The 277100-nt window shown below is 51.9% G+C and overlaps 9 protein-coding genes and 3 long non-coding RNA genes across 43 annotated transcripts in view; 8 read left to right on the forward strand and 4 right to left on the reverse strand.

Moving 5' to 3' along the window:
* Positions 1-19272: 19272 nt before the first annotated feature.
* Positions 19273-31689, forward strand: LOC309873249 (solute carrier family 22 member 20-like; the record flags this gene model as incomplete). Its single annotated transcript, XM_082748503.1, has 10 exons — positions 19273-19656; positions 20957-21060; positions 23991-24145; positions 24685-24853; positions 25971-26094; positions 27404-27519; positions 27826-28040; positions 29460-29568; positions 30178-30381; positions 31122-31689. The coding sequence occupies 10 exons, from the start codon at positions 19273-19275 to the stop codon at positions 31225-31227; spliced, it is 1686 nt and encodes a 561-aa protein (XP_082604629.1). The 3' UTR covers positions 31228-31689.
* Positions 31690-59151: 27462 nt separating this feature from the next.
* On the forward strand, positions 59152-87044 carry POLA2 (DNA polymerase alpha 2, accessory subunit). 2 transcript variants are annotated; one of them, XM_082748499.1, is made up of 18 exons: positions 59152-59673; positions 63007-63131; positions 63628-63707; positions 63878-63935; positions 68095-68201; positions 70742-70935; positions 71519-71607; positions 73983-74138; positions 74760-74822; positions 75535-75577; positions 79609-79733; positions 80426-80464; positions 81117-81190; positions 84143-84251; positions 84475-84581; positions 85402-85461; positions 85694-85820; positions 86545-87044. In XM_082748499.1, the coding sequence occupies exons 1-18, from the start codon at positions 59595-59597 to the stop codon at positions 86695-86697; spliced, it is 1788 nt and encodes a 595-aa protein (XP_082604625.1). In that variant the 5' UTR covers positions 59152-59594; the 3' UTR covers positions 86698-87044. The 2 variants fall into 2 exon arrangements, with proteins under 2 accessions (XP_082604625.1, XP_082604626.1); XM_082748500.1 differs by lacking the exons at positions 68095-68201; positions 70742-70935; positions 71519-71607; positions 73983-74138 and having other exon boundaries at positions 59217-59673.
* LOC309873294 lies at positions 86357-92401 on the reverse strand. Its single transcript, XR_014316271.1, has 3 exons — positions 92226-92401; positions 89298-89652; positions 86357-87079 (listed from the first exon to the last, which is right to left on the reverse strand). It is a non-coding gene; the product is annotated as an uncharacterized lncRNA (long non-coding RNA).
* Positions 92402-97597: 5196 nt separating this feature from the next.
* On the forward strand, positions 97598-103775 carry CDC42EP2 (CDC42 effector protein 2). Its single transcript, XM_082748569.1, has 2 exons — positions 97598-97768; positions 102287-103775. Exon 2 carries the CDS (start codon positions 102595-102597, stop codon positions 103237-103239), a length of 645 nt encoding a protein of 214 aa, XP_082604695.1. The 5' UTR covers positions 97598-97768; positions 102287-102594; the 3' UTR covers positions 103240-103775.
* Positions 103776-112849: 9074 nt separating this feature from the next.
* Positions 112850-126871, forward strand: DPF2 (double PHD fingers 2). Of its 2 annotated transcripts, XM_082748541.1 has the most exons (12): positions 112961-113089; positions 117479-117639; positions 118066-118173; positions 118500-118663; positions 119875-119967; positions 120340-120418; positions 120932-120973; positions 122028-122165; positions 122290-122418; positions 122503-122615; positions 123435-123516; positions 125556-126871. In XM_082748541.1, the coding sequence occupies exons 1-12, from the start codon at positions 113058-113060 to the stop codon at positions 125630-125632; spliced, it is 1218 nt and encodes a 405-aa protein (XP_082604667.1). In that variant the 5' UTR covers positions 112961-113057; the 3' UTR covers positions 125633-126871. The 2 variants fall into 2 exon arrangements, with proteins under 2 accessions (XP_082604668.1, XP_082604667.1); XM_082748542.1 differs by lacking the exon at positions 120932-120973 and having other exon boundaries at positions 112850-113089.
* Positions 126872-129667: 2796 nt separating this feature from the next.
* Positions 129668-139564, forward strand: TIGD3 (tigger transposable element derived 3). Of its 4 annotated transcripts, none has more exons than XR_014316253.1 (4): positions 129668-129981; positions 130932-132488; positions 133055-135406; positions 139467-139564. XR_014316253.1 is itself a non-coding variant. In XM_082748519.1 (2 exons), the coding sequence occupies exon 2, from the start codon at positions 130948-130950 to the stop codon at positions 132370-132372; it is 1425 nt and encodes a 474-aa protein (XP_082604645.1). In that variant the 5' UTR covers positions 129668-129981; positions 130932-130947; the 3' UTR covers positions 132373-132728. The 4 variants fall into 4 exon arrangements, 1 of the variants encoding a protein (XP_082604645.1); XR_014316255.1 differs by lacking the exon at positions 139467-139564 and having other exon boundaries at positions 133055-133238; positions 135289-138244; XR_014316254.1 differs by lacking the exon at positions 139467-139564 and having other exon boundaries at positions 133055-138244.
* Positions 139565-139660: 96 nt separating this feature from the next.
* Positions 139661-148478, reverse strand: SLC25A45 (solute carrier family 25 member 45). Of its 5 annotated transcripts, none has more exons than XM_082748550.1 (6): positions 148316-148478; positions 144293-144336; positions 144012-144083; positions 143534-143719; positions 141099-141357; positions 139661-140948 (listed from the first exon to the last, which is right to left on the reverse strand). In XM_082748550.1, exons 4-6 carry the CDS (start codon positions 143696-143698, stop codon positions 140680-140682), a joined length of 693 nt encoding a protein of 230 aa, XP_082604676.1. In that variant the 5' UTR covers positions 143699-143719; positions 144012-144083; positions 144293-144336; positions 148316-148478; the 3' UTR covers positions 139661-140679. The 5 variants fall into 5 exon arrangements, with proteins under 5 accessions (XP_082604676.1, XP_082604674.1, XP_082604677.1 ...); XM_082748548.1 differs by lacking the exon at positions 148316-148478 and adding an exon at positions 145291-146228; XM_082748551.1 differs by lacking the exon at positions 148316-148478 and adding an exon at positions 144709-144853.
* Positions 148479-150539: 2061 nt separating this feature from the next.
* Positions 150540-173726, forward strand: FRMD8 (FERM domain containing 8). Of its 5 annotated transcripts, XR_014316256.1 has the most exons (12): positions 150540-150745; positions 151056-151140; positions 152628-152807; positions 156717-156818; positions 157174-157232; positions 157350-157516; positions 159331-159555; positions 161664-161787; positions 162707-162850; positions 166304-166377; positions 169009-169213; positions 172085-173726. XR_014316256.1 is itself a non-coding variant. In XM_082748525.1 (11 exons), exons 2-11 carry the CDS (start codon positions 151056-151058, stop codon positions 172201-172203), a joined length of 1410 nt encoding a protein of 469 aa, XP_082604651.1. In that variant the 5' UTR covers positions 150558-150745; the 3' UTR covers positions 172204-173726. The 5 variants fall into 5 exon arrangements, 3 of the variants coding, with proteins under 3 accessions (XP_082604651.1, XP_082604652.1, XP_082604653.1); XM_082748525.1 differs by lacking the exon at positions 166304-166377 and having other exon boundaries at positions 150558-150745; XM_082748526.1 differs by lacking the exon at positions 166304-166377 and having other exon boundaries at positions 150559-150745; positions 152640-152807.
* A 52338-nt stretch (positions 173727-226064) lies between these two features.
* LOC309840584 lies at positions 226065-226966 on the forward strand. The gene is made up of 2 exons (XR_014298673.1): positions 226065-226243; positions 226817-226966. It is a non-coding gene; the product is annotated as an uncharacterized lncRNA (long non-coding RNA).
* Positions 226967-261639: 34673 nt separating this feature from the next.
* Positions 261640-269956, reverse strand: LOC309873290. Of its 9 annotated transcripts, XR_014316259.1 has the most exons (6): positions 269884-269956; positions 268844-268916; positions 265239-265347; positions 264178-264296; positions 263737-263868; positions 261640-262582 (listed from the first exon to the last, which is right to left on the reverse strand). It is a non-coding gene; the product is annotated as an uncharacterized lncRNA (long non-coding RNA). The 9 variants fall into 9 exon arrangements; XR_014316260.1 differs by lacking the exon at positions 269884-269956 and having other exon boundaries at positions 268844-269303; XR_014316261.1 differs by lacking the exons at positions 268844-268916; positions 269884-269956 and adding an exon at positions 265444-265704 and having other exon boundaries at positions 263737-263864.
* Positions 265789-276967, forward strand: SCYL1 (SCY1 like pseudokinase 1). Of its 6 annotated transcripts, none has more exons than XR_014316246.1 (18): positions 265789-265976; positions 266324-266464; positions 266653-266775; positions 266855-267081; positions 267494-267584; positions 267661-267816; positions 269909-270067; positions 270951-271058; positions 271747-271860; positions 273570-273725; positions 274247-274435; positions 274555-274630; positions 274913-275077; positions 275308-275450; positions 275899-276145; positions 276232-276444; positions 276533-276587; positions 276705-276967. XR_014316246.1 is itself a non-coding variant. In XM_082748476.1 (18 exons), the coding sequence occupies exons 1-18, from the start codon at positions 265866-265868 to the stop codon at positions 276827-276829; spliced, it is 2424 nt and encodes an 807-aa protein (XP_082604602.1). In that variant the 5' UTR covers positions 265790-265865; the 3' UTR covers positions 276830-276967. The 6 variants fall into 6 exon arrangements, 5 of the variants coding, with proteins under 5 accessions (XP_082604602.1, XP_082604603.1, XP_082604604.1 ...); XM_082748476.1 differs by having other exon boundaries at positions 265790-265976; positions 276074-276145; XM_082748477.1 differs by having other exon boundaries at positions 265790-265976; positions 276077-276145.
* LTBP3 (latent transforming growth factor beta binding protein 3) overlaps positions 276838-277100 on the reverse strand; it is a 17225-nt gene continuing 16962 nt past the window's right edge. For all 6 annotated transcript variants that reach the window (XM_082748453.1, XM_082748452.1, XM_082748450.1 and 3 more), the window contains one exon: positions 276838-277100. This exon is cut by the window's right edge and continues 371 nt beyond it. The gene's annotated coding sequence lies outside the window, so the exon portion shown is untranslated.

Consider the following 277100-nt stretch of genomic DNA (forward strand, 5'->3'; position numbering starts at 1 on the left):
ATGGTCCACTCAGAGCAAGAACTCAGTTCATGTTGACAAGTAGACGAAATGGTATGAGGATTTTTTTTAAAAAAGTGACATGTAGGGCACCTGGGTGGCTCAGTGGGTTAAGCCACTGCCCTCAGCTCAGGTCATGATCTCAGGGTCCTGGGATTGAGTCCCACATCGGGCTCTCTGCTCAGCGGGGAGGCTGCTTCCTCCTCTCTCCCTCTGCCTGCTTCTCTGCCTACTTGTGATCTCTCCCTGTCAAGTAAATAAATAAAATCTTTAAAAAAATGATATGTCACTGCTGAACTCTGAGGGAGGAGGCAGAAAAGCAAAATGGAAGACCTGAATAGAGAAACAAGATTTTGTACATATTTTATTGAAAAGCAGAATTAGGGGGCACCCGGGTGGCTCAGTCAGTTAAGCATCTGCCTTCGGCTCAGGTCATGATCTCCAGGTCCCGGGATCGAGACCCGAATCAGGCTCCCTGCTCAGTAGGGAGCCTGCTGCTCCCTCTCCCTCTCCTGCTCCCTTTGCTTGTGCTCACTCACTCTATCTCTCTCAAATTAATAAAATCTTTTTAAAACGCCCAGAATTTGAGTAAATTTGAAGGTCTAATTGACTTTACTCAACATTTCATGAATCAGGCAACAGCTCATCCAGAACACAGAAAGGAGCTCTGAGGATCTACACAGAATGGAAAGCTTTTGTGGGCAGAAAAGGAAAGGGATATGGCAGTCATAAACAGAAGAAAGGATTATTTCAAGAAGGTCACCTTCCTTTAGGAAAGGACAGGGTGTCGGTGGGGAGGGGCTTTATCAAGCAGATGACCTCACTGGGGCTGATCAGGAAATTCCAGACTGATTGGTTCCAGCCTCTCCCAGAAGAAGCTAAAACTGCCATTTGGTTAGGTATTAAGTCTTGGTTCATTGGTGTGGGGTTTGGCACAAGTGACTCTATTTTGGCCTGTTGTTCCTTTTTTAAATGATTCTGCCCTTTTGATTAGACTCCCAACCCGAGAGGATGTAATCAAAATTTAAGGCATGGGTGCCACTCTCAGCGACTGCTCTGTACTTGTCCCAGCCTGTACTGATCCTCTGGGTGACACAGAGGCCACAAGTCAGGATGGTTTTTGCAAGGTTTTTTACTGAATCTCTGGTATTCACAAATCATGACTTCAAGTTTACAATTTTTTAGTCTTTATTCCTTTCTGATGTTCCAGTCTTCGAGAGACGATTTGCTTGGTGATTAGTAGCTGCCAACATGAATTTAAACTTTTGAGAGAGGGATGCCTAGGCCGCTCAGTTGGTTAAGCGTCTGTCTTCGGCTTGAGTCATGATCCCGGGATCCTGGGATCGAGTTCCACATCAGGTTCCTCACTCGGCAGGGAGCCTGCTTCTCCCTCTGCCTGCCGCTCCCCCGCTTGTGCTCTCTCTCTCTCTCTCTGACAAATAAATAAATAAAATCCTTTAAAAACAAACTTTTGAGATAATACAACATGCCAGGGAGATTACTCTGGTTATTATAGACAGGATAATTCCCAGTGACTGGAGCACTCTTCAGAGCCATGATGCCCGGGACCCAAACCAATCCAAATCAGAGGAGTCAACGACCCCTTTGAAGGAGTCACCTTTCTAAGCCAAGCAGCTGGCTCAGTGTAATTACGTCATGGTATGTAATTAGGTACAACTGGGCTCATGTAATTGAGTTTCAACTTCCCCAGAAGTTTCTTTTTTTTTTTTAAGATTTTATTTATTCATCAGAGAGAGAGAGAGAGGGAGAGAGAGTGAGCACAGGCAGACAGAATGGCAGGCAGAGGCAGAGGGAGAAGCAGGCTCCCTGCCGAGCAAGGAGGCCGATGTGGGACTCGATCCCAGGACGCTGGGATCATGACCTGAGCCGAAGGCAGCTGCTTAACCAACTGAACCACCCAGGCATCCCTCCCCAGAAGTTTCGATCCGGGTGTAGCCGGTAGTGTTGGCCTCAGCCCAGACACCTCGCTCGGCTGAAATATAATCAAGGGTCATCCTCTTATCAAGAACAACTTGGGCCAGAGAACCCAAGCCTTTTTCTTGGGTAGCTATCGCTTTAGCAGCAAATCTGCAATAATTTCAAGAGTTAAGGAGACGCTCCTGATTATAGCCTCATTTACATTTATTCCTAACCGGGGAAGTAAGGCTCTGCATGGAGGCATGAAGGACTCATAAAGGCCTTCTGGGAATTTCCTGCTGGATTCTGGACCAGAAAGGTGACATCCATGAGGCATGGAAATATTTAAAGGGCTGCAGGCCACACAGGGAATTTTGTTCTGGTTACCTTTGCCCTGTGTCCCTTTCTTCGCATACAGCCTCGACACGCAGTCCCTCAAGTTTGACACTGTTAGCCAGCAACAGCGAAATGGACCAGGAGGCCTCTGGCATCATAGATAGGTTAGAGTTTTTTGTTTTTGTTTTGTTTTTAAGACTTTATTTATTTATTTGAAAGACAGAGATTGCAAGTAGGCAGAGAGGCAGGCAGAGAGAGAGGAAGGGAAGCAGGCTTACTGCTTCGCAGAGAGCTCCATGTGGGGCTCTATCCCAGGACCCTGGGATCATGACTGAGCCGAAGGCAGAGGCTTTTAACCCACTGAGCTACCCAGGCACCCCAAGGTCAGAGTTATTGATGACCAATCCAGCAGTCTGAAAGATTAGCACCCCCCCCCCCCACTGTAATGGCCTGGGAGATCCCGACGATGGTGTTGTCTCTTCAGGCCAAGGCCAGCGTAAATGAAATAAAAGAAGGAAGGATTTCATGTGTAGCTGAACTTCGAAGTTTTGACTCAGCATCTTGGGTAGACACACTCAACTTCAAGATCAGCTGCTTCTCCTCCTGGTCAGTTCGCTTTGGAGGTCTTCCGGGTCTGCACAGGACCACACAGACCTCGGAGAGTCCCTTTGAGAGAGATTCAAGGGGAATTCCGGATCAGAAGGGTGGGAGAAAATTAGAACATTTGGGGAGTCATAGCCAGATATTTGAGGAAACTAGAAGAATACAGGATTGCGTCCATTTTACAGGTGTGTCCCAAAACCTCAAAGGCAATGAGCAGGATGAGAATCTAATATCTAGGCAAAGGTGCAAACATAATTTTTCTCTTGGCGATCATTCCCCCCCGTCTGCTTGTTTTAAGCCAAAGATAATCACAGTAAAACTAATTTATTTGTATTAAACTTGGCCTGATTATCTACATAAGCAAAGCAAAAATAGTGATTGACCATATAAGCTCTTTTTAAGACCGCTTTCCTGAAAACTTTTTTTTTTTTTTTGAGATTTTATTTATTTATTTGACAGAGAAAGAGCGAGCAAGCACAAGCTAGGGGAGCGGCAGACAGAGGGAGATGGAGGCTCCTTGCTGAACAGGGAGTCTGATAAGGAACTTGATCCTATGACCCCGGGATCATGACCTGAGCCGGAGACAGCTGCTTAGCCAGCTTGGCCACCCAGGCGCCCCTTTGCTGGAACTTTCTATAACGAAACTCAGATTGAATTCTTAAAAGCCAGAGGCCAGGAAGCCAAGCCAAGGTTAAAACAGCTCCTTAAAGCTATCTGATCATATCTGAGGCTTGCATATCTCTCTCAAATATGACGTTCCAATCAAAGGTTTGGTAATACACCCAGTGTCTCCGGTTGTGTCCTGTTAGGAGGAGAATAGATTCTTACTGAGCTTACACACATAACTAAATATATTACCATGGAAAGAACAAGAGTTTCTGGCAGGATCAGGGAGGGAGAGGAAATTAATGTTTCGTCTTTGTTTATAAAGGTATACCTTAGCAAATCACCATGAGCCATAATAAGAGAAAAGAGAACAAAATTTTCTTAAATCTGGAAAAAAAAAAAAAACCAAATGTTCAAGAACCAGCAACGTTTCAAATAAAAAGTCATAAAAATTATAATCATCCTCATCAGTTTCTTTGGTCCCACTTTATTCATTCTTGTTCTGCTTGAACCCAGTTTTTCCATTAGTTCTGTAAATTCTTACCAGTTCACTTTTATGAACTTAAAGTGATTTTTTTTTAACTTAAAATGATTTTGAAAAGAACAACAGCCCTGTATTCTAAAGTACTTCCCAGGAGTTTCCTTGAAGATGAAGCAATTTGTTGGAACACTTTTATAAAAGCATCAGAGTAAAATAAAAACTCTGTAAATGACAAAGATTTTTAGATATCCATTATTAAAGATCTGATGGAAGTTCATTATAATGGAACTGACAAGAAAGTCTGGTTGTTTCTGTGACACAATATTTTATTTTTTATTTTATTTTTAAGATAGATTTAGTAGAAGAGGGGGAAGAATGCTACTGGGGGGAGGAGCAGAGGGAGAGAGAGAACCTCAAGCAGACTCCCCGCAAATCATGGAGCCCGACACGGGGCTTGATCTCATGACCCTGAGATATGACCTGAGCCAAAATCAACAGTTGGATGCTTAATCAACTGAGCCACCCAGGCACCCATTAGTGTAACTTCTTATTTGACAATGCTTCCTATGTAATTTAACATATCAAATCAGCCTAATTAGTTTCACATCTCCCTTCTTATAAAGAGAGAGAACAAACCTTTTGAGATGTTCCAAGGACCTCCAAAAAATCCCCAAGTTAGTTTGAGATCAAACAGACTTCACTGGGGTTCTTGGGTAGCTCAGTCAGTCAAGCATCCAACTCCTGATCTCAGCTCAGGTTTTGATCTCAGGGTTGTGAGTTCAAGCCCCATGTTGGGCTCCATGCCCAGGATGGAGCCTACTTGGAGAAGGAGAAGGAGAGTTCATTTAAGAACTTGATTTTGAGGAAGTTTGTCAAAAATATCAAAAGTTTTGGGGGAGCCTAAATGACTCAGCTGGTTACGTGTCTGACTCTTGATTTTGGCTCAAGTCGTGATCTCCGCCTTGTGAGATCGAGCCCTGCGTCAGATCTGTGCTGAGCTTGGAGCATGCTGGAGTTTCTCTCCCTCCCTCTCCTTCTGCCCCGCCACCCCCCACTCACACAGGTGCTCTCTCTCTCTCTCTCATTCTCTCTCTCTCTCTCTCATACACACACACACACACACTCTATCTCTCTTTCTCTCTCAAAAAAAAAAAAACATCGAAAGTTTTTAAAACCTTTCGTTAAATGGGATCATGGGTCACTGTAAAACATGACTAAGTTATCTATTTAACCAAAGTGACAAAGACTTCACAGGCAAATATAGACAGTTGCGTAATTCTGAGAAAAACTTAGTACTGTTAATATTGAAAGTATTAGCTAAGTAGTCAAAGATCAGATAAAGACAGCAAACACAGGAAATAGTTTTGATTAAAAAGATCAAAGATAGAGTGCCTATGTGGCTCAAAGGCATCCAACTCTTGATTTAGCTTCAGGTCAGGATCTTGGGATCCTGGTATCAAGCCCTACATTGGGCTCAGTGCTCAGTGGGGTGTCTTTTTCTCTTTTGCCTCTCCCCCTGCTCCCGCTCTCACTCTTAAATAAATAAGTAAAACCTTTTAAAAAAAATCAAAGGTCCACAATAGCCAAATGATGAAAGGAGCCCAGATGTCCATCAACAGATGAATGGATAAAGAAGATGTGGTGTATATATATGGTGGAATATTATGCAGCTATCAAAAATGAAATCTTTCCATTTGCAACAATGTGGATGGAACAGAGGGTATTATGCTAAGCAAAATAAGTCAACCAGAGAAAGACAATTACCATATGATCTCCCTGATATGCAGAATTTGAGAAATAAGACGGAGGATCACAGGGGAAGGGAGGGAAAAATGAAACAAGATGAAACCAGAGAGGAAGAAAAACCATAAGAGACTCGCTTAATCTCTGGAAACAAACTGAGGGTTGCTGGAGGTGGGGGGGGGGGGTAGTGCGGCTGGGTGATGGACACTGACGACTGTATGTGCTATGGTGAGCGCTGCAAATTGTGTAAGACTGATGATTCACAGACCTGTACCCCTGAAACAAATAATACATTATATGTTAATAATTAAAAAAAAATCAAAAGTTGGTGCACCTGGGTGCTCAGTTAGTTAAGTGTCTGCCTTCAGCTTAGGTCATGATCCCAGAGTTCTGAGATCCAGCCCTGAACTGGGCTCTCTGCTCAGCGGGGAGCCTGCTTCCCCCCCTCTCTCTGCCTGCCTCTGCCTACTTGTGATCTCTCTGTCTCTGTCAAATAAATAAATAAAATCTTTTAAAACACCCTTTTTTATTTTTATTCTTTTTATTTAATTTTTTAATTTTTATTTATTCATAAACATAGAATGTATTTTTATCCCCGGGGGTACAGGTCTGTGAATCTCCAGGTTTACACACTTCACAGCACTCACCATAGCACATACCCTCCCCAATGTCCATAACCACACCCCCCTATCCTGACCCCCCTCCCCCCAGCAACCCTCATTTGTTTTGTGAAATTAAGAGTCAGTTATGGTTTGTCTCCCTCCCAATCCCAGCTTGTTTCATTTATTCTTTTCCTACTCCCAAACCCCCCATGTTGCATCTCTACTTCCTCATATCAGGAGGATCATATGACAGCTGTCTTTCTCTGATTGACTTATTTCACTAAGCATGATACCCTCTAGTTCCATCCACGTCGTCGCAAATGGCAAGATTTCATTTCTTTTGATGGCTGCATAGTATTCCATTGTGTATATATACCACCTCTTCTTTATCCATTCATCTGTTGATGGACATCTAGGTTCTTTCCATAGTTTGGCTATTGTAGACATTGCTACTATAAACATTCAGGTGCACGTGCCCCTTCGGATCACTACATTTGTATCTTTAGGGTAAATACCCAGTAGTGAAATTGCTGGGTCATAAGGTAGGTCTATTTTCAACTTTTTGAGGAACCTCTATGCTATTTTCCAGAGTGGTTGCACCAGCTCGCATTCCCACCAACAGTGTAGGAGGGTTCCGCTTTCTCCGCATCCTCGCCAGCATCTGTCATTTCCTCACTTGTTAATTTTAGCCATTCTGACTGGTGTGAGGTGATATCTCATTGTGGTTTTGATTTGTATTTCCCTGATGCCGAGTGATGTGGAGCACTTTTTCATGTGTCTGTTGGCCATCTGGATGTCTTCTTTGCAAAAATGTCTGTTCACGTCCTCTGCCCATTTCTTGATTGGATTATTTGTTCTTTGGGTGTTGAGTTTGCTAAGTTCTTTATAGGTTTTGGACGCTAACCCTTTATCTGATATGTCATTTGCCAATATCTTCTCCCATTCTGTCAGTTGTCTTTTGGTTTTGTTGACTGTTTCCTTTGCTGTGCAAAAGCTTTTGATCTTGATGAAATCCCAATAGTTCATTTTTGCCCTCGCTTCCCTTGCCTTTGGCAATGTTCCTAGGAAGAAGTTGCTGCAGCTGAGGTCAAAGAGGTTGCTGCCTGTGTTCTCCTCAAGGATTTTGATGAAGTCCTTTCTCACATTGAGGTCTTTCATCCATTTTGAGTCTATTTTCGTGTGTGATGTAAGCAAATGGTCCAATTTCATTTTTCTGCATGTGGCTGTCCAATTTTCCCCAAAACCATTTATTGAAGAGGCTGTCATTTTTCCATTGGACATTCTTTCCTCTTTTGTCGAAGATTAGTTGACCATAGAGTTGAGGGTCTATTTCTGGGCTCTCTATTCTGTTCCATTGATCTATGTGTCTGTTTTTGTGCCAGTACCATAGTGTCTTGATGATGATGATGGCTTTGTAATAGAGCTTGAAGTTCAGAATTGTGATGCCACCAACTTTGGCTTTCTTTTTCAATATTCCTTTGGCTATTTGAGGTCTTTTCTGGTTCCATTTAAATTTTAGGATTGCTTGTTCCATTTCTTTGAAAAAAAAATGGGTGGGATTTTGATAGGGATTGCATTAAGTGTGTAGATTGCTTTAGGTAGCATAGACATTTTCACAATATTTGGTCTCCCAATCCAGGATCATGGAACATTTTTCCATTTCTTTGTGTCTTCCTCAATTTCTTTCATGAGTACTTTATAGTTTCCTGAGTATAGATTCTTTGCCTCTTTGGTTAGGTTTATTCCTAGGTATCTAATAGTTTTGGGTGCAATTGTAAATGGAATTGACTCCTTAATTTCTCTTTCTTCTGTCTTGTTGTTGGTGTAGAGAAATGCAACTGATTTCTGTGCATTGATTTTATATCCTGACACTTTACTAAATTCCTGTACAAGTTCTAGCAGTTTTGGAGTGAAGTCTTTTGGGTTTTCCACAAATAGTATCATATCATCTGTGAAGAGTGATAGTTTGACTTCTACTGTGCCGATCTGGATGTCTTTTTTTTTTTAAGATTTTTAATTTTATTTATTTGACAGAGAGACATCACAAGTAGGCAGAGAAGCAGGCAGAGAGAGAGAGAGGAGGAAGCAGGCTCCCTGCTGAGCAGAGAGCCCGATGCAGAACTTGATCCTAGGACCCTGAGATCATGACCTGAGCCGAAGGCAGCGGCTTAACCCACTGAGCCACCCAGGCGCCCGATCTGGATGTCTTTAATTTCTTTTTGTTGTCTGATTGCTGAGGCTAGGACTTCTAGTACTATGTTGAATAGAAGTGGTGATAACGGACGTCCCTGCCGTATTCCTGACCTTAGCGGAAAAGCTTTCAGTTTTTCTCCATTGAGAATGATATTTGAGGTGGGTTTTTCATAGATGGCTTTGATAATATTGAAGTATGTGCCCTCTATCCCTACACTTTGACGAGTTTTGATCAAGAAGGGATGCTGTACTTTGTCAAATGCTTTTTCAGCATCTATTGAGAGTATCATATAGTTCTTGTTCTTTCTTTTATTAATGTATTGTATCACATTGATTGATTTGCAGATGTTGAACCAAACTTGCAACTCTGGAATAAATCCCCCTTGGTCATGGTGAATAATCCTTTTAATGTACTGTTGAATCCTATTGGCTAGTATTTTGGTGAGAATTTTCGCATCTGTGTTCATCAAGGATATTGGTCTATAATTCTCTCTCTTTTTTTAAAGATTTTATTTATTTATTTGGCAGAGAGAGATCACAAGTAGGCAGAGAGGCAGGCAGAGAGAGAGAGGAGGAAGCAGGCTCCCTGCTGAGCAGAGAGCCCGACACGGGGCTCGATCCCAGGACCCTGGAATCATGACCCGAGCCGAAGGCAGTGGCTTAACCCACTGAGCCACCCAGGCGCCCCAATAATTCTCTTTTTTGATGGGATCCTTGTCTGGTTTTGGGATCAAGGTGATGCTGGCCTCATAAAATGAGTTTGGAAGTTTTCCTTCCATTTCTATTTTTTGGAACCGTTTCAGGAGAATAGGAATTAATTCTTTTTAAAATGTTTGGTTGAATTCCCCTGGGAAGCTGTCTGGCCCTAGGCTTTTGTTTGTTTGGAGATTTTTGATGGCTGTTTCAATCTCCTTACTGGTTATGGGTCTGTTCAGGTTTTCTATTTCTTCCTGGTTCAGTTGTGGTAGTTTATATGTCTTTAGAAATGCATCCATTTTGGGGCTCCTGGGTGGCTCAGTTGGTTAAAGCCTCTGCCTTCGGCTCAGGTCATGATCCCAAGGTTCCAGGATCGAGCCCCACATCAGGCTCTCTGCTCAGCAAGGAGCCTGCTTCCTCCTCTCTCTCTCTCTCTCTGCCTGCTTCTCTGCCTACTTGTGATCTCTGTCTGCCAAATAAATAAATAAAATCTTTAAAAAAAAATGCATCTGGGATGCCTGGGTGGCTCAGTTGGTTAAGCAGCTGCCTTCGGCTCAGGTCATGATCCTGGCATCCTGGGATCGAGTCCCACATCGGGCTCCTTGCTCGGCAGGGAGCCTGCTTCTCCCTCTGCCTCTGCCTGCCATTCTGTCTGCCTGTGCTTGCTCTCTCCCCTTCTCTCTCTCTGATAAATAAATAAAATCTTTTAAAAAAATGCATCAATTTCTTCCAGATTGTCAAATTTGTTGGCGTAGAGTTGCTCATAGTATGTTTTTATAATTGTATTTCTTTGGTGTTGGTTGTGATCTCTCTTCTTTCATTCATTATTTTATTTATTTGGGTCCTTTCTCTTTTCATTTTGATAAGTCTGGCCAGGGGTTTATCAATCTTATTAATTCTTTCAAAGAACCAGCTCCAAGTTTCGTTGATTTGTTCTATTGGTTTTTTTTGTTTCTATTTCATTGATTTCTGCTCTGATCTTTACGATTTCTCTTCTCCTGCTGGGTTTAGGCTTTCTTTCTTGTTCTTTCTCCAGCTCCTTCAGGTATAGGGTTAGGTTGTGTATTTGAGACCTTTCTTGTTTCTTGAGAAAGTCCTGTACCACTATATATTTTCCTCTCAGGACTGCCTTTGCTGTGTCCCACAGATTTTGAACTGTTATGTTTTCATTATCATTTTAAAACACCCTTTTTTAGAAAAATAAAGAAAACATGTCCTTTCAGCAGATAAAAGAAAAACCTAAAGTTTAGTTTTGCATAAGTATACTATTGATGTTAAAGCTTCTTTTAACCTTTAAATTCATTTAGCCTGACCACACTAAAATTCCTTTTCCCAGACTCCTTTTCACAAAACCTGCTTACTTTCAGATTTGTCCTATGTTTTTCCTCTTTGGACAACCAGCCTCAGATTGGAACAAAATTACTTCTCCCTCAACACAAAAACATGCCTCCATTCCCCATACCTTCTCACACTCTTAACTTTCCTCGCATGTGGATAATTTACCTTATTATTTCTAGTAGCTGGTATATTGGAATTCTTAACCCTTAAAAGAAGAAAAGTAAAACAAAGAAAAAGGAGCAAACAGTTGTGAAATGTTACTCTAGCATTCTACAGATTGGCCTCTCAATGAATACACTTAGATTCTACACAAAGTTGGGTGGCCCAGTCCACCAAGTGTCTGACTCTTGGTTTTGGCCCCGGTCATGATCTCCGGGTGATGCGATCTGGCCAGGCTCCATGCTCACTGTGGAGTCTGCTGGAGATTCCCTCTCTCGCTCTGCCCTTCGTCCCCAACTCACATGCTTGCACAACCTCTCTCCCTCTGAAAATAAATAAATAAAATATATGTTTTTTAAAAGACAGTCAGCCATTGTCTCGAGGTATTTTTCCTGCTGACGAATTCTGTAAGCAATAATATGAACTTACCAGGCCTTTAGTAAGTCTAGGGGGACTAAAAAGATTATATTCAATGCTGCTAACTCTAAAGATATTCCTGCCTTAATTAAATCCACAAACTGGGCGCCTGGATGGCTCAGTGGGTTAAGCCTTTGCCTTCGGCTCAGGTCAGATCTCAGGGTCCTGGGATCGAGCCCTGCATCCAGCTCTCTGCTCGGCGGGGAGCCCGCTTCCCTCCCTGCCCTCTGCCTGCCTCTGCCTACTTGTGATCTCTCTCTGTGTGTCAAGTAAATAAATAAAAAATAAAATAAAAATAAAAATAAATTCACAAACTGAAACTAGCTTTAATATCAAATATTTCCCCACATCACATGTCCTGGAAATTGATCTGGATTAAATTTCTTTTTTTTTTAATATTAATCTATTTCCCGTAGTGTGTGTGTGTGTGTGTGTGTGTGTGTGCGTGTGCTTATATGCACACACGTGGTAGGGAAGGGCAGAGGGCGAGTGTATCAAGCTGACTCCTTGCTAAGCTCAGAGCCTGACACGGGGCTTGATCCCACCAGTTGGAGATCACAACCAGAACCAAAACCAAAAGTTAGACACCCAACCGACTGTACCACCCAGGCACCCTCATCTGGATTAAGTTTCTATTATATTTTTGAGAATTTAATTTATGTAAACACTAAGCACTTGATTTTGTATGTAAGCACTTGATTTTCTTTAAGCCAGTTAAGGGGAGATCTTTAACAAATTAATTTTGGCAATACCATCTGCAGTTAGAAAATGCTACGAATTTACACACACACAGACTCACACAGACACACGTGGACATAGGACAGACACAGAAAGGCTGTGTTCCACTCTCAGATTCCTACCACGTGATAGGCATTTGTGGAGGAGACATTTAAAGTTGTTATTGTTTCTTATTTGTTTAAATTTCTTTTTTTTTTTTTTTAAAGATTTTATTTATTTGTCAGAGAGAGAGAGGGAGAGAGAGCGAGCACAGGCGGACAGAATGGCAGGCAGAGGCAGAGGGAGAAGCAGGCTCCCTGCCGAGCAAGGAGCCCGATGTGGGACTCGATCCCAGGACGCTGGGATCATGACCTGAGCCGAAGACAGTCGCTTAACCAACTGAGCCACCCAGGTGTCCCTTGTTTAAATTTCAAATAAGCTTTCCTACTTTTGTTTTTCTTCTGGTAAGAATGACTTCCCTGAAGTTGATATTTTATTTTATTTTAAAATTTTTAATTTTATTAATTTTTAAGTAAGCCTTATATCCAACTTGGGGCTTGAACTCATGACCCCAAGATCAAGGGTCACACACCCCACCCACTGAGCCAGCCAGGTGCCCCTGACATTGGCATGTTAAAGACATGACCTAGATAAAAGTTCCTGGAGAAGACCAGGTAGCACACGTACATCTCAGAGGCACAAGGAGGGGCCTTTGGCGATCAGTAGGAGAGGTTGAGGGATTGGTAAAAGAGACATTGAATATTCTAGAGCCTTACCTGGATTCTGTAAAGACTCAAGTTGCAAAACGAGGAGAGCTGTTTTTAATTCCTCAGGGAATTGGATTGCCGCCTAAAAGATATCAAAAGACTAACATAACCATCCAACTATATTGGAAAGTTTTTCTGTCCTTTTGGATGCATTTAGCACAGCAGTGAAGGCCAAAAAAAAAAAAAAAAGTTCTTATCCAAGATGATATCTTGGAATATCATCCAACCACCTGTCCAACTTCCAACCATAGAGCTACTTAAACATTCTTTTAAATATTTTGTCACTTTCAGCTGGGACGAACAGCAACTCTTTCTGGTGTTATTAACCCTGTGGGTCTGGGAGCTATCCACAGGGAGGGTGTACAAGACGCTATTGTCACAAGATCTGGAGTCACTCCTGAAGGTCAATGATCGTTGGCTTGGATTTGGAAAGGATGATGCGGTGCTGGGTCTCAGAAGGGCCTTTGATCGAGGAGGGTAGGAGACTGGAAGAGGACCATCGGCAGCCTTGAGTGGTCTTATTTCAAAAGGTACCTGCTTAGTCTCTCCCTAGGGGACAGGCAATGTACACGGCATTGTAGATGCTCCAGGGAGGACTGAGGGGAGCAGAAGGCTTGCTTTTCTCAGCCTTACAGTCTTTTGTTCTAGGTACAATTTTATCTTTAATTTTTCATTAGCTTTTTACCATAAATCTTAGCCTTTTTGAAAAAAAAAATCTTAGCCTTTTGGAGGTTTCTGCATGCCAGCCAAAATAAGTATCCTGTTCTGCTTGTTTAATTTGAAAACCCTTACTTTCACATGCACTTAAAAAAAAAAAAAAGATTTATTTATTTATTTGACAGACAGAGATTACAAGTAGGTAGAGAGGCAGGCAGAGAGAGAGAGGAGGAAGCAGGCTCCCTGCTAAGCAGAGAGCCCGATGCAGGGCTCGATCCCAGGACCCTGGGATCATGACCTGAGCCAAAGGCAGAGGCTTTAACCCACTGAGCCACCCAGGCGCCCCTCATGTTCACTTTTTAAATGAACAAACTTACCTATAGGAACATTCCCTGTAATGACCATTGTAATGTCTGGTTGTTTTTATTTAGTTACTTATTTTTAAATTTAAAAAAAAATTTTTTTTAAAGATTTTTATTTATTTACTTGAGAGAGAGACAGTGAGAGAGAGCATGAGCGAGGAGAAGGTCAGAGGGAGAAGCAGACTCCCCATGGAGCTGGGAGCCCGATGCGGGACTCGATCCCGGGACTCCAGGATCATGACCTGAGCCGAAGGCAGTCGTCCAACCAACTGAGCCACCCAGGCGTCCCTAAACTTTTAAAATTTTTAAAGGTTTTTATTTATTTGTTTGACACAGATAAAGAGAGAGACAGACAGAGAGAGAGGAGATACAAGCAAGAAGAGTAGAAGAGGGAGAAGCAGGCTCCCCACTGAGCACTTTCAGCTGTGACTTTGGGTATCTTGGAGCCAAACTATTACCCAAAAAGATGTGCCATTGTGGGTTGGGAACTGTGTGATGTTATACAGTGTACCTTGGTGCACGGAAATTTTCTTGAGGTTCGTAGGTGACCTCGTGTTAATCTCACCTCTTCCGTGACCAGCTTATCCTAACATGGAGTCTCTGGGTGCGGTGGCAGTGTCATAGCAACTTTTAAATGCTTGAAATGAAATGACATGACATGACATGAAACAAAACAAAAATAAATATAAATAAATGCTTTAAATGCCCACCAATTTTGGTGGACTTTTTTGACTCCTGGAGTTCTCATGGGCAACTAGCCTTTACCTGTACAAGACAAGATGAAGAAACATATGCACCTTAATAGATCAGCAATAACCGAGACATGTCACTCTGTCCTGGCCCAGCAAATGGTCCATGCACAGCACCAACAATTCCCTTGGAAGCTTGGACTAGGGAGAGAATTGAAGCAGCAGTCCCCAACAGCTGGGGACTGGGGACTGCCACTAACAGTTCCCACATGGATCTTCAAAAGCAATTAAGGGCTAGGTGCTTTCCAGTCAAGAATCTGGCAGTCTAATAGCCTAGAGGCTTGCCTCTGGGCAGACCCACTCGTGAGCACAGTTGGGCCCTGGACGGAATCGTCTGCTAGCTCAGCCTGACCCGTCCTGCATCCAAAGGCCAGTTAGACCAGGAGCTCAGAACCGAGAGGAACTTACAGGTAAAGAAAAAGAACTCAAAAAAGAGGTTTTAGGGTACCACACCTATGCTTCTTGCTGTCCCCAAATGCCATCAGAAACTTGGCTTTGGGACATCAGGCTGCCTCAGTTGGTAGTGTCCTATGTTCAAGCCCCATGTTGTGCGTGGAGCCTACTTTAAAAAAAAAAAAGAAAGAAAGAAAAAGGAGTTTGGCTTTGGATTCTGTTACTCCTGCCAAATTAAATTTGAAGATCTAATTGGCTTTATTCAATGATTCATGACTTGGGCAGCATCCCTCCTAGCAAACAGAAAAGAGCTCCAAGGAGCTGTACAAAATGGAAAACTTCTTAAGGCAAAAGGAAAACAGCTTTTTTAAGGCAGCAACATCGAAGTCACAAATGAAAGAAAGGATTAATACAGTCCCCTTCCTTTGGGCAGAAGGACAGAGGTCTCTCTAGCAGACGACCTCACTAGTGCGGATCAGGAAATGCTACACTAATTGGTTTAAAATTCCACTCCTAGGAGACGCTAAAACTGCAATTAGACAATTAGGTAATAAGTCTTGCTTGGCTGGAGTGGGATTTAGCACAAGTGACTCTATCTGGGGAAAGCTGTTTTTTTCCCTTTTTTTATAGTTTTAAAAACAAATCTGTTGTAAACATCTGTAATTTTTATTTTTAAAGAAAATGTAAAATCTTGATTCTCAATCCTGGAATCACTTTCATGCTTTAAAAAACAAAACAAAACAACAACAACAAAAAAAAAAACAGTGGAGGGGCACTTGGGTGGCTCAGTGGGTTAAGCATCTGCCTTCAGCTCAGATCATGATCTCAGGGTCCTGGGATCAAGCCCTGTGTCCAGCTCTCTGCTCAGCGGGGAGCCTGCTTCCCACCCCCCTTTCTGCCTGCCTCTCTGCCTACTTTCGATCTCTCTCTCTGTAAAGTAAATAAATAAAATCTTTAAAAAAATAAAAATAAAATAAAAATACCAGTGCAAAAAAAGAATTACCAGTACTAGGTTAAGCCCACTCCTAGGGCTGCTGATGTCATTATTTGGCAGGTAAGACATGGAGAAGACTGGAGAGGGCGAATTGATTGTTGACGGAGTAGCCATGGGGCCCGCAGGGCTATGGGGAAAAGGGATCACCTTACACCTGGGAGATCAGGGCACAGGCAGGGACACTAATCTCTTTCTCACCTATTCATGGGACATCCGGGCAGTTTAACCCAGCCATTCGCTGCCACCCTCAACTTGACCACTGACTAATAAAGAGTCTTTTGGGGATGGGGGAGGGGCAGAGAGAGAGAGAGCAAGGGAGAATCTCAAGCAGGTCCCAGTATGGAGCCCAACGCAGGGCTTGATCTCACCACCCTGAGATCATGACCAGAGCCGACATCAAGCTTAGACGCTCAACCAACCGAGCCACCCAGGTGCCCGTAATAAGGTCTTAATTAGACACCTGCCAAAAGCTACTGAACCCAAGAGGGAGCAACCTCCACTCTAGAAGACAGAACAAGATGAACATTCTGGACACTGGCTCAGTCCCTTTGCTTTCCTCTTGTTATTGTTGGATGGGTTTTTATGTTTCTCACAGACTGGTCGTCACTCTAAACTCTCCAGCACAGGTGGCCACCGGCAATCTTATCACCCTGAACTTCCTGCAAGCTTGGCAAGGTGAAGTGCGTGGCCGGCGGCCACTCTTGCTGTGTTATTTGTTCAATGACCTATTTGCTGGCTGGCTGCAGAGGGGGGCTGGGCGGTACAGCCCTGGGCAGCCCACAGAGGGGCAGCTGTGCTCAGTAGTCTGATGGTTTCTAAGGCACGGAAAGTGGAGTGGGTCCACGGTAACCCACAGAATGGGAGAAAATATTTGCAGTTTATATATCTGAGGAGGGGTGGATATCCAGAAATACACAGAGGACACCCAAAGCTCTCCGACCAAGATGATTCAAAAAGAGGCAAAGGGCTTGAATAAACATTTTCCAAAGACAGACAAATGGCCAGTAAGTAAGCACGTGAAAAGATGCTCCGTGCCACTGATGAGTAGGGGAATGCAGATCGAAATTACAAGGAGAGACCCTCCCACACACGCATTAGATGGCTACTAATGACAGGTGCTGGCGAGGATGTGGAGAAATTGCCACGTTTGGGCACTGTTGATGGGAACCCAAATGGCGCTGCCCCCTTGGAAAGCGGTATGATGGTTCTTAATGTTCTCCAAGCATTAAACATGGGATTACATTAATGATCCAACAACCCCACTTTGGAGTATATACCCCCAAGAACTGAAAGCAGGACTTCCAAGAGATATCTGTATGTCCACAGTGATTGGCGGTATTATTCACAAGAGCTAAAATGTGGAAGCAAACCACGGGTCCACTGATGGATGATTGGATAAACAAAATGTGGTGTAGACAGACAATGGGATATTATTATTCTGCCTTAAAAGGAAGGCAATTCTGAACACACTACAGAACGGATGGACCACAAGGACATTATGCTAAGTGAAATACGCCGGTCACAAAAAAACCTAATCTGTGTTACTCCATTTATATGAGGTGCTTAGTTTGGTGAAAATCGTAGAGACGGAGTAGAAGGCTGGGGACTAGGGGCTTGGAGAGTGGGGGATGGGGAGTTAGTGTTTCATGGGGACAGAGTTTCAGCTCAACAAGATGAGTTATAGAGGTAGACGGTGGTGATGTTTGCATAACATTGTGAGTGTACTTAATACCACTGAACTGTGCCTTTCAACATGGTTAAGCTGACAACTTTTATGGGGCACCTGGGTGGCTCAGTCGTGAAGCATCTGTGTTTGGCTCAGGTCATGATCTCGGGGTCCTGGGATCGAACCCCGCATCGGACACCCTGCTCAGCAGGGAGCGTGCTTCTCCCTCTCCCGCTCCCCCTGCTTGTGTTCCCTCTCTCGCTGTGCCGCTTTCTGTCAAATAAATAAATAAAATATTTTTTAAAAGATGGCAAATTTTATGTGTATTTTACCACAATTTTTTAAATCACAATTTTAAAAATTGGAAAAAAATACTTGGTTCAAGCCCCTAAGAGTACAATTAACACCAGTGTCTGGGGGAGTGGCCTCAGCTGCCAGTAAAGGGTTGGGGGTAGAGTTTTAGGGGAACGTGTGGGCCATGGCGCCCTGGAGACCCCACCCAGGCCACGCAGGCAGAGGCTGGAACCACGGCTTGTCTACTTCTGGGTGAGAAGCTGCTGTCTTCTGGGACACCAGAGAGTGGGACCAATGTGGGAGCCACCACAACGCCTCTGCCCCTTGCCCACCTGTGTACCCCAGAGCATCGTGAGACTTTCTTGTCACCCCTGTGTTCTGATGGGGTCAGAGGCCTCTGAGCGCCCGCTCTGGGAGAGAGCTGCAGGCTCTTGGCTGCGGTCTGGAGCCGGCTTCTCAGCTGCGGGCATCCCACAACTCATCTTGCCATCCCCTAACCCCTTTGGTTTCAAGGTCGTCCTTTTTTGGATGTATTGGACCAGAGCCTCAGGGAGCTGACGCCTTTGACTTACTTGTCTTCTCACTGTCTGTGTAAGTAATAAACCTTAAAACAGAAAACGGCTTCTTGTGTCTTTACCAGCCAAATCAATCAGGCCTTGACCTTGGCCGGGCGCTGTCTCGTGTGCGGGTTTGATTGGAGCCTACAGTTCTGCCTCTCAGCTTAACCAAGGCTGACTCAGAGAATTTATCACTTTTTCTTAAAAAGGTGTTTTAAATTAATTAATTTATTTATTTGACACAGCGAGAGAGAGAGAGAGAGAGAGAGAGAGTGAGAGAGCACACAAGCAAAGGGAGTGGCAAGCAGGAGGAGAGAGAGATAGCAGGCCCCAGCCGAGCAGGGATTTCCCAAAGCAGGGCTCGATCCCAGAACTCTGGGGATCACGACCTGATCTGAAGGCAGATGCTTAATGGAGTGAGCCTCCCAGGCTCCCAAGAATTTATCACTTTTTGTTGCCACACGCACAGCTGTAATGATGCCCGTGAGCCTGGGGACGATAACCAGTCTGCAGGTCTTCAGTAAATATTGACAATGGACTTGTGCAATTAAGACACAGGGAACTTACCTGGAAGGATTCTGTTGAAATGGTCACGTGAAAAGTTAGTCTTTGAAGAAATATTCTTTCTTTCTTTCTTTTTTTTTTAAAGATCTATTTGACAGAGAGACAACGAGAAAGGGAACACAAGCAGGCGGTGTGGGATAAGGAGAGGGAGAAGCAGGCTTCCTGCCGAGCAGAGAGCCTGATGCGAGGCTCGAACCCAGGACCCCAAGATCATGCATGACCTGAGCAGAAAGCAGACACTTAACGACTGAGCCACCCAGGCACCCCTTGAACAAATATTCTTAAGTGGAAACACCTTATTTCCTGATGCAGAGCAAATAAGATGTGATGATATCATGATTCTGGACAGATACCCAGAAGCTCTTTCCCAAGAACCCACTAGAAGGAGGTGAGAGAGCCTATAAATTAGACTGCGGTGCATGTGGGCAAACACCTCCGTCAACAGCCACAGCAGAGAGCGCACCATGGGCTTCTCGGAGCTGCTCCACACCATCGGCGGCATGGGAAAGTTCCAGATCCTCCAGACTGCTCTCATGATGTTCCCCGCCCTCCTGATCAGCTGTCACAACTTTCTGCAGAACTTCACCGCCATAACCCCGGAGCATCACTGCCGGCCGGCCAACTGGACCAATGGGTCTCATGCCCTGGGCGGTGTGGGGGATGGGGACTTACTGAGGGTCTTCATCCCCCTGGACAAGGACCAAAAACCTGAGCGGTGCCTGCGGTTCTCTGAGCCCCATTGGCAGATCCTAAGCCTCAACGACACTTCCTCTTTAAGCTTGGACACCGAGGTCTGCCTGGATGGGTGGGTGTATGACCAGAGTGTTGCCTCCTCCATCGTTTCTGAGGTGAGACAAGGCTACAGCTGAACGCTGGGTCTTTAGATGCTTTTTTGTTTGTATTATTTTAATGGAGATGTAAATTGTTCCATGAAATGCTCAAAATTTAAGTGTGTGGCAGGATGACATTTACATAGGTAAACACCAGCTCAAGATACAGAATGCTTCTAAGGACCCCAGAAGGCTCCCTTGCACCTTTCTACGTCACTACGTCACTATGTCACTACATCACTACGCACCCACCCCCTACACCCATGGGATCATAGTGTGTGTTCTTCAGTGTGCTGGGATTTTTTTCACTCAGTATGGATTTTTAAGAGTCAATCATCTTGATGTATTATTTGGGAGCTGGTTCTTTCTCAGGGTCACGGAGCATCCCATGGCACGAATATACCACCCAATCTATGTCCTTTCTACCGAGAAATGCACCTGCACTATTTCCAGTTTGGGGCTATTATGAATATCACGGTCATGTGTGTTCTTGCACACGTATTGGGGTGGACACAGGTTTTCATTTCTGCTGGGTGTATGCCCAGGAGTGGGATTGTAGGATCATAGAGTGGCCCCAGATTCTGCTGAAGTTTTCGCTGTGCATAAGACATTCAGACACGTCGGAGGGCTCCGTCCTACTGCGTCTCCCACCCCGACACTTGGTCTGATGATTTTATTTTGCCTTCACTTAGCTATTTGCAAAGCAGTCAGAAAATCGACATGACATCCATTTTCCTGTGTGTGCGAGTGTGTGTTTTAAGATTTTATTTATTTATTTGGCAGAGAGCAAGGGAGCACAAGCAGGGGAAACAGCAGAGAGAGAGGGAGAAGCAGTTTCCCTGCTCAGCATGTGGGGGTCAATCCAGGACCCTGGGATCATGACCTGAGCTGAAGGCAGAGGCTTAACCCACTGAGCCACCCAGGTGCCTTTGTTTTCCTGTTTTCTCCCAAATTTCTCGGACCGCTGAATGAAATGGGAACAAAAAGAAGGAAAAAAGGAAGCCTTTCCAGTAAACTGGGTCTAGATTTGTGCTGGTCATCTTTCTTTTAGGGTAGAGGTTTCCTAAGACTCGGGACCAAGTGTTTCATAAAACATCTGGGATAACGTGCTTAATTCATCATGGTGACGCTGATATCGAGGTTTCCGCCATTTAATCTAAAAGGGCCAGTGCTCATGAAAGCAGGGTTATGGGCTGAAGGACAAGCTGTGGGACCATATTAGCGTGTAAGAGGTGACAAGGCAGCTCTTACTATTCTACGGAAGCCACACGGTGAGGGTACATGGGCCACTTGCTGACACTTGTCTCTTTCCGTCCAGTGGGACTTGGTGTGCAAGCACAAGTCACTGAAGTCCATTGCCCAGTCCATATACATGATGGGACAGCTGGTCGGAGCTACTGTCTTTGGCATCTTCTCTGACAGGTGAGGGGAGGAGGCCTGAGGAAGTCTCCAGAAGCTTCCAACTAGGCTAGAGTTCATGCTATCCCCCCACTGTCCTCAACGGCTCAGGACCCCACAGGAGAAGACCCCCGTACCTCCTTACCCTGCCAGACGGCCAGGGCTACACCCGACACCTCAAACGGAGGGGTCAGGCTAGAGCGCTCGCCCCTCCCTGCCCAGGTCCCGGACACCCCAACTTTTCTAGAAGACAGTCCCTGGGCCTGCATCTGATGAGGGCTGGGGGTGGTGACACCTCCTTATTTTGTTCTGCAATGAATTGCAATCATGACTCTCGAATTACTTTCTGCTTGGGGATGAATTTGGAGTCACGCGGCAGAAGGACTTCATCATGGGAATGGTGATGAAGCTGCGTCCGTGGTCTTGTTTCTGCCAGCCATGATTTCCCCGCTGGGTTACCTCCACGGGTCGCTTCCCCAGGAAGCAGGAGCCCCTGGCACAGTCACTGTTGGTGTGAGTGGCTGATTCTAAGGAGCGCTCTCCCAGGTCCTCCCAATAGCCCTGGGTGGCTGCTCCCATTTCAGAGATGACGCGGGGCTCAGCACCACTGATCCCACGGAAAACTGATTCCAGCGTGGACATTTTGTCCATGTTCTTGGAAGTGAGGACAATGTTCTCATCAGGAAGCAGCTTTGCGGGACGCCTGGGTGGCTCAGTTGGTTAAGCAGCTCCTTCGGCTCAGGTCATAATCCCAGTGTCCTGGGATCGAGCCCCATATCGGGCTCCTTGCTCGGCAGGGAGTCTGCTTCTCCCTCTGCCTCTGCCTGCCATTCTGTCTGCCTGTGTTCACTCTCTCTTCCTCTCTCTCTCTCTCTGACAAATAAATAAGAAAATCTTTAAAAAAAAAAAAAAAGGAAGCAGCTTTGCGCTCGATGCGGTATCTGGAGTGATGATCCTTGTTCAAGCCAAACAGGCCAAGGCACATTTCTGAGAACTCCATTCCCGGGTACAGCGTCTTCTAATCTTTTGCCTCTCTTGATTTTTGCAAGCCTGTTGGATGCTTCCCCCCCACCCCCACCCCGGTGCCGCAGAAAGAACATGGCAGGTGGACATTAGCGGAGCTGGGCTCTGCCCCTCTAGGAAACCTTGAAAAGTTCACTTAGCTCTTGGGATCATTTCTGTACAACTGAGGGGCCCTCCCAGTCACCCAGTGACCCCAGTCGCCTGTGTCTCCCCTGGCTGGGCTCCTGGAACACTCAACCACAGTCCCCTGTGCTGGTACACCCAGCCTTAAGCTCTGGGCAGGAGGGGCGCCTTGCTCATCGGAAAGGAGGCCACCTGGAGGGCCCCAGACTCTGTCCCCCACCCCACCACCTACTCAGAGGTGAAAGGAGGGAATTAAAGTCATCTCCATGGGGCTGGCAAGGATCTCTTGCCTTAAACGCCAGTCCCCAGTAACAAGGGGCCTGCAGCCTGGCCAGCTCGTACTGTGCGTATAGATGGCTGAGAGCCGCAGCACATCCGAGTGGAGCTCCAAGTCAAGAGCTCTCGCCTCTGGGAAGAGACCAGTAGGAGCTGGATGGACCTCCTGAGTCTGTGAACCCATCTCTTCTCCACTGTTTGCCTGATCCCTTTTGAGACCTCCCCTTGGCTCCCCCCCTCCTCCCCCCTACCTCGCCCACCATTTCCCTCCTCTCCCGTATCCCAGCAAACCCTGTCTGCTCTGTACAGCTCTGCCTCGGCACAGACCTGGACCTACCTCCTCCGCTCGCCGCCTCCGAGGCCACCACTCCGGGAGCAGCCTCCTTCCCCTAGCCCCGGGCTGGCTGCAACAGCCTTTGAAGGAGCCTCCCTGCTTCTTCCTATCCCTGACCCCTTCTGTTGCTCTCAGACCTATGGGAAGAGCGATCCTATCAGGTGCAGAACAGACCCTGCCTTTCCTCTGCTCGACCTTCCGCTAGCCCGCTGGTTCCTAGCCTGTGAAGCCTGGTGGGCGCGTGGGCTGCTGGCCCTGCCCGGGCTGGCCCCAGAGCCAGGGCTCTGAACCCAGCACCGGCCCCGCCCCTCCTACTCCTTCCTCTTGACTTTGCACTGGCTATTCCCCCACCAGGGGCACTAGTCCCAGGACCCCTCTTCAGGCCACGTCTCACAGCCTCAGAGTACAATGATGGGGATTTCTCACTGGCTGTGGGTGTGGTACAAGTCATTTCAACTTGAGCCTCTGTTTTCTCATCTGTAAAATGGGGAAAATGACGCTCTTGACCTTAGATGACACACCTCAGTGCTATGTCCGTGGCACTCTGTGGTGTCACCTGCCCAGAGGAGCCTTCTCTGGCCACCCTATTTACAAGGACAGCCCCTCTGACGTTCCCTGTTCTTCTCTGCTCCGCGCTGTTCTGTGGCCTCTGACGGTCTGTGTGTTTTACCTACGTTTCTTCCTTATTGTCTGATTCTCGCGCAGTGGCCAGGGCAGAGGGTGCGGGTAGGGGGTCCCATGGGAAGGGGCAAGGGAGCTCCCGGTCGAGGCCTCAGCACTTGGCACCTGCCTGGCCCCCGGGGGTCTGAGAGGGGATAGAAGAGAATGAGTGTGGGGTCGAGGGTCCCTTGGAACACTGGAGGCGCTGCTCACACTCCCTCCCCCATGGGGCAGGGACCAGAAGCCACACGAAGATGCTCATCACAGCCCCATCTGGAAACAGCTGTACTTCAACAAGGAACAGAGCCAAGAGGCAAAGAATTAACCCTCCTCCCCTAGGGGAATCTAGGCCTTGGCAACGTGTGGGGAGGGGCGGGGACAAGGCGGGAGTCCCTTCCCAAGGCCTTTCCTAAGGATGTGGGGGAGTGAGGGGCAGACTGGTGGAGGCCAGCAGGCTGGGGCGAAAGCGGGGGCAGAGAGGCCACTTGGCAGCTGGACCCGGGGGCTCAGCCGGCGGCTCCGTCGGTCCCGGTGGCAGGTGTGGACGCAAGACGGCGCTGCGGAGCGGGATACTGCTGATGATGGCCGCGGGCACCAGCGCCGCTTTCTCGCCCAACTTCCTGGCCTACTGCGTGCTCAGGTTCCTCAGCGGGATGGCCATGACCGGCATCATTATCACCAGCCTCTGCCTCAGTGAGTACCCCTGCGGAGCCCTGGCTGCTCCGCTCACCGCTGTGCCACCCGCGGGGCGGGGGAGGGGGTGGGGGGCACTTCAGTTACCCTGTCTGGGCCTCCGTTTTCCCATCTGTGATACGGGGTGATAATGATTGAACCTCGCTCATCTCATACCTATTTATAGAATGATACCCGGCCCCCTCGAAGACCTTCAGGAAATGTCCGCTCTTTGAAGGTGGTGGCCTAAGCTAGCCCCAGGCTCGAATTCCCAGTCCCCGGGACATACTCCTTGCCTGTGTTGGGGGTGATGGATCCCAGATGGCCCTGTAGAGGGGTGTCACAAAGACCAAATGAGATGGCAAAGTTGCTTGGGATGCTCAGGACAGTGTGCCCTGCATGGCACCGAGCGGGGTCAGAGCCCGCCCATCAACAGGGTTCATCGGGGGCAAGTTCCACTGGGGCCTTGTCTGGGGTCCCTGCCCCTGACTCACCCAGGCTGACCCCTCTCCCTGGCCCTGGGAGCTCACTACCAGCACTGCCACACTTGTCATCCCCAGCCATGGAGTGGACCCCGACGCAGAGGCGGACGCTGGTGAATACCTACACCATGTACATGATCACGTTGGGCCAGGTGGTCCTCACAGGCCTGGCCTACCTCATCCGCCCCTGGCGCTGGCTCCAGGGCACCCTATCTGTCGCCTACGTGATCATTCTTCTGTATTCCTGGTACGTCAGCTCCCAGACGCCCCCTGGACTACGTAGAGTTGCCTTGTCTGGTCTGACTTCATGTCAGTGAGGTGTTTGCTGGCCTCAGAGCCGACCTTGGCTTGGCTCTGCTGAGATCTGATCTCCTTTTTTTTTTTAATATTCTTTTTTTTTAATGTTATGTTAATCACCATACAGTACTTCATTACTGTTTTTTAAAAGATTTTATTTATTTATCAGATAGATATCACAAATAGGCAGAGAGGCAGGCAGAGAGAGAGAGAAGCAGACTCCCTGCTGAGCAGAGAGCCCAATGTGGGGCTCAATCCCAGGACCCTGGGATCATGACCTGAGCCAAAGGCAGAGGCTTCAACCCACTGAGCCACTCAGGGACCCCTTCATTAGTGTTTTGATGTAGTGTTCATGATTCCTTGTTTGAGTATAACACCCAGTGCTCCATGCAATCCGTGCCTGCCTTAACACCCATCACCGGGCCAACCTCCTTAAGGACAGAAGAGAGGACCCTTGATATACGAGGTGTTTTCATTTGGTTTCTTTTTCTCCGTATCAACCTTGGCGAATCGTCTGGTGAATCACGCCATCTGGGGTTCTAAGTGGCTGCACACTTGACCCCGCCGGCCACTGAGAAGAGGTTTAAATCCAGAGCTATGGGAAAGTAGGCAAAATTCTCAAAATGACAGTGGAGACCCAAACTAGCGCCATGAGAGGTATTGAGAGCGCAGCATGAAATGAGAAATGCAGGAGACAGAAAATGTGTGCAACGTGGTGACAGTTCTGCAAAAACAAACACGTGCCCGAATTCGTATCTTGCGGTAGGACCAAAAGAAAAATGGCGGAAACAACCAAGGCCCCTTTCACTGACGCTCCTCCCATTTTGTTCTTTCCGATTTTTCTCTTGTATCTCCCTGTTTCCAAGTGGGCTAGCCCTTGACCTATGGTGATTGGGAGTGTGAGCCCCGTACCTGGGCAAGCACTGTGGATGGAGATCCCTTGGCCCTTCCAGCTGGTCAGGGATAGGGTTGGGCTCAAGGCTCTGCCTGTCTGATCGGTCCCTCCCTCCAGACCGGTCCCTCCCTTACCCCGGTCCCTCCCTTACCCCATGCCCTCTCACTGTTAGGGGTCTGCCAGAATCGGCTTGCTGGCTCATCACCCACAACAAACTTGACAAGGCTGTGAAAAATCTGCAGGCTGTGGCAACATTAAATGGCAGAAAGGAGCAGGGGAGGAAACTCACTGCAGAGGTAGGCACAAAGGGAACCCACACACTACCCGAACCCTTCCTCCTGAGTTGGCAGTAATTCTCAGTGGGGGCTTAAGTTGGCCTCCCGAGGGTGAACAAAGAGGTAAGTGTCTACATCCAGAAGCAGTTGCTGTCACCATCAGATAGGCAGAGGACCTTTGGGGAAAGTGTCTTGTTACACCCTTTCTCAGAAGCTACCACAGGGGACATTCCACCAAAACAAGGATGTAAGCCAGGGAATCCAGGAAATAGAAGATCCCAAATAGGAGAAAGGTAATAAAGAAGGGAAAGAGTTGGACAGAAAACCTAAAGAATGATCAGTCTGTACTGAAACACATGAATAGACATATACCAGAGGCCTTTCATGAAGGAAAAAAAATGATCTTGATAGATTGCTCATTGAACTTTATCCTCTTAATAAGAGTTTTATCATTCTATCAAAGAATTTGGGGATAAATAAGTGCCAAGTACTTAAGAAACCAAGAATATTAGCAAGCAAATACACAAAAGAGGCAATTATTAACTTTAGGAAAATAAAAAGCTCACATCACAGAAAGAAATATAATCAGAGTACACGACATGGTTCAACTCTGAATGAGACTTACATTGGGAGAATTACAGAAGGGAAGGGTTAGGTCAGAGGTAGTAGAGTAAGAGGGTTAAGTCTTCATTCTTTCTTAGCATAAATCAATCTAAAGTTGGAAAATCAAGCCATAGCAGTGTAGCATTTTACCCAGAAATAGGAAATAAGTATGAGAAGAAACACCTAGAAGAGTAGAAGACAGTTCTGGAGAGGGGGAATTGAGAGTAGAGCTGGAAAAAGGGGAGGCAGGGACCTTTCTAACTATGAACATGAAGAAACAAAATAACAATGGCTAAGATCCCAGACTTGGGGCCATTCACCAGGGTTTGACTCCCAGCTCCCTACTTAGAGCTCTGTGACCTTGGGCAAATTATTTAACCTTCGGAGCTTCTGTTTCCTCTTCTGTAAAAAGGATTGCAGAATCTCCCTTACATTAAATAAGTTCGTTCACATCCAGTACTTAGACCCCCATCTGGCCCATAACAAGTACTCAATAAATGGTGGTCATTGTTGACCATCAAGAAACTCTAGTTAAAAGAAAAGGAGAAGTTGCTATATAAGAGAATACACGCCCATAATTTGAAGTCCTGTATTTCTCCTTGAGGGTGTGTGTGAAGGAATTGGCCAACGTGGGAGGAATCAAGTAATTGTAGGGCATCAGGAAGTGGAAGGACTAAGGGCCGGAGCCCTTTCTTCCGCCATCCCCACTCTGGTCTTTTCCTGCTAGGTAGTAAGGCTCCACATGCAGGAGGACACAGCTGCTATCAAGGAGACCCCATTCCTCCTCGATCTCTTCCGCACTCCGGGACTCCGCAGGACAACTTGCTGTATCGCCCTGGGATGGTGAGTGGTGCCCCAAAGAGTGACAACCCCCCACCCGAATCATTCACCTGACGGCTGCTCCTGAGTTGTCATTCCTTGGTACCCCACTGGCTTGAGACAGAGATGGAGGCAACAGATCATGGGCGAAGCAATCTGAGAAGATGGGAAAACCTGGCAAAGTCTGGAACCAGAGAGGATTGGGTTCTAGAATAGGATCGCATCCTATCCGTGGCCAGAATGTTGGAGACTCCTTCCATTTGAAAGAAAGGCAAACCATGGGTCACCTCTAGAGTAGGAAGTAAATTGCTGGCACTTTCTCTCCTCCAGGTTTTCCGCAGGCTTCTCCTTTTTTGGGCTGGGTTTGGATGTGCAGAAATTTGGGTTCAACATCTACTGGACACAACTGCTGTTTACAGTCGTGGATTTCCCCATGAAGCTGCTGACGGGCCTGAGCATGGGCTACTTTGGCCGCCGAATCACTGCCATCTCTTTGCAGCTGGCGGCCGGTTGTGTGATCCTTGTCACCTCATTTCTTCCTCGAGGTGAGGTTTTCTTCTGGGTCTCGTGAAAATTCTCTTCTGATATGATGGATGACACGGTCTGGTTTGATGATTCAGAGCAGACTAGAGAACCAGATGAACCTTTTTTCAACTGGTTTCCTGTGATCATGGACAAGTCGACCCACTTACCCTCCATTGACACTCACAGTTGTTTAGGAAGAATAATTAAGAAGCCCTTATTTGGGGTTGACTGCCTGCCAAGCACTGTGCTAGTCCTTCACATGTATCAACTCATCTGATCATCATAAGCTGCTTTTATAACTGAAGCATAAATAAATAAAGCACAGAGAGGTGAAGTGACTTGTCCAAGGTCACACAGCTAATAGGTGCTAACATCGGGGAAAACAACATGATGGTGACATGGGCATTTTGTCATAGCAATCTCTATAGTTTTCCATGTTTGCAATAATTTTTAAAAAATCATTAAAGATCCTGTGTAAAAAGTTCATATCCCAGTGCCCGGCTCATGGGAAACATTGAATAAATTTTAGCTATCATCATTAGGTAAGTTTATAAAGATATAAATTCAGCCCTCTGAGATCTAGTAGCAAGGGATACTAATCTGAAATGGTTGTAGGAATCACAAAAATCTAGAATCCTGCAAGTGGGGGATGTGTTGAAGACTGTTGCATCTATCATTTTACTGATGAAAACCCTGTGTCTGTGGGACAGTCACCTCCCCAACTCCCCGGGACAGGGCTAAATCTCAGCATTCCTCACTCCCCAACTGCCCCTGCCTCATCTGAAAATAGCAACTTGGGTTGGTTGGTAGTTCTTCACGGCTCTTTCTCCAGCACCTGCCGGCCCCGGGGCTCAGACCAGACCCAGGTTCAGGGAACACAGAAGCCTTTACGGAGACAGACTATAATTAATTGCAGTTGAGATCAGTGCCTCAGAGATGTCGTCCAAGGAGTAAGGGAATATATGGTGGGCTCCGCTCAGTGAAACAGATCAGGGAAGTCCTCCTTGCCAAAGTAGCATTTGAGTTGAGAAGGATGAGAAGAAGATGAGAAATAAGAAGGTGAGGGGCGCCTGGATGGCTCAGTGGGTTAAAGCCTCTGCCTTCGGCTCAGGTCATGATCCCAGGGTCCTGGGATCGAGCCCTGCATCGGGCTCTCTGCTCAGCACGGAGCCTGCTTCCTCCTCTCTCTCTGCCTTCCTCTCTGCCTACTTATAATCTCTGTTTGTCAAATAAATAAATAAAATCTTTAAAAAAAAAAAAAGAAAGAAGAAGGTGAATCGTGGGGAGAAGAGCTCGCTGAGGAGGGAGTACGGCCAGTGCAAAGGCCATGGGGCCGGGAGATGCTTGACACAATGAGATGTCAGAACAGGTGATTAGTGATTACATTGACATTTCATTAACTCCCTTTTGTCTACACCCCACCCACTGCCTTCTCTCAGACTTGAATACCTTTAAGATGATCCTCTGTTTGTTTGGGAAAGGGAGCCTGGCCGGCTGTTTCAGTTGTCTCTACCTATACACCATGGAGCTCTTCCCAACCGAAGTCAGGTAAGAAGATGGGTCAGAGTCTCTGGGACCGAGACTGCAGCCCCTGTCGCTCAGAGCTGGGCCGCTAAGGAAACCAGCCTCCATTTGGAAATGGTTTTGTGGTTTCATGTCTCAAAAGAGCAGGTTCAAGTCCCTATTTTAACGTGATTTTGGGTATCGTAGGACATTGCTCTTGGAATAGTGACCGGAACTTGGCAGACACTCCATAAATGGTATCATGTCTATAGCTTCGGAAAAATGTCAGTATCCCAGATAGTGGTAGGAAATGAGGAGCTGAGGAGTTGAGTGTTGGAGCAGCGCCCAGCACAGAGCACGTGCTCAGTAAGTATCAGCTGTCAGGCTTTCCATCATTATCATGGCTCACAGTAAGCATCCCTCTGGCCGCATCTGAGATCAAGGTTCCCTTCCCCATGATGTGCCCCCACATGACCCATCCCAGGATCAGGCCCTTTGCCACGCAGCCTTCTTATCTCTTGTGCACCAGCCCTGACACTCAGGGCCTGGTTCATTCATTCATTCACCAAATCCTCTCAGGCTTGGTGCAGGTGCTTGAATTCCGGCAGTGCACCTGCACGGTCCCAACCCCTTCCGTGTTCTCTGTCTCCTCAGGCAGACCGGGATGAGTGCTGGGATCTTCAGCACACGCCTGGGCTCCCTCTTGTCCCCCCTGGTCTACATCCTGGGCAACCATAGCCCAGTGCTACAGCCGGTGATGTTTGGCCTGGTCCCTATCCTGGCAGCCACAGCGGGCTCCTTCCTGATAGAGACCAACAACCAGCCGTTGCCGAACACCATCCAGGAGACAGAGAAGAGGTAAGAGACTTCCTGCTCCCATCTCTCCAGTGTCTCAGAAAGTCCTTGTAGCCTGTGGGGACCAGCAGTGGGAAAGGGTCCTCTGGGGTTCTTGCTGCCTTGGCAGGAGTGGGGCACCCCCGTGGGCCCATGTTAGGACCTCTGGGGCCACTCGCACTGCCCCTCCCCCTCCTTCTGTAAATGTCATAATGGCTTCAGGTGTCTTAAAATTGGTGGTGATCGCCCGGGAGCCTGAGGATGCATTTGGAGGTGAATCCCACAGGAGGCCATATACAGTGCTGCCTAATTCTCCTTCTATTAAATACATCATCACTTTGTATGTGGAGGGGAGCTGTCGCATGGCTAAATCCCTCTTGTCACCTAACCTGTGGCTGCAAAACACGGGGTAGGGAACAAGTGAGTCAGTCTGTCCCTTCAGATGAAGTTCAGCCATGCTTTCTAGGTTAGAAGGAAGACCGTCATCTAATCTACCCACAAAGCACTTCTTTGCAAGTGGGTTCCTTATCTGTGGCTTGGAGGATCGGGGCTGGGCTTGGGTGTGTCTGCAGGTCAGATGGGCTGGGCTGGGCTGTCCTGGCCGGGGGGCACCTCTCAGGGGGCAGCTCTGCATCTCCATTTCACCCTTCTTCTGGGACAGCAAGCACCCTCCTTCTCAGGGCGGTGGCAGAGACCCAAGAGCCCTTTCTGAAGCTCTCGCTTTTCCGCTCAGAGCATGTTGTTCTGTGTCTCTCCTTACCCAGAGTGAAGATGGCTCGTGACAAGCAAAGAAACATCAGTGAAAATACCACAAAGAAAGGATTGGCCTCACTTCTCCCAGAAAAGACAAAAGTCGAATGTACGGTGTGATTTCTCCGGACCCACACCTATATTCTGAATGGCCCTTCCTCTCTCTTCACTTTCTCGTGTTTTGGAAATGTGACACGTCTTGCCAAGGAAATGCGGTGGCACCCCGCTTGACCACCATGGAAAGCAACGATAGGGCTGTGCTCTGGAAATATTATAAGGCAGATGAGTCATTCGACTTAGAGACCAACGAGAAATGACACGTATTGGACAATCTGTGACACTTGAATATGAAGAAAGAGCTTTAAGTAGATATGAAGGGATCCGTCGATTTTGTGAAGTGGCATCAGGTAACAGAAGCCAACGTCCCTTTTTAAAAAAGAAAAAAGATGTGAAGCTGAAGTATTTAGGAATGAAATGAAACATCGGGAATTTGCTTTAAAATTCTAGAAAAGTGGACACAGTGAGTGCCAGGGTTGAAGCAGGGAGTTCCTTGATCTTCCTACTTTGGGATGTGTTTGGAAATTTTTTTAAGATTTTATTTATTTATTTGGCAGACAGATCACAAGTAGGCAGAGAGACAGGTGCATGGGGGTCAGGGGGCAGGCTCCCTGCTGAGAGAGAGCCTGATGTGGGGCTTGATCCCAGGACTCTGAGATCATGACCTGAGCAGAAGGCAGGGGCTTAACCCACTGAGCCACCCAGGCGCCCTGTTTGGAAATTTTTATGATTGAAATATTTTTCAAGTCCAACAGCTTTTTTCAGACCCTGAAACCCTTAGTAGCTGCAGCTCAAGGTCATATCCTACATTGCCTGTGGATGACCCAACCAGCTCTGTGGCGAGCAGCCCAGGGAGGCAGCCCAGATCACAGGGTGGATGCCTGAGACTCCAAAAGGCCAAAAACCTAGCAGAGATTCCAAAGAGAGGAGGTGAGGGGCGTGTCCAAGATGTTGATCAGAGCGCTGTTGACATAGTACCGCTCGCTAGTTACTGATATCGCTAAGTTTGGTAATGGTCATTTGATATACAAGGACATATGCTTGAGACCCACAGGGCTTCGGTATGGAGAAGAGCCTCCTGAATTTCTGAAAATCAGGGTGTCCGCTGGTTATCACTGAGCTTCTCTATCCAGCACGGGCATGTAAATGTATGTATTTTTTTTCCCTACACCTACGTTTTCTCTAACATAGAAGACATAGGATTATTGCAGTGTTCATGTTTTTGTTACTAGCCTCTGATCTAATGATGTTAAATAGAATACAAAAAAATTCTGCTAAGTTTCTCAAATGCTAATTCATATTTTGTTATTTCTGTTTGTTGTTTACTTATCTGCTTTAAGTATGAACGATTAACCGATATTCAATTCTCGTTTGAATTATGATTATGAATTATATCATGGTTTGTTTTTAGAAATAAAAATCCCTTTTTTGAAAACAGATAATGATTGAACATAACTGAATTAAAGTAGTACATCAAAGCAGACTATAAAACTTGACTGCTTCAGAAAACCTAAGTTTAGGGGCTCCTGGGTGACAGTGGGTTAAGCCTCTGCCTTTGGCTCAGATCATGATCTCAGGCTCCTGGGATTGAGCCCCACATCCAGTTCCCTGCTCAGCAGAGTGCCTGCTTCTCCCCCTCTCTCTGCCTGCCTCTTTGCCTACTTGTGTTCTCTCTTTATCTCTCTAATAAATAAATAAAATCTTAAAAAAAAAAAAAGAAAGAAAGAAAACCTAAGTTTACAAAGATTTAGATCGGGGCACCCGGCTGGCTCAGTCAGTGAAGCAAATGCTCCTTCTTCTTCTTCTTTTTTTTTCTTTTTAAGATTTTATTTATTTGTTTGACAGACAGAGATCACAAGTTGGGGGAGAGGCAGACAGAGAGAGAGAAAGAGAGAGAGAGAGAGGAGGAAGCAGGCTCCCTGCTGAGCAGAGAGCCTGATGCAGGGCTCGTTCCCAGGACCCTGGGATCGCGACCTGAGCCGAAGGCAGAGGCCCTAACCCACTGAGCCACCCAGGCGCCCTCTTTTTTTTTTTTTTTTTTTTAAGATTTATTTACTTGAGAGAAAGCGCGTGACTCCACACACACCGACACATACAGCAGGGAGGGCCAGAGGGGGAGCGAGAGAGAATCTCAAGCAGACTCCCTGTTGAGCATGAGCCCAATACTGGGCTTGATCTCACAACCCTGAGATCATGACCTGAGCTGAAGTCAAGAGTCAGACACCCAACCAGCTGAGCCATCGGGGCGCCCCACGAGGGACTCTTGATCCCAGGGCTGTAAGTTTGAGTCCCACATTGGTTGTAGAGATGACTTAAAAATAAAAACCTTAGGGGCGCCTGCGTGGCTCAGTGGGTTAAGCCTCTGACTTCGGCTCAGGTCATGATCTCAGGGTCCTGGGATGGAGCCCCGAATGGGCTCTAGGCTCAGCAAGGAGCCTGCCCCCCCCCCACCTGCCTCCCTGTCTGCCTGTGATCTCTCCCTCTGTCAAATAAATAAATAAAATCTTTAAAAAAAATAAATTTAAAAGTAAAATCTTTAAAAATAAATAAATAAATAAAATATTTTGATCATACCTGAGTTCAAGAATGATAAATCATATACGAATATGATTTCACATATCATATGAATTTTTCAGAATTTTAATGACTAACTTTTTAGTATTTCCTATTTTGCTTGACCAATGCCTTAAAAATCTGTATGATATTTGTTTTATTTTTATTTGTTTATTTATTTTTGGTGGGCAGCAAAACAAGGTTTATTGAGCGATAGTGAAGGGATAGTACAAAGCTCTCGAGGAGAGAGGGACCCCAAGGGGTTGCCACCGGGAGTTTCTAAGTCTAGGGTTTTTTATGGGCTTGTTGGCCAGCTGTTTTCATCTGATTAACCCTCCCTGCACCTGTCATCCAATCAAGTTTCTGTCACCTATCTATCCTGTGGGAAAGGATGGAGGGCTCCTTCCAGGGCAGCATAAAATCCTTTAAAGGGTGGTTTCCTCTTAAGGTGTGGGGGGGTCCCTGCCTGCCTTCCAATTATCCTTCATCATTCCCTCCTCTAAAGAGGTAACCCCAACTACTGTCAGGGAAAAAGGGTGACGACCGATCGTAGCTACTTCCTGCTGGTCAGGGGCATGGATGGGGGGGCGGCAGTCAGGGCTCCTCTCATCAAGATCTGTCACGCGGTCCCCTGCAGGTGTCTGGTTTGACCTCCGTGCGAGGCTCCTTCTGAACCACCATCATTTGGAGTTTGATGATCTTTATTCTGGAAGATCTAAAGTGGGTCAGAGCACTTAGGAGGCAAGGCCCAATGCATAATGCAAGACCAAGTACAGCCGGGGGTCCGGCGAGAAATAGAGCATGTATTTGTGAGGCGATGGCCGGCAAAAGGAAAAAGACTTATCTGTTTCTTGTGCCTCCAAGACAAGTTGGAGGTCCTCTCTAGGTTCCCAGAAGGGTTTCGGGGACCCAGGCTTGAACTTCAGGCACATTGCTGTTGGGAGTTGTCCCTGGGTGCGGGTCTTCCCAGACTGGCTCTAACAAGACTTGGCCCCCAGGGTGAAGTAGGAGAAGTTGGTTATTTGGGGGCTGGGAGTTGGGAAGCTTCTTGCAAGAGGGATGAGATGATTTATTAAATCAAAGACTTCCTTGTCTGTCAGCAGGTCATTGACAAGGAAGGGTCTCCCATATAAGGCGATAGGGAGTAGAGACACCTAATTTTTACTTGTCTCTTGTGCCATTTCATTCTTCCAAGGATTGAAGTCTTCAGACATGGTGTGATAGAGCCCCAAACCTTGGCTACTCCCTCTGCAGGGTCTGGGGGAGTCCAAGCCAAGGGATCTTCTGTGGCTTTTTTGGTTCTAGAGGGAAAGAGCTTAACCCAGTAGGTGAGGGTGTCTACCCAAACCAGAGGATACCTGTCCCTTTGCCCGTCTTCCACAGGGTAACTTTCTACTCACTGTTTGCCTCTGGGGACTTGTGAATGGGGGAACTGGTCATTCTTCACGTTTTTCCTGTCCCAGAATCAGTGTCATAGATTTGGGAATCAAGGGAGCCGGCAGCTATAGCTGCCCCTAAGGCATGCTGGCCAGGCGGGGATTAGGACGCCCGAGGTCATTCCCTTTCTGTCACATCCTTCACAGTGGAAAGACTTAGAGCTGGGCACTGAGCAAGGCCCTCTTGAGATTCTTAAAAGCTTTCTCTGACTCTGGATCCCACATTAATAGGTGGGTACTGGCTTGTCTGGGTGTCCTTGATCAACCAATAGAGGGGACCTGCCCTTTCTCCGTGACTGTGTCCTATCTTGTCCCAATAACCTTTCCATCAAGGGAAAGCGGTGGGGTCCTTTAGGTATATGGGGACAGGCACTGCTTATGTTAAGTCCCAACCCACCTTGGCCTGAGATGCCCAGACCTGGGAATTAATATCAGCCTCCATTACAGGGAGGCCATTGCCAGCCTGCCTAGGGGCCATCACTACGAGAGTTTCTCTTTACCTAAAAGAAGTGTGGAACTTCTGGACTTAAGAAAGAGTGAGAGAGGCAGCTCTTCCTGCCCACAGGTCCTGTCCCTGTGCTTTAAAAAAACCCTTTTGGCACCAAAACTTCTCAAGAATTCTTTCTTGGCTGTTGGCTTCGAACCCGAACATCTTTCCTACATGCCTGTGATAAAAGAGCATTCGGGGATTTCACCAGCTGGACCCCAGGGCCTGACGCTCACTGCCCACCTGCTTGTACTCCCTGTCCTTTGTCTTACATTTCTCCTTCAGCTCTTCTTTCCAGCTGACCTCAGCTGCAGCAAATGAAACCCGAAAACACCCCTCAGGTGTTTTGTGATGGGTGATGGGTGATGTGGGAAACAAAGGCAGAAGAAAAATTATTAAACTTCCTCACTACCCCACTGACAGTCCTGGAAACAGGCAGGGGACCTTCTTCCTCTAAGGACTCTATTGCCTCAATGATGCTACTTTCCTAAGGGCAAAGGTCTTGTAAGTCCACTTTAACATATAAAAATTCTTTAGAAGATTCCTTTATCTCTAAACCCCACCAAGATCCATGTTAGTGATCACCCCCCCCAAGCTTATGGCCCACCGATATACATCTGAAGGGTCTCATGACTAAGGTTTTATTAGACGGTAATAAATCACATTTTGGCCACAATCGCTAGCCTCCTCAAGGTCCTGGAAACCTTGCTTCCAAAATTCTTTAGAGACTTATACTCTCCCTAACCCCCATGTCGCTCTCGGCCCGCAAGAACGACCCGCAGACGAGGTGAGTGGCAAGCTTCTTTATTGATAATCACGCCGGGACCCCCGCACTAGTCTAAGACCCCCAGTATATACCCACCGAGTACAAACTATATCCAATAAGAGTACACCACGGCTAACATAACTACCAATCAGAAGGGCTACCTATGACATTATCTGTGTGCATGCGGCGCGCTCATGAGCACCTACGTGACTCCATAGGTTTCCATGGCTCCCCAGACCATGTGCCTCTCCCAGGACTCCTGGTATCCATCAAACGTCACCCGTGAAAGCACTCACATTCCTTAAGTTAATCTATAGTCTTTACTCCTAGGCTCCGCTTGGTACCTGACTCCTTGCATTCCTAGGGTCAATCGGTTACATCCCTCACTCCTCAGGCCTCGCTTAGTACGTGACTCCTTGTTTCTGCTGCATGGCTCCCCACACCCCCACCCGATTTGAATGTATGTAATGGGCCACTTCTTCTGACCCCACTACAGCTCTTTCTGTCAATGGTCCTGTCCCCGTGCTTTAATAAAATCACTTTTTTGCACCAGAAAAAAAAAAAAAGAGAGAGAGAGAGAAGAAAAGAAACGAGTGAAAGAAAGAAAGGAAGGGAGGAAGGAAGGAAGAAAGAAAATCAGATCTCCCCAGGTGCATCCCAGAAGATGAGAAAAAAAACCTGGCTAATGGGTCGCCCAGTGATACCCTTAACGACAACATCGCAGTTCAATAGTTGGCCCAGGGCAGAGAGAACAGAAAGGGTGTCTCCTGTATCAAGAAGGAAATGGGCTGGTTTTCCTGGTGTTTCCAAAACGGCCTGGGGCTCTGGGTTCCCTAGGGTGAGCTGTTGGGGAGGAGCCCCATGGAGAGCCCCAGGACCCAGCAGCCCCAATCAGGGCTCTGGCCACCTGAGCCCTTGAGGATTAAGGTCCCCGAGGGCCTTCAGATTTCCAGTGTCCTCCTTAGTTTTTGTCACTGGGGGCATTCTCACTTCCAGTGTCCCAGGCAGCCATAGATAGGGCATTTGGTGCCAGAGCCTTCGGAACCTGGAAGCTGATTGGGTCTTTAAGAATGACCTCAGCATGGGGAGCACCAGGACAGCCGACTGTGTATTCAATGAGAACCTCTCTCAATCTAAGAAAATTGTTGGGTTTTCTTCCCGAGTTTGGGTTGACACTTAACTTACCTACAGACCCAGATACCCTTACCAGAGACTTTGAAAGCCACCTCCTTAAAAATTTCCCTAGAAAACTTCGAGACAAGATTAACCACCAATTTTTTACCAACAGACCCAGATATCCTTTAAAAGCACAAACCTAAGTCCGGTAATCAATGCTTTATTAGCACTTTATCCTATTTGGAAAAGACCTAGATGTAATCTCATTTAACATCCAAGCAGAACTTCCTTAAAAATTACCCAGGAAGACTCTGAGACAAGATTAGCAGCCATTTTAACGTGAGCTTATTTGACCTTCAGCAAACCTAGATGGAATCCCTCCTGGTTCTAAACCTTACCAGCTTGGACAGATGAGTAGATGGCATGTTTTTTTCCACCAAAGTGGAAATATGCCGTCCATGTCAGGCCAGAGAAGACAGTGAATTTCCCAAAACAAACAGAGTTTCTACAGGGACTTGGGAATAGTCCTTAAAAGTCTCCATCCTGAGGCAGACGAATCACAGTTGGCTCCAATTATAGCCATTAACGCGGGAAATGAATGAGGGAGAGAAACCGCTAGGTTTCAATCCCTCTATGATGCAGGCTTGGAAGGGCCGGTGATACCAATTTCCAAAGGGATCATTCATATCCTCACTGAGGTCTTGAGAGGGTCCCCAGTTGGGGTCTTGAGGAGGAATAACAAGCGCTCCAGTTGGAAAGCAAGACCATCCATGGGCTCACCCATCTCTTGATCCCCGTATTCTTAAGCAGTGGCCAGGACGCCCCATTTTTCTGCTTCAGAGAGGGTCTGATTTAATAGAAGCCTTACATCCGAGTATGGAAAACTTTGAGGTCCCCCCTCATCTCAGGTCTTGTTGCAGCCCCTCCCTTTGGTCCCCCTTGGAGCACTACCTGTTCTCGAAGAGGGTCAAGCCCTCGAGTACCAGCAGGGGTTCCAAGATAGGGAGGGACAGGTTAGGGGACCTGATCTTACCCCAGGAAGGGTGAAGCCAGGCAGGATTCCCCTGCAGACTCCGTGTGCCAATCAACTTCTGATGTGGATGTGATGTTCCTTGATTCCTCCCTACCCCACTGGGGGTTGGGGGTCCAAATGAAAGCAGCAGGAGGCTGGATCAATCCTACATGGTGAGAATCAGAACAAAAGAAAATGAGCCACCTTTTTCCCAGTTAGCACCCAGAAGGCAAAGTCACTCAAGTGGCCAAGTCTCATCCTCCAACTTGTATTGTGGCCGTGCCCCAGACAAAAGCAAATGAGTTGCCTTCGTCAGTTAAAACCAGGAAGGCATTCGAGTGAATGATATTGAGTGATTTGCAGGTCTGATACCCTTCCTGTAACCTATAATGCCAGGGAGAGATTCTGAAGGAAGAAGGGTGTTGGTCGGGGAGTTAATTACTCATCCACAAGGAGAGAGGGAAAGGCATCCCTTACTTCAATTTCTTAAAGTTGATTAGGGAGATTTGGGAAGAGGGACAAGGCATTCCCCACCTCAGTTCTCCTCATCTTTTCCTGATGTGTGGCCCTACTCTCGCCTCTGACAGCCAGAGCCCTGCCAATCCCCCCATCCCGACCCCCCACCCCATCCTCTCTGAAAGGTGCTGGGAGAAGTCGCACTTACCCAAGCTTGGCCCTACCTCCAGAGAGCAACCCTGGCTTCCCCACCCTTAAGACTCCTTTAGAACTCAGTGGATACTCCAGACTTCTTTAAGTAGAGTTGTTCTTTCTGGCATAGCCACCGGGAGGGGCAAGATGGGGCACCCAGGGAGGGGAAATCCACCTGGGATAAGCCCTGATGGAACCGAAAAGTTGGGAGATCCCTTAGATCTTAGTTTTTTTGCCCTGCTTGGCCATTCCTTCACATAAGTGGTGTAACCAGTTCAAAGGACATCCCAGTAATGCTCAGAAGAGGAGGAGTCAGAAACAGGAGACTGTTTCTTACCAGAACAGGGAACTGCGAGTGAGGTCCCTTGAAGGCCACCCAAGCTACTCACAAGAGAATGTCCAGAGGCCCATCCTGGACTTTCCCCTCATACTCCTATGGGAGGAATCAGCTAAGAAAAAAGTAGTAGAGGGGTTCTTTCTGGATGCGCAGATGGGCAAGTAAGGAACCAGGTCCCCTGAAGAGCTTTCAGGGGTCCAAAAGGTAGCCTTGGCCAGGCCCCTTAGTGGCTGCTTGCTTTTCTCTAGCTCCCTCTCATCCAGTGATCTGTCCCGAAAGGAGTTCTGAGTCCTCGCCAAACTGACACTCCCAACTTCTTTGGTGGGGATCAGTCGGAAAGGAACCCAGAGAGCCTGTCACCCAAGACAAGAATGGCGTCCAGGCTAATCGCTCTTACATGGCTGATGGGTGCCTATTTTATGTTATGTCTATTTCACCACAATGTTTAGAATAAATAATTAAAAACAAAACAAAGCTAAAGGACAAAGTAGGTCTTTCGTACTCAGTAGCTTCGTGTGGTTGTTTTAATAACAGTTTTATTGAGCTATAATGCACATACCATAACAATTAACCTTCTAAAGTTCATAATTCTGTGGTTCATAGTATATTCACGAATTTGTGCAACTGTCACCACTGGGTAATTTTAGAGCATATTCGACACCCTGTACAGAACCTCCGTATCTATCAGCAGTCACTGTTCATACCTCTTTTCCCCCAATACCTGGCGTGCGCAGATCTACTTCCTGACTCTACAGACTTGCCTATTTTGGATATTTCATATGAATGAGAACGTATAATATGTGGTGGTTTGTGTCTGCTTTCCTCAACACAGCGTAATGCTATCAAGGGTCAACCACACCATAGCACGTGTCAGTGATTCGTTCCTTTTTATGCCCAATAACATTCCATGTCAGGGATCTACCGACCTGTTCATCCATTCGTCAACTCTTGGTCATACGAGTTGTTTCCACTTTGGGGCAACTGTGATTTGTGTTGCTATGAACGTTGGTGTACAAGTAGTTGTTTGAACGCCTGTTTTTAGTTCTTTGGGTCGTATATCTACACAACGAATCATTAGGCCATATGGTAACTTTTGGAAGGATGGCCAGACTGTTTTGCACTGAGATGGCACCGCTTTACGTTCCCCCCTGCAAGGCAATATCTGAGGGCTCCAATTTCTCCACATCCTTGCCAAAACCTGTTATTTTCCTTTTTTTTTTTTTTTTTTCATTAGAGTCAGTGGGTGTAGTGTCATCTCATTGTGGTTTTGATGGGCATTTTGCTTATGACTAATCTGTGGAGCATCTGTTACAAGCCTCTTAATTAATTTTGATTCGTTTTCAGAGTTCTGAATAAAGTTGATTTTTATATCTTTTTTAAGTGTTCACATTGTTTGGGTGGGGCAGAGATATTTGAAGGTCCTTACTCCACCATTTCAGAAGTTCCATAGTCCCAGGGACGCATCGGTGGCTCATTGGGTGTCGGCTGGGTGTCGGCCTTCGGCTGGGGTCATGATCTTGGGGCTGGATGGGGTCCTGGGATCGAGCCCCACGTGGGGCTCCCTGCTCAGCAGGAAGCCTGCTTCTCCCTCTCCCACTCTCCCACTCGCACTCCCCCTGCTTGTATTCCCTCTCTTGCTGTCTCTCAGACTGTGTCAAGTAAATAAATACAATCTTTAAAAAAAGAAAAGTGCCACGGTCCTGGGTAACTTCCCAGTGGAAAACTCTCATCACATCACCATCAGCATCCCATCCTAGGGGCATTTCTACAACAGACAGAGTCTAACAACATCACCAGAAAAGGACAAAGTAAGCTTGAGTTCTCATCAGCTTGTAGATTCTCTAATTCTTAGTTATTGTTCCCCATCTTGTCTCCTACAAGAGTCCAGCAGCAGGAAGGGTGGGAGGCTCGGCGGCCCTCCCTATGGTTCCCCGCACTGTGCTTTTGCCTGCCCTAGAAGATTAAAAGTTGTTTGAAGATACGGTGTCTCCATCTGGGCTGGGGCTTTAGTCTGTGCTATCCAGTGTGGTTGCTATCGGCCACAGGTGGTTACCGAGATTGAAACCAAAACTGATTAAAATTAAATGAAATTTAAAATTCATTTCCTCGGTTTCACTAGCCACAATTCAAGCGCTCAGCAACCATATGCGGCTGCTGTAGAGGACGGCACAGATCCAGAACATTTCCAACGTGGCACTGCTCCTGATACTTCCTCTCCAGCTGTCTTTGAGCACGTGACCAGTGCTGGAGTCCAATGGCTGAAGAGGACCTGAGCATGAAGTCTCCTTCATATGCAAACAGGAACCATCCCTGATGGGTGCTGATTTCTTTTTTTAAAAGATTTATTTATTTGGTGGGGAGGAGGGGCAGAAAGACAGTCTTCAAGCAGACTCCCTCCTGAGCACAGAGCCCAATGTGGGGCTCGATCTCATGACCCATAAGATCTAGACCTGAGCTGAAATTAAGAGTCAGATGTTCAACCAACTGAGCCACCCAGGCACCCTGGCTGCAGATTACTTTGAACAGACAAGGGAATGTATGAAAAATGTGACTTTTCTGGGTCATTTCTTACTATTTGCTTTGTTCCAGCACAGTTCTGTGCCAGAGAGAAAGAATGTCTAAAGAAAATACCCTCAGTGCTACTATTGTGATTGGCTCCCAGGCCCCAGGGCCATTTCTCTCTTTAGCAAGCACTCACTCGAGGGCAACCTAAAATCATTTGTCTTATAATCCTCTCCAGATCTCCTGGTTCCTCAGCCAAGGCTGTTACTAGCATTCCCTCTTCCTCTCCTAGACCAGCAGCTGGTCTCAGGAAGATTTAGTAAGGATTATAATATAGACCCTTTGCGCAGAAAGAGAGCAAATGGAAGCCCAAGTCGAGAGAAGGGCAGCCAACCACTCAGTTGTGGCCCAGTGCTGGCTGCAAGCAAAGGGACCCTCTGGCATTAGCTGAGAATTACTGAACACCAACTTCAAGCCAACATCAAGCCAACATCAACACCAACTGTCCCCACACTCGGGAGTGTCCCACATTTGGTTTAATGCTCTGCGGCCACCATCTTGATATTCATAATCATTTCTGAGCATTTTCATTTCTGCCTAAGCCCTTTAAATTATGTTGCTGGTCCCATCTGCATAAAGCCAGGCCTTTTCCATGGAAGGTGTTCATCTGTGAGCAAGAGACAGAACAGGCGAGAGAAGGGACATGGGGAGAAGCTGAGTGGGCACTGAGTGAAGGAAGCCATGCATGATAGGCGGGAGCCACAGAGTCTCCTGGGGAAGGCCGGGGGTGGGGGGCCACTGGAATTCAGGCATTAAAGGGGTAAATGCTTGCTTGCTGCAAGAATGTGGCTCTTCAGGGAAACTCTGGGGACATATGACAAGGGTCTCTGTGTTATAACTTTGTTTTACCATAATATGGACAGTTTGTTCTCTTCCCCAACTTTTGCCTAACTTCATGTAAGCAGGTAAAAACGAAGAATTGACAAGTCTCCTTAATGTCCATTTGAAGCAAAATTTTCAATGTTTGAAAGTAAATTCAATCAGCAAACTTGAAACGATCACTTTTCATTCGATATACCTAACAAGATACTGTCACTTATCAGCAAGCCATCCAATATATTTCTGATGTGGCTCACTTAAGCAACTGCCTTTGGCTCAGATCATGATTGCAGGGTCGTGGGATGGCCTGCTTGGCTCCCTGCTCAGCGGGGAGTCTGCTTCTCCCTCTGCCCCTCCCCCTGCTCTTGGCGTGCTCTCCTTCTCTCTCAAATAAATAAAATCTTTAAAATATATACAGAGAGATAGATAGATGCTTAAAAGAGCGACCAAGTGACATTAGAACATAAAGGAACACTTAAGTCTTACACACAGAAGTGGAAATAGCTAAACATCACCTTTAATTTAAAAAGGGCTCAAGGGGCACCTGGGTGGCTCAGTGGGTTAAGCCTCTGCCTTCAGCTCAGGTCATGATCTCAGGATCCTGGGATCGAGCCCCACATCAGGTTCTTTGCTCGGCAGGGAGCCTGCTTCTCTCTCTCTCTGCCTGCCTCTCTCTCTGATCTCTGTCTCTGTCAAATAAATAAATAAATAAAATCTTTTTTAAAAAAAAGGGGGGGCTCAAAATTCTAGACTTTTTAGGGTTTGGTTAGGAAAGGAGGTATAACTGTTGAAATACTTTCATGAGAAGAAAACAAGATAAAGAATTGTGGGAGAACAGAGTGCCAGAGTCAGCCTGATAATTATGAACAATAAGACGTTGTAGTAAGCTCATTTTAACTGCGGGAACAAATTGAATATTTGGTGTTTAGCAAGATAAGGTGATGCACAAAAATTGTTGCTTTAATTCCATGTAAATGGAGCTGAAAATGCACTTGGCTTTCTGGCCACTTGCTAGCTATCTGCGTAAGTTCAAGGTATTTGCTTTTTTCAGTACTAAAAAAAAATCAGCTAATTTTACAAAACAAAATAAAACCAAAAAATGGGCATCCTTGATAGCTCCTTCTTTAGGGCCCACCTGACACACCACCTCGTCTCCCAGGACAAGCCAGAAGAATATTTAGAATATTTGAATTTATCAAACTGGCCAGTCCGTTCAGCCTGAGGAAGCTAGAGTGTCTGAGCCAACAGCACTCCTCTGACGGGGTTTTAAGGGGGAGCACCTCAGATGGGGAAAGGCCCTCACCAGGCTTGAGGGAGATGACCCCGGAGAAGTCGTTCTTCTTTGAAGGTGGGGAGGGGAGAACATGGTGAAAATACTCACCTCGGATGTCTGGGTGGTGCAGTCAGTTAAGCATCTGCCTTTGGCTCCGGTCATGATCCGAGAGTCCTGAGATCGAGTCCCATATGGGGCTCCCTGCTCAGCACGGAGCTTGCTTTCTCCCTCTGCCTGTTGCGCCCCCTGCTTGTGCTCTCTCTCTGACAAATAAAAAAAAATAATAATAAAGCCTTGGAGCACCTGGTTGGCTCAGTGGGTTAAAGCCTCTGCCTTCAGCTTGGGTCATGATCTCGGGGTTCTAGGATCGAGCCCCGCGTCAGGCTCTCGGCTGGGCGAGGAGCCTGCTTCCCTCCCCGCCCCTCTGTCTGCCTCTCTGCCTACTTGTGATCTCTCTGTCAAATAAATAAATAAATAAATAAAATCTTGAAAAATAAAATAAAATAAAACCTTAAAAAAACAAAACAAGGGGCACCTGGGTGGCTCAGTGGGTTAAGCCTCTGCCTTCGGCTCAGGTCATGATCTCAGGGTCCTGGGATGGAACCCCACATCAGGCTCTCTGCTCAGCAGGGAACCTGCTTCCCCCCTCTCTCTCTGCCTGCCTCTCTGCCTACTTGTGATCTCTCCCTCTCTGTCAAATAAATAAATAAAATATTTAAAACAAAACAAAACAAAACAAAACCAGTGTCCTGGAGCTGCCCTTCAAGTGAGTGTTTGCTACAGAGAAGCGAAGTTCATCTTGCCCGGTCACATGATCATTGGAGACCCAGGCCAGCTCCCACAACGTCACCTGCAAGGACAAGAGAGAAAAACTGGGGCCCAGTTCAGTCTAGCCCTGGTTCTAGGACAGTTAACATTGTGCCCTATGGAAGAATGTCCAGCAGATGAGCCACCAGACCTGAAAGTGGGGCTGGGACAGAGAATGGCTAATGTCATTCCCACCTTTTCCTGTTCATACACGATAGTCCCCAAATACACAAGGCCCCTTTTCTTCCAAAATTGCTACAGCAGAGAAAGCTCGATTCAATTAAAATGTGCAAATGGGCTGACCATAAACCCCAGGCCACCTAGCCCATATACTACCCTTGAGTGAACTTGAGAAAGGCACTCCCCTCCGGGCAGAGGCGGCTTCCTGAGCCCCTAGCTTGGGGAGTGAGGGGTGCCTTTGCACATGCTGGAAAGAGTCCCAACCCCCACCACACCCTGGGGAGATACAGCTTCACAGCGCAGCTTGGCCAGCAAAATGTGGGCTCAATTTCACCATCACTTTCCCACCCATTTGGTTGGGCACCCTTGCTCAGTGAACAGCCTGCACAGCTGCACTCAGCGGTTCTGCTTAATCACCAAACATTAAGCTGTTCTACAGCAGGAGGAAAGCAATTCACCTGGCCTGATTCTTATCATGCGTCATTTACTACAATTCTTAAAACATCATGGCAATAACAACTGTTTTTTAAGAGGAGGGCTATTGACTCAAGAGCTTCTCAGGAAATTTTCAGGTTATATAAAAGGAAGTGAAAAAAAACTTAGATAAAACTCAGAAAGACATCTGGGCCTTGGCCCAGCAGCAGAGAAACAGATGATGTGGTCTGTACACTTAGCTGGAGGTGAGTTCAGCTTCTGCCTGCATGGCCTTGGGCAGGTCATTTAACCTCAGTTTCCCCATCTGGAAAATGGAGATAAACATGTGTACCTCAGGGTACACCCAGGGTACCGGGGTGGCTTAGTCAGTTAAGCATCCGACTCTTGATTTCGACTCAGGTCATGATCTCAGGTTCAGGAGATCAAGCCCTACATGAGGTTCCACACACAGCAGGGTGTGTGTGTGTGGGGGGGGGGGTCTGCTCAAGAGTCTCTGTCCCTCTCCCCCTCCTCTCTAAATAAGTAAATAAATAGATAAATAATTTTTATTAAAAATAGTGACCTCACAGGGCTATTCTGAAGATAACAGAAAGTAACATTCATTCAGCTAATACTTACTGAACATTTCTCACATCCAGGCACTGAAACAAAACCGTGAGTTTATAGCCAGGTTCCCTACCATTTGGTATGGGGTCAAAAATAATATAACATTTCCATTAGGATAAGTTATGAGAGGGTATGATGGGGGGTGTGGACTGACCTGGTCAGGTGGGTTGGGGATAGTTCCTACTTAGTCTGTGATGTGAAAAAAGAATGGAGAGTATGAAGCAATGAGAGGGGTAAAGACAGACCCAATCAGAGGAGAAGGGCATGCGCAAGAGTCCTGTGGCAGGAAGAAGTTTGGCTCCATCATGGAAGCAAGGCCCCCGGGACTGGAACGCAGTAATATCAAAGGAGGCCGGAGGGAGGTGGCTGAAGCCAAACTGGGCAGAGTCTTGAGGCCACGGTAAGGATATGACTCATCATCCTATGAGCAACAGGAAGTGAAGGTTGACTCTTAATGCAAGATGGGGCAAGAGGCGAGAGGAGGCAAGTGTGATAGGATTACATTGCTTTTTGAAAAAAACCACGCTGGTTGTGGAGTAGAAAACAGATGAGAAGGGAGCCAGAGTGGTGTGAAGACCAATTGGTAGGTCACTGCAGATGTGCAGGGGATATGGGGTGTCGCCTGGACTTGAATGGTGGTGATGGGGTGAGGAAAAGGGGTTTCACTGGGGAAGAAGAGGGAAGCAATGTGGTGGGAGGGGCCGAGAGCTTCATCCAGGCGACTCCCAGACTTGAGACGCATGGTTCTAGATGGACGTTGGTGTCATTCGCTAGGACAGGCAATGCCAGAAGAGGACCATGTTGAAGGGGAAGGTCCTAATTTAGTTTAGGGAATCCTGAACTTAAGATGTTTTCCCTCCAAAAGAAAGCAGTTGGGCCTGCACCTCTGACCTCAAAGGAAAAATCCACTACGATCCACTACAGGTAAAAATCCATGAGCCATCTGGGTAGGGGGGGCCCTGAAGCCAGAGCTGTGGAGGGAGCCACCTCAACGCTGCTTGGATCATTTGCAAACTTAATTAAATTGCTTATTCTTGTATTGTGTATTCTCGTTCTGCATTCAAGTCAACAAATAAATATTTTATTTTATTTTATTTTATTTTATTTTATTTTATTTAAAGTCATCTCTACACCCAATGTGGGTCTTGAACTCACGATCCCGAAATCAAGAGCCACACACTCTTCTGACTGAGCCAGCCAGGCACCCCCTCAACAAATATTTTAAAATTTTTATGCTGTTCCTGAAGATTTTATATCTCTGAAAATATGGCAAGAAGTCATCTGGGCACGGAGGGCAAGTGTCCAAGAGAAGCTTCCACCCAGAGAGATCTCTGGAAACCTGAATGTATTAGCTATACATGGCTGTGTGACAAATTAGTCAGAAAGTTAGCAGCTCAGAATAACAAATGTCTTACCCCACAGTCTCTGCAGGTGAGGAATTCGGGAGCCACTGAGTCCGGTGCTTCTGGGTTTGCGTTCCTCGTGAGGTGACAGTCAGGAGGCTGGCTGGGGCTATGTCGCCTGAAGGAGCTGTTGCCAAAAGATGCTCATTGACAGGTGGTGGCGGGAGGCCTCGTTCTCTGCCACGTCGACCTGTCCACAGAGCTGCTGGAGTGTCCCCACAGCATGGCACCTGGCTTCCTCAGAGCGAGGGATCCGAGAGAGACTGGAGCCACAATGGCTTTTCTGTCCCAATTTCAGATGTCACACACAGGCTTTTCCCACCACATTCTAGCCACAAAAAAAAATGAGGCCCTGAGTCCAAGCCGTGCATGACAGGAGGGGAATTAGGCTTCACTATAGGAGGGAAGAATATCAAAGACCTTGTGGAGATTTTTTTTAAACCTCTTGCTGAAATTACCTAGTTAAGGTCTTTGACCCCAAACAGCTCCCTCCCTCTGGGCTTCTCCATGGCCTTTCACATTCAGAGGGAGTGGGCACTGGACCCACGTCAGCTGATTTCCCCGGCTTTTACACCCACCTGTTGTTAAGCCCAGAGCTCTCACTGCATCCTTCTGAGAAGACAAAAAGTGAATTTCAAGTTGAGAGGTGAGGCTGATGAGGAGCTGGTTGTCCACACCGGGTCTCCATGGCTTCCTTCACCTTCCTCCTCCTCAGAGAGGCCCAGGTGATGTCGTCCCCACTGAACTCATTTTTGAAAGTCTAGCTTATAAACACCTAGACTAGTTTTTAAACCAGGATACTGATGTGCTTGTGGCTGCACCAGGAATCCTCAGGCCTGAGGAATGCAGGTCCATTCAGAGCTCTACACTCTGGGCAACTCCAAGGGGTGAGTTGCACACAAATACCCAAGGGCTCCTTCTTTGGGAAACAGGACCAAGGAGTAGAGGTGAAGACCTTTGGAGAAGCAAGGATGTCCACTCCTGGCTTCCTCCAGCTACACGGAGGGCCTCAACACACAAGGTCAGTCCTACCTGGTCCTGGACCAATCTGGACCAAGGCAAGTAGAATATTTATACCCTTCAGGGTCTGGAACTCAGCTACTCATGGGAATCTTGGTATCCCAGGTGCTAGCTTGGACAGTCTCTCCACACCAGAGCTGTACGCATTAGAGTGCACAGACAAAAGAATAGTGGTTTTTATATTGGTTCTATGCCCAGCGTGGAGCCCAGTGTGGGGCTTGAACTCACAACCTTGAGATCAAGACCTGAGCTGAGATCAAGAGTCAGACGCTTAACCGCCTGAGTCATCCAGGTGCCCCAATGGTGGTTTTTAAAAAATCCATTTCACTCTCCTGTTCTAGGTCAGACATAAGGCATCCAGGCTGGAAGGAATGTGTCTCCACAGCATCAGAGACCTAAGAACATTGGTCTTTGGGCTTTCCTTTTGTCCTCACAATCCAAGATCGCTGCCGTCATGCCCCATTCCAACCATTGGGAGATGGGGGCCTGTTGCTTCTTTCCCTGAAGGACACAGCCCAGAGGGTACCCACTTCTCTGTGACTCACATCCTATTCGCCAGAACCTGGTAGATGGCCACACGAGGCTACAAGGGAGGCTAGGAGATGTAGGTTTGATTCTGGGTAGCCACTGGGCCAGCTAAGAAGCTGGTGTGTCTTGGTAGAAGAAATGAAACACGGGTATAGGATGGCCAGCAGTTTCCACCATCGGAATGTAGTCTACTCCTTGCCACGATCACAATTAGGATAATTAAAGTTTATCAAGGACATTCCAGACACCAGGCACTGTGCAAGGGGCTGACCAGCATTATACCCCAGTATAAAAAGGCACCACACGTCTGTGACTTTTCCTGCTTACACAGGAGGAAACTGAGATTCAGAGATATCAGCTACTCTTTCCAGTTCACCCAACAGGGCAGGTCAAAGCCTGCTTTTAGACCACCCAGCTAATTCCACATTGAAACCGCGACCTAGAGCAGCGGTTGTCTGCTAGAAACAGAACCCAAGTCACATACGTAATTTTAAATTTCCTAGTGGCCACATTTTTTAGAAGTTTCAAAAAACTAATTTATAGTATACATTATGATAAAAGATATTTTATTTAACCCCAAGGTATTTCAGATATTATCATTTCAACATGTAATCAATATAGAACATTATTAATGAGGAACGCCTGGGTGGCTCAGTCAGTTGAGTGTCTGCCTTTGGCTTGGGTCCTGGGATTGAACCCTGCATCAAGCTCCCTGCTCAGTGGGGAGCCTGCTTCTCTCTCTCTGCCCCTCCCCCCAGCTCATGCTCTCTTTTTCTCTCTCTCTCTCAAATAAATAAAGATCTTTACATAGGAATAATAATAAAATAATAAATAAATAAAATAATAATAAAGGCATTATTAATGAGATCATTTATGTTCTCCTGTGGGTCTCTGCCCCATACCCTAGTACCTAAATGCTTTGGATGTATCAACTCATTTCACTGTCACAGCTGACCTGGGGTCCAACAGTCCTTCTGCATGGTTTTCTTCCTTTTTTTTTTTTTTTAAGAGTATTTATTTGAGAGAGAGAGGGAGAGAGAGAGAGAGAGAGTGCAAGCAAGCTGAGGCAGAAGCGGAGGGAGAGAATCTCAAGCAGACCCCCCCCCCCCCAAACGCTGAGTTCAATGCAACCGGGGCTCAGGACCCTGAGATCACAACCTGAGCTGAAATTGAGGGTCAGACACTCAACAGACTGAGCCAAGCCATCCAGGGACCCCGGCAGGGTTTTATGCTCATTTGACAAATTAGGAAACTGAAGTGCAGAAATAGATAACCTCCCCAAGGTCACAAAGGGCTCAAAGTCAACCTGAGAGGACAGAGTGCAAATCTGCAGCCCCTCTAGGTTGGGATCTCTACTGGCTGTGGGACCCTAAGCAAATACCTTGTTTCCTTTGTTCCTTCAGTATGCAGTGGGCTGAGAGCCTACCATGTGTCAGGCACCAGGGTCTAAAAACACACATGCCGCCTGCCCAGTGGAGCTTAGGGTAAAATGGGCCGGAGAGATATTGACTAACTCAAGATATTAACTAACACAAGAAATAAACATGAAATTAAAGTTGTAATTAGGGGGCGCCTGGGTGGCTCAGTGGGTTGAAGCCTCTGCCTTCAGCTCAGGTCATGATCCCAGGGTCCTGAGATCGAGCCCCGCATGGGGGCTCTCTCCTCAGCAGGGAGCCTGCTTCGCTCTCTCTCTCTCTCTCTCTGCCTGCCTCTCTGCCTACTTGTGATCTCTGTCAAATAAATAAATAAAATCTTTTTTTAAAAAGTTAAAAAAATAAAGTTGTAATTAGGATCCCAAAAGAGAGGTCCTGGAGGTCAGAGAAGACAGCCCCAAGATGAAAACAGGAAAGAATTGGAGTTAGCTCTGGGAAGAGGGGACTGGTCCGGGTGGGGGCCCCAGTGGCGATGAAAAGCCTAGTGACAAAGGACCAGTGTGGCCGCAGAAAGGAGGCGGGGAGCAATAATGCCACACCAGGTTGCTTTAAGGAGTGAGGATAAGACAGAAGAAGCCCCAGCATGGTGCCCAACCCCTTTGGCGTGGATCCAGCTGCTCTCATTATGCTCTTATTATTAGACGCTCCCAAGGTTTGCTGTCCTTGTAACCCAGATCCCTTTCCGCCACAGAGAGAATCCAGTGCCTCAGACATGATGGTTACTCAGTAAACAGAAGTTCATTGGCTCAAGGTTCATGGCTTTGTTTTAATTCTGTCCCCTACCCCCACCCCACCATCCAAAGAGCCCTGGTTTCGCTAGCAACCGACCAGGGATCCGGAAAGGCCCGCTGGAGTAACAGTTCTGGACTGCGACACTCTGCCGCCACCTGGTGGCAACATGCCTACAGGGTAGAGCAATGGCTCCCAGCAGCAAGAGTGCCAAAGATAAATGAGGAGATAACACTAGCAGTACACTGAAAGATGGCTAAGGTGGTAAATTTTATGTTGTGTCTTTACCACGATAAGCAAATAATTAAGGTGTAAAATGAATTTAAAGAGTAAAATTAGGGGCGCCTGGGTGGCTCAGTGAGTTAAGCCTCTGCCTTTGGCTCAGGTCATGATCTCAGGGTCCTGGGATGGAGTCCCACACCAGGATCTCTGCTCAGTGGGGAGCCTGCTTCTCCCTCTGTCTCTGCCTGCCTCTCTGCCTACTTGTGATCTCTCTCTGTGTGTCAAATAAATAAATAAAATCTTTTTTTTTAAAGAGTAAAATTAGTCCTTTCTCACTTAGGATATCGCATTGCTTGTCTTGGGATTCTGTTGTAACGCTCTCAAATTTTCTTTCTCACTTCATACAAATGACATTATCATATGACAGTTCAAAGTATTTCCATCCTATCTCTGCACTTTCCTCAAGTCCTTTAAAATTTCTCTTTGGTGTCCTTGGGCCGGGGATGGATGTGATGGTTTACTCTTATGGTATATGTTATTAATTACATTATGGATTATAAATATTATATAATAAATTTATATACTGCTGCTGCAGTTTGACTCAATTCTCTCAAAGCCACCCTTTAGTCAGTTTGCAGTTTCCAAACACAACTCTCTCAACCCCACGCTCCATCTGATTTGAGTCCACCCCTGCGAGGGAACGAAAGGAGACGTGTGACCTACCCGCCCGGTGTGTTGCTAGCGGCAGTGTACGACGGGCCCGGACCTTCACCCTTTCCAACATTTCTAATAAATGTGAGGTCCTCGAGGTCCCCCGTTTGCAATCCGAGTCCTGGAAAGCAATGACGGGAGCTGGTTTGAAGTCTCCCCTCACTGTTTGCTGAGGGCTCCCACAGTGGTTTCTCTACACCCCCTCAAGGCTACAGTAAAAAAGACCTAGTCCTCAGTCTGCTCCACTCTTAGCAGCTGTGTGACCTCCAGCCACTTACCTAACCTCGCTGCATCTATGGGATCCCTATCAGGAAGCTGGGATTAACAAGGTCTTCCTCACAAGAATATGCTAAAAACCAAAAGACAAAGGATAGAAAAAGCATTGTCGCTTGTACGACACTTTGCAAATATTGCATGGCCACATCGAGACGATGGTTGTGTGTCTGTTTCAGCGGCAATTAAAGCATGGACATGGGGTGGAGACCTGGGCTAGGCTGGGATCCATCATTGCCTTTAAGCTGAGAACCTTCTCTGGACACCTCACCTCCCGTTCAGAGCTTCTGTATTCACATTTGGGAAGTAGAAGTAACTATTTCATGAACTCGGGGATCATAGCATCATCACACGACATAGCAAAGGTCAAAGAAACGGCTGTCCCAGAGCAAGGGTGCAGTGAGTGGGACCCAAGAGGTCGCTCAGAACACAGGCTGTTCTGGAACCTCCCTGGGAGCAGCCCTTTCCTGACTGACCCTGGCCACATGCACCAGGATGTGCCCTTCCTCACCACAAGCAGCCCGGGTTTTCACCCACAGATTTTAGGATGTTGCTGCTTGGGACTCTGCATTTTATTCCCTGACTATACAGTTCCTTAGAGATGACAAGTCACTCAAAAAATTAGTGACAGGCACTCCCACCCCCCCGCCCCCCGCCAAGCCCTTCAGGATAATAAGGTTTATTTCACAGCTTAACAGGAATTATATTAATTATATAGTATCTCAAAGTAAAGAAAATTTTAGACATTTACAGTAGACTATATTGCTTAGAACACACATAACCTTGTTTAAAATAAAAGTTTTATTGGGATAACTCACCCTATAAAATGGTACAATTCAGCGGTTTTTATTATATTCACAATGTCATATATTTACACATTGGGCAACCATCACCACTATCGAATTTTAGAACATTCTCATTACTCCAAAAAGAAACCCTATACCCATTAGCAGTCACTCCCCATTTCTTCCCTCCCCCAGCTCCTGGCAACCACTAATCCATTCTCCATCTCTATGGATTTGTCTCTTTCAGACATAGTATATAAATGGAATTATATAGTATGTGGCCTTCTATTCCTATGTTCGTTCGTTCTTTCTTTCATTCAATATTTTATTTATTTGTCAGAAAGACGGAGAGAGCACAAGCAGGGGAAACAGCAGGCTCCCTGCTAAGCAAGGAGCCTGATGCAGGACTCGATCCCAGAACCCTGGGAAACTTAACTGACTGAGCCACCCAGGCAGCCCTATTTCTTTCCTTTTTTGAGAGAGAAGGAGGGCACAAGCAGGAGCGTGCGAGTGGTGGGGGCTGGGAGGGAAGGGGCCGAGAAAGAATCCCAAGCAGAGAATCCCAAGAGCTCTACGCAGGGCTTGGGCTCAATCTCGTAACTCTGAGATCATGACCGGAGCCAAAACCAAGAGTCAAGACAGTCAACCGCCTGAGCCACCCAGGCGCCCCGCTGAGCTCTTTTATTATATAGCCTTCTTGGTGGGTGTGAAGTGACAAGATTTGCTTTATTACACTTGTGAGTAAGAGAAAATCGTTGTCTTGTGGTTGTGTACAATTCAGCAGCCATTCCTAATAAACTCTGAATAAAAGAGAATTGGAAGAAAACAACCAAACCCTGATTATGTATTCTTAACAAAACCAGTAGCAATCACCAAACCACACAAGGCCATGCCAAAGCCACTACTCTTAGAAACAGCCAAAGGGCAAGATGCCCGTTCTGATTCAACTGTGAGCTTTTTTTCTAAGATTTATTTTATTATCTGAGAGAGAGTGAAAGCAAGAGAGATCACAGAAGAAGAGGGAGACACAGACTCGCCGCTGAGCAGGGAACCTGATGCAGGACTTGATCCCAGGACCCTGAGATTACAACCTGTGCCGAAGGCAGACGCTTCACCAACTGAGCCACCCAGGCACCCTCGACTGTGATTTCAAGGTTTGGATCAATGCGCTGATGCAGGAAAATAGAAGGACTAGCATCAATATTGGAAAAGAAGGGGAAACAGATATCTTTATTTATAGCAATATAATCTAGAAAATCTGAGGCTCTTCTAAAACATTAAAATGAAGGGATTTGGCAAACATGACTGGCTTCAAGAAATATGTAGCAAAAACCAATAGCTGGGGCGCCTGGGTGTTTCAGTCAGTTGAGAGTCTGACTCTTGGTTTCAACTCAGGTCATGATCTCAAGGTCGTGAGATCGAGTCCCACGTTGGGCTCCGTGCTCAGCAGGGAGTCTGCTTCAGATTCTCTCTCTCTCTCTCTCTCTCTCTGCTCCTCCCCACCCTCAAATAAATTTAAAACAAAAACCAAAAAACACCCAATAGCTTTTCTTTGAATTGTCAATAACCAAGTAGAAATCAGTGTGGAAAAAATATTCCATTCACAAGACCAAGAAAAAATATTGCATCAATAATTTGAACAAAATCAGGATCTATATGGAAAAAGCTGCAAAGTTGTATTTAAGGACATAAACACAAAGCCTAGAAAAATGAAGAGATATCAAGATCCTGCTTGATATCATTTAAGTATCAATTCTTGGGGCACCTGGCTGGCTGGGTCAGTGGAGCATGCGGCTCTTGATCTCAGGGTTGTGAGTTTAAGCTCCATGCTGAGTGTGATTCCTTAAAAATAAAATCTTAAAAAAAAAATCTTTTTATAAAAAACGTATCAATTCTTCCCAAGTAAATAAAAACTTTAAATACCTCCAATCAGAATGGCCTGGGATGGGCTGGAAAACATAAAAGGATTTTAAAGTTTAAAATCATCTCTTAGGGGCGCCTGGGTGGCTCAGTGGGTTAAAGCCTCTGCCTTCAGCTCAGGTTATGATCCCAGAGTCCTGGGATCGAGCCCCACATCGGGCTCTCTGCTCAGCAGGGAGCCTGCTTCCCTTCCTCTCTATCTCTGCCCACCTCTCTGCCTACTTGTGATCTCTCTCTGTCAAATAAATAAATAAAATCTTAAAAAAAAAAAACACACACACACAACTTATAAACTTGCATATCCTGGCCTCCTTTAAAGATATGGCTTGGTGACTAAAATCTAAAAGTTGTCAGAAGGGTTTACAGAATGACTCCTTCAGAGAGGAACAGATGAAGGTTTGGAAGGTTTGGAAAAGTCTCCCCCGCACCCCTCTTGGAAAGTGATGTGATGGCTGGCATTCCAGAAGCCATCTTGGACTCTGAGCTGACCTTAAGTATGGATGCTAACACAAGCATAGTTGAACAGAAAGGTGGAAGGAATCCAGCCCGTGACGAACATGAAGCCACCACATCAGTCCCAGGCTGCCCATTTCTGGAATTCTTTTATCTGACAGAGAAATAAACTTCTGTTTTTGCCCAAGTCACTGTTATTTTAGGACTTGACGATATGTTCCTGATCCAAAACCTATTTGACCCACTACTGGAATCAAAAAAATTATTATCATGACACAGAAAAGGCAATAAACAAATCAACAGGATGGGGGGGAAAACATCCAAGAAGTAGATTCAAGTATTTATGGGGACTTGATACATGAAAAGATCACAGTTCGGTTCACTTGGAGAACAATGTTTCATTTACTAAGTTTACCTGACATACTGGCTGTTTGCCTGGAAGAAAACAAAGATAAATCATTCCTCACAATATAAATAAAACAAGTAGAGAGATAGAGTAGATAGAGGTCAAAAGATGAAATGTAAAACAATTAAATTAATCAAAGAGAAGTTAGAAGGAAATTTGCATAAACAAGCTTTGTTTAGGGAGACTTTATTAAGCAGAACAGGAAACCAAAAAGCCACAAAGGAAACAGCGGACATAAAAATGGGAGGGGCACCTGGCTGGCTCAGTTGGTGGAGTCATTCACTCCTGATCTCAGGGTTGTGAGTTCAAACCCCACATTGCCTGTAGAGATTACTTAAAAATAAAATCTTTAAACAAAATTCTAAAACTTTGGTAGAAGAAACGACAAAGTTAAAATACAGATTGGAAAAAGTCTGGGTGCAACACACTTGCTAGACAGTGGTTATCGTCTTTGACAGGTCTGCAGACATTTTCTGTAAATGACAGAGGGTAGATATTTGAGGTTTGAGGGCCCCATGGTCTCTGTCACACCTATTCAAGTCTGTCTCTGTAGCACAGACTCAGCCATAGACTGTAAACAAATGAACACCGCTTCATTCCAATAAAATTTTATGCATATTGAAATTTGGATTTCATATCATTTCCATACATCTTAAAATACTCTTTTTTTCATTTTTTCCAACCACTTAAAAATGTAAAAAATACTCTTAACTAGAAGGCCTTACAGAAACAGGCAGCTGGCCAGTTTTGGTCTAAGAGCCATAATTTGCGACCTTTGGTCGATGATATACAAAGAGCTCCTGCTACTTGGTCATAAAAGGCAAATGACAAAGGATGTAGACATGCCAGCTGCAGAAAAGGAAATCCAAATGACCACTAAGCATTTGTAACAGGATGTGGAATGAGATTTTTCCTGTTATCTGAGTATAACATACGACAAATAATCACACATTCTAGAGAAAGAGTATTGACAAGCTCTTGAAAGCTTTCTATAAAACACGAGCATCAGTCTTTTGACAACTGGCCCCCATCACCTACCTCCAAACAGTAACAGACAACTAATTCAGGAAAGGATTGACAGGGAGGACAGCTGGGGTCAGACCTAGTCTGTTTGACACTGAGAGCAGATGATTTAAATCTTCCTCTTCTCTACTACATTATTTTTAGCATTTATTTTTATCATGAAAGGAAACTATACCCAACATGGAAGGCCTTACCTATTTCAGAATAGTTCCAGACATTTGATGACTTCCTCTTTCGCCTTTAATTTTTCTTTTTCACGCTCTACTGAGTCTGTCTTTTTATGGAAGAACAGTGCCCTCTTCACACTAAGCGAACACTATGTAAAGGTATTTCGTGGATGTAATTTATAGTCCCAAATCATTTGGCCTTAATAAAGGGCAATGATCTGGGTGGACTTGACCTAATAACAAGAGCCTTTTAAAAACAGAGTTCCGGGACGCCTGGGTGGCTCACTTGGTTAAGCAGCTGCCTTCGGTTCAGGTCCTGGGAGTCCCACATCGGGCTCCTTGCTCGGCAGGGAGCCTGCTTCTCCCTCTGCCTCTGCCTGCCATTCTGTCTGCCTGTGCTTGCTCTCTCCCCCTCTCTCTCTCTGATAAATAAATAAAAAATCTTTAAAAAAAATAAAAATAAATGAAAATAAAAACAGAGTTCCTCTGGCAGGTTGAAGAAACCCCTAGAAAGGAATCCAGCTTGGCAACACCTTGGTTTCAGCCTCACTGAGCAGAGAATGGAGACAAGAAGACATGCTTTGCCCAGACAGCTGACCTACAGAACGTTGCTTGGGGTACTGCGTGGATGTTGTTTTAAGCCACTAAGTTCGTGATAAATCATTACATAACAATACAAAATGATTACACCCTTTATTGCTTGCACCCAGGAGAACCACTCCTACCCTCTGCCTTCTGTACCTACCAGTAGAGGCCTTAGGGGAGAGTGAAAATTTTCCCTCTCCACCCACCCTTGAATGGGGAAGCAGACTAAGGTCGGCTCCACCTTGTCTGGCTGAAGCTAAGACAGGGTGCTCTGGCTCTGCCTGGCCCCTGTCCTTCATCTCATTCCCTGAGGTGTCCCCTAGAAGTCTTTGATCTCTGGTGCAGTCTTGGGAATCACCGCTTTGGTAAAACCCCATACTTTCCTTAGTTAGCCCCTATCTTTGTTTGTTGGAACAGTGTGCATTTTTAATGTTGTCAAATCCAGGCAAACATCTTTGTACCCAAAACTTTGCCTGGATTTTGGCGGGTTTTCTTAGGATAAGAAATGCTGAGTCGAGAGCAAATGAACATCTTCCAGGCTCCTCATATACACTCGCAAACTTTTCTAGAAAGATCCTACCAGTATACCAGGGGAACACGATGCCTAAGATTACTTTTCCAAGCTGAGCCAACAGCTCAAAGACTTAAGAGAAACTTCAAGGGGAAGGCCACCTTTTCATTTTACTTCCACTCTCTCCCTCTTAGTGAACCATTTTCACTCCCAAGTTTTCAGTCGCCCACCGGGAACTGGGATTTCCACCGGGAAATCCCAAAGGCATCCAAACCTAACGTATGCACGCCGAACAAAGGCATAACCTCACCTTTCCACCAAAGTGCCCCAGGTTTAGAAAACAGACCTATCCCTGTGGCCGGGCCCAAGCTGATAACCATTGAAGATAATCAACCGGATTCCCTAACAAAACCACTTTTTTAAGATACGTGCGGGCAGGCCGAGTGCAGACCAGGACAGAGACGGAAACACACGCGCTGGGCACAGCGGCTCTGGGAGGTTGTGGGTAAGTGCACAGCAGCGCCTGCGCACCAAACCACAGGACAAAAAGGTGACGAGCCTGGGTCACGGAGCTTGGCCCAGCAGGCGGTGCCAAAATATAGGCAACCACGGCTGGCAGCCAGACGCGATTTAAGGGATGCGGGCCAAGGACAACGCGCGCCAGAGCCCAACTTTGGCGCCCTATGAGACACAACTGCGCAGCCGCCATGATGTAGGCGGACCGCCCGGCGCACGAGCGGGCGTGTCGGCGTTTGTGCGCACGCGCCCTTGGACGCGCGGGGGCGCGCGACGTTTGGGAACAAGAAGGAAGCAGAAGGGAAGGGGCGGGGTTTAACCCGTCTCGCGCATGCGCGCGCCGTGCAAACCATTTGGCGGGTTTTCGCTGGTTGAGCTGTTCTGTCCCAGTCCTGGAGGTGCTCCGCGGTAGCTTTTAGGGAGCAGGACGTTCTCCCCTGGAGTGCGAGTTAACGAGCTTTCTGCTTCCTCCCTTCGGGCGCTTGGGGGCTCCTCCCACATTAAAAAGAAGTGTTTCTCCGTGGCTGAGGCCGGGGCCTTCCGACCGCCGGAGGGCTTGGGCCATTTGGTCCTCTTGCGTCTCGCTCTCTGTGAGGGTGCCCAGGATCCGAGGAACCTCGTCCTGCCCATCAGTCTCCACGCCGTGGGTTCCCGGAACTCAGGTCGGAGCTCGGTGGGCCGGGCCCCCGGCTTCCCTGCGGGGTCACCATGAGCGTGTGCGCCCAGCGCCTGGTGGAAGAGTTGCAGATCTTCGACGTAGAATGCGAGGCGGCTCTGACCGAGAAATGTGAGTCCCTCGGCCCCGCGCCGCCCCCAGCCGGGATCCGCGCTCCCGCTGGGTGTTCCCAGTCGCCTAGAACCCCAAAGGGAACGCAGCCAAGTTTCTCCCCTCCCCTAGATCAGACCTCTTGGTGTTTGGGAGACGAAAAATTAAACCAAGTCTTGCGATATGGGATGTAGAGACTTGGCAGCGTTTGCAGTGTCCTGCTTGGATCCCAACTCAAGAGTAAGAATATGAAGCACGACTTTAAACCCGCGCAGTTTCGGAAAGGTGGAATTGGGCGGTGCCAGGATCAGACTAGGCCCGGTGGCGCGAGTTGTGAAATTCTTTAAGCCTCCAAAACAGAACAAGAGCCGTGGGGGTTTTGAAATGTAACTTTTTATTCGTGGCTCCTCCCTTTCCAGCCTGGCTGTAAACTTCTGATCCATCACTTCTCATCAAAGCTGTTGGTGGTCTGTGCAAATATGATCCCTTGAGGTGGGTTCCCCAAATTGAATTTTAGCTCTGATAAAAACGCTGGGGAGCTTGTCAGCTGTTTACAGAGGCTGAAACAGACCAGGAGACGGCTTGTCTGAACCCCAGTCTCCTCTCATCGAGTGTGGGTGCTCCCTCTTACTGGTCAGGCTCTGGGGCAGGAGATGTCAGAAGCAGTGTCTTGGGAGGTGTAGAGTTCTCAGTTTCAGAATCGTGATGAACGTGCCCCTGCCCTAACCATTCGTCAACATTTAGAACTTCTTTTTTAATGTGTAAAACCGAAATGCAAACATGTTAACTTTCCGTGAGATACCAGAATTCTCCAAGGTCTTATGCCCAGTGCATTCTTTTCCAAAATGCTGTTGCTTTTATCTCAGAACTACTTTGGCAGTGGTGTTAGAATTCTAGTCTTTGAATTCATAATTACTAACCTCAGTGGGACTTTTAAGTTTGCCACCTTCTCCTTTAAGGTCCTTCTGTCCCACTCAAAGCTGATGAACTTCTTGTCTCACCAAAAAAGTAGAAACAGAAAACTTCCACCATTACTTCTTCACACCTACCTCTTCTGCTGCCTTATTCCAATGAATAAATTCTCCCTATTCCTAGTAAAATCCAGACCCCCCCCCAACTAGAGTCCTAAATCCCATTCCTTCTCGAACCTTCTTACGAACATTGCTCCAGTAATTCTAACCTCTTACATGTTTTCTATTTTTCTCACTATGAGAGTTTTCTCCTGATAGCACAGTAGTGTGGTTCTTGCTCCACTTTTAAAATACTCTGTTGAGGGACACCTGGGTGGCTCAGTGGGTTAAAGCCTCTGCCTTCAGCTTAGGTCATGATCTCAGGGTTCTGGGATCCAGCCCTGCACTGGGCTCTCTGCTCGGCAGGGAGCCTGCTAACCCCCCCCACCCCCCGCTGCCTGTCTCTCTGCCTACTTGTGATCTCTCTCTCTCTGTCAAATAAATAAATAAAATCTTTAAAAAATAAAAATAAAATACTCTGTTGAACCCATTCCCTCTTCCAGTTCTTTCCTCCCCAATTACAGCAAACCTCTTCAAAAGGGTTGTCTGTTGTCTGTATTTGCTGTCTTCAGATTTGTCCTCCTTAAGCCCGTTTCAGTAATCTTTTTCATCCCCACGGCTTCTCTGAAATTGCTTCTCTCAAGGTCACCAGTAACCTTAACCTAGCTAAACTCGGGGTGACTTTTCAGTTCCCATCCGGAATTAGCATTTGACACCGTTTGTCGTGTCTTCTTTGAAACACATCTCTTAGCTTCTCAGACACTACACCTACTTGTTCTCTTATCTTGCTTGTCACCGCTTCTCAGGCTCATCCTGAGTCCCAGATGCACACACTTCCTTAGGGAATCTCATGTGGTCTCTCGGCCTTTCATCCCATGTGTTGCTGATGATTTCCAGGTGCCTATCTTAGCCTGGACCACTTGCTAAATGGCCAGCTCACTTGTCCAGCTGCTAGCTGGGTGTGTAATGGGCACCTCGAACTCCATGTATCTAAAAACCTGTTTGTCTTCCCTTTCCTCGTAGGACTTCCTGCTGCTCTCTTCCCCACCCTCCGAGGTGCTCAGCCTGAAACCTGCATCATCTTTGATTCTGTTTTTTCTTCACCATCAGCAAATCCCATTGGCTTTACCCTCACGATGCTTCCTGTGTGAGGTCCAACCACTTCTCGCCACACCTCACTGCCCCCACCTTGGTCCAAGCCGCCGGCATTGCTCGCTTGCACTTTGCCACGGTTCTCTTCATTGGTTCCCCTGATGCTACCCTTGCCCCCTTCGCTCGCTCTCTGCTTAACACGGCATCCAGAGTGACCCTGTTCACCGGAAGCTGGGCCATGTTACCGCCCTGTCCGAACCCTCTGGTGATTTTCTAAGTTGCTCGGGGTATAACCAGGGTACTAACCCTCTGGTGATTTTCTAAGTTGCTCGGGGTACTAACCACTAACTAGTGGCCAAAAATCGGCTCCCCCTTGAACTCCTCGTCTGTCTCCTTCCTCACTGTGTTCTAGCCGCAGTGGTGATCTCGCTTCTGCCTCCGGATCTTTGCATGAAATCTCTTTCCCTAAATACTGCATGGCTCGCTCTCCACCTTCTCAGCGAAGCCTTCCCTAATCCCTGTATTGAAAATGACCAATCCCTGCTCCCAAACCTCTGATCCCTTCCCCAGCTTTCTTTTTCTTTTTAATCTTATCTATTTTTTTAAGATTTTATTTATTTGAAAGGGGAAGAGGGAGAGAGAGCAAGAGCAAGGGAGGGAGGGGCGCCTGGGTGGCTCAGTGGGTTAAGCGTCTGCCTTAGGCTTGGGTCATGATCCCAGGGTCCTGGGGTCAAGCCCACATCGGGCTCCCTGCTCAGCGGGGACTCTGCTTCTCCCTCTGACCCTTCCCCCTTTCGTGCTCTCTCTCTCTCACAGTCTCTCTCAAATAAATAAACAAAATCTTAGAAAAGAGAGAGCGCACAGGAGGAGGGAGAATTAGACTCCCCGCTGAGCAAGGAGCCCGACCTGGGGTTCCGTCCCAGGACACTGGGATCATGACCTGAGCTAAAGGCAGCTGCTTACCGGACCGAGCCACCTGGGTGCACCCAGCTTTCTTCTATGCAGCACATTGAACCATCTAACATAGCACAGATTTTACTTCCTTGTTTTCTGTCTCCAAGACTAAGCTTTGTGGAGATAAGGATTCTTCTCTGTTGTTCACTGCTCTGTTCTCATGCCTGGAACCGGGCCTGGCACCAGTGGGTGCTGAGGAAACACTGACTGAAGAAATCAAAGACTGTTTTCACTTTTCCCGGGCGGAAGCTGCGAGAGACGATCTGTGGTCTCACCTGCACTCTTTCCCTTCCCGCAGTGGTGGAGCTGTGCCTCCTGTACGGACAGAACGAGGAGGGCATGGTAGCCGAGCTGATAGCCTTCTGCACCAGAACGGGGAAAGTTGGCCTCACCCCAGACATCCTGAACTCTTTTGAGCATGAGGTAAGAACAAAATGTAAGGAAACTAATAATGAAATTTTCCATTCCTCCTCTTCAGGGGGAGGTGGTGTGAGACGAGTGTGGACTTCAGAAACACAGCTGAACTCTGGCCCAGTGTGCACAGGGGCAGCCAACATAACGTCTGTCCCTCAGCGTCCGTTTCCTCTTCGGTTACTGGTTCTAATAACCCGTATTTTTTTTATGGTTATTGTAAGAATTAGACGAGAGTGGGTCAGAATCACCTGAAACAGTATGTTGGGTGGTATGTAGGCCTTCAGCAAATCATTGGTGGTGGTGTTAGCTTTGAGCGGTTGCAAACAGTCCCAGGAGAACTCTTCTTTGCTAGCCTGCCGTGCATTGTCTTGACTTAACTCTTTCTTGGAGGAATTTTATATATTAGATTGTATTTTGAATGCCTGTTATTACCTCACAGCTCTGGAGCACACCTCCTCTGTTACTTGACTATGGAATAATACATTCATTATCTTTTATTCCTCAGTGTCTGAGCAAAAAATCGTCCAGAGCGCCCAGGGATGGCGGGCACGCTGGAGCCAGAGACATTGTTTCCATCCAAGAGCTGTATCCTTTCCTGCTGCTGGTCTTTATAGAAAGCGGGGTGCTATATCTTGTAATGTGCGTAATTTAAAAGCAAGTAATAATAAGAGTACCTACTAATCGGCTTTCTTGTTTAATCGACCCTTGCCTTCAATTTCGGATGGAAGTCTGTTTTTCCTGAGCACTGTTTGTAGAATCGAAGTGGAGAAAGAAGAAGAGAGCCTCTTGGACTCCTACACCACGCCCTCTAAGGTCAGTCTAGGTTGGAGATCGCTTCCCACGAGTAGCCTTTTTTCTTTATTCTAAAAACAGTGTCACGACATTCAAAGTTCTGAGGGAGAAAAGGAGCCACCCATACAGTTCCTGCCGTGCTGCCACTGACACGGCCTCCTTTCCCGTCACAGGCATAGCCGTGTTTACGTAATGTCAGTCCTTGGAACCATAGAGCTATCCTGCCTTTTTTCAACTAGCATAAGCATCATAAAATGTTCATAAATACAGTTTCTCCATTATTACTCTTCGTAAAAGTTGCAGAGCGTTGTATCCGGTGGAGGTGCTGTAACTGAATGATTCAGTTCCAATGTTGGATCCTAGCATGAGGGGTAGGCTAGGGTAGTGGGATAGTGTTGACGTCAGAGCCTGTGTCAGAAGACCTAGAGGAAGAGGACCTTGGGTGAGTTATTTTATCCCTCTGAGCTGCAGCTTCCTTATCTCTAAGATCCCGATGCTTCCATTCATTTACTGAGCAGCTGCTGTGTGCCAGGCTCAGTACCAGATGCTGGGAGAGCAGTGGTGGAGAGAACAGGCACGGCTGGGCTCTGCCCTTAAGAAGCTCAAAATAGGGGCGCCTGGGAGGCTCAGTGGGTTAAAGCCTCTGCTTTTGGCTCAGGGCATGATCTCAGGATCCTGGGATAGAGCCCCGAGTCACGCTTTCTGCTCAGCAGGGAGCCTGCTTCCCCCTCTCTCTCTGCCTGCCTCTCTGCCTACTTGTGATCCCTGGCAAATAAATAAATAAAATCTTTAAAAAAAAAAAAAAAGAAGAAGAAGAAGCTCAAAATAAATTTGTAGAGATCCATAAACACGGAGGAAGCCTTAATTTTTCAAAGTCCAGTTGCATCATGAGGAAGAAGGCAAGTAGTTTAGGTGTGCCTGCAGAGAGCAAGAAAGCTGAAAACGTGCCCTGTGAAGTTGCTGACACAAAACAACTCATTCACCAGCCCTCTCCCCTTGTGCACCGGGACCTGTTGCCACCAGGTCCTTGGTACTGTCCTCTCCTGGATGAGCAGGACAGTTCCCTGTCCTGGCTGCTTTCTGCTGTGTCCGCCTCTGAGCCGTTCACACAGTAGCCACCGTGTGCCATCTCCTTTCAAACACAAGGCCAGGATTCGCTGCTCCCCGCCCTCCACCGTCTCCCCCATCTTCCCCGATCCCATTCAGGAAGTGTGTGAGGGTCTGAGTTGGCCCCACTCCCTGTCCACTTCCCTCGCCTCCTCACTCTGGCGGTCTCTCTGCTCTTCAGACACCCCAGACATGAGTCCGCCTCCTCTGTCCCCTGTCTGAGGGGACAGACCCACGGCCGAGAGCAAGCCCCTCCTCTTTCGCGCCTTGGTTTCCTTCTCTTGCTTTCCTTTTCTCCGTGGCACTTACTAACATGAGGCAGGTTGTGTATTTACTGCTCTGTGTCAGTCTGCCTCCCTGTGTTAGAACAGAAGCTCCCTGAGGGCAGAAACATGGCTGTGTTTGCTGCTGTTTTCCCAGAGCTTGGCGTGTTAATAGTTGAAGGACAGACCTTCTGAGTAAGGACGGTTGCTTGGCTCCCTCAGGAGCACCACCAGCTGGGATTGCGGGCCCTGGTGAGGCTGCTTCATGTGGCGGCCTCACAGGTCCAGCAGGTGCGATCTGTCTGTATGTCCAGAGCTGAGCGTGTTCTTGGGGACTGACTCCTGGTCACCCAGCGCTCTGTGGACTGACGCGTAGGTCAAATACAAATTTACTTGGTTTCCCAGGGGAGTGTATGCCCCTCCAGGGACAGAAATGCCATTCTAAGGATGCCCGTTCCTGCCATGGACGCTCAGTTAGGAGTCACAGCTGGTGACCCCGGAATCAGAGTTAAGTGGGTTGGACTGAAATGAACAAACAAGATGAAAGCCCAGTGGAAAGCCCAGAGGAGATGCCACGTGGGTCTGGCCCAGAGGAACATGAAATACCTAGAATCATACCTATCCCAGGAAACTGCTCAGTCATCGTTAGGCCGTACATCAGTGGCCTCCTGACTGCGTAGTCATGGGGCCACACGTTGGCCTTTCCTCGCACAAACAGTGCACAGCGAGCTTGCCAGACCCTTGCTGGGTCTCCGAGGCAGGTGTGCCCATGGTATAGAGCCCAGTGTCCTGGTGGCCTTCTCCGATCATCATTAAATGTTTGACTTGTGCAGTTAATAACTATTCTGCCTCTGCGCTCGCCATAAATCCCCTGGTGATCATTCTGCTTTCCACATGTCCTGCCTGATCGGAGAGAATGGGTTAGCCTGCAGATCTGAAGTTCCCGTGCCACCAGCATCGGCTTCCTAGTAAATGAATAAATTGGCAACCTGGGCTATAATTTGGGTTTCTGGGTGGTGTGAGAATGTGCTTGCCCCAGGATATGAGAATATGGTCTCCTCGGTCCTGGCTTTTCTCACTGTAAATGCCTAGACGTGCAGCGTTAATAGCAAATCTCTTGAGTGTGTTCAGAGTGAGCACATCCCTGAGAAGTCTGACTGGAGTTGGTCTGTTGACACCATCGGGTTTGGCTGCTAGCGCTGAGGACAAAGGCCATGAAACTGCCCTGTCTCCCATCCTCTCGCCAAGTCCTGGGAGATGGACTGTCCTTCTCTTGAAATACCTGCTCCTAACCTTGGACCTAGAGTTCCACAGCCTCTGTGGATTACAGGAGTCATTTAGGATATTAGTTTGAGGGGCGCCTGGGTGGTTCAGTGGGTTAAAGCCTCTGCCTTCAGCTCAGGTCATGATCCCAGAGTTCTGGGATCGAGTCCCACATCGGGATCTCTGCTCAGCAGGGAGCCTGCTTCTCTGTCTCTCTCTGCCTGCCTCTCTGCCTACTTGTGATCTCCGTCTGTCAAATAAATAAATAAAATCTTTTTAAAAAAAAAAGATATTAGTTTGAGGAAATACACCAAAACCATAAAATCTTACCCATCCTTTGGCCCGGTAATCGTCCCTAGTCAGAATCTCTCCTAAGGAAGTAATCTGAATTATGGGGGAAGCCATCTGTGTGAAGATGAGCATCAGCACTATTTAGGATCAGCCAAAGGTACAAGCACCCATTCACCCAGCAGTAGAGAAGTATTCACGTCAACTCAGTGTATCAGTTTAATCACAGTTACTAAAAAAGGACAGAGTTGGTGGGAAAATGTTCATAGTTAATATAGTGTGGAAAAAATCAGTGTAGGTAATACTCAAATAAAGGTTTATATTTAAACTAAGATTGTAAATATTAGAATTCATATATTTTTTAAATTGGAAAAATATGAAAATAGCAGAGAGGAATATTAAAAATTTGGTTATTGTACAAGAGCGGTAGCATCAGGGTCTTTTTAAAACCTAATTTCTGTCCCAGCTACTTGATAATGGCCTTGCGTCTGTTCTCCAGTGTTTGACCCCAGTCGTCACCAGCAGGAGGCTGTGGTGACATGACTTTGGTGCGCAGCCAGGAGGAGCCCAAGGGCAGGGAATCCTCTGCAGAGCCGCGGGCCTCCTGGTTGTGGTCCCGGCAAAGAGTTTACCCCTGCTCTGCCCCAGTCAGCCGTCCCAGACTCTGGAAAGCAGCAGACCTCGGAGCCGCGGGTCTCATCCTCTGTCCTGGGTTTACTTTGGATTCCTGTGGATGAGCAAAAGCCCGAGAACAGGAGTGCGGCATTCGCTGCACACTCAGACTACGAGCTCAACCATGCTCTCTTCCCAGAGTCATTTCCCTTCTCTAATTGTGAAAACGTGCAGGGGATTTTGCCAAAATGAGTAGTAATGTGGTCCCACCCCTTGTCAGGATAATGTGTCTGTGCAGATTAAAATTTCTAGCTGTTCCAGAGCAAAGGGGCGGGGAAAGAAAGTGACCACGTGAACAGTCTGACAGGACAGATTGCCGGCCTGGCAGTCCTTTCTGGGAAATGTTGATCCTTTTTCATAATTGCCTTCAAAATGGGGACAGGATTCTGATGGATTTGGTGACGGCTGCTGAAGATTTCTATATGGGATTTCGCTTGGAGATGGGGCCTTAAGAAGGGAAGCAGCCCAGTCCTACCTTATGCCCTTCACTTGGGCACCGATCGTGCTTTTCTTCCTGAGTGGCCGTACCCTCAGGTAGCTACCTGGGTCTTCGGTGACTGGGATCTCGTTTTCTGTTTTGTTCCTAGGGTTCTCAGAAGCGAGCTATCACCACCCCAGAAACCCCCCTAACAAAAAGGACTGTGTCTACTCGGAGCCCCCATCAACTCCTTTCGCCGTCGAGTTTCTCTCCAAGGTACGGATCAGAACGGATCCAGCTGCCGGACAGCGGGCCGGCTCTCCCCTTTCTGTGGTTGTTGGGGGACTGACCCTCCGGAGTGAGGGAGTCCGTGCAGGTGAGCGTGTGGCTCTGGTGTCTGGCTCGAGGGCTTACTGCTGTCTGCTCTCGCTGCCTAACCTTCCTGTGTGGAAAATTACTGCGTCTTCCAGTCGTTAAGGAAACTCACTTTCCACCCACTTTTCTGGGGCTCATTTCCCAGATCAGGAACAGATACCTTCTCCGGAAAACAACCTGTCTATTCAGAAGCCCGTGAGTCTTGGGAGTCTTGCCAAGGGAGACAGATAGGTTTCCATCTGCCTCTATTAGTTCTGTTGTTGTTGGGTTTCTTCGCCTTGTTCTTCTTCTTTTCATCTCTAGTATCAACTTTTTCTTTAAGATTTTATTTGTCAGAGAGCACAAGCAGGGGGAGTGGCAGGCAGAGGGAGAGGGAGAAGCAGGCACCCCGCTGAGCAGAGAACCCGATGTGGGGCTCCATCCCAGGAGCCTAGAATCACGACCTGCCTGAGCTGAAGGCGGACGCTTAGCTTACTGAGCCATCCAGGCGCCCCCACAGCGTCTATTTTTTTAAAAGAAAAGCACATATCTGTGTTCATCTTGTTGGAAAACCTGCTTATTGTTCCTCTCTCAGGTTACAACTAGTTCCTGAGAGTTTGCATGTCACTGTGTGTCTGCGCGGACTTAGTTGGCATTTTTATCCCTGCTGCCACCTCTGCACGTAAATCCACAAAGATCACATGTGATTTTTTTGAAATCCGTAAATGACATGTCTCCTGTTAGCACATTCCATAGGCGATGGCCCTGCTGGGTGGAAGAGAGGCTTGGTGCTGCTGCGTCAGGCCAAGGACCCGTCACGTTAACCGTTTAGGGAAATTCGAACTGCTTGTGCCGTGGTCCCCTTGTCGACAGAGCAGAACTGAAGATTGTCCAGTTCTGCCGCTTGAGAAAGGAGGTGACAATGGTCACTCCAGAAGAGCGGCCATGGGACTTGGAAGGACAGTTTCCCTAGCATGATCCCCTGCTGCTTTCGGGAGTTCTCAAACGGGTTCGGGAAGTGAGCTTTCTAGACATATGAGGCCATCTTTGAAACTTGCTGGGTAGAGACGGTTCTCATCAGCCGAGCCAGCACGGTGACAGCAGCAGTCCCTTGAAGTGTCCTGGCACTAAGGGGCCAGCAGTGATGGCTGTCCCACGGGGCCGCTTGGGGAGGAGCTCAGAGAAGGCGGCCCTGTGCTGCCTTGGCATTTTTTAATGCACGCTAATAAAGCTGACATCAGAAACTGGTTTTGTAATTTATGGAAGTAACCTGTAAATTATTCACGTAGAAGCAGCGCAGGGCCCGAGCTCATTAACTGAGCTCCTCTCCCATAGCCTCTATGGGAAGCAGGAACCATGGCTCCAGTTTCGGTATCGCCTGTGAAACTGTCGCCTGCAGAGCTCGGGTCCTAGGGGCAGACCGTCTGAAAGCGAGCTCGCTGCCAGCTGCGTTCCCAGCCAGGGGGTGGGAGGCCCGCATGGCCTTCCGGGGAGCTCAGTGACCTCCGTGTTCTTGTTTACCAGGCGGGCTGTGGAAATACGAGCGCTTGTCAGCTGGGCCTCGGAGAGTGGGAACGGTTTTCCACCATCTGGCTGAACTGAGTACAGCCCCATCTGCACACACGGGGGGCTGATGAAGTCCTTTGACCTTCATTTCAGTGTGGTGTCTACCTTGAGCTGTGTTGTGCCGTATTAGAGATGCACAGCAACTTTGGTCTTATCCACAGCCAGGCTCTAGGGTATTCTAGTACGTGCAGGGAAAAAAATCATAAGAGAGGCCTTTGAGTGGCTCAGTTGGTTGAGCGTCTACCTTCAGCTCACGTCATGATCTCAGGAACCTGGGATTGAGCCCTGCATCAGGCTCCCTGCTCAGCGGGGAGTCTGCCTCTGTCTCTGACCCTCCCCTGCCTGTTCCCTCTCTTTCTCTCTAATAAAAAAATCTTTTAAAAAATTGTAAGAGAGGGGGTGCCTGGGTGGCTCAGTGGGTTAAGCCACTGCCTTCGGCTCAGGTCATGATCTCAGGGTCCTGGGATCGAGTCCCACATCGGGCTCTCTGCTCAGCAGGGAGCCTGCTTCCTCCTCTCTCTCTCTCTGCCTACTTGTAATCTCTCTCTGTCAAATAAATAAATAAAATCTTTAAAAAAAAAATTGTAAGAGAGAAAAGAAAGTGGTACTTCAGACTCGCTTTTTAATCAATCCAGAGTTCAGTTTGGTTTTCCTTTGTTTAGCTGTAATCCAGGAGAAAGCCTTTTGAAATATGTCTCTGTCTCTAAGCTTACCCTCATTCCTGAAATTCCTTAAAGGTCTGGGTATATCCAGCCCCATTAAGCTGATAAGATTTATAAAATGTGAGGCCAGCTTGACGTTTCTCCAGTCCCCCTTTCCAAAAGGTTACCTCATTTTATTCACCTCACACTTTAAATACAAACTCGGTAATGTGTATCTCTTTTGCTTCCAATCAGTGCTACTCCCTCTCAGAAATACAGCTCGAGAAATAACCGAGGAGAAGTGGTTACCTCCTTTGGTTCAGCACAGGGAGTATCTTGGTCTGGAAGAGGAGGGGCCGGTAACCTCAGCCTGAAGGTCTTGGGGGGTCCAGAGTCACTCACCAGGAGCTACAAATCAATGTTCCAGAAGCTTCCAGATATTCGAGACGGTAATTGTTTATCTTTTTGCGATTGTGGAGAATATAAAACCACCTGGAAAAGCGTAGAGTAAGTAACACAGCTTTAGCTAGGCCGGTAGAACAAGTTCCAAGGTCTCCTTTGAATACAGAAGTTCGTAGATGTCCTCAGGATGCCCCTAGCAGTGGATGGACAGCAATTCTCCTAAGTCACTCCGCTTCCCTAAAGAGAAAGCACATAACCATTTCCCGGTGACAACCATTTGAACTGCGTAGAAGCCAATGAAAATCAAAGACATTTATGGTGTCTTCCTTGTAAAGAATGGAAGATTCTCCAGGTTGGACTTGACTTGCCCTAAACCTCACTGATGACCAGAAGGAAAGGAAGGCTGGGTTGTGGGCATCTGTGCTGACTCTCGGGGAGTGTGCCACGTGATCTGTGGCCAAATTTCAGCCACTAGATACTGGGAGATTGGCTAGGGCTTTAGCAGGAAGTCCTGGGCACCTCCTACTTCTGTAAATTGACTGACTTCAGTATTTTACAATGCGCTGTATCTTCTCCCTTTACAAGTGGAATGTCCTAAACACAATACTTTTCCCCCCTCTGGGCTTTCAGTTCTGACCTGTAAGATAGAGGAACTTGGCAGTGAACTCAAGGAACATTACAAGATTGAGGCTTTTGCTCCTGTTCTGGTCCCAGCTCAAGTAAGAATCGTTCTAATAGTCCTTCCTAAATAATACTGTAATTTTTAAAGAAGATTTTATTTATTTGATAGAAAGAGATCACAAGCAGGCAGTGGGGGGCATTGGGGGGGAGGTGAGCAGTCTCCCTGTTGAGCAGAGAGCCCAATGCGGGGCTCGATCCCAGGACCCTGAGATCATGACCTGCTCCCCGCCCCCCCCGCCTCTCTGCCTACTTGTGATCTCTGTCTGATAAATAAATAAAATCTTAAAAAAAAAATTTTCAGAGAGAAAGCACTGGAGCATATGCCAGATTAAACCACAATTAAAGATATTGCTGGCAACGGTTGATCCGCAAGGACAGACACCAAACTAGATGAGCGACTATGGGTCACTGCTCCTGGACCCTATCCTTGCTGTTGTTCTCATAACCTGATCACTGAACACTTCTATCCGTGGGAAATCTCCAGGGGGCTACCTGCCTCACACTAGAAAGGAGAAGGCCTCAGTCTTTGCTTATGTAGAAGAACCCTAATCCAAGTGCAAAGAAAATGTTATCAAATTCGACCAAGACAGATGTTCTAACTAGAACATAGACAAGAAGTAAAAAAGGGAGCAAGGATGCCTTTTTTATCATTAGTTTAAAAATACAATATTAGGGAGCTGGGTGGCTCAGTGGGTTAAGCGTCTGTCTTCAGCTCAGGTCATGATCTCAGGGTCCTGGGATCGAGCCCTGTGTCCAGCTCTCTGACCTGTAAGATAGAGGAACTTGGCAGTGAACTCAAGGAACATTACAAGATTGAGGCTTTTGCTCCTGTTCTGGTCCCAGCTCAAGTAAGAATCGTTCTAATAGTCCTTCCTAAATAATACTGTAATTTTTAAAGAAGATTTTATTTATTTGATAGAAAGAGATCACAAGCAGGCAGTGGGGGGCATTGGGGGGGAGGTGAGCAGTCTCCCTGTTGAGCAGAGAGCCCAATGCGGGGCTCGATCCCAGGACCCTGAGATCATGACCTGAGCTGAAGACAGACGCTTAACCCACTGAGCCACCCAGCTCCCTAATATTGTATTTTTAAACTAATGATAAAAAAGGCATCCTTGCTCCCTTTTTTACTTCTTGTCTATGTTCTAGTTAGAACATCTGTCTTGGTCGAATTTGATAACATTTTCTTTGCACTTGGATTAGGGTTCTTCTACATAAGCAAAGACTGAGGCCTTCTCCTTTCTAGTGTGAGGCAGGTAGCCCCCTGGAGATTTCCCACGGATAGAAGTGTTCAGTGATCAGGTTATGAGAACAACAGCAAGGATAGGGTCCAGGAGCAGTGACCCATAGTCGCTCATCTAGTTTGGTGTCTGTCCTTGCGGATCAACCGTTGCCAGCAATATCTTTAATTGTGGTTTAATCTGGCATATGCTCCAGTGCTTTCTCTCTGAAAATTTTTTTTTTAAGATTTTATTTATTTATCAGACAGAGATCACAAGTAGGCAGAGAGGCGGGGGGGGCGGGGAGCAGGCTCCCCGCTGAGCAGAGAGCCTGATTCGGGGCTCGATCCCAGGACCCTGGGATCATGACCTGAGCCGAAGGCAGAGGCTTTAACCCACTGAGCCACCCAGGCGCCCCCCTGAAACATTTTTTAACCTAAGGGGAAATGTGTTCTAGAAGATTCCTTAAGGCACTTCTGTCATTGTTTGCATTCAGAGAAGATTGACCACTTGGGGATGATACACAAAACATGTCATATAAGGAAGTTTGGGAGGAAGCAGTGGAGGGGAGGCAGCAATGCACAGTCTTGTGGGGAAGGATTGGACTTCCTCAGTCTGCCCCCAGGAATGGGAACAGGACAAAGGAAGCCAGAGAGAGACATTTCAGCTCAATTTGAAGAAGAATTTCCTGTTAAGAGACAATACGGTGTGTGGTTAAGGATATGGCTCTGGAGCCACACTTCAAACCCAGAAGTGACCCACACTTTGACCTTAACTAAATTACGTAACCTGTGGCTGATTTCTCTCTTTTGTAAAGTGGGTCCAGAAATAGTGTCCTCTTCATCATCACTGCGAGGATTAAACAAGTTAATACACGTAAGCCTTTAGAACGTGCCTGGTATTCAGTAAGCTCAACAGACATGAGCTGTTAATGTTTGAAACTATCCAGAAATGCACTGGGCTGCCTTGGGGTGCAGGAACCAAGTTTATCTTCACTAGAGATGCCCAAGCTTAGGTGACCGCTTAGAGGGCCTCAAGCAGTGGGTGGGTGGGCGGACCAGATGCCCTGAGAATCACTGGTGATGCTTGTCAGTAGGGTGGCCCGGCCAAAAAATTCCTCCGCTGTCCATTCTGGTGACCCCAGATTTCGAGCTCCTGCCCCCAAGACTGTCACACGTATGTTACATCTTCGGTAGGAGCCCATTACTCTGCTGGGCCAGATCGGCTGTGACACCAATGGGAAGCTGAACAGCAAGTCCGTGATTCTCGAGGGGGACCGGGAGCATTCCTCGGGGGCTCAGATTCCAGTGGATTTATCTGAGCTCAAAGAATATTCTCTGTTTCCTGGACAGGTGAGACGGGACGCATGCGTACTGTGTACTCTGCAGCGTGTATGGGGGCGGTGGTAGGATGAACATTGCGTCCCAGGCTGCCTCATACTCTTCTGAGGTGTGGCGGGAGCACTGGCCCGAGGGCAGACTCCAGTGTACAGATTCCAGATTTCCCCGAATGCTCTGACCTCAGCCCTGGGACCTGCTGCCGGGTTCAGCCTCCATCTCCGCCCAGCACGGCCTGTCACTGTAGCCAAGCTCCTTATCATCTCGAAGCAGAGTGTCTTCGTCTCTAAAGTGGAAATAATACTTCTTACCTCATAGAATTGTTACAAAAAATTAGATCATCCATATGGAACATAATTATTAGTACTGGCACAACCCTCTTAATTTGTTTCCTAGAAAAATACCCCCAAGTTTCTAATTATAAAATGAGATAGGTGCGCTTAGTACTTAATAGATGTTTTTTTAAGTGAAATACCCCCAACGTGGGGCTCAAACTCATGACCCCAAGACCAAGAGTCGCATGTCCTCCCCACTGACCTGGTCAGGCGCCCCAGTACCTTCATACTTTTTAACTTTATCAAAATAGTTTTATTGCCGATCTCTTGTTTATCTCCCATTCCACTTCTTGTTCTTCAGGTTGTAATTATGGAAGGAATCAACACGACTGGTAGAAAATTTATTGCCACCAAACTCTATGAGGTACGAGGGTGACTGCCCCCCACCCCGCGCCCTCCTCTGCTGTAGACACAGTATGGGCCGTTCTGTCTGTCCTGGAAACACGGAGAACCTATTTATTTGCTTCTCAGTCCTCTTGCTATAGATTAGGAAGCTACCTCCAGGCCTCCTGCAGACCATTTCTGCAAAGGGCCGTACAGTAAATATCTGAAGCTTTACAGGCCTTACAGTCTCTGTCACAATGACGGCTTTGGTGGCTTAGAAGTGCCATAGAAGCCAGCGAGTGTGGCTAACTTCGTGAAAGCAGGCGGTAGCTGGATGGGCCCCAAAGCCCCTAGTTTGCCATCCCCTGCTCTAGGCAGCAGTCCTCCACGGATTTGCAAATAACTAGAGCAAAAGTGGCAGATTCCCTGCTCTTGGGTTTTGCCTAGAATCCTGGGACTCTGGGCACCTGTGCTCTCGCACCTTCTGCTGGGTGTTAACGAGGTTAGCCGTGACCTCCCATTACCTGGGTTTCGTTGCCGCTCTGTGCCATGCAGGAAAACAGTAGGAACAGTCCGTTCTGTGAGCTTTGAGCTCCAGGGGGCAAGACGGAGGCCGCTTTCTTCCTTCCACACCTCAGCCCGCCCTCCCCACCTGCCGATGCCGCAGTTCCCCACCCACATTCAGGGCCCACCCCCTCCCTTTTTTTGTTGTTCAACCAGGAACTCAGTTCAGCTTTTCTCCTGTTTTTAAGGGTCTGCCACTTCCATTTTATCAGCCCACCGAAGAGGATGGAGGTAAGTGTGAGTTCAAACATTGTTCTGCTCACCGCGAGGGTGGAGGAGGAGGATCTGGGTTCCTCAGGCCCCGAGAAAGCTGCAGACCGTGCCTGGCAGCACCCCGGGGGAGGCTAGGAAGGACAGCGGGTGGGCGGCTTCCCGGGCCCTTTGGAAGGCCAGGGTCTGAGCCCAGTGAGCCTGGGTTCTGGCTACACGAGGCATTGCCATCTGTGTCTGGAAGTTACTTTGTAAAAGACCAAATAGGAATGGTTTTAAAAGGAATTTCATTCAGTTTGCTGTGGGATCCTGGAAGAGAAAAGGGACATTATGGAAAACCTAGTGACCCTCAAATAGTCAGGAATTAACAATAATAAGCCAGAGCGAATTCCTTCATTTTGTTTTGTTTTTTTTTAGAGATTTATTTATTTGAGAGAGAGAGTGAAAGCGTGCACGCAGTCTGTGGGGATTGGGCGGGAGGGGGCGGAAGGCACGCCCCACACAGCGTGATCTCACCATCATGACCTGAGCTGAAATCAAGAGTCAGATGCTTTTTTTTTTTTTAAGATTTTTATTTATATATTTGACAGAGATCACAAGTAGGCAGAGAGTCAGTAGGGGACGGGGGGACAGGCTCCCCGCTGAGCAGAGATCCCGATGTGGGGCTCGATCCCAGGACCCTGAGATTATGACCCGAGCCGAAGGCAGAGGCTTAACCCACTGAGCCACCCAGGCGCCCCAAGAGTCAGATGCTTAACTGACCGAGACACCCAAGTGTTCCTGGGTTCATTTTGACAGATGCACCCGGTCAGGCAGGGTGCTGGCGTTCGGGGACGCAGGGGGAAGGGTATATATACAAGAACTTGGTATTATCTTTGCAACTTTCCTATGCTTCTGAAGTTATTCCAAAATTGAAAGTTTATTAAAGGGACGCCTGGGTGGCTCAGTTGGTTAAGCAGCTGCCTTCGGCTTGGGTCATGATCCCGGGGTCCTGGGATCAAGTCCCACGTCGGGCTTCTTGCTCGGCAGGGAGCCTGCTTCTCCCTCTGCTTCTGCCTGCCTCTTTGTCTGCCTGTGCTCACTCGCTCGCTCTCTCTCTCTCTGTCTCTGACAAATAAATAAATAAAATCTTTAAAAAAAAAAAAGAAAGTTTATTAAAAAGTTAGACAAATTTCTGGGGCACCTGGGTGGCTCAGTCAGTTAAGTGTCTGCCTTCAGCTCAGGTCATGCTCTTAGGTAGGCTTCCCGCTCAGCAGGAGTCTGCTTCTCCCACTCCCGCTGGCACTGCCACTTTCCCGCTGTGCTCATGCTCTCTTTCTCTCAAAGAAATAAAATCTTTTTTTAAAAAAAAGACAAATTTCTTTTTTTTTTTTTTTTAAGGATTTTTTTTACTCATTTGGCAGTCAGAGATCATAGGTAGGCAAAAAGGCAGGCAGAAAGAGAGAGGAGGAAGCAGGCTCCCCACCAAGCATAGAGCCCAATGCGGGGCTCCATCCCCGGACCCTGGGATCATGACCTGAGCCAAAGGCAGGGGCTTTAACCCACTGAGCCACCCAGGCGCGCCCCCCCCAAAAAAAGACAAATTTCTAAGGAGGCCTGGAGTTATTTGGTAACTGATCTGGATGGGAAAAGACAAAAAGAAATTCTAACAGTCTGCTTCAGAATCATTCAGAGCATTTTTGGAAGGAAAGCAGAAGACTGTTGAGGACTCTTAGTGAGACGGCCGACTCAAGGGTATTGTCAGCACCCCGTGCCCAGTAACGGGGTGTGATGAGGGCGTTCTTGGCGATGACCTAGAATCAGGAATGAAATTTCATGGTTTATGACGTTGCACGTTGCATCAGAAGACCCATGTTTTTGGCAACGAACCAATGAACGTGGTGGTATTAGATCCACTGTGCATGGCGAGATGAAACTGACGTGGCTGAGATGCCCGGAGCCTGAGCCGTGTGCCAGGGAAGCCTCTGGAAGCAGTGGAATTAGTTATGAACAAACAGTTTTAACCACGGTGTTGAGCTATGCACTTGGAGACGCAGAGTGAGACATGGGCCCTGGTCTGCTGGCACTTGCTCTCCTCCAGGGTTTCCATCTGCTATAGGCTCCTCAGAACCACATTTAACTTTGTCCCCTGCCCTAGCACAGGGTGAAACAGACTCTTCTCCCTGAACCCTCAATCCCGCTTCACGGCGTTCCTGCTCTGGTAGACGCGTAATGGCCTACTTCCTCGGACGGGGACTGTGTTTCTCTCTACAGCAGAAGGGACTTCACAGGTGTCCTTTACTTAAGAATCCTGAGATTATCCTGGATTGTCTGGGTGGGCCCAGTGACATCACAAGGGTCTTTGTAGGGAGGAGGCAGAACGATCCACATCAAAAGTAGGAAAAGTGGGCTGGCTGGGAAGATGGAAGAGGGGTCCTGAGCCAAGAAATGCAGGTGGCTTCTAGAAGCTGGAAAAGGCAAGGAAACCTCTTGCCTGGAGCCTCCAGAAGGAATGCAGCCCTGCCAGAACCTTGATTTGGGACTTCTGACCCCCAGAACCGTAATCATAAATGTGTGTTTGATTTCGGCCACTAAGGTTGTGATAATTTGTCACAGCAGCCATAGGAAACTAACACAACTCCATGTTAAGTCAGAGATCTTTGGGTTTTGTTGGTGTAAGCTGTAGAAACCAAGAAACCTAAGAAAGAAAAAGAGAATTTGTTAGGGGAAATCCAGCTAGCTGTAGCGAGGACGGGGAGCTAGAAATGCAGACTTTGGAGCAGCTCTAGGTGTCCAGCCAGCAGGAATTCCCCAGCTCTCATCCAGTTACCTCTGGCCGTAATAGGTCAGCTCCGCCCTTTCTTCTCTTGAATGATTCACCTCGAGATTCCAGAAGCAGAGAGGAGAGTATGGATGGCTCAGACTGATCACACACCTGGCTCTTGGCTAGGGGACAGCATTACACCTAATTCAGCATTACACCCCCGGACTGCCTGGTGCAGGAGAGAGAGGGCTGGCTCTCCCAAGGGAAGGCCAGTGCTGTGGGGAAAGGGTCGTGCGAGACAAGTAGCCAAATGTCACACCTCTGTACCCCATACGGGAATCCCAGGCCAAACCTCACACCCAGCCCGTCTTTCTCGACTCCTCACCAGACCACGTTCCCCAGCCACCCTGGACCACAGATGTTCCCTCAAACCGCACACTCTCCAGGACGCTGCCCTGCCCTTGCTCCCAGAAAATTCTACTTACAAGCATAAGCAAAGTGAAATAAGCCAGTCACAAAAAGATAAATAGTGTATGGTTCCACTTACATGAGATACTTAGAGTAGCCAGAATCCTAGAGACAGACAAGAGAATGGTGGCCAGGGTCTGGGAGAGCAGGGGTTCGTGTTTAATGGAGACAAGAGTTTCGGTTGCACGAGATGAAAGAGTTCTGGGAATGGATGGCAGTGATGATTGCACAGCATTCTGCATTTATTTAATGCCACTGAAATGTATACTTAAAAGTGGTGATGATAGGGGCGCCTGGGTGGCTCAGTGGGTTAAGCCGCTGCCTTCGGCTCAGGTCATGAACTCGGAGTCTTGGGATCGAGCCCCGCATCGGGCTCTCTGCTCAGCAGGGAGCCTGCTTCCTCCTCTCTCTCTGCCTGCTTGTGATCTCTCTCAATAAATCTCTCTCAAATAGGTAAATAAAATCTTTAAAAAAAAAAAAATGTTAAAAAAATGGTGATGATAGCAAATTGTATGTTATTTGTGTTCTATCATAATAAAAAAATAGGGGAAAGGCATGAGCATACCTCACCTTGATCATATCTTTCCTGATTGCTGCTTCCTCCCATTGCCCACGTGTGCTGCTGGCAAACTGCCTGTCACTCCCTAGTTACTTGCTTATTTCCCTTTCTCTAGCAGCTGGCAGAGCATTCTTTGTGGATGGGGATGAGATCTTGGATTCCCAGAGTTGTACACATAGGGAGATTCGATTAATTGAGTCCTGTGGCACTTTTCCCTAATTGTCCTTTCTTCCACCATCCCTTTATCTTCTAATCAATACCTTATGATCCTTTCTGTCTTAGATTTTGAGCAAAACATGGTCCTGGTGGCCTGTGGCCCATACACCACATCCGACAGCATCACGTACGACCCCCTGCTCGATCTGATCGCCGTCATCAACCGCGATCTGCCGGATGTCTGCATCCTGGTAGGACAGCCTCCTGGGACAGCTCCGCTAGGGGAGGCACCAAGGAGAAACTGGGGAGGAGACCTTAGAAAAAGGCCCAGGGGCATCTGAGTGGCTCAGTCAGTCAAGTGTCTGATGCTTGGTTTCAGCTCAGGTCATGATCTCATGGTTGTGAGATCAAGTCCCCATTTGGGCTCTGCACTGAGCATGGAGCCTGCTTCCGATTCTCTCCCCCTCCCTCTCAGCTCCTCCCCTCTCTCTCTCTCTCTCTCTCAAATAAAGTCTTTTTTTTTTTTTTTTTTAAGAAAGGCCCCCTAGGGGCGCCTGGGTGGCTCAGTGCATTAAGTCTCTGCCTTCGGCTCAGGTCATGATCTCAGGGTCCTGGGATTCCGCCCCACACAGCAGGGAGCCTGCTTCTCCCTCTCTCTCTGCCTGCCTTTCTGTCTACTTGTGATCTCTCTCAAATAAATAAATATTTAAAAAAAAAAAAAGAAGAAAGGCCCCCCTGTAGGAGGCAGCACCCCTGGTTAGGGGGCCCTGGCGGCCTCCCTGCATCCAGGGTCGTGGCTTTGCCTGTGATGTTCACTGGGCACCCCAACCCCGTCTGCTGTCCAGAGGGACAGTCGGACCCTGGGCAGAGAACCACTAGGAGAGGGTATGTGAAGGCGCTCCCGGACACGTGCGGTTCTGATACTTCGCTTCTCTATCTGCAGCTTGGACCTTTCCTGGACGCAAAGCACGAACAGGTTGAGGTAAGTCGAGGCTGGTAGGGGACGTGCCGGATTCTTCCCTCCCGTTGAGCTCTCACTCTTGTTTCCATATTCTGGAGTTTATGCAGCATTTGTCACAAACCTGCGGCTAATCAGAAAAGCACTGTAGCAAGGCGTTTTTATAAAGAGACTGCATTGGAAGGCTTCGTGTCACTAGAATGCAGGCCCGTTTGGAAGCTGGGGAAGGAAATACATGTCTGTGAGTCTGGGGTCCCCATGTGATGCTCGGTCCCAAGGCCTGAGCACGCTCGCACACGTGCAGGGGTCTGTGGCTCACTAAGCTGCTAACCTGGCTCCAGGACCCCCGTCTTGCCGTCCTTCGATGCAGAAAACACAAAAGGCCCTTCCCGGGACATCTCTGCGGCCGAGAGTCGGTGCCTCCTGCCCTTTGTCTCAGGATGTCGCACCTTCCACAGGAAGGATTTCGGAGCACTGTTGCTTCTAGTGTTTCAGCTTATGTTCTAGAGGATGAACTCCTCCCCCTACCTGCTTTCCTGCCCCCAGACAGACTGCTCTTGAGGACAGAGACCATGAGCGTGTGTCTTTCATCGTTGTCTGTCCTTCAGCTCCTCGCCAGGCGGGTCAGTGAAGGCCGGCGTCTGCCCTCTGAATCGTCTCCTTCCTTCTCTTGCAGAGCTGCCTGCTCACAAGTCCGTTTGAAGATATTTTCAAGCAGTGTCTGCGGACAATTATCGAAGGGACGCGCAGGTCAGAATTGAGACTGTTGGACAGAGCCTCACCTGCCCGGGTTCCCCGCGGCAAGAAGTAACGGTAGCTCCTGTCCCTTCATCCTTTTGAACTCCAGAGATCAGATCCCTCTCTTGACTCCCAAGTGCACGGACGCCGGGCTTAGAGGCGTCTCTAAAACACAAAGATAAACACACTGGCCAGGAAGAGGCTGCGCAGACTTTCGTCCCTCGCTTGCCCCTTGCTTCCTTCCCTTTGTCACTCCCTTTTGTGCAAACTCCTACTTCCTGGGAACCTTCCCAGCTGATTCTGAGAAGTGTTTGATGAGTTCCCCAACGAAATCCCCGGGGGCCCCAAGCATCTCGCTGCATGAGTGAGTGTTTTGGGGTGAGTCCAAGTCCTTCCCCAGAGTCTGAGCTGCCCCACGCTTCACGGGGCACTGCTGACGGCCGAGCAGGCCATGGGGGGCGTGGGGGATCTTAGATCCTCGCTGTAGACCAAGGGGCAGGAACTGAGGAGAGACATGCGATTCTAATTTGAGAGAAAAGGCACTATTCCAAGAAAAGTCCCAAACTACAAGTAGGAAGTTACTCGGGAAGCAGATGTCCTCACTTCCTGCCCTCTTCCTCCAGGGCCTGGGTTTGAGGGGACCTGGTACAGGTGATGGATCTTCTCCTCTAGGGATCTGCCTGCCTGTGGCTGAGCTCCGAGAAAATAAACATTCCTGAGGCTAAGCTTTTAAAAACAAGTCTGTAACAAAGGTGGTTTTTAAAACAAGATGTATAATCTTCCTCCCATTCGCTGTGAGAACTGATCCCAGAGTTGATTAGTCGTAATACTACCTTCTTGTAGCGGCAGCAAAGTCGGTCTGGCAGGCCTCAGGGACTGAGGAGAAGCCCGCCTAGCTTACCTGGGGCCCAGGGGACTGAGCCTGCCTCTGGGTCTGCCCCTTCCTCACTCCCTCCCTCAAATGAAGTTAATACAAGTGCCTCCCCTCTTGCTGTTTGTCCTGACGCAGACCAGACCTGGGGAGCACCTGGTGCTCCTCAGAGATGCCCCTCCCCGCCCCAGCTACCAGGAGCAGGGCTGGTGTCCTTGTTCAGTGGGGTCCCCTGGGGATGATCAGGGACCGTGTAGCCATGCCCCAGCAGGCCGGGTGCTCTCAGTGCGACATCGGGTTCTGTTTTTGGTTCCTCGCCCCGTGTGGTGGTGACAGCAGTGGAACAAACAAAGAACAGACTGGGCATTGTGACTATGGGGCTAGCGCCCAGCGCTGCCAGGCACTTTCATCTGCAGCCAGCGTGCACCCCGGGGCATGGGGAGCTGCCCCGCCCTCCCCAAAACAGTATATAAGCACTCCATGCTGGGGGACTTTATTTTTATCCCTGAGAGATCAGACGTACAGAGCTGATTATCAGTAAAAGCCAGAGCTCGCGGAAGTGCCCCCTGCACTGAGAGCCGAGCTGCCGCCAAGCAGCAACCCTGCAGAGGGAGCGGCTGTGGGGACCCTCCCACCGCCGTGCACGGGGTTGTGCAATGCTCAGCATAGTTGGAATTTTCTTTCTGATCCCTCCCCTACAGCCACTTCACAACCATGAGCAGGAGGGCTGTTTCCTCCTTAACCATTGCTCTTCCAGAACGTCCCTGAAGCAGCAACCTTTAAGCAGGGCCAGTGGCATCTCCGCCCTTTGTGTCCCTCCTGGACTGAGTGTGGTTCTTCCCCCCCCACCCCCACCCCCACCCCGCCGCCGCCCTGGGCCTGGAGCTCAGCTGGTCCTGGGATGGTCAGCCCTGGCTTCGGGTGACTTGATCGTGTACTTCTCCATGTCACGAGGACGGTAACTGTTGACCAAAGTGGTCTCAAGGTCCTGGTTTCTGTTGCACATGTCTCAGTTCACACTCTGAGCAGGTATGACGGTTGACAGGTGTGCCAACAGTCACCAATACCTTTCTCCCATAGGACAGGCAGCTACGGAGCTATACCTGCGTCTGGGAAGGCTGTAGAGTTTAAGCAAGAGAGGGAGCTGGCAGTGGGCACTGTTGGAGGGGTTTAAACATACCCTCAAAGTGACACTGGGCGCCTGTGTGGTTTGTAGTAGGCCCCCTGCCAAGCACAGCTGAGGGAACCAAGGAAACGGGATTTTTTTTTCCTCTTTTGTGTGACTGAGGATAAATCGTTGGGTCCTAGAGTTGAAGGTTTTTCTTCGCTCACATGTTGAACCCTAGAGATCCCCCTTCTGCTTCCATCGAAGGAAATCTGTTTGCCGTCGCTATTAAATAGTCCCGTCAGTCTGGCTAGCCAGTCTGCTGAGAGAAACTTGGAGCATCGCTTCCCTGTGGGAGAGGGAAGGGCCTTGGGGAAAGGCCACGTGTGTTCTTCCCCATCCCTCGGGAGGTGTGTCTGTCCGTTGTTGTAATTAGGACCCAGTGTTCTGGTAGGAGGCTGTGGTTTGACCCTCCATGTGTGAAGCAGTGTGGGGGTCCGGCCGGCATGGCTGGTCCCTCCCTGGGCAAGAGTGCCCCCACCTCACCGGGTCAGGGAGACCCCGCCTGTACGCCCCGTGGGTGTGCACAGTGTGGAGTCAGAGGTTTGGTTTCCTGTCTGGCTGCAAGGCCCTGATTCTTTGGTCAAAACCTTGTCTTTCTAGATCTTCTCTATCCCAATGTCGGCTCCCCCTTTCTTTCCCACCAAACGTGCCCTTGCCCCAGCGGCACACCACACAGAGCCGGGAGAAAGCGTGTCCCGGGTGACCCGAGCCTCACTGAGGTAGATGCGCGGGAGTGGGAACAAGGTGCCTTGTGCTCACGGTGTCCCGTGGGAAACGGCCTCTCTCCTGCTAGAGTTCAGCTGGGAAATTCCTCCCTGGACGGGGGCCCTTGTCCCGAGCGCGACGTTTGCCGTCGGTCAGCCAGCTGTTCTAACTCGTCTGCACTCGCTTTTCTCCCTCTCCTGACGGTTTTCTGACAAAGCAGCTCTGGCTCCCGCCTCGTCTTTGTCCCGTCTGTGAGGGACGTGCACCGCGAGCCTGTGTACCCACAGCCGCCCTTCAGCTACTCGGATCTGCTTCGAGACGACAGAAAGGTAGCGGCGCCCCCACTCTGGCCCCCGAGGGGAGGGTGGATGGGCCTGACTCTTGAGCATCTTTCTTTAACAGACAGATGTATTTGTGATTTACTGTCCGTCGGTTTGGCCCCCCTTTTGGTGGTCTCCCCACCCCTGGGAGACCCCCCCACTGTCCCCCCGACATGGGCAGGACATTTCTAAGTTGGGTGCACAAATGCTCACCTCGCCCCTCTCGTTTCAGCGAGTGCAGTTCGTGTCTGAGCCCTGCAGCCTCGCCGTCAACGGCGTGATTCTTGGCCTGACGTCCACGGATCTGCTGTTCCACATGGGAGCCGAGGAGATCAGTAGGTGGGGAGCACTTCTGGTCCGGCAGGCAGGACGCTGGCTCTCTGGACCCCGGGCCTTTCTTCCACCAAGAAAACCACGGGGCTGGTTGGCAGAGCCTTGACTGGGAAGTCCTCAGAGCAGCGCTTTGTGCCAAACCCTTAGGCCATTCACGTTTGTCTGTTCCCAGAGGGAGCGACGGGGTCGGTCTCTGCTCCCACTTGTCTGTGGTGCTGGAGACCCTGTAGAGCCATGGCCATGCGTCTTTGCGCTCCGTTTATCATCACAGAAGTTTATCTCCTTTTCTTCACCTCCCACTCTCATGACCTAAGCAGGAGGGGGTGTCCCTGCTCGTGCAAGTGAGCTGCAAAGCTGCTCAGCTGGCCATCGGTCTGCAGAAACTCAGACCTAGCCTGCTTGCTGACAGCCGTCCAGTGGTTCCTCCATCACGTGTAAAGCCGTGCGTGTATTAGGCGAGATGGGTGTGTGCTTGCTGGCTGGGGTCCGAGGTGCAGGGGCCCCCTGACTTCACGCTCACCACACGCTGGTGCGCTTCTTGCACATTCTCGCACACTGCAGTTTGAGCCAGCGGCTTCCATGGTCTTGATCACCTGGGATGCCTGCTCTCTGCCTTTTCAGCCCGGTGGCCTGCTCCCCTTCTCGGGGGGAACAGACCCAGCTCTTTGTTGGAGGGGGTCTTTCGACTTCCCCAGAGGTACCCTCTCATCACTGCCTCTGGGCCCTGGAGCTTCTCCCCGGCTTATTGAGTCCTCGGGTCCTCCCCAAAGAGACACAGACTCCGAGAAGCAAGGCTCTGCATTCCATTTCTTGCTTGCTTCCCCAGTACTTCCGGACCTTCGGACAGACTCAGCCGAATCCTCAAGCACATCCTGACCCAGAGGAGGTGAGCTCGCTTGTGGGGCTCTCTGACCAGCACAAGTGTGCTTTGGGGTCCAGTGCTTTGACGGATTTGATTGCGAGCACCTTCCTCAGGCCACTCCCCGGGAACTCTCCCCCCGCCTCTGTGATGACAAGCCGGCCTTCTGTCCCCCAAACACAGGGAGGAGTGGGGAGACGGTGCGGGAAGAGGGGCCCCCAGCCCCGCCACTGCTGACTGCTTCTCTCCGTCTCTGTAGCTACTACCCGCTCTACCCTCCCCAGGAAGACATGGCCATTGACTATGAGAATTTCTACACCTACGCACAGCTGCCCGTCACCCCGGATGTCTTCATTATCCCATCAGAGCTGAAATACTTTGTGAAGGTAGGTTTGAACTCTGCTTTTTCCCCAGAAACACCAGGACCCGTCTGACTTTCCCTTCTAGACCGCTGGTCCCCGCTCCTCATGCTGGGGACGGTGCTCCTTTCTTGGGGAGAGGTGATAAAAGGACTAGAAAATGAATCTTTTAGTAAAATGTTTGAGTAACAGCCGTCTCCCTGCTCCCATGTACCCCCCGGGTGTTCAGCGAGCCAGCCTGGGAGCCCCACGGGCAGGTAGGAAGGTCCTCGCACAGTGGTTGTCACGTGGGGCCATATCCGGGAGACCTGGGGACATTTCACACGTGCACTTGCCTGCCCCACTCCCCAGAACTCGGATGTCCCCTCCGGAAAGGGCTCCGCCACGAGAACTTTGACGAAGCCCTTGGGTCATTCTCATCTGTGCCACCTGAAGCCCCGGCTCCGCCCCCGCGGTGGGTCCCTTGGGATCCACCCAAGCCGGAGCTCTCTTGGCCTAATCAGCTAGTGGGACCTCAAGAGGTCAAAATGTGTTCCGCTCTTGGAAACAATAACCAGGTCAGGTTTGTCTCCTAAGCTGGGGAGCTGATTGTTACGCTTTTTTATTCTGGTTCAGAGGCTCAAAAGGAACTCGGGGCTTTCCAATAGTGAGGTAACAGGTTGGACTGGAGATGCGTTCGCTGCCTTCCGCTCCTCTCCGGGGTCTGTTGGGTGGTTTCAGCTTTCTCACGCTGCCCCTTTCCTTTCCCCAGGACGTCCTCGGCTGCATCTGTGTGAATCCTGGGCGCCTCACCAAGGGGCAGGTGGGGGGCACCTTCGGCCGCCTCTTCCTCAGGAGGCAGCGGGCGGCGGGCGGGGAGGGGAGGCAGAGTCCGTGCGTGGCCGCCCAGGTGGTCAGGATCTGAGGCTTGGGCGCTTCCTCGTCCCCCGTCGTGTGGTGCTCGCCGACGTCTGCGAGCCCAGGAGCGGCCCCCCGCCGGGAGCCAGGCCGCTGGAAGGTGCAGGACAGCGGACAGTCACCTAGCGCAGGGAGGCTGCAGGGCACAGGCCCAGCACAGCTGCACCCTGACCCTGACCTGGAGTCGAGCTGCTCTGGAAGAAAGCTCTTGCTTCTTCGTGGACACACAGAGCCCAGGGCGAACTGGCTGTGGACGCAGCGTGCTCGGAAAAGGCCAGAAGGCTTGGTCATCTCTCGGCGGGAGTCAGACAAGGAAACAACTTTTGGAGAAATAAAAGTAAATTGCGAGGGGGACTCCTGAGTGGAGTTCTTTTTCCTTTTTCTTTTTCCTGGCAGGGAACAAAGAACGCTGCTTCCTTAACCTGTGCCCAGTGAAGCCAGCATGTCTGTCATACTGGGTGTCGGTCCGGCAGCAGCCCTGACCCTCCCCAGGCCTTCGTGGCCTCCATGGTGGGGGAGGGGGCCGAGGAGTGGGGGGATTGCAGAGCGAGGAGCCGGCGGCGCGCCTGGCCCTCCCCGCGCAGCCCTGTTCTGTGGGCAGTGGTCCCAGCCTGACCACTCCATCTGGAGGGGGCGGCCTCCCGGAGCCCTGCCAAAGCTGGATTCCCCGGCGCCGGCCCTGCCAAGGTTGTACAACACGTGGGGCTTGCCCAGAGCCTGGGGCTCTTGGCCGGGTGGGGCCCTCTAGGGTCCCCAAACACCCCGTGTGCCTGGCATTTGGGGAGAAGCCGTCACTAGCTAAACGTGGACTGAGTTTCTGCCCAAAGCCAGTGGGCTCTCCCGCCTCGTCTGCCAAAGCCAAGCGGGAGGAGCTCGACTGCTGGCTGAGGGAAGTGTGCAAGGGTGCGGCGGGCGTGATGCCAGCGGCCTGAGTCAGAGACAAACAGGTGACAGAGCAGGGTCCCACCTTTGCCACCTGCCCTGGACGGCGAGGGGGAGTCCACGGCAGGTCCCACCGGCTTTGGGAGAAACTGGCCTCCCTTTGAAAACTAGCAGCTGTGGTTTCATCTCGTTCATTTTATAGGCTCGTCTGAACACGAGAACAGAGACAAGCCCCAGCATGGGGAGCTGAGTTTCCCTCAAGATCCCCGAGCACCCAGCCACTTCGTCTCTGGATGTGGCATTTAGGAGCCCGGGGGCCCTCTTCCGCGACCTCACACAGTTCCAGAACAGCTGTCAGCCAAAACCTTGCACCCCGCCCCCGCCCCTTGGGAAACCCTGGCCGGGGGAAGATTAAGCAGCAGGCCCTGGGCCACGATAAACCAGGCCCTGGGCGCTTATCGCATGAGTCCCTGCGGGGCTCAGAGGGAGCCCGGCTCTAGCCAATTATGCTCAAGCCACTGAAGCAGTTTTGTGGGGAATCATGTCGTCATCCCCCATTGGAGGGTACAAAGCCTCCTCTCCCCTTAGGACAGGCTCCGCAAGATCCAGAGTGTCCGTGTGATGGGGCAGTTGGCGGAAGGGGAGGAAGATTCTGCGTGGTGGGGGCGATGGGGGCGTGTGCCGGGCGGAGGCAGAAAGCTGGAGCTCAGCATGAATGGGAGCTCGAGCCCGTTGCCTGGAAACGAGTCGCGTGACTGTTGAAAGTGATCCTGGAGGCCCGTGGAGGCATTTAACACACAGAAAACCCCAGATTGCACACCACTCGGCAGGCGAGCGCCTCTTTGCCACCAGACAGTTCCCTTTTGCTGGTGTCAGGGAGCCGGTGCCCAGCGACTGCCAAGTGGCCGTTTCCAGACCTCTTTTCAGCTGGGACATTAATGTCCTGCCTGACGGTCCCTCTTGCTCCTGGGCCGGGCACCGCCCTCTGGAGTAAGGCTGGGGGATGGGTGTCGGGGAGGGAGGGTGGAGGAAGCCGGGGGAGCCAGGGCTGGGCCGGGACTCCTGGGACCCTCCTGCTTCAGAATCCCCGTTTTGCTGGGTGGCCTCTCCCCTGGTCCTCCTGCCCGTGCCCTTGAGACACAAGCCTAAGGGTGGGACAGATGGTTCTGAGTAGACAAAGTCCCTGTGCTTTTCGCAAGTTCCACATCTTGTGCCACAGCCGCCCCCCCAAGCCCAGGGTGACTCTGCGTCTGGGGGCCTCCATCCTGCTTTGCCTCTGCAGCTACTTCAGTCTTGGCGTTTCCTTTCCCTTGACCTGGGGTCACCCAGCCTGGCTCAGCCCATCTTGCAGCTTCCCCTCCTGGTGCTGGGAGTAGCCTTCTGGGCTGATGTTTCACTTCTGTTTGGTACATGTGTCCTTTCTCCTGACCTTGGGGCTCCTGGCTGAGCACCCCCGCCCCGCCCCCCGGAAAGCCAGTCCTGTTTGGCCACACAGAGGGGTCTTCCTTCACACTTGACCTTCCTAACTAGCCTTGAAGGGCCTTGACTGACTGGGGCAGGGGTGGGGGTAGTTTTTATTTTCTGGGTTTTTTTAACATTTTAAAAATTAGTGAGATACACGACCAGCATCAACTTTACCATCTGATCGTGTACCATTTGGTGGTTTTTAGTACATTCACAATGTCATATGAACAGCATAACTATTGAATTCCACATTTTCCTCACCTCTAAAAGAAATCGCATCCCCATTAGCCGTCACTCCCCTGGAAAACACAGACCTACTTTCCACCTCGACACACTTGCCTGTTCTGGGCATATCACACAAACGGGATCACAGCACACGTGGTCCTCTGCGTCCGGCTTCTTTCTCAAGGGCCGTCCACACTCTAGCAGGAGTTAAGGCTTTCATTTCCTTTCTCCCCTTGTTTGAGTCGTGATCCCTTGTGCAGATGGACAGTGTTGTCCTTCCCTCATCAGGTGATGGACGGGGCTGTTCCCATATTGTGGCTGTCACAAGTGATGCTCCAGTGTTGGGACATCTGTCTTCAGTGCGCTTGTTACCCAACGAGGAAGAGAATGCCTGGAAAGAGGAGGAAGAAGAGGGGCAGAGAGGGACAAAACGAAGGGACGGGCCAGGAACAAAGCTCTGGAGCCAGACTGAAGTCAGGAATGTCTTGCAAAGGAGTTTGTATCTGATTCACCCCAGGGAACTTTCGGAAGCTTATGTGTGGAGCAGGAGGGCAGTATGGAACCTGCTTTTTTTTTTTTTTTTTTTGAAGATTTTATTTATTTATTTGACAGAGATCACAAGCAGGCAGGGAGGCAGGCAGAGAGAGAGGAGGAAGCAGGATCCCTGTCGAGCAGAGAGCCCAAAGCAGGGCTCGATCCTAGGACCCCAAGACCATGACCCGAGCCAAAGCAGAGGCTCTAACCCACTGAGCCACCCAGGCGACCCTGAAACCTGCATCTTAGGAAGGCCTGGCAGTGCCACAAAGGGCAGAGTGAAGCCAGGGGAGTCTGGAGGCCAGAGACACTCTAAGAGCTATGGGAAGACAGAGCCTCCTGGTACCCATTTCTGTTCCCATAGAAACAGCACCCTGGTTTCCCTGTGGGGAACCACCCCTCCTCCACACTCCTCCCTTGCCTAAACCAAGAAGCACATTGCTCCTTCCTGCCCTTGGTGAATGATCTGGGAGAGAAGCATGACCGAAGACAGTCCAAACACCATGACTCCAGGACTTCTGCAGGAGTGGTAGAAAAGACTCGGCAGCAATGGCAGAGCTGCTGCAGCCATCTTGCCACAATGAGGGGAAACCCATCCTGAGCAGGCACTAAACCAGAGGACATATTGCCAGAAGTTAGAGAGGGAGAGGTCAGCACCAGGCCACATCATCTGAGTTCTGATGACAGTAGCCCCACCCCCTCAAAACCTAAGCCACAAATACACCCGCTTCTTTTTTTCTTAAACTAGTTGGAATTGAATTTTTTGTCATCTGCCACCAAAGAGATGGGGGGCTGCTCCAGGACAGCAGGATGGGGATGACTGCCGGGGGATGGATGGAGAAAACAGCTCAGGTAGGAGGGCAAAGGAGCTAACATCTCTGAGGATGCACTGTGTGAACGCTGACGTAGAGATCACACCTAACTCCAGCAAGCCCCGCTGGCAGGTGCTCAGAGGCTGGATGTCACCGGCCTAAGGAAGTGACAGAACTGGGATTTAAACTCCAAACCCTCTGTCTCTCCACCCTGCCACACTGACCAACTTGGTCCACGACAAGGACAGGCTTAGAAGGACTTGCAGGTAATAGCCCAGGTGCCTGGGATTGGGGAGGGGGGCGCGGTTTGAGGCAGGTGTTCGGGGAGGTCCCTGGGACTGTTGGGGGGCAGGTTGGGACCAAGGGGGGACACCCAAATGGTTATTGGGCTGGGCCAGTGGGTGATAGGAGCCCCACTCTGGTGAGGGGTGGGGACTGGACTGGTGGATCTGGGAGGGGCCTACATAAAGCTGGAGAACAGGGAGGTCCTGGGGGTCTGGCGGAGGAGGGGGGAGCTGGAGTGGAGCTGACCCTCCTGGCCTCCCAGTCTGGAGGTCACTGAGGTGGGATTCTGTCACCCCTCCATTCCTGAGCAGCCAGACCTATCTGCTCCCTCCAGGTCTGCCCAGAAATGCTCAGGCCCCCGGGGCCCAGCCTGCCCTCAGACCCACCTGGGCCCACGGCCAGGTCCCGATTCCCCACGTCCCAGGCTCCCTGCCCTCCCCGGAGGCCACATGACAGCTGAGAGGCCAGGCCGGCAGCTGCCTGGGCCACAGGGGCCCTCAGAGGTCTCTGGGACAGCTGCTGCCCCATGACCCTGCTGACCCCAATCCCTGCATCCTGCTGCCTGAAGGTCCCGCTGAGCCCCATCTCCTCTGCCCGCTCTATCACCCCCAGATCTTCCCAGGGTCTGAAGCATCTGGTCCAGGGTCAAGTCAGCAGCCCCGCCCCCGCCAAGAGTGGGAAGGGGGAACTGCCCGGCTGGCAGAGGCAGCCCCTCTGGGCGGTGGCTCTCCCTGGAAGCCAGCAGCAGTGCCCTCCTGGCTTCTTTGCTCCAGGAGCAGGAGGCGAAGTGCGGGCCAGGGTCTAGAAGGCATGGCCATTCCTGATTCCTACAGGTCCTTCCCAAGGCTCACAGTCCCCTTGAAGCCTCTGTCCCCTTCAAATGCCTTGCCCCTTTGAACACATCTAGGAACAATGGTTTGCTTCTGGGGCAGGTGTGGAAGGGCTAGAGGCCAGGGGCAGGAGGACTCAGAGAATTAATTGTCATGTCCATGCTCATAGTGCATTTGAAATCTTTCACTATGGGCATGTTTGTTTTAAAAGAAACACGCGCACAGCGACCTGGCTCCTCCGCTCTGTTCTCCATGTCCCGTGGGTAACCTCCTCTCCGTGAATCCAGCAAGATGCCTGCCTCCCGAGAGCAGGAGCTGGTCCCATCCCTGCCGAGCATCGCAGGCAGTAGGCCCACGGGAGGTACCTGCAGGAGTGGCTTCCCTTCCACCTTCCCAGACAAGCGCCTGGAAAGGAGGAGGCAGGAGTGCCTCTGCCTCTGGTGTGCGGCCCTGGAGACGGAGCCCTTCACTTCCCACATTCTCTCCCGTTGCCAAACACTCACTGTGGGCCCATGCTGTGTTGCTGTGTCGGGGTGCGATCTGGATGCAGGCGGGAGCTGAACAGACGATGCCTGCTTCCCCCAGAGCTCCACTCCAGGGCAGAAACCGAGAACAAGCAAACACCAGGCACAGGGGCAGGCATATGCTGTGGCGAAAACCAAAACTGGGTGGGCATGCAGAGAAGTCCTTGGCTCCAGGCTCTTATTTCCTAAACCCCTGTCCTGGACATGCCCTCTTCCTATGTCCCCAGCACTGACACGCCCCCTTCCTGCTGTCCCCAGCATCGTGGTGTTCATTCGCTGACCCATTCCTTTGCTTGTTGGTCAGGTGCCTGCTATGCTGCACGCACTCTGGGGAGATGCTGGTGGCTACCGTCCAGAGGGGGATGGATGTGAATCTGTTGACAGTGGCACAGAGGGGACAGCGACCTAGAGTTTCTCCAAGGGTATCACAAGGGGACATGACATCGCCTGGGGGTGCAGAAGCCTTCCCTGGCAGGGGGAGACGCCGCGGCGGAGAGCAGCAGGATGTCCTGGGGAGATGGCTGAGTGAGCCGAGGGCGGCCCCAGCGGCAGAGGGCGGGGGGCAGCCGGCAATCCCTGCCCAGGGATGGTGGACCTGGAAGCATGTAAGCTGGGGTGTGGGGGGGTTGAGAATAGGCAGGCGGCACATCAGCTTCGACCCAAGAATCCTACACTCCCTCGGTGACACCACCGTCCCCCCCCCATCCATTCTGCCCTGGATTGGGCTCAACCACCCCCTTCTCCTCCCTCCAAGGGCCCCGTGGCCGGTCTGTCACCAAATTCTAATCTTCCTACTTTATTATCTCCAACTCTGGCTTTTACACCACAGCTCAGAGCCAAGCTCTGTCTTTCTTGAACCAACGGTCCCCAGAGTGGCCCCTGCCTGTGGTCAGGCCTCGCTCTAGGTCCCCATCTCTGAAGCGACCTTCCGAAATGAACCTGTGCAGCCAGAGAAGGAAGGAACGAGGAATGGCCCCAAAGCCAAGGACAAGGCAGCCAAACTCACTTCGCGTAAGGGAAACACACACTGAAGCCACACGGAGGCTCCTTCGGCCAGTCTGGTTCTCCCTTGCAGACGAGCAGAGAACAAAGAGCTGGAGAAGCAGGCACTCGGGGAGGCTGAGGAGAGAGGGGCCCGCGGTCTGTGCAGGGGCCGGGTCCAGGCACACCCCTTTGAAGGACCAGCAGACAGAGCTGACCGAATGACAGCTGCGCAGGTCCCCACCCCCCACCCCGCGCACAGCCATGACTCCGCAGCTGTGCTCACGTGTGTGTGAATGGGCAGCTGTACGAAGTGACTCACAGCAGCCCTGCCTGTCATAGGAAAGGGCTGGGAACGACCGAAAGGGCCACCGGCTGAGCGACTTAGGTACACCAGGACAGCCTGGAACGCAGCAGCAAAAGGGGGACACCAAGGACAATTTAATGTTAACCGGAAAAAGCAAGGGGCAGAGGAATGGGAAGGGCAGAGGCTCAGTGAGATGCCCTGTGGGGTCCCTTCCCCTGCCTCTGACAGTAGAGCCTGTTCTGCCCCCACCACGGCCACCAGGACCTGTGGGACCTGGGGGGGGGGCACTCGCCTAGATACTGCCCTTCGTGTAGAAAGGATGGGAGGGGCTTTGCTTGCACAGGCCAAGAGTATCTCCAGAAGTGTTTACAAGAAGCTGATAATGTCGGTTGTCTGCAGGGAGAATGGATGCCTGAGGGGCAGGGGTAAAGGGGAGGCTTTTGCCTTGGGGGTGGGGTTAGTCACGCAGGAGACTCTGGAAAACTGAGCGGAGGTCCCCAGAGTAAGAGAGATGGATGCTGGGCAAGGAAGACTGTGTTCACCCACTGCCCTCTTACCCTTTCCCCCTGTCCTGTGCCACAATCTTCTGGATAGCTCTTATTCCCCCGATCACATCTACTTGTACTCCTCCTGACCTTTGCCTTGGCCTTTGCCTGCTCCCCCTGTGACACCGTTCCCTTTCCCTGCCTGGCGAACTCCTATTCACCCGTTAATACCCTGCTCGAGTATCACCTCCTCCTTGAAGTTTCCTTAAAGCTCCCATCTGCTTCCTCACCTCTAGCAAAACAAACCCTTCTCTTTTCTGATCTTTCTAGTTCTTCTTTCAATCCGCAGTCACTAACTGAGCCTCATCCAGGCTGGCCTGGCATAGATGGAGTGGAATCAGAGCCAGCCTCTACCCTGGAGGACCTCCTTTATGGCACAGAATGTGCTGTTTTAGGATTGGTTATTTGTTTCATTTGGGGATATCTGTTCCCTGCAAGCCAGGGACTAGTCTTGGCCATCTGTGTCTTCCCTGGTCCAGCACAGCCATAGACAAGAAGCAGAATCAAATATGACTTTTCAAAATGAACAGCGACGGGGTGTCTTGAGGAGGTAGGAAGAGTTGAAGACTGCCCCTGCTGACTCTGTGTTCCCCAGGCCAAAGGGCAGCCATGGGCTTGGATGCTCATAGAGGCGTCTGGGGGAAATGCCTGGGCTGGTCCCTCCTAGGACAGAGCTGTCACCACTCTGGAAACCCCCATGGCTCTGGGCCTGGAGCCAAAATCCAGAGTCAGAGGAAAGACCTCCCCACAAGGCCATGATACCCAGCTCCCCAGGAGGGGTTCAAGACAGAGGCAGAAGCAGGGGGCAGCTCCAAAGGGACTCCCATCTCAAGTCTCAGGCTCTGGCCAAACAGACTTCTCTAAAGGAGGGCGAAGAGCGAGGAGGGCAGGGCCGGAGCTGGCAGGAGCCCAGGGGAGGAAGGAAACAAGAAACAATCAAGGAAAAATCCAACCCAGGCCTGGGGTTGGCTGAGGCCATGGGGCCCTGCAGGCTGAGCTCGGGCTGCGGTGGAGGAGGCTTCCAGGGGCGGATGGAGCTTCTGCCCAGCTCCCTGCTGCTCCACGGCCCTGGGCGGTAGCGGTGCTGATGCCACTTCCAGATACTTTGTCTCTTTTCACTGGCTCTCTAGATTGCCTCCAAGATCATTGCTATGCTTCCCTTGTGACTCTCTGCTCTCAGGCCTGCCCCCCGACTCCTGGGCCCCATCCTCCCACCCGCCTCCCAGGGTAGGTGGGGCTGTGGTGAGCCGGCTCCAGCCTGGGGGGGTCCTTCCCTGCCAGCCCCCCCATCCTCCCCACTTAACCTTGGAGAAGGGGCTTCCGACTCTGTCCACAGGGGTTGGGGCTGCTGACGTATGTGATTTCCAGGAAGAAGGGGCTGGGAGGGGAAGGAAAGCCTGAGTCAGTCACTGTGCGCTGATTACAGGGCCCTATGGGGGAGGGGGGAGCAGCCATGGGGTGGGAGAAACCAGCTGGACCCATCTCAGGGCCAGAGAGAGCTCCCAGCGGAGGAGAAGGAAGTTCAATAGCCCATTCCAGGCATTTCTCCATCCATAGCTTTCCTCGTGCCTGACCCTACCCAAAAGCCCTTCAGGTCCTGCCCCTCAGCCTCCAGGGTGCCCAGGAGCCCTTCCAGGGAGAACAGTCCAGGCCTTGGCTGAGGTATTAGACCCTGGACACGGGGTGCAGGCAGGGAAGGGGGGCAGGACACTTGACCTGAATGTCTGTTGAGTCAGAAAAGCAGGACACCCTGGCGCTATCCCCTGGCCCGGGATCCCAGCCTCCCCGCCCACACTCAGGCCCTTACACACAGCCTGAGAAGTTGCATTTAAAAAGCGCCAATTTTAGCAAAAGGAGTCCTGGTTCATAAGCGCGTGCTAATTGCTGGGCTTCCACAGCAGCCCGTGCGTGTGTGCAAAGATCCTGTCCATTCAGCAAAAGCTCGAGGAGAGAAGCAGTCGGGGCATCTCGGGGGGATTCCTCCGGCCCCAGCGGAGTGATCCAGCCTCATCTGTGCAGAGAGGATGGAGCGCTCTCCCGAGTGCTTGCAAAGCCCAGAACCCCCACCAGGCCGCAATCATGCCTCTGGTGTAGGCTTTGTGCAGGCGGCTGCTCTGAGCTGGAGCTCTAACTGATGACGGGTACACTGAGCCACATGGGGAGCCGCCACTGAACTGGAAGCTTGTCACATCCAGGGGACTTAAGACAGTCCCCCAGAGCACAGATGGTGGTTCCAATGCTCTGGGCTCCGGTTAGGAGTCCTGGCCTGACAGCCAGGCTGCAGAGAAAGCTCACCAGTCGCTAAGTGGGGGGGGAGCAGGGGCTAGAGCCTGGCTGATGTGGCCAAATGCGCTGCTCTCTACCCATCCCCTAATGGTCCCCAACAGCCTCCCCACCCCCAAACCTCTGCAAAGAGCTCTGGAACTGGTTCCCAGGATCATGTGGCTTCGGAAGAGTGTCTTTGCCTATCTGAACTTCCATCCCTGCAACTTTCTATTTTGTCACCAGCTCTGAAGGGAGCTCTCGAACCTTCCCATCCTCCTTCCCCCAAAGGAGGACTCTCAGCAGATGAGCAGAGTGTAGGGGGCTGTGCCTCAGCCACATTCCTGCAGGCTCAGGAGGTCTCATCAGTGGAGTCATTCTAGGTCAGGGGACGAGGCCAGCTTGCTGTCCCCCAAAGCAACTGTTCCAATGTTTGTATAAAAGTGACCGTTGTGGGGCCTGTGTTCCCATCCAGAAAGCACACACAAGTTTCTTACTTTGTTGGGGACTCATGTAACTCTCCTTTTACAGGCAAAGAGGCTCAGAAAGGGACCGTCCTTTGCCTGTGGCCACAGAGCAAGTGGGCAGCAGAGTCAGCACACCACCCAGGTCCACGGCTCAGAGACAGCGCTCAAGGCTTGACACAGCTGCTGTTCCCTCCCAGGGTGTGCTGTGGGAGGGAGGACAGGGCAGGAGGGACAGTGGCTGGATGACAAGCTACGGAATGAATGAATGAATGAAAAGAAGCTAGAATGAGTCTACGAATGGGTTCCACCCCCGCCCCGGAAGGAAGCCGCCTAGACTGAGGGCAAACGGGCGTGCCCAGGCCACCTTGCCCACACACCCTCAGTGCTCTCTTTTCTAGGGGGCCGTAAACTTAAAGCTCTCTCAAGTTTAATATTTTAACTCGGCTGCCTCCAAGGCCTCAGTCATTCCCTTAGTGGCCACCAAATACACTTGATGGGCGGCTCCCCAGACCCAGCCCTCCACGGAGCAACGGGTCCAAGGACGCTCGGTGAATTACGAAGAACTATAATTCGGTCTTCCGGCGGCCGCCCCCTCGGTCCTTCGAATACCGAGAGTTCTGGTTCCGATGGGGGCAGCCGGAGTCCGCAGAGTCCAGCCCGAGCACCCGACACCGCCCCGCCCGCAGCTACCCGAGCCTGCCCTGGACCCCGCGCCCGCGCGGCTGCGGGACCTGGGCGCGGCGCCACCGAAGGGGGAGCACAGGCTGGGCCCCTAGTGGGGCGGGGATGTGGGCGGGGCCTGTCTGGGGGCGGCCCGGGCATTGGCTCCGCGGGCCAGGGGCGGGGCTTCAGGGGCCACCGATCTTGCTGTGAGTTCACCGCCGGGATCGCCTCCCAGAACCGCGCCGTCCAGCTCCCGAGCTTTCGCCGACTGCGGGTCCGCCGCCTGCGCGCGTCAAGGTGAGTTCGGGCCGGGACTCTGCAGCCCGTCCGCGACTCCCAGGGGTCCCCCTGAGAGGCCCACCCCGTGGCGCCCCGTCCTGGCTCGCGCCCCGGCCCCTGTGTCACCCCCGCGCATGTCCTTTCCCGGGAGCCTCGGGCTCCACGGTGTTTCCCGCCCGCGTGTCCGTCCCAGCGGCCACGCCCGCGCCCCCTCCGCCTGCAAGGGGCAACGCATCCCGAACCCTAACTCGTGGTCCCGCCCTTCACCCTGAGCCCTCGCCTCCGCCCCACACCCGGGACGTAGGAGTGCCCTCCCGCCGCCCAGCGATCCCGCCCGGGCTGGGGGTCGTATTTTTAGTTGATGGTGATGTGTCCTCCTATCTTTAGCCGCGGCCGCGAGTGTCCTGAAACGGATCCGGGCTGGGTGCTCCGGCAGAGGGCGGGGAGGGAACCCGAGCTGGGGCTGAGGAACCCGACCCGCGGGAGCCAGGGGTGGGGGCCTGCTCGCCCGAGCTCTGGCCCTGCGCCGAGCGGACACTCGGACATCGCCCAGGCCGGAAAGCACGCGGGAGGCTCCTCCCAGAGCTTGGAGACCCTGGCAAGATCCCCGATCGTCCCTTTCCCCCCCTACCGTCTGGTTGTGAGACCAGAGCACCCCAAGAGAAGAACATCCCCCAGACGATCCGCATCTGATAAGCGAACGTGCCACTCCTTGGGGGGCCCCTGCCTGGAGCCCGAAGCGAGCTCGAGACCCTGGCTCGCGCAGGGACGCCTCTGAGATGCTGGGCGACAGAGCGAGCGAGCGCCACCTAGCGGCCGTGAAGCCGAGCGCCGCCCCGCACAGGGACCCCGAGGATCCGGGGAGACTCCCGCCCGCGAGCGAGCGGGACTCGCAGGCTGCCTCCAGGGCAGGCGGGAGAAGACGATCGCTTGGAGGGTGGAAGTATTCGGTTTTGATCTTGTTCGGAGCACTGTCCCCGGATAACCAAATTGCTTGAGGAAGGCCGGCCCTACAGCTGTTTGTCGAATGAATGACAGGGACCCCCAACCCCATCTGTCCTACATCTCTCATTTGTAACTGTGGCAGTATGGTCTTCCAGTAGCCTTCTGGTGATGGCTTTGTCAGTCCATTTTATTGATGGGGAAAGTGAGGGCCAGAAAGGAGACGTGTCTTGCCCAAGGTCACAGAGAGTCCCAGATGGAGATGGATTCAATTTCTGGCTCCTGATTTCGAGGTCAGGGGTTGGCTCTTTGAACACCGGTGATGGGGAGTGGACTAGTACTCCTAGCCAAGGTAAGGGGCTGTGCCTCCTGCAAGTCATTCTCTCCGAAGGAGGCCCAAGGCTCCTTTCCAGGGCAAGCTCCCATCTGCTCCTCCCACTTCTGGGGAAAGCCACCCCTTCCCAGCCCCCCATAGCCTTGTCCTGATGGAGAGCTCATTCTCATATCTCTGGATCCTTGCAAATTAGCGGAGAGGAGTAGCCAAATGGACTTAAATGGAGGCATTCTGGGGACCAAGTGGCCCCAGCCACTCCCAGCTGGGAGCCTGTTTTTTTTCCTGCTCCCCAGCTTTCAGAGGTTGGGTGGCCCACTGCATCAGAGCTACAGAGACCTGGCTGGGTACTGGGGCCCACTTTTCCTCTTCCCAGCTGAGCAGCCTCAGCAACGTTAAGGTCTCTGAGGTTCAGCTTCTGCCTCTGTAGAAGTCAGTGGTGACACCCACCGTGCTGTGCCTGGGAACTTTCAAATGGGAACCGTGTGAGGGCAGCTGGAGACTGGGGTCTCACGCTTGCCAAATCCGAATCCTTAGGGCTTGATGATTGCAATTCCCAGCTCTCCCCTGGGTGGCTGACGCTGGCCCAACCCTTCCCCCCCAGCCCCAGTTCTCCCCACATCTGGAAATGGGCGGGTACATCTGGCTCAGAGCGAGACAGCTGTCAGGGACGCCCAATTTGTTGTGGAAACACACAGGCTCTCTTGGCGCACTCTGTGATGGGGTGGGGGGGATGACAGATCCCACCAGTCCGCCCCACTCTTCGTGAGTGCAAAGGAGGGAAAAGCTGCCCCAGGACTGCTTGCCTGCCAAGGACACAGGTCGGGTGGCTGTTGGCGTGCCCCCAGGTCTAGCATGGTGATCACAGGTAAATGTCCGCTCCATGAGTGAGGGGTGCGATCCCAGGACCTCGAGGCACCCACCGCCTCCCCCGCCCTCCACCCTCCGCTCAGCTCCTTCCGAGCTTAGCTGGAATTCTGCCACTGGAGAGTCACTCCTTTGTTTCCTGTTAAACCGCAGGTGCTCAGGGAGGGGCAAGATGTCCGGTCCCTGTGGCTCAGTGTGACTGACCTGGAGTGTCCGGTCCTGGGGTGGGGTTTCCTGAGTGAGGGCCTGGGCTGGGAGCTGGGACTCTGCCTCTCCTGCATCCTCCTTCCGCCTTCCTGCTCTCTTGCCAGCCCCTCATTCTTTCTTCAGCCGGCCCAGGACAGAGGAGAATGGGGCCTAGGAGCAGGCCAGGCCTCCGAGCTGCTTCTCCACCCCTCCCTGGCCCTTTTCCTACCTTCTCAGCCCCTTGGCAGCCTTCGGAGGGGTCAGTGGGGGAAGGGGGCTCATCTGGTTACCCTCTGGACGACCTTGGACACATTTCTTTGCCTTTTGTGTTCCAGTTCCACATCTGGGCTCTCATATCCACGTTCAAGGCCAATCCCCAACCGTGGGAACGCCAAGGAGGGCCTGCCATGCTTCCTTCTTCTGTTAAGCCAGCATGACACCCCACCACAGTGCACTTATTTTTTCCACATTAAAAATAGCTTTATTTTTTTCTGACTACACAAATTATATGTGCACCTAAGTAACACATGCTTATTATTCAGATCTGGAGCTTATAAAAGTATGAAGAAGAAAGGCAAAACCATCTGAAATCTGCCACCTGGAGAGAACCGTCATCAGCATTTTGCCAACCATCCTTTTTTCAGTTACATATATCACTTTCTAGTAACAATACCAAATATTACAGGTAGTTTTTATCTAGGACGCTCCTCTCCTGCCATATCACTGACTCCAAACCCCTTCCCTGCCTTCCCCCTCCCCCTACTGCGGTCTACATATAACAACCCCCTGCTGGCCTTCCAGGTTCTCTCTCTCTCTCTCTTTTTTTTTTTTTTTTAAAGATTTGATTTATTTATTTGACAGACAGAGATCACACGTAGGCAGACAGGCAGGCAGACAGAGAGGAGGAAGCAGGCTTCCCGTGGAGCAGAGAGCCCGATGTGGGACTCAATCCCAGGACCCTGAGATCACGACCTGAGCCGAAGGCAGAGGCTTAACCCACTGAACCACCCAGGCGCCCATGTTCTCTCTTTTTATGTAGGGTATAATCCTACTCGGGTCATATCTGTAGGTACACATACCTGCGTGCTTACACGGGGAAGGGGCAGAGCAGAGGGGAGTTGGTCACTGCTGTCAGAAATAGAATCTTTTTTTTTTTTTAAGACTTTATTTATTTGAGAGAGAGCGAGAGAGAGCACACGTTTGAGTGAGGCAGAGGGAGAGAGAGAGTCTCAAGCAGACTCACTGCTGAGGGCGGAACTTGACACAGGGCTCCATCTCATGACCCTGAGATCGTGACCTGAGCCAAACCAAGAGTCGGGCGCTTAACCGACTGAGCCCCCCAGGTGCCCCAGAAATGGAATCTTCCATACTACCCTTTTGCATTCTGCTTCTCTCCCTCGTCAATGCCTTGTGCAAATCCCTGCAACATGTGTTCTGGGTTGGGTGTTCAAACGGGGATGCGAGGAGGTTGATAGCAACGACTAAATGAGATGCGTTTGCAAGGAACTCCGCAAAATGCCAGGCACAGCGCAGAGCCCCCCAAAATATTTGTACCCTCCACTGCATCTTCCCGTCAGGCGCTGAGCAGGGTGGAGGGACAGTAACTATGGCAGACTCCTTCCCGGAGCTGGGAACTGCCAACCCGGAGGAAAGAAGGGGCACTCCGGCATGACCTCACTTCTGGGTGGGATGAGATTGGGCCCAACGAAGGCGTCTGTCATTCGGCTCTGTTGGCCAAACACCTGCCACGTATCCAGGCCTGGCACGGGCAGGTGGCCGAGACAGAGTTCACAAAATCTCTCTCATTGGTCCAGTAGGGGACCAAGACTGGTCTGAGAGACCTCCCCACATAAACTTGACAGTTGCTATGTCCTGGGACACAGCTGATGCAGAACCCAGGCAACAGCGATGGGCAGAGCCAGAAACCCAGGGCGAGAGACCAAAGCCAGGACTTTGGATATGACTCTGGGCCTGTCACCCAGGTTCCCAGGCCTCAGCTTCCCTCCTGGACAGGAGAGGGGCTCAGTGCTGGTGATCCAGGCTCCCAGGGGCAGTGAGTCTGCAAGCGAACACGTGCTTCCTCCAACATGGCTTCCCGCAGAGGAGTGGCCGCACCTGGGCTCCTGGGGCCGACGCGGGGGCCTCAGAAATGACACCAATGCCTCTGCCTTGTGTCCTTCTGTCCCTGACTTGCACCTTTGGTGTTTCAGCTCTTCAGCCCCCCAGGGAGACCCTCGTGAGAACAAGACGGGAGAGCGCGGCTGTCTCCAAGAGTTCCACTTTGCTGCTGCTAATTTTCCAGAGCACTTTCAACTCTTTGGGGGAGAAACCGATTTTTGTTGTCTCAGCCTTCTGACTTCTTTCTTTTTCTCATCCCTTGGGACATCTTCGGTCACATCCCACACATCAGTTTTCGCCCTTCACCAAGGTTTTGGTGTCTGTGGCCAAGGCCGTGAGAGGAGGCCGCGGTCCCCACTGTCCCCAGCGCCAGGAGCCGGGCCTGGGCGCTGAGGTCACGATGTCCACCAAGGTGCCCATCTACCTGAAGCGTGGCAGCCGCAAGGGCAAGAAGGAGAAGCTGCGGGACCTGCTGTCGTCGGACATGATCAGCCCGCCGCTGGGGGACTTCCGCCACACCATCCATATTGGCAGCGGCGGGGGCAGCGACATGTTCGGCGACATCTCCTTCCTACAGGGCAAGTTCCACCTCCTGCCAGGGACCACCGTCGAGGGACCTGAGGAGGGTGGCGCCTTCGACCTCCCCTTCCAGTTCACCCGCACCGCCACGCTGTGTGGGCGGGAGCTCCCCGAAGGGCCATCCCCTCTGCTCAAGAACGCCATCTCTCTCCCTGTCATCGGTGGGCCCCAGGCCCTCACCCTGCCCACAAGCCAGGCCCCACCCAAACCCCCTCGCCTGCACCTGGAGACCCCGCAGCCTTCCCCACAGCCTTCCCCGAAGGAGGCAGGCAATGTGGACATCTGGAGAATTCCAGAGGCTGACTCTGCCCACAATGGGCTGACCCCCGAGTCAGGGGCCGAGGAGCCCTTCCTGTCCCATGCCAGCTCCCTGCTCTCCCTGCACGTGGACCTGGGGCCTTCCATCCTGGACGACGTCCTCCAGATCATGGACCAGGACCTGGGCCACATGCAGATCCCCACGTAGGACCAAGGCTGGCCAGGCCGGGTGCTCAGGTTGGAGTGAATGCTGGGAGGCAGGGGGCGATGCAGCCCGGGCCTAGAAGTCAGGATTCCCGAGGTCCCACTGCGTGGTCGCTGGCCAGTGATTTCTTTCTCTGAGCCTTTTTTTCCCTCCCTCCCAGGCTCTTCCTAGGGGCAGAGTGTGCCTCATTGCTTTCCCCTAAAACACACTAAGGACACCTGCAGAAGCCAGCCCAAAGGGCCCTGAGCATCTTGGGCCAGCTGGACCCCCACCGCCAACTGCTCCTCCTTCCCTCACCTCCCTTGGATGAGGGCTCTGCCAAGACGGACTCCCCTTTCCACCTGCCTTCTGTCTCAGCCCCCGGGGGATGCCCTGATTGGGGGCAGGGCACGGTTGGGGGAGGCACGGCATAGCCAGCCAGACCTTCGGTTCCATGTCCTGGACTACGAACATGGCATCGATGACCAAATGTCCCTCGGCCCCATCCCCCTCCCATGACCAGGAGATTCTGGTCACAATAAAACTTGCTGCTGCTGGTAGCTGTGCTCTCTACACCCTTGACCTAGCTTTCCTCCAGAAGGCAGACTGGTCTCTGCGACATGGGCTGACCTGGGAAGGCACGGGGAGGACCCCACTCCCAGAAAGCTTGGTCCCCTTTGAAAAATTCTACCTGGGAGCAGGAACCAACCAAATGTCACCTGGGGATATTGCAGTGTTGCTTCTGGTGTTTACAAGAGGTGGCTGAGCCCTGGGGTAAGACAGGCGCCATGCCCAGGCTGCTGGGGTCGATGGGGGCGACCCAAGAATGAAACAATAAGCCCTGGTGCAAGGGACCAGCAGGTGCACCAGCATCAGAGGACTGAGGGCGCGTGCAGGAGGGAGGGCCAGACCTGGGGCCAGGAGGGATCAAACGGAGCTCATCAGCACTATTTAGTGAGCAGTTAGGGGGCACTCAAGCGTGTTCCCGGTGCCGGGGATGTCAGACGGATGCAATCCCTGCTCTCCTGTAGCTCATATTCTAGTGGAAAAAGAATATTGAATTTGTAAGCAGGTAAGAGGATTTCCCACCGTGTTGAACAACGGTAAAGAAAACAAGATCGGGCATGCCTGGGGCAGAGGGCCCATTAGGATGGTCAGACATGATTCAGGCCCAAACCTGAAGGCTAAGATATACTCGTGCATAAGCAAAGGCACTGAGGCACCAGAGTGAATGACAGAGGAGCCGCCAAGTGGTGAAAAGCGTGTGGATCTCTGGGTCTGACCTAGTCTGTGTGAGATTCAGTTTCTCCATCTCTAGAATGGGTCAGTGGTCCTGACCTCGCAGGGTTGTGGGAAAAGTTAGGGACAAGGTTTATGAACTGCCACATGGAAGGTACTCCAAAGTGGCTATGGACATAAAGGAACGTGGGGCTCTGGAAAGGCAGGACTGGGGAAACAGCTTGGAGTCCGCTGGGAACGGCTTTGCTTGCAATGGGGAGCTGTAGAAGGATTTTAAGCAGGAGAGACACATGGTCAGATCCAGGTTTTAGCAGGTCACTGCCCGAGCCAATGGAAGATGGACGGAAGGTCAGAGAGGAAGAAGCCACTGCGGGGTGAGGAGACTTGGACGGGGAAGGGACGCGGGGATCGAGGAGGGGAGAGGGCTAAGGCGGGGCTTGTGTCTGATCGGTACAGGCCACACGGGTGGCTGGAGGCAAGTTCAAGCCTTGGCTGTCCCCTGCTTCCATTAACCACTGGTTCTCCATCCTTCTGACCCTGCGGATCCCAGACTCCAACCTTGCCCCCAGCCTTTCCTGCCTCCATTCCCTGTGTCAGATTTCATAGTGGGGGCTGAATGGGACCCAGAGGCATTTTGCTTGGCCACAGGGCTGTGTACGTGTGTGTGTTAAAATATACACAATATGAAACTGACCATTTTAACTATGTCTAAGTGTACGGTTTAGTGGCATTAATACATTCATGTTCTTCTGCAACAATCACCACCATCTATTCCAGAACTTTCTTCTTTTCCCAAAGTGAAACTCCATACCCACAAAACACGAACTCCCCGCTCTCCCTTCCCCCAGCCCCTGGTAACCCCCATCTACTTCCTGTCTCTCTGAACGTGACTGCTCTGGGGACCGGATGTAAGTGGAGTCACAGGGTATTTGTCCTTTGGCTTATTTCATTTAGCCTGACATCTTCGAGGTTCATCCTTGCTGCCATGTGTGTTGAAATGTCCTTCTTCTAAAGGCTGAACAATATTCCATTGTCTGTCTATCCCATATGTCGTGTATCCATTCACCCCTCAGTGGATGCCTGGTTGCTTCTACCTCTGGGCCATCGAGAACAAGACTCCTATGAACATTGGGGCACAAACATCAGTCTGAGTCCTTGCTTTCCATTCTTCTGGGAATATACGTACAAGTGGAATCACTGGGTCATACTATGTCATTCTATATTTAATTTCTTGAGGAATCACCCCCCCCATTTTCCATAGAACCCACGTCATGTTTCATCCCCGCTACACTTTGTCTTTTTAATTTTTTTTTTTAAGATTTTATTTATTTGACAGAGAGAGACACAGTGAGAGAGGGAACACAAGCATGGCGAGTGGCAGAGGGAGAAGCAGGCTTCCCGCCACGCAGGAAGTCTGATGTGGGGCCGTGGAATCCTGACCTGAGCTGAAGGCAGGCACCTAAAGACTGAGCCCTCCAAGCACCCCTTGTCTGTTTAATTTGAAAATTTTACCACCCCAGACCCTGGTAAAGTGCTAAGGCAAAAGGACTTCGTAGGTAAGAGGTAAGCAGCTCCTTGCCTGCAGGCTCCCTCTCCTGGTGCTTGAAACGCTTGTCCCTTCTGCCTTGGAAAGGGAAGACAAGACAAAAAGCAAACCTTCCTTAGAGCTTTGCCCAGCTGCAAGACCACACCTTGCCCTGGACCTGAGCCGAGGTCAGAGCGCCCATGCCTGTCTTGGGTGCCCTGGAGCTGCTCCCCAGCCTGCGTCAGACACCCCCACCCAAGGGCGCTGGGAGGGCACGTGGGGTTGCTGTGTCAGGCTGGAAAAGGGGAACGAGACAGGACACCTGAAACATCAGATGAACTCAACAAGGAATCCTTGCTTGCACCAAGGCAGCCATGTAAAATAATATAAGCCTCCCTAGTACAAAGCATCTACTCTTTCTGTCGAAAATATATTCACTCTTCTTCCGAAGGGAGACGACTCAAAATCTGCCAATGATCACACCCGCTTGCAAGGCCAGGATTCACGGATGTTCGTTCCTCCTGCAATTTTTCCTTTACTAGCCCATCTCAATGTCTCGCAAACTATGAACTCTGTGGTAAAGTTAATTACCACCAAGACACCCTAGACTCTAGAGTGGAAAGAAGGAGAGAAGAATGGGAGAATGAAAATACGTAAAAATATACTTGCCACAGCAAGAAGAGAAATATATGTAGGAGCGACAGACTTTTTCTACAAAACCATAGCTGGTATGAATAACTTCCCCTCCTTTACTAACCAGCTCGTATTCCCTTAGCCTTCAAAGACTTTCTTTTACTTTTTTTTTTTGGTTTTTTTGAGGATTTTATCTTTTTTAATGCAACCTCTACCCCCAGCTTGGGGATTGAACCCACGACCCCAAGATCAAGAGTCAGACATTCTACTAACTGGGCCAGCCAGTTTGCCTTCAGCCTTTTCCTCCAGCCTCCGTCTTGGTGGTTCAGGGTTCTTTACCAGGTTGTCCCAGACTTCCCTTTTTTTAAAAGATTTTATTTATTTATTTATTTATTTATTTATTTATTTATTTGTCAGAGGCACAAGCAGCCAGAGTGGCAAGCAGAGGCAGAGAGAAGCAGGCTCCCCTCTGAGCGAGGAGCCCGATGTGGGGCTCAATCCCAGGACCCTGGGATCATGACCTGAGCAGAAGGCAGAGGCTTAACCAGCCAAGCCACCCAGGCGTCCCCAGACTTCCATTTTTAAAGAACGGCGGATCTACCTGTATAGAATTGATTATTTCCCCCTAAGCTTTTATTTTCAAACATTTCAAACCTACAGAAATACTGAAAGTTGAGTACAATGTACATCCATACACCTTCATCTAGATTTGCCCATTTTTACCATTTTGCTTCATTTGCTTTATCTCTTCGCCTATAAAAACTATCATCCTGACCTTTTGAAAATAAGATGTGGACATTATAACACTTCATCCTAAATACCCTAGCATTTATCTCCGAGACGTCTTTATTTAGCTCACTTCAGTCTTATTTGGCTTCTTTAATCTATGGATTCATATCTTTCAGGGGCACCTGGCTGGCTCAGTTGGTTACCAGTCTGCCTTCAGCTCTGGCTTTGGTCCCTGAGACCTGGGACCAAGCCCCTCCTGCACTCCCTGCTCATCGGGGAGTCTGCTTCGCCCTCTCTCTGCTCTTCGCCCCTGCTCATTCTCTCTCTCGATCTCTCTTGCTCATATAAATAAAACCTTTTTTCTAAGAGATTTTATTTAGGGGTGCCTGGGTGGTTCAGTGGGTTAAAGCCTCTGCCTTCGGCTCAGGTCATGATCCCAGGGTGCTGGGATCGAGCCCCGCATCGGGCTCTCTGCTCAGCATTGAACCTGCTTCCTCCCCTTTCTCTGCCTGCCTCTCTGCCTACTTGTGATTTCTGTCTGTCAAATAAATAAATAAAATCTTTAATACAAAATGTAAAAAAAATTATTTGACAGAGAGATAGATCACAAGTAGACAGAGCAGCAGGCAGAGAGAGAGGGGGAAGCAGGTTCCCTGCTGAGCAGAGAGCCCGATGTGGGGCTCAATCCCAGCACCCTGAGATCATGCCTGAGCCGAAGGCAGAGGCTTAACCCACTGAGCCACCCAGGCGCCCCAAATAAAATTTTAAAACAAACACCTCTTTCAGCATTGTCATTTTCCCCTTTAAACATTGCCTATGCTCCTTTCTCTCTCTTTACCCTCTGACACTCCAATTAAATATATATGAGGGGAAACCTGGGTGGCTCATTCAGTTTAAGCATCTGACTTTTGGTCTCAGCTCAGGGTCTTGATCTCAAGGGTCACTAGTTCAAGGCCTGCGTTGGGCTGCACACTGGGCATGGAGCCAACTTCATAAAAACATTTGTTTTAAATGTATGTTAGATCTCTCTATGTATCAATGTTTCGGCTCTACTTCTGTATTTTCTGTTTTTTTGTCTTTTATGCAGTATTAAGAACAAGTTCTGCCTACCTAGCCTCTGGTTTTCTATGTTGTCTCTTCAGTTATGAGTAATCTGCATTCATTGTGTTCTTAATTTTGGTTATCTCACTGTTCAGTTGGAGAAGTTCCATATTGTTCTTTTAAAATTCTGTCGTGGCACTTTTTTTTTTTTTTTTTAATTTATTTGACAGACAGATCACAAGTAGACAGAGAGTCAGGCAGAGGGAGAGGGAGAAGCAGGCTCCCTGCTGAGCAGAGAGCCCGATGTGGGGCTCTTATCCCAGGACCCTGGAATCATGACCTGAGCCGAAGGCAGAGGCTTTAACCCACTGAGCCACCCAGGCGCCCCATGTTGTGGTACTTCTTAATCCCACTTGCCCACTGCAGGTGTGTGTGTGTGTGTGTGTTTAAGATTTTATTTATTTATTCGACAGAAAGAGAGAGAGAGAGAACAAGCAGGGGGAAGGACAAGCAGAGGGAGAGGGGGAAGCAGGCTCCCCACCCAGCAGGGAGCTGGTTGTGGGGCTCGATCCCAGGACCCTGGGTTCATTACCTGAGCCAAAGGCAGAAGCTTAACACTGAGCCACCAGGTGCTCCGCCCACAGATGTTTTTATACTGGTTTTTTTACTCCTTTTTTTTTTTAAATATTTTTTTAAATTTATTTATTTGACAGAGAGATCACAAGTAGGCAGAGAGGCAGGCAGAGAGAGAGAGAGAGGAGGAAGCAGGCTCCCTGTTGAGCAGAGAGCCCGATGCGGGACTCGATCCCAGGACCCTGAGATCATGACCTGAGCCGAAGGCAGTGGCTTAACCCACTGAGCCACCCAGGCGCCCCGGTTTTTTTACTCCTTTAAACACAATAAGCAGTGTTATTTTGTGGTCAGTATCAGAAATTCCGGATGTTAAATCTTTGTGTGGGTCAATTTATGTTTTATAGTTTTTGTATAGGTCCTTGTACAAGGCTTCTTTTTTTTTTAAGATTTTATTTTATTTATTTATTTGGCAGACAGAGATCACAAGCAGACAGAGAGATAGGCAGAGAGAGAGGAAGGGCAGCAGGCTCCCCACCCAGCAGAGAGCCCAATGCAGGGCTTGATCCCAGGACTCTGGGATCGTAACCTGAGCTGAAGGCAGAGGGTTTAACCCACTGAGCCACCCAGACGTCCCACAAGGTTTCTTTTTACTCTGTGTGCCTGATTATCTTTGACGATGGGTTGGATGTCATATCTGAAAAACATGTTTGTAGAAATAATTTGGGGACTAGGATGACAATACATTCATTTATAAAACTTATTACTCAATACCAGATATTCTTGCTTCTGTCAGGTGACCGGGGGCTGTATAAAGATGGGTCTACTTTAATCCAAACTCAAGGCTTAAGCTTCCCCGAACCACCCAGATATGATTTGGGGCTACAAGTTCACACAAGTTAGGATCCCATCTTAACGTGTGTATGTGTCCATGGTGGGGTATCTATTCTCCTACCTTGGGATGGCTTTGGGTTTTGATTTTTAACCCTCCCCACCAAAACCACCAAACAACAGCTCAGTTTCACAGTTATATCTCCCAGATCAGTAAATGTCCCCAGGACAAAAATTGCTTCAAATTCTGGGCTTACATCTTTGGGTTTTAGCTTCCTAAATATCAGTCCAATTATCCTCTCTCTCTTCCAAATAAATAAATTCAATCTTAAGAAAGAAAAAATAAAAAAGAATCAATCACACAAGCCAATAGCATGCCCTCTTTTTCCTCTCTTGCCCAGTGGCAAGCAGAACAAAAAATAACCCATTGGCAGTCTTAGCTCCTAATTTAGGGAAATCATTATTGTGCCCCCTCGTGGCAGCATTCCTCCCTTAGGTCAGGCGGAACCCAGAGGCCCAGAAATAGGGCCTTTGCAAAAAAGTCCTTCATTGAGATTGCAAAAGGCCGCACCCCACTTCCACTCCTTGGTTCCTTCCTGTAAGAGAAACATTGTATATACTGGTTACTGGGTCAGAGCATCTGTTGCTCAGTGATGTAGCATTTCTTTTCTTTTCTTTCTTTTTTTTTTTTTTTTTTTTTTAGATTTTATTTATTTATTTGACAGACAGAGATCACAAGTAGGCAGAGAGGCAGGCAGAGAGAGAGGGAGAAGTAGGCTCCCCACCAAGCAGAGAGCCTGATGCGGGGCTCGATCCCAGCACCCTGGGATCATGACCTGAGCTGAAGGCAGAGGCTTTAACCCACTGAGCCACTCAGGTGCCCCTGATGTAGCATTTCTTGAAAAAATCCTAAAAGAAGTGAAAGGCATTGATTCTGGGCCCACAAACTACCTTTCCATCTACACAGAACTAACCTGTATATTATTTCTTTTTTTTTCAAATATTTTATTTATTTATTTGACAGACAGAGATCACAAGGAGTAGGCAGAGAGGCAGACAGAGAGGAGGAAGCAGGCTTCCCGTGGAGCAGAGAGCCCGATGTGGGGCTCGATCCCAGGACCCTGGGATCATGACCTGAGCCGAAGGGAGAGGCTTTAACCCACTGAGCCACCCAGGTGCCCCTCTATATTATTTCTAATATTTTTAAATTTTCTTATTGACATATACATGCAGCAAAGTGCCCCAGTTTTGGGTAGTTCAATAAATTTGTATAAAGTGAACCAACCTATGTACCCACTACCCAGAAGAAGAAAAAAGAACATTCCTAGCACCTCAGTAGCCACCTTATGGCCCCTCTTGTCACTCTCCTCCGAAGAGAACTACTCTCCAGAGTGTTTAGCTCTTCCTGCTGTGACATCACAGGGCCTTTCCTCAGGGAAAGAGAAAGCTGTCTTCTTCTTACGAGGGCACTAATGCCATCACGAGGGCCCCACCCTCGTGATCTCATCTGAACCTAATAGCTTCCCAAAGACTTCACCTCCAAATGCCATCATATTGGGGTTAATGCTTCAACAGAGGATTGGGGGAGGATCACAAACATTCAGGCCACAACACACAATGAACTTTCGACTCCTGCTTTGGAATCATTTCTGATACTCTTTATCCCCATAGTCGTTCAGTTCCTAGAGGTAAAAGACTGCACCAGTATTGTTTCTGGGTTTTTCTTCCCAGTGGCCACCACCTGCTATGTGAGTTGAGTGCAGGGTAGGCACTGTCCAATATCACACAACCCCCATCTACCAAAAGTGATTTTAAGGCACGGTGATGGTAAGATGTCACTCAATTCTGAAATATTAAAGTAGGGGAGGGGCACGGGGAACATGTGCATCTTGGAGCTGATGGCAGAAGGTATTTGGCAAACACCAAAGGCCACACCCTGAGGACTGTGACATATGAAAGTGGGACAAAGGACAGAATCAGCAAAAGAGGCTGAAGGAACTGCTGTCAATGTGTTCAGAGACCAGCCAGGAGAATGTTCATCTCAGAGACCCTGAAAAGGGCTTGAAAAAGGAGGAAATGGAGGGCGCCTGGGTGGTTGGGTGGGTTGAATGGTGGATTCTTAATTTTGACTCACATCATGATCTCAGGGGCGGTGGGATGGACCCCCCAACCCCCCATCAGGCTCCACAGTCAGCTTATTCCTCTCCCTCTGCTTCTCCTCCCCACCCCTGCACGTGCTCCCTCTCACTCAAATAAAAAAAAAATTAATTAATTCTTGAAAAAAGAAAAAGGAGGGACTGGTCAGAATGTCATGGTGTCTTTGTTACGACCTGCTTCAATGAACCAGTGGGAACAAAACTGTCATTAAACTGGGCAAAAGGGTCTTGGAAATAAGTCAACAGAGATAGGGAGTATAAACAGAAACCTCGCTGTGAAAGGGTAAGAAAAAATGGGGTGATAAGCCAACGCAACCACGGGCTGAAGGAAGGGCTCTGAATTTTTAAAAGGATATTAAGCCACATTTGTATATGAATTTGCACGATTCAACAGTGAAGGAATAATGAGTGGTACAAAAGATTCACGCATAGTTGCAGGAGGGAAATTCTTCAGAGACTAAGTGGAGGGACAGAAGTAGGAAGCAAGGGAGGAGGGTATCACTGATGTTGGTGGCTGGGTTTGGTGGCGGGAAGGGGAGGTAACTTTTGCCAAGACTCCAGTGTTCAGGCCAAAGAACTGCCCAGTTCGGGCGTCAATGTTCCTCTCCTTGAAGAGGCACACGATTGGGGACTCAAGTGGATTGTGCATTACTCTTGTTTTCTGCGACCCACCAACTCCCTCCCCGCGCCCATGAGTGAAGGCAAGGGGTTAACCACAAGGATAAATGTCGGTGAGGCAGCAGAACGCATAATGCTCCATCTAATCCAGCTCTGGGTCTCAAGTTTTCACCATCTTCATGTCATCAACCCTCTCGTTTCTGCATCAGGCCAGACCTTCCCTCTCCCGTCCCGCCCTCCACACGGAAGACCCGGGGCTCCCCGCAAGAGCCTCGGGGCGCGCGCCCGTTTCCGTCGCGCCTGCGCACTGGACTCCCTCGACTCGACTCCCCGACCCGGGTGGACTGTCACGAAGCCCGTTCTCCCGGCCTCGTTCTCGGGCGCGCGCTTTCGGGCGGCGCCTGCGCAGAGGAACGAGGAAACCGGTTCCCCGGTGCCGTCCCGGCGCCTGCGCGCTGAGGGCTCCGGGCCTCCCGGCCTGAGGGAGAGGAGCAGGGAAGATGGCGGCTGTGGTAGAAAATGTAGTGAAGCTGTGAGTAGTCGTTTCTTTCTCTCCTAGGCCGGGAGATCTTTTAAGGGGCCTGGGAGTAGGCGGCGGTGCGGGAGGGGACGAGGCGGAGGGAAGGACGTGCCCGAGAAGGCCTGCTTGCGACTCCTAGTAGGGAGGGCAACAGGAGACTCCCAAGAAGACGTTGCGCTTCTTTGGAAACTTGTGGAGGCCCTGAGGGGGGCACACGGGAGCCCCTTACGGGCACCCTCCCTGCGGCGCCCTGCGGTCTGAGCGCTCCTTCGGGCTCACGGTGGCCCGAGTATGGCGCCGTCGTTGCGTAGGAGAGACACAGTCCGGGTGCGCTTCCGAGACCAGACGCCTCGGTCCGGAGGGGCCGGGCCGAGGGCGGGCCCGGGACCGACCCGTGTCCCCACGAAGCCGGGCGCCGACCCCTCTGGATCCGCTGCCCGCGGCCGGTCCTGGAGCAACAGGCTCAGTAGCCCTTGTGCGGCTAAGCACCGCGGGGCTGTTTTGTTTTAACAGCCCCTTGACGATCGGGGTGGGGGGTGGGGGTCTGAGTATCTGATGGCCAAGACCAGAAGCATCATCGGGAAGAAGGTGTTGAGGAGCAAGGCGGTGCAGAAGGGAAGGAACTTCAGGGGAGAGGGCCTTTGCACCCGCCAGTCCAGCCACCAAAAAAAACGGGAACTGGACGGAAGCGGTCCAGGACGCCTCTGCAGCCTGGAGGGGCATCTAGATCGGCAGGCTGCGCGCTGTGCAGTCGCCCTGTGCTGGTCAGGTGTCGAGCAAAGTTAAAGTTAATGGTTGTTGGGGAAAATGGAGCGGGGTCTGTTGGCTGTGAGTTAAAGATGCTTTGGGACGTGATTGAACCTAGCCTCCTCCCTGAAGAGATGGGTTGGTTCGGGCCCGGTGGGCCGATAGAGCAAGCTCTTTTCAGTGGGTAAATTGGGCTTGATGCAGAGGTAGGAAAACTGAGAGGCGACTCATTGCCCAGGCAGGGTTTTTGGATTTGGGCTGGATGACAGGGTAAAGGTTTGGAAACTGTTGTGAGGGACTCACAGCTTCTCATCTGCCTTTGTGGTGGCTGAGCCCCCACTCTTCCCAAGAGCCTTTTTAAAGAGTGCATTGCTTTGCCCACCTCCCCTCCTCCCGGCCTGGAGCCTTTTCTTTGAGAATGCCTTCCCACTTCCATTAAGCTAAGTGCCTTCTTCTCCTCCTGTGGGGTTTTTTTTTTTTTTTTTTTTTAACTTGCTTTCAGCTCCATCCAGCCTCCTCATTCAGCTCCCCCTCCTCCCAACACTATTATCTTTCTCTCTGATCTGCCCACTCCAGTTTCCCCCAGCTCTTTCTTCAGGCTGACATTTCCCTCAATTTAGAAATGTCGCTCTTGATCTACCATTTATATAGTTATTCTTCCTGACTCAGATGTTCTTTCTTTGTTTCCCTGCCTTTCTCTTTGTTGACTACCCCCCCCCTCCCCACACACACACCCCAAGCCCACTGTAAAGGGAGGTTTTACACAGGTTTCATGCTTCCTGGAAAGAAATCAGAGCTCCTGCCTTGGAAATCTTACTGTGCTGGGGGAATGTCAAACTTCCCTAGGTTTTAAGAGTTAATAGGTAACGAGATTTTATGTTGGAAGACTTTCTTCAGGGAAATAGAGTTGCCAACCCTTTCGTGTAGTCCTAGAAGGGAGGAGTTGTGCATTTCCACAGAGCACGACTCATTTCTCTTAAAGGAGCTACAGAGATTGTGAGGGTCACCAGCCCCTGGTTCATGAGTGCTGGTCATGAGAAGCCAACGTTCTCAGTTCTAGCTGCAGAGGGCTGGTCACTGCAATTAATACATTTCCCTACAGACCTTGCCCTGCAAGAGGGGGCTTCCGTTCTTCCAGTACCATCCTCACCCAGGAGATACTTTTCTGGAACTTCTCTTGATCGTGGGATGCCTGCTTTTTGAACAGCTGAGGTTATACATGGAGGTCAGGACTACTAGCTCATCTTTTTTGACTTGCATCTGGTTCTGGGAAAAGAATTTTCCCATTTATAAATTCCCTCTCGTTCTCTCTTGGTCTGTCTTCATCAGATCCCCTCTCCCCCTGACTTAGGTGTTTCATTCCCAGTTCTCCCACAAGGCAGTTTGCCACCTTCTGAAATCCCCTTAACTCCCAAGTGCTGTGACAGACTCTCTTATTTTCCCCCCTAAAACCAGTTGTAGCTTCAGTGCTCTGACTCTGCAGCCTTCGGCACATCTCACCCTTCCTTCCATTTGACTTCTAGCGTCAGTATCCATTGCCATCAGCAGAAACAAAGGAGCTGCTGCGCTCGGCCTTGTTTATCCAATTTTCCTCTGTGTGGTGAGGACATGGCTGCCTCCTAAAGGCTGGCTAACGTGAGCCTGTTCCCTTTTTCTTCCACTCCCCAACACAAGATTCCTGCTTACTACCGCAAATTACAGTTATTACCACTCATTGAATCAAGTCAGGCAATCTTGTGTTGCTGTCGCCTTGTGTGTGGTATGTCTTCAGTAGCTTGGGAACATACTAAGCTGTGCCTGCATGGTCTATTGTGACCGCTCTGTGAAAGCCCCCTCGGATTCCAGAGCCTGGTTTGTCAGTGGAGTTTGAGTTATGGACATAAACAACAGAGACACACTCGGTCCAGCTCCTCATGCGAGGGTTCTCCCTCCAGTAGAATATGTTAGAGCTTATCTAGTCCAGCTCCCCCAGGCCAGCAGAGGAAGCTGAGCTCCACACGGGCTGACTGAATGTCCACATTTGTGGGGTGACTTGCAGCCGTGCAAGGTCTTTTTACTCCCAGGTCAAGATGTCCCAGACACCTTCGTGGATACTAGGGATACTGTGAGAAAGAAACCACCTCTGCCCTCGGTTTATTTACAGTGGATCGAATATGTAAAGACGGGTCACTGTCATTCCAGTACTAATGTGTTTGTTACGCCCTGAGGATGAGAACAAGATTGGTTCTGTGTACATGCTTCTTAGAACCAGGTAACTCCTGGCACTGTGTAGTTGTCCAGCTTTTTAAAGCACTTAAAGTTTTACCCTTACTGAGATTTCAAACTGAGTCTTCTGAGTGAAAGAAGGTTCTTTCCTGTATAATTTGATGGTGTGAGAATGGAAAAGGGCCTCAGATGGGCCTGTGAGCAAACAGGTTTTATATCACTTTAATGGCACTCGGGAAAAAAGTAGGATTCAAAGAAGTTCAGGTGTTTTTCACATGTTTTCCAGTGACTTTAAAATTAGCACATGCAGGGCGCCTGGGTGGCTCAGTGGGTTAAAGCCTCTGCCTTCGGCTCAGGTCATGATCCCAGGGTCCTGGGATCGAGCCCCACATCGGGCTCTCTGCTCAGCAGGGAGCCTGCTTCCTCCTCTCTCTCTCTCTGCCTGTCTCTCTGCCTACTTGTGATCTCTGTCAAATAAACAAATAAAATCTTTAAAAAAAAAGAAATAAAATAAAATTAGCACATGGCATTAATTAGTTCGCTCAGTACAGGTTCCCCCCACCCCCACTATTCAAAGTAGAGTGTTCTTAAGAAACTGTACATAAGCCGACATGGCAAAAAGCAAAAAAGCAATTGCCTCTTCTTAAAAATGAAAATCCTCTCTAGATGTCTTCCAGTTAGTGAAAACAGGTACTGTTGTAGGTCTCTTATAAAAGTCAAGTGGCAGAAAGTACACCATCAGACAGTGGGGGAAACCTGCACCTAGTACGAATTCAAAAGATCTAAAATGGCATATAGGAGGAATCCCCCCTGCCCCAGCAGGTCACCCAGTTTTTCTCTCTGGAGGCCTACAGTTTCTTCTCTACTTCTTGTTACATAAATGGTAGCATCCTGGAACACTTCTCAGCACTGTACCTCGCTTTTTTTCTAGTTGTCTTGGAGATGGTTTGATATCAGCACATGAAGAGTTTCCTTCTTTTTTATGGCTTAATAAAAATTTGTTGTGTAGAGGTGCTGTAGTTTGTTAACTATATTTTAGTGAGGGCTCTAGATCTTGTAGAACTCTTCCTCAATTGTGAAAAGAAGCTAACCTGTGCTTCTCAGAGTCAGGAGGGTTAAGGGAGGACTAGCACGGGGCTGGACTCCAAGAGAGGCACAGAATGAATGTTAGTTTCTCCCCATCTTTGTGGGTTAGGCTTAGGCCTGAGTAGACACATGAGAGATCATGTGTTCCTGATGGTAATTTATGAAGTGCCTTTCCTCATAGTGGCTTAGTGAAGGGGTGTGGTGTCCCATGAGGCGGAAACCGAGGCAAATAGGACCAGAGCCGCAGTCTCCCAGTCCCTTGAGCCTTCTAAAGCAGCAGATGGCAGGGGAGCGGGGCCGCTCGGCACCCTATGCTCTGCCCTGCCCCAGCACATGCGCACCTGATCTTTGTGTCCGCCGCAGCCTTGGGGAGCAGTACTACAAGGATGCCATGGAGCAGTGCCACAACTACAATGCCCGCCTCTGCGCTGAGCGCAGTGTGCGCCTGCCTTTCTTGGACTCGCAGACTGGAGTGGCCCAGAGCAACTGTTACATCTGGATGGAGAAACGACACCGGGGTCCAGGTGAGGTGAGGGTTCAGACTCAGGAGCACAGGGAAGGCAGAAGCTTCATCTTACGTGATGGGCCAGCTGAGAGGGTTTTCCTCACTGCTTCCACGCGTGCGTGAATACGGTCTTGCCTGGGTTAGAGGCCCAGGGGAGATGAAGCAGGCGGGTTTGTACCAGTATCTTTGTTTTCTGCAGGGCTGCCCTACTGAGGCTGGCGCTGGGCTTCTGGGGAGCTCTGTGTTAGCCAAGGCCCTCGAGCTTCCATCTGTTTCTCTTTTCCACGAACTGTGACTTCTCCTGCCCCCAGGCCCTCACTGTCCATATTGCTCCCTCACTGTAGAACTTGGTGGGTAGGGGGTGCTACTCCTCTAGAAGGTGTTTGATGTTATTGCCCAGGACTGCGTTAGGCCTTGACTTTTCTATCTTTCTTCTTTCCCACAGGATTGGCCTCTGGTCAGCTATACTCCTATCCTGCCCGGCGCTGGCGGAAAAAGCGGCGAGCCCACCCTCCTGAGGACCCAAGACTTTCTTTCCCATCTATTAAACCAGGTAAAGCAGACCCCTTCTTGAGCTAGGGTGTGGTCTGCTGCTTGTAAGGCTGGTAATCAGTCACCTCTTACGTACCCGGCCTAGTGCTAGATCCTAAAGATGCTAGAGTGGGTGAGATGCCATTCCCTCCTTTACAGAGCTCAGTCTGATAGAGGAGACAAGTAAACAGATAAGTTACGGTGCCAAGTAAACGGGGTGTCTTGGTTCCTAGGCAGCCAGAGACCAAAAGACAGTGACTGGCGCATGGCTGGCCTAGCACTGTGTAGACCCAGAGCGGCCTGCTTTCAGCCCTTCTGAGCCTCGCTTCATCCTGACCTTGCCTGCAGACACAGACCAGACCCTGAAGAAAGAGGGGCTGATCTCTCAAGACGGCAGTAGTTTGGAGGCTCTGTTGCGCACAGACCCCTTGGAGAAGCGAGGTGCCCCTGACCCCCGAGTGGATGATGACAGCCTGGGCGAGTTTCCTGTGACCAACAGTCGAGCACGGAAGGTATAAGATGAACCCCATGGCTAAGGGAGCTCTGATGGAAACCAGCCTCCTCTTTATCGGAGGCCACCCCATATTCAAAATGGAAGCAAAAGCTTTGGGCCAGGAGGAAGGCCCCTGGGGTTCTGGTCCTGCTCATTCCCTAGTTAGCACTGGGTACTGACTGGCTTTGCTATTAGTATCCAGTTTCTCCTGTTCCTTTTCTTCTAAGTACAGACTTTCCCTCATTCGGCGTCTTTGTCACAGATGTTTTCTGGTGCCTGAGGTTACATGGGTGAAGCAGGCCTGGTCCCTACCAGCGACGAAGATAAAACTATGCCCAGAAATAATAAGAGTTAAAACTATGGCAGGCACTGTGCTAAGTGCTTGTTCATCATTTTCTCTAGTCTCTACAGCCATAGGAAGTAGGTACCGTGGCCCTTGTTCCACATAACAGGGAAGCTGAAGCAGAGCAGTTAGGGAAAAAAAACTTCCTATAAGCCCACACAAGTTAGCAGCAAAGGTCTTTTTTTTTTTTAAGATTTTATTTATTTATTTGACAGAGCGCCCACAACTAGGGGGAACAGGAGATGGAGAAGCAGACTCCCTGCTGAGCAGGGATCCCAACTCCAGACTCGATCCCGGCACTCTGGGATCATGACCCGAGCGGAAGGCAGACACTTAACCGACTGAGCTTCCCTGGCACCCTCAGAGCTCTTGATTGAAATCTAAGAAGTCGCTCCGTCTGTAGAGCATGCTACTCTTGATCTCGAGGTCATGAGTTCAGGTCCCAGCCTGGGTGTGGAGATTACTAAAAAAATTAAATAGACTTAAAAAGAATTAATATAAGAAGTGAGCTGTCAGAAGGGAACCACTGACAGTATGTTCCTAGGGCAGCAGATCAGAGGCAGGAGAGAGCACGGCTACTTGGGGTAGCAGGGCAGACTTCATGAAAACATGGCATTTGAGTCAGCCCCTTGGAGAGAGTGGAGAAGGCACTCTAGGGGAGCAACAGGAAAAGAGTTGAAAAGGAAGGAAAGCCCAAAGCATGGAAAGGAAAAGGAATGGGATTCTGGGGTGTTACAGGGCAGCCATGAGGAATGAGGCCAGACTGGAGGGGCCAGCAGAGGGCCTCCGCCCACAGAGGAGGTTCTGGGTGGCCTGGCCGGGCCCATTGCGGGGGACCTTCTGGAGGTACATTGTATCTGCCCATCGTAATCCTTCTGTCCACTCAGCGGATCCTAGAACCAGAGGACTTCCTAGATGACCTGGATGACGAGGACTATGAAGAAGACACTCCCAAGCGTCGGGGCAAGGGGAAGTCCAAGGTGAGGAGGCAGAGCCCTGCCTGCGGGGGCGCCTGCAGCGCGCCCTGTGCTGTTGCTTGTGCCATGTTTCCTCTTTGTGAAATTAGCAGTCACTTCCCCAGGGAGTTTACTCCTCAGGTAGACATCTTTGTTTCGTTGTGTTTTGTTTTTTCAAAGATTTTATTAATTTATTTGACACAGAGTGGGAACACAAGCAGGGGGGTGAGAGAGGGAGAAACTGGCTTCCCATAGAGCAGGGGGCCCGGTGCGGGGCTCTGTCCCAGGACCCGGGATCACGACCTTAGCCGAAGGCAGACCACCCAGGCACCCTAGGCCTAGGCATCTTAATAAGGGGATCTTTCTGTTGGTTTTGTTTCGTTTCGTTTCTGGCAGGGTAAAGGTGTGGGCAGTGCCCGTAAGAAGCTGGATGCTTCCATCTTGGAGGATCGGGACAAGCCCTATGCCTGTGACAGTGAGTGCCTCGCGAGTGGGCGGGTGGTCCCTGCCTTGGACCCAGCCCCTGCTCAGGATCTGAGGGGAGGGAGGGTTGTGTTCTTGCTCAGGGTGGTAACAAAAGGCCTGAATGCTTTCTCCTGCCTGCTGACTGGTTCCCTCTGAGACCCTTGGGAGGTCCCAGCCTCTGCTGCCCAATGGGTGGGCCCTGCATGCTCTGGGAGAGGTTTCTGCTGTCCCCTGGGGTGGGGTGCTGGGGCCGGGGGCGCACACAGCAAGCAGAATTGGCCCCTCTGTCGACCACATCCGCGTCTGCTGGCCCCAGTCAAGCCAGGGCCCCCCAGAGTCCAGCACCGAATTTTTCAGTGTCTGCTCTCCCCCTTCTCTCTGACTCGCCCCACCTCTGTCCCTCCGCCCTGGGAGCACCAGTGCCGCTGGTTTCTCTCTCGTTGGCTCCGCTTTCCTGCTGCTGCCGCTCCTGTCTCAAGTGTATCAAGGCCTTCTTCTCATGACTTTTCTTTCTGTCTTTCAGATAGTTTCAAACAAAAGCATACCTCGAAAGCGCCCCAGAGAGGTAGCTCTCTCAACTTTTCAGACTTTCGGTTTTCCTATCCCTCTTCCCTCCTCCCTTGTTTCTCCCGCCTTGCTCATCTCCTGCGATGCTAGTGTCAACGTCTCTGGAATGGCATGGGGATAGGAGCAGTGGGCTTTCGGTTGTACGCCACTCCTCACGGTCCTGGAAGCTGCCTTGACCACCGCTTGTCTCCCACAGACTCGCTCCTAGGGCTGCTCGGCCCCGCTGCATGGGGTGGCTTCAGAAGTGTTCTCAGGAACCCACTACAGACAGACCCCTCTGCTTCCCCTTCCCCGGGACAGACACTTGGCGGTCAGCTAGCGTTTCTCACCGTCCTGCCGCCGCCTCGGTCCTTTCCCCGCTCCCTCCTGCCGGCCCCCTTGCTCTTTTTGGTATCACTGCTTAAGAGTACAAGATGCCTCGTGGGGATCTGCTTTCCTTGCTGATCGGTGGGGGGGTGGGCAGGGCACTGACGTGGGAGTGTCTTCCAGCTGCCTTGGGGGCCAGATACCCCAACAGACTTACTGATAGGTGATTCCCCAAGGGATCCACTCCCTACTCCTGTATCCTCTTTGGGCAGGGGTGAGCTCTGTGGTATACGTGGACAGCTTGAGCTTCCCATGGTTATTGAGAGGTCAAAAAGTCTGGAGTCTCTTCCTTCCCTTTTTTCCTTCCTGCCAGATTACAAAATTTTAGCAATTCCCTTCCCTTCCTGACCTGGAGCTCCCTCCCCTAGACTAGTCCCAGGGCAAGTGGTAACGGGGCCAGGGTTCAGCCTCCCAGACAGCCAGTGCGGAAGAGCAGAGGTGGCCGTGGGCTGGGGTGTAACAGAGGCCAGAGCCATGAAAACTGGAGAACCCCAGGGCCTGATGCCCCTTGCCAGAGGCAGGTGGCCGTCACTGAAGGCCTGTCGCAGACAGAGCCCACGGGGGCAGGGGTGGTTGCCTCCGCCTCAGCTGGAGCCCCGCAGCTGGGGGGGAGAGGGGGGCGAGGGGGTGGGGATGTGGCTCTCTCGGATCCCAACACCTTTCTCTGTCCTCTTGTCCCCACCCAGTTTGTGGAAAACGTTACAAGAACCGACCAGGCCTCAGTTACCACTACGCCCACTCCCACCTGGCGGAGGAGGAGGGCGAGGACAAGGAAGACTCGCAGCCCCCCACCCCGGTTTCCCAGAGGTCGGAGGAGCAGAAGTGTAAGCTGGCATGCCGGAGGCGGGGCAGGGGGAGTCAGCCTGCCCCCAGGAAGGCCTCCCTGCAGGGCTGCTGGATGCCTCGAGGCCCCCGGGAGCCCATGCGGAGCTCTTTCCCTCTCTGTAGCCAAGAAGGGTCCCGACGGCCTGGCCCTGCCCAACAACTACTGCGACTTCTGCCTCGGGGATTCCAAGATCAACAAGAAGACGGGGCAGCCTGAGGAGCTGGTGTCCTGCTCGGACTGCGGCCGCTCAGGTACCCCGCCCCCCCGCCCGGCCCCCTCAACCCCTGCCTTCTGCTGCTGCCGCCCAGGTGACGCGCCCCTCCTCCCACCCGCAGGACACCCATCTTGCCTGCAGTTCACCCCAGTGATGATGGCGGCCGTGAAGACCTACCGTTGGCAGTGCATCGAGTGCAAGTGCTGCAACATCTGCGGCACCTCCGAGAACGATGTGCGTGTCCCTGCGCCGCCCTGCAGCCCCCCACCCCCCAGCCTGCAGCTGCCTCTTGGGGAGCAGCAGACCTTCCCTGGGGCACTAGCCTGGTATCAGACGCCATTCCGGGCACTCGGCGCTAAACAAGATGGCAGGGTCCCCCCTGACCCCCCACCGTGGACTCGCCCTCCTTGTGGGGAGCAGGCAGTGAGCGAGGCAAGGCACTGCGGTTGTCCAGCGTGCCGGGAAGAGAGCGGCAGCCATGGTGGGCCAGGCCGCTGGGTACCCGGTGTTGGTGGTCAGAGCAACCTTCTCCAAGGAGGCGGTGCTGCGGTAGAGATTCGGTTGGTTCAGAGGGGTCAGTCCGAGAAGGTTTGCGGGCACAACGTCCTCAGGACAGGAGCAGTGAGGCCGGGGACCTTCGGGCAGACGGGCCCAGTGGACCGAGGCAGTTGGGCTGGGGGGGCCTCCCTGCAGCAGGAGCGCGGTCGGAGAAGGGATCGGAGGGCAGGTGTCGCCAGGTCTGAGGGTTTAATTGGGAGTGATGTGCTCTGTCTTAACATTTTTAAAAAAGTTTCCTCTGTGAAGACTAGCACGTAGGGGACAAGAGTGGAGGCCGTGGGCTGATTTCGGAAGCTGGTAGGGTTCAGGCAGTGTGACAGTGACTCACTCGGTCTGCGTGGAGAATTTCCTCTCCAGAAATTCGCAGGTCTGCACCTCCCCGCCAGTTGCCCTGCCGCCCTCGGAAGAAGCAGCAGTGTCTACAGAAGCTCCTGTCCCTGTCCACCCCCACTGGTCACTCACCTGCCCCTTCCACCTCCTTCTTGCCTCCTCTAGGACCAGCTGCTCTTCTGCGACGACTGTGACCGCGGCTACCATATGTACTGTCTCACCCCGTCTATGTCTGAGCCTCCTGAAGGTAGGTTGTCCTGACCTCTCACGCAGAACAAGTATCTTACTAGTGACCTGGAAAATAATTGTACAGTTAGTGAGTTCTCCTGTGTGTTCTTCCAGATTAGGGAATAGACACTTGTCCTTCACTTAGAATGCTTTCCTAGCATTTCCGCTTTGAGGGTTTAACGTTCGCACATTATCACCAGATACATTTAGAAATGCAGGAAATCAGCAACCAGAGAGAGACCTGGGGCTGAGCGGAGTCACCGGAAGGAGTGCTTTTGCTTTCCTCCGGGCAGCCCAGGGAGCTGGGCTGAGTTCGTGGTTTGTCTGAGGCGAGGCTTTGGTATCCGCTCTTTGAATGGGATAGGTTTGAGTGTGCATTTCCTCTCTCTTCCCTTGCCCAGGCTGGAAAGGTATTGAACCTGGAACCTGAATGGGTCAGTCTATCCCTCCCATAGTTCGCTTAATAATGCTCCCGAGTTTGCACAAGCTTTTCAGCCAAACCGGTGTTGGCACCAGAAAGCAGCTGTCTCTCTGCAGGTGCCCCTCCGCCGGCCAGATCTCTGTGCCTAAACCCCTCCTTCACAGAAATCCGGGAGCTTACTCAGGAGGCTGTGTGTGCCCAGTGGCTTTTACTGTGCACAAATGCTGTGGGCCAGCAGCAGACAGGAGAAAGCGCCTCACTGTGGTTAGACTAACCTGTAATGTAGGTCACACTGCTGGCACCCCCCCTCGGGAAGGGAACACGAACAAAGTCTGCAAGTCCTTTGGCAGCTGCAGGGGAGCACACCGCTGTTGTCGTCTGTCATGCACAGCTTCTAAGTCCACTTCGGGGAGAAGTAGCGTGTTTCATCTTTTATTTTTTTTAACCATGAAATAACCAGTTTACAGACAAAATTCCACATGAACTGTAGAGGGGCCTTCATACTGGAGTACTGTCAGAGGCTGAGGTAGTGAGGAGCTGCCGGGAGCTGAGGGAGAATTCTCTAGAAGCCGCAAGGTGGGCTAGGCTCTTAGGTCAAGGGGTCCTCAAACTGCAGCTTATCAGTAGCCAGGCCCAGCCTCAGCTGGCATGTGTATAATTTCTAAGCTAAGAATGTTTTTCACATTTTTAATGGTGATTTAAAAAAAGAACATGGGACCAAGACTATATGTGGCTCGCAAAGCCTAAACTATTTAACATTCTGGCTGGCTGTTTACAGAGAAGCTGTCCAGCCCCTGTGCTATTGACCTTTGGGTTAGAAAGGCCCTTCTTACATTCCGAGCACCCCATGTCTCTGCAGAGCTTATAAAAGGTCTGGATTCTTTCCCCTATACACATCCACATCCACAGATAAACATTGACACCAATTTTGAGGCATTAAGGACTAATTTTGTTGCTAAAAAAACACACAGAAGAACACACACACACACACACACACACAGAAGAACACAACCATAATAAATACTAATAAGCAAAGTTTGAAATGCTTACTTTTCAAGGGACGTTTCTCCCCATCTATTCTAAGAGATAGATCGTAACACATTGGGTCGTCACAGTTCACCCCCTCTTCCTGTCACTGCTCCTTGGCCTCTTAAACACCTGGTGGTGAGCCCATCTCATCTTTCCATGGTTTCCCCAGAAAGCTATCTTATGTGGAGTCAAAACTGGTTTCTCTAGAACCACTATTATGATCTTCATCCTGACCTTTGGGGCCTTGAGAACAAAGTCTGGTTCTTCTCTAATCACAAGTGTAAAGCTGGGATGCTTTAAAAATTTAGTCTTCCCAGGTGCTCCTAGAGATTTCAGATTTAAGAGGGCCAAGAGGGCCTAGGAGTCTGTATTTGGGAATAGTCCTCCACGTGATTATTTCTTTCATCACCGTTGGGAATTATTTTTCCTGATATTTGAAGCCCAGGAGGTTTCTTTTAGCTCAGGATAACCATGGAACTTTGCTACCGCAGAACATCTCCCAGCCTTCTCTAGCTGGTCCTGCTCCTGGAAGTGAGGTGTGGGGAGTGGCAGGACAGCACCTTAGGGCGGTACGGGACCCATCCTGACCCCTTTCTGCTTCTCTGCAGGAAGTTGGAGCTGCCACTTGTGTCTGGACCTGTTGAAGGAGAAAGCTTCCATCTACCAGAACCAGAACTCCTCTTGATGTGCCCCACCCCCGCTCCCCCCTCCCCTCGCCGTACATCTAGGGCTGTTCCTCTCTTCCTCTCTTGTTTTTCATACCCACCTTTCCCTCCTCCTCCTTCACAAGTCCAGAGAACCTCGGGTGGTCGTGCCAATCTGCCTTTGGCAGCAGCAAGCTGAGGCGGCAGCTCTGACCGCCTCTGGCCCTAGGCCCTCAGGGAGAACGGAGCGGCGCCCTGCGCCAGGGCACGCCTGCGGCCCAACTCCTCACTGCTCTCCGTGAAGTGCTTTCACTCGGCCTCCCTTGGGCCCCGGCCCTGGCGATCACAGGGTTCAAACCGTGTCCTCCGAGTACGAGTAGGAGAGCAGCTCACTTTTCTCTCAGCTCTGCCTCCACTCTGGTCCCCAGGGTTTTCCCTTCCCCTGGAGGCGAGCCAGACCAGGGCCTCTGCCAGGAGCAGCTGGGAGTGAGCGACAGAGCAAGCCGAGGCGGCGCTTGCAAGGAGCCTTGGTGCTGCTTAGCCTCGCTCCCTCCTTCCCCCAGAGCGGCTCTCTGCAGCTCTCTCTCTTCCTGCTACCCAGGATCCTTCGCCCAAGCCAGGATGCTCTTGGTCACTCTCCTTGCTCTGCCCGGACCCACCCCACCCCACCCCAGGGGGAGTCGCAGCTTCACCTGATTCTTCCTTGTGCGCACCTGGCTCGCTCACAGGTGGTCTCAATGACCGAAGCATTCCCCACCCTTGGAATTTGCTGTCTTCTGCTTCCCCTCCTATTCCCTTTGGTTTTGTGGGGAGAGGGGAAGAATCAGGGGGCCAGGCCAGCAGCTTGGGGGCCACAGGGAGACGTTGGATAATGTGCCTGTTTTTTAACTCGATGAAAAAAGCCTACCTCCAGAATCCCCTTTTTGTTCTTCCTGGACCTGGACATCCAGCTCCTGCCCTTGACTGAATTGGGAACCTCTGCCTCCTGCTCTCTGTGTCCTGGCCCCTGGGTCACAGGGAAGCCACATAGACATCCCTCTCTTCCCTTGCACACTCGCTAGCAGCTGGTAAGGTCTTCACATCCTGATTCCTCAGTTTTTTGCCTGGTGACACTGACATGACGTAGTGGAGGGAGATAGTCCATGCCAGAACCCCCTGGAGTGGCCTTCCCCTTGGCTGTGGGCAGGCCCTAATTCACTGTCCCTTTGGAGTTGAGGTGTCTTTCTTTCTTTAGTTCCTGTATTCTAAACATTAGTACAAATAAACGTTTTTACACAGAACTCCCTGCTGGATGGTTTATCTCGACTCCCTTCCCTGGTTGAGAAAGTCATTTCAGCCTAAAAACTTCTCTTCCACAGGTCAGTGGTTTATAAGTGTTTTGAAATAACAGCTTTTAATCCCAAATTAAAATTTTGCTAAAGCCTAGTATGTAAAGCAGATATAAAATTGAGTACTTTGTTTGATATCTTTTCCTGTTTTTGAGATTTTTTTTTTAAAGATTTTATTTGTTTATTTGACAGAGATCACAAGTAGGCAGAGAGGCAGGCAGAGAGAGAGTGGAAGCAGGCTCCCCGCCGAGCAGAGAGCCCGACTCGGGGCTTGATCCCAGGACCCTGAGATCAGCACATACGCTGAGCCGAAGGCAAAGGCCCAACCCACTGAGCTACCCAGGTGGCCCTGTTTTTAAGATTTTATCTGTTGGGTGAGCATGAGTGGGGGTTGGAGGATAGGGAAGGGGAGAGAATCTCAGACAGACTCTGTACCCAGCACAGAGCCCGACACGGCTTGATCTATGACCCTGAGATCATGACCTGAGCCGAAATCAAGCGTCTGAGGCTCAAGAGACTGATCCACCCAGGTGCCCCTGTTAGTTCTAATTTCTTCATGTAAATTCATGTTCTAATGATTCCTTGCTAGACAAGACAGAGAGGTTGTTTTGATCAATACAAAATTTGGGTTAAAATCAACATTAGCATCCTGGGTCTATATTTTGGTTTGTTTGAAGGTAATTCTGCTATACTTGTATATGCAAGTGGTGACAGTCTTCTAAAGGTTAATCTTGGGATTTTAGATACTTAAAGTGGGTTCAGAAGCTGAATCATAAATACAAAAGAATGACAGAAGAAAAGAACACCATAGTGGGACATGTGAAAGCTTTGTTCACGAGCATAGAGATACCTCGACTTCGCGTGCCTGGCATTCCTTCCTTTACCCGCCATGAGCATGAACTCTGCCCGCACGGCCACCTTCCTTGGGGATTGTTTATGTGCACGAAAAACGATGCCTTTCCTTGCAGCCAACATTTTGTTGTTGACGGCTTCCATAATGGATCTGTACCTCACTTGAAAGTGTTTTGTAGCTCTTAAACTTTTAAGATTTTCCTCAATCAGTTATGAACCCCCTGAGGTATCCTTAGGGCTTTTTGAAACAGTCTGAAAACCACTGAACCGTGCTCACTTCAGCAGCACATACACTGAAAAGCACTGACCCACTGGAAAGCCAGTGGCCTAGGCCATTGCATTCAATAAGTAAGCTGGGTGTGCTCTGAGCCGGGAATTGTGTTAGTAATAGAGCACATCCCCTGTCCTCAGGCTTTTACACGGAAGTAGGACAGAAGCAGAGGGAGTAAAGCAATGATCCTTGGTGGCTGAGTAGGAGCTCGAAAAAAAATAGAAGGAAAAGAAATGGGAAGAAAAAAAAGCTGTAGCAGCCTAAGAGAAGATATTTGGAAAAGGTTTGCAGAAGGTGGGGTTTAGCATGGGACATAGATGGAAAAAGGATCAGGCGTAGATTGGGTTGGGGAAGGTTGCCTGTGAGGCAGAGACACGGGGACGCATCGTGGCCCCGGGCTTCCCATCAGAGCTGGGAGTGGGGGAGGGAAAGCAGGCAGAAGTTGAGGATGAGAACACGCGACCACAGGCCATACCTTCAGTTGCTAAGAACAGGCAGGACTGAAGATTACTAAGGAAAAGACTGGTATTAGACCTTAAGTTTAAAAACTTGAATCTTCTGGTGCCTGAGTGGCTCAGTCGGTTAAGCGTCGGACTCTTAATTTCGGCGATTACCCTCAGGATCTCAGGGTTGTAAGATCCAGCCCTGCGCAGACCCTGGAGTCGGCTCTGCACTTTTTTTTTTTTTTAAGATTTTATTTATTTGACAGAGAGTGAGATCACAAGTAGGCAGAGAGGCAGGCAGAGAGAGAGAAGGGAGGAAGCAGGCTCCCTGCAGAGCTGGATCCCAGGACCCTGGGATCATGACCTGAACCCACCGAGCCACCCAGGTGCCCCGGCTCTGCACTCTTAAAAAGAAAGAAAGAAAGAAAGAAACTTGAATCTTGCCAACCACTATCAAAACTAATAAAAATTAGTCCTTATTTGCCCTAAATCAGAACTGGCCATGGGGCACCTGGCTGGCTCAGTCATGAGAGCATGCAACTCTTGATCTCGAGGTTGTGAGTTGGAGCCCACGTTGGGCATGGAGCCTACTTTAAAAACCAAAACAGGGGTACCTGGGTGGCTCAGTGGGTTAAAGCCTCTGCCTTTGGCTTAGGTCATGATCTCAGGGTTCTCGGATCTTGCCCCGCGTGGGGCTCTCTGCTCAGCAGAGAGCCTGCTTCCCTTCCTCTCTCTCTGCCTGCCTTTCTGCCTACTTGTGATCTCTCTCTGTCAAATGAATAAGTAAAATTCAAACAAACAAACAAAACAACAAACTGGCGCCAGGCAAGTTCTATCCCCAGATGGACCGATCAACCTGAGGCCAGCGCTGTCCATGGTAACAGCTTTTGTGTGGCTTAAAGCTTTCATCCATTTTCCTCACAACCAGGTGAGCGGTATTAGCCCTGTTTGGTAGACGAGAAAGCTGCGACTGCCTAGGTCACGGCCAAGAAGGCCTTGAGACGCCAGATCTGCTCGCCGGCCCCCGCGCTGCCCCGAGGCTCCTCAGGCCCCAACCGCTGGCGCTGCCTCCGGGACTCCCGCGGGCTTTTGGCTCCGCCTCACCGCCGCTCGCGCTGGAAGCCCCGCCCCCGAGAGGGACCCGCGACTTCTGCGACGTCCAATGAGACTTAGCTGGGGGCGGGACGGGACGTCATTGAGAGCCAATCTGATGGGGCCTGGGCGGGGCTGCGGCGGGTGGGAGCTGAGCGCAGCACCGCGGTCTTCGCAGCCCGGAGAGAGCCCGGCGCGGGTGGCGCGCACGGGGCCTTCCTGTGCGCGCGCCCGCTGCCCGCCGCCCGCCGCCCGCCGCCCGCCACCCGCGCAGCCCCTCGGCCCACTCGGCCCTCCGGGTCGTGGCGCCCGTCCCTCCCCTGCTCTCCCGTCGCCGCCGGGACAGGGGCTCCGAGCTGAGCAGAGCCGGGGCAGGGGCGGGAGCCGCGGGACGAGCGCCTGAGGTGGGTGCGGAGCGGGAGGCCGGGCGGCCGGGAGGGCAGGCGGGCTCCTGGGTACGCCCCGCCGACCGACCCCGCGTCGAGGTGGGGAGAGGCCGGCCAGGTGGCGGAGCCGGGCTCCAGGCCTGCCTCGGTCCCAGGCGCTCGTGCCCGCGCTCCTAGTACCTCTCCCAGGCCACCTCCCTCCCCTCTGGGGACACTCCGTCCCTCTCGCTGCCCTCGGCCTCCTCACCCCTCTTGCTGTTTGTCGCCTGTGCACCTGCCATCTCGGCCCCGTGCTCCCACTCCCTCTCGCTCTCCAGGCGGGACCCCCGCCCAGTCTTACCTCCTCTGGACCCAGCACCAAATTAGCCTCGCTCCTCCTGCCCCCATCTGTCGCTCTTTGTCGTCTGTACACTTGTCACCTCAACTCTGCTCACCACCCCGCCCCCAACATCTTCATTGAAATCCAGCCCAGGCCATCATCCCTCTCCCCCTCCCAGGGACTACCCAGCCCCGGCCCTGATTATCCCCTACACCTGCCCCACTCAGCCCTGCCCCGCCCCCCGCCCCCCCCCCCCCCCCGCCCCGTCCTCCCCTCCCCACACTCCTTTGTTGTCTCTGCAGCTGTCCCCTTGGCTTTATTCATCTTTCTCCCCTGGATCCCAGGCCAGACCCCTTCTCCCTCTGACCAGTAAGCCACCCCCCTCCCCAGCTCTGCTCTGGCATTCCTCTGGGTCCGTGCCCAGCCCACGGCTCCCTCAGCCTCGCCATTCCCTTCCGTCCCACCCAGCCCCCTGAACGCCTGCCCAGGGCACCCTCTCACGCTCTCCCAGCTGGCCCAGTCTTCCCTAGTCTCTGCCACACAGCAGCCTCTTTCCCTGTCCTCATATTCTCTCTGCCTCCCTGGGCTCCTTTCCTGTCCTCCTGGCCTCGGCCCTCCGGACCCCACTCACTGTTTCTTACCCCCACAGGGGCCGCGGAGAAGCCATGGAGCTGAGCAGCAAGAAGAAGCTTCACGCCCTGTCCCTGGCTGAGAAGATCCAGGTGCTGGAACTCCTGGATGAGTCCAAGATGTCCCAGTCAGAGGTGGCCCGGCGCTTCCAGGTCTCCCAGCCCCAGATCTCGCGCATCTGCAAGAACAAGGAGAAGCTGCTGGCCGACTGGTGCAGCGGCACGGCCAACCGGGAGCGCAAGCGCAAGCGGGAGTCCAAGTACAGCGGGATGGACGAGGCTCTGCTCTGCTGGTACCACATCGCCCGGGCCAAGGCCTGGGACGTCACGGGGCCCATGCTGCTCCACAAAGCCAAGGAACTGGCTGACATCATGGGCCAGGATTTTGTGCCCAGCATCGGCTGGCTGGTCCGCTGGAAGCGCCGGAACAACGTAGGCTTCGGGGGCCGCCACGGACTTGCGCCCTCCTCCCCTCCGGAGCCCCCTCCCCCAAGCCCCACGTCCCGGGCCCAGCCTCCTCTTTCCCTTAAAGACTTCTCCCCAGAGGACGTTTTCGGCTGTGCCGAAGTGCCTCTGCTGTACCGGGCCGTGCCCGGCAGCGGGGGGCCCTGTGAGCGCGTGCGGGTGCTGCTGTGCACCAACAGCAGGGGCACGGAGAAGCGGCGGCTGCTGGTCAGTGGGCTCCAGGCCTCGCCCAGGTGCTTCTTTGGCGTCAACAGTGAGGCCCTGCCTGCCTCCTGCCACCCTGACCTGGGCATCCCCTGGTCCGAGTGGCTGGCCCAGTTCGACAGGGACATGGGCCGGCAGGGGCGACAGGTCACCCTGCTGCTGGCGGCCCGGGTGCTGGAGGAGCTGGCCAGCCTGCCCGGACTCCGCCACGTGAGGCTCCTGCCCCTGGCCGCCACCACGGCCGCCCCCAGCACACCAGCCCTGCCCAGCTCTGTGGTCCGAGCCTTCAAGACACATTACCGGCACCGGCTGCTGGGCAAGCTGGCCGCTGTGCAGAGCAGGAGGGCCGGCGTCTCGCTGGCAGAGGCCGGGGCGGGCCTCACAGTGCTGGATGCGCTGCACCTGGCAGCGGCGGCCTGGGCCAAGGTGCCCCCGCAGCTCATCGTCAGAGGCTTCATCCAGGAAGGGCTGGCTCCCTGCCAGCTGCCGCCAGCCCCCAACGAAGCCTCCGAGCTGCCTCTGGTCCCCAGCGGGCTGAGTCTCCAGGAGTTTGCCCGCTTTGTGGACCTGGAGGGCGAGGAGCCCTCATCTGGAGCGTGCAAAGAGGAGACAGGCGCCGAGGCCGAGGAGGGGGTTGGGGAGGACGGCTTCCAGCCCCTGCCCACCAAAGCGGACGCTCTCCGGGCTCTGGGCACGCTCCGGAGGTGGCTGGAGTGCAACAGCCCCTCCCCTGCGCTCTTTGAAAAATTCTACGCCTGCGAGGAGGAGGTAGAGCGGCTCTGCTGCCTGTGAAGGGCCCCTCATGGCTCGCCAGAGCCTCTCCTCTCCTGTTTCCCATGGAAACGCCCTCTCTAGAAGGCAGATGGGAGGCTGGTCTCTTTCCCGTGGAAATGGAGCTCTTGTGAAAGGTGTGCGAGGGAGACACGCTGGGAGACCCAGTCTAAGCTCTGAGAGAAAGTTGTCCAAGCCTTGAGAAGAGGGGTGGAAAGACGGGGCGCACAGTGGGGTGAAACTAGCGCCTCGTTTCCAAACCTCTAGGGAGGCTGGGCCTCGGGAAGATGGAATTGGGGCTTTACAAACAGGCCAATCCCTCGAACTCTGTGTTTGAAACAGTTCTGCTTCTGGAAATAAAATTTGTAATCAGAAAAGAGGTCAGGGTATTAATTTCCTGGGAGAATCGACTAAGATTCTTCCGATTGGCTACTGAGGCTTGCCGCACCTCGGCTGTCTGGGCTGTGCCAGCAGGTGACCAACGGGACGCGCTTTCTTCCAGCAATCCAGCAGGAAGGGCTCTCAGGGAATGGGGAATTCGTACCCGCTGATAGATCCCGAGTTCTGCGGCTCTCGAACTCTGCTCTCAGATCGAGGCTGGCAGGTGGTGTTAGGAAGGAGGGGGCCAGGCTGGGGACCGTCTAGGGAAACCAGAAGGAGCCAGAACTGGGAAGAGTCACGTGTTGATCCGTCCATTTCACAGCATCTCTCCAGCAAGCCTGCGTGGTGAGACTGCATAAATGGCATCCCCGCTGGGCAGGACCTTGGGACAGCAGAGGTGCATCGTGATTAAAGGCTGTCACCCAGGCAGGTGCACAGTCCTGTGGCCCCGCAGAGCCCGGGGAGGCTCCTGGAGGGGTTGTGCCCTCTGAGCTGCAGCTTGGCCCGTAAGGCCAGTCCAACACAAGGGGTGGCGGGCGCGGAGGCCGACTGGGAGGGAGCACAGTGTGGTGGGCGGAGGCAGGTGGCCCCTCCAGAGCACATGGGGAGGCCTGGGGAGCAGGAGGGCTGTTTAGCTCACTAGACCTGGTGAGGGGGCACCCCAAAGTTCCTCATTCGGGATGGGGACAGTCATTTGTGGGGGTTCTAGAATAATTGAGATGTGTAGGGTGGGTCGAAGATGTGAGAGCCACTGGCAGACAGAGTCCGAGTGGTCCAGGTGGGATATGGGTAGCCTGAGCCAGATCAGGAAGTAGGACTTGAAGAGGCTGGATTCACCTGGAAAGGCCATGGGCCATGGGCACAGACAGACCCGGGCTGGTGAGGAGTCCAGCTCTGGCCAAAATCTTCTTGTGGCCTAAAAGGCAGTAGGTCATCACAAGTCAGTGCAGGGCAGCCTTTGGTTTTGGGGATCCTGTGGTCCAGGACTCAGTGTCCACGGCAGCCACGCAAGCAGGGGGAGGGGCAGAGGGAGAGGAAGAGTCTTAAGCAGACTCTGTGTTGAGTGTGGACCCTTACCCAGCCACCCATGACCTGAGACCAAATCAAGAGTCAGACACTTAACCAACTGAGCCCCCCAGGCGGCCCGGACAGCTCACTTTTAAACCGTGCTGAGCCTGCCTGATGGTCTTCCAAGCCCCAAATCCTGTAGGCTTTCCTCACAGATTCCAGTTTTCCTACCTATCTTCCATTGTCCCTTTTCTGAAATCATCCCAGTTCTGACCTATCTCCTTAAACGGTAAAACCAGAATTATATGACCTCTAAAGACCCGACCAAAGTAACAAGGAGGGGACACACCAGCCCTCTGTCCTGGGTGCTGTATTCCGGTCAGAGCAGCTCAGCCTGACGGCCATATTTCTGCCTTCCTCCCAGAGCCTTTCTTTTAAAGCCACAAGGAACCATTTCCTTTCCTGCGCTGCTGTCCTGTAACATTCTTGTCCTGTTTGCAAGCGACTTCGTTAGCTCATTCAAACACTATTTACTGACTTCTTTGCTTGTGAGTCAGGCGCTGTCCCAGGGCCCTCCAGCTCATAGAGAACAAGACAGAAAGGATCCCTCCTCTTCAAGCCTTTCTTTCTGGTAGAGGGAGATAAAGAAGAGACGAACAAACCAATAAACGTGGTCATTTTAGAGGGAAATCTGTGCCAAGATGAGAATAAAATAGTGATGTTTTTGAGAGGGGCTGGGAGATGGGAGTTAGGGAGAAGGGCTTTGGGCTGAGTCACAAAGAGTAAGGAAGTGTTCTCTGCCCAGGGAGCAGCAGGTGCAAACGTCACAGGCTGGAGCAACTGTCCTGTGGTAGAGAGTGGGGGCCGAGGAGGGGGTCAAGCAGAGGAGGAGGGTGGAGAGGGGAGGAAGCAGGGGCCTCGGGGTCACATTGTTCACGGTCACCTCAAGTGAGACAAGCAGTTCGGAGGGGTGGTCTTGGTGGGGGCCTGATTTGGATAACGGAGGAACACACGTTATGTTTTAGAAAATCAGATTCAGTCACTGTGTGAAGCTCATATGGGAAGTGGGGGGGGACACACGCGGAAGCAGGAAAACCAAGGAAGTCAGGAAGCTACTGCATTCGGTGAGACCTGATGGGCAGGAAGGAGAGGAAGGAAGACACCTGCTGTGCCCAACAGAGCGGAGCTCTTACCAACGTCCCGGCAGGCATCACCACCCGCACAGTGAGGGCAGGACTAAGTGCGGGCGTTTCCGTTTATCTACAAGCCTGTGATGAGTACCCTCTGCTCAGAGGGCGGCAGAGGTGAATAAGACGCAGTCCCTGTACCTAACTAAGGAACCAGCCAGAGAACTAGGAAGTGACCTAAATATAGCCTGGGGGTGGGGGAACACTAGATCTGTTGCTTTTGTTTCTACTGATGCTTCAACTCATGGTAGATTTTTTCTTTGTGTGTCTTTTAATTTCTGGATGTGGGAATCATTTTTTAAAATATCTTATTAGGTGTTTTTTTTTTTTTTTTTTTTTTTTATCTCTGGAAAACTTGAAGGTCTGATTTAGGGAACCCTTTCAGAAGAATGTGTAATTACTCCTACCAGGCACGAGAGGGCGCTACTGACACGCTAAATTAATTTCTCCGGGGAAAGCTGTTTCAGACCTGAAGTTCCGTGAGTAGGACTGTGGTTCCTGGTTCACAGAGGGGACTCTTACTCTTAATTTCTGCCCACCACAAGGGAGAGGTAGGTTTCTTTGTAGATTCCCTTTACTGGTGGATGGAGGTTTTCTAGTTTACCCTTTCGCTAAAGAGGTATCCTTTTCCAGAATCTTGGTTATTTAATTTATGAGTCTTGGGTTCAGCGCCCCTGTGGGTGTCACTCAATGTCTAGTCTTCAGCTCCAGGAAGTTCTTTACCTCCAAGGTCTCAGCATTAGTGTGAGCCCCAAGGGCAGCTCTAGTTCCAATACCCCGATTTGCCCTTGGGAAGTTCTCTTACTTCTTGAAAAGTTAGCAACGGGTTTAAGATCGTGTTTGTAATAACAGATCTGGAATCCAGCTGCCTTGTAGAAGGAGGGCTCTAGGTAAAGTCTAGAGCACCAGTCTGCCAGAAGGGATATTGGGAAGACCGGGTTTTTTGTTTTTGTGGTTTTTTTTCATTTACTCATTCATTCATTTGTTCAAAGCTCTTTATTGAACATCTCTTGTGTGTCTGCTAGCATTTTGATGATGAACAAAAAGAGGCAAGTTCTCAGCTTCACAGAGCTCATAGCTTAGAGGAAGGACAATAATCATAAAAGAATCATACGCACAAAAGCCTGTGATTCCAGATAAAGTGGGGATTACATGAGAGCACAAGCTAGTGGTTCTCAGACTGTGGCCCATGCTGGCAGCATCAGTAGGAACTTAGGAAAGCACAAATTCTTGGAGCCTCCTCAAACCCCCCGATTCAGAAACCCCAGCATGGGACCCAGTAATCTGTATTTGAACACGTCCCCCCCAGGTGATTCTGAACACTGGCATAAGCCAGAGGAACTTGACCTAGACAGTGGGACTGAGGAAAGTTTTCCTAAAGAAGTGGTGATGGCAGCAGAAGGGTGAGTGGGAGGTGCACAGCCAGTGAGAACTGTACATGCAAATGTCCTGTGGTGAGAGAGAACGTGGTTGTTTAAGGAACCAAGAAAAGGCGAATGTCTGAGAACCTTGAAGGTTGTAGAAGGAGTTTGTCCTGATTCTGCAGAGCAATGGAAAGCCATTGCTCTGAAAGAAGCAATGCCATAGGAAGAAGGTGAGTAGTTTGTCCAGCTTCAGGACAGGACTGGGGCTGTGGTTTTAGGACTGAGAAAGAGAGAGTGAGTCCTAGAAAACTTTAGGGGCAGGGTTGGCAGGAGCTGGGGACTCCTTTGATGTGGGCGGAGGGGAGCTTCTCTGAGACCTCTGGCCTAAGGACATTTCTGGGCCACAGAGCACTGCAGGAGGAGCAGGCTAGAGGGGGAACCTAGCACTTTGGGATGCTCAAGAATGCGTGAGCAGAGACAGCCAGCAGTGTGGACCTAGGGCTCGGGACAGTAATCAGGCTGGAAACACCATAGAAGCACATTCAAAAACTGCATCCCCATGGCTCAGCTGTCGAGTAAGTGTGGGAGAAGTGAATTAAGCCAGAAGCGTCCCACAGTGTGTCATTTCTCCCTGTGCGCATGGAGTCCACGCCAGTTAACCTCTTCTAATGTCTCCTACTGTGATCACTGCTGTAAAAGCAAGTGTCACGTTTGACATCGTGGAAACCAACGAGATGCTATTTACGTTTGTCCAAGTCATGGGCTGCTTATACGCAAGGCTCGGACACCAGCCCCATTGTCAACCTCAAAGCAGGTGCATTTGCTCTTTGGTTTTTAGGGATTCCTTCGATCTCTGTGAGCTCTCAAAAAGAATGATGGCCTCTAACAACATAGTAATTCCTTGAGGAATTTATTTTTTTTTTTAGATTTTATTTATTTATTCGACAGAGATCACAAGTAGGCAGAGTAGCAGGCAGAGAGAGAGGAGGAAGCAGGCTCACTGCTGAGCAAAGAGCCCGATGTGGGGCTCGATCCCAGGACCTGGAATCATGACCCGAGCCAAAGGCAGAGGCTTTAACCTACTGAGCCACCCAGGCGCCACTCCTTGAGGAATTTAAACATGAATATTATGAGACTCTGCTCATGTAAAAACACGTGGTTTTTAAAAATACCCTTGGCCATAGGGCACCTGGGTGGTTCGATTGGTTAAGCGTTTGACTCTCAATCTCAGCTCAGCTCTTTCTTTTTTTTTTAACTTTATTTTATTTGCAAAAGAGAGAGAGTGAGCGAGAGACAGAGAGCGAGCACAAGCAAGGGGAGCAGCAGAGGGGGAAGCAGACTCCCCGCTAAGCAGGAGGTCAGTGTGGGGCTCGATCCCAGGACCCTGGGATCATGACCTAGAGCCAAAGGCAGAGACAGTTAACCGAATGAGCCACCCAGTGCCCCTCTACTCAGGTCTTGATTTCAGGGTTGTGAGTTCAAGCCCTGAGCTGGGCTCCAGGCTGGGTGTGGAGCCTAGTTTAAAAAAAAAAAAAAAAAGAAAGAAAAAAGAAAGAAAGAAAATCCTTGTTCATTTCCTGCCTGATCTTTGTCTTTCCACCCTCCTTTCTTTTTTCTTTTTTTTTTTTTAAAGATTTTATTTATTTAACAGAGAGATCACAAGTAGGCAGAGAGGCAGGCAGAGAGAGAGAGGGGGAAGCAGGCTCCCCGCCAAGGAGAGAGCCCGATGCGGAGCTTGGTCCCAGGACCCTGAGATCATGACCTGAGCTTAAGGCAGAGGCTTAACCCACTGAGCCACCCAGGCACCCCTCCACCCACCTTTCTAACACTCCTGTGCCCCTTCCTGGGTCTCTGAAAGAGGAGTGAGTTGCTTTCTCGCTAATCCCAGCTCTGTTCTAGCCGCTGGGCTAGACACCATTGTCCCTTGTCCGTCATCACCCTCGACCTCCCAACGGGAGGCCTGCCTTCTCTCTGGTTGTGAGTGAGAAGCTAGAAGAGGGAGCTCCAGCCCCCAGAGACACCTCTAGAAAAAACCAGATAGGGAAAACGGACAGTACAGAGACAGTCTCACAGGCGTAGTTACTACCCCCAAAAAGGATTTAACTAAAACCAAATCAAAAAAGGATTTTTAAACGGTTATTCTCTTGCTGACTGGTAACATGATGCATGACAAGCTACAGAGGACCACCCTGACCGCCTGCTCCCTTCCTGCCCATTATAAGCCCATTTCCCAGGCACCCACTGCCCCCTGCCCCATGGCCCCAACAACTGTCGGACTACCACTGCCGCATCCAGCCCCAAAGGCCTGGCCCCGCGGCGGAGCTGGACAGCCTCTGGGGCTCACAGACTGACCCGACATCAGGGGAAACTAAGGCACAGAAAGGGCAGTGAGTGGCTGAGACAGACCCCGTTTTTCCATCCCAGAAGCACAGGCTCCCTGAGTGCGGGCAGGAGGGGAGGCCTCCGGTGCTGGGAGTTCAGCTCATGTCTGCTGGACTGATGACTCCCTCAGCTCGGAAGGGCAGCGCGTATCGGCCGGCAGGAGCACCTAGACGCCATTTCTTAAACTTTAACATGTGTAAAAGGCCGTGCTCCCCAGCACTCAGGCTCCTGGCCAATGGGGTGCCTCCTGCCTCCCCAGTGGGGCCTTCGGGGGTCAACACTTTGGGCCAAGAGTGAGGCATCTCCTCGAAGCCAAGAGACGAGCAGTTTGCACACGTTACACATTTCTCGAGCCAAAGTCCAAGCATGGGCCGGCTGAGCTCTGGGAGAGGTGAGGAAGTGGAGATGGCCCCCGGGCCTCGAGCGCTGAGGCTACACTGTGACAGCGGAGGAAGGCAGGGGTGGGGGGCAGTTGGGGGGCCACCCGCCATCCACAGCCCAGGATTCAGTGAAGGAGACCTAATGCCATTAAGCCGAGCCCCAGTGAGCTTGAACTTTGGTGGGTGACGGTCTCAGGCCCCAGGAAGAACAGAGCAGCCAAGTAACTGGGCTCTGGGGCTGGAGGCTCGGATGTGCCCAGGCGGCGTGTGAGGCATTCTGGCTGTGTGACCTCGGACAAGTTAAACACTGTCTCTGAGCTGAGACTGTGATGATTGTTATAATGTTGTGAACTGTGATAATATGGTGATGGGTTTTGTTGTGTTTTTTGTGTGTGTGTGTGTGTTTTTTAAAGTAATCTCTGCTCGCAGTGTGGGGCTCAAACTTACAACCTCAAGATCACCAGTCTCATGTTCCACTGAAAGAGCCAGCCAGGTGCCCCTATTGTGATGGTTTAGAGAGGGAGCCCCCAGTCACTGGCAAGAATTCTGGGCATTCAGGTCACCATAAGGTGGGCCCGGGTGGATCTCAGACCCGATGGAGACATTAGTGGGTACAAACTCTGCTCAGCTTTATTGCCATTCAAGCAAACTTTCTTGTCATTGCCGCTTAGCAATTGAGACAAGTAAAGAAAATAAACGCCATCAATGAGGAGACGGGAGACACCCCGGGAGGAGTGGCTCCTGACTTCTGGGACCACTGCGAGAGGGGCCATGCAGGCAAAACCTAAGATGGGGGTCAGGACGAAGGAAGCAGGTGTGGTGGCCGGAGTGGGGGGACAGATCCGAAGTCTGACCCCTGATCTCTAGGAGCTCCCTGTGTCATGGGGCCAGGTTGAGGAGCAAATCAGAAACCCGGGGCTGTGATAGAGGCATGTGGTGGGATGTGGGAGGGATGGGGGGGCAGGGCGAGGGTTGGGGAATAAAGGAGGGGGTAGGGGGTGATATGAAAACCCCACAGCCAGTGGGGAGCAAGGGGGAACTCCCTTGCCTGTCAGGAAGGACTCTGGCAGACAGTGCTCTGCCTGGGCCAAGGGGCGGGCTTAGCCAAGGGGCGTGCTGCCCTCTGCTGGCCAGGAGGGATCAAGGGCCACCCAAGCCTCCAGGGAGGAGAGGGCCCAGGAGGTGGGGCTTTTCCCCACAGGCCAAGGGAGCCACTGAAGGGTTCTGGACCAGCAGGGGAGAGAAGGCTGCTCTCCAGTTTGGGGGAGCAGGTGGGGGGTGGGTGAGGATGCGGTGCTGGAATCCAGGGGGTCATTAGCGCTCAGGAGAGCCGGCTCTGAGAGCTCTCTGAGGGGTGAAGTCACAGGTCGGGCCAAATGTCACCGGCACCAGGGGCCACTGAGAGTGTTTCACAGCCCTGGGGAGCACGGGAGCCAAGGCAAGTGGTGCTGGGAGCCTGAAGCCAGCCCTGGGGTCCGGAGTCCAGGCCCTCCGCCGCTGCCTGCCCATCAGGAAAGACCCGGCCTCTCCAATTGGAGAAGCAAGCGGGTGCGCTCCCCGTGACCCCGCATCTGGGCGGTGGGGCGGGGGTCTGGCGGGGGAGCTGGGGACACTACGTGGCCACGCTCAGCCCCACCAGCGCAGGAGGTACTCGTAGCTGAGGAAGGTGACGGCGTTGACAGGAAAGGCGCGGGCGCTGTTGATCGTCAGCCCCCGGAAGAAGACCCCCAGGCCTTCCTGCCGGACACTGCTCGCCATGCAGTTCAGCACCCCCCGGTACACCCTGTGCTTCAGCCCCGCCATCTGCATCCGGGACTTGATCACGTCCAAGGGGGTGGCCACCGCCCAGGAGAGGATGCCTGCGAAGCCCCCTGCCACCAACACCGAGGCTGAGCCTGGGGCAGAGGAAGCCCAGGTGGGTGTCAGACCAAGGAGAAGAGACCCCCCCACCCAGTCCCTGGGCTTCCTCCCCATCCTCCGCGGCCAAGGCCAGCACCCCTCCCCCACTCCCCTATGTCCGCCTCCCACTCACGCAGTCCACTTACTGGGGCTCTGTCCTTCTGGTGTGGACTGGCGGCAAAGCCACTCGTAGGTGACAAAATAGATGCCCAATGTCGGGGTGTCCCTCAGCATCAGGGCCCAGGCTCCCCGGAAGAGGCCCCGGGGCCCCTCCTCCTGGCAGATGGAGACTGCGCAGTGCACGGGACCCCGGTACCGGGGCGGGGGGCTGCCCGGCCGCGCCCTCGGCTCTGTCTGGTTTTGTAGCCGGACTTTGATGAGGTCAAAAGGGGCCAAGCAGTAGACCTGGAGGAAAGGAAGCACCGAGAGCCTGGGTGGGGCTCCGAGCGAGGAGGATCCTAACAAGAGGATAGTGGAGGGCAGAGTAGGGCCGCGTCTGCCCATCAGACTCGCCACTCCCGCTGCCGGCAGGGCTGGGCACAGGCCGGGCGCCACCCTTAGCATTGGCCCCGGACAGCTGGCGGCACTGCCATCTCCTCGGACAACGGCACCGAACTTGCCTGGCACATGCTCAGAGACAATCCTGGATTGCTTCTCCAAGAAGCCTCCCCAAAGCTGGGGTGGGGGGTAGCTGGCACCTGCAGTGATGGGGTCTGAAGGAAGCATTCAGTCTGGGTCCCTGAGACAGGTCTGACCCCTCCCCAGACTAAAGGAGGTCACTTCCGGCCTGAAGAATCAATTCCTAGATTCTTCCTCCCTGTACTTCCCACGGGACACCTCTCAGAGGCTCCGGAGGGGGTCAAGCGTTGGGCCAGTCTTTCCTGCCTCCTGCAAACCCCCAACCACTAGGGTCCCAACAGAAGCTGGGCGATGGTGGGTTCTGTGGGTCCTAGGACTCTCATCACCCGGCAGAGGCACTGTTAGCACTTCTGGGTGGATATGGAGGGAAGTTGGGGCCGGGGGCTAATGTGAGAGTCAAGGATGCAGAAGGTCAAGGTCAGCTGTTAAAGTCCAGATGAGAGGTGCCTGGGTGGCTCAGTGGGTTAAAGCCTCTGCCTTCGGTTCAGGTCATGGTTTCAGGGTCCTGGGATCAAGTCCCGCATCGGGCTCTCTGCTTAGCGGGGAGCCTGCCTCCCCCTCTCTCTGCCTGCTGCTCTGCCTACTTGTGATCTCTCTCTCTCTGTGTCAAATAAATAAATAAAATTCTTTTTAAAAATTAAAAAAAAAAATAAAAAGAGTCCAGATGAGATCTGAGGTCAGGTTGAAGTTAGCATGTCATAAGGGGTTTCTGTGGGTTTTGTTTCTTTCGTGGAAAGTACATGAGCTTAGTTCCTTAGCCCTGGAAGCCGGCTCTGGCAGCGATGTTCGGACAATGGCAGACCGACTTTGCTTACTTCTTCCCGCGCAGGAAGGTAGACTGGGCTCCCTCCCTCTAAGACGGGACCCTGATGTCATCCTTTCAGAGCCTGTGGGCAATGCCAAGCTCAGGGTTTCTCCAGGGGATATGCCCCTGAGTCCTGGGCTCCTGATGATGCAGAAGTGGCTGAGCCAAAGGTAGGGGAGTGAGTAGGGGCAGGTTAGGGCCCCTCTGCTCCCCATCCCAGGCCACACTAAAATCTAGTTTCTAATCCAAGATCCTGGGAAGCTGAATCCATGGGCTTGATGACAATCGGGGTTCCTGTTGGACCTTGAACCCGGTCCCCATCCGTGAGCCTACAGTCCCCAGTTCTGCTATCCGCTCGGCTTTGCAAGAGCTGGAGACGAGGGCGACTTAGGAGCTGGGCCTGGCTGGGTCAGCCGCTAGCATGGAGTCTCACTTCTCTTCCTTGTTTTGGTGGCGTGCCGGTCTCAGGGCTTGGGAAATATGCAGGCATGTGCTCCGCACAAGAAGGGACAGAAGGGAAGCCAGGCCCTGCGGCTATCTCGTGAATCATTAATTCACTGGCGTGAGCCACCTAATTCTGTCCTTTGTCCTTGGTCTCTGCCCCAGAAAGTGTGTTAGGGGCATGAGGGCAGGTGCCGAATAGATGGTGACCTCAGGCGCCTCAGGCTGGGGTAGAGTCAGGCACAGGTCCCTCTGCCTCTATGCTCACACTCCGCAATCAGCTGCCCCTGCCCCCGTGTCTGGAGGCCCCTCTTTCCTCCTCCCCACCAATCGAAAGCCCAATCCTTAAATGCTGAGAACAAAGACCAAAACTAAATGATGGGAGCTCTTTAATGATTAATACCCAGACCTCTCCCAGCGAGGTCTATGGACTGGGGCCTTGTTGAAGCTTCAGGCAAAAGGGCTGAGCGGGGCATGGGCTGGAGGGCTGCCAGGACCACGCCAGCACTGGAGGAGCTGGGCTCGGGGCTCTGTCAATACTATCAGTTCTCCAGGGCAATGGATCCCCCGGCAGAGAGGTCTTCCCACAGCATTGAGCCCGGCAGACCACTCTGGAGGTACGTGTGTGTGCACTCACACCTGCGTGTGCGTGCTTGCAAGCACCTGTGTATATGTGCCCCCTCCCCTCCCTCTCACCTGCATGAAGCCTCCTGTGCAGCCAGCGAGGAAGACATGCGCGTAGCTGGGAGGCTGGGCCCGCCGCTCCCGGTGGGAAGTCGCTGTGAGCGCCAGCAGCGTGTTGCTGTAGACCCCGAACAGCACGGAGTTGACCACGGCTATGCTTGCAATGGGGAAGCTCATTCCCTTGAAAAAGCCCAGAAGCTGTAGAAAGACAAGGCGACCTTAGGGCCAAGTTGGGGGAAAGGGGGCTCCCTCTTTGCCCTTCTCACTCTGACAGGGTCCCCTCTGGCCAGAAACCAGTCCTGAGTCCTGCCGAAGGGAAGCTGAGGCTGGCTGAGGCTGGGGACAGTCTTGGGGCACAGCCAGCTCCCAGGAACCCCCAGCTTTGATCTCCTCTCTTTCAGGGGCAGAGCCCCACTGGGGGAGGAGAAAGCTGCTGCCAACCACCCAGAGGCCTCCCCCTGCCGAAGCCCCAGAGAAGCGAGACACCCACCGACTCATGGCGGTAAGTCTTAACCACGCAGTCGAAGATGCCCCGGTATGTGGTCTGGGTCTGCAGCCGCACCTGCGTGAGGAGGACAGAGCAGGCAGCCCAGGAGGGATGGGCAGGGATGGCTCCAGCCTCTGGCTGCTCCCGCTCTGCTCGGCAGGATAGCAGCAGCGCAGGACTGATAGGAAATCTGCCCATCAGCCGGGCCCTGCTCTCGAGGCATGGTGACATCTGGTTCCGGTGACAGCCTTCATTCCTGAGCTGCCTCCCCTCGACTGACTCACCTTTACCGTGTCAAAAGGGTGTCCCAGGACCAAGCCCAGAGCTCCTGCATGATAAGAAGAGGCTATGAGGGGGACCCCTTGCACCTGGCCGAGGAGAGGGGAGCTCGGGCAGGAGAAGATGGGGCCAGGCCTTCCGGCCGGACTCCAAAGATCTCCCGCAGGCCCCCTTGCCTCCTCCTCCACGCCAAGCTCTGGGCTAGGGAGGTGTGGGGACCAGGGGACAATGCTGTTCCCAGAGGACACCCAGGCAGAAGGGAGGAGCCCGCCACAGACGCCGTGTCCTCACAGTGTCCAGCACTGACTGTCCTGCTTGCTTATCTAACTGTGGGGCCCTGGGACAGATTCTCCTGTGGGGCCCTGGGACGGATTCTCCAGGGCTCCCACGTCCCTGCCAGCCTGATCCCTTTCTCACTCACGCCTGCTGCAGAGTACGGGGCCTTGGTTCAGACTCACAGTACGGAGCTGGGGGCCCAACGGCGTCTTGCTGCCCCCCCCCCGAGGAGGAGAGCCCAGCCCCCAGGCCACCTCCCCACATTCCGATCTTGCCCCCCAGAGCAGATGCTGGCCCCCGGAGGCAGGTTCGGAATGTCCCTCTCTTTCTGCTGAGGGACACCCAGAAGCCGGGTTGGGCCCTCGACACAGCTGGCCTCGGCGCCTGAAACTAGGGCAGAGGCCCAGAGGGGAAGGCAGGACAGCTGCAGGGGTCCAAGGTGAAATTCCTTTCTGAGCCCCACAGGATGGGCCTAGAGAGTGGGGTTCTCGGTGAAGGTCTGCAGGTGTGTCTGGGAGAGGGCTGACCGTGGCCCTGGAGGTGAGGGCCGCGTAGCTTAGAGACCTGCACCTTCTTCCCCGCGCCCCCGAGGCAGCTGCCAGGAGGCTCTGGGAGCTGGTCCCCTGGCTCCAAAGCCACCAAGACTTTGGTCTCGGTTCCTTCTATGTCCCCTGGCAGTGACAGACCGCTAGGGGGGCACGTAGCAGAAGGAAGAAAAACGTCTCACCAGAGATCCATCCGGCCACAAACTCCTCCACGGGCATTGTCTGGCAGGGGCGGGAACCGGTGGCTCCAGACAGGAGACACTAGGGAGCGTCTGGCCGTCCCTGATCTCCCTCCCCGTCGCCTGTCCGATAACCTCCCACTAATGTTTAACTCGGCCGGGAGGGTGGCCCAGTGCCCAGACCTCCACACCGGGAGGGGAGGAAGCCACCATGGGTGGCCCTGACGGTGGAGAAGGCCTGTGCAGAGTGTGAAATCTCAGAGCAGGGATCGTGGCGGGTGGCCCGCCCCCTGCCGGCACATGATGGCCTTGCAGCCTTGCTATGGGACCAGGCGAGGCAGCTACGCCCCAGCCTCCAGGGCTGCCCCAGCCCGCAAGGCTTTAATGAGCCTGTCCAGGGCAAGGCCCTGCCTGTCCAGTCTGGCCTGGCTAGCCCAACCCCCTGGGACTGGTGGCCAGGCCGGCAGAGATGGAGCAGGGCCACCATGGGGCAGGCCCAGCTCGGTCCCAGTGCCCTGGGAACCCCAGAGCGGACAGGGTGGGCACAACCCGGAGAGGAGTGACTCCCATCCCTAGCCTGAAGCCCTACCTTCTCCCAGGGGGGTGTGCAGCTTCCCCGGCTCCCTTGTGTGAGTCATACACAGCCTCCCTCGTGCACAGACTTCTCTTCTCCGGGCCTCCCTCCCAGGGGGCAAGCTGGGGATTTAGGGGTTATCAAGGGTGGCTGGTGTCTCAGCGCTGGGGTTATGAAAGCCCATTTTTCTGTGGACGACAATCTAAAGTGACACGCAGGGAGGCCTGCATCCGTCTCTCCTCCTCTCTGTTTCCTTCCTTCCAACCCTCCCTGCGGCCAGTACACCAAGCACGCTCTAGCACGCTTCGGATTCCGCTCCCCCGCCGGCTTCTTACAAGCTGGGTCTGCTTAAACACGCTCACTCCTCGCTGTTTTTGTTTTTTCAATTTTTTTTTAAAGATTTTATTTATTTATTTGACAGACAGAGATCACAAGTAGGCAGAGAGGCAGGCAGTGAGAGAGAGGAGGAAGCAGGCTCTCCAACTAAGCAGAGAGCCTGATTCAGGGTTCGATCCCAGGACCCTGGGATCATGACCTGAGCTGAAGGCAGAGGCTTCACCCATTGAGCCACCCAGGCACCCCATGTTTTTTGTTTGTTTGTTTGTTTTTAAGATTTTATTTATTTATTTATTTGACAAAGAGAGAGAGATGACAAGTAGGCAGAGAGGCAGACAGAGAGAGGGGGGAAAGCAAGCTCCCTGCTGAGCAGAGAGCCCAACGCAGCGCTCGATCCCAGGACCCTGAGATTATGACCTGAGCCGAAGGCAGAGGCTTCACCCACTGAGTGGGTGCCCCTCGCTATTGTTTTGAAAGTGATATTTTACATCACTTAAAAATTTGTTGCCTCTCTTTACCAATCAGATGATGGCTCATGCCTTGTGTTTCCCACCTTGCCTGGTACCTTTATTTTTCCTGCTCCCATCCTCTCTCTCTGCCTAAGGCGGGGGGGGGGGGCGGGCAGAGGCTTCCATGTCATCCAGACTGGAGTTCCCATCTCGGCTGATCTGTGGCAAGGCCCGTGCTTCCTGAGGCTCTGTCTCCCGTGTCCTTTGGGATGCTCTGGAGGTCATCCAAGGGGGGCTTCCAGGGTGGGGCAGGGGTGGGGTGGTGGTGGTCATGTTCAGGATCACGGCTCCATGACATTTCAGTTATTCCTGGGCAGCAGGGCGAGGGAGCCCAGCGGCAGTCCCGCGGACTTGGAGGTAGGACACGGATGGATGTGGATGCACACGGTGTGGGTCAGGGCAGAGGGCGGAGCATCAGGGCAGACCCAGGGACATGGACAACCCAAGTGCTGAGGTCGCTGCCGAGCATGAGTGTCTGACATGAACAGACTTTACAGGGTGGGGGGTGCTGATGTAATGTATTGCTCACATCCCCGGCCACGGAATATTGTCAGATCCTATTCGTAGGTCTGCTGAGAAGTGGGGCCGGGATGGGGTCCTCTTTTCAGGGCACACAGAAACAAGGCGCAGGTGTCACCACCCATAGAAATCCGTGAAGTCTCCAAATGTGGGTGCCAAATTTTGGAGTCCCCCTTGCCTCCTCCCTCTGTCTCACACCTCCCCACGATCCCATAAGGAAACTGGGTTAATATTGCCTTCAAAGCAGGACCCAAATCCCAGCATTCCTCTCCTCTTCCTCTGCTAGCGCCCTGCCCCAAAGCCACCAAGGCCTCCGCTTCGTCTCCTGCCTGGCCTCCCCGCCTCCTCCCCTGCCCACTTCCAGTCTGTTCTCCACCTAGCAGCCAAAGGGATTCAGCTGAAATTTAAGTCAGACCGCGTCTGCGCTTTGCTCCATACCTTGCAAGGGTCCCTTCCTGCTCAGACTGAAAACGGAAGTCCTTCAGGCTCTAAGACGCCTCAGCGTTCAGCTCCACAGTCCTTCGACCTCATCTCTGGCCGTGCCCTGGTTACTCTGTCCTAGCCTCCCGGGCCTCCTTCTCTTCATCCAACAGGCTCTTGCCTTCAGGCTTTTGGCACCGGCTGTTCCCTCTCCCTGGTGGCCTGGGCTAGCCTGGACTCAGACACTCCTGGTGCCCCTGCCCTGGCTCTTCCTCTTCGTTCTTCCACAGCACCCGTGACTGTCTGATGCAACAAGGAATTGACTTGTTGTCTGTCTGGGCTGGGACCTCTGGCTGTTGTTCACTGATGTTATCCCGAAGGCTCAGCACAGCACGTAGCAGAGGACAGGTGCTTAATACATATTTGGCACAAGAATGAAGGAGTAAACGGTGAGGGGCAGGGAACAGCATTAGTGGGCAGCCCCCCAGCCCGCCCTGGGTCTCCACTTCTCTCGCCCCATCTCCAAAGGGCCCCAAAGAATGTGAAGTCCTAACAATATCCCTACCTGCCTCTCCAGATCATGCAACTCTTTGTTCCCTGTCAGATACCCAAGGACCAGTCCCACTCACCCTTCTGCTTTCCCGCTGTGGCCAAAGTAGAACCCACTCACCGCTACTTCCTCATGGGTAGACGGGTTTTAGGAAGCAGGGCTCATCTCTGATGTCCTCCACCTAGAGCTGCCCGGGGCTCCTTGGGCTGCCCCAGTGCCCTTCCTTGCCGAGGGCTGGGCTGCTGTCCTCATTCTGCTGGTCGCTCTCTCCCAAGTGGGCAATCGCTTCTGTGGCCCTTGGTGGGGGCGGGGGGGGGCGGATCTTTTCCTGCTTCTGAAAGCAGGAAACCAGCCCAACTGATTGCGGAGTCTCAGGCCACTTGGCTCTAAAGGCCTGGCGACCCTCACATCAGAATGGGCCCCACCCCCAGTTCAAGGCAGAACCACAACCCCTCACTGGAGCCTTGCCAAAGGGCAGCCCCAGCCCTGGCTGGACTCTTCTCCTTGAAATCCAACCAGGCCCGTCTTCTGCCTGGCCGGGCAGAGCTCCGACCTCATCCCACTCTAGCTCACAACCCCCCAAAACTCCTCATCACATGTCAAACCCACCACACACAAACCCCCACGCCCAGGTGCCACCCCATCTTCCAGCCTCGCCTGCTGTGCTCTGACTGCCCCAGGCTTCCCTGGGGTCCTCACCACGCTCCCACAGTTCCCGCAACTCTCTCTCTCTCTCTGTCAAATAAACAAATAAAATCTTTTAAAAAAATAAATAAAATAAAAAATAAATAAAAGAAATTACTTAAAGAAAAGAAATACGCATCTCTCCTGGGCTTACTTCTTCCCCCTCTCTACCTCTAATTAAACCATAATTGAGCTTGCTGAGGGCAAGGCAGTGTCTCACTTCCTGCCCTAGCCCAGACCCCACACCCAGTAAGCACTCAGTGACACTGAACTGTGCTCCCACTGTGATCTGGCTGGATAAGGGAGCCCACCAAGCCATCGTATCCTGGTCTGAGGGTCTCAGAGCTTAGAACCTGGAAAAGAGATGCTTGTTTTTTTTTTGTTTTTTTTTTTTTTTTTTTGAGAGAAAGAGAGAGAAAGTTGAGAGCACACAAGCCCAGGGATCTGCAAGGGAGAGGGAGAAGCAGACTCCCTCCACCCTGAGCAGGGAGCCCAATGTGGGGCTGATCCCAGGACTCTGGGATCATGACCTGAGCCAAAGGCAGGCACTTAACTGGCTGAGCCCCCCCAAGCGCCCCCTGGAGGAGTTGCTGATTATTGCTCACTCTTCTCTCCAGCTCACATTGGAACTTTCTTGAGTCCTTAGTTCAGGCAAGGAAGACATGTTGCAGTGGGTTCAAGTGTGGGGTAGCGTGGATCCTGGAGGGCAGGGAAAGAGCTGTTTATACTAAGGAAACGGGCTGGGTTAGGAGATGGGGCTGCCTTCCAATGCTGGGGAAAGAGGGCAGGGTGATCCCCCTTTTGCTATGCACCCCCATCCCTGGTCATCCAGCCCATTGTTGTGGCTAGAATGACTTCTGGTTCTTCTGGCTCAGGAAGGTGCCCCACGGACCTGTTTTTCTCCCTGATATCTCCACATCAGGCGTACATGCCGCTTCCCCACAGCACACAGGAGAATAATGAGGCACAAACAAGTCAGCTCCAAGAGAAAGGGAGCAGGGGTGGAAGCAGCACATACACATGCTGGTGTTGCCAGGACATGTTGGTGACCTGACCTTGGAATAGGTGGTTTTCCTGTCTGTCTCTTTCCAGCCTGGGAACAGATCAAGGTCTCCAGACTAAGATAGAGAGGACTAATGTGACTGCTCCTTGGAAAATCAAGTGTGCTTGGCCTGAGTTTCTAGCATATAATTCGAGACTCACTGGCGGTCGTTGAGTTCAACTTCTACCTTTTACAGGATAGGAAACTGGGGCCCGGAGAAGGGGCTTGGCCAGGCTGAGCCCGGCCAGGCACCCAGTCTTCTGACCCCAGCAAAGAGTCCATCACCCGTCATGGCCCAGGGGCGCTGCAGTACGGCTGCTGCCTGAGTCACCTCTACCCACTAGCCGGAACGTGGGGGATCCCTCACAAGTCCCAGGTGAGGGGACCGGCCCCAAACCACACGCGAGTGAGTCCCCGTTCTCGATTTCCTCGAACCTTCGCTACACCTTGTTACAGGCCAGCGGGCAGCCCTGTGGGAGGCCACCTGTTGATCACGGGCGTGAGCAAACCCGTGAAGCCACCAATCGCGGAGACCCAGGCTTGCCCGCGCGGGTGGGAGGAGAGAGCGCGCGGGCGCCGAGAGCGCGCGGGCGCCGCGCAGGGCGCGTGCGCCGCAGCCCCGGGCTCCCATTGGCTCCTGCGGATTGGGAGGCGGGGCCGTGCGCGTCGCGCTTCCTCCGCCCCAGCTTCCGCGTCGCAGTCCCGGGAGCTGGTTCCTGAGCGGGTCCCGGAGTCCTCGCCCACTTCAGGGCGGGAGCCAGAGCTGGGGGTCGGGCTCAGACCCGGAGCGTGGGCTGAAGCGGCGGGCACTGACTCCCCGCGAGGTGAGTTTACGGCGGCGCCCTGCGCGGGTTCCCGCCCCGGGTGGGAGGAAGGGCTCCGTGCCCTGAGCCGGCATCCCGGCCGGCCGAGCTTCGACCCCGCTCCTGACCATCAGTGCCCTGACCCTTCCCACCAGCCTCGACCTCGAGGGGGCTGAAGATCCACTGCTCTGCCCACCGGTGCCTCTAGCTAATGCTGTTCACTTTCGCAGATCAGCCGGGACTCCGCCCTTCTTCAGTGGGAGCTTGAGGAGCTCCCCAACCCTCAATCCCTGGACCCCCCAGTAACCGTTCTTTCTCTTTCTCTCTGCAGATGGACGGGACAGAAGGCAATGCTGGGCAGCCGGGCCCCGCTGAGCGGTCCCATCGTAGCAGCGTGTCCTCCGTGGGAACCCGAGGTGGGTCCCTGTCCCCATCCCCTCCTATCTATATGGAGCTGAGGCCCCAGCCCTGGGGAAGTGGCCCTGGCTTGTCGTCTCTTTCATTAGAGAGAATTTTAGGTATTCATTAACAAATAAGGTCTATGGAGGTGTGGAGAAGTGATAGAAGACAGAGCTGCCGCCGGGCTTTGTCACTAGGCTGTTGGCCAAGGTGGGTTCTGTTCTTGAAATTCCCGTTTCTCATTTGTAAAAGGAGCAAGTCTTGCCGAGCTGTGAAATTCAAACAAAATCTCATGAATGGAAAGGGATGCGTTCAGGTTCTTTGATTTCTTTCTTGCAAAAAGCGGTTTGAAAGCAGGGGTCATTATTTTCATTTTATAAGGAAGGAAATTGGGCCCTAGAGAGATTATTAAGTCACTAGGTCCTGGAGCCTGTCCTGCCTCAGTTGTCCCTACCTGAAAAGTGAGTCTGAATCACAGCCTCCTGGAGATGATTTTATGGTCCGTCAAGAAAGTAGCGGGTATGGCAGAACAGACTGGAAATCCGAAATATGCTTTCACTTGTGTCAATGATAAACTACGCCTTTGCCTTTCATAGGTTTCACCCGCATTTGACCCACAGCCATGCTTTGAGAGAGGGGTGTTCGCCCTGCTTTACAGATGAGACAATTGACATTGCTGAAGTCAGCCTGCTAGCCGGGGCCCAGGCTAGGACTGGCCTCTTTTTTTTTTTTTTTTAAGATTTTATGTATTTATTTGACAGAGATCACAAGTAGGCAGAGCAGCAGCAGCAGATGGGGTGAGTGGGGGGAAGCAGGCTTCTCACTGAGCAGAGAGCCCGACGCGGGACTCGATCCTAGGACCCCGAGATCATGACCTGAGCCGAAGGCAGAGGCTCAACCCACTGAGCCACCCAGGTGCCCCTCTCCTGGCCTCTTTAGACAGTCCTGAAAGACTATGTTATTGAGTCCTGAGGCATGAAGAATCGTATGGAAGCTGAGCCCTGGAAATTGCTTTACCCCGGGGCAGCCTTAGGAATCCTCAATTCCGTCTTAGGCTGGGCCAGAGAGAGACAGCCACTCGCCTAAGCATAACAGTGGGTTGGCAGCTCTCCTGCTTCCCAGCCTGATATGCCAACTCCTATAATCTCAGGATGGGTTCTGCCTGTCTCTGCCTCAGTCCCCACCTGTGGAATGTTCTCTGTCAAGGAAGAAGCCCAGCCAAGTCCTTGGGGCTGCCAGGAGAGTGTGTGGGAATACAGTGGCCAGCCTTTGGGAGTTAGGGTGGGGCTAGGTTGGTTCCTGGGCCAGAGTTGCAGGATTTCTGGGTGGTTTGAGGGTCTCGAGTAAGTCTTAACAGCACTCTTCACGGGGTCCTTTGGGGCTGCTGGGGCTCTGCCTCTGGGTGTAGCCTTGGTCACCCCAAGGTGCAGGGAGAGGCCTCCAGCCCCAGTGAGGGGTAGAGGGGTTCCATGCCTAGGGAGCAGACCCAGCTGACCCCGCCTAGCCTCCGTTGCAGCAGCTGACGTGCTGGTGTACCTGGCGGATGACACAGTGCTGCCCCTGGCCGTGGACAACCTGCCCTCGCTCAGTGCCCACGAGCTGCACCGGGCTGTCCGTGAGGTCCTGCAGCTCCCGGACATCGCCCTGGACGTCTTCGCACTCTGGCTTGTGTCCCCTCTGCTGGGTAAGGCTTGGCTGTGAGAAGCCCAGGCTGGAGGGTCAGAAGGGCAGTGACCAGGGGCTGGGGAGGGGGCCGCTTCCAAAACCTCCGGCTGCTGTGCATCAGGAGAAGGTGAGACGTAGGTGGGACCTACAGCTAGCCCCCACTTTTAGGGCCCGGAGCCCTGAGAGGACACCTGGCTCTTCTGCGACCCCTCTTCTTTCTCTCTGCTGGTGGCCGAGAAGGGTCAATCCTGGCCCTCAGCCTCCGTGGTGCTGGAGCCTGGGGCATCGGGGGAACAGGATTAGGGGACAGGGAGGGAGGGAAGAGATCCGTGTTCGTGGAGTACATGGTCTGTGCTGCAGCCCGAGTGGGCATTTCTTGAGTGAAATCCCTCCTTACCCTCATGGCCCCGGTCTGTGCTGCAGATGAAGAAGGTGCGGTGTGGAGTGATGGGTTCCGGGAGTAGTAGGACTCAGATCAGAGTGGCAGCCTGGTTGGCCCCCCTCAGCCAGCCTCTTTGAATTGAATCCTGCTTGAGGGCAGGGAGGGAGGTGGGACCTGGCCCGGGAAGCAGCCAGCCCCGCAGGTGGGGAGGGCAGGACAGGCAAGAACCCGGCTCTCCTGCAGCCCTGCTTGGCTTCCCCAGGACCACCTGTGTCCTGGCCTTTCAGGCTGAAATCCCAAGGCGGGGGCGGGGGGGGGGGCAGGAGTGGGGGAAGGGGAGGTCTCTGGGGCCTCCGCATAGGGCCTTCAGCCTGCTGGTTCACACAGGAAGGGGGTCAGAGGAGAGGATGCCCCAAGAGGCGCCAGGGCCGGGCATGTCTGCTGAGCTGAGATACTCTCCTTTTTTGTAGAGAACAGGGGCAAGAAGCGGGTGACGGGTCCCTCAGGGCCCCGAGCGGTGACTTCTTTCTTGAGACCGATGGGATTTGTGCCTCTGCCCTACAGGGAGGATCTGTCCCAGCCTAGTGGGGGAGGGAATGCCCCTCCCACGTGTCTCCATCCTGTCCGTGCCCCCCACCATGGAAGCTTCCTGTACAGCTGCTGCTCTCACCCCCCCTCTTCCTGCTGACACGTCTTCTCCATCCGTTCCCCACTCAGCTCAGCTGCCCCTTTCTCAGCCTCCGGGTCTTGGCCCAAACGGTGGGCCCCTTGGTTTGTATCTTTGGGAAGCTGGGGGTGGCTCGCCCCTGTGCTGCCTCAGGCTCCCTGTCCCCGCAGCTGGGCCTCTTGTCTGCTCCTCCTGCTTCCTCCACCCCCACTCCCTCATCGCATTCCTGCTCCCCCCCACCCCGCAGAAACATGAATGGGCTGCCTGTGTGGCCGGCAGGGTCACTCTGGGCCACCGCCCTGTTGGGGACGAGAGTGGCTAGAGGCTCCGGCATGAAGTCAGCGCCCACTTGGTTCCCAGGCTGGGTTTCAGGAGGGCCGAGAGGCCATTTCAGCGCTGACTCAGGTCCCTTGGAACCCTTGGCTACCCCTGACTCAGTGGGGTAAGCAGTGGCAGATGGCCCGGGGCTCTAGGGCAGGGGCAGGGCGCTGTTGGCTGGAGCCGCACTGCAAGCTGGATGTTCAGGAAGTTTGTCCTTCTCAGTGCCCTTGTCGCTCTGTATGGAACCGGTTCCAGGGACCATCAGTTTCATTTGGGTGAAAGTCTCCAGATGAGAAGGCCCCATCGGACACCGCGGGGCCAGTGTCGTGCTGTGATCCTGGGAGTCCTCTGAGCTGCTGGACGGGCTGTGGGCAGAAGGAAGGGCACCGTTGTCCCGGCTCCATTCCCCTCCTTAGTGTCTTCAGGGGTCCCAGCTGGTCAAGTACACTGTTCACTTCACAAGTATGTGTAGAACCACACAGACCCCCCCACACACACACACACCCCACTGCGCTGGCTGGCACTCTAAGCGCTGGGGACACTGGGAGCAGGACTAAAGGCGTCCCGCTCTCAGGGTCCTCGCAGTCTAAAGTCTGGTACAGGAGCTCGGGTCCTGGTTTAGCTGCTGACTCTTGGGGGCTTGGGTGGGCACTGGCCCTCTTTGGGTTTCAGTTTTCCACCTGTCCTTGGATGGTCTCCGTGCCGCCCAGCTCTGGTGTCCTGCGAGCGTCCAGGCAGAGAGCCCACGGCGGCCCTGCTGAGTGACCGGGTCGGTGGGGTTGCAGAGGGAGCCTCTCCTGGAGGGGAGAGGACGCTGCTGCTGGGGTTGCACGGCCAGTGCCCCCTCTGGGGAGGGGTGAGGCAGAGATGGGGACACATGGGTGTGGTCAAGGATCCACGTTGGATGGGGGGTTGAGGAGCCACTGGGGAGTGTGAATGGGAGAAACGGAGAAAGGGGTGTGAGGAAGCTGATGGCAGGGGTGGGTGGGAGAGGCTGCGGGCAGGAGCGAGGCCAGTGTGGGGGTTGTGGTTCCTGTTTCGGGTTAACATCAGGGACCAGATGGAAGTCCAAAGAACAGAGATGGGGACTCTTGACTTTAAGCTGGTGGGATAAGGCACTGGACCCTCTGCCCTCTGCTGGGAGGTCAAGAGGGGAGCTAGGGGTCAGAAGCGAGGTCGGAAGGCAGGGGAAACCAGGTGATGGCATAGATGTTGCCATTCCCTGCTCCTTGACCTCCGGAAGCCATGCTCATTCATCACTGATTGCTTAGAAATGACCTCTGCTTCTCAAAGGCCATGGTCACTGGCACAGGAGATGAAAGCCCTTTCTCATTACTGTTGAGTCTTGGGCCAGCTGGCTGCCCAGTCAAGGGGCTGGGTGTGAGTGGTGCACTTGGCCATTCTGCCCACCTCCGTGAGGGCCTGTGGCGGGCCAGGGGTACAGCAGTGAATGGGACAGAGCCACTCTTGTTGAAGTGACCTGAGGATTCACTGGCTAGTGGGGCAGTGACGGGGGGTGACATCAGATAGTGGTAAATACCGTAAAAGTAACCAAACAGTGTGCAGTTGGCGTGGAAGGTGACGGGGGGCTGCCTTGGTAAAGGGTCTGGAGAAGGAGACACTGGAACCAAGACCTAAGTCAGCCAGCCACATACGGGTCTAGGGCGAAGAGAGTCTGAGGCAGGAGGAACAGGAAGTGCAAAGGCCCTGAGGCACTGACGAGCTGGGAAGGTTCAGTGACTGAAGGGAGGCCTATATAGCAGGAGCAGAGTGGGAGGGGGAGTGAGAAGATGGGCTGGGGAGCTGGATGGCGTGGAATGGACGCTGGGGCTCCGGGGGGAGATGCTGGACATGGGGCCTGCTGAGGGGGAGGCCCAGGCTCTGCCAGGGGCAGGGGAGGGTGGCCCCTCGGGCCTTGGTCACCAGCTTTGTGTTCTGCTTCCTAATGGCCCCGGGGGGTTCATCTGCACCTCCATCCCTGGACCGTCTGTCAGCCATAGCCTCTGTGCTCCAGCCGACCCTTGGTGCCAGAGGGAACGGTCAGAGGCTGGCGCTGCCTGGAGCCTGACCCTCTCTCCCTGGTGTGACTTCGGCAAGTAACTTAACCTCTCTGAGCCTCATTTCTCCCTACGCATGAAATGAGGATAGTGTTACCACAGGGCAGATGCACGTCATCTACTTGAAGTCCTTCTGGAAGCTTCTATCTGCTCAGTTAATGCTGGCCATGACTGGGGCACCGGGGCAGGGGGTTTAGTCAGTTGAGTGACCCACATTTGGTTTCAGCTCAGGTCGTGAGATCGAGCCCCGCATCAGGCTCCGTACTCAGTGGCAAGTCAGGGTGGGGGTGCAATCTGCTTGAGATTCTCTCTTTCCCTCTGACCCCCCCACCCCCTGCAGGTGTGCACACATGCTCTTTCCCCCTCTCTCTGTTGCTCAAATGATAGATAAATAAATCTTAAAGCCACCGACCACGACTGCCACCACCACGTTGCTGTGTCCTCGGGTGGCCGTTGTCCCGCTCAGAGGCTCAGACGAGCTACTTCCTCTCTCTCCCGCAGAGGTGCAGCTGAAGCCCCGGCACCGGCCCTACAAGCTGGGCCGCCAGTGGCCCGAGTTGCTGCTGCGCTTCACTGACGCGCCCGACGACGACGTGGCTGCGGGTTAGTGCTGGGCCCGCCTGGGCCTCCCCGGGCAACCACAGCTGCTCCGGGGACCCGAGGCTTCTCGAAGCCAGAGATTGGGCCCGGGGAGTGGGGAAGCCCAGGCTCTGCCAGGGGCGGGGGGAGGGCAGCCCCTCGGGCCCCCGGGCCTCAGTTACCAGCTTTTACGGGTTCCTTGGGGGGAAGGCAGGGGAGGGTGGCGTGGGGTGACGTCGAGATAAACCAGGTGTCCCACTCTCGGGACGGCCCTCAGGTTCTGGCAGTTGTGGTGCAGGAAGGCGGCACTGGACCTGTGCGGGGAGAGGGCTGGGCCGGACCGGGGGGCCAGGCAGTGACCCCCAGCCTCTCTCCTCAGATGAGCCTTCCCTGCAGTTCCGAAGGAACGTGTTTTTCCCAAAGCGGCGGGAGCTCCAGGTGAGACCGTGAGCCCCGGGTGGGACCACCCATCTCCGGGGTCCTGTGTCCCTAGACCCCTGGACACGGGTGCGGCGGCCCAGCTGAGCGGCCCTTCCCCACCCCCCCGGCCCACAGATCCACGATGAGGAGGTCCTGCGGCTGCTCTATGAGGAGGCCAAAGGCAACGTGCTGGCCGCACGGTACCCGTGCGACGTGGAGGACTGTGAGGCCCTGGGCGCCCTGGTGTGCCGCGTGCAGCTCGGGCCCTACCAGCCGGGCCAGCCCACAGCCTGCGCCCTGAGGTGAGGGCCGGTGTGACCCGAGGCAGGGGCCTGCGGCGGGGAGGGCTGCCCTGGAACCCTACTTCCACGCAATCTTCCAAGATCCGGAGTCAGGAGACCTCGGCCCTAGGGCTGGCCCTGATACTGTGTGGCCTTGGGCAAGTCACCCCACCTCTCTGAGCCTCTTTGCCAGCTTTGTCCCAAACTCCAGGGAGGAGGCTCCATTCCTCAGACACCAGCACGCGGGCTCTGCGCTTCCCCCTCCCTCAGCCCCGCTCCTCACTGTGCGAATTGACGATGCCCTGGGAGCAGACCAGGCCGTTCTCAGATCTCCGTGAACCATGATCCTGAGGGTCACAGATAAGCCCAGTGGAGAGGAACTTCAGCACAGCCTGCTCCTAGGCTCCCCCCACCCCAGCACTGCAGGGAACAGTGTTGGGGGAGGTGATGTGCAGAGACAGGGCCCTGTGCCGGGGGGCTGGCAGCCGGGGCCCCACATGGACCACTCTGCTCACTGAGCCTGAGGGCTCCCCGGCAGGGGCTGGTGGCCAGAGGAAATCCAGCCCCGGGGTGTGTCTGCTGCTGTTGCCCCTGATGGCCAGCGCAGCCCAACATGTGTCTATTTGAGGGACTTTGTCGACCTCAGTAACGGAAAGGTCCAGAGGTGGTCCAGGTGTAGTGGGCTCCGGTCGGGTCCCCAGATACCTGTCCTTGGTCCCGTGGCACAGCCCATGCGCTTAGGGCCGGCTCGCACTCAGGCAGGCCAGGGAGCCGCAGCAGTTCCGTATTGGCGGGAGAGGTCTCTCCCCTCACACACCAGACTCCTCAGACTCACTCCAACATCCCCTTCCCCTGGCTGAGCCTCAGGTCCACCCAAAAGGGACACCGTGGCCAGGGTGGTGATGGGCGGGCCCTGAGCCTGCACAGACCCGTAGATGGGAGTGGGAAAGGCCAGGTTTCTAGATGACAGGCGAGAGTTGTTGCTGGAAGAAGGGATGTGGGGGCACAAGCAACAAAAGTGCCCCCGGGAGCTCCGAGAAGGGTGATGGCCCCCTAGACACCCCTCCTCACACCGCCCTACCTCAGCCCTCCCTCCGGCCCGGCCGCATTTGCCGGTGGCCTGGGGCGTTTGGTCGTCCAGAAGGCATAGCAGAGGCACCTCCCCTCCGAGGTGAGAATGGCATCCTCCGCGACACTCGGTGCCAGGTTCAGGCCAGTGCCCTTCCATGCAAGTAGCGGTTAGCATCCTTATTTGATCCATGGAGAACCTCCGAGAAGGTGCTCGCTGCTCCAAGACAGAGCTCTGGCTGTCAGCCTCGCGGCCAGCACACCACCCGCACCACCTGCCTGGGAGCCGCGCGGTTATCCTGAGCTGCCTGCTTTACGGTTGCGTTACTGGAAACCTCTTTTCCTTCTCCAGCCTGTGCTGACAGATTGTGGGTTGGTGGTGGGCTTTGCTTTTGTTTTTAATATATCCGTGTTTGGCAGGAAATACGTGGAAAGCTGTAGATCACTTGCCTCACGTTTTCTTCTTTGTCAAAGTTCCACTAACTCAGAAATCTAAACCTTCCTGACTCAGTGGTGGGGCGCTGTGCTGAAACCCTCCAGCCACGGGCTGTCTGAGCAGGGGGCCTGGCTGCAGCTCCCCTCTTGGTCTCCTGGCCTGCCCTTTAGGCCAGTCACCCTCCAGGCGTGCTTGCTGGGCCCGCGGTGCTGGTCCGGGGCGGTCCTGATCTGGGACCTCGCTTGCCCTTGCCCAGGAGCAGGCCACACCCTGAGGCCCTCAGCCCCGGAGCCCCTCCTCATGCCGGGCCCCCATCTTCCTTCCTCTGCAGGGAGAAGCTGGACTCCTTCCTCCCCGCCCACCTCTGCAAGCGGGGCCACGGGCTCTTTGCTGCCCTCCGGGGCCGAGGGGCCAAGGCGGGCACAGGCGAGCAGGGACTGCTGAGTGCCTACTGCCAAGTAAAGGAAGCGGCCGGCAGTGACGGCGAGCATGGGGCCTCCCTGAGCCCCCACTACCGCGCCTACCTCCTCAAGAGCCACGAGCTGCCCTTTTACGGGTGAGCGAGTCCCTGACTGTCCTTGTCACGGGCCACTGCAGCCCTGGGCTGTCCCCTTCCCCTGACAGCCCAGCACTCTCTCTTGGCCTTGGCCAGCACAGCCTACCAGGGTGCCTGTCCCTGCGCCAGCCAAGCTCTGTTGTCACGTGAGGTGTGTCTTCACGCCAGCACCTTGGGCCCCGCGGGTACCAAGCTAGACCTGTCCTCCCGTCACAGGCCAGGCCCCCAGACGGGTCCTCTGCCTCCACCTGCCACAGCCGCGGTGTGGGCGGACCTGCTGACCTTCTGTTGAGCCAGTTCTGCCCTCACGCTGTCCACAGTGGCTCGGTGGCTCTCGTGTACCTACTGGTGGCCTTTTCGGCGCTACCAGTAACTTGGTAGCAGAGAGGCCTGGCCCGTGCCTGGTGAGGCTGACGTTCCGATGGGACAGGAGACGGCAGCAGAGGTAGGAACAGACTGCAGGATGGCAGGGTCCACAGCCGGGTGACCAGTGAGGAGAGCGTGATGGTGCTCCGCCAGGGAGCTGCGGCCCAGACCAGCCGGTGGGGACGTCGGCAGGGAGACATGGTCAGGTGGCGGAAACGCTGCGGGCAGAGTAGGCAGAATTTGCTGAACAGACGTGTGGTGGAACGAATGAAGACAAGGAGATGGGACTTCAGGGGGTCTGGTCTGTGCAACTGGGGGATGGCATCGCCAGCTGAGGTGTCCTGGGCCAGGGCGCAGGCTGGGGAAGGTCACGGGTTTGGTTGTGGATGTGTCAATCTGGAGATACTCGCTACATACTCGGTGGCCATTCTGAGCGGACGTGTAGGTTTCTGAGTCTAGAGTTGGGTCATAATTGGTGGGTATCAGCATCTGGGTGGTTTAAACGCGGAGCCCCAGGATTTGGCCGAGGAGGTGGGTGTGGACCAGGCGCAAGGAGGCCCCAGGCCAGCGAGGCTGGTCTCTAGGTCTGGAGGCGGGTCTCTACAAGCCAGGCCAAGGGGAATGCAGGGCAGGAGGAAGTGACCAGGCGTCCCGTGCTGCTGCTTCCCTGTCAAGTTCAACATCCCCTGTGCGGCCGATAGTGGACCTTGGCTCCAGCATCACGGGGTAGCAGGGGGTGGAGGAAGAGTGAGAACAGACCGGAGACAGCAAGTGTGACCAGCGCCTTCAGGGGTCAGCGCCATGGAATGGAGGCAAGAGATCCAGCGTTTGTGGCTGGAGTGGGAGAGAAGGTCTTTCGTTTTTATAGTGGGTGAAATGCGTGTGTGCAGACAGCAGTAGCGGGTGACCATGGGTAGGCGAGGGCAGGCAAGCGGCTGCTCTGGGTCAGTTCAGTGATCTGTGAAGTCGGCATCTCGGCCGTTTGCGGACCTTGTCAAGGTCTTGCAGGAGTGAGACTCTTCATGGGAATCAGAGGCAGCACGTGCTTGTGTCCAGGCCCGCCTCGGTGCAGGGGTGCAGGCAGGGGTGCAGGCAGTCAGACAGCGGGACTCGGCGAGGGCTCTGGCTGAGCCTGGCGCAAGGGGGCAACGGGCCAGGCAGCCAGGGGAGGTTGAAGGCCGTGACAGGACCGGGGAGAGGCGGCGGCTCGGTGACATGGCATGCCAGGGCCCTACACCGTACCCTTCCCAGTGTCGAGCCCCAAGGCCTCCCGGGGTGGGGCCCCCCACACAGGTGCAGCCGGACCCCACTCCTGCTGAAGGGTCTTGGCCTGACAGTGGGCTGCAGGGCTCTCCCCACCCTGCCATGGCCTGGCCGCCTCCTGCAGCCTCAGCCCGAGTCCTGGGGCTCCTGGCCGTTCCCTGGACATAACTGGCTACCCCACGCCCAGATTCACTCTCTTCCCTCTGTCTGTGGTGCGCACCCTCCCCTGTGCCCCGCAGTTCCTCCCCTGCCCATTCACACCTTTCTGTCCTGCATGACCAGCACCGATGCCGCCACCTCCAGGAAGCCTCCCTCCCGCCCTACTCTGTTTTCACGGAAACTTCAGTTACCAAAACAGCTTAAACGTCTCATGTGCCCGGGGCAGGGCCTGGCCAGAGCACCATGGCAGCAGAGCCCAGACCCTGGACCGTCTTTTCCTGGTGCCTGAGGTGACAGGCTAACAGCGGTTCCCTCCCCAGGTGCGCCTTCTTCCACGGTGAGGTTGACAAGCCGGCCCAGGGCTTTCTGCACCGGGGCGGGCGGAAACCAGTGGACGTGGCCATCAGCCTGGAGGGCGTGCACGTCATTGACAGCAGGGAGAAGGTACCTCTAGCTCACCCAGGGTGGGAGCTGGGTTGGGGGGCAGGGGGCCTCCCTGGAGAGGGAGTGGGGCCCTTACCCAGGCCTTCGCGGTTCCCCTGGGCCCATGGTTGGCCTGGAGGCAGACTGGATGGCTGGTCCGGCCTCCTGTCCTCCGACGTCCCTGGGGCTTTCGGGGGCATCCGGGAGCTTCCTGGGGGTCTGCTGTAGATCAGCCTCTCTGGCAAGCGGGCAGGGGGAGGCTGCAGCTGGGATTAAACCTCTGAGTGGAGGGAGTCCGGCATGGTCTGGCCGCTCTGTTGGACCAGTGGCTGGAGACTAGTTTGCGTTTTCCAGAAAAGCCTCAGGACCAGAAGCTCTCCTGAGTCCCGCTTCTCCCCGCCCCCCCCCCCACCCTCCGTGTTTGGCACAGGCTGTCTCTTGGTTCCCTGCATAGGTCATGTCAGCATCCCACCCCATGGGGTGATTTCTTTGCACTCGGGCAGGAGTCTCTCTAAACCAGCAGGAAGGTGTGGGGTGACTGCTGCTTGTCTCCAGAATGGGACCCAGCACCTCCCTATACTGGTGCTGGGCCCAGAGCCCAGCTTTGCCTCCTGCTGAGATGCTACCCAGCTGGTCTTCTGGAAAAGGTCGCCCCTCCCACCCACATCTTCCTGCACTTGACCCTCCCAGCTGTCCCCGGGCTTGGCCTTGGCCCACAAATGAGAAGTGCTGCGGGTTAGGCCTACCCAGACCGCAGCCCCCCTACCCCGTGAGGGTCTGACGAGAGCAGGGGCACCTCGAGAAACTCATAGGAATTTAGAGTCAGCCTCGGAGGTCAATAGCCTGGCAGGTCGTCCCCTCCTGGTGGCCCCTGAGTAGGAAGGGGAGAGGAGGGGACTCTGCTCAGCTGAAGCCAAGCCCTGCGTCTCCCTCTGGGCAGCACGTCCTGCTGGGCCTGCGCTTCCAGGAGCTTTCCTGGGACCACACGTCCCCCGAGGAGGAGGAGTCTGTCCTGTGGCTGGAGTTCGATGGGGACAACGAGGGCACACCTGTCAACAAGCTGCTCAAGATCTACTCCAAGCAGGTAGTGGGTGTCGCCTGCACGGGTAGGGGTGGGGTGGCCGGGGCTCAGGGCGCCCCAGACTGTTGGAGGCTCCAGGCTGGCCCACAGGGGGTGAGCCGGCTGCTGAGGGCCTGGGGACCCTGGGAGCTGACATCCGCTGAGCTGGGGCCACCATTGAGAGTCAGAAGCTTCCCGGTGCTTTGTGACCAGCCTGCACTGGCTCCCTGTCCTCAAGGCCCCCCGGGAGTTGGGTGCTCTCGGAGGAGGAGCGGGCATGGCAGGGCAAAGGCCCCACCGTGCCTGTGTCTCAGTCCGCTCACCTAGCCCTCGCCCCCGCCCCTCCTGCTCCCAGCCCCGGTCATGGCACAGGCCTCCCTCCCACACTTCGTCCTTTCGTCTTGGCACTGACATGGGTCGGGACGCCTGTCCCTGAAAACACACCTCCGCCCCAGCCGCCATCTGGGGTCTCTGGACCCTCCCCTCCCCCTCGGCACCCCTCTGCAGCCAGTCCTCACCCCTGCACCTCCCAGCCGCAAGCCCAGCGGCCCCTGCTTTGCCAGAGTGGACACGCCTCTGTCCTCCAACCCCTTGACCTCAGAGAGGTCAAGAGCTCAAGCTTGACCATGAGCTCTTGGACCCTCCTGTCCCCTCGCATGGCTCCTGTGACCCACTGCCCTAGCGTCCCTGAGCTCTTCCCTCTCACAGCTCTGATCCTCGGCTGGTCCCACCTTTCTGCTGATGACTCCATAACTTCTACATCACTAGGCTAGACTTCTTTTTTATTTTTATTTTTAACATTTAATTTATTTATTTGAGAGAGAGAAGGAATGAGCAGAGTGGAAAGGGAGAGGGAGAAGCAGGCTCCCCACTGAGCAGGGAGCCCGATGCGGGGCTCGATCCCAGGACCCTGAGATCATGACCTGAGTCAAAGGCAGACAATTAACCAAGCCGCCCAGGTGCCCTAGATCCCCCCCCTTTTTTTTTTAAAGATTTATTTATTTATTTGACAGAGAGAGAAATCACAAGAAGGCAGAGGCCTAACCCACTGAGCCACCCAGGCATCCCAATCTTTTTTTTTTAAAGTAAATGTTTTATTGAATTATACATAGAGACAAGTGGCCAAATCCTAAGTCTCCCAAATCAGGTTTTCCCGAAATAAACCCATGTAATACCTTTCAGGTTGCAAAATAGAACCAGGACCCCAGAAACCTCTTGAGCCCCCTCCCAGACCTCCCCGCCAAGGGACACCCCATCCTGAAACAGCCTTATTCCACTCTTGAGTCGTTCCACCTGGTTTGAACCTTCTAGCAGCAGGTTCTAGCCGCAATGTGATCCCTTCTGTCTGCTCCATTCTGCTCCGACCTCACCGCAGGCAGTAGCGGCTCGACCTTTCGAGCTGCTCTCTGGTGCACCAGCATCCAAATTCACCACTCTCACATCCCATCACTGAGGGACACTTGGGTTTCCGGTGTGGGACCATTGCCAGCAATGCTGCCACGATCATGGTCACATGTGTCCTGGGTGCGCGTGCGCGGGTGGACACTGGGGAGTGGAAGGACCGGGTTAGCAGGTCAGTACGTGCTCGCGGGGGCGGACATGGCCAGCTGTCCCCAGCAGTCGTGCGGATGCGAGCGCCCTGCCCCGTCCACTCCCCAGCCTGGCCCGTTGTAGCCGCTCTGGAGGGAGAGTCGTGCCATCTCCTTATGTTTTTGTCCTTTATTTTTCAGTCCGTTTCATTGAGGTGTAATTTACAGCCATGTTAAGAGTCTGTTCTGATGCATTAACATGCCTGTGTGACGGCACAGTCAGGCGGAGAACAGCGGATTTGCTAATATCTTCCCAGCCACAACGTGTCTGTTCACACCTTTTGTCAGTTTTTTATTGGGGTTACTTGTGTCACTCTCCAGTGTCTGCATGGCCTTAGTTGGCATTTCCACCACACCCCCACCAACCCCGGGAGCTCCAGGCGCTCCGCACCCTTGCCTACCACGTGGTCTGTGCCAGTCTTGTCTGCCAGTCCCACAGATGCCAGAGGGTGACCTGCCACTGCCACTTCCATGCCCTTGTCCTCGTGACCCATGATGTCGAGCACCTTTCCTTCTGCTCATTCACCGTCCAGACATCATCTCCGGCAGAGCGTCTGCTCAGGGCACCGGGCCATGTTTTCACTGGGTTCGTTTCTTTCCGAGTTGCGAGCGTTCATTCTGTATCTGGCATCCTTTATCAGATACATTTTGCAAACCTTTCAGTCTGCAATTTGACTTTTCATTTTCTTAATTTTTTTGAAGAGATGTTTTTAATTTTGATGGAGTCCATTTTATCAGTTGTTTTTTGTTTTTTTTTTCTCTTGTGCTTTTGGCTTCCTCGGAAGCCTTTGCCTAACCCCAAGTCACAAAGATACTCTGTGCTTTCTTCTAGAAGTTTTTGAATTCTTTTTTTTTTTTTTTTTTAAATTCATGGGAAGCTGGGTGCCTCAGTCGGTTACTCGTCTGCTTTTGGCTCAGGTCGTGATCCCCGGGTCCTGGGGTCCAGTCCTGCATCCGGCTCCCTGCTCGGTAGGGAGTCTGCTTCTCCCTCTGCCTCTGCTGCTCCCCCTGCTTGTGCTCTTGCTCTATCGAGCTCTGTCACATAAATAAATAAAATCTTAAAAAAAAGATTTGGGGGGGCGCCTGGGTGGCTCAGTGGGTTAAGCCACTGCCTTCGGCTCAGGTCATGATCTCAGGGTCCTGGGATCGAGTCCCGCATCGGGCTCTCTGCTTGGCGGGGAGCCTGCTTCCCTTCCTCTCTCTCTCTGCCTGCCTCTCTGTCTACTTGTGATCTCTCTCTGTCAAATAAATAAATTAAAATCTTTAAAAAAAAAAAATTGGGGGCATGTGGGTGGCTCAGTTGGTTGTGTCTGCCTTCAGCTCAGGTCGTGATCCTGGGGTCCTGGGATTAAGCCCTGCATTGGGCTCCCTGCCCAGTGGGGAGCCTGCTTCTCCCTCTCCCTCTCCCCTTGCTTGTGTTCCCTCATGCGCTCACTTTGTCTCTCTAATAATGAGTAAAATCTTTTTAATAAGATAAAAAGATCTTCTAAATTAATAATAATAATAATATAGTAATATTACAAATGTTAACAAATATTAATATTAATTTATACTATTAATACTTAATAAATAAAAAGATTTTATTTATTTGAGAGCGAGCACGCGCGTGTGCATGTGGCGCACAAGCAGGTGGGGGAGGGGCAGAGGCAGAGAGAGAAAAGCAAACTCCTTACTGAGCAAGAAGCCTGACATGGGGCTCGATCCCAGGAACTGGAGATCATGACCTGAGCTGAAGGCAGATGCTTAACTGATGCCTCCATAATTCTTAATAAAATTTCAGAAACTAGGTATTTTATAATTTTAAGTCTGTGGTCCATTTCAAGTTGCTTTTCTCTGTGAAGCGTGATATGTAGCTCAAGATTCTCTCTCTTTTTTCTTTCTGTTCCAGTGTTACTTGTTGAAAAGACTACCCTCTCTTCATTGAATCGCCCTTGTGTCTCTGTTGCAGTTCAGTTGGCTGAGGTGTGTGGGTCTGTTTCTGGACTATCTGTTCTGTGCCCTTGATCTCTGTGTTTATTTTTCACTAATATTACTGCATTGATCACTGAAACTTCATAGTAAGTCTTGAAATCAGGTATTATGATTTCCAGAACTTTGTTTTTTTTTCAAATTTCAAATTTTTGACTATTCTCATTCCTTTGCATTTCCATTTAAATTTTAGGATAAACGTCTTGATTTCTACCCTTCCCCGAAAAAGCCTCCCGGGATTTAGATTAAGATTACGTTGAATCTGTAGATTAATTTGAAGACAGTTGACATCGTAAGTCTTCTAGGCCATTGATTTGTGTGTCTCCATTTGTCTTTGATTTTTTTCATTAACATTTTAGAGTTGTCAGCATACAGATACTGAATGTCTTGTATTTTACTTACCCCTAAGTATTGCTTTGCTTTGCTTTCTTTCTCTTTGTGGTGCTACAATAGATGGCACTTTTTATTTTATTTTATTTTATTTTTTAAGATTTTATTTATTTATTTGACAGAGAGAGATCACAAGTAGGCGGAGAGGCAGGCAGAGAGAGGGGAAGGAAGCAGGCTCCCTGCTGAGCAGAGAGCCCGATGCGGGGCTCGATCCCAGGACCCTGGAATCATGACCTGAGCCGAAGGCAGAGGCTTTAACCCACTGAGCCACCCAGGCGCCTCTAGATGGCACTTTTTAAAATTTATTTTTATTTATATGTTTTTTAGTGACATAAAACTGTATTCTTCTCTAACATAACATTATGGGTAGGCGGTCTAGTCCAGATTTGTTATTGGGAACTCAAGAGTCCTTTAATCTTACTGCCTGCAATGCATATTCTCTTACTCTTAAATTCACCTCATGGGGGTGCATGGGTGGCTCAGTGGTTGGAGAGTCTGCTTTCAGCTCAGGTCATATGATCCCAGGGTCATGGGATTGAACCCATGTCGGATCGCAGTTCTGGGGCAAGCCTGCTTCTCCCTTTCCCCCCCACCCCTGTTTGTGTTCCCTCTCTGGCTGTCTCTCTCTATCAGATAAATAAAATCTTAAAAAAAAAAATTCACCTCATGGTCCAGGATAGCTGCTTCAACTCCAGCCATCACATATGCATGCTAGACAACAGGAACAAGAGGAAGGGAGGAACACTGTGACTTCATTTCAATTTTCAGTTGTTCATTGTGATAGGTAGACATGCAGCTTTTGTTACCTACATACTGATACATCCTGCCACTTTGTTAAACTCACTCACTGGTTCTGACAGTTTTGCTGCAGATTCTTTGGAGTTTTCTCTGCATCAGTGAACAGGGACAGCCATGTTCTGACCTTCTAGTCTGTGTGCCTGTGTCTGTCTGGCCTGATTGCTTTCTCTTGGACTTGTAATACCGTGCGGAGCAGGTGTGGGCAGACATCTGGATGTGCTCCTGACCTCGGAGGGAATTACATTCATTCTTGCTCTAAGTTAGTATATTGGCTGCAGGTTTTTCAGAGACACTGTCATCAGGTCGAGGAAGTTCCCTTCTGTTCCTGGTTTGCCAAGCTTTATCTCGGATGGATATTAATTTTGTCACACGTGGTGTAGTTTCAATGGCGGGCTCCCTGCACCTCGGGGACCGCCGTGCTGTGATTGAGGCTTTGTCCCAGGGGCCTTAGAGGGCTCCCTCTTTGGCTTACAGCCCTGGGCCTCTGTCCCCGCTGGCTGCCCTCCTGTTCTCCAGCCCACTGCCCACTCTGCGTGTGGGGTCTCTTGGTGACAAAAGGCGGGTGCTGGCTGGGTTGTGTTCCTTCAGGGAGGCCTTGGGCTACACTGGATGGGGGCAGGTACCAGCCACTTCTCTGTCCCCGTGGGGCCATCCCCCTGGCCGCTGACCCTGCTACTCCTGGGGGTCCCTTTCTTGGGGGTACGGATCCGCCTCGGTCACTGCCGTAACCCACGGCCTGTCGCCGCACCAGCACGGGGTGGGCGCTCGGTAACTCAGGGACGCCACCGCTGACAGTTTTCTGTCTCTGGATCCGTCCGACCCCTGGGGTCCCCATCACGTGGTGTCCAGACCGTGCTCACTGACACCCGGTCACCTCCCCTTTTCTGGCAACAAGTGTTACATGTCAGGTTTGTTGAGAAGGTAGCGTGGTTGAGGAAGGGGCCGGAGGGAGCCACCCGCCCGCACCCCGTGCTCGGACCACCCCCTGCCTCCTAAGCCTGCAGGTTCTTCTCTCAGCCAAGTCTCCTCCGTTCCTACAGCCCAGCAAGCCCCGTCTGGGCCCGCTGCCTCCCGTCCTCACCCTCCGGTTCCCCCTGAGCTCCCTTCGCCCTCCGGCCCAATGGCAGCAGCCTGGGGCGCTTGGCCTTCCCGGTCTGGGCCTTCCGCCTGGGAAGCTCTTTCTCACCTGCCCCGCCTCCCAGAGCTGAGACGGGGACCCCTGCTCCTCCCCCAGGACTGACATCCATCAGGACGGCCCTGTCCCCGGCCCACAGGCACCCGACTGCCCCCTTCCCCTGCCTTTCTGGTGTAAGTGTGGTGGTTTCGTCTCTGCCCCCCCCCCCACCCCCCAGCAGAAGGGGGGGTCTGTCTCGCTCCACAGAGTATGGAAAGGCTGGGTCTCAGGGAGACCTCAGGTGGCCCCTCTCTCGTCCCCAGGCCGAGCTGATGAGCAGCCTCATCGAGTACTGCATTGAGCTGAACCAGACTTCAGAGCCCGCCGCCCCCCCGGAGAACGTGTCCGGCGCCCCCTCGGCCACGGGCTCCCCGCCGCCCCCCGCTCAGCGCCCCCCTCTGCGCAGGCAGGGCAGCGTGGTGAGCAGCCGCCTCCAGCATCTCTCCACCATCGACTACGTGGAGGAAGGTGAGCGCGTGCGCGCGCTGCGGGGAGCCCCGGCGACTGCGCACTGGGGGTCCAGCTGGCAGGGACCTAATTGGGGGGAGGGGGCGAAGCCAGGGGAGGGTCGTGTCTCGTGAGCTCTGGGTCTCCGGCAGGGGAGGTCCTTTTCTGTCCCGGTCCCTGCCGTGTCCACAGATGTGTTCCCCACGGCTGTGCCCGAACAGGACACACTGGAAACTTCCGACGTCCGTTATTTGAGGTGTGGGTACAGAAGCAGCGGGGCCACGTCCGGTGGAGTCAGGGCCGCGGGTACACGGGCGGTGTCTCAGACCGGGCCCGGAGCAGACACATTTGTGGAAGAACTGGTGACATCCGGAAGGTTGTCGTCCAGTCAACTGTGTGGCAGCGCGGTTCATTTTTTAATTTTGGCAAACATGCGGCGGTAACGGAGGGAGCCAGCCAGCACCGGGAGAAGCCGGAGGAGGCCATCTAGGAACGCTTCATTTTCTCATCTCTGGGCCTTCTGGATAAATCCAGAATTATTCCAAAATAAGAAGCTTTTATTTTTTTGTTTTAAGATTTTATTTATTTACTTGACAGAGATCACAAGCAGGCAGAGAGGCAGGCAGAGAGAGAGAGAGAGAGGAGGAAGCAGGCTTCCCACTGAGCAGAGAGCCTGATATGGGTCTTGATCCCAGGACCCCAGGATCATGACCTGAGCGGAAAGCAGAGGCTTTAACCCACTGAGCCACCGTGAGGCACCTGCCCCCAAGGAGGTTTTAAATGTAGTAACTAAGACCTGGATTTAAGGAGCAAGATGTAGGGGCTCCTGGCTGACCCAGTCAGTAGCGCATGGAACTCTTCACGTCGGAGCTGTGTTTGAGCCCCATGTTGGGTGTGGAAATAAATTTTATTTTATTTTAAAGATTTTACTTATTTATTCGACAGAGAGAGATCACAAGTAGGCAGAGAGGCAGGCAGAGAGAGAGAGAGAGGAGGAAGCAGGCTCCCTGCTGAGCACAGAGCCCAATGCGGGACTCAATCCTAGGACCCTGAGATCATGACCTGAGCCAAAGGCAGAGGCCCAACCCACTGAGCCACCCAGGTGCCCCTGGAAATAAATTTTAGAAATAAAAATTAAAAAAAGATTTTAGAAATCAAATCTTTAAAAAAAAAAAAAGAAAATCTTTAAAAATAGATAATTAGCAGGGGATGCGTGGGTGGCTCAGTGGGTTAAGCCTCTGCCTTCGGCTCAGGTCATGATCCTGGGGTCCTGGGATCGAGCCCTGCATCAGGCTCTCTGCTCAGTGGGGAGCCTACTTCCCTCCCTCTCTCTCTGCCTGCCTCTCTGCCTGCTTGTGCTCTCTGTCAAATAAATAAATAAAATCTTCTAAAAAAAATAAATAAAATATTTTATTTATTTGAGAGAGAAGGCATGAGCAGGGGGAGGGGGTTCGGCCCCAGGACCCTGAGATCATGACCAGAGCTGAAGTCAGATGCTAGATGCTTAGCTGACAGAGCCGCCCAGGCACCCCAAGCATGTCATTTTTATAATCAGGAAAAGCAAAACAATTTTTCTGTAACATAACCATTTTCTACTATTGTAGTCTTCCTTAGTGTGGCTAGCAGGTGTCGCCTGGCTCCCTGTTGTGGGACATGACAGTTCCAGTTTTTGGCCACTGCAGACAACATAGCTATAAATTCATGCTGGGAATCTGAACCACTTCCTTGGGATAAATTCCTGGAAACAGGGCTGTGGTGTCCCACGGCGCATGCACCAGCCGCCGTCCAGCCCCTCTTGAGCACACGGCAAGAACTTGTTCTGGTGGGTGTTTGGACCAATTTCAGACCAATTTCATATGCATGGCCATTCGTGTTTTCTTCATGGATTATTGTTCATTTATTTGTGTTGCCTTGTTTTCTTTTGTTGTTTTTTTTTTTTTTTCAAGTTTTTACTAATTTATTTGACAGAGATCACAAGTAGGCAGAGCGGCAGGCAGAGAGGGGGAAATAGGCCTCCCACTGAGCAGAGAGCCCAATGCAGCACTGGATCCCAGGACCCTGGGATCATGACCTGAGCTGAAGGCAAAGGCTTAACCCACTGAGCCACGCAGGCACCCTGTTGTTTGATTTTTAAAATTAACATCTACGCTAATGTGGTATACGTGTTATAGTGAATGAACATGGATACAGTGTTAACTAAAGTCCTTCTTTTTAGCCTAATGTCCTCTCCAGCGGCAGGCTCCCAGCCGGGACGCCACACTGCATTTGCTCGTCAGGTCTCTGTAGGCGCTACTGGGCTGCAAGGGTTTCTCAGATTTCCCTGGGTTTTGGTGACCTTGAAGGTTTAGAGGAAGACCGCTCGGGACAGCATAGGGGGCCACGTGACCGGAATTTGCCGGATGCTTTCTCCATACGTAGGCAGGGGTTGTGGGCTGGGGAGGAAGGTCCCAGAGGTAAAGTGCCATTTTGATCTCATTCTATCAAAGTTGCGTCATCAATATGACTTAGGACGGTTGGTGTTGACCTTGTCACCTGGCCTGAAATTTGAACTTGTGAGACTTTTTGACTTACTGAGGCGCACCTTTGGCCCACCATGCATGCTGTAGGTGTTGTATTTCTTTGGTCTGTTCTTGAACCAGTTTGAGCAGAAGCCCCTGGAACAGCGTGGCTGGCCCGGCATCGTGTGCAAACCTGGGTTTGCCTGTGATTAGGGAGGCCGGCCCCACAGCTGGACGAGCTAGGGTCCCCGGCTCCGATGGCTCCCGGCTGCAACGAGTGGGGACTCCGTCTGATCGGGCTCTGGCGGGAGCCAGCCCCCGGCGCCTCTGGGGTCCTGGACCGCTGCCCCCCAGGAAGCCTTCCCTCAGCGCGGGCCTCCTTCTCCCATGACAGGTCAGCAGATCAAGCGGGTGAAGCCGAAGCGCACCACGTCCTTCTTCAGCCGGCAGCTGTCCACCAGCCAGGGGAGCTACACCGTGGTGCAGCCCAGCGACAGCCTGGAGCAGGGCTGAGGGCCGCGGCGCCGGGCAGGGGGAGGGCACAGGGGGAGGCTGCCCCTGGACCTGGCCCAGCATTCGTCTCCCAGAGGGGCAGGACCGGGCTGCGGCTCTGGTGTGGGGCAGGGGGGCTCCCTCGGGAGGGAAGGAGTGGCTTGTGCCTGTGAGGGTCCGCGGCCCGCACAGCTGGCGGGGGGACCCCCGCAGGGTCCCGCCTGCCCTTCCGCTGGACTCCGCCCCACGGCTGTCTCAGGACCATCCGAGGAGGCTCTGGCCGCCTCCTGCCAGCCAGGGACTTGCCCTTGTGCCCCTGTCAGGATGGACAGTGTCCCCTGCTCTGCGGTCCTCGGGGGCAGCGCTGACGGCAGGGGGCCACCGAATAGGATTTGGGACCTGTAGGTCCAGTGTGGGTCTTTGGTGACCACATCCCCGCATTCCTCCGCCGCATTCCACCCACGCTGCATGTCCGGGGATGGCTCCGCCGGGTGGCAGGGAGGCAGGCAGACAGGGTGACCGGCTCTGGCTGGCTGGGACTGGAGGGAGCCAGGCAGGGCCTGGCTCGGGAGCCCTCTGTGCCCTTCACTCAGGCCTTGTGGTCTGGACACATTCTGACCGGAAGGAAGTGCCTTTTTGCCAGTCTTTGGGGACAACACAGTGCCGAGAGGTGGATGTCCTGTGTTTGCTCTTTTTTTTCATCTGCTCTAGTTCCACGAAGCCTGGGAGCTCCAGGGTAGCTTGAGGAGGAGGCCCCCACCCACCTCAGAGCTGCCTGCTCTCCCTCAAGATGGCGCCGAGGTGTCCATCCGCCCAACCCCGGGGGCGGCCTATGCGTGGGGACGTCCCGCTCGAGCTGGTCTCTTCTTTCCAGGGACATTGTAAGGAGGCTGGATGTGGGTTGGGCGTAGCTTTTCCCCCTGCTTCACCCTCCTGGCTTCTCCCAGAAGAGCCAGCCTAGAGGGGGTAGAGGAGAGCCGACCCAGCCCCTCTGCGCCTCCATGGTGGGTCCACGGCCCTCCCGGCACTTCTGAGGACTTTCCACAGGCCCAGCCCCGCTGAGCACTGGGCTCTGCTTTGCCCTCCCTCCCTGTGGAGAGCTCTGGCACAGGAAATGCAGACTGGCCTGCCGGCTCAGATGTTCCGAGGTGGGCTTGCCTCCGGCAGCAGGGACTCTGGTGTCGGCTATAATAAATGGGCATCCGCAGCCTTTTGGAATTTCCCACCCAGAGGCCATCTCATCCCCCTTCCCGGAGTCACTGGACCGGAGCGGCCCAGCCCGCCTGGCGCCCAGCCCTCTGGTTCTTTCCTCCCACTCGATGTTTAGACCCAGGTGAATGCTTATCTGTCTGCTGGGCTGGCGGCTGGCCACATGACTTGTTTTCACTCTTCAGTCGCTCCTCTGTTATCTGAGCATCCCTTGTGTGCCATGACCTTTTCTGCCTGCCCTTTAGGACAAAGCAGTATTTTACCAAGTGCCCTTTGAATATTCTCGTTCTTTTGTATCATGTGACTTCTTAATAATAAAATAAATTTCCAGCAAACTTTGGGTGGCTTATGTTATGAAATAAACTAGTGTGTTAATTACACCCTGGGAGTCCATTACAGGCTGCTGGCTTGCTTTGTAGTAAATATTCATCAAGGTACTCAGCTTTGTGGGCTGCCGAGCTGAGCTCGATGGAAAGCCCAGAGGGACATTCTCCAGTCTCCGTGGTTGGTCAGGGACTCCCAGGCTGAGAAGGTCCAGGAGGGGATTGGGGGTTCCTGGTGGGAACCAAGCAGGGAGGTCTGCAGGGAGGCAGGGGGACAAGGAGCTGACAGTGGGCAGGCTGGAGCCTTTGTCCCTGTCCCCTGAGCCTAAGCCATACAGTCAAGGCCTGTTAGACCCCCTGCTGCCCCAGTCCTCCTCACATCCGGGAATGGGGGCCCTGGGCACAGTCTGGACTGCAGCACCTCAGCTGAGAGGCCAGAGAACCCAGGGGGTTTGATTCTCTTGCCCACGCTGAGGGCTCCTCGTGCCCTGGGCCTGGCCAGGGGCATCTTGTTTGCCACAGATCCCGGTGTGGGTAGGCACGGGCTTTGGCCCTGGGGGTAAGCACACCATTTGGGGTCTGCAATTCACACTGTGAACGATTTGGGAGCTCGAAGGAGCAAGCCACGGGGCTGTGTGGCAGCGAGGTCCCGGGACTAGGCCTCTCCCCTAGTCATGCCTCCTGGGGGGGGTCCTCCGCCTGGCAAGGGCAGAGTGGTGCCACGACCGTGGGCACGTACATGAGCCTCCACTTGACCTTTAAGATGGGACTGGTAATAGTACTGTGACTAGGGACACCTGGGTGGCTCAGTGGGTTAAGCCGCTGCCCTCTGCTCGGGTCTTGATCCCAGTATCCGGGGATCGAGTCCTGCATCAGGCTCTCTGCTCGGTGGGGAGCCTGCTTCCCTTCCTCTCTCTGCCTGCCTCTCTGCCTACTTGTGATCTCTGTCAAAAAAAAAAAAAAAAATCCAAATTCTCACCCAAGAGGACGCCACCCAACTGAGAAGCAGCTCCCCTTCTTGGTCTGTGAGGTGCTCTGCCCCCTCTTCTCCAGGCAGGCCTGCTGCCCACGCTGCGGGGGGGCAAAGGGGATCCTACTGCCTCCCCCATGAGCACCCTGGGGTCAGACCATCCGTGTGTTCAATGGTTTTGTAAAATATGCAAAAGAAGGATTTAGAAGATTATTTTTCTGAAAGAGAGGCTCTAGAACTGTTTCAGCTCCAGCCCACACAAATGCTAGCTTGGTCTCTGCCCACCAGACATGCCAGCTCCCCTTGGTTTCTTTGTTTGGTTGGTTGGTTGGTTTTTGTTTTGTTTTGTTTGAAGATTTTATTATTTATTTATGTATTTACTTGTCGGAGAAAGAGTACACGCACAAGCAGGCAGAGAGGCAGGCAGAGGCGGAGAGAGAAGCAAGCTCCTTGCTGAGCAGAGATCCCGATGCGGGACTTGATCCCAGGACACTGGGATCATGGCCTGAGCTGAAGGCAGTGGCTTAACCCACTGAACCACCCAGGCATCCCTCCCCTTGTTTTTAGAACATACCCGCAGCCTCCCCACCTGGGGTCTTCGCTCAGCGCTCCTTAACCCCCTCCCCACCCTGGCGTCCCAGTACACCCCCAGCCCACATTCCCTGCACCCACAGGACTGCCATCCTTGTCCTTGTCCTCAAAGGGATCAGACCTTTCTCCCCTGGACACTAACACCCTGGTCAGTGTCTGACTCCTCCTCCCTGCTGTGCAGCCCTAGGCAACTTACATCATGTGTCTGGGCCTCTGATGCCTCATCTCTAAAATGGGGATGGTAGCCACACCTTACCCGTCCGGCTCCTGGGAGATATGGGAGGCCTGTGTCAGGATTCCTTCCCACGCCCATGGGCAGAGCAGAGTGTGGCTCACAGCCACAAACGAGAGGCGGCCCCTGCTTGCCGAGCCCGAGAAGCAGTCAGCAAGCTTGGGACCCCCCCCACCGCCGGGAGGCCGGGAGTCCACTCTGCGAGTCCCAACTTGTGTGTGAAGTGAGGATGTCAGCCCAGCTTAGGAAGTTGTGGGTGACACTCGGGAACAGCCCATGGGGCTGCATCTCTGTGTGACTATGTCGGATTCGCTCCTTCACTTGTCCCTGAAGACCACGTTCCAGAAGGCGCTGTCCTGCATCTCTCTCTGCTCTCCCCCCAGGAGGTTCCTGGGGCTGTCATGACAGAGTACCATGGGCTGGGGGAACTTAAAACGATGGAAATGTAACGTCTCTCAGTTCCGGAGCCCAGAAGTCCCCAAAGAAGGTGTCAGCCGAGCCGCGCTCCCTCTGAAAGCTACAGAGGACGCCCTCCTCGCCCTTCCCAGCTTCGGGTGCTTTTCCGCAGTCCTTGGCTCGTGGCTGCACACATCCCGTCTCTGCCTTTGTCGTCACCTGACTTCTCCCTGTGTGCATCTGTCTTCTTGGGACACCAGTCACGGGGGATTAGGGGCCCACCCTTGGCCATTTCATCTTAACTAATTACATCCGCAACGACCCTGTTTCCAGCTAAGGTCACATGCGGAGGTCCCAAGGGTTGGGGCTTGAACATATCTTTTTGGGGGGCCACAGTTCAACCGTGAATATCACCCTAATGGCCTTTTGGGGGGCTTTTTAGTGCACCAAATGTTGCTGTTTTAAGATACCAGCTGCCTTTGGCTCACACAGGGGCTTCCCTCCCCCAGCCTGACTCAGCCAGCACCTGGCTCCAGAGGACCCTGGACCAGAAGAGGTTGAAGGGGTCCAGTGCAGGGGTTAGTGCAGGGTCCAGTGCAGGGGTCAGTGCAGGGGTCAGTGCAGGGGTCCAGGGTCTTCAGGACCACCTGACCCCCTAATGCTTCAGAACTCAAACAGCAGAGGTCATGGGAACAAGCAACATAAGGCAACCCTTTGTGAGGCTGGGGCACTTCTGGCTCATTCTCTGCCACTGACAGCATCGGGGAGCTTTCGGCCGGCCTGCCCAGTCCCAGCTTCTCAGCTGGACAGGCACAGGTGGCTCCCACTACAACCTCGGCCAGGAGGCTGCCGCAGATCCGGCTCCTGGAGGGGGCCCGGTGATTCATGCTGTGGCCAGCAGCCTGAGGTACATCGAGACACCCACAGGAAGCCAGAGGCCCCACTGGGCTCAGAATACAGCAGGGCAACCTGGGAAGCCTTCACGCTCTGTCCAAGAAGCCAAAGGTTCAGGGCACACGGATCAAGCTGGAAAGGAGCGGTCTGGAGGGACCATGTTGGGGCCGCTGACACGTGTCAGCAAGCAGTTCCAGATGCCCCTGCACCAGGAGCTGAGAGAGTCCATGACTGAGTTGTCCAAAGGGTGTCAGCTCAAGGTCCAAGCAGCTTTGCAGGGGACACCGGGCATGGGAAATGACCAGGATCACAAGCCACTTCAAACAGGCTGGCTCATTGTTCCTGACTGATGAGCTGGCCACACCCAAGCTCCAGAAGACAAAGGGAACAGAGGACAGATGGGGAGGAGAGTCGGAGATCACTGAAGGCTTTCTAGAGAAGTCCTGACAGGTTCAATATAACAGAGACGAAAGGAGCATCTCTCACAGTGGGGGGGGTACAGAACAGGGGCGTCACGCAAAACCTGGCTGTGACCTTGCGCCTGACAGACACTCACAGCCCTGAGACAAGAGCAGTGGGCGACTTCAGGGCAGATTCTCAGTGCTCCTCCTCCCAGGCAACGAGGACATTTTAGAGCCGCCTGATGCTTTATTCCTGTCCCAATCGGAGAAGGCAGGCAGATTACCCCGACGTCACACAGAACAGGGTGGCAGCATTAGCCCTGGGGCAGGACTTCAGTTTCAAGTCCCAGGGTTGGCTGCCCCCCCCCCTTTTTTTTCCCCAACCCCCACCAGTTTGACCATTTGGCAGGGGGAGTGGTGTACAGACTTCAGGAGAGTCGGCCAAGGTCACTGCTTGCAGGTCCAGCTATGGCCAGAAGGGGGCAGCTGAGCCCGCCCTTTCCTGGTCCAGCGCCACCGCAGAGGCAGTGAGCCGGCATTTCCGACCCAGACCCCTGTCTTCTGGAACCTGGGGCCAACTGTGGGGCCTTCCATGGGGTGCTGCATGTGTCCCTCCTTCCAGAGCAGGGGCCCTGACTCCCGACAGCCACCACAATCCTACAGCCTATGGTCGGGGGTCCTGGACCTCCAAGAGCACCAACTGGTGAGGGGACCTACTTTTTCCAAAGATCAGGATCCATGTCCTCCAGACAGATTCTGCTTTTATTTTTTTGAATTTTTATTTGTTTGTTTTTCTGTGAAATGGTAATTGAGTCAAAATATTTAAAACAAGGGCTATGTGGGGAAATCCAGGAGGTGGGATGGGCACATCCTGGGTTGCTCTTCCCCCTCGGGCTCCACCCTGTGCGGCAGGAGCTGACTGTCCCAGGCCGGCAGCAACACCGCCCCCCCCAGCTGTCTCTCAGCACCTGCCTCCCCCAGCCAGACTCAGCCGGACAGCTATTTTAAACTACTTGTCATAAGTACAATATGCAAGGGGAGGTTAATAATAGTCCCAGCTCTTCCTCCAGACCTCTGTGTCTCCTGCTTATCTGACCTTGGCATTCGGTGGTGGGGATGTTGGGAATTGAGGATACTCTAGGCCAGTGAGAGCACAGGCTTTCCTCAATGTCAAGGTCAGCAGCCTCCAGTGGCCAGGGGCACCACTCAGAGGGTTTCTGCTGTACCTGCAGACGGCCTGGTGCCATGTACACCTTGCTCCCAGGTGCCCCTGGGGGGGGCATGGGGGCGGGATCAGGGGTCAGAGTAGAAAAGTCTCCTTCAGTGGTTCAAGGACAATGTAAATGAGCAGTGCTCTGGCAGAGTCATGGTCCAGACAAGACAAGACTCAGGTCTGAGGAGGGGGCTCTAGCAGCAGGACCCTACTGCAAGCAGGACGCCTGGCCTTGGGGACTACAGGCGGCTGGGAGAGGAGGATTTCTTGGGGGCGGTGCAAACCCAGTAGGATGTCAACGTCCCCCAGCTCCCTGCCCAGACGGCCCAACTGTGGCCAGGATTCCTGGGAGATGGGGCTTGGGGAGAGGCTGGCAAGGTGAGTACAGGCCTACGCAAGTGGGACTCAACAGGGAGGCTGAGGAAGTCTGAGGGCCCCTGGTAGGACATAGCAGGGGCTGAAGGAGACGAGGCTTGTGGGAGCAGGTCCCTAGTTCCACAGGACTTCCCTCTGCTGGGGGGTGGGAAGCGATGACACAGGAGCTCAACATGGGGGGCCGGGGCAGGTGGATCTGGTGCGCGTTCAAGGGCAGCAGCTGCAGGACATAGGGACGTAGGGAGGTGACCGTGAGCTGGCAAAAGAGTTGGCAGAAGGGCAGGGCGAGCTCTAGGCGGAAGATCAGCTTAGGCAAGACTCAGGGAAAGCAGGGAGCAGTCAGTCGGGCTGGGGTGGCCAGGAGTGTCGGGTGTACGTGGCCAGAAATCCAGGAGTCGGGGACTGACCATCCAAGCCTGTTCCTGGAGGCGTGGCCAAGGTGCCAAGTCTGGCTCTAGGCAGGGAGCCCTCAGGAAAGGGCATCAGGGACTGAGAGCCCACAGGCCACGTCCCCTGACAGGAGACTAGGTCAAATATGTAAGGACCCCTCTCCTGCCTTAGGGACCCCCCCCCCCACCCTCTAGAGTCTGTTCCTGGACACCCTCTCTCTCAAATGCCTTCTGCCGGCTCCACCACACACGGTTCCCCGAGTTCCCTCAGCTGGCCCCAGACATTCAGGGTGAGCTGCTGGGACCCAGGCCAGAGGGAGCAGCCCCAGGCCCTTTCTCCTTGTCTTCTGATCTGGGCGTCCAGGCTGGACAGGCCCCCAAACCCGGGCCTGTCATGGAGTTTGTGGGGCTGCTGCTGACCTGGGCACCATTTCCTTCCTTCAGCCAATACCACAAATACTTGTCGAGAGCCTCACAGTGGACCAAGTGACCTTGACAAAACATGCTTTTGTCAACACATTTGCTGAGGTCCACGGCGTGCCAGGGACTGGGGGGTTTGGGGATCCCGTGGACGGCAGAGCAGACAGAAACCCAGCCCCCTCAAGAAGCTCAAGTCCCAGGACCCACTGCGAAGGTGACCCCTGAGCAGAGGCCTGAAGCGGCGGAGGGCCAGCCAGGCCACACGGCCACCGGGCAAAGGGACTTCGGTCAGAATTATGAAGTGGAAACAAGAAAAGAATGTCTGGGAGAGGTTAAGACGGGGCCCAGGGCCACACTGTGAGACAGGGGCTGCGGAGCTGAGCCTAGATTGAGGCCTAGTTTCCTGCCGGGGCCGCAGAGGCTGCTGGGGACTGGGCGGGGGCAGGTTGTGGATCCTGCCTGTGAGGCAGGGCCGGGCGGGGCTGGAAGGGCTCCCAGCCAGCACAGTGACTCTGCAGGTTCCTCTCCCAGGCTCACAGGCAAGGGGCCTCATGGCTCAGGGGCTCCTGTGGGTGGACAGTCAAGGTGACCCGGGCAGCCACAGCTCTGGAACTGGACCTGTGGGGAATGGGATTGGGTTCTGGCACATTCTCTAGTTGCCCTGCCCTTGGTGTGAACCTGAAGTACCACGAGTTTCTTGCCCGTCTTCTCTCCCTTTTCCAAGGGCTCCTACAGGAACTCTGGATGCTTTCCTAGGCCGGTGTGTGTTTGGAAACAAAGCTGAGCTGGTTTCACAAGATGGGGAGATGGCCATGGCTGTGAGAAAGGCATTGGAACCCAGGCCCTGACCCTGAAAAATCCAGATGCTGCCAAACGCGCCCTTTCTCATACTTTCCCCTCCAGCCCTGGGCTCCTAAGTGCGCTGCCCAGGAAGGACAAGGCTTCAGCCACCCACTCTGGTCGGCCCCACCCAGAGATCCAAGTTCCTGTTTACAGCCCTTTCCTGGAACAGCTTGTTTTGATCCAAAGAAACCTGCTGACGCATTGCCTGCTCTCCTCCTCCCTCAGGGTGGAGGTATTTTTAGCCTTATTTGCAGAAAAAGAGGCAGAATCCAGGCCTCTCCTTGGTCCCCCTTACTGTGAGACTGTCTTGACCCCCACCCCCAAGGCAGGACAGGGATGGATGTCTCTGTGTGGTTTTCTACTGTTAAAAAATAAAATTCAACTGAGTAAACTTAAAGACCCAGCTGGCCATATTCAATGATTCATCAATTAGGCCAATGTTCCATCTAATAAACAGAAAGCTCTAAGGCGCCCTACAAAATAGAAGGGCTTCATAGACAGAAATAGGATACGACAAGGAGGATATTAGCAAAAGAGACATTGTTTCAAGCAAGGTCACCTTTCTTTGAAGGGAAGAGCCAAGGGACCTTATGAAACAGCTTACCTCACTAGAGCTGATTGAGAAATTCCAGACTGATTGGTCTGAAACGGCAATTAAGTTAGGTATTCAATCTTGGTATGGCTTGCCACAAGAGACTCCATTTTTAAAATTTATTTATTTGTTTATTTATTTATTTTAAAGATCTCATTTATTTGACAGAGAGACACAGGGAGAGAGGGAACACAAGCAGGGGCAGTGGGAGAGGGAGAAGCAGGCTTCCCACCGAGCAGGGAGTCCTATGCAGGGCTCGATCCCAGTACCCTGGGATTATGACCTGAGCTGAAGGCAGAGGCCTAACGACGGAGTCACCCAGGCGCCCCGTGACTCTGTTTTAGATCGGTTGTTTCTTTTTTAACACTATCCTACTCTGGTCTCTTAAGTACATTCCTTTCCCAAAGAAAACCAGCTGTGTGGAACTGAAGGCCAGGAGAGCTTCTAAATAAGGACTCTCTGAAACTGCCATTTTGTCCTTGACAATGGGTCGGGAGGCCAGGGTAGCTCCAGACACAAGGACACGAAGAAGGGCTTTAGTTCCTTTTGTGATGGAGAATCCTAAACTTTGTAAAATCCTAAAGTTTTTTGTTACTAATTCCACCTACTCCTAACTTTTTTGAAACATAAAATCTAAGCAAGTTTGTTTCTGGGATTTGGGAACGATATGTGTAAATGAGAGTAATTTTTAGACTAGAGGAAGAAAAAAGCAAGCTGAGACTTCAAGCTGGGTCCATGAAGCCGCCACAGGGCAGTGACTACCACGGCTCAGGCGCCTTGTAGATAAATAAAGGGCTGATCCCACAGCCTGGGTACTGTGACACAGCAGGAAAAGAATTTGCTTAGTATTATACACACCTCACAGCCTTCTAGAACATTCTGATAGGTAATTCCCTCTTTCCACACTGTTCTTTCAGGCCAAGTCCCTCCAATCGACCCCTGGAAACGTTGCCAAGACAAAACTGAGGGGGCAGATCTTGATGAACCATCGGCTACCAGAATCTTCCCCGGTGAAGGAACTCGGCGAAGCAGCTGTGGGTTAACAAACCAGGGCATGCCAGCACTCTGGTGCTGAGGGTCACCCGAGATGCATGTTTTGCAAGAACAACAGGGAGGGGCCCAACCCCACCTGCAGATGCCTCTCACTGAGGCTGGAGAACAATCCTTTCCCAGTTTCCTCCCTGTTGTCAAGGGAGCCTATTGTCAGGGAAGGTTTTGTTTGGGGCGGGGGTGGTTGCTCTGGGAGGAGACCTTTGCGCAGGGAGTTGGTCGAAGAGGGCCTTCTCGGATCTGACAGTAGTCCTCCCTCTACCCCTCCACCCTGTACTTCTGGGGGCGGGGCTGGGGCTGAACAGGGACCACACAGGGTTCTCAAGCTGTGGTTCCCCCTCACCCTGGCAGGCAAAATGCCCTTCCCAAAAGCGTCGCCAAGCACTGGGCCGGGCCTGGCCAGGCTCTGGAGAAGGGGCTGAGAGTCTGAAGGGTTTGCTTTTGCTTCTGTTTTAGAAGCCCCAGGTTGGGGGTGCCTGGGTGGTTCAGTCAGTTAAGCATCTAACTCTTGGTTTCTGCCTTGGGGGGGGGAATGATCTCAGGGTCCCCATCTCAAAGTGGGATCAAAACCCACCTCAGGCTCCATGCTTGGGGTGGAGCCAGCTTGAGATTCTCTCTCCCTCTGCCTGTCCCCGCTCACCTGAGCTCTCTCAAGTGATAAAAATCTTAAAAAACAAACCAACGGGCTGAAGGCCTGTTCTATGTAAGCAGCCAGAAGGCAGGGCCCACAGGTCATCAATCCGGGCTCCCCCAGGTCCATCATAGGCTGTAAACTGCCCTGGACAGAACGCAGGGTTTTGTTTTGTTTTCTTTTTGTTTTTGTTTTTTTTAAGATTTTATTTATTTATTTATTTGACAGAGAGTAATCACAAGTAGATGGAGAGGCAGGCAGAGAGAGACGGAGGGAAGCAGGCTCCCCGCTGAGCAGAGAGCCCAATGCGGGATTCGACCCCAGCACCCTGAGATCATGACCTGAGCCGAAGGCAGCAGCTTAACCCACTGAGCCACCCAGGCGCCCCCAGGGTTTTGTTTTTAAGTCTCCCTTTTCCCCACCTCCCAGTGCAAAAGTAAAACGGGTTGGATGTCTCTACCCTTTTGGTTTTGTAGCGTGCAGTTATGTACTGTTTTCCGCATAAACAAGATTTTGATCTGTTTTGCAACTACTTATCTCCACTTAGTATATCATGAAAAACCATCAAGTGGCCTATCCCAGGGCAGAGTTTCCTTGTGAAATACGGTCCCTGGTAACAGAGAACAACAAAACCATAACACATTCCCCACGAGCCACCAAGCAGCAACTTCACGGGCCTCCACGTTTTAATCAACTTGCCCCCGACCATTTCTAATCCTACACAAATCACAGCTGCGTTTCTCAGGCAGAAACGCTACCCGCGGACAACCGGCGACAGTCCCCGCTTCCCCCAGAAGGGTCCCGAACCCCGCCACGCCGGCCCGCCCCGCCCCCACCCGCGCGCCGCGCCGCACCGCTGACGTCACCGGCGCTCACGAGGCCGAGCCGCCGCCCGAGAAGTCACGCGCAGGCGCCCCGCCCCCACCACGCCACCGCCCGGGGTGATGCGCCCTCTGCAGAGATTCCTCCGCCGCCGCCGCCTGGAATTTTCCAGACGCTCAGCCGGCCCTTCTTTCGGACTTGCGCGGGGCGGGGTGACCTGAGCCGACCCCAGCGTTTCGGGTCGGCGCCCCTCGGGAGTGCGTCCCCAGCCCGCGTCCCGCCCCCTGCCCCCCCCGCCCCGGTTCATGGAGTGCTGGTTCCTCCCCCGCGTCCCCCAAGGAGGCAAAGGGGGCTTCTCCCCCACGGAAATCGCATCCGAAATGTGACCTTGAAATCTTTTCACCGTGTCACGAAGCGCATCCAGGTGGCGGACCCCGGGGAGGCAGAGGAGGGGAGACGGGGACCCGCCCGAGGCTCCTTGGGAAGGGTGGGGGAGGGACTTTTTTCCCCCAGTGGCGGTGGAGGAATCGTCCCGTTGAGCAGTGTCCCGAGTGACGCGGCACAAGGCTATAAAAGCAAAAGTTGTGGCCTGTCCGTCAGGAGTTAGCGACAGGGAGGGTCGCGGGTTTGGGCTTAGTTGGGAGGGTGGAGGTGGTTAGTTCAGGGCCTCAGGGGGAAGATGCAGGGGAAGGCAGGGTTAGATGAGACTGGCGGGGGTTGGGGTCCAAGACCAAGCAAAGTTAAAGAGGAAGCTGGAAAGTGGGGGTGCTATGGTGGGGAGAGTTATGTCCATAGTTTGCGCAGTGACCGGGGAGGCTAGCCCTTGTGGCCCGGCTCTCGCTTCTTTCTGGGGAAGGGGAACTTGACGTCTAGGAGGGCACCACCATGTGTAGCTCCAGTGGGCCCCAAGTTCTCCGGTTTGTGGGGGAGGAGGAAGGCCAATAGAAGGAAGAGGAGACAGGATTTCGCCCCCCTTGCTGTAGAGGAAGCGGAACTGGACGGATGATACTTGGGAGAATGATCAGGAAGGCCGGCAGTGGGGTGTAGCTGCAGGTGGGCCGGGAGGGCAGACCTTGAACTTGGTGGCACTGCCAGCAGCCCCCTTTTCTTTCCAGAGGGTTGCGACCCCGCCTGGGAATGAGGCCTGGTCTTGTGGAAACTGAACTAGCTTCGCGGGGCTGACCACTCTGGCCCAGGGTGGTATGTAGTACTGGTTTGGCCTGGGAGAGGGTCCAGGCCAGACCCCTTGTTGGTGTGGGTGGTGTCAGGAGTGATTGAGGAGGTAAGGTGCCATCTAAGCGGTTATTGGTGTGGCGCCTCAGGTCGGACAGGCTGGGGCTGCGAGGCAGGATGTTTGTGTGTCCGCAGACGAAATTGACCCACACTTTATTTTCCAGGTGGCAGTGTTCCTCTTTGGACTTTTTCTCTAGGTTCGGTGCTAACTTCTGTGAACTCATTCTGGCCCTTCTCTTCTTAACTTTCTCGAGGTTATCCATTCGTTTAAAATATGGCTTCTGGTAACGTGGTAAGCTTGGGAAAGTTGCCAAAGGCCCTGAGAAATTTGGCTGTGTTGGTAACGTGAAGGGGAAAAAAAAGTCCCTCCTTGCTGAGACTCGGGGGTGGGTTGGGGGGGTGTTGCCTGCCTGAGGAGATGGGGGATCAGATGTGTACCTTGGAGGGGCCTGCGGCAACCGCACCAGCTTAAGGTTCCAGAATGCCTCATGGACCATGGTTTGTTGCTGTAGTGTTCATCGTGGTGATCAGATGGCACCCAGGAGAAATGGAGCCCCCTGGCCAGTGTGAGTCCTAGCAGTGCAGGAGGGGAGACCCTGAAGGAGAGAGCCCGCCTAAATTGATGTCTGCAGATTGAATTTCCAGAGGCTTAGGAGGAAGTTTTCTCCAGTGTCCCGTTTCCCGGCCTTGCTCAGGAAGCCCTGTATTCAGGAGGCCACTTAAGGTTTTCAGATGAGCTTATGGAGGGGCTGTCATTAAAACTGCAAAGCAGATCCATCGGGCCATCCGCAGAAATGATTCGATTAACCCAGGAGCACCAACTTCAGGCTTCTGAATGCCAGCAGGCACCTCTCCTCTTCTGCGGTGGAGGTTTTCAGATGCTGCATCTTCTAGATCAAGCCTCCAGTCATAACTGGTTCTGGGCTACGAACTTTGCTTCGAGAAGATTCTTAAGCTGTAGGACGTTGAGGTGCCACAACGCAGAGGGATGCCTTGTAGATGAATCTTGCAGATGGGAGCCCAGTGACCCTCTCTGACCCGTCCACCCGCCTGTGCCTTGGTTGGAGGAATTAGTGTGATGGTCTAAGCAGTGTTTTGGGAAAGTGTTCACATTGGAAATGCCTTAGGCAATACTTGAATGCAGCATGCTGGCAAATTTTGGGGAGGGGGGATACTGACTCTCCAGTCTTGGGGATGTGAGTTGGTTGTGGTCAAATTCTGTTAAAAATGGGCGTTGCAATTGCATTGCAGGCAGCTAAGCAAAGGGAATAGTTGGGGTATATCAGTGATCTTTTGAGCCCTCGGTTTTTTTGTGTAAAGTTTCAGTTACCAAATGGGGAGGACCCTGAGGGGTGGGGTGGAGCACAGCTTGACCGTTGGTACTGGGAGGGGTAGAGGGTGAGGGAGGTGTGTGCTGCAGAGGGGTGAGGTGGTGGGGAATGTGGGTTGAAGGGAATTTGGGCGAAAAGGTCAAGTAGAGCTCCGGGGAAACTGAACAAAGGGGCAAAGAAAATGGGTAATACTAGGAAAAATAGACCTTTTGGAAGCACAAACATTGCTTAGAAACTTTAAGTCCTTTTAGAAATCTAAATGCAGGGAACGAAGCAAAATTGTTTTGCTCTGCAAGGTGGGGAAGAGCACAAACATTGCTTAGAAACTTAAAAGTCCTTTAGAAATCTAAATGTAGGAAAAGCAAAATTGTTTTGCTCTGCTTGCAGGGTGGGAAAGACTGAAAACCTGTAATTGAATGGGAATGCCAGTCCCATGAAGGGGGGGTAAGAAATTCCCATCAGCTGATGAGCGCCGCCTTCGCTGCCTCACTAGCTGCTACAGTGGTTTATGTGAAGGTGAGCAGTCCGTATTGGAGCTAGAAATCTTAGGAAAGACGAAGTTGCTGCTGAAATGCACTTAAATTTTAAATAAGGTGGTTTGCTTTTAAGGTATACTCTAAATGGGTTTATAATACTTCTGTTCACTAAGATTTTGTGATTGAAAATTGAACAAAGAGAAAATGCAATGACTTTCAAAGGAACTTTTTTATAAACAAATCTCCTTTTTGTGGTTTATTAACAGCAGTAAAAATGGTTGCTATTAACCTTAGTTCTTGTAACAAAACGTTTTTGTGGTCCCTGTAACTGTATTTGGGAGCAAACAACCATGTACCCTTGAGAAGGTTGGAGTTAATCGGCTGTATCTTTAATTTGAATGTGCTTTTTAAGTTGACCAGTACTTGAGGGGAAACTATGAAGTCAAAATCAATTTGGGAAATAAACAAAAATGGGGCGGGGAGGGACCTGTACTGGATGTGGTCTGTTTTTAAAAAATGTAGAGAAAGAGCTGAAAAAATGGTTCATAATTGTTTTCTGAGCTGCACCTATTGATTTGGTGAGGTAATAACCTGTGGCTTTTGATCTGTGCCTCTTCCCTTGAATTTCACTTAAAATTTAAACTGCCCTATACTTATGCCCCTGGGATTGCTGGGTTCTTTTTTAATGTTTAAGAATCTGTTAGTCCGGTTTTTAATTGGTGACTTGGGTACAATGAAATTGCTGTCCGAGGAATTGAAGGAGCATTAGTCATGCGTGTATGGGGAAATACTTTTGGGTGTGTGGGTTCGAGTATCCTGTGTTAACTATGTCGTAAGAACTAGTTCTGTTGCATCATGTATGTGATCACTAATCGGTTTTCTTCCCCCCCTTCACAGCACGAATAAAGGTTGGAGTTCTAAACTCACAAATGTTGTATGGCTATGTTACGTGTTTTGACCTTTATTTTGAATGTAAACCAGGGTACCTGTCGTGAAATGGACTGTGTTCTGACTGTAGATTTAGACGGGGATTTGCTCTTGAGCATTAAGTAACTGAGGTCATTAAGTGGAGTGTGGTAACCTCAAACAGAACGGGGTGTCCCGAATGTTCCACAGCCTGGTGGGTGGCTGTGGGCGCTCTGCTTACCTTGGGGAGTGGCGAATGGTGGTGGAAAATGTGATGCTGAACCTTCGAGCTGGTGGAGGTCAGTGTCCTGGTCCTGGGGGCTACTTTGTAATATCTTGGAACTTGAACTGGTGAGATTTCCAAATGGCCTTGTCAGAAAGGGGGCGGGTCATTTCTTTTGTTGAGGGGAAACAGTCTAAATAGAACGTGTCATGTTTTCCATGTTTGTGGTTTGGGGGAGGCTGGAATGGATCTGGGGTGTGGGTCTAAGCCCATCATTCTCTAGTCCTAAAGAGTTTGGTTTGCCTTTGTGGGGTGACATGAGATTGGGCTCGGGTGTGTACCTTTGTGTGAAGCAGGCCAGGGGTACGCACAGGGCATGAGTAGAGGCTGTTGGAGTCTTAAGTTTGCCTCGGGGACTACCTTGTGTGTACCCTGGGTTGGGAGCAAAGTCCCGCTGCTGCTGTTGGTGGCTGCCAGCCCCTTGAGAGTTTTGTTTCTGGAGGGAACTGAAAGGGAAGCCTGTCTCTGGAAGGGGAGCCAAGACCTGAACTAGGGACAGGTGAGTGCTGGTGCCCTCGACAAGGAAGAGCAGCTGTGGGACTGGCCGTGGTCCTCAGTCCTTGGGTCTGCGTGGGCTGCTTGTGGGTCCTCAAGAACCCTGATGTGTCTTACTGAGAACCTGGAGTTGGATGCTGGGGAAGAGGAAGTGGCTTGGGGAGGTCAAGGCTCTGCTGTGAGTGGGGGCTGCGGTGTTCAGGTTTGAGGGTCTTCACTGCTTGCCATTCTGGTTCCTGATCCTCCTAGAACAATCTAGGCCACCTTTCCTATTTATCCGATCTCTCTGCCTTTTTACCCCAGCCTTCCCCCATCCACCCTGCCCTTTATTCCAAATTGGTTTCTCGTGATGAGGAAGCATTCCGGCCTTGATATAAATGCTATAAATGCCTTCCTAAATGTCACTGTTTCCTAGCAACCGCGTGGGCTGATGAAGAATTTCCATGAGGGTGCACATGTTTGGCACTGGCTGAGAGCAGGCAGCTGAAGGCTGAGCCCCTTGTCTCACAGCCGCCTTCCAGTCCGGGAGCCCCTGAGATGGCCGCTGGAAGGGAGAGGTTTCTACCTGTTCTTTACCTGCCCTTAGGCTCGGGTCAGTGGGCTGGGTTGCTGGTGTGGGTGACCGCATTGGTGAGTTTTGCTGATCAGTTTGCATTCTAGAGCATAAAATGGAGCCTTCGCTCTGAACTGCCACAGGCTGTGGAGGATACGGTGAAATCCACCAGGTAGAAAACGGTGCAAAGTAACGGGGCCTACGGACAGCAAGAAGCGGGTCCGGAAGTCCCAGGAAAAGGGACTCCAGCCCGCGAGTGGGTGTGGGTAGAGGCGCCTCTGGGGGCCCTGTCCGGACAGAATTGCAGGACTGGCCGGCCCCGCAGAAGGCATGGGACAGAAAAGGCCCCCGCTTCCGCCTTGTCACTGCCCTTGGGGTCCTTGACTGTGAGCATTAAGGGACTAGTAGGACGTTTTATGCTGAACCTCGCCTCTCCGGGTCACTAAGTCTTTGGAGGAAATGGGAACCTCTGGCCCCGGGTGGTGCTGGTATGAAACGAAGCGCGGCTACTTGTGTGTTTGCGGCCTGACATGGCCTGGCGGTGGCAAGAGGGAGGCAAAGGGAGCAAAACAACCCAAAATAAAAAGATGTGAGGATGTAAGTCCCCAGGAGGATGGGCTTGACCTAGCTCTGGTGGGTGCCCGCCCCCAACTATCTTGTGGCCTGCGGGTAGGACACTGCTCTGCTGCGGGCCCCCCCCCCTCCGGCCCCTCAGCTCCGTACCTCCTCCTCACCCCGGGAAATATCTTAACTAAAGTTCTCATGTATATTAAAAGGGTTTATCGCGGGGTTTACCAATACAATTGGAAAAAAACAAAATCCTCAGTTCTCTGTTACTGGCAGTGAACATCTTTCCCTGTTTTTGAGGCAACTTTGGGTGGTGATGTAACCCGTTGTGTGGCTGTATCAGTTTAAACAATCTCCTTCAGATGACATCACCTATTTTCTGCTTGTTTTTTGTTTTCTCTCAGGAAGTAGACCTGTGCTGACCTTCCCTGTAGCTCCCACTTTCTCACATCTGGGGTGATTTCTTGGGGAGATACGAATGTATGAAATCACTATGTCAGACGTAGGACTTGAGATTCACTCATGGTGTAAATATCGCCCTCCTGGGAGGGGTTTCCTAAACCTATTTTTTTCGCTGTTGGTGTGGACCCGGCTGTTCTCCACAGAACAGGTATCACCCCGGTAATGCTTGGGGGGCGGGGGGCGCCGTCCAGGCTACTCTACTGGGGAGCCTTGCTCCGCCGCTGCTGAGGCTCAACGTCTGTGTGCATTGGGTCATTTGCAGTGGGGTGTGTGTGTGTGTATGTGTGTGTGTACACACGCGTGCCCACGTGCACACACACTTCGGCTTCCTGGTTCATTTTCTGTTGGTGGTTATGTAAAGGCACTTATATATTAAAGACATTAATAACCTAGTTTGTTGGAAATATTTTTCCTGGTTTGCAGATTGCCTTTCCTTTTGCTGCTTTTGTTTCAGACCTCGAATGTGACCCGGGCTTTCAGCGGTCGGCACTCTTTATGGTTTCTGTACTTGGTGTTGGGCTTAGATCTCTCCCACCCTTGAAGGACCTCAATACTCTCTATTGTGGCACTTATGGTTCATTTGTTTTTACATTTAAACATGTACTGCAGCTGGAGTTTATTGTGCTGGTGGGGCTGGGGGGGTGGCTGCTGCTTGCTCAGAGCCCCCCAAGCTGCTCCCCGCCCTGTGCCGGCCTCCCCGGGACTCCTTGACAGAGTGAGTAGCAGAGTCCTGTCGGCCATGAGGGTTGTTGTCCCAGTGGGACAGTTCACTAGAGAAGAATGTGGAGACAGGCAGGTATTGTCTCCTGGTGGGGTCCTGGTGGTTGCTTCCCCATGGCTCCCTGTTCCACCATTCTGTTTTGAACTTACGGCAACCCCCCACTGGGAGGGGGTGCTCAAAAGCAGGTGCATAAAGATAGATCTGGGTCCTTCTGACCTGGCTATTCAGCGGCTTAACCCCACCCAACCCCATCCACCCAGCCCGGTACCCTCAGATGTGAGGGGGGGGGGGGGGATGCAGTGTGTGTTGGGCACAAGGCATTTGCGGTGCTGCCTTCCTCTCCTTTATTGCCCGGGCTCAGGTCTGGCCCCTGGGTCCTGCTCCCTCTCCTGCCCTCTAGGCACCTGCCTGCATTGCTCTGAGCCTTTTATGTAACAACAATCAGTGTGCAAATCAGTGTTCTGGTCTGTTCTGGTTTTGCATGTAATTTTGTTTCCATGCACATGTCTGTATCAGCAGAGTTCACAAATACATTGAAAGTGGCTTTTTCTCGGTTAATGCTCTCACAGGTATGCCACAGTTGGCACTTGTGTGGCTCAGTCATTAAGTGGCTGCCTTCAGCTCAGGTCATGATCCCAGGGTTCTGGGATTGAGCCCCTATTCAGGCTCCTTGCTCAGGGGGAAGCCTGCTTCTCTCCCACTCTCCCTGCTGATGTTCCCTCTCTCGCTTTCTCTGTCAGATAAATGAAATCTTAAGAATGCCACAGATGGGCTTCTAGAGGCCTGTGAATGCTCAAACTGTGTAAGTATATATGTATGTATATACAGCTCGCTGAAGAGGTCCATGACCTCAAAAAAGACCAAATGAACAACTGCATTATTTTGACCCATAGTGCTGCTGCTGTTGGATGTATAGCCCAGTCCTAAGTTGTAAGCAGTGTTTTGACTGTTGTAGGTGGCGCCTGCTGTGAGCATCTGTACGAATTTCGAATTTTGTGTCCTGTTTGTTCCCCAGAGTGCCGTTGCTTGGTCCATGAGCATGTCTGGTTTTACAACTCTTGTCAGAGGCTCAGACACTCTGCGGAAAGCTTACATTGCCTCTTGTGAGTGTATCCAATCTCTAGAACTTTCTCATCTTGCAAAACTGAAATTCTGTAACTCCCCATGACCACCTCCCTTTAGTCCCTGGTAACCATCATTCTATTTCTCTGTCTCTATGAGCTTGAGGACTCTAGGCACCTTGTGTTAAGTAGAATCAAAGTATTTCTTTTCGCAACTGGCATATCTTACTTGGCGGAATACCCTCAAGGCTCACCTGTGGTACAGCAGGTGTCAACATTTTCTTCCCGCTTAAGAGTTGAAATATGGGTGCCTCGCTGGCTCAGTTGGTACAACATACAGCTCTTGATCTCGGGGTCATGAGTTGGAGCCCCGTGTTGGATGTAGAGGTTACTTAAGCGAGCAGAAACATACTCCATGGTACATAAGATTTATCATCTGTTGGTTAACACTTGGGGTGTGCCCACCTTTTGGTTATTGTGAATAATGCTCCTATGAACACAGGTGTACAAATAACCTTTTGAAACCCTGCTTTCATTTCTTTCGGAGACACACCCAGACGGGGGGATTGCTGGATCATACGGTATTTCTAGTTTTTATTTTTTGAGGAGCTGCAGTTTTCCATAGTAGCGGCCCCCACCGTACACCCCAGCAGTCTGTAAGAATTCCAGTTTTCCACATTGTTGTCAGCATGTGGTCTCGTACTTGAAATAACAGCCATCCTGCTGGGTGTGAAGTGGTGTCTCTCTATGGTTTTGATGTGCGTTTCCATAATGATTAGTGATGTGGAACCTCCTTCTATAGGATTGTTGGCTCTCTGTATGTCTTGGTTGGAGAAATATCTTTCAAGTTCTTGGCCCATTTTTAAAACTGGGTTGTTACTGTTACTGATTCTCGTTCTTGAAATATTTTAGATATTAACCCGTTATCGGATCTGTGATTTACAAGTATTTTCTCCCATTGTGTAGATTGCCTTTGGAGTCTGTCGATGGTTTTCTTCGATGCCCAGAAGTTTTTAACTTCTATCCAGTTTATCTTTTTTTACTTTCGTTACCTGTGCTTTTGGTGTCATGTCCAAGAAATCATTGCTAAGTCCAATGTTAGGAACTGTTTATTGCTACTTTGAGAAGTATGTCGGTATTCTTAATTCCTGTTTTTGAACTTACTGGTTAATTTATTTTACAACTTGATTTTACTCTCTGCCTTTTCCTCTTTGACCACTTACCGTGTGAAATTCCATATTGCGTTTCATTAAAAATCATGAATTCTTCACTTCAGAAGGTAAGCTTTTGCCAGTTACAATTATCAAACTTAGTCTCATTTATTCCTTTTATTGTTGGTGCAAGAAGTGTATCACACAAGGACGTTTAAAACATTCGTATACCAAGTCCAGTAAGAACTAAGTCTGTTGGTTTTGCTTCTAGTTACTTTTTCTTTAGTATCTAAACGTGTATGTACTCTCACCGTTTAATAAGTACTCTTCGCCATTTAAGGACCTATGAATCCAACTTAGGAGTAGATCTAAGTTAATTACAAAGTTGAAATATCAAACTTTTACTGAGGAAATACTATGTTTGTTTTGTTCCAGGTCAATACTAATGTCTTAACGATCATCCACGTAATCTGTTTCTGAAGTTTTTAGCCTCCAGTTTCTGTTGTTTCTAATGAAATACAGCAACTATTGATGACTGTCACTGTTTTTTAAAACATATTAAGTGGAGGCTCTGCTATTCCTCTTAAGGCAAGAATATTCTCTCCCTGTTGGAACTCAAGTACACAAAACTGGGTTAATCTTTGATTCATGACATAACATGGCTCTTTCATTTGCTTCCATGTTTTTAATAATGTAGTAAGCATTTCTGGATTTTCTGTTCAGTATGAAAACTAGGACTTGAGACAGTAGCTTCCTCTGCCCATGGGGTCATCCCCCCGCCATCTCCCTGCCTCCCTCTGGGCCAGCTTAACCATCATCCTGAACACCGGGTTATCTTTACTTGCTTTCTTTTCATATAACACTTAAAAAACAAACAAACAAAAAACTACCGAAGTATGTTTTTTAAGGAAGCTCCAGGCCTTCACAGCCCCTCCGGGACAGCACAACACGACAGCTCTCCCTCTCTGTGCTGTCTGGGCCTGGGACTGTCCATTTAGCACAAAACGAGAATGGACCCAGCAGACTCCGTCTTCTTCTGGTGCCCTTTCCCCTAAGCAGGTTGAAAAACAAACTATTCTAGGACAGCAGTTGGGACCTGTGCAGAACGCAGCATTTGATTGTATCTTGTTGGTTGCTTGGTTTGGTCTGTTGAAATCTCACCTGGCATCCGTCTGCAGGCATTTCTGATCCTAAGTGGTAAGGAACTGGGCTCGGTGCGCCCAGTCCGTGTCCTCTCCTGCCCCCGCTGCTTTCTCCGAGGCCACCAAGTGCCAGGAGCACAGGTGGGAACCGGGCTCTAATAGGGTCCTGGAAAGCTTAACACTGGGAATGCCAACGCCCAGGATCTGGCCTGGCAGCCTTATCTTTGCCCCCCTAGCCTCGGGGGTAATCGGTGCACTGTCCCCCTGACTCCTCCGTTGATGAACCTGTAGTGTGACCAGCTGTCTGTGTGTCACGGCGAGGCCCCGCCCCTCCCCCATGCTGACCTCCATGACAAGGCTCTGAGGGTTTTGTTCTGATTTCTTTCAAGGTATAAAAAATGTTGAAAGTAATAACCTCTATGTGTTAAAAATTCAAACCCTGTGGAGGAGATGGAGTGACCTCTTTCTCTAACCCCCAGGCTCCCTTCCTCAGGGGCCAGTACCGTGGCCAGTTGCTGGCTCTTTCCGAAGAACCCTGTGTAGGTATTTCACTGAAGATCCGCTGTACCTTACCCTGGCTTGTACTTCGGACTATTCAGTGAGCAACAGTACCTCGAGGAGCTCACTGCAGATCTTCTATGGTCTGCTTTGGGCTTTTGCACATCTGTGTGATAGTCCGTGTTCGAATTACCCATTTCCCTTTTGGGGAACAATTAGATTGTTCCAGCAATTTTTACTGTGTATAAGGCTATGCTGAGTATCGGGTAGCTGTGCCCCTGAGGGAAGCTTTCCTTACAGGAGGATTCTGGGTCACAGTCCAGGTGGCTTTCTAAACGTGGTGGCCACTGCCTGCTTAGGTACTGGGGGGTTAACTTGTTCCGTCGACACCTTTACCAACACTGTGTTCTTAAGTTGGGTGGTTATGTGAAAATAGTATTTCACTGTAGTTTTGACTCTGTTTCTATCGGGCTGTGTGCCTGATTCTCAAGAGCGTGATCTACTGTAGAAATAACCCCTTTGTCACTTGTGCTGCGAATACTTTCCTGTTGTCATTGATCCTGATTTTTATGTTTCATGCTGAAAATTTGCTGTTCGGGGTTTCAAATACAGTTACTTATCAACGTTTTCTTTTATGGCTTCTGGGCTTTAGGACTGAGGTTGCAAAGGGCCTGTCTTTAGGAAGGGCACCTCAGGCTTCCCCAGCCCGCCAGCAGCGGCAGTTCCCACAGCCCTGCCCTGGCGTTTTGGAGTTCATCTTCGCCGATCGGAAGGCAGATTCAGTATCTCCGTGTTTCACTTTCTGATGCTGTGAAGCTGGGCTTTGTTGGCTGAACTGTACGTCTGCTTTGTGCTTCGCTTATGTTTCCACTTCTGAGAAGTCTTGGCTTGAGGACGTTGACCCTTCTGTACTGCAAAACAGATTTCAGGCTTGCAGTGTGCCTTTCTTCTCTCTTTTCCTTTCTTGAGCACAGTTGACCCACGACATGTCACCGGTTTCAGGTTGTAGTTTGCCTTTTAAAGGTACATGTTGGATCTTGCCGATGGTTTTAAGTTTCGTCATCAAATCTGTTACTATTGTGGTTTCATACTTGGATGTTAGACTGTTTCCTACTGGTTTCTAGTGCTTTCATTTTTGACATTTGAGATAACTCTAATCCATCCAGAAGTCGTTTGTACAGTATGAGGTAAGAATCTGATTATTTCAGGATGGCTAACCGATGTTCCCAGTACCACTCCGAATAATGCTTTCTCTACTGACGCAGAATGGCACTTGTCGGTTATGGACTAAATATTTAATATAATTGACTCTATTTCTGAACCTTCTCGTCTTCCTCCATTTTGTCTTTCCTCTGCCAGCCCAGTGTGTCCATGTGTTAGCTTTATCATACCTGATGATAGTATCTTACGTGATTATAATATGTGCTAATACCATCCCCTGGCATTCTTTTGGAAGGTCTTCTGATTCTTACTGGAATTGCGTCACATTTATCAATATATTACGATACTGAGACAGTCCATCCCTGCTCATTCAGGATAGGATGATTTTCATGGAATTTTAGACTTGTGCAAGTTACGTACATTTGTGACCTTTGCTTCTAGAAATGTTACATTCTGTGTTGTGGTGAGATACATTTTTCTGTTAAAATTTCTGGGGCGCCTGGGTGGCTCAGTCGGTTAGGCATCTGCCTTCAGCTCAGGTCATAATCCCAGGGTCCTGGGATCAGGCCCCACATGGCAGGCTCCCAGCTCAGTGGAGAGTCTGCTTCTCCCTCTGCCTGTCTCTTTCTCTGTCTCTCATGAATAGATAAAATCTTAAAGAAAATAAAATTTCTGATTAAGGTAGTCCTCACTTCAGCAGCACATGTATGTACTAAGATTGAAAGGACACTGAGATCAGCATGGCCCCCATACAGCGATGACATGCAAATCGGTGAAGTGTTCCATATTTTAAAAAATAAAGACTTCTGATTAAGGTAGCATGTAGTAAGACTTGTTTTGTATATATACACATTATTTTGAAAGTAAATGTGCTGATTATTTACATGTTGGCAGACAGGGAGGGTGCTTGAGTCAGATGACTGCTCCCATGCTGGACCTGCGTCTTCCTTATTTTCTGAGACCATCTCCCTGCCTCAGTTTCTCCGTGTGTAAGAAGGGATAATCCTGATACCCAGTAAGAAATGGGGTGAGGGTTAATGAAATGATGGAAGGCCCCGCTGACACGGGGTGAGCACCGTTCTGTTGGGGTGTAAAAGTAAGAGTCGTCCACTGGCTCTGTCCTCGATGTGATTTATTTCGTTTTCCGTGCTGCTCTTTTGTCTCGCTCGCATGGGCTGTCCTCACTCATGAGCCAGGAGCACTGCGGTCTTGTTCCCACCTAGCCTTCTGGTGGGCTCTGCCAGCAGATGGAGAAGGGTCGGGCTGGCCCCGGGAGGTGCTGGTGAGCCCCAAGCAGCACACGTCGGGCTGCCCATTGATGGTCTTTCCAGTGGTCCTCAGTGTGGGCGATTGGCTGATAAACATTCTAAGTTTTAATATTTGCATATTTTAACAAGTACTTGAAAAGTGCTGGTTTTCTATTTATGGTGGTAGCATAATGTCTCCTTTTAAAAGGAATTTATTTTTCCTCTTTTTAATTGAAATCTCCCACACATACCGTAAAATTAGTGCTTCTGCAGTATATCATTCCGTGGTTTTTAGTATACTCCGCGTGTTTGCAACCATCACTATTACCCATTTCCAGAACATCTTCCCAGACGGAAGCCGGTACCCATGAAGCAGTAACTCCCCATCCCGCCCCTCCAGCGGGCCCTGGTGACGTTCATCCTGCCGTCTGTCTGTCTGGACGTGCGTGTTCTAGGTTCCTCACGGAAGTGGACTCACAGTATTTGTCCCCACATGTCCGTCTCAATTTGGCGTAATGTTCTCAGCGTTCGTTCATGTAAGGGCACCTCGCTCCTTCGTGGGGCGAGACCGCATTTTGTTTATCTGGTCATCAGTGGGACACTTGGGATGTGTCCGATTTGGGGGCTGTTAGGAATAATGCTGCTGTGAGCTTTTTATGTGAACCTGTTTCACATTGTCTTTGATATGTACCTAGGAGTGGAACCGCTTGCTTGCTGGCTCTGATGGTAACTCTCTGTTTAACTTTCTGAGGAGCTGCCGAGCTGTCCTCCGGTGTAGCTGCACCATTTTTCATGCCTGCCAGTAACTTAGGAGGGTTCCAGCTTCTTGATGACCTCGTCAATACTTTTCTTACCTGGCTTTTTGTGCCTTTTTTTTTAATAGAAGTTCTCTGCCCAGCGTGGGGCTTGAACTCCTGCCCCGGACCCACGTGCTCCTCTGACTGTGGCCGTCCCGTGGGTGTGCAGTGGTGTCTCGGGTCGGTTTGGTTTGCGCTTGTTGGCGGCGCGTGGATCTTCAGAGGAGTGTGTACTGACCCTTCGTTCCCCATCTGATTGGGGGTTTCTCGTCTCATTCCTGGATTTTAAGAGTTCTTGTACATTCTGGGTACTAGACCCTGATCAGAGAGCTGATTGCCAGATACGTGTTCCCTTCTGGGGGTTGTGTTTCCACTTCTCTTCGTGGTGTTCTTTGACATAAATTTGTATTTTAAAAGTAACTGGATTCAAGGGGAAAAAAAGTGGGACGGGCCGTACTCAGATGCGGCGGCCAATGTCCAGGTGTTGGGTGAATGATGGTGTGGGGGCAGAGAACAGAGTGTGACCTGATCCTGCTCTGGTGAGTCCCTGCACCGGCGGTGTCCCCAAGTGTCGCCTGGTGCAAGAGCTGGTATCGTCTGGCAGTAGATGGCTTAGAATATTCTCTTTGTCTTTTAAGTGCATAATAGATACTGTATTTATGCAGTTGTCTTTCCTGCATCTTTTTTTTTTTTTTTTTTGAACGAGCATCCAGTCTTCCTGCTTTCACGTTCTCACATTCCTCACAATTAATTGTGATTAATTAATCATGGAATATTGAGTGCGCCCGTGATTTCTGAGACAAACCATTCCCAGGCCTGGTGCTTTGGTCTGCCTGCACAGAAGTGAATCAGTAGGTTCACTTCACCTTCAGGGCACGCTCAAGTGTTGGTCTCAGGATGTCCCAAAAGGCAGAGGCACCGCCGAGAGCCCAGCTTTGAGCTGGACATCTGGGTTTCTGTTCCCTGCTTTGCCACTTACTAGCACATGACTTTGGCCAAATGTCTTTAATCCTGGAAGCCAGTTTTCCTTGATAAAATGGGGACAGAAATCCAGTTGGAACCGACTGTGTGGTTGGGGTGAACGTGATAGGAGCGCGCAGGGCCCGGGGGCTGGGAGCGAGGGGCACCGCCGTCTCCTGGCCTCGTCGGCACAGAAATACCGTGGGCTAATATTTGAGCACCGAGTTCTGAAATGCTGCCTGGGCTGCCACTTCCTTTGGAGATGCGGTGATTTTCAAAAACTCTGAATTTCTTGTACAGGCTAGTCCATATTTCTATTTCATCGTAAGTCAGGTGTTCAAGCTTAAATTTTCTAAGAAAATTGCCATTTTCATATGTATTAATGTGGAGCAGGGTTTTTTGGCATTTTAATCTTTATCAATAGTTTTCACTTTTTTGTTCCTGGTCTTTCTTTATCTGAATCAGACTTTCAAGAAACCTATTTTATTGGCCTTTTCAAAGCAGCAGCTTTAGGTAGGATAGGCAGGTCTGCTACCTTCATGTTGTAATTTGTTAATTCTGCTGCTTTTCTCGGATGTCGGATGTTCTGTTACTCTTCTTCCAGAGGCCCGCAGAGGCGTGCGGAATCGGGAGCCCCGGGAGGGCAGGGAGGCCACACGCAGCGATGGAGGCTCGGGCTGAGGCAGTCCGTCCTGCACCAGCCCTGCCCGGCCAGCTCGCCCAGGGAGGGCGGCCTTTGAGCTCTCCTTGGAAGGGTAGACGAACCCGTAAGGAAGAGCCTTCCCAGCTGAGAGAAGGGCATGAGCAAAGCCTCTGAGCTGTGAGAGGCCTGGCAGGAGGTAGGAGAGCAGCGTGGGGCTTCGGGGCCGGGGACAGGGAGGATTGATGATGTGCCCCGTAGGGCATTGGAGACTCGCCCTCTGTATTTGGGGAAAGACTTGGTTGTCCTTATTTCCCATACGCTTTGTTGTTGCAGTTTTGATACATAATTTGAACGTAGTTATTTAAGGATATGCTTTAAAATTTCCAGTAGTTTGGAAGGTTGTGTTTATTTTTTTGTTTTTTTTTGTTTTGTTTTGTTTTGTTTTGTTTTAACTATTACAGTCCATTGCTGGCTTAATGAATGGTCACCCGCGGCAGTGCCCTGTGTGGTCTCTGCCTTCCTGATCTGGGCTCCCTGTCTTCATTGCTTAAGGTCCGATGATTCTTACAAACGTTCTACGTCATGTGAGGGTGTTCTTGGTCCCGTTCCATATTTTGGATCGTCCCTCTCGATGGTATTGGGTCCCATCCAAACCCACTGTATCCCTCTGTAATGAGAAGTGTGATGACATTTTCCCCAGCACTGCTGGTTCCCTGACCGTCCCTCGGCCTCCCCCGGCCCCCCGGATTGCTCACCAGCTCTGTTCTGTGTTCGCTGCAGCGTGTGCTACGGGGAGACTGTGGTCTGGAGTGCTCGATGCTGGTGGCCCCCCTCACCAGCCTACCCCGTACCCAGCCCCCTAGCCTGACTGCCGCCTTGTTTACATTTGAATGAAGTGCTTGTGTGTTGGGGAATTTTCCACTGGTGAATTTGGAAAGTATTTTTACATCTAATTTCTGCTTCCTGCTCACAGCCGTGCTTCATCGAATGCAGTTGGGACTGGTAATTACTTTGCTTCTTACACTCCTGGTGATGTGGCGGTTACCCATGCTCAACCCACCTGTTCTGCTTGAGGTCCTCCCACCCCGGGTGTGAGCCTGCCTGGGCCCCCCCCCCCAGGGGGGGGCTTCCAGGTGGGCTGGTTCCAGCACTTTGTGATGGTAAATTACACAGACGGGGACACCTTTGGGCAAATCCCTTTCACACCTCAAGGCTGCTTAGGCAGCGGCACTCACCCCCCACCTGCGGGAAGGAAGGGGCGACAGCTGCTGGGTTCTTGGCTTGATGCCCTGTGTCCCCCAGCGCTGCGAAGGGGCCACAGTTCCTTTCCCCCCTGCCCTGCCACACAGTTTTTCCTGGTTTTTTTTTTTTTTTTTTTTAAAGATTTTATTTATTTATTTGACAGACAAAGATCACAAGTAGGCAGAGAGAGAGGGGGGGGGGGGAGCAGGCTTCCTGCAGAGCAGAGAGCCCGATGTGGGGCTCGATCCCAGGACCCTGAGATCATGACCCGAGCCAAAGGCAGCAACCCAAACCACTGAGCCACCCAGGTGCCCCGTTTTTCCTGGTTTTGACTGTGTGTGCGAAGCCATTTTAGTTTTCGCCAGGGTGGGTGACTCTCTGGTTGCCTTAAGTACACGCATCACGGGTTTTGTCACTAACGTGTTGAATTCTTTGCTCATCTTACAGAGAGGGTTTTGACTACCCCCCCCCCATTTCTGAGGCCGTTTAAGGCCAGAGCTTTGTTGCTTCGTCAGGTTGGGACTTAGATGGCTGGTTCCCCTCTCCTGCTGCAGTAAGTAAGTGCCTGTCCTTTGTGGGGTGTGGGCGGCGGCGAAGCCTGAAGGGAGGCTGTGACGGGACACTAGGAGGTCATGGGGGGGCATGAGGGAGATGGGGTGAAGGCGATGGAAGCCTGGCTCTGAGGCCACACAGTGGTCCCCAGACCTTGGGGTGTGTGTGTGTGTGTGTGTGTGTGTGTGTGTGTGTGTGAATGAATGAATGAGTGAGTGAAATGGGGCCGGTTCTGCTTGAGTTCCTCAGGACTAGTAGAGAGGACCCTGTTCTCCACCTGACCAGATGCACCTGTGTGACCTTGAACTGGTTTCACTTCTCTGAGCCTCAGCTTCTCCTCTGGACCCTGCTGGGGAGGGACTGCTGAGCTCCTCAGGGCTGACGGGGGGTCCAGGGGCCTCCCCCAGGGAGAGGCCAGACCAGGACTCCGGACGAGGACCACAGAGCCGGTGGGGGCGCTTCCACTGGACCCGCCATGGGCCCACGGGAGGCAGGGCCCGGCCTGGGAGCCACAGGCACGGTGCTCAGGAGACCAGAAGGGTGACCCGGGGCAGGTAAACTGGCCAAGGGTCCAGGGTGGGCTCCCTGGTCCTCCTGGCTCCTGGACCCGTCCTCTCGGGAACTCAGCCCACTGCGAGGCAGCTGGGACTGCTGGGCTTGCTTCTTCATCTCCAAGCAGTGGCAGTTCCCAGGAAGGACCCACAGCCGGCAGAGGTGGAGAGACCAAGGCTGGAAGGCGAGACAGGTGGGCTAGTCTGTGTGGCCCCAAGGGCAGGGCCACAGCAGACTCCAGGGATCATTGGCGCTTGAGCTGGGCCAGGGTGCTTGAGGTAGCCCCTAGTTCTTTCCTGTTCCGATGAAAAACTTGAGATTTTTGTCTTTAATTATAAAAGGAATCTGCACCGAGTTAAAAATTCAAGCCTTGGGAAAGGTCTAAAGTAAAATCCTCTCCCCTCATCCATCTCAGTCCTACTCAGAGGTGGCCTCTCAAGTGTCTCAGGATCTTTCTGGAAATTTCCATATACATACAAGGGCTTATTGCTGCTGACATTGTCCTAGAGTGAGCAGGACCATACCTTGTGGTTCCGTTTTCCTCCCTCTGAGGTCATGAGCTTCTGCAGTGGGACTGTGCGTCCAGCACCACAGGAAACTGTGGCCACGGAGCCAAGGGGACGCCCGTCCCCCTGGCTGTACCTTTGAAAGGGTGATCGGGAGGGAGGAGTGAGCCTGGGGTGTTGGGGGGTGCGGAGCCGCCGCAGGTGTTTCTTTTACTGGATGCGGCTCATGGCCGCGTCCAGGTTTTGCTTTTCACCTTTGAGTCTGTGAGAAAGCAAGGAGGAAAAAGCAAAAGGCGCTGGTGGTGGCACGCCTAGCCCCGCTGGGCCAGGGTTCGAGTCCCTGCGGCGCCCCTGCTGCTTCCTGGCTCCCCAGTCCAGGCCCTTCCTCTCCACGGTCTCCTCCCTCACCCCTTCCCCTTCGGAGGACCTGGACCTGGGCACCCAAGGGCTCCAGTGGCTGCAGCCCCTCCCCCCTTTCCTTGAACCTTGTGGAGAAGATGACTTAGTCCCTCTGAGAAAAAGAAGCGAACTCGGGGGCCCTGAACCCCAAGACTGAGGGGCGTACCTGAAGTGACCACATTCTTCAGGGTGTGCTCCCCAGCTGGCCGCTTCCATCCGAGGCTCCCAGGACCAGCTTCCCGCTGCCCTGCACCTCCAAGGACCAGGATGGCTCTTGTGAAGGGCTGGGTGGCAGAGGCCAGAAGGGCGGAGCTCTGGCCTGGCAGGTTGGGGTGTGGAGTGGCCCTGGGGGAGCAGAAGGAAGGGGCCTAGGAACTCCCCCTGGGGCAGGAGGGGCCAGAGTGGGCACTGAGAGGTCTGAGACTCTCTGCAGGCGCTTGGGATCTGGAGGATGGATTCAGGAGACCCCCCCGTCAGGACCCAGCCGGGGCAGTGCGCAGTGATCCTAAGGGAGTTCCGTGCAAGCCTGTAGCAGCTGCCGCCTCTGTCTCTGGGATTCCTTCCGCCTCTCCCCCAGCTTTGGCCAGCCTCCCCCGGCCCTCCCCCACATGCCCGGAGAGGTCAAGAGGATCCCGATTCAGTTCACTGGCCACCATACGGATGTTCTCTGCACCTGGGAACGGGACTGCCTTGGCTCCAACCTGAGCCCATGGTTCCCAGGGCCCCTCTGTCCATCACTGCAATAACTTCTTCCTTCAACAGCCCCGTCTCATCAGGAACACTGAAAGCAGAAGGGGAGGTGTGCAAAGTTGGCCTGGCAAATGGGCCCTTCTTCTAGCCAGGCGGGGGCTCCCCTATCTCTCGGAACCTGGTTAGAGTTCCAGGTCTTGGTCTCAGCCCAAATTCCGGTCATGTGAGAGGACAAGCCCTCTCTGGAGTGCTGGGCTCCTATGGGCTGGAGGGGACGCCGAACCCCAACAAGCCTGAGGGAGATGTAGTGTGCAGGGCAGAGGAAGAGGAATTGGGACACGGGGAAGGGCAGGAAGCTGGTCTGCTGTGGTTGAGAGAACATCTCTTTTGTTACGGTTGTTAAAGAGAGCACAAGCAGGGGGAGAGAGGGAGAAGCGGGCTCCCCACTGAGCAAGGGGTCCACTGCTGGGGCTCAAGGCCAGGGCCCTGAGATCATGACCTAAGCCAAAGGCAGACCCTTAACTGACTGATCTGCGGGGACATTGGGGGGGGCCTGGCTAGCTCAATTAGTAGAGCGTGTGACTCTTGATTTCAGGGTTGTGAGTTCGAGCCCCGCAGTGAATGTAGAATTTTATAAAAATTTTTTAAAGATTTTATTTTTAAGAAATCTCTACACCCAACATGGGGCTCAAGCTCACAGCCCTGAGATCAAGAGTATTCCCTCCAGAACTGAGCTAGGGAGGGCGTCCCACCCCATTTATTTTTTCTTTAAGATTTTATTTATTTAACAGAGATCACAAGTAGGCAGAGAGGCAGGCAGAGAGAGGAGGAAGCAGGCTCCCCCCTGAGCAGAGAGCCCGATGCAGGGCTCGATCCCAGGACTCTGGGATCATGACCTGAGCCAAAGGCAGAGTCTTAACCCACTGAGCCACCCAGGCGCCCCCGCCTTTTTTTTTTTTTTTTTTTGAAGATTTTATTTATTTATATGACAGAGAGAGACAGCCGAAGAGGGAACACAAGCAGGGGGAGTGGGAGAGAGAGAAGCAGTCTTCCCGCAAAGCAGGGAGCCCTATGCAGGGATCGATCCCAGGACCCCAGGATCATGACCTGAGCTGAAGGCAGATGCTTAACAACTTAGTACCTGCCCAAAAAATTTCTTTAAACAAAAAATAAAGGGCCTTGCCTTGGGCCCTCCTAAAAGAGAGTGATGGCTGGTTTGTCATCATCTGCAGTCCCTCAGCCCCTTGGCAAGTTTTGGTGACAGAAGGGTGCCTTCTGGATCTGGTGTTTCTCCCATAGGTGGTGAAGGGAAGCAGCAGGAGGCCATGGTCTGTGTGGGTGATGTGTGTCCTGAGAAGCCAGACCTGGGCACTAAGGTCACAAAGTTCACCAAGTTGTCTATCTGAAAAGCAGCAGCTGCATTGGCCAGAAGCCTCGAGACCTGTTGTCCTCCAACATGATCAACCCCCTGCTAGGAATGGACAGGCTTATTACGCTGGTGCCTAAGCAAAGACAGGAAGCCCAGGAGTGAATGAGAGAGGAGCCAACATGTAGCGAAGAGCATGGACCTGAGTCTGATCTAACCTGTTTGAGACTCCGTTTCTCCATCTCTAAAATGGGCCGATGGTCTCTATCTTGCAGGGTTGTGGGAGAAATTAGGGACAAGGTTTATGAACTGCCACATGGAAGGTACTCCAAAGTGGCCATGGGCATAAAGGAACTCGGGCTTGGGAAAGGCAGGACTGGGGAAACAGCTTGGAGTCAGCTGGGAATGGCTTTGCTTCCAAGGCTGAGCAGAGGCAATGGGGAGCTGCAGAAGGATTTTAAGCAGGAGAGACACGTGGTCAGATCCAGGTTTTAGCAGGTCACTGCCCGAGCCAATGGAAGATGGTCCAAAGGTCAGAAAGGAAGAAGCCACGGCAGGATGAGGAGGCCTGGGCGGGGCAGGGACAGTGGGAACAGAAGAGAGGAGAGGGCTAAGGTGGGGCTTGTGTCTGTGTCTGATCTGTACAGACCGTGCGGGTGGCTGAAGGCAAGTTCAAGCCTTGGCTGTCCCCTGCTTCCATTAACTGCTGGTTCTTCTCCATCCTTCTGACCCTGTGGATCCCAGACTCCCACTTTGTTCCCCAGCCTTTCCTGCCTCTGTTGCCTGTGTCAGATTTCTGAGTGGGGGTGGAGTGTGACACTACTTGCTTGGGCTTGTGGCCTCTTTCTAATGTTTTTTTTTTAAATGTAGGGATGCAAAAAAAAAAAAAAAATTAGGGATGCCTGGGGGGCTCAGTTGGTGAAGCTGCTGCCTTCAGCTCAGGTCATGATCCTGGGGTCCTGGGATTGAGTCCCACATCAGGCTCCTTGCCTGGGAGCCTGCTTCTCTCTAGGCCTCTGTCTGCTTGTGCACTCTCTCTCTCTGACAAACAAAATCTTTAAAAAAAAATTTACTGTGGGGCGCCTGGGTAGCTCAGTCGATTAGGTGTCTGACTCTTGGTTGTGGCCCAGATCATGATCTCAGGGTCTCCCTCTGCCCCACCCCCCTGCTCTTTATTTCAGATAAGTCTTTAAAAAAATGTATTGTGGACATCACACACACAATGTAAAACCTGCCATTTAACCATTTCAGATGTCTAATTCCATGGCACTAATTACATTAACAATGTAATTAATTACAATTAATAACAATGTAACAATTACATTAACAATGCTGTGTGACTGTCACTACCGTTTCCAAATCCCTTTTATTCCTGCAGCAGAAACCATATCCGTTATTCAGCTGCTCCCATGTACCCCTCCCCACAACCCCTGGCGACCTCTCCTTCCTATTTCTATGACCCTGCCAATTCTAGATGCTTCATATAAGTAAGTAGAATCTAAAATAATTGTCCCATGAAACTAACATAACACTGTTAACTATATTGGAATAAATTTTTTTTTAAGATTTTATTTATTTATTTATTTGTCAGAGAGAGAACACAAGTAGGCAGAGAGGCAGACAGAGGCAGAGAGAGAAGCAGGCTCCCCGCTGAGGAAGGAGCCCAATGTGGGACTCGATCCCAAGAGTCTGGGATCATGACCTGAGCTGAAGGCAGTGGCTTAACTGACTTGAGCCACCCAGGTGTCCCTGGAATAAAATGTTTTTTAAAAAGAGAAAAATGCCCTTACAGTTTAATGAAAGAAAAAACAACATCTTCCTTTCATTAGGAGAGATAAACAATAAATAGAGATAATTGTCCTTCTGTGTCTGGCTTCCTTCGATCGGCATGTTTTCGGGTTTTACCCATGCCGTAGTGTGTATCAGCCCTTCATTTGCTTTAATGCCCAGATAATGACATTGAAGGCACAGGGTGGGGACCTCATGCACACGCGCCTTCTTGCCTCCAAGGTCCTCCTAGGTATGTGGGGGGCTCATGCCCTTATGCCTTGGAAGAGGAAGACAAGGAAAAAGGACCCTGTCCTTAGAGCTTCACCCAGCTGGAAGGCCACATGTCACCTGGACCTGCGCTGAGGCCAGAGGAGCCATGAAGGGCGACAAGCTTGTGCTGGGTCCCCTGGAATTGCCCTCCGTTCTCCCTATATCAGGCGTCAGCCCAAAGGGCCTGGGAACCCACTAGTGGCTGCTGTGTTGGGTGGAAAAGGGGATCTGACATGGAAGGTCCCCATTAGGCCTTAAGTAATGAAATCCTTGGGGCGTGTGCGTGGCTCAGTCGTTAAGCCTCTGCCTTCCGCTCAGGTCATGATCCCAGGGTCCTGGGATTGAGCCCCAATTCGGGCTCCCTGCTCCGAGGGAAGCCTGCTTCTCCCTCTCCCACTCCCCCTGATTGGGTTCCCTCTCTCACTGGGTCTCTGTCAAATAAAACCTTAAAAAAAAAAAAAAAAATAGAAGGCAAGATGAAGCTGCTCTTGGTCTGAATGGTCTCCCGTCACCTCATTGCTGGGTGTTGGGGACCAAACCTGGCAGCAGTATGGGGAAGCCCTCAGTCCAGAAGGAAAGAGGTCAGTGGGTCCTAGCCAGGTGCCTCATCCCTTTATGGGACAGGGAGAGCATTTCGGGCCTTCTGGGCTCCCACCCACTTAGTCCTGAAAAGGCAGAGACCAGAAGTCTGACCCACCTAACCCACCGACTAGAGATCTCTCCTTTCTATGGGTGGTGCTTGTAGACAAGGTGGTCAATGTTGCCCATCTGAAGGCACCTTACAGAGGAGGGCGGGCTGGATGAGTGGGGGTCTGCCAAGGGTACGAATAATAAGCCCCTTCTCCCTAGGCTTACTCTTACCACAGCTAAGGACCCGTTTCCTGGGAGAATGCAGACGGGCCGTGCCAAATGGCCACGCCCTCCAGACTCCAGGTCAGGAACCTCCCCTTCCTGGAAGCTTAGAGTCCGCGCAAGCGATGTCACCCTGGTACCCCGATGGCAAGCACAGGGCCTGGCACTGAGTGGGTTGTTCAATAAGAATCTGGAATGAATGAAGAAATGAAAGTATAAATGTAGAATCCAAGGCTACAGCTGCTGGGGGCTTTAGGTGACCTGAGGAGGAGGCTCTCTCCCTTCTTTAGGCCAGGAAGACTCAGATTTCTGGGACAAAGGAACAGAGTTCTAAGTGATTTTTGTGCACCTTCATTTTATCCTAATGATGAAGTTCCAGAACCTAAGTCAGGTTCGGTGGGGTGAGGTTCGGAGCTGACGACTAAAGAAAGAATTCTTGAGACATCTTTGGTGCAAAATGGTGGTTTATTAAAGCACGGGGACAGGACCCGTGGGCAGGAAGAGCTGCTGCGCCGGGCATGTGAGGAGTGGCTGGTTATATACACAGGAGTTGGGTAGGTGAGGACAAAGGGTTGTTCAGAAGGGCTATTGGGGTAAAGAAGACTGTCAGGATATTGAAGGCCTGGTTACTATCAAGCCAAGGCCACTTTCCCTCTGATGAGGCACTAACATAAAGACAATTGGGAGTCTCCTGGTGGAATGTTACATTCCTGCTATCAAACGTCCTTGTTAGTGAGATTTAGGTTTAGAAGAAATTTAACTTTATTTACTTTTCTTTCTACCTCCGCCTCCTTCGGTTTTTTATGGAGGGGAGGGTGACATTAGGGCTTGAGGAACTGAGTTATGTATCTTTGGAAATTGGGCTATTGATAAGGCAACTTCTTTGTTGTAAATCTCAAGGACATTTGTAAACCAAGAGAGACTCCTGCCTTGCAGGACTGTGATCTCTGCAAGTTAACTATTTGTTCTTCTTTTAGGACAGTCAGGGGTGCCTGTGGAATGTCACACATATTACCAAGGGGAGTGGGTGGAGAGGGGGTGCAAGGCACCAGCCCCTGCTCCATCCTCAGCCAGCCTCCTGCTCCCTCATCACTAATAGCCCTTGGAGGTCAGATGTAGTATTATCTCCATTTCATAGAAACCGAGGTTGGGAGAAGCTGGGCAGCACCAGCCGTGTATGGCAAGGCCAAAATCAAACCCAGATCCACTGCCTCCTAATCCTGTGTTCTCATTATGCCACATGTTCTTGAATTAGAAACCACAAGGAGGGGAAGACTGGGTGGCTCAGTCGGTTGAACGGCTGCCTTCAGCTCAGGTCATGATCCTGGTGTCCTGGGATCGCCCCTCAAATAAATAAAATCTTAAACTTACTAAAAAAAAGGAAAGAGGGGCACCTGGGTGGCTCAGTGGGTTAAACCGCTGCCTTCGGCTCAGGTCATGATCCCAGGGTCCTAGGATCGAGTCCCGCATCGGGCTCTCTGCTCAGCAGGGAGCCTGCTTCCCTCTCTCTCTGCCTGCCTCTCCGTCTACTTGTGATCTCTGTCTGTCAAATAAATAAAATCTTAAAAAAAAAAAAAAAAGGAAAGAAAGGGGTGCCTGGGTGACTCAGTGGGTTAAAGCCTCTGCCTTAGGCTCAGTTCATGATCCCAGGGTCCTGGGATGGAGCCCCACATCGGGCTCTCTGCTCAGCAGGGAGCCTGCGCCCCGCCCCCTGCCTGCCTCTGCCTGTTTGTGACCAATCTCTCTCTGTGTTAAATTAATTAGTTAATTAATTAATTTAAAAAGGAAAGAAAGAAACCAAAAGGAGGGATGAGACAGGGATTCTATGCCACGAACACAGGCCTGCTGGGGGAATCCAAGCACTTGAGTCTTCTCTCTCCTTCATTTAATCCCATCTGGGAAAGCCCTGTAAGGCACCAACAGTGTTTGCCTGGGCAGGAGACAGAGAGCTTATAAGGATTTTATATTTTTATTTTAGCCAGAGGCTTCCATTGAGGTTAAACAATAACTTTTTGTTTAACCCTTAAACTGTCCCTGCTTCCCTTCCCCCAGGGGACTCAAAAACAAGTCCCGGAAACCAGCTCCAGGTGTGAAGGCCAAGAAGAACAAGGCCTGTCAAGGCCCTCGAGTCTAGCCCTGACATAAGTACAGCCATCTTGGCAAGGCAAGATGGCACCTTGCACGGTAAGAGTGGGTTAGCATAAGAATGGCCATCCTGAAGGCCCGGAAGCCATTTTACTGAGCGTCCCTAACCAGCCCTCACAGCACACATAACTTGAGATAAGAGAAAGTAGCTAAAACCTGAAAAAACAACTTAATCATATACCACCAGGGTGGTTAGGCAGGCGCTGCAGGAACCAGATGTTAAAGAAAAACTTAACTTGCAGAGATCACAATCCTGCAAGATAGGAATCTCCCTTGGTTTGCAAATGTCCCAGTGATTTACAACAAAAAGGCTATCTCTTCACTGGCCCAATTTCCAGAGACAGATGGCTCAGTTCCTCAAGGCCTAAGGTCGCCCTCCCCACCATAAAACTGAAGGTGGCTGAGGCCAACGAAATGTAAATAAAGTTTAAATTTCCTCTAAACCGAAATCTCACTTAACCACCAGGATGGCTCCAGGGTGACACCGGGGTGGCAAAGGGTTAAACAAAGTTAAACTGTCAAAGTGGGGCACAAGATATGTATGTAGCTATGAAAAAGTGTCTTGAAAATGCTATATAAACCCTTGGCTTTGAGTGCTCGGGGTCCTTGTTGAAACCCCCTGCGCCGGGCAGATACTTGGACCCCAGCTAGCTGGAAATAAACCTCGCTGTGTGACTTGCATTATCGAGAGTGTTCTCTGTCTAATTGAGAGGTGGTCGACTCCATACCCTAACAGGCTCAACTGCTGGCCACTCCTGAGGACCTGAGGCAGATGCCAGCCTTTGGGAATGTCCCCACAGATCCTGTTTCCAGCAGGCAAACCACAGGGTTAAGGTGGGTAGAGGTGCCAGCCGCTCAAGATAAAACATCGGGCACGCTTTGGGGGCTTTGGGATGCTTTGGGGCGTAGCTGAAGCTTGGGGGTAGCTGGAGCTCCACAAACTAGCACTCGGCCACAGACTCCACCAAAGTAGGGTGACGAGGCAGCCCCAGGTTCTGTGTCTGAAGCAAAGAAACAACCACCTTCCTCTCAGCCACTGGTTTCCAAGGATGGGCAGAAACTCAACAGATGAAAGAACATTCTAGATGAGCAGCAAAGCAGAAGCAAAGGTCAGGAGTCTAGACTAGTGGGTTACAAGGCTGGAGAAGGGCTGGCCTCTGATGTGTCTGCTTCCATCTGTGAGGCTCCAGTGAGTTGTCTGAAGAGTTATGAAAAAACGTTTAGCTCACAAGTCTAACTCAGCATGGTGTATCTATTTTATTTATTAACAATAATTTGTTTTGCTGATTCTGTGCCAGACATTGTTCTAAATGCTTTATAGATATATTGACTTACTCAATTCCCATGTGAGTAGGTTCTACTACTCCTATTCTCAGAGGTAAAGTTCATGTGATTTGCCCATGGACATAGATTGTAAACCATAGAGCTGGGATCTAAATTCAACCTGGTTCCAAAGTCTGAACCATTATACCAGCTCAAGATCAGAAGTTTTCAGTATTTTTTTAAAATAAGCTCAGTAGGCTTTGGGTTTCTTAAGATTTTTATTCATTTGAGAGAGAGACAAAGAATGCATACAACCAGCAGGAGAGGCAGAGGGAGGGTCAGAGGGAGAGGGAAAAGCAAACTCCCCATTGAGCTGGAGCCCAACCCCAGGACCCTGAGATCAGGACCTTAGGCAAATGCAGACACTTAACCATTTGATCCACCCGTGTGCCCCCAAAAGTTTTCAATATTTAAAAGTCTATCTTGGGGGGACGCCTGGGTGGCTCAGTTGGTTAAGCAGCTGCCTTCAGCTCAGGTCATGATCCCAGGGTCCTGGGATCGAGTCCCGCATCGGGCTCCTTGCTCAGCGGGGAGCCTGCTTCTCCCTCTGCCTCTGCCTGCCCTTCTGTCTGCCTGTGCTCTCTCTCTCTGATAAATAAACAAAATCTTTAAAAAAAAAAAAAAAAAAAAAAAGTCTATCTTGGGGCGCCTGGGTGGCCCAGTTGTTAAGCATCTACCTTCAGCTCAGGCCATGACCCCAAGGTTCTGGGATCCAGGCCCACACTGGGCTCCCTGCTCAGCAGGAAGCCTGCTTCTCCCTCTCCCACCCCAAGACCCTGCTTGTGTTCCCTAACTCTGTCAAGTATATAAATTGTTTTAAAAATCTTAAAAAAAAAAAAAAGTTTCCCTGATTTTGGTTTTATGCAGACATACTCAACACCATGCTAAGGGAGAGTCCTATACTATTTCCTACAATCCTGCAAGACAGTGATTACTATTACCCAACTTTACAGAAGAGTCAAGCCCCAAGGGTAAATTCTGAGTTGGGACTCAGACCTAGATTTTTTTTCCTATGATCTAGGGCAAAACTATTCTGCCTTAATGCTCTGAGTATTTCTCTCCAACACAACCCCCCAGTGCTGGATGAGGCCTGAGGGTTACAACTGAAGGCCCTGCCAACTCAGGGTGGGCTGAAGGTCTGAGGTTCTGGGACCCACAGTTCCCGGGCAGCTCCATTCAGTGTCCCCCTTGCTCCTAGTCCAGGTGAAAAGAGGGAGGCCAACTGAACATGTAGCTCCTTTCAGTTGAGGCCACTTAGGAACTCCCAGCCTCCTCCTCCCTGGTTGGGACCTCTACATCCTGGCCACACCTGAGGCCCCTCGGTCCTACGGTTCCCCTTCTGCACCTTTTAGAGTTGCAGTCTCGTCTGACTGAGCCAGCCCGGCGACCCTGTCTTGCGCACTCTTTACCACCTCCTCTGCATCCTAACGAGCCCTGTCTGTGCTTAAACAGATGTCCATCTCGAATGAGAAAATGCAAGTTCTAGCGGGGCCTCATTGCTCCGAGGTCCCAACAAATATCTGGACTTTCGTCTCAGTGTCAGACTAAGCGGATCCCATCATCTGCCGCGTCCCAGAGGGTGCAAGGAAACCGGCTATCCAGCTCCACGAAACCGGTCTCAGCAAGCACGCCGCCATCTTGCCTACCGCCTCCGAGAACTTGGGCTCACCCAGGAGGGGCCCGCGCCTGCGCGGACCGCGCAGGGGCGTGGCGAAGAGAGAGGGTGCGAGGCCTCCGCGGAAGGAGCGAGGAGGCGCGGGGCAGTGACGCAAATGCGCCCCCAGTGGCGGGTGTGTTCGCGCCTCTGGTCTGTAGCTTCTGGATTCCGTTTCCACGGTGACGGCGGCGCGAGGCTGTGTCCCAGGTAAGATCCCGGTGGAATGGAAACAGGATTCCTGACGGACGGAGGGCGGCAGGGCTCAGGGGGACCGGAGAGCAGGGCCTGGGCTCGGGCGAGGTGTAATCCCCCTCCCCGTGCGTGTCCCCACTGTGGGCTCTGGTTAGCTCTGCCCCACCGTTCCCCTGGGATGCTGTCCCGCCCGCAAGTGTTCTCCGGGCCCACTAACTGTCCTGGGCCCCCACACACCTCTCCCTGAGTCTCGCAGCTGCTGACCTCACTCTTCTCTGCCTTCAAGGCACTGACATCCAGCGATTTGTGCGTGCGCGGGAGCTGCACACTCTTGAAGTGACCGGCCTGGAGGCAGTTGCTCGCATCAAGGTCATAGTGTATCCCTGAGCTTCCGCAACCCATGTGCCCTTTGCCTGGCTTCCCGTGACTTCCTCAGAGAACGTTCTTTTTTTTTTTTTTTTTTTTTTTTTAAAGATTTTATTTATTTATTTATTTGACAGAGAGAAATCACAAGTAGATGGAGAGGCAGGCAGAGAGAGAGAGGGAAGCAGGCTCCCTGCCGAGCAGAGAGCCCGATGCGGGACTCGATCCCAGGACCCTGAGATCATGACCTGAGCCGAAGGCAGCGGCTTAACCACTGAGCCACCCAGGCGCCCCCTCAGAGAACGTTCTTGACTCTCCCCTTCTTCCGTAAGCCCCTGTCGCCTCCCTGGAGGACCACACCACCAAAGATAAAGTCGTGCTTCTGGCAGGTTCACCCCCCCAGGATGAAGCCACTCTGGGTGCTTGTGGGGTAGAATCCCTGGCGACCCTGGAAGTGGTTGGCCGCGGGCTAGGAGGTGAGTGGGGCTGCAGAGGCCAGACTGGTGCCTCGGGGCTGTTTACGCTCCTTAGACCTACTTTGCTTTTAGCATGTCTAACGGTTTTTTGCTTTAATTTGCAATATCTAGAAGTCAGCTGATTTTGTGTGAAAATACAATATCTGGCTTTGCTTCAAAAATTGGGAAGCTCTGGGGACGCCTGGGTGGCTCAGCTGGTTAAGCGGCTGCCTTCGGCTCAGGTCATGATCCTAGCATCCTGGGATCGAGTCCCGCATCGGGCTCCTTGCTCAGCCGGGAGCCTGCTTCTCCCTCTGCCTACCACTCTGTCTGCTTGTGCTCACTCTCGCTCCTCTCTCTCTCTGACAAATAAATAAATAAAATCTTAAAAAAAAAAAAATTTGGGAAGCTCTGGTCACAGTGGGCCTGTGTTGCCACATACCAACAGTCCACACCAACTGAGTAGTGGCTGCTCCCTTTGGAAGGCTTTACTATTTGCTACAGTTTCTACTCTTCCCTCCTCCACTCCTCAAAACCAGTATCAGTTACCATTTATCATCAGGCTTGTGCTGTTGTATCTCTTACAGTAAAGGAACATGAACTCTCTTTATATACCTGTATCTCTGTCAAAAGTGGGAAAACGGGCGCCTGGGTGGCTCAGTGGGTTAAGCCTCTGCCTTCAGCTGAGGTCGTGGTCTCAGGGGCCTGGGATCGAGCCCCACGTCCGGCTCTCTGTTGGGTGGGGAGCCTTCTTCCCCCTCTCTCTCTGCCTGCCTCTCTGCCTACTTGTGATCTCTCTCTCTCTGTCAAATAAAATGCTTTAAAAAAAAAAAAGTGGGAAAACATAAGATGAATTGAGAGCATCGCATGTTTCAAGAAAAATCAGAAAGAGCATATTTCTTTGTGGATGTTAGGAATAGCCCTATATTGGGACATCTGGGTGACTCAGTCAGTTAAGCCGCTGCCTTCAGCTCAGGCCATGATCCCAGAGTCCTGGGATTGAGTCCCACTTCGGGCTCCTTGCCCCGCAGGGAGCCTGCTTCTCTCTCCGCCTCTGCCTGCTTATGTGTGTGCTCTCTCTCTCTGACAAATAAATAAATAAAATCTTAAAAAAAAAAAAAAGAATAGCCCTATATGTTTAATACATAACTAGTCTTTGTCTGTATCAAAAGAATACATGGTTTGTTCTGGTTTGTTATGAAACAAACCATAGTAAGAATTTTGACTGGTAAACAGAAAATATGCATGATGAAAAACATAATGAACTAAAAAAAAGAGGACTAAGCTTGAGGCACCTGGGTGGCTCAGTGGGTTAAAGCCTCTGCCTTTGGCTCAGGTCATGATCCCAGGGTCCTGGCATGGAGCCCTGCATTGGTGGCTCAGTTGGTTAGGCGACTGCCTTCATCTCAGGAAATGATCCTGGAGTCCCAGGATCGAGTCCCACATCGGGCTCCCTGCTCTAAAGGGTGTCTGCTGCTCCCTCAGACCCTTCCACTTCTCATGCTCTCTCTCTCTTAAATAAATAAAATATTTAAAAAATATAAAGGATATAAGATTACATTCAGTTCTACACATTGCAACTCGAACTATAAGACCAGACATTGACGTCTTGGTGCAGAAAAAAAGATGTCAGTTTTCTGGCTCCAAGTTAAAGGAATAACAGATTATGAACAAAAAAATTTAGTAATTAAAGATTTCTGTTTTTCAATGCGTATTTTAAAATTTTATCTTTGAGGGACGCCTGGGTGGCTCAGTTGGTTAAGCAGCTGCCTTCGGCTCAGGTCATGATCCCAGCATCCTGGGATCGAGTCCCACATCGGGCTCCTTGTTCAGCAGGGAGCCTGCTTCTCCCTCTGCCTCTGCCTGCCATTCTGTCTGCCTGTGCTCGCTCTCTCCCCCTCTCTCTCTGATAAATAAATAAAATCTTAAAAAAAAATTTATCTTTGAAAATCCAGTATTATAAATGTTATATGTTACATGCTTGCACTGTGGTTCAGTTAAAAAATTTTTGGGTTTTTTTTTCCCATTGGCATTTGATTTTTCATATACCTAGCCTACTGTGCTTGCTTTTGTAACTTAACTTGGCTACCCAACTTTAGTTTGAGACTTCTTCCTTACAGAGCTAGTTACCGTAATTAGTTTTTGTTTCATACGTGCCTCAAGCCAGAAAAAAACTCTCTATTGCTGCCTTAAGCAAAATGCCTGAGCTATAGAATTTCTGTGGATGCTATTTGAGACAAGTTGTGCAAGTTATCAATTTACTGCTTCTCAGCTCCAAATTCCTTCTTCGTTGTCTGCTCTCTAAAATGAATCTGGGCCCTTTAAATATCTCCTCTTTGACAACAGGCATGATGTGAAGCTTTGTCAGTGGAGGGCACTGGAGACACGTTGCAGAAGGAAGGTATTTTCCTTCCTGGTTTGCTGGACTCCTGCAATGCCCAGCCCTCAGCAGGGCCCAGAGCCAGCATTTCCCCCTGGTTTACCCCTAAGGGGAGCTTTATAATGAAATTTTTCTGCTGAGACACTTCCCCATGAACAGCTTTCCCCAGTACTTGAAAGGGGAGATTTCCAGCAAATTCTGCCAGTGTGGCACTACAGCAATTTCTCTGTATTTATTTTGTATGTCTTCTGCCGATCCGAACTGTGTCCTGTCCGGTGTGGTCTGGATGGCAGCCCTTCTGTTGGGAGCCTCTTCCACGGGCTCCTGAGCTTACACCTGGTACTTTAGAATTCCTACTAGACAGTTCGTAATTTTTATATGAAATCACTGTTGAAATTCTTGCGTGGTTTCTTCTGATTGTACCCTGACTGATATAGGCTCTATTTCTGATGTCTCTTGGGATTTCCCCCAAAATAAGCATGTTGGGATTCCAGGTGACAAAGAGGACAAATGTCCTGATATTCAGGCCTTTGCCTGGGTTAGCCTGGGTTAGCAAGTCACTTAATGGAAAGGCAAGATGTCTGGGACCCAGAGCACTTAATTAGTCATATAGACTGATATTATGTGCATAATCATGGGTTGTTAACTCACCACTGTTGTACTTCAGCTGTAACCTAACGATAACAGAAAAAAAGAATGGGCCGATTCAACAAGTATTTGTCAACAACATGTCATGTACGAGATCCTACTCTGATGCAGGCCAGTTCTGTCCTTTGTTCATTCCGTGACCTTGAACTGGTCACGTTGTCCCTGTGAGCTTCACCTTGTTCACCCATGAAATGACGCTATTACTACATGTATTAGTTATTTGTTAATGGTGTTAAAGTCAACTCAAAGTGTAGTGGCTTAAAATAACAAAATTTTTTATTTTTATTTTTAAAAGATTTAATTTATTTATTTGACAGAGATCACAAGTAGGCCAAGAGGCAAGCAGAGAGAGGTGGGGAAGCAGGCTCCCCACAGAGCAGGGAGCCCCATGCAGGGCTCAATTCCAGGACCCTGAGATCATGACCTGAGCCGAAGGCAGAAGCTTAACCTCCTGAGCCACCCAGGCGCCCCATAACAAATATTTATTATCTCACTGGTTTCTTCAGGTCAGGAATCTGGGAGGGGCTTCCTGGGTGGTTTCAGCTCAGTGTCTCTTTAGGAGGTCGCACTCCAGTTGACAGGTGTACCTGCGGTCATCTAGAGGCTTTGGGGGGGCTGGCGGATCCCCACCTCTCATGACTTCTCCAGGAAGGTCAGCTGCTGTGCTGCGAGAAGCCCCGGGGAAAGGGCCACGCGGTTGCAGTCCGCGTCTGCCGAGGCTGAAGTCAGCCGGAAGGCTCCTCTGGGCTGCATGTTCGTGATGGCGCGTTCACAGCACAGCCAGGGGCGCCAGTCTAAGCTGGGGGCACTGGGAGCTGTAGATGGCCTTCCCAGCACCGCAGTCTCAAGGTAGTTAATGACAGAATCTGACACAGTCCGTGTCTCCCTCCCTTGGCATTTCCTTTGCTGTCCTCTCGGCACGCTGGCCACTCTCTTAGCCTCCTTTATGGTCCTTGTTGGCCTCCCACATTCCGAACTTTGAGGCTCCTCAGGGTTCTACGCTTCTCCATCTGTATTTCTCTGTCTTTTTAAAATTTTATTTTATTTTATTTTATTTTTAAAGATTTTATTTATTTATTTGACAGAGAGAGATCACAGGTAGGCAGAGAGGCAGGCAGAGAGAGAGAGAGGGAAGCAGGCTCCATGCTGAGCAGGGAGCCCGATGCGGGACTCGATCCCAGGGCCCTGAGATCCTGACCTGAGCCGAAGGCAGCGGCCCAACCCACTGAGCCACCCAGGTGCCCCCAAAATTTTTTTTTATTTTAAAGATTTTATTTATTTGACGGAGAGAGACCTAGTGAGAGAGGGATCATGAGCAGGGAGCCTGATGCGGAAGGGAGATGCTTAATGTCTGAGCCACCCAGGCACCCCTCCGTCTATATTTCTTCCATTGGCGCACATTTCCTTGGTCTCCTGGCTTTAAATTAGTATTAATATGCTGCTAACTCCCAAATTTTTACCTCCAGCCAGACCCCTCTTTCCTAACTCCAAAATGGAGCTGCTGGTCTTTCTTCAATCTCCACCTACTGTAGTTGGTGTCAACTCAGACATTCTGTTTTATATACATGGGTATTAAATGGAGTCTGAGTTCTAGGATCAGAGCCACTAAAACAAGAGGTTACCATGGTGTAGCAGCACTGCTGCAGGGGGGCACTCGGCCTCCCGCTCAGGTCATGATCCCAGCATACTGGGATGGAGCCCCACATTGGGCTCCCTACTCAGCGGGAAGCCTGCTTTCCCTCTCCTAGTCCCTCTGCTTGTGTTCCCTCTCTCACTGTGTCTCTCTCTGTCAAATAAATAAATAAAATTTTTTTTTTAAAAGAAGAAGGAAAGTAACGGAATTCAAGGGGTACCTGGGTGGCTCAGTTGGTTAAGCATCTGCCTTCAGCTCAGGTCATGAATCTACCGTCCTGGGATCGAGTCCCACACTGGGATCCCTGCTTGGTGGGGAACCTGCTTCTCCCTCTCCCTCTGCCTATTACTTCCTCTGATTGTGCTCTCTCTTTCTGTCTGTCAAATAAATAAAATCTTTAAAAAAAAAAAGGGGGGGGGTCGCCTCGGTGGCTCAGTAGGTTAAAGCCTCTGCCTTTGGCTCGGGTCATGGTTTCAGAGTCCTGAGATCGAGCCCTGCATCGGGCTCTTGACCCGAGCTAATGGCAGAGGCTTTAACCCACTGAGCCACCCAGGCGCCCCAAGCACCAACATTCTATCAACCATGTTGATAATCAAATGAAATGATCTGAACACTACAACTGAGTCAGAGCTTGTCAGGTCGATAACGAAATCAACACCCAGCCACATGTTGCCTCTAAGAAACATACTTTTATTTATTTATTTTTTTTTTTTACGATTTATTTATTTATTTTACACAGAGAGAGACAGTGAGAGAGGGAACACAAGCAGGAGGAGTGGGAGAGGGAGAAGCAGGCTTCCCACTGAGCAGGGATCCCAGTGTGGGGCTTGATCCCAGAACCCTGGGATCATGACTTAAGCTGAAGGCAGATGCTTCATGACTGAGCCACCCAGGTATCCCAAGAAACATACTTTTAAGCAAACAGGTTAATGGTAAAGGAATGGGAAAAGATACACTGTACTAACAATAATAAAGAAAAAGAAGTCGCAGTGGCTCTGTTAATACCAGACAAGTTAGATTTCGAAGCAAAGATTATTGCCAGGGATGAAGGAGGTCATTCATAATGATAAAGGGGTCGATTCAGGGGCACCTGGATGGCTCAGTCGATTAAGTGGTTAAGCATCTGCCTTTGGCTCAGGTCATGATTCCAGGGTGTTAGGATCGAGCTCCGCATCGGGCTCCCTGCTTCTCTCTCTCCCTCTGCCTGCCACTCCCCCTGCTTGTGTGCTTCCTCTTTCTCTCTGTCTATCAAATAAATAAATAGACTCTTTTAAAAAAATGAGGCATATAGAACAGAGCAAGCTGCAGAAAAGGCCCCTCCATTAGCCACACACTGGTCCTTGCAGGGCAAGCCCTCTAGCTACAGAGCGTGGGAATCGAGTGAGTCATACTGTCCTCATCTTTGAGTCCGTGCGGAGTTGGGCAGGGAACGTGCTCCCCCTTCCCTCGCCCTTCAGTCCCTGCACGTCACCTGTTTCCCAAACTCACACTGAACTTCAACATCCAGACTCCCTGGCACCTGTCCGTCTTGTGACCCCCTTTCGTTTCTTTTGGCCAGGTCTGACTGTTTTGTCATGGTGGTCAGATAGATCTAGTATTTGGGTGGAAATAGTGCTCTGGAACCTCTCAGGAAACTGCCTGGTCTCTTACAGTCTGGCCTTCCGTAGCATGAGCATGGTCACAGTAACCTGTCAGGTTTGTTTGGTTTTTTTTTAAGATTTTATTTATTTATTTGACAGACAGAGATCACAAGTAGGCAGAGAGCCAGGCAGACGGAGAGGGGGAAGCAGGCTCCCCGCTGAGCAGAGAGCCTGATGTGGGACTGGATCCCAGGACTCCGAGACCACAACCTGAGCCAAAGGCAGAGGCTTTAACCCATTGAGCCACGCAGGCGCCCCACCTGTCAGTTTTTTTCAGCTAAGATTTTATGTGATAGAGAGCACCAGTGAGCATAGAGCGGCAGAGGGAGGAGAAGCAGATGCCGCACCGAGCAGGGAGCCCTAAGCTGGGCTCCATCCCAGGACTGAGATCATGACCTGAGCCAAAGGCAGTGGCTCAACCCACTAAGACCCCCAGGTGCCCATGAACTGGCAATTTTTAAACACTCGGGAAAACAGTTTAACAAGCATTTCCTGTTTTTTATGTACAATATACACCACTTTATCAAAGCGGAGTGAGAAGGCCTGTCTGGGAAGGGAAGCGTGCGGGAGGAAAGCAGAGCTTCAAGACAGAGCCACGGAGAACACCGGGTCCAGCCATGCTGGAGCAGAGACCGCCTCTGGGTTCTTTAGTTCCTCGATACAGTAAATCCGTATTTTTACTTAGGTTCTTACGAGGTGGGGTGGGAGTTTCAGGTGAAACTGAAGGAGGTCTGCTAGACCTAGACCTGGCCTAGCACCCTAGTGCTGACATCCCGTAGCTGGGCGACTTTGGGCAAGGAATAAAGGGGGATCGGGGTACGATTCTTGAGGGGGAATGAAAGGCCAGTCATAGACCCGGCCTGACTTTGAGGGGCAGGAAATCCGAATTCTAGATGGGCTACTTTTACTTTCTCTGAGGGCCTTGGAGCCAGGCCCTGCTCTCTCCGTCTCCCTTGCCAAGCACTCGGCTGCCCGCCTGGCTGAAGAGAGACTGAGGGCCGAAGGACCTGCCTCACTCCGGGGAGCCGGTGTCACCCTCCCCACACTGCTTGCCTGCACCAGCAGCGCTGGCTCCCCAGGGCGAGTGTGTCCCTCCAAGGGGCTCTTGGGGAGGCCCAGCTGGGACTCAGGACGCCGGACGAACGCATTCATTTGCCAACTGATGAGATGAGACAGACTGAGGAGGAGATCTCCCTCCCCAGCTTCCACTGAGTTCTAGTGGCTGCCAGCATCATCTCTGAGCAGAAGCCCCCTGGGGTCGGGGTTTGTGGCACCAGGACTTCCATTCCCGCACCAGACATAATCTCAGCTCCAGCATTCTGGAAAGCCCCTTTCTGGACACAGACTGACTTCCCGTCTTTGCAGCGAAGAGATGCTTCTCCATGGGCCCCACTCTGCTGGGCACAGGAGCTTCACAGTTCCCAGCTTGGACCCTTCCTGTTTGTAGGGGCAGGAACCTGAGCCACAGATCGGGCGGTGCCCACCCCCCCCCAAGTTGGCCATGCAGCCCCCGCCTCGCTCAGCCCCACACTCCCCCTCCTGGGCCTTCAGTCTCGCCCTGGTCAGGGTTCTACCTGCAGAAATGTCATCCCACCTCCAGACCAAGTCCTCTGCCTGGACCTGCCCAACTCCTCTGCCACCTCATCCTTCCGGCCCTAATTAAAGTCCACCCCTGTGCTCATGACCCTGTCCCTGACGCAAGTTCCCAGAGCGCCCTGGTGGCTCAGCCTCGCTTGCCCGCCGCAGCCCAGCTACTTATGGATGCACTGGACTCTCCGGAGGTGGCGTCTTAACCCAACCCGAAAGCAAGTTCCAGAGACATGCTTAAAGTGGGTAAGAAGCCACGTGGAAAAACAGTGCTGCTGCCTCCGAGGTGTTCACGTGTGTGTATTTTCACTTCTTGCCACATGCGTCTCATTGTTTATAGAACGTAGGAAATATGGGATGCCTGGGTGGCTCAGTTGGTTAAGCAGCTGCTTTCGGCTCAGGTCATGATCCCAGCGTCCTGGGATCGAGTCCCACATCAGGCTCCTTGCTCCGCAGGCAGCCTGCTTCTCCCTCTCCCTCTGACTCTGCCTTTCACTCTGTCTGCCTGTGCTCGCTCTCGCTCTCTCTCTGACAAATAAATAAATAAAATCTTTAAAAAAAAAAAAAAAAAGAACGTAGGAAATATTACAGGCCTATAAATATTACAGCCTTTTGTTTTAATTTTTTTTATAACGGAACCTTAATAACTTTCTATGTAAAGTCTCACATGTTTCTTAAATTTATTCCTAGGTATTATATAGCTTGTGTTGCCATGTGAGCAATTAAAAAAGAGTAAGTTAGGTCTCAGGTACCAAAATCGACCTCCAGTCCTAATTTTGAATGAGGAAAAGCAAGCTGCAAAACAGCTCCAGGATAGTACCTTTTATGGGAAAAAGAAGTCCCGTACTATGAAGTGGTAATACATTTCTATATGGGTATATACGCACATATGTTAAATAGAAGATGTGCGTATCCACACATATATGAAGTCTACGTACATATGTGAGTGCTGTACACACACATGCACACTGTTTAGCAGATACATGTATGCATATAGACATACAGAGTATGTATAATCTGAACATTGATCTCTATGTATATATGGCCGAATAACAGTGGTCAACCTTAGGGCGGGCCTAGGATGGGAGGTGATGGTCTGAGGGACTTTCACAGTACTGCTCAAATTTTATAAGTATCCATGTACTTAATATTTCTAAATACATAAGTCATAGGGTAGAGCCAGGAGGCCCGAGGTGGGGAAGGTGATGTTCCAGGTGACACATTCTTCCTGCCACAAAGTGTAATTGGCTCTGACCACCGAGTCAGGTTTGACATCCTGATGGGACAAACTCCAAAAGCGTCACAGTATACAATTTCCAAAGCTAAAGGCATGACCCTTCTTATTATAGAGTATGAGTCGGAGACCACATAATGCCTCAAGGAGGGTAGCCTCAAGGAGGAAGAGCGAGTTCAAAGAGAACTGGAGGGACCTAAGTATTTAGAGGCCTTAAAAAAAAAAAAAGTGTCCTGGGGGCGCCTGGGTGGCTCAGTGGTTTAAGCCTCTGCCTTCAGCTCAGGTCATGATCTCAGGGTCCTGGGATCCAGCCCCGCATCGGGCTCTCTGCTCAGCGGGGAGCCTGCTTCCCCCTCTCTCTCTGCCTGCCTCTCTGCCTACTTGTGATCTCTCTCTGTCTATCAAATAAATAAATAAAAATCTTTATTTAAAAAAAAAAGTGTCCTGGTGCAACTGCTGAGCTCATACCAGTGGTTAATGACCTACACGGTAATAAAACCACGACCTCCAGCTCGTCTACCTGACAGAAACTACTTAGATCCTATCCATCTACTCCTTATCGAATTAATATTGGCAGTCGTCCTTTTGCCTTATTTCCAATTCTGAATAACTTTTTAAAAAAGATTTTAGGGGCATCTGGGTGGCTCAGTGGGTTAAGCCTCTGCCTTTGGCTCAGGTCATGGTCTCAGGGTCTTAGGATGGAGCCCGCCATGGGGCTCTGTGCTCAGCAGGGAACCTGCTTCCCCCCCTTTGCCTGCCTCTCTGCCTGCCTCTTCCAGTCCGCGATGAGAGAAGAATTAGGCACAAACAAGTCAGCTGCCAAAGACTGGGCGCAAGGGACAACAGTCGAAAAGGACTGCTGCCGTGAGCAACTCCACAGTCTCACTTTTATTGGATAGAAAACAATAGCCAACAGAAGGATTGATGAAGGTCAAACGTTAGTCACGTCTTGCAGGCAAGCAAGGAGAAGGGTAAGGTTTCTAGTTAACCAAGCACATTCAAAGGACTCTTAACAACGAGCACTTCTGGGAAGCGAAAGGAGCGACAATGAAAAAGGGAAGCAGGAGTTTCCGTTCCACCCTGAGCTGACCGGCCGTTCCGGGTGCTCTGCTTCCCGGAAGCAGGCGGCCTTCCGCCCTGGGCGGCCCAGGCGTTCCCGGCTGCCCAGCTTCGGTGAAGGGGAGACATTCCGCCCTGAGCGAGCCGGGCATCCCCAGCTGCCCAGCTTCATGGTCGTACATCGTCCTCCTCCCCAAAGACCTGTTGCCAGTATATGTATTTCTTAAGGCCATATCTAAATGTGCTTGGCAACTAGTAAAAATCCTCCAAGGGTTACAGTTTGAGTAACAAATTGTTCCGAGGGGCAGCAGCACTGCCTACTTGTAATCTCTGTCTCTGTGTCAAATAAATAAATAAAATCTTTTTAAAAAAGATTTTTTGACAGAGAGATGGCAAGAGAGGGAACACAAGCACGGGGAGTGGGAGAGGGAGAAGCAGACTCCCTGAGCAGAGAGCCTGATGCGGGGCTCAATCCCAGGACCCTGAGATCATGACCTGAGCCAAAGGCAGAGGCTTAACCCACTGAGCCACCCAGGTGCCCCGAATAATTACTTTTTAACAGAGGAGTGTGTTACTTGACCCCTTCTCTGAATTTTCTGTGCGGATCCAGACCTTTCCCAGTTAGCAATCTGAGCTGGGTGGAAAGCGGACTGATCTGAACTCTGAACTCTGAGGACGCAGTCCCTGGGCCTGGTGCCACCAGCACCCTTGTCTTGAGGCCTGAGGGGGGCCCCAGGGAGCAGGAATGAGTAGGCTGTTCCTCAGGTCAGGGAGCCCTAGGGCAGGACCCTTACACCCATGTCTTCAGGGAGGCTGCAGGGCTGAACTGGGATCTAAGGACAAAGGAGACTCCTGTGATTGGGGAAGGGGTGACAGGCGAGCCAGGAGCCCCAGGAGGAGCCGGAGCAGGGGAGAGGCAGCCAAGTCCCGAAGGGCCTGTTGTAACCACAGAAGCCTGAGTTTATTCAAGAAGGCCAAGGGTGGGTCTGGACCCAAGACTGGTTTTCAAAAGTTTCCTAAAGGCAAATGATCTGGGGCTCAGGGGAGACGGGAGGGGATACCCCAAGGAAAGAACCAGGAGAGCCCCGGTCCTGGGGAGGTGGCCCTGTGGGGACTGTGGATGAGCAGAAGGGGAAGTAGACAAGACAGCCTAGGCAGGAGTGGAGGCCCTCCTTGGAAGGGGGGGAGGGCATCAGGCTGAGGAAGCAGGGACAGAGGCCCTGCCTCACTGTCTCCTTTCCTGGGGACCCAGGGTGCTTTCCAGCGCCCTTTCAGCCCTGCATCCCAGCCCAGATCCCGTTTCTGTGCCTTTTTGGATTCGGGGCCACAATACTGGGGAAAGCGCTTTTAACAGACCAGACTGAGCCCAACCAGGAGGAAAAGCTCTTCTCCAAGGCAGAGGCCCACACAGACCCCGGAGTTCCTTCCGGCTGGGCTCCTCTGCCGCCCAGCCCAGGGACTCCCAGAAGCCCCAAGCGTTTGTTTACCAGAAGAGTCACGTGAGGCGCTGCGGTGACTGAGTCACACCGGAAGATCTGTGTGGGGCACCGGGGTCGGAGCCCGGTCACCCTGCGATCTTCGCTCAGGGCCCAGCAGCCCCTGGAGGATGGGCAGGGCTCTCAGTCCGGCTTCTCCCCTTCCCAGGGTCTCTGTCCTGGCCTTACAGATTGGGACACGGGGGGTGGGGGAGTAGTTCCAGGCAGGGAAGGGGGATCTAGGGCCGAAAGTGGCTCTAGAAGGAGCAGCCTGGGGTCCTCGCACCATGCCGCTCATAGCTGGACGGATGGGGGCTGGGTCGTCAGGAGTGACAGGGAGAAGAGTGTCCCAGGTTGGGAGAGAGGATGGGGGCAGCATTCTGGGAGGAGCACTGTTGGGTGGAGCACTATTGGAAAGACCTACGATTCTGTGCCCAAGAGGTGGAGATGGGGGAACATGGGTCGCCCGAAAGGTTGTTTTTACTTTCTGTCCTCCCGCCCACTGCCAAACGGCGTTCAAGCCCTTGCTCTGCCTTAGCTGGGGCTGGCATCTCCCGCATGGTCCCGCGCCCCACTCTGCCCCCTTCCCATCCTCACACCGGCCCGCGGCCTTCCAGGCCCGCTCGCAAGTCCATCCCGCCTACCGGCAAACCCCTTCTCGCCCCAGCCAGTGCCCTCTCCGCCCGGTTCTCACTTCTGCCCTGCGCACATTCCCTGCCAGTTCCGACCCGGGCGCTCTGACTCCCCCGTGCCTTTGCACCCGCTGTTCCCGGCACCCAGCCCCACCCTGGGCCCAGCCCCAGAGCAGTCCCTTCGGGAAAGCCTCTCTAGGAACGCCTGCCAGCACCCCTCTCGGCCCCACTTCCTTTCGGGCCTCCCCGAGGCCCAGAACCAAAGCGTGTGCGAACGCCCCTGGCACCGGGCCTGGCACTTGGCGCTGAAAGGGCCTCAGGGTTGGGAGCCGCGCGGGGCCAGGAGCTGAGTGGGGCGAGTCACTCGGTCACCGTGGGAATCAGGTGCCCAGGGACGATCGGTGTGTGTGGTGGGGGCTAGGGGACAGGGCCCGAGAGCCTCGCGGCCCCCTATGCTGGGTCTGGGGTGGGGTCCGGAACTGCGGCCTGGCCGGTGCCCGCTCCCGTCCTCCGCGCGCCGCCTCCCCTCCCCCTTCTCCCCTCCACCTCTTCCCCTCCCCCTCCTCCAACCTTCCTCTTCCCCTCCCCCTCCTCCCTGCTCCCCTCCTCCCCCTTCCGCCGGGGCGCGGGCGTCCGCGGTCTGAGCTCATTGGGCGGTGACGCGCGAGCTCCAATTACGGGCCCCGCGTCACTCCCGGGAGCCGAGCCCGCTGGGGACGCTCGCAGCCGCGTCAGCTCCGGCCGCCCCCGCCCGCCGCCCGCCGCCCGCCGCCCCCCGCCCCCGAGCCGGAGCAGCGCGATGGGGAGGCGCGGGCCGGGCCTTCCGGGTCCTGCTCTGCTACTACTGTCTTTTTTGTTGTTGTTGTTGTTGGTGGTGGTGTGTGTGTGTGTGTGTGTGTGTGTGTGTGTGTGTTTAATTTATCTTTGGGGGCGCCTGGGTGGCTCGGTGGGTTAAGCAGCTGCCATCCCCGCAGGTCCTGCTCGAGGTCCGTCCTGCAATCGGACTGAGGCTGGGGTCTCTCTCGGGGGAGCCTCCCCGCTCAGTCCGGAGCCTGCCTTCCCTCTGCTCCCTCCCCACACACTTGTTCTCTTTTTCTGTCTTAAATAAAAATTTTTTTTAAAAATTTGTCTCTTTATATCCACCTTTTGCACAAAGGACTGGAGTCAGCTTTTAGGGGGAACTGGAGTCAGCTTTTTAAACAGAGTAAACTAGCCAGCTAGGTATTTCAAAGTTCAAGCAGGGTTTTAAACCTGGGGGAAAAGGCATCCGAGTTCCGGATCACTGCCAAAGTTGTGCCTGAATTGTGACTTTGAGCTCTTGGGAGCCTTACAAAAAAGGGAATAAAATTTGCTACATGGGATGGATGCCTGGGTGGCTCAGTTGGTTAAATGTCTGCCTTGGGCTCTGGTCATGATCTTGGGATCCTGGGATGAGTCCAGAATCAGGCTCCCTGCTCCTGTGGGGAGTCTGCTTCTCCCTCTCTCCCTCCCGCGCCCCCCTCCATGTACTCTCTCTGTCTCTCTTGCGTGCACAAAAACAAAATCTTTTTTTAAAAAACTATGACATGATTTGTTTTGTGCATAAAGAAAAAGTGTCCCAGTTCCTCAGGGAAAGTAAACTTTTTGCTGGCACTCAATGTGGAAGAACTTTCTCGCACAGGTCTTCATATAGGGATGTGTCCTTGTGGATAGCCTCTTTCCCAACCCAAGGCGTTGTTCACAGAGCCTTGTAGCATCCACAGGGAGCCGGGTACCAGGGAGCTCAGCTTGAGCTGCTTGGCAGGGCCCAGGAAGGAGTTCCTAGCTAGACCCAGGGCTGCAGCCTGGAAGTAAAGACTTCCCTTCAGAGCAGGGTGTCTTCCAGCTTTTTGGTTTATATGACTCACAATTTTATTTCATTATTTACTTATTTCATTTTTTTCTAACAATTTTATTTTTAATTGGATAATTTTCAATACCACCTATAAAATATTCCTGTAAAAAAAAAAAAAAAAAAAGAGAGAGAGAGAGACAGAAAAAGGAAGCCAGATTGGATTCCAGCCTTTAGATCTAATCACCTGTTTACAAGAAATGCAGAAGGAACAAAAGAATATACCACAGGGATGTGATCAACAAAATCCATAGTGTGGAAAATTCCAAGGGCAAACCCAGATCCTTCAGCAAATAACTTACACGGGAAAAAAGGTGGGAAGTGAAACCTACAGAGTTCAAGAGAGTCTTAAGAGACACATAATCAAAGGAAATGTGTAGACTCTGTATAAATCTCGACTAAACTATCCAACTGCAAAAAATTTGAGACAAGCTGTATATTTGAAGATGAGAGAAGTATTGTTGATTCTTTTAGTGTGAAAATGCTAATATAGTTATGTTAATTTTTTTTAACAGATGGATTTATATGATGTCTGTGATTTGCTTTAGAATAATTGAGGGCTTGGAGGTATTGGGGCATTGGGAAACAAAAGTGGTCAGGGGTTAGTCATTATTGAAGGGTAACGTCGGGGCTCATTAAACTATTCTTATTACTTTTTTATATGCTTGAAATTTTCCATAACTGGGGCAGCTGCCTAGCTCAGCTGGTAGAGCATGTGACTCTTAATCTTGGGGTCATAAATTCAAGCCCCACGTTGAACATAGAGTTTACTTAAAAAATTAAAAAGTAGGGGCACCCGGGTGGTTCAATGGTTAAGCCTTTGCCTTCTGCTCAGGACCTGATCTCAGGGTCCTGGGATTGAGCCCTGCATCAGGCTCTCTGCTTGGCAGGGAGCCTGCTTCCCCTTCTCTCTCTGCCTGCCTCTCTGCCTACTTGTGATTTCTCTCTCTGTTAAATAAATAAAATGTTTTTTAAATATTAAAAAATTAAATCTTGGGGCGCCTGGGTGGCTCAGTGGGTTAAAGCCTCTGCCTTCAGCTCAGGTCATGATCTCAGGGTCCTGGGATAGAGCCCCACATCCGGCTCTCTGCTCTGCAGGGAGCCTGCTTCCTCCTCTCTCTCTGCCTGCCTCTCTGCCTACTTGTGATCTCTATCTGTCAAATAAATAAATAAAATCTTTAAAAAAAAATTAAATCTTGAAATTTTCCATAATATACTGGCATAAGGTTAGTTAACTTTCCCTAATTAGCCACCATTTCCCAAGCGAGAACATTACAATAAAATAGCTACCATCTGCTATCACCATCGTTTCATCAGAAAAATGATTTTATAACACTGAAAATGCAGAAAGGGCTTAATCTCTGAAAAAGGCCAGTCTTTTTTTTTTTTTTTTTTTAAGATTTTATTTATTTATTTGAGTGAGAGAGAGCATGAGTGAGGAGAAGGTCAGAAGGAGAAGCAGAATCCCCATGGATCTGGGAGCCCGATATGGGATTCGCGATTCCGGGATCATGACCTGAGCCGAAGGCAGTCGTCCAACCAACTGAGCCACCCAGGCATCCCTGAAAAAGGCCAGTCTTAAGACAGATTGGATTTTACTTTCTGGAATAATCATTGTAGACACTACCATGGACTGTACTGGTCTGTGGGCCCCAGCTTCAAACAATCCTTCCCAAACCTCATGTTTTTCAAAAGTTGGGCTCAAAGCTAGTGGACAGGCCATTTGAGGCTGTATGTATTTGCTCTGTGACTCGGGACGACTGTCACTCATCTCCTCTAGGCCAATTTTTCTCTCAAAGACTCTGTGTTTAACCTTGAAAGGTCCTAAAAAATCTGGTGTAAACTTTTACTATTATAGATGGGAAAACTAGAGCCAGGAGAAGAAAAGTGACTTTCTGCCACTTAAGCGCAGGCCCTAGAGGAGAGCCCAGCCTTGTGATTCCTAGTCCAGCGTTTTCTGGCTCCCCCCAGTGTTCTGCCTACTCTGAATTGGCCTGTGTCTATCTTTGTTTGAGTTTGTACCTGGAAGGATAGCTGTATGGACTTGATGCCAGACCACCAGGCTTTAAATCTTGGCCTTATGGCTTGCTGGCTGTGTTACCCTGGGGCCTCAGTTTCCTTATCTGTAAAATGGGTAGATGCTAGAATAATGATACCTTCCAAGGTTGTTTTGAAGGTTGAGCTAACACATGTGTGATGCCTGCTACACTGAACGTGCTTAGTGTTGGGTAGTTGCCTGTGTTTTTACCTTCTGTGAGGATGAGGAATTCCACAGATTTTATGTGGAAAGCAGGCAGGACTTCAACTTAGGATCATGGAATGTCAGGACTAGAAAGGGACTCTCGAGACCATCTACACAAGAATCCTTTTACAGAAAGAGAAAATGGGTCCCTGGGGACTATGTGAGCTGCTAATGGTTCCAGAAGGCAGTTAGTGACAGAAGGGAAATAGACTCCTGAGGGGTCCCTGGGTCCTTAGGTTCTGGGCTTTGCTAAGCAAGTCTGTGGGGCCCCCAACTCTACCTTGCAGGGTCCTTCTGCACTAAGCTGATGTCAATACCGGTCAATGAAAGACACAAAGCGACTGTATGGAGCCTTACAGTTTACAACAAGCATTTGCAAGCTTGGTCCTGTGGGAGCCTTACTCCAGCCCTAGAAGTAGAGTTCTGGAATGAACGCCCCATTTCATGAAGAGAAATCAAGGCCCCCAGGGGTAGAATAGTAACCAAGGCCATAAGGAGAGGTTCAAAAATTCCTTGACTACTCTGGAAGATGAGGGATTTCTTGTTCAGAAGAAGGTTCCTGTTCAAAAGAAGGTTAAGTCAGTGTAAAATGGCTGACAGTCCCTCTGCCTTTGGAAAAGTACTTCAGCTACAAAGAAGTCAGCTAACTCCAAGAAGGGCAGAAAGGAAATCGGTTGCTATGACAACATCGTTGGCGGCCTATTTTCCCCTTCCTCAGGTTCAAAATAACAGCTTCCAGTAGGTTCCGGGTACAAGGGGGTGTGGGGGTGGGGAGAGGTCTGACTCCAGCCCAGCAACTGCCCTTGGCCAATCTCCTGCCAGATTCGGTGGCAAGAGGAAGGTGGCAGCCAATCAGGAGGCCTGGAGATTGTGTCATCGTCCAGGAGCCAGTCTGGAATAACCAGAAACAGGCGCACACGACCGTTTCCATGGTGACCTCCCTTAGCAACCTGACTAGTCCACTTTAGGAGCGCTGGAAGATTCCATCAGGCTAAGGCCTGATTTTGTTACCTTCTCTGCCTCCTTCCTGTTCCAAGGCAGGGATGAAGTCACTGTGGCTGTTTAACCCTTTCCTGGGATGTGCCTGGCTCCGGTCAGACCCTAGGGCCTGGGAGGGGGGCTGCGTGCCATGCATGGTGTTTGGTGCTTAGTGCTGCCAGGGAGGGAAGTTGCTGGTCAGTAGTGACAGCCACCATTTATAGGGCACACCTTTGAGCCGGGCACTGTGCTAAGCGGCTGACAACCCCACAACCATGACAACAGGGTGCTACACAGATCATTCCTATTTCACTGAGGAAAAAACTTGATTCAGAGAGGTTAAGTAACTTGGTCAGGTCACAGAGCACCAGCAGCACGTGGAGGAACAAGACTTGGACCAAGTGAGCAGAGCTCTTGGGGCCATTCTCTTCATGACTGCTCTATACAATGCTTGCAGTGGGGCAGGACCCGACGGGGGTGGGGCAGGACATGGGAGGGAAATATCTGTGTGTCTTCAGGGGAGTTTTAACAAGGAGGGTGACATCGAGGTTGCGTGAGAGAACAGGGAGGAGACATCTGCTGGTTCTAGAACACTCCAGTTCCCAGCCGAGGGCTGCTGGGCGAGACCAGACAGGCCGCAGAAGGCTTTGGGCCTTGGGCCCAGGCCTCTCAGCCTCTAGAACACGGTAGTGCTGGCACTCTGGCTGTGGGGGAGGGAGGGAGTCCAGCCTACACACATTCCTGCTTGCCTTCCTGCTGGCTTGGGGGTGGGGGAGATCTGGGGAAGCAGCGACTGCAAAGTGGGGTCCCAGGACCAGCCCAAGCTCGAGGCCACACAGGAGCAACTGCTTGGATGCTGTATACGCTGCATGCAGAGCTGACACAGGGCGACAGGCAGACTGGGACTGTGTTTTCAAGGACATAAAGTGACAAGATAACAAATAAATAGGCCATAGCTTACGCTAACAACAGATGAGTCACTGGGACAAGGGTGTGATCACAGGAGCGGCGCTGAGGTCACTGGCCAGGATCACGGCAGGACAGACTGACCATTCAGCAGGGAAGTCCTCCTGCGGGAGGAAAGGGGCCCTGCCTGGCTCCGAAGTTGGTGGGGTGGGGGCACTCCAACTGGCAGGGAGAATGGGCATGTCCTTGGGGGAGAGGTAGCAGAAGTCCATACACTAGGGAGCTGGCAGTAAATAGGGCAGGAAGGGGGACACAGAAGGGACATGACTGAGCTTTGTGGTCCAGCTTCAGGGTGGGGCAGTAGGTGATAAAGATCTGGAAGAATGAGGAAGGGTGACCCTTGGTGACCTCTCTACAGCCTCTTTGCCTAAGCAGAACAGTCATGGAAATTTCCACCTAGGTTCTTTTCCCAAAGCTGCTGTCAGCTCCACCTCCCTCCCAGGCTCTGCTGTGTCCACAGTTCTGCCTGTGTAGGCTGTGGCTGCAGAGGCCCGGGGAGCAGCCCTAGAGACTTGGTGACAGCCAGAGAAGACCTGTGTGGCTGTGAACTTATCCAAACTTCAGGCACAGGGCCTCACGTTGCTACAGAACACCAGGCCGTCCCCACACTGATGAGCCCGGAGGCCCCAGATTCCTGTTCCTGGGAAGGCAGAGTGGGTAGTGACAGCGCCCACCATCACTGCAGCTCCTAGTGGCGGTCTCTCCCCCAGAGCACACGGTAGCCGGCTGCCCTAAGTCCTAAGTATTGGGGGCTGCTGCTGCTTCTCCATCTGAGAAATTATCTGGATGCTCTATTTTCTTGGGTGGGTGTAACATCTTGTATATTTACTTCTAGAAGTTCCTAAGTGGAAGAGTGACTTCTGTGGAGAGGGCGGGGCTGGGAAGACTCTGGAATTTCCACCTCCTCCACTTTCCCCACACTGGGCCCCAGGCTCCAGCCCCAGTGGGGTTCTTCCTGAACAACAACAGCTGGGCATGCAGGGCCCAGATAGAAGGGAGCCAAATGATGTATCGCGGTGTCCCACACCCTTGTCCACAGCTGGGGAGGGCCGCTCCCTCAAGGAGGTTGGTCCAGACCTGCCTCTGCCATGTCTGCGCATGAGTGAGCCTGACGCTCCTCGGGCCCCACTTTCACACTCCAGAAGGGGCACCTCATCCTCCCCGTCAGCCCAGCTGTAAACCCCGGGAATAGCCCTGACCTTCAGAGAAGCAAAGGGAACACGTCAACACGCATCGGCCTCCAGGAAAATATGGGCTTGTGTTGTGACAGAGTCACAGGGGGTGCGGACAGGAGATGATGATTTGAATACGCTCGTCAGAGAGGCCCTTCCTGAGGAGTGACCTCTAGGCAGGGTGATGAGAATGAGTGTCATCTGAGGAGTCAGGGAGGCACCTCCCGAACAGATGTGCCGTCAAAAGTAAAGAACTTGAGTCTGGAAAGGGCCAGGGGAGCTGAGGAGCCAGAGAGAGGGAAACCAGTGTGGGAAGCCCGGAGAACCCGAGGCAGACTTCTCTGTCTTCTTTGTCTTGTCCCGTGGCCACCACCCACCCCATCCGGGCCTCCGTGACCTCTGTCTTGGGTTGTGACAGTGGACTCCAGGGCCCTCCCATCCACCATCTCTCCCAGCTCAGCTGGGCACAGCCCACATGACTTCCCAGGGCCCCGGCCTCTCCCAGTTCAGAGAGGCCCAAAGAGCAGAGTCCAGCCTCCTCCTCCAGGTCACTGAAGCCCTGCCAGCGCTCACTCCTGTCTCCCTTTGGTGCCCCCCTGCTTTCTAGTGAGTTCCGGTGCCCTAATGAGCCTCAGGGCCTATTCTAGCTCCATCACCGCTGGCTCCCCTGTCCCATGAGCGTCAGAGAAGGACCTGCAAGGCCACAGGCTTCTGCTTTCACCTGGCCTGTGCTGAAAAATACACCTCAGGAGAAGTTCCTGGGACAGGGTGACCTCTGCCCCCTTGTTCCACAGAACCTGTCTTTCTGGGGGGCAGGCCACAGCTGTGCGGAGGACGAAGGGCACACCCAGTGTGCGTGTGTAGGGGTACAGGCGGAAGGTGTGAAATGTTTAACAAGCATCGCGCTGGGTATGCGGTGTGGACCCAAACACTCACCTGGGGCCTCAGGCCGGTGACGGCATAGATCAGAGACCCAAGAACGTGGACAGACTCCTCGTTCCTTCAGGCTGTTTCTGAAGGTCCACAGGACAGGCCCCAGGGGCTGAGTAAGCAGAGATCCCAGCACGGATGAGGCTTGACTGGGTGGTGGGTCACACACACGGGAGCAACAGGGAGGCCCAAGCCTTTGGCGCTGCTCCCCTCGCTCTGGAGCCTGAGTGTTCAGCGGGCGCTCCCTGGAGAGAGACCAAAGGTGGCCTCTGGGTTTCTTCCCTGTGGCTTTGTCTGTCAGGAAGTTCCCCGAAGAGGGAAGTGGGTCCCGGTTTCTTCCTGCTGCCCACAACTGCACCGCACCCGATGGACATTCTTGTCTCTGTCAATTCCAGACGCCATTTTCCCTCTCACAGCACGTTGTGTCTCATCCCTTCTTGCTTCCTTCCTAACACCCCTCCCCTCCGCACTCGCACAGCGGAACTAACTGCTGGAAGCCTCACGGGGTGACTGAGCTTATTTTTCACAAGTGACTCTGGCCGGGGTGTTCCAGGTCTGGGACCCCTTGGTCCTTCACAGCCCATCCTAGGCTCGGTGGTCAGTCAGTCAGTCAGTTCAGCTCTTGCTGAACATGGGCCACACGTGCCCCTTCCCTACTCCACTTGGGGTTTTAACTCCAAAAGAGATGTTTTCAGATGCATTCATGTAGTCATTGCTCAGGAGACACACATCGAGCTTCTGTTGTGTGTCAGGCACTAGTGGTGGCGAGGGAGACGTCCTGGGCCTCAGTTTCCTCCTTAGTCTCAGGGGCCGCAGCAGCGTCTCCCTCACAGGGAAATGGGGTGAGAACTAGAAGGTCATGGAAAGTGTGCAGCCAGCGCTCATTAAGAGTCACAGAACAAAAAGCCGTGTGCTGTGGTTACCATCCTGCGGACATATCCGGGACAACGGAGGGACCACGGAGACTGTTCTCGGCCCGGCAGAGGTGGTCTGAGGAAAATCTCCCCTGAAGATTAACTGGGACAAGAGGAGTGGCCAGAGGAAGGAGGACAGTGTCGGGAGAGAAGGTCTAGACACGCTGGGGGTGAAGCCTGTGAGGGGCCCCGTGGAGATCTTAAACTGGGGAGATGAAGCTGAAGCAGCCCCCTCAGAGAGCCATGTTCTGCCCTTTGTTGTCGCTCTGTCCTCCAGCAGCCCGTGGTGCTACAGCTGGTGGGCTTCCATTGCCAGGCCTTCCAGAAAGATCTGCAAACAGGCTGCCGGGCCGAGTGCCAAGGACATTATGTGGGGAATAAACTAAAGAAGGGAACGAGCAGCAGGGAGCTCATGGGCTGGGGGTGGGAGAAATGTCCTTCCAAGATACCTTCTTTGTTCCCCTCAGAGAGAGGATTCTATCTCAAACGGAATCTTCTACGTCTACATTGTAGAGGAGGGTACAGAGAGATGATGGAGGCTTCTCTCAGGAAGACAGCAGGAGAGCGTTTCCCTTACTTTTCTGTCTTCGGGTGTTCAGTGCCTGAGAGGGAAGAGCCCAGAGCTGCCTCTTCTGACAGCTTTCTGGGGAAGGCCAATGACATGGCTGCCTGTAGTTTTGCTAACTTGTTTTTGCTGGAATTGCCCTCAGCTCTCTGCAGGGTAATAGTGTGTCTGGCGGGTGTCAGGGGTTGGTTTCATACCTTCTCCTCTGTACGTTTCTAGCTGTTCAAAATCCCCTAGAAAACAGCGATCTCTCTTCCCTTCGATGGAACCCTGAGCTGTGTCACCTCTGTGGGACCTCCCAGCGGCCGGAGCTGACCACTGTGCAAAAACCGCCAAACGTTTGCACCATCATTGTTCCAGAGATCAGCCCCGGGAAAGTGGGGGGGGGGGCAGCAGGAGGGGGCCAGGAACTGCAAATTCCTAGAGTCTTTAGGGAAAAAAAAAAAAAAGTTGTTTTTTGGGGACTCCCCTTGCCTTTTCTTTTTGATCTGCATTTCCAGAGCAGTCTTGGGTAACGCAGTATTAGATAAAAATCACAGGATTAGATAAAATCAAACAAAAGAGGTGTAGGGGGAGTCTTACCCGGACTGAACCCTGGACCCCAGACCCAGAAATGAAGGCCATTGATAGCTTTTCTCTTGAGTAAGCGTCACTGGCCTTGCTTAAAAGGGGAGGAGGTGGAGTGGATTCCAGCATTCTCAAGATTTCTGGCATGCCGTGAGTCTGGAGGAATAGATCCGGCCTTGCTGAGGACAGGCCTGGAGGCCGAACCTTAAATTTTTGCTCCTTTAGTCCTTTGCATTGCCCCACCTCCTTGAAGGCCCAGCCAGGAGGCCTCAAACCTTTGCGGCTCCCTTCTCTCCTTTGTTTACTGCATTTTACAGAATTAGCATCATCACTCCTTTCATCTAACCTCCTCATTTTACACTGGAGGAAACTGCCACTGCAAAGGTATTTGGGTGAGTGCCCAAGGTCACACGGGTGTTTGTCAGTGGAGTGACTGCCACAAACAGACCAAGGGCCACCTATTTTTAGCCAGGGCTTTTATGAGGGCGGGGGCATGAAACCACTCACTAAAATGGAGTTGCCCTCTTATATTTGAGTCCTTAGGCCCAGATGAAGGCTAGGTTTCAGATGGCGGTGATGCAGGATATGGAAGCATCAGTGGAGAGAGCAGCTGCCATCAGACATTCTGACTAAAAGGAACAGGAATGCAGGCCAGAGAAGAGGTGCTTTGAAAATAGGCAGTTTTGGGGTGCCTGGGTGGCTTTAGTCATTGGGCGTCTGCCTTCGGCTGTGGTCAGGATCCTGGGATCAAGCCCCACATTGGGTACCCTGTTCTGCAGGAAGCCGGCTTCTCCCTCTCCCACTCCCTGTGCTTATGTGCCCTCTCTTGTGCGCTCTTGCCCGCTCTGTCAAATAAATAAAATCTAAAAAAAAAAAAAGAAAGAAAAAAAGAAAAAATGCAGTTTTATGTTAAAGGAATCCTCAAGGAGTTGAGAAAAGGGCACATAATCAAATGTATTATTAATATCCTCACCAAGGAACATGGTGCTTTGGGGCCAATTTGTTTATTTATTATCATTATTTTTAAAGATCTTATTTTTTATCTGATATATAGAGAGACCACAAGGAGGTGGACCGGAGGAGCAGGCCGAGGGAGAGGGAGAAGCAGGCTCCCCATTGAGGAAGGAGCCCATTGTGGGGCTCCATCCCAGGACCCTGGAATCATAACCTGAGCCGAAGGCAGATGCTTAACCAACTGAGCTACCCAGGCGGTCCCAACTTGTTTAAATACGTTTTCCAGAAAAGAAGGGACTCACTATATAAAGAGGAGAAATGAATGTCAAACAAAAGCTAGGCGAGATGAAGTCAGTAAATGTTTGGGCCTACACAGTAAAAACAAGGGTTAGCATCCGTATTCTCTTCCAAAATATCATTCACTTACTAACTAGTGCAATTTCTTTCTGGCCTTAGCAACTCATCTCTTTCAGTTCAACAGACTCCTGAGTCCTGACCTTTCATTCAAATCTCTATTTCTTTCCCCAAGCCCATGGAGAATTAACCAAATAACACACGGCCATTTTAAACAGTATGAGTAAAAAGCTGCAATCTGTAAAGAGAATGGAAATGACTAGGTTTGCAACACTGACAGCTTTTTAAAGCACTTTAAAGTTCTTCATCTCTACAGTAGGAGACGCAGAGTGGATGGCACAGGAGGTGGGGGGGGGGCGCTCCCCCACCCCTGGAGAAAATGGCAGCAGAGGCTGAAAGACACCCGGGGAGAGGGCGCAGCAGGGGAGGGAGGCAGCTCGAGGTCGACTTCGGGGATTCAAGAATAGATTCTGGTACTAATTAGCCCTGTCTGATTTTAGGCCGATCGCAAACTCCCCAGGCTCCCAGCTCCCCGTTTTTAAAATGAGGTGACCCAACTCAGTTTTCCTCCTTCCAGCGCTAAAATCCCACTAAAAATTTTCCAGTCCAGAGCAAACATCAAGCCTGTGTCTGGAGGGAACCATCTGCATCTCAGTAATATTCCGTCCTTAAAAGTGGGGAAGAACGATTGAAGTCAAACAGCTCATGGCAGGGGTGGGGTGGGGGGGGTGGTGATGGGATGCGGGCGGGGAGGGGGGCGAAAAGGGAGGGCCAGTACCTGCTCCCCGATGCCTTCACAACCACTGTCATTTACAGGAGCCAAAGGGGTTTTGAAAAGTACCAAGTTTCTTCAATTCCCATGTCACTATTTAGCTGCCACTCATTAACCTCCCTTATCCTCTCCCAATTCACTGCCCTTTTGTAGGTTTCACAATAAAGCCCCTGGAAGTCAGAGAGGACGAGTGTGACCACCCAGTCGTGGGGTCCAGGCTTTATTTATTTATTTTTAAGATTTTATTTATTTATTTGACAGAGAAAGATCACAAGTAGGCAGAGGGTGGGGGGGAAGCAGGCTCCCTGCTGAGCAGAGAGCCTGATGCAGGGTTCCATCCCAGGACCCTGAAATCATGACCTGAGCCAAAGGCAGAGGCTTAACCCACTGAGCGACCCAGGTGCCCCGGGTCCAGGCTTTAAACCACGGTGTCCCGCCACTCCTCACTGTCTCTGCTTGTTTCCCTTCCAAAAAGTGAGGCGTCAGTCTCGGGAGCCCCTCTTCCACCTCGCGCATTCTAGACTAGTAAGACCCGGGGCATGCAAGCACCCCAAGTGTGTTCCAGTAAAGAAAGAGCATTTGATAATTACAAGGGGATCCGGCACGAATTTTCAATTAATGGGTGACTTTGACACAATACGAAGGAATGACAAAGCACATGAAAGGGGAAGAAAAGGCAGACCTGGGCTGTAAACGGGAGGGAGGGCGAAAAGGAGGGAGGGAGGGAGGCGAGAAGCCCCCGAAAAGGAAGAGCCGCCCGAGTTAGGTGAAAGAGCGGAGGGACTGCCACGAAGGCCGCGACCCAAACCCCGCTGCCCCATCCCCCTACGCCATTCCCCGGCACAGCACAGGGGTTGGGGGCGGGGTGCGCATGCGCGCTGGCGCTCTGCGCCAACCGCCACCGCTCGCGGAGGCGGCCAGGACCGGCTGGATCCGGTTAGAGCCAGCGGTGCCCGCCCGCGAGCCGGCGCCTCACAAAGGGAGGCGGCGGCTCACGGCCCGCGTATTCCTACGCCGGGCGGGTGTGGGGAATGCGCTTATGGCGCACCCTGCCCCCATCCTTTGTCCCCGTCCTGCAGCTTCGGGCCGTTTGGGGCCTCCGGGTAGGCGGCTTTCCGCAGCCCTCCCCGCGCCCCGGAGGGTCTGGACGCGGAGCAGAGTTTGGCCGAGTGGAGACGGGGTGGACGCGCCCCCTTTCCCCAACCCACCTCGCCAGATTCCGCTTTAGCCGCGTGGAACCCCGGGTCGGGAAGCCGCCGGCGCCATTGTTTCTTAAGTTCTTCCGCCTCGCCCGGCATCAAATTCCCCCTCCGCCGCCCCGAGAAACGAGGTTTTTATCAGAAACCCTGTCATCCAGTGCTTAGTCAGCTTTCCCTGTAGTTGGGAGACTCCAGGGGGTGCTTTGGAAGCAAAACTCAAACTACAGAAGGGAAAAGCTTTGGGTTTGGAGAAGAGCTTTTGTTCCCCCTGCAACTCCAGTTTGAAACACCTCGGGAGTGGAGCCAAGCCAGAGATCATTAATACGGACCCTAAAAACACAAACTGTAGAAAAGCAAACCCATAAGGAGAGTTTCATGACTTAATTCAGGAAATGTTGCAGGACAGGCTGCCTAAGGTCGTTGTGTCTTTGGAGGCAAAACCTTTGGCGTTTGGGGATCAAAGAGGGCCCTTAAACTTGGTTTTGACAGATTGGGATTTTGAGAACTTTAATGAGAAGAATCTTAGTTTAGAAACGTTCACTATGGACAGAACAGAAAATGTAGGCATGGTCTGAAAAAGGCAACCAAAAATGTGGGGGGTCTAGCTAGTGACTGCAAAGACGGGGACATTCAGCGCACAAAGTAACACAAGTCGTGCCCCCCCCCCCCCATGCGTCGTCAGGTCGCAGCAAGCCCCCAAGTTGGCCCTCCAGCTCCGATGCAGGGGACAGCCGTGCATTGTGGCTTCTTGAGCCATTTTCTAGAAGTGGATTTCCCCATTTAGTACAATTCTTGAGCAGATAACCCGGAACATTTGGGCTTCTCCTAGAACAGGAAAACCAGAACTTGTCCAGTATAACCTGAGAACCAGCTCTCAGGACCTGAGGCGGTTTGAGAGGGACAGACGGACGGACGCTTTGCTTAGCTAAGATGGCTGCGGTCTGTTGGTCAGGCTGATGCTCGGTTATATAATGGCAACGAAGGCCGTCCGCAAACCCATTTTCACCTCCATTCAAAAAGCACTAACTAGTACCTCCTGCACTCCCGAGAAATTATAAAAGGTATTTGAAAAGCTACTAAAAAAAAATTCCCAAGTAATGGCTGAGTTTAGGGGAGCCGTTTGCTCTACTTCAATGTGACTTTTGTTTTTGCCTAAATCTTCAGCTGACATCTGGCTACCAACTTTTGAATATTTCCGGGTACACAGTCGGTAATCAGGCTGCCTGAACCGTCACGAAAAATCTAGAAAGCCTTGTAAAGCTTGATTCTATTTTTAACCCGTCCGAGGAACTATTTTTGCTTCCCTCACAAAGGCGGCGGAGGGTTATTGAGATCGCGGCGTGAGGCGACCATGGGCTATAAATACGCCTCTCCGGAGCGGTGCGGCAGGCATTCAGGCAGCGAGAGCAGGAGCGGCTGGGCAGGCAGGAGGCACAGCTTGAGGAGACTGCAGATAAGTTTTTCTCTTAAATAAAAGCTAGGAATGACTAGGATTCTTAAGGAAATGTAAATAGCGATAATACTGAGATACTGCTTAGTTTTAAATTCTTAGATTAATCTTTTAAAAACGTAAACGGAAGATCTTAAAGAACAGTTTAAGAAATAAAAAGCTCTTTATAGAACCAGACGGAGGTTAGGAGGTGAAGCTTCTTAATGGAGTGGAGTAAACCTAATTTAAAGAAAAATAGCTAAAAGGACGGCAAAGTCCGACATTCAGAGAATCTTTAAATCGAAGGGCAGCCTTTTAGGTTGAAGTTAAAATGTAAATTATCTAAATAGAGCTTAAATGTTCCTTTAAAAAAGTTATAGACGCTTAAAACTAAAATGTCTTTTAAAAAGGTTAAAGGCGTTATAAAAGCCCTTCATGGCGCCGCGAGCTCGGTTGCGTCATTTGAAACGTACATGTTAAGGTATGACTTGCTAAAAACTAGCGGCAGGATGGATGTAAATTTGGAGATTAGAAAATTGGAGACCTCAGAAGACAGAAGTACAGGAAGGTGAAGACTTACAGACAGAACTACAGGAAGGTGAAGAAATTTAGAGAAGATAGGAAAATTGGAAGAAAGACGTCTTTTAGAAGACAGAAAAATAGACCTTGAAGGCAGGAAGAAGAAGAAAAGGAAACTAGAAAAAGAAGGCACCTCAGGTCTCAGTTACAAGTTGAGAAGTAAGGTGGAAAATACGGTCAGGAAAGGTATTTCGGGTAGAAAAAGGAAAATAAGCTAGGACAGCTACTGAATACAAGCGCACGAGATAGACGTCAAAAAGAAGATAGAAAAGGTTAATCCAGAAAATTCGCTAAAGCTCAAGAACAGGAAAACTAAGGAAATTAGTTTTTAAAATTCTTACTGGAATTTCTGCTAAAAGCCCAGGAGTTCGATTTCTGGTGGTGCAGAAGCTAGCTTGGAGAAGATGAGGGGGTCAGTACTGTAGCCCGGGACCGGCTTAGAAGAATTCTCCCGAAGCTAGAGGGAAGGTTAAAAAAACCGCTCTTGACAGCTTTTGCTACTAAAAGGACTTGAAGTTACTTAAGAATTCAGGCAGAATATTTTTGGAGAGTTCACGTGAGTTTAAATGCAGTAGCGTTTAGTGTCCTGGCGAATTTAAAGGTTCATAACAAGTTAATTCAAGATCAAGAGTAACCAGCAGCTTAACATTTCCCCATTGGACTTGAGCTGAGATGGTCTCAATGCCGAGGACTAGCGTAAATTGGCAGCGGACCCAGGGACTGCGCAGACGTGGAAGCAGTGATCTAGGAAGAGAGGAGCGGCAGACCGGATCCGGGCGCCGGTGCTGGTGAAGCTAGGACTGAGCAGCGAGCAGCAGTTCAGCAGTTCGTGGTGAAGATAGGAAGGAAAGCGGAGTCCGGGAGCCGGTGCGGTTTGGTGAAGGAAGGAAGGAAGGAAGGAAGCTAGGAAGACAGACGGAGCCCGGCCCGTGCGGAGGTGGAGCTAGGCGAGGAGCCCGCGGGGCGGCGGCAGGCCGAGGAGGAGGCTAGCTAGCGCGTCCCAGCGCCGCGCCCGGGGCGCCCGGCCGCAGGGAGAGCCAGTGGTGTGGGGAAAACCCGAGAGGTCGGCTCGCGGGGTTTTGGATCCGCAGTGTGGTAACCTTTCCTTCGCCTTGACGGTAACGGGGAGTTGCGGCCCGAAGCGCTGAGGGTCGGTGGGGTGTAGGCCGGTCGGGTGTTGCAGGTTTCTCTTTTTTTCAGGCTTGTTTTCTCATCTTGTCTGAAGCTTATGAGGGCAGACTCCTGGCCCGGAGGAATGGTAGATGGCAAGTTTTTTGTCTTAACCAACATGAAAAACGAGACAAGTTTTTGAGTTTTTACTTGTAGCTTGGGGTGTGAAGCCTTTCAGTGTGATGACTAGATGACCTATTTCTTCCTTACCCTGTGAAGTTTACTAAATGCGGAGTTTGGGTGTGTAATTATGGGGGGAAAAGTTTTTTTTGTGTGTGGGCATGGGGGGGGGCAAAATATGTTTGAGTTCTTTTCCCCTTAGGTCTGTCTAGAGTCCCAAAGGCAAGTGACTCAAGGTAACAGAAAAAAAGAAAATCCAGTATCAGGATAATCAGAACACCACAGGTTTACAGTTTCTAGAAACTAGAGCACGAGCAGCTCTCATTTCAGTTCTGTGGCGGAGCTGTCCATTGGAGAAATGGCTGGTAGTTACTTTTTTTTCCACCCCTTTATCAGAATTTTAATATGTAACCCCTTAAATTTGTTACATTATTTTGGGGTGGCCTTTCCAGGGAAGAGGGTGGGGGAGAAATTTTTCTTTCTAAGATTTTCCACAGATGCTCTAGTACTATTGACAAACTGGGGTAGAGGAGGATTATACTGCTATGCTGTTGGCACGAACACCTTCAGGGATTGGAGCTGCTTTTTTCCTTGGAAGAGTATTTCCAGTTGAAGCTGAAATGGTACAGCACAGTGCAGCTTTGGTTCATAATCAGTCTTCTCAGGAGCACTTCAGAAGAGCTTGACTAGGCCAAATGTTGAAGTTAAGTTTTCAAGTAACGTGACCTTTACAATTTTATTAAAGGGGAGGGGAGAATTTTGGCAGTTGGCAGTGGCCTGTTAATGGTTGGGATTTGGGAGGGTGGGGGTTAGGTAATTGTTTAGTTTATGATTTCAGATAACTCATGCCAGAGAACTTAAATACTTAGGATGGAAAAACTAAAGAAATCTCAACTTCCAAGTTGGCAAGTAACTCCCAATCCTCTAGTTTTTGTTCCCCCCCAATTTTTTAAATTGGGCAGCTGGGGAAGTTCATGAAGATCCACTGGGTTCAGAGTGTAGGGCCTGGGGGAAGAACAGTAAGGAGGACTTGGGGTTGGTTTAGCCCACTGGCTGACTTAGGGAATATTTTGGGAATTTTTAAAAAAATGGCTAAAGTTGTTTGGATATGGTAGTGTGCGGTTCTCTTTTGGAATTTTTTTCAGGTGATTTAATATAACTTAATACTACTATAGGAGCTTCAGAGCAAAGGAAGTGGCTTAATGATCCTGAAGGGATTTCTTCTGATGGTAGCTTTTATATTCTCAAGTAAGATTCTATTTTCAGTTGTGTATAAGCAAGTGTGTTTTTTTTTAGTGTAGGAAAAGTATTTTTCCTTTGTATAACTGCAAACAAGATGTTAAGGTATGCTTCAAAATTACTGTATGTAAATTGTTTAATTTCTGAAAAAGAGGGTGGGGCTTTGTGGATGAGGGAGGGGAAACCTTTTTTTTTCTGTAGACTTTTTTCAGATAACAACTTCTGAGTCATAACCAGCCTGGCAGTATGATGGCCTAGATGGAGAGGGATCAATCAGCTCCTTGGTGAATGATAAGTAAAGGCAGAAAAGATTATATTTCATACCTCCATGGGGGAAAAAGCATAACCCTGAGATCCTTACTACTGATGAACGCAATTGTCTGCATATGCAAAAAAAAAAAACAAACAAAAAATGAAACTACCAATTTAAAGTTAATGGAAAAAAAAGAAAAAATAAAGTTAATGGAATCTACCATTTAAAAAGTTAATGGCCTATCAAGCTATACCCACAAAAAAAGAAATGATGAGAAATAATAAAATGAATTATGAGAAAAACAACGAAGATCAAATGTCCATCTCAAAATACTGCTTTTACAAAAGCAGAATGAAATGAAATGAAACGAAAATAAATCCTGGAATAAAAGAAGCTGAAATAATTCAGAGTGGGATCAAGTGGATTGAAAGGAGGCTGTGCTGTTTGCCAATCTTTCGTTTGCCTCAGACAGGTTTCTCTTCGTTATCAGAAGAGTTGCTTCATTTCATCTGGGAGCAGAAAACAGCAGGCAGCTGTTAACAGATAAGTTTAACTTGAATATGCAGTATTGCATGTTAGGAATAAGTATTTATTCTTAAGAGCTGTGGAGGTCTTCAGTATTGAATGTGGTGGTTTTCCTGACCCTTTCCTAAGGGATTCCAGGATTATGAGGGCTTTTCCCACCTAGCCTTGAACATTAAGCAGGACTTCGACCTGTGGCTTCCACGATGGGATAGCCCCCCTCACTCGGGCAAGTAATCGTTAAAAGCCTTGAAAAGTAGTGCCTTAATACGTTTATAAAATTAAATTTGTTGAGCATTAAGTCCTACAAAAGGCTAGCATACTGTGCTGCTAAAAATCTGATGTTGTTAAGCTTGCTAAAATTTAAATGTGTCGTTATGTACGTTGTGCAGAAAACCTTAAATCATGCAAAATAAAAACATTTTAATATAGAGAATGTATGTTTTTAGAAAGCGGTCTCCTCATTTAAAGTGTTTGTTTGTTTGTAGTTAGTGTTGGGCAATCTTGGGGGGATTCTTCTCTAATCTTTCAGAAACTTTGTCTGCGAACACTCTTTAATGGACAAGATCAGGAATGAGCGGAAGAACGAATTTAACTTTAAGGCAGGAAAAATCTTTTATCCTTCGTAAAGTGATGAGCATTTAATAATTCCAGGCACATGGCAGTAGAGGCCCTCTAAATAAAAGAATAAAATACCTCTTAGACAGGTGGGAGATAATGATCAGAATAACAGGTAACTGCACCTAACACTATTTCCAGAAAGTTAGGGATCTCTCAGTTCACAGTGGTAGAGTAGTAAGTATACTGTCCACATATCCAGAGTTTGCATGTTAACTTTAAATGCTAATAATCTCAGCTGGTGTTAAGCCAGTGTTTATACACAGCTGGCCTTTCCTGTAGGTACTGGTGGGGGGCATGTTGGTTTTTAAAGAATTTTCCTTTGCAGAGGCTTCATTTCATCCATCATGAAGCTGTTCAGGACTTTGACTTGCATATAAGCGCTTGGCTCTGCCTTCTGTTCTCCTAGTGAGTGTGTGAGACCTTGCATTGTATCAGCATACAACTCAAGTAAACTTTTCCACCTGATTTTGGAGGGAAGGGAGGAGGGGGGGGGCTTACTTGTTTTAGCTTTTTTTTTACAGACCGCACAGAGAATGCAGTTGTCTTGACCTCAGGTCTGTCTGTTCTGTTGGCAAGTAACGCAGTACTGTTCTGATCTGCTGCTATTAGAATGCATTGTGAAGCGACTGGAGTATGATTAAAAGTTGTTCCCCCAATGCTTGGAGTAGTGATTGTTGAAGGAAAATCCAGCTGAGTGATAAAGGCTGAGTGTTGAGGAAATTTCTGCAGCTTTAAGCATTCGTGTTTGTGATTGAAGCCAAATACCTTTTGCTGTGCTTTTTAGGTAAAATGCTTTTTGTTCACTTCTGGTAGGGGGGTGGGGAGGGCACTGAAGCCTTTAGTCTTTTCCAGATGGAACCTTAAAATCAGTGACAAGACTAAATTCCAAACAAGCAACAGTCTTCGAGAAATGTAACTGGCAAGTGGAAATGTTTATCAGTTCAGTGGTCTTAGTGCATTGTCTTTGTGTGGGTTTTTTCTCTCCCCTCCCTTGGTCTTAATTCTTATACACAGGAACATTCAGAACAGCAGACGTATGCGAAGGGCCAGAGAAGCCAGACCAGTAAGGAAAAAAAATAGCTTACTTATTTAAATAAACATTCCATTGTAAATGTGGGGATTGGGAACCACTAGTTCTTTCAGATGTATTCTTCAGACTATAGAAGGAGCTTCCAGTTGAATTCACCAGTGGACAAAATGAGGACAACAGGTGAACAAGTTTTTTTCTATATTTACATACCAAGTCAGATCCATTACGAATAAATAATTAAGTGTTAAATAGACTTTCGGCTTTATGCTGGAATAAATAGCATGTGAGCAAGCTGTTTGTTGGCCTGGGGGTGGAGGGGTGAGGTGGGCGCTAAGCCTTTTTTTAAGATTTTTCAGGTACCCCTCCCTAAAGGCACCCGAAGGCTTAAAGTAGGACAACCACGGAGCCTTCCTGTGGCAAGAGAGACAACAAAGCGCTATTACACTAAGGTCAATAAAAGTGGTGTCGGCCTTATAAACCCCATCTTCTGTTAGAAATGAGGACTTGCCTCAACAGCCTTGGCAGACATGCACTGAGGCTCTCTTCGGGGGTTGGAGCATCTGAAGGGGTGTTTCGAGTACCTTCTGTACCCCTGGGCTTGTTTGTCCTGCCCTTCAATTACGCTGCTTTTACAGCAGCTCTTCGAACAGCGCAGACCTCAAGTGATGGTCGCAGGGGAGGGAAACGGGGAAAGCGGGCAACCACTTCTCCCTAGCTTTTCCAGAAGCCTGGTAAATGCAAGGTCTCCCCTCAAGTGACTTCTCTGCCACATCGCCACTCCCTGCCTTTGGCCTAGCGCAGACCCTTCACCCCTCACCTCGATGCTGCCGGTAGCTTGGATCCTTGAGGGTATGATCCGTAATCGGTTTCCAGGTAACCGTGCTGCTGAGGTCTTCTGGTGGGTCGCAGTACTAGAAAGGCCGTGAATTTGCCTGTAAATGGTTATTAAAACCACAACTAAAACCTTTATGATTAAATACATGACACCATTATCCTGTGATTAAAACACCTAAGCCAGTAAGTGGAGAAATGACGTTTGGAGACTGTGATGCTGGGTGGGAAAGTAACACCGTAAAAACGGAAGAAGTAGGCATTAGAGTGTGGAGGACTGTTGGGGTGGGATTGCAAAAATTCTCTGCTAAGACTTTTTCAGGTGAACATAACAGACTTGGCCAAGCTAGCATCTTAGCTGAAGCAGATTCTCCAGTGTTCTTCAGTAGGGTCGTAAAGGTTTTTCTTTTCCTGAGAAAACAAAATTTTGTTTTCTCAGGTTTTGCTTTTTGGCCTTTTCTTAGCTTTAAAAAAAAAAAGCAAAAGATGCTGGTGGTTGGCACTCCTGATTTCCAGGACGGGGTTCAAATCCCTGCGGTGTCTTTGCTTGACTAATCTTGTCTTCAGGCCTCTTCGTTTCCCTCTTCTCTTGAGGTGCTTGGCTTTGGGGTTTGGGGGCAGGTGGAAAAGAACATCGCTGAAGTCGGAAACCTAAATCCATTTGTATTTATGTGGGAACCTAATGAGAACTGCTTGTTTCTTAATTTTCAGGTAGTCCTCGCGCATCTAGTGTTTGGAGAAGCCTTGCTATTGCAAACTTTAAAATTTCATGTTAATAAAAGTAAAATTAAATTTCTTCATTGGTGTGATTCTTTTTGTATATAAACCAAACTTCTGTCCATGAGTAGCTGAGGGAAGGCGGGGTGTTTTGCGGTAGGGGGCAGACTGGTTCTGCACCTCCTAGCTAGTTAACATGACATCGGCAAGAGGAACTTGGGAAGTGGTACAGTGTCAGAACTTTAGGGACTGGGGACTTCCTGCACAGAGGAAGTGATCTGCTGTGTACTGAGCAGTTGCCGAGTTGGGCCGGGGTACGAGCACCCCAGAGACCCCGTTGCTTCCGAGAAAGTCCTTGCAGGCCTAGGGGCACTTGGTCCCAGTAAAACAAGGTCTGTATGGTGGTTCTTGGGTTACCCCTGATCACAAAACCTGTTCCCAGTTCGGGAAACAAGCTGGTCCTGTGGTCCTGTCGTGTGGATGTTTCGGATGCCCTCCGTGGCAGCTAGGTTGAGAAGTGTGCGTGCACACTTGGCGGGCAGTGCACACACGGGCCTGCAATGCGATACTGGTCTTAGCTGGCAGGTAATCCCTGAAGTGGCCCTGCTTGTACCCCCAACCAGCCCAATTCCACCCAGCCAGACCTAGGCGGGGGGGGGGGGGGGGGGGAGCCCATCGGAACAAGGTGCCACACCCAGCAGAGCCCTCCCAGCCGGACACCTGAGGGCCACAGTTAGCCCAGCGCAGGCACTTCAGTGAACAGCTCTTAGCACTTTTTTTCCTCCGTTAAAATTCAGGAAGGTGTTACAGAGAAGCAGGCTTTGGGTCTCTGCCAAAGCAGTGGCGCTATCCCTGGTCTGTCTCCCAACACTTCAACTGTTTCTTCGGCTCATGAACGTCTGCCATGAAACCACGGTCCAGGTGGATCAGCAGCACACAGCCCCCGCCCTGCCCATCCTGTGCCGGTGGAGGGGCTTTCTCTTCCCTTAAGTGATCTAACAGGCCGGGGATAGGGAGAGGCTGAGCCTGATTAAGTCCCTCTTCTGCTGTCTTTTTTTTTTTTTTTTAAAGATTTTATTTATTTGACAGACAAGAGATCACAAGTAGGCAGAGAGGCAAGCAGAGAGAGAAGAGGAAGCAGGCTCACTGTTGAGCAGAGAGCCTGATGTGGGGCTTGATCCCAGGACCCTGGGATCATGACCTGAGCCGAAGGCAGAGGCTTTAACCCACTGAGCCACCCAGGTGCCCCTGAACTGCTGTGTTAATGTTGGGAGAAAGGTCTTCCGTGTTCTTCCAGAGTTGAAAGTCTCCCCGGAAGCACAAGACTTTACTGGAGAGCAAAGTAGTAAGACGCCTCGTAGGCAGTTGCTAGCGGCCACGTGGTTCCTGGTGCTGGGCAGGTTTTAAATTGGCCAAGACTGGTAATGTAAAGACCAGAGTCAGTGACAGGAAGGTAGAAAAGCTGCCCAGAAGCCCCTTCTTACCCTCTCTGAGCACGAAACGAATATGCAGAGGCCAACATGATGTTCCCTGAAAGGTTGCGTCCAAGTTAAGGGGCTGGGTCATGATCACAGGCAAACCGCAGGCATTTAGATCCAGCTGTACCAAGGAGTCTCCTACCAGGTGTTTTGGATTTCATCATCTTGGCAATCCTGTTACGGGCTAGAACCCACCTGAGTTCAAGGGGTAGCCCTTACATTTCTCACCCTCACAATCTTCCCCTCAGGCCTCCCAGGCCCAGTGCTAGCTGGTAGGATGCAGGCAGCAGATTTCTGACTTCACTACAGGGGTGATGGTTAGGAGAGAGAGCTCTTGGGGTGGGGGGTAGAGCAGGGGAGGGGGACCGGTCTGCTGACCCAGGTGTGGGAGTATCTCTATGGGTTGTCGATGCAGAAGCCCAGAAAGTCCAGAAAGTGGAGGCCAAATCCTGGGTCCTGACTCTGGCAGGAAGGCAAACTTGTCACCTGCCCTCCCCAGTCCTTTGTTTTCCCACCAGTTAAATGGGGTTAATGCCAAGTCATGGAACTGGAAGTGAGTGGGCTCTTGCTGCCATCTAGTGGATGAGTGTAGCATTGCAGACACTGTCCTTGAAATACTTCCTAACACTTGTGTGTGTGTTCAACAAACATTTTTATTGCTTAATGGAGTAGTATTCCATTGTATGGATATTTGAGTTATTACCACTTTTTTGAAATTAGGAATCAAGCTTCTGTAAGCATTTGTATACAAGTCTGTGTGGATATATGCTTTCCTTTTTCTTGGTATGTTGTTGTATGATAGGTGTATGCAGGAATTTTAAAAAAGGTTTTATTTATTTGAAAGAGAGAGGGAGAGAGAGAAGGAGGGAGGGGCAGAGGGAGAAAGAAGCAGACTCCCTGCTCAGCAAGGAGCCCGACATGGGACTCCATCCCAGGACCCTGAGATCAGGACCTCAGCCAAAGGCAGGTGCCCAACCAACTGAGCCACCCAGGTGAACTTAAATTGCATTTTTCTTTCTTTTTTAAAAAGATCTTATTTATTTATTTGACAGACAGAGATCACAAGTAGGCAGAGAGGCAGGCAGAGAGAGAGGAGGAAGCAGGCTCCCTGCTGAGCAGAGAGCCCGATGGATGCGGGGCTCGATCCCAGGACCCTGGGATCATGACCCCAGCCGAAGGCAGAGGCTTTAACCCGCTGAGCATCCAGGTGCCCAAATTGCATTTTTGTAATGACTAATGATGTTAAGCATCTTTTCATGTGCTTACTTTCCAATTATACATCTTTTTTGGTTAAGTATTCAGGGTTTTTTTTGCCAAAGTAGTTACTAGGTTGTTTATCTTTTTATTGTTGAGTTGTAAGAGCTTCTACACATACTAGATATGAGTCCTTTGTCTATGTATGTTTTAAATATATTTCTCCCTCTATGTGCTTTGCCTTTTTATTTTTTGTCTTTAAAGAGTAGAAGTCTTAAATCTTACTTGACCCGTTTATTTACACAATAACACAAAGGAATTTCAAAATAACTCTGTTGAGAGAGAAAAGCCAGTTTAAAAAAAAAAAAGATTTTATTTATTAGAGAGAGAAAAAGAGTGAGCAAGCATGAGCTGGGTGAAGGGGAGAGGGAAAAGCAGGCTCTCCATTAAGCAGGGAGTCCGATGCGGGGCTGCATCCTGGAATTCCGGGATCACGACCTGAGCCAAAGGCAGAAGCTCAACCGACTGAGCCACCCAAGTGCCCCCAAAAGCCAGTTTTTAGAAAATCCATACACTCTGGGAGCATCTGGTGGCTCAGTCAGTTGGGTGTCCAACTCTTGATTTTTGGCTCGGGGGGATCGAGCCCTGCATTGGGGTCTGCACACTCGGGATGGCGTCTACTTGGGATTCTCTCCCTCTCCCTCTGCTCCTCCCCACCCGTGCACCGTCTAAACAAACAAACAAACAAATAAAATGCAGTCTTGCTCCATTTACTTAAAATTCTCAAAAAATAAAAACTAACCCTGAAATAACAGCAGATCAGGAGTTGCCGAGGGGCACAAGGAGAGCTTTCCGGCCATGAACGTGCTGGTTGCCTTGATTGTGGCGTTAGTTTCATAGATGTGCGCTGATGTCAAAACTCATCAAATTATACACTTCAGATACTTTGTTGTAACAAATAAAGCTGTAAAAGGAAAGATATGCACATACAAGGGGAACTTTTTTTTTTTTTTCCTAAAGATTTTATTCATTTGACAGAAAGAGAGAGAGATCACAGGTAGGCAGAGAGGCAGGCAGAGGCGGGGGAGGAGACTCCCCACCAAGCAGAGAGCCCGATGCAGGGCTCGATCCCAGGACCCTGAGCTCATGACCTGAACCAAAGGCAGAGGCTTAACCCACTGAGCCACCCAGGCGCTCCCTGCAGCTCCAAGTCTTGAAGCAGAGCAATTTAAAGAAATGACGAGGGGAGCCTAGGTGGCTCAGTCAGTTAGGCGTCTGCCTTTGGTTCGGGTCATGATCTCGGGGTCCTGGGATTGAGCCCTGTATCAGGCTCCCTGCTCACTGGGGATTCTGCTTCTCCCTCTGCCCCTCCCTCACTCGTGCTCTCTTTCTGAAATAAAGAAATAAAATCAAGAAAAGAAAAGATGGTACACCTCCACACAGCAGTGTGAAACTCCAGCTCCAGTCCTGATTCCTGAACCCACTGGCTGTGCACACTTGGGAAAGTTACTTACCCCCTTTAAGCCTTGTTTTATTCTCCTGTCAAATGGCCGTAATAACTAACCCAGGATGCTGTCACGAAGAACAGGCTATGTGTATCACATACCCAGGGCTCCCCGGAGAGCACAGAGGCGGTGCTCTCATCCAGAAGAATTCAGGGAGGGCTGGAGAAGGGCAGGGGCATGTGGGCAGGGCCTCAAAGAATGAATAGGAGTTTGCCGGTTGGACAGAGAAGAGGAGCCCGGTGCTCTAGGGTAGGAAAATGCAGGGCACTGGCAACCCAGTGTGGCTCGTGGGGGAGTCTGGAGGTAGGGGAGAGGGAGAAGCTGGAGTGGCTGGTGGAAAGCTGGTGGTTAAGGCCCTGGAAGGCCCGAGAAGTTCGGGCTTTGCCCTGGGGAACAGATGATGGAACACGATTCTGGCCTCAAGGTCAGTGAGCAGAGACTGGAGGTCTGTGGACCAGGGCGTTGAGGGAGTGAGATGCTTAGGCTGGGACTGAGGGGCACAGCGGTTTTGAGGGTCCTGGTTTCTGGGGACAGATGTGTTGGCCACGAGAGGGACAGAACGGGGCAGGAGGGGAGGTTCTGGGGCGGGTGATGACAAGGAGGCAAGTGTTGCTAGACGGTTCCGTCCGAGGGGCCTGGGGATGTCCGGGGGAAGACTGGGTCCGGGTGGTCAGAGGGGGTGAGCTGGGGTCCAGCTACCAGGGATCGCCCTGCCTGTGACGTCAGAGGGGGGTCCCTTGAGGACACGTGCGGGGGGGGGGGGCAGAGAGAGCTTTCTGGCTTCTCTGTGCAGTTCAGTTGGCTTCGGGCTCCGCTTCTCTTCCTCCCGCCTGATGAGGGCAGTTGCGTGAGTTTCCTCCTTCACGCACACAGTCAGCCCTTCCCAGCCGGCTGGGAGCCAGGCCCCGTCCTAGGCCTGGAGACACTGCGAGGAACCAGCCGTCAAGGGCTGTGCCCTCGTGCAGCCAGCACCCCGAGGACGGCCAGCTGACAGGGACTGTTCGCGGTCACCGCCCCCAGAAGGAAAGAAAGCAGGGCTGGGGATGGAGCCTTGGGAGGTAGGCAAAGCAGGGCCATTGGACCTCCCCCTCTCTCCCTCTGCCGGAAGCCTGGGCGTGTGATGTGTCCCCCTTGGAGAGTGTCGAACCCCCATTTCGGTTCGGGACCGGACACCTCCAGGTGGGTGCCCTCCTCCCCACACCTGTTCCGGTTCTCTCCCTGGGATCTCGTCCCGGGTCCCACGGCCCATCCCGCCTCCTGCCTCTCGCTCAGCTCCGCCGTGGGTCTGGGAGCGGGCACCAGGCTGCGGCCCTCGCATCTCCCCCGCGGGGTGTCTTCCAGACCCACCAGGCTACGGAGACCGCGCCGCGCTCCCTGCTCGCCCACTGTCACTGACGCTGCTAGGGGCCCGTCGCGATTCCGTCGGTGCTGGACGTACCCGCCTCCGTCCAGCCTCCGACCCGCGTCCCGGCTTACCCCGCAGTCCCTTCCTGCCCCCTGGAAGAACCATTTTCTCCCCGCACGTAGCCCCCCCCCCCCCCCCGACCCCTGTCTGGCCTTCCCTCGTGCCTTTCCCCCCTTCTGGTATCTTTTCGGCCCTGCTTCTCCGGGCGTGTAACTCCCTCTCCTCCTTCCAGGTCCAGCTCAGAGGCTCCCCCGGTGATGAAAACTTTCCTGCGGGTCCCCGGCCCTCGCGTCTCCCATCCCCCTGCGCGCGCCCACCCCCATCTCGGAGCCTCCCGGACACCTGTGTTCCGGTTTCCCACCCAAGCGTTAGCACGGGTCACCCCGCTGGACGGTCACATCCCGCACCTGCTCCTTCTCTCATGGCAGTAGCACACGGATCACCGAGAGTCTGCGCCGGAGACTTGAAGCCACGCGCCCACACACACTCTCTGCACACATCCGGCCCCTAGTGAAATATTAGGGCTCACACGTCCGGGGCAGATCACCCCAAGGGAGGGGCACAGCATGAGCCCAGAAGGCTGTCCGGCTGTGGGGTCACACCCTCACTCCGTCCTGAGCTGCTCCCCGCCGGCTGAGCTGTAGGTCCCTCCAGCTCCGGCTCTGCCTCCTTCCCCCAACCCCTACCTTCACCTCCTCTTGATTCCTTGGTCTCTTTTCATGGCTTTGAAACTCACACTGTTTCTAATCTTTCGATATCCCCTTGTGTTTGGAAGCAGGGCACTGAGAACCACAGCTATCTGAGGGCTCTGTACCCTTCGCCAAGCACAAGAACCCCAGCACGTCCCTGACTGCTATTGCTGAGGACCCAGCAACCGCCTTGTCTTCCCATGTCCTCCCCACATGAGTGCTAATCATTGTCCTTTCCGCCTGACCCTCTCTGGTCCCTTTCTCTGCTCTGGTCCCTTTGAATCATCTTCCTTCCTTGTGGGCTCAAGGCCCTTGCTCATAAGGCACACGTATCTTCTGGAAATTCTTTCAGTGAGGGTTTCTGAGGGGTCAATCCTTGGAGCCTGTATGAGAAACATGTATTCTACCCTCTGTTTTCTTTTTCTTTTCTTTTTTTTTCTTTTTTAAAGATTTTATTTTATTTGACAGAGATTACAAGTAGGCAGAGAGGCAGGCAGAGAGAGAGGAGGAAGCAGGCTCCCCGCAGAGCAGAGAGCCCGATGCAGGGCTCGATTCCAGGACGCTGGGAACATGACCTGAGCCGAAGGCAGAGGCTTTAACCCACTGAGCCACCCAGGCGCCCCCTACCCTCTGTTTTCATTCCTGCCTCTCCACCCCAGGTTCTGCACTGCCCACTACCCCCGCCCAGGCCCAACCCCAGCTCCCCTCACTGGACCACCACAACCCCTCCTGACAGCGCTCTAGGAGATTCTTTTATTCCTTCCAGTCTTTTCCCCAGGATGCAGCCTGATGGATGTTTCTAATGTGCACTCTGTGCCCCTGCCTCAATGGCCCCTGTCTTCTTCCAGGCTGTTAACCATCATAATCGGACCAAGGGGCCTTGAATATCTGTCCACCTCCTGCCTCCATCTTCCCCATCTCAAACCAAGGGTGCCTTCCCCTTCTCCCCGCGGGAATCATTGGTTGGGAAAGATTGTTCTCTACAGACAAGCGTCATCAGGAAATCCAGAAGCAGAGAAGCTGGCACATTGTCAGACACCACAGTCTGCTGCGAGTAGATCCTCTGGGCCGAGTAGATCCGGCTGCCTGTGGGTCCCCTGGTCCGCACTAGGTGTGTACTTTGTCAAGGTTCCACTGTACTTTGGCTTGACTCTTTGAGTCAGGAAGCGTGTTTCTTAAAATAAAAAAAATTCTAACCAGGTATAATTTATTTATTTTTTTAAAAAAGATTTTATTTATTTATTTGCAGGCAGAGAGGCAGGCAGAGGGAGACGGGAAGCAGGCTCCCCGCTGAGCAGGGAGCGCAATGTGGGGCTCGAACCCAGGACCCTGAGATCATGACCTGAGCGAAAGGCAGTTGCTTAACCAACTGAGCCACCCAGCCACCCCACCAGGTATAATTTATATGGAACAGAATTTACAGCTTTTTAGTGGACAGGTAAATGGGTTCTGACAAATGTATGTCCCCACGTAATTACTATCAGAGTCGAGATATTTTAGAACTCTTAATTCTGTTCTGTTTCTCTATGTTTATTATTATTATTATTTTTTAAGTTGTAAGATTTCATTCATTTATTTGAGAGAAAGAGAACATGAAGAGGGGAAGGGGCAGAGGGAGAAGCGGACTCTCGCCTGAGCAGGAGCCCAATGTGGGGTTTGATCTCAAGACCCCGGATCATAACCCAAGTCAAAGGCAGGCGCTTAATCGACTGAGACACACAGGCGACCCTTCCATGTGAATTTAAAAACCAGCTTATCAATTTCTACAAAAGAGCCAGCTGGAATTTTGATAAAGATTGTATTGATCTATAGATCCATTTGGGGGAATATCACCATCTTCATATCAGGTTCTCGGGATCTGTCAGTGTCGGATGTCTTCCCTTTGACTTAGACACTCTTCAGTGTCACGCAACAATGTTTTTGTACTTTTTGGAGTATAAATTTTGTATTTCTTTTGTCAAATTTATTCCCAAATATATTATTCTTTTGATGCTATTGTAAATGGAATTGTTTTCTTTTATTTTTATTTATTTATTTGACACAGAGAGAGAGAGACACAGCGAGAGAGGGAACACAAGCAGTGGGAGAAGGAGAGGGAGAAGCAGGCTTCCAACCGAGCAGGGAGCCTGATGCAGGGCTCGATCCCAGGACCCTGGGATGATGACGTGAGCGCAACCAACTGAGCCACCTAGGTGCCTCTTTTCTATTATCTTTCTTTCTTTTTGAAAGAGTTTATTCATTCATTAGAGAGAGACAGAGACAGAGAGAGCACAAGCAGGGGGAACACCAGAGAGAGAGGAAAAGCAGACTCCTTGCTGAGCAGGAGCCTTATGCGGGGCTCAATCCCAGGACCTTGGGATCATGACCTGAGCCGAAGGAATTGTTTTCTTAATTTCTTAAAAAAAAATTTTTTTTTAAAGATTTTGTTTATTTATTTGACAGAGAAAGGCAGGCACAGAGAGAGAGAGGAAGGGAAGCAGGCTCCCTGCTGAGCAGAGAGCCCTATGTGGGGCTCGATCCCAGGACCCTGGCATCAGGACCTGAGCCCTAGGCAGAAACTTTAACCCACTGAGCCACCCAGGTGCCCCCCCCCCCTTAGCTTTTTTTTATATACAAGATCATGTCTTCTGCAAATAGAGCTTTACTTCTTCCTTTCCAATATAGATGTTTTTTTTTCTTCTGGCTAATTTCCCTGACCCGAATCTCTAGTACAATGTTGAATGGAGGTGGTGAAGTGGACATCTTTGTTTTGTTCCTGACCTTACAAGGAAAGTATTCAATCTTTCACCTTAAGTGTGATACCAGCTGTGAGTTTTTCATAGACGCCCTCTTCAGGGCAAGGAAGTTGCATTCTATTCCTGTGTGTTGAGAGCTTTTTAAATTTTTATTATTTTTAATTTTTAAAAAAGATTTTATTGATTGATTGATTTATCTCAGAGAGAGAGTGAGCACAAGTTGGGGAGGGGGTGGCAGGCAGAGGGAGAAACACGCTCCCCAGTGACCAAGGAGCCCAACGTGGGACTCAATCCCAGGAACCGGGGGTTACAACTTGAGCCAAAGGCAGATGCACAACCGACTGATCCACCAGGCGTCCCTGTTGAGAATTTTTATTATAAAAGTGTGTTGGATTTTGTCAAATGCTTTTTCTGCATTTATCGAGATGATCATGTGTTTGTTTTTTATTCTATTAATATGAGTATTGTACTGGCACGGTGTTTTTATATTACATATTACATTAATTATCACATGTTAAACCGACTTTGCATCCTTAGGATAAATCCTACTTGGTCATGGTCTTTTTAATGCTGCTAGATTTGGCTTACTGATTTGGCGATTTTTGCATTCATATTCATAGACATTTTAGTTTATAGTTTTCTTGTGAAAGTTCATAGTTTTGTTTTGTTTTGTTTTGTTTTTAAAGATTTTATTTATTTATTTGTCAGAGAGAGAGACAGCAAGCACAGGCAGACAGAGTGGCAGGCAGAGTCAGAGGGAGAAGCAGGCTCCCCGCAGAGCAAGGATCCCGATGTAGGACTCGATCCCAGGATGCTGGGATCATGACCCGAGCCGAAGGCAGCCGCTTAACCAACTGAGCCACCCAGGCGTCCCAGTTTTTTTTTTTTTTTTTTAAGATTTTATTTATTTGAGAAAGAGAGAGAGAGAAAGCACGAGATGGGGAGGGTCAGAGGGAGAAGCAGGCTCCCCGCCAAGCCGCGAGTCCGATGCGGGACTCGATGGTGGGACTTCAGGATCATGACCTGAGCTCAAGGCAGTCGCTTAACCAACTCAGCCACTCAGGCGCCCGTGAAAGTTTATAGCTTTGTCTGATTTTGGTAGAGGGTAATATTGGCCTGATATAATGGGTTGGGAAGTGTTCCCTCCTCTTCTATTTTGTGGAAATATTTGTGAAAAACTGGTATTATTTCTTCTTTAAACGTTTGGTGGCAGTCACCACTGAAGTCTTCTGGGCCAGGACTCTGTGGGTGGTGTTACTGATTACTAATTCAATCTCGTTATGTGTTAGAGACGTATCCAGATGGTCTGTTTCTTCTTGAGTCAGTTTTGGTAGTTTGTATCTTTCTAGGAAGGTGTCCCTTTTATCTAAGTTACCTAGTTTATCAGTGTTCAACTACTTATAGTATTCCCCCCCCCCTTTTTTTAAGATTTTATTTATTTATTTCACAGAGATCACAAGTAGGCAGAGCAGCAGGCGGGGGTGGGGTGGGGGAGCAGACTCCCTGCTGAGCAGAGAGGCTGATCCGGGGCTCGATCCCAGGACCCTGAGATCATGACCTGAGCCGAAGGCAGAGGCTTAACCCTCTGAGCCACCCAGGCACCCCTACTTCTGTACTTTTATATTTACTGAGGTTTAGTTTTTGGCTTGCCAAGTGGCTTATCCTGAACGCCATTCCATGTATATTTGAGAAGAATGTATCTTCTGCTGTGTTTGGTCTCTTTCATTTTCAAGGACTCTTCTAATTAAACCGGGCCCAGCCGGATAATCTAGGACAATCTGTCTTAAACTCAGCCTATTAGTAAACTTAATCCTATTTGCATCCTTTGTTCCCTTTTTTCATGTAACAGTCACAGGTTTTGTGGATTGAGATATGGTCATTTGGGGGAGGGCTGGGGTCATTATTCTGCTTAACACAACAGGAAAGATCCGGGAGAAGCTTCTACATTGAGTGTCATGTTTGCCAAAACAAAAACAAACCCCCCATAACCATTTTGGGGGAAGGCCTTAGTGTGGAGGCAAAGTAACTTTTGCCTTAAAGTTATTGTTTTTGCAGACAATGAAGTGTCTTCTTTAATTCTCAATATTTGAGTTTTTAAAATTTTAGATTTTATTTATTTGAGACAGACAGAGAATGAGGGAGCATGAAGAGGGGGAGCAGGAAATGGAGAGGGAGAAGCAGTCTCCCCCCTCCCCTCCACCATGAGCAGGGAGCCTGGGGGCTGGATCTCAGAAGCCTGGGATCATGACCTGAGCTGAAAGCAGCTTAACTGGCTGAACCACCAGGTACCCCAATTGTCAATATTTTAGACTTAGAACAAAGCACAATTTAAATCCTTTATTCTCGTTTTTTAAAAGATTTTATTTATTTATTTATTTATTTGACCGGGGAGGTGGGGGGAGAGAGAGATCACAAGTAGGCAGAGAGGCAGGCAGAGGGAGAGGGAGAAACAGGCTCCTGGTCGAGCAGAAAGCCTGATGGTGGGGCTCGATCCCAGGACCCTGGGATCATGACCTGAGCCGAAGGCAGAGGCTTAACGCACTAACTACCCAGGCACCCACAATTTAAATATTTTCTAAAATGAAATGTGATGGGGCGCCTGGGTGGTTCAGTGGGTTAAGCCGCTGCCTTCGGCTCGGGTCATGATCTTGGGGTCCTGGGATCGAGTTCCGCATCGGGCTCTCTGCTCAGCGGGAGCCTGCTTCCTCCTCTCTCTCTCTCTGCCTGCCTCTCTGCCTACTCGTGATCTCTCTCTGTCAAATAAATAAATAAAATCTTAAAAAAAAATGAAATGTGATTAACTGTCACATAAGACCCACCATTGTTTAACAGCAGTTTTTCTGTTTCATGACTTAACTATCGTAAAAGAAGTAGGAAGAACACAAATGACAAGTTCCCCACACGGAAAGTTGTTGAGAAATAAAGGCTGGCGCGCCTGGGGCGGCTCAGTCAGTTGAGTGTCCAGCTCTTGGTCTCCGCTCAGGTCTTGATCTCAGGATTGTGAGTTTCAACCCTGCACTGGGCTCCATGCTGGGCAAGGGACCTGCTTAACAAAGAAAAGAAAAAAGAAAAGAAAAGAAAAGAAATAAAGCTTGAACCATTAGCCAGTAGCTCTTGAAACCACTCAGTAGGTTGAACAACAAATTATTTTCCCCTGAAGTCTTTGGGTCCCTTTTAGCTAAGCTTAAAGTTTCTATTTTATTGAAAGGAAAGATGCCACTGCAGGCAAGACAGTGGAAGGACTTTCCAAAGCACATACATATGTTTACTATGTATATTTATGTGTGTATGTGTAAGTATATGCGTGCATATGTGTATATATATAATTTTCTGTTTATAAAAGTAATTCACACTCATAAAAACTTCAAACATCACATCACAGAAATACTATGCTGAGGGGCTCCTGGGTGGCTCAGTTGGTTAAGCATCTGCCTCCAGGTCTGGTCATGATCCTAGGGTCCTGGGATCGAGCCCCAGGTCCCTCCCCCTGCTCAGCTTGGAGCCTGCTTCTCCCTCTCCCTCTGCCTGCTGCTCCCCCTGCTTGTGTCACTCTCTCTGTCAAACGAATAAATAAAAATCTTTAAAAAGTACTATGCTGAGTTGTATGAAATTTCAATATTTTACTATTTTTTGACCTACAAACAGCGATTTCTTACTGTTCAACCTAATAATATAGCAGGGAGAATCCCCTGTAATCTGCACGCCCTGGAGGGAACCACTGGCAAGTGGTGAGTATTTCTCCAGGCTGGAGAGTGTGTCTGTGCACGTTCATGGTCAGTGAACTTAGCACCACGATGATGAAGCAAGGATGTTGCAACCTGCTTTCTAAACGCTTTGTAGAGCAAAGCAAATCCTCGGACTGCTTGTGCGGCTTCCCCTCTCTGCGGCCTCCATTTCCTTATCTGTGAACATGGAACCCCTGTTCTGTGCCAGTTAGTTATTGCCTCTCAGCTCCAAATTCGTTGTATTTGTCTGCTCTGTGAAAAATGGATCTGGGCCCTTTAAATATTTTCCTTAGCCACTTGGAACAACGTTAAACTTTGCCGGTAGAGGGCGCCGGCAGCCATTTCTTGCGGCAGAGGATTTGGTTTCTGGTAGTGATGAGCTTCTCTCTGGCCCTTGCGGCAGGTCCAGCTTCTGCAGCTCAGCTCGGGCCACGGGTACAAGCTCCTTCCGCGCAGGAAGCCTGCAGCACCTACCATCAGCCTCTTCCCCCAGGCCCATCCTGGGATCAGCGGAGTGCCTCTTCCCCAGCTCCTTAAAGCATGACGTTCCAGCAAGTTCCACGGGACCTGCGTGGGACTTTAGCAACGTCTCTACTATCCAATGAGTTACAGCCGTTCCCTTTCCAGCCAGGTCTGGAGCTCAGACCCTGGGCTGGATGGAGGTCCTTGGCGAGGGCGGGGTTGGGGGGGGATGTGGTAGTGGGGTAGTGCTCTATCTCAGCCCTGGGGATGGAGGATGCTCCTTACATCTGCTATTCCGATATTCTTTTTAGACCCCTCTTTACTATTTTTATTATTTCTTCTTCCTCCTCCTCCTCTTCTTCTTCTTCTTCTTCAAGATTTTATTTGTTTATTTGACAGAGATTACAAGTAGACAGAGAGAGGAAGGGAAGCAGGCTCCCCGCTGAGCAGAGAGCTCGGTGCGGGGGCTTGATCCCAGGACCCTGGGACCATGACCTGAGCCGAAGGCAGAGGCTTTAACCCACTGAGCCACCCAGGCGCCCCAAGAGCCCTCTTTACTCCTTACCGGCCAATCCCTTGGTACTCCAATCCCTGTCACAGTTAATAATTCTTTTTTATTTTTTTTAAGATTTTATTTATTTGACAGAGAGAGCACGAGAGGGAGAAGGTCAGAGGGAGAAGCAGACTCCCACGGAGCTGGGAGCCTGATGCGATGCGGGACTCCATCCGGGAACTCCGGGATCATGACTTGAGCCGAAGGCAGTGGCTTGACCAACGGAGCCACCCAGGAGCCCCCAGTTAATAATTCTTTATGTCAGACTTCTCCAGTCCAAATGGCTTTGTGGTTTTGCTCGGACTGAAAGAGATCCCGCGTATCCTTATGAGGATCGGAAGGAGGGAGAGCGCTTAGCTCAGTGCCTGACAGGCCGGGAGGTTGCAGAAAACAGCAGTGACGCCATCGTCCTCATCCTGTCCGCGTCACCCGCTGGTCTCCGCGCCCATGCCTACGGAACAGCCACTTCTTTATTAGCCATTGCTGTGGCTTCGCGGTATGCATGGGGTTTTGAATCCCTCCACTCCTGCGGACTCCTCCCCGTCGCCCCGATTACCAGCGGCCCTCTGAGCCCCGTCCACCAAGCACCCGCTGCGCTAGGCACTGAAGCTGTTACCTACAGTAACTCACAAATTCTCATCCTGTGCCTATTGTATTAATTTCCACAAATTTAGTGGCCTAAAACCACGCTGATTTATTACCTTACGCTTCCGGGTACCCGAGATCTAAAATGAAGGGGTCAGCACTGCCATGTCCCTTCTGAGGGCTGCAGGAGAGAGGCTGCGTTTCCCAGCTTCTAGAAAGCGGCCTCCTTCCTTGGCTCACGACCCCTCCCTCACAAGACACGTGCTCCTGCTGGCACACCTACTACTCACTGTGGTCTGCCTACAGCATCGGGCCTACGGGGATAATCCAGGATGACTTACCCATCTCCAGATCTGTGACTAGATTGCAACAGGGAAGCCCCTTTTACCGTGTAAAGCAACATATTCACAGAGTCCTGGGATTAAGAGGTGGACATAGGTGAGCTTTGTTCAGCCTACCTTCCCCGTGGAATAAATACTATTGCTCTACCCATTTCACAGATGAAAAAACTGAGGTGCAAGGAGAGTAAGTAACTTGCCCACGGTTGCACGACTCATAAGGAACAGAGCTGGGAAACAGGCAGTCTGACTCAGCTACACAGCGTTGTGTAAATCGTTGCATACCAGAATGAGGCTTTGTGTAGCATACATTTCTAGAAGCAGAATTACTGGGGTGAAGTTTAGTCGGTGTTGCTGAGCTGTCCTTTGCTACAGCTGCATCATTTCATGTCCACCAGCAGCACTGAAAATCCAGATGCTTTGAGGGCAGAATAAGACTTGAATACACAAAGGATTTTTACAACTTATCAACTTGGTGACTGAGAAATGTTTCTCTTTCGTGAAAGGAGAAGAACAGTATTCTCTCATTCATAAAAAAAAATTATAGTGGGAATAAGGAATTCTCAGTTTCCTGGGAAAAAAATAAAAAATTCTTGGGTGCCTGGGTGGCTCAGTGGGTTAAGCTGCTGCCTTCGGCTCAGGTCATGATCTCAGGGTCCTGGGATCAAGTCCCGCATCGGGCTCTTTGCTCAGCGGAGAGCCTGCTTCCTCCTCTCTCTCTCCGCCTGCCTCTCTGCCTACTTGTGATCTCTCTCTGTCAAATAAATAAATAAATAAAATCTTAAAAAAAAAATTCTTGATTACCTTCATGTATTGCGAGACTGAAAACACGCTTCTAACCTTGACTGTGACCCCAGCCTGTCTCCTTCTGCCTCGCCTTGTCAGAGGCACCGTTTTTGAGGGTTTGATTTTCCCACCTTGGTGGATTGCTTTTGTCTCCAGTGACATCTGAAGATCCCTAGTTAATAGATCACTTCCATCGCTTTCCAGTTTCCCCCTCTTTTATTTTGGATCTATGCCACAAAGCTTATCTTCCATGTCCCTTGTCGGCGACTGTTTATTTGGGGCCAAGTACCCCTGTTAACCGCAGAGGCGAATGTTGCATTACTCCGAGAGTCGTCTGTTTACAGGCAAGGAATAAGCATGAAGTGACTTCCCAAGATCCTATAGACATGGCATTCAACCCGAGGCACCTGCTTCCAGGTTCCCCCTGCTTGACATCCCACTGTACCTGCTGGGGAGCGGCTGGCCCCCTGGTCCCTCGCAGAAAGCACGTGTGCCTGCCGCACCATTTCTCCAGGTCCTTGCGGGTCTTGGTGGGCTGCTTGGATTTGTCCCAGCTGGGCTGCCACTTTATTTCTTTCTTTCTTTTTTAATATTTTATTTATTTATTTAACAGAGAGAGAGAGAGAGAGAGATCACAAGTAGGCAGAGAGGCAGGCAGAGAGAGAGGGAGAAGCAGACTCCCCACTGAGCAGAGGGCCCAAAGCGGGGCTTGATCCCAGCACCCTGGGATCATGACCTGAGCCAAAGGCAGAGGCTTAACCCACTGAGCCACCCAGGCGCCCCTGGGCTGCCACTTTCTATGTGTGAGCATTTAGAGCTTGGGTTCCTCACCTGTAAGATGGGAAGAACACCAGTCCTCCCTCATAGGGCAGTGAACTTGTATTACCTCCGCTTTGCAGCTGACAATGTGGAGGCTCAATGTTAGGGCAAGGTAGGCACAAAGAGAACCGGGGAAAGGGATGCTGTCTTCTTCTGAAGACGGTAGCCCCTCCGTGCTGAGTTCCACTGTAGAAGCAGGTTAGTTAGCAGAGAATCTGTAAGGAAGCTCCCTTTCTTGATTCTTCATTTGTAACTCTGCTTTCTGGTGTGATCTGCTCAGCCTGTGCTAGGCTTGGCTCCTACCTCCCTGCTGTCCCTCTGTGCACTGGGGACTCCCCGATCTCCCCCAGCCCAGTGGCCTTCCCTTTCTGCACCTGTTTCTTCTCCAGGAGAGGCCCCCATGCACTGCACAGACCAAACACTTGGTAGGGGCTAAGACAACAGGCACTGACTGAATGCTAACACATGACTCCTATTTTCTTGAACCATCCCCTTTACCATGGCTCCAAAGTGTCCTATCATTTCACACTCACAAGCACACAGCTCAGCCCTGGCTTACTTACCTCCCTGGTATGAAAAAAATTTCTAGGCTCTGTGTTTAGGCATTCAAGACTCCTGCTTGCCATTCCCCACCCCCCACCCTGTGACTTTAACTCCCCACCCTCCAATATTGCAAATTCCATATTCACAGTGTTGTCACTATCTTCCTAACAGAAGCTACACAGGAAAATCTCTAGTATTTACTTCTATTCTGCTCTGAGCAGCCAACACCCTGTCCAACCCTCCCTCTGGGTGACCAACCCTCACAGGTGCTTGGACAAGGAAAGGGAGACAATGAGTGCTGTGCTGAGTGACTGTTCTCTGTCAGGTGGTACTAAACAGAGTACTGTTCATTCCAACTTACAGATAAGGGAAGCAAGGTTTCCAGAGGATAAGGTGGGTTCCCACAGCCAGTGATAGGGCCTGAGCAGGGATTTGAACCTAGCTCTGCTGACCTTGGCATCTCCCACTCTCCAGTCTGCTCTCAAAGGCCTCCCAACTAACATATAATAGGTTCTAGGATTTCACCCACACTCCATAGAGGTGACTACAGGACTGTCCCCAACCCTGGGTCCCCTGAGACCCTACCTGAAGAGGGGGGTCATTGCCAATCAGTCTCTCCTGGACACTGGACTCCATCCAGCTAAGGGGCTCCATCCACCAACGTTGATGCCTCATTGGATCCTGGAGTTGCCTACTGGCAGGTGGGAGAGAACATCTGGCTTGGGGACAATCGTCCTCCCTAAGCCTCTGTCTACCCAACTTCTCTCCTTCACGTCTGTCTACAACTTACTTCCTCTTCCGTCCCGCTAGCTCTGCTCTTCTATGCCTCGGTTTCTCCATCACTTCTTCCTTCTCAAGTTCTCATCCCCTTAATAACGCAGGGAGGTAGACTCTACTACCACCCACATTTTAGATGTAAGGACACAGAGGCTCAGAGAGTTTGGGTGACCTGCCAGGCCCATACAGTAACTGGTAGGTAACTGGTGGCGCCTGTCCAGCAGGTGCTTGGCCAGGTTGCCAGGAAGCTGGTCTCTGCGCTGCCGGCCCCGCCCCCGATCCCGCCCCCGCCCCGCCCCGATCCCGCCCTTGCCCCGCCCCATCTGCTCCGCCCACCGACTCGGGCCCCGCCCCCGCCCCGCCCCGCCCCGCCCCGCTCAGCGGCCGGAGGATTCGGAGGAGAGGCGTCCCCAGCCTGCGGCGGCGGTGGGGACAATGTGGTTCTTTGCCCGGGACCCGGTCCGGGACTTCCCGTTCGAGCTCAGCCCGGACCCTCCCGAGGGCGGCCCGCCCGGGCCCTGGGTCCTGCACCGCGGCCGCAAGAAGGTGAGCGCCGCCCGGCTCCACAGGCCGCGGCCGACCTCGGCCTCGCCTAGTCAGCGCCGCCGGCCCAGCCGCGTCGCGCCCCGCCTGACGTGGCTGCGGAGCCTCCGGGGCGACGGGCCGGGGGAGGGGGCCGGGCAGTGCCGACGTGGCGGGCGGAAGGACCGAGGGACGACAGGCGGACGGAACCGGGGTCACGTGGGCCCGGCTCCGTGTCCGAGGGCTGACCTGGGGAGAGGCCGGCGGTGACCCTTTCCTCCCCGCACTGAGCAGCTCTGCGACCCTCTGGGAGATGGAGTGGTCGCTGGGGCCCGGCCCACATCCCTCAGGTCCCTCTGCCCTCCCCTCAGGCCACAGGCAGCCCTGTGTCCATCTTCGTGTACGATGTGAAGCCCGGTGCGGACGAGCAGACCCAGGTGGCCAAAGCTGCCTTCAAGCGCCTCAAAACTCTCCGGCACCCCAACATTCTGGCCTACATCGATGGGCTGGAGGTACCTGCCTCCCAGGCTGCCCCATCTCCGCCCCGCGCTTTCTCCCAGTCTCCCCGTGTGTCTTCTGTCTTCCTGCCCCTCAGTTTCCACCCCTTCTGCCTGGGCACCCCCACATTTGATACCCCTCCTCCACCTGTCTCCCTGGGCCTCTCATCTCCCCTTCCTCTCCTGCCGTGTCCCCCCTTCAGACAGAAAAATGCCTCCATGTAGTGACAGAGGCAGTGACCCCACTGAAAATGTACCTCAAGGAGCGAGCCGAGGCCGGTGGCCTGAAGGAGCTGGAGCTCTCCTGGGGGCTACACCAGATTGTGGTGAGGTGGGGGGCAATGGTGATGAGAGCGGGGTGGGGGCCTCGGGTTGCGGGGGTGTGATGGCTCCTTCTGCCCCCAGAAAGCCCTCAGCTTCCTGGTCAATGACTGCAGCCTCATCCACAACAACGTCTGCATGGCCGCTGTGTTCGTGGACCGCGCCGGCGAGTGGAAGCTGGGGGGCCTGGACTACATGTACTCGTCCCAGGGCAATGGTGGGGGGCCCCCCCGGAAGGGGGTCCCTGAACTTGAGCAGTATGACCCCCCGGAGTTGGCTGATGGCAGTGGCAGAGCAGTCAGAGAGAAATGGTGGGTGACTGGCCGTGGCATGTCCCAGCCTGCCCTATTCTGGAAGCTCCTGCAGCCTTGGGACCCCTTAGCCCCCCCCCCCCCCCCCGTCCCCTGCTGCACAGCTGGGGAGGGAACTGGGGTCCTCCGGGAGGTAGGGCGGTTTAAACACAGGCTTTGAGTGTGTTTTGGTGGTTCTGAGGTTGAAAGGTGTGTGACTTGCTTTCCTGAGCCTCACTTTCTTTATCTGTCCAATGGGACTAATGAACCTGCACCCTGCTTCTCAGGGTTCTCCCTTCCTGATGGGAGGGTCAGCTGAGGGACATAGCTCAGCGTCTGCCATGCAGTGAGGGTCTGGTGCCCAAGGCAGGTAGGAGGCCTGTGCTAGCAGGTGGCAGGGCCTTGAGCAGCTCTGGTCACTGCCTTGCCTCAGGTCGGCTGACATGTGGCGCTTGGGCTGCCTCATCTGGGAAGTCTTCAATGGGCCCCTACCTCGGGCGGCTGCCCTGCGCAATCCTGGGAAGGTGAGTGTCTGATCGAGTCCCAGCTCCTGCCTGCCGGCTAGCCAGCCCTGCCCTGACACTGACCCTTCTCCCACAGATCCCCAAATCGCTGGTCCCCCATTACTGCGAGCTAGTCGGCGCCAACCCCAAGGTGCGTCCCAATCCAGCCCGCTTCCTGCAGAACTGCCGGGCGCCGGGGGGCTTCATGAACAACCGCTTTGTGGAGACCAACCTCTTCTTGGAAGAGATCCAGGTGAGCCCCCCCAGTCCCCCCGGCCCCCCTCCCCGGGCTTTGTTCCTGTGTTCTTCACCCCGGCCCCCCCTCCCCACTTTCCACAAAGTGGAATTAGACCTTGGGAAACAAGGAGGGACTATGGAGCCAGGCTCTCTGGGCCTGAATTCTGGCTCCAACTCTTGCTGTGTGACTTGTCTGACACATGTTACTAATGACAGTCCCTACTTCAGGGGACTCTCACTGGTAGAGAGCGACAAAAAATACATAAAAGGAAAGGTGTACTCGCCGGGACAGGGGTAAATACCAGGAAGGAAAAAAGTGGGTCAGGGTGCTCAGGGAAGGCCTCTCTCAGGGCTGACATCTGAGCTGAGACCCGAAGACTGGGAGACATGGGGATGGTGACTGGGGAGGAATGTTCCAGGCAGGGGGAACAGCAAATGGAAAAGTGTGAGGAAGGGATTCTTGGCTTAATCTCCTTGAGTCTCAGTTTCCATATCTGTATATTGGGGGCAATAGTAGTCTCTGCGGGCCCATAGGTTGTTGTAGGGAATGAAGGAGAAAGGCTCGGCCTGGATACCTGCTCTGACCCGGCCATGAGGGGGGGCACACAGAAAGGTGACTGAGAATCTGGAGTTGGGGAGGAGTGACAGACACTGGCACAGACCTTGATGGAGCAGGGGCCGAGGACTCTTCCGAGCATGGGGAACTGGGGCTGTGTCTTGAGGCAGAAGCGCTGGAAACACTGAGCCCTGTGCCTCCTGGACCATTTGGGGGCAGCAGGAACTTTGTTATGGGACATTCTCCTCTCCTCACGGGGCTGACTGGGCCCAGCTGCCCTGCTTAAAATGTGCTCCACAGGCGATGGCTGTTTCTGGCCAGTCCCAGGAGACTGTGGGAGGGCAGGGCCTAGAGGCCCCTCTTCCTGTCACTGGGCAGACTAGGGGAGAGAGCCCAGCTAGGCAGCCTGGAGTGTGGTTGAGTCTTCCTCTGGGCCCCGGTGCCCCATGAGTGCTGTCAGAGCACAAAGCCTGCCTCCTGCGCTCACCTGAGTTGCTCCGGCGCCAGCCAGGTCCTCCTCATCCCCAGCCAGAGGTCAGCTCTTCCGGGCCAGGCAGCAGCTTGGGAAACGAAGTTACAGTAGTGACTACAGGAACTTTGGAAGCAGCCTGGACTATGTCATAATCCCTGCCCCATCACTCCTGACTGGTGACCTTGAACCTCAGCCTCCTTGTCTATACTTGAGGGGGTGAGCACCTCTTCCTTGGGGGCAGCACCACGGAGGGACCAAACCCCTGAGATACACTTTCCCCTGACTGCTTTTTAGCTGTGTGGCTTTGGGCCAATTCCTTGCCCTCTCTGGGCATCAGTTTCCTTGGTGGAGTAAATGCGGATTATGTTAGCACCTGTCTCATAAAGTTGCGGGGGGATGATTTAAGCTGCACAAAGGTTTCAGTATATAACTCTGGCTGGGCTGTTGTCTGTCCTCAGGGAATGTGAATTGTGCGGATGACGGCCTTAGAGGGAGGTTGGCGGGATCATTGAGCTGGCAGCCTGGTCTGTCCGGCTTCAGTGGGGGGACCAGGTCTGGGGGTCAGCTGTACCTGATCCCTGCCTTCCCCACAGCTTGCCAGGAACGCCTGCCCAGCTGGGGCCCGGGCGATGGGCTAAGCCCCCTCCCCTGTCTGAGCCTTCGTGTCCTCCTCTGTGTGCAGGGGTTAATGGTCCTCACACCTTGGGTTATGGTGAGGAGGAGAGGCAAGGCCGACAAACGGCCTGCTGTCCCCAGCGGCTGCTTCCCCAGCAGCAGGTCGGCGGGTGATAGCAATGACGATGGTGTGTCAGGCCGTGAGCCGACGGGTTTCCCGCGCATGACAGCTCTGTGAGGTGGCGTAGTTGTTAGCGCGTCTCACAGATGGAGGCACTCACCCAAGGTCACGTGGCTACTGAACGGGGGAGCTGGGATTTGAAGGCAGCCCCGTGGGCTCCCGCAGCCACGCGCTTCAGTTGTCTTTCAGGCAGGGTTGGAGGACGACCCCCTGTCCTTGCCCGTAGCTGAGGAATGGCGTGACTAGGCTGATGTCCTACCTGTAACCTGTCCTTGTTCCCCCAGATCAAAGAGCCAGCTGAGAAGCAAAAGTTCTTCCAAGAGCTGAGCAAGAGCCTAGACTCGTTCCCCGAGGACTTCTGCCGGCACAAGGTGCTGCCCCAGCTGCTGACCGCCTTCGAGTTCGGCAGCGCAGGAGCGGTCGTCCTCACGCCCCTCTTCAAGGTGGGTGGGGGCGGTGGGGCCCAGACCCTGGCTGGGGGGGGGGTCTGAATGGCAAAAGAGAGGGCTCTGGGGGAGGGACGGACCGGTGAGGGCAGACCCACACTAACATTCATATACACACTCATACACACACACACACGCAGAGCCGCCTGCGTGCTTGAGGAGCTCACCGCCGAGAGTCCCTCGGTTCAGCTCTCCAGGGCCACCTGATCGGCCGTCTGGGAGGCTGCAGGGACTTCTCGTCCTTGGGGGGAGGAAACCCTGTGCCTCTAAATTCTTTTCCCGCAGACCCCTTACTCAGAGCCTGTAGACCTTTTTCCGTTTCCCCAAGACAGCAGCCTTGGTCTGACTTGTGCACCCGGTTTCCAGGGCCCAGGAGATCGTCGGCTCACCACCCCACTTTGTAGCCTCCCTCCTGACCTCTTGGCACCCTGTTCTTTTGGCAACTAGCGGGTGGATCCTCTCCGCCTTCCCCAGACCCCAGCCTGCCCTTACCTGGGCACCTGCCGTTCCCCACTCTGTCCACTTTTCCACGAAGGGGGAAGACAGCAAGCAGATCCCATATGGCCGGCAATCTCCAGAAGTGATAGAATTATAGTTAGAATTCTGTGTGCACGTGTGTCCATGTGGTGTACTGGGGCCTGATTGTACGGAGGGGCACAGACCTTTCATCGGCCTCCCGAGAGGCTGCCTTGACCCAAAAAGGTGTTACGGGCAGAGGACAGGCAGAAGGGCTGCTGGAGAAGGGCCCTCCTCCCTCCCACATCACCCCATCCCCATCCTGGGACATAAAGCAGGGAGCCCAAGGAAAATGAATGAGCCCAGTCAGGTCACCCCACTTCCACGGAGGCAGCTGAGCCCCATCTCCTGCTCTTTCCCGAAGGTGGGCAAGTTTCTCAACGCGGAGGAGTACCAGCAGAAGATCATCCCTGTCGTGGTCAAGATGTTCTCGTCCACTGACCGGGCCATGCGCATCCGCCTTCTACAGCAGGTGGGGGCTGTGGTTAGACCCTGTCCCCCTCTACCCAACCCGGACCCCACCTTGGCTGCTGGGGAGACCCCCTGCCTCACCTCCAGTCCCAGGCTGGTGGCAGGAGGTGGCATCCTGGAAACTTCTCCAAACACACACTAGGGCTGGTAATCCTAGGCTCTTAGGAAATCGAGACTATCATGGGCCTCAACCGCAGCTTTGAGAAGGCACAGCCCTCCCAGACTGCGGGCCTTCCCCCTGCAACCCAATCTCTTCGCTTGGTCACCAGAGCCGTTTAGAGTGGGGATAGTGTCTCTCCTGCCAACCCCAAGGCAGCCAGGAGCATCAGACATGATCTCTGGGATCATGGCCAGCCCTCCCTGAGCCACTTTCCGGATGGGGATGATAATCCCTTTTAAAGAAGAGGCAGTGGAGGCTCTAAGAAAGGACGTGGTGCAGGGCCACAGGCCGGACCCTCCCGCTCCCAGTCCTTGGTTCTTCCCAGCACCGTCCTAGCCTCTCATCACTGCATGTGGACCTAAGGCCAGAGAAAGGCCATCTGTGAGGTAGAGGGCTCAGGAGACTCACCTGGTTGGTCAGTGCCTGTGTAGGGGAAATAACCAAGCCACAAAATGGGCCGGTGACTGTGGTCAGGCAAGGAGGGGCTGACTATGTTCTCACCAACCCCCCCGCCAACACCGGGCCACAGATGGAACAGTTTATTCAGTACCTGGATGAGCCAACAGTCAACACGCAGATCTTTCCCCACGTCGTACACGGCTTCTTGGACACCAACCCTGCCATCCGAGAGCAGACAGTCAAGGTAGGTGTGCCCTGGTTTTCCGAGGCTCGGAGGGGGCTCACACGAGGACAGAGGTCTTGGTTTGGGCCTGTGCGTCTGAGAAGGTTAGGGGAGGGGCAGGCACCATCCTGCATATGGGCCCAGGCCCCGGGTGCAGCTCAATAGCTGGTGGGAGGACAGCACGGGCATGGTCTATATCCTCCGTGCAGTAGACACTGGCTGAGGCTCTCTCAGTGCCCAACCTTGTGGCCCGTGCTTGGATGCAGGGTCTGTCTCATGGAGCTGCTTTTTGAGGTGATGGAGAGTGGGCTTGCCAGACAGGAAACAGAATTAGAAAAGATATGTTAGGGGGAGCCTGGGTGGCTCAGTAGGTTGACTGAGTCCTGATCTCAGCTCAGGTCATGATCTCAGGGTCCTGGGATCGAGCCCTGAGCGGGTCTCTGTGCTCAGCATGGCGTCTGCTTCTCCCTCTCCCTCTATTCTTCCCCCTGCTCAAGTGCACGCATGACTGCTCTCTTTCTAAAATAAATAAAGTCTTAAAAAAAAAAAGAAAAGAAAAACTGTGTTGGAAAGTCACAGAGTGTGAAGAGAAGGGTTTGCAGTTTTGAGAACAGCAGTCAGGGAAGCCTTTGCTAGGGATCTGTCACTAAAGGAAAGGAGGCAAGGGTCGGGCTGCGGGGAGATGGCGAGGAAACGTGCTCTGTGCAGAGGGACTGTGCCCAGAGATCTGGAGGCCAGCACGTGCCTGGAATGGAGGAGTAGCAGCAGGAGGGTTATCGTGGCCGAAGGGGCCCCCCAGTCATGGGGGCTCAGATCTGAAAGGCAGTAGCGGGTGGACAGAAGGGGCCATGTTCCAAAGAGGGTGGGCAGACGGGATGTGCCCGTGGGTGGCTGTGAAGCCAAGTATGGCTCCGAGGTTTCCGGCCTGGGCAGCTGGAAGGTTAAGTTGCCATTTACCAAGAAGACTGGGAGCAGCAGTTTTGCGGGAAGAGGTCAGTCTGCTCTTGGCCACGTCTGTTAGGCAGGTGCAGGTGTCTGTTCGGCCGCTGGTTATACATGTGTATAGTTTAAGGAAGAAGCCGGGGCCGGAGGTGCACACCTGGGCATTGTCCACTACTCAGGGCATTCAAAGCCACGAAGGGGTAAGGACACCTAGGGTCACCTAGGGCCTGGGGAGCCGCCCTGGGGCTCTGAACAGTGAGATCTCGGCCACAGGAGACCGAGAAGGAGCGGCCAGTGAGGTCTGAGGAGAACCAGGAGAGGGCAGGGGCCTGGAGGACCAGAGATGGAAGTCTCCAGGAGGGAGAGCTTGGGGATGTCACAGCGCTGAGGGGTCGGGTTTGGTTTGATGGAGAATTGGCCGTTGGACTTAGCAACACAGAGGTCCCTGGTGATCTCCCCTCCAGCCAGTTAGTAGAATGTGGTGGGGGTGTTTCTGTGGACATCTGAGTCGAGCGCACGCAAGAGAGAGCAGAAGGAGAAAGACGGGAGACAGGAGCGTGAGCAAACCTCGGAGGTTATGGGGTGAAGGGGACAGAGAAGTGTCCCATTGCTCAGCATTCCGGGTAGGGGCCAGGACCTGCTGGGGAGGCAGGTTTGGGAGGGTCTCCGCCGGTCCTGTCGGAGCCCAGTGTCCCTGTCGGCCTCCACACCCTCCCAGGAGGCCACTCCTCCCCGTGGTGCTTTGCTGGCTGTGACCCCCAATTTCCACCCTGCCCTGACCCCCGCAGTCCATGCTGCTCTTGGCCCCGAAGCTGAACGAGGCCAACCTCAATGTGGAGCTGATGAAGCACTTCGCGCGGCTGCAGGCCAAGGACGAGCAGGGCCCCATTCGCTGCAACACCACCGTCTGCCTGGGCAAGATCGGCTCCTACCTCAGTGCCAGTGTGAGTGCCCAGCCGGCCGCCTGGGGCTTCTGTCGCTGCCTTGGGGCCCAGCGTCCTCCAGGGCCAGGCCTCCTTGTGCGGTCATGCTCCCAGCCCCAGCGTCGGTGAGCCGATGGTGCTGGATCTGGGAACCGAACTCCGGCTTGCTTGGCCCCGAGGCCATGGGCAGCCCCTCGGCCAGGGTTTGCAAATGCAGACACATAGCAGGAATGAATGAGTGAGTGAATGAATGAATGATGTCACAGTGCACAGGTCGGGAGAGAAGTGCAGGCCCTAGCCCCACGGCAGCTACTGCTCCAGCCCCCGCTGTCTGAGGCAGCAGGAACCCACCGATCTGAGAGGAGAAGCCAAGATTGGGTTTTCAGTAAAAAGTCTCCCCATTTGTCGGTGATTAGCTCACATTTTTCTGACTTGGGGGCGGGAGCATCCGTGGATGGCTCTGCTCTGGGAAGCAGGTCTGGCAGTCCTGGGTCCCAGTATGGACCCTGCACTCAGGAGTGTTCTCCCCCGGCCCTCCCCAGACCAGGCACAGGGTCCTCACCTCTGCCTTCAGCCGGGCCACTAAGGACCCATTCGCACCTTCCCGGGTGGCGGGCGTCCTGGGCTTTGCGGCCACCCACAACCTCTACTCGATGAACGACTGTGCCCACAAGATCCTGCCTGTGCTCTGCGGCCTCACTGTGGATCCTGAGAAATCTGTGCGAGACCAGGTGAGGCACAGCTGGGCCTGGGCTCGAGCTGGGGCTCCGGGGGTTAGCTGGGCCCTGGCTGGCCCCGTGGGGTCGCAGGAACCCTGGAGGCCCCAGCTCTGCCCCTTCCTCCCCCACAGGCCTTCAAGGCCATTCGAAGCTTCCTGTCCAAACTGGAGTCTGTGTCCGAGGACCCCACCCAGCTGGCTGAAGTGGGTGAGTGGTCCACACTCATGTTCTCTTTCCCTCCCACCACATCTTTAACTGTCACCTTTCATGGCCCCCTTGCCCCTCACTGGAGTATCTGGAAGCTAGAACCGCAGGGAGCAGACCTGACACCACGGCTCCCCGCCGCCCCCATCCCGCCCATGGGAGAGCACAGGCCTGGAGAAGGGGGGCCACTACAAGTTGCTCCGTGTTAGTTCCTGCCTTCCTGTCACCTTCCCCATAGAGAGCCTGGGGTGACTGTCCCTGTCTCTGCCTTCTGTCACTGCCCAGAGAAGGATGTCCACGCAGCATCCAGCCCCGGCATGGGAGGGGCGGCAGCCAGCTGGGCAGGCTGGGCTGTGACAGGGGTTTCCTCGCTCACCTCCAAGCTGATCCGTGCACACCCAGCAGCCGCCCCGGCTGAGACCAACGTCCCCCAGAGACCCACACCTGAGGGTGAGTGTCCCAGAGTGGCCGTGTCGGTGATTCAGAGGGCTCAGGGGTGCCGGCACCCAGGAGCTGTTCTGTCTGGCTTCCCCTGGCGTGGCGGTGGGGATGCACGGACAGGGCAGAGTCTAGTCCCCTCATGAGCCTTCCCTCCCTACACCTCCCCCCACGACCTCTCCCTGTTTTGAGACCTTCCTGGGTCCCAGTGTATGGGAGCTCAGTGAGCCTCTGCTCCTCAGGACTTCCTGCCCCGGCCCCCACCCTCGTCCCTGCCCCACCCGCGACCCCAGGCGCCTGGGAGACGCAAGAGGAGGGCACAGACACGGCAGAGGACAGCAGTGCTGCCGACAGATGGGACGACGAAGACTGGGGCAGCCTGGAGGTGAGGGGGGCGCGCGGGGGTCTCCCTAGGTGACTCCAGCTCAAAGCTTGAAGCCTGCCTTCAAGGAGCCTGGGTGGCCTTGGCTGGTGTCCCTGGTGAGGTGGCGTCCTGGAGTAGCTCTGGTGGGTAAGAGATGGCAGCGGACACCCACTCAGCTCCAAGGGCTCCGGGGAGCAGGGCTGGGAATGGGAGTCCAGGTGGGCGGTTTGGGGGGCAGCCCCTTGGTCTTCCTCACTCTCTTCTGGTCCCCGTCCTTTGCCCACTGGCTCCACTGGTCAGCGAGGAGCGGCCATTCCCAGGCCCATGGAGAGGGGGTTGCTGAGGATGGAGTGAGGCTACGTGAAGGGAATGGGGCAGGCCTCTGGGCCCGATTTCTCCACCTGCTGCCAGCAGCGTCTGGCCTGGGGCTGTGGGGAGGGGTGTGGACCAGCTCGACCTTACTCCCCAGCCTCAGAGTGATGGCACGTGCACTCTGGATGGGAAACAAGGCTCGAGGAGCAAATGAGATGGAATGCAAAAGAAGAAAGGGTAGAGCCCATGGCTGGGAAGGGGCTAGCAGGCTTCCTGGCCCTTCGGGTGCGGGCTGGCGTGTCTACGGCCGTCCTCTCCTTCCCACACTGCAGCAGGAGGCCGAATCGGTGTTGGTCCAGCAGGAAGACTGGAGTGCTGGGGGCCAGGCTAGCCGTGCTGGGCAGGTAAACAGAGTGGGACACGGGTGTTTCTGTGGGGGGTGGGGCCAGCTCCCCCACCCCATCGGGCACGACCTCCCCACCTTCTGCAGACCAGCAGCCTGGATGTCAAATCCCCTGAGTCAGACTGGAGCAGCTGGGACGCGGAAGGCTCGTGGGAGCAGGGCTGGCAGGACCCAAGTCCCCCAGAGCCGCCCCCTGAGGGCACACGGCTGGCCAGTGAATATAACTGGGGTGGCCCGGAGCCCAGCGACAAAGGCGATCCCTTTGCTGCCCTGTCGGCACGACGGGAGACTGGTGCGCAGGTCCGTGGCACCCGTCTGGGGGAGGGTACAGACTGGGGTGGACCTCAGCTGGGAGTCCATGCCCACTCCCGCCATGCTTTCGTTTCAGCTGAGACCTGATTCGTGGGGCGATGACAACTGGGAGGGTCTGGAGACAGAGAGCCGTAAGTGTTCCCCTGGGACAGCTGGTGGACTAGGGCTATTGACTGGGGCAGGTGCAGGCTGGGCAGCTGAGCCCCCTGTGCTCCTGAAGCCCTCAGCCCACCTCCTCCTGCTCCCAGGGCAAGGGAAGGCCGAGCTGGCCCGGAAGAAGCGTGAGGAGCGTAGGCGGGAGATGGAGGCCAAACGCGCCGAGAAGAAGGCAGCCAAGGGCCCCATGAAGCTGGGCACCCGGAAGCAGGACTGAACTGCAGGTGCGGGCGCTTGTAGCCGCGGAGAGCGGGCCCCGCGGATGTATTTATTGTACAAACCATGCAGCCCGGCCAGTCTGGCCAGGCACATCTCACGTGTACATAATCAGAGCCACAATAAATTCTATTTCACACCCCGGTGCTGGGCTCAGTGTAGCCCCTCCCAGGAGGCTCGGGTCTGGCGCAGCCCCGTGGAGTCCACGCCCACCACAGACATGAACATCAATTTGCTTGGAAAACCAAGAGTAAAGAGGCACGATCTGATTT

This window comes from Mustela nivalis (genome assembly GCF_964662115.1).
Source record: "Mustela nivalis genome assembly, chromosome: 9".
NCBI lineage: Eukaryota > Metazoa > Chordata > Mammalia > Carnivora > Mustelidae > Mustela > Mustela nivalis.

What these genes read in the sequence shown, in the direction of transcription:
- CDC42EP2 (XM_082748569.1), top strand. Translation starts at nt 102,595, where the DNA reads ATGTCCACCAAGGTGCCCATCTACCTGAAGCGTGGCAGCCGCAAGGGC.
- POLA2 (XM_082748499.1), top strand. Translation starts at nt 59,595, where the DNA reads ATGAGCGTGTGCGCCCAGCGCCTGGTGGAAGAGTTGCAGATCTTCGAC. An exon ending in TGCTTCGAGACGACAGAAAG is followed by an intron (nt 84,252 to 84,474) that starts GTAGCGGCGCCC and finishes CTCTCGTTTCAG; the next exon opens with CGAGTGCAGTTCGTGTCTGA. An exon ending in GGAGCCGAGGAGATCAGTAG is followed by an intron (nt 84,582 to 85,401) that starts GTGGGGAGCACT and finishes TTGCTTCCCCAG; the next exon opens with TACTTCCGGACCTTCGGACA.
- SLC25A45 (XM_082748547.1), bottom strand. Translation starts at nt 144,206, where the DNA reads ATGGGCAGATTTCCTATCAGTCCTGCGCTGCTGCTATCCTGCCGAGCA. An exon ending in AGACTTACCGCCATGAGTCG is followed by an intron (nt 143,720 to 144,011) that starts GTGGGTGTCTCG and finishes GTCTTTCTACAG; the next exon opens with CTTCTGGGCTTTTTCAAGGG. An exon ending in GCACAGGAGGCTTCATGCAG is followed by an intron (nt 141,358 to 143,533) that starts GTGAGAGGGAGG and finishes CCTTTCCTCCAG; the next exon opens with GTCTACTGCTTGGCCCCTTT.
- TIGD3 (XM_082748519.1), top strand. Translation starts at nt 130,948, where the DNA reads ATGGAGCTGAGCAGCAAGAAGAAGCTTCACGCCCTGTCCCTGGCTGAG.
- DPF2 (XM_082748541.1), top strand. Translation starts at nt 113,058, where the DNA reads ATGGCGGCTGTGGTAGAAAATGTAGTGAAGCT. An exon ending in GTAGAAAATGTAGTGAAGCT is followed by an intron (nt 113,090 to 117,478) that starts GTGAGTAGTCGT and finishes TGTCCGCCGCAG; the next exon opens with CCTTGGGGAGCAGTACTACA. An exon ending in TATGTCTGAGCCTCCTGAAG is followed by an intron (nt 123,517 to 125,555) that starts GTAGGTTGTCCT and finishes GCTTCTCTGCAG; the next exon opens with GAAGTTGGAGCTGCCACTTG.
- FRMD8 (XM_082748525.1), top strand. Translation starts at nt 151,056, where the DNA reads ATGGACGGGACAGAAGGCAATGCTGGGCAGCCGGGCCCCGCTGAGCGG. An exon ending in GTCCTCCGTGGGAACCCGAG is followed by an intron (nt 151,141 to 152,627) that starts GTGGGTCCCTGT and finishes GACCCCGCCTAG; the next exon opens with CCTCCGTTGCAGCAGCTGAC. An exon ending in CAAAGCGGCGGGAGCTCCAG is followed by an intron (nt 157,233 to 157,349) that starts GTGAGACCGTGA and finishes CCCGGCCCACAG; the next exon opens with ATCCACGATGAGGAGGTCCT.
- SCYL1 (XM_082748476.1), top strand. Translation starts at nt 265,866, where the DNA reads ATGTGGTTCTTTGCCCGGGACCCGGTCCGGGACTTCCCGTTCGAGCTC. An exon ending in CCTACATCGATGGGCTGGAG is followed by an intron (nt 266,465 to 266,652) that starts GTACCTGCCTCC and finishes TCCCCCCTTCAG; the next exon opens with ACAGAAAAATGCCTCCATGT. An exon ending in GGGTCTGGAGACAGAGAGCC is followed by an intron (nt 276,588 to 276,704) that starts GTAAGTGTTCCC and finishes TCCTGCTCCCAG; the next exon opens with GGCAAGGGAAGGCCGAGCTG.